General features: G+C 43.0%; 1 protein-coding gene, 2 non-coding genes and 2 pseudogenes across 3 annotated transcripts; 1 reads left to right on the top strand and 4 right to left on the bottom strand.

The window, feature by feature from the left end:
- Nucleotides 1-50,408: 50,408 nt before the first annotated feature.
- Nucleotides 50,409-257,675, bottom strand: LOC124550723. The gene is made up of 9 exons (XM_047125444.1): nucleotides 257,492-257,675; nucleotides 154,312-154,519; nucleotides 115,128-115,279; nucleotides 106,753-106,871; nucleotides 90,977-91,159; nucleotides 79,969-80,073; nucleotides 67,343-67,579; nucleotides 66,362-66,560; nucleotides 50,409-50,510 (listed from the first exon to the last, which is right to left on the bottom strand). Exons 1-8 carry the CDS (start codon nucleotides 257,673-257,675, stop codon nucleotides 66,384-66,386), a joined length of 1,365 nt encoding a protein of 454 aa, XP_046981400.1. The 3' UTR covers nucleotides 50,409-50,510; nucleotides 66,362-66,383.
- On the top strand, nucleotides 100,959-101,076 carry LOC124551659 (annotated as a pseudogene).
- Trnat-ugu lies at nucleotides 107,595-107,669 on the bottom strand. The gene has a single exon. It is a non-coding gene; the product is annotated as a tRNA-Thr (tRNA).
- LOC124551401 lies at nucleotides 206,951-207,068 on the bottom strand (annotated as a pseudogene).
- On the bottom strand, nucleotides 232,035-232,109 carry Trnat-ugu. Its single transcript has one exon. It is a non-coding gene; the product is annotated as a tRNA-Thr (tRNA).
- Nucleotides 257,676-288,358: the final 30,683 nt, after the last annotated feature.

The raw sequence follows: 288,358 nt of genomic DNA, 5'->3' as shown, positions 1-288,358 counted from the left end.
TGTGCAGGTGCAGGTAGACTATGATCGTGTGATGTGCCGATCTCTTGAGACAGACATTGGGTTGATTTGATAACACTCGGAAGCATTTACTGGTGAACTGAAGGCACATTTTCTGGTGTGTGGGCACATTTCAGATTTTTTTTTTTTTTTGCCTTGTTGAAAACAGACCTTGTCCAATGACATTTTCAGGCTAAGTGTTGCATGGCACTCTTTGCTGGCACTTTGACACCATGAACTTCTGAGCAAACAACTGACCACACCATTTCCACGACTCTGATGTCACATAACTTTCCACAGTGAACACCTGCTGCTCAACTGTGAGTACCATCAAGCCCTTTGCACTGCTCCACTCACACTCACACAGCTGGCACTATGCTCTGAACTGGTGTGGACCATGTGGCATGCATACACATTGTGTCACTGGGTGTGGTTATATGCATACATTCATGTCTAATTGTATCCACTTGTCCGGGCCACTTTTATCTGCCCCACCCTGTAGAAAGACATAAAAATATTTCATTGACACTATTGTTGGAGCTCTGATCAATGACTGTTCTTGTACCAGCAAGCAATTGTCTTTCAGAGCCTCCTATATGCAAGTGTACAGGTGTAAGCCCATTTTTATTGGACTTATTTTACTTGTTTCAATGGCTAATACCACTTCTTAATAAAGTTAATATTTTGTTTTTAATTCTCCGTAGATATCAATACACGGAATACAAATAGCAAAGGCTACAGCAGTGTTAACAGTGAAGTGGTACTAATAAACTTTATGAGAAGTTGTGTGTTCACCACTATTTTTCCATTTTCTTCCTTCGATTGAAGTACGTATTGTCACACAAGGTTGTCAGTGCAGGTGACAATACTATGTCTTGAAAATTATATATTGGGTTAGTGCATAAGTACACAGCATTTTTCAATATGTTAATAAACACAACAGATATACATAACAGAGATTTTAGTCATGAATAAAAATATTCTTCTTCACTATTAACAACAGTCTGCCAACACTGAGCTAACTTTTCAATTCTGTGACTTTAGAAACCACATGGTTTTGAGGCAAAGACCTTGTTGAGCCATTTTTGGTGTACATTTTCATCCAGGAAGGAAGTTCCTTAAACACTGTTTGATAGAATGTGGAAAAGGTGAAAATCTGAGGGTGAAAAAGGTGTTTTTTGTCAGTCTAGCAGAATGTGGGTAGATGTTACTGGGGAGTAGCATTACTTCACACAGTCTGCCTGGTAATTGTTCTACAAAATGTCTCCATTGTTGACAATAAATGTGAGCAGTGCTGGTGACACATGGAGGAGCCAATTTGTAGTACACCACACTGTTGCTGTTCCAAGGATGTAGTCACGATTTTGTCAAAAGGCAGGGGGGGGGGGGGGTCTAAATTGTTAAAGAGGACTAACAAGGCTCAAGCTTTTCATTCATACATACAGTATTTGGCTTATAAAATAAAGGAAGAAAAACTTTTCTTAAAAAAGTATAGCATATATTCGCAACAGTGTATGAGAAATATCAAAATGCAAATTAAATCTTCACTCTGTTGCCAGTGGATTAAAATTCTAATATAATGAATTACCTCTTTGATAACAAAACACAGCTCAGTCTTCTAATATAAGGTTTAGTATTGCAGAGCAAGAAAACCTTAACATTGTGCTGAATTACTTATAAAATTGAATGGGTTCAAATCTCTTTCTACTACTGCCATCTTGTATTTAAATGTGCGGCTTATCTGAAATCAAGCCAGAATTCCTTCAGCAAATAAAATATCCCAAGTTCCTAAATTCAGTCTCAAATTTCATTAAAGTATCTTTCATTTCATTAAAGTTCTTCAATTTCCTTAAGTGACAAAAGCATTTCAGTTATCGTAGTATTGCAAGGGATATGTAGATTTTGGACGAAAGGAAGGTTGGGGGGGAGGGGGGGGGGGGAGGGGGAGATGCAGGGTGCAGTCAGCTAAGATGAATTCAAACAGTCCACAGAAAAAATCTTTTAGAAATGAACTATGGAATGTGCTGTCATCACATACTCTCCCACTCTCGCGCGTGACAAACTCCTCTGCATTGTTCCTCACTGGAGCTGGCTTTTATAACTGCATACTGCCTAGGTGGCCACATAGGCACTATTTTGCCATTTGGGCTAGTAATGATATAACTCTGAGCAAATTTTTCAAAATAGATACTACCATCATCATTTGGATGATAGTTCTTTTGATTAACACAATTTTTGAGCAACACAGACAAATCCAAAAGTATTTTTATGTGCTGAGTATAATTTAAAGTTATTTGTAATTGTGTTTACCACTTCACTGCATTGTGAAATACTGAAATATTGCAACCCCAAAGTTTTAACAATCTTCAAATAACGGCTCCAGTGCTAACATTAAACTGCTGACGATAGGTAATTAGGCTATTATAGTAGTATGTATATATTTTTAACTTACTGTAAAGCTAGCAGATGAATCCAAATTAGTTTCCTCTTGTTTCTTGTTACAAACTTATCCATTATTAGAAACTACAATAAAAGCACACAGCAACAAACATAAACCGGACTGTAAGTAAGAACTATACTGATTAACAAAGCAACTGAGCTCAAGTATGGCCAACAATGTACAGTAGTTGGTCTTGACTAAAGTAGGGGTGGGAGATAGCTGATAATGTTATCAATAATTGATAGTTTAAATCTATCAATGGCCTTCTTGAGCAATGATAGCAGCTATCTCTATTAGTTGTACGATTGAAAAAACAGTATCTTTCAATTTCACTACATGACAGTGAGGTTGTGTGGAATTTTGTTTAAGCTGTAGGTGGGAGGGGGGGAAGGGGAGGGTCCAAACCCCCCCCCCCCCCCCTCTCCCCTCCTAATCCTCCCTTTGGCTATGTCCTTGGCTGTTCCACCAGATGCATAACATTATCATCTGTGGATGTCTTTCAATTTCACTACATGACAGTGAGGTTGTGTGTAATTTTGTTTAAGCTGTAGGTGGGAGGGGGGAAGGGGAGGGTCCAAACACCCCCCCCCCCCTCTCCCCTCCTAATCCTCCCTTTGGCTATGTCCTTGGCTGTTCCACCAGATGCATAACATTATCATCTGTGGATGTCTTTCAATTTCACTACATGACAGTGAGGTTGTGTGTAATTTTGTTTAAGCTGTAGGTGGGAGGGGGGGGGGGCAGGGGGATGGTCCGAACCGCCCCCCCCCAATCCTCCCTCTGGCTATGTTCTTGGCTGTTCTGCCAGATGCATAACATTATCATCTGTGGATGTGTGCAGGTCTTAGTTGGGAAGTTGCTACTTTGTTTGGGCTCAATCATTTTTTTCTTTTTCTTATGCTAGCATAAAAATACCTTTTCTTGTCACCAGTAATGATACAGGATAGGAATGGTCAGTGTTGTCCATGGGCCAATTGACAATGAGCAGAGATGCACATATGACCACCTGCTAATTTTTGTGATTTCAACTTAGAGCATATGGTAACCATACATCCCATTGTAGAGCATTCCCCATTGCATGAGAACGATGCATGATGGTGGAATGATCACAGTGCATCAAATCTGACTGTTCTTGAGTACAGTGACATGGTTCATTGTGAATAAAATCATTTAAATGGCTTCTTCAAACCCCAAAGGTGTTCCTGAATGTCAAAATGATTCTTGTTAAAATGAGAAAACAATTTTATTGCTGTACTATGTCCAGTGGCATTATCCCTACACATGGCACAAATGTTTCTTGCTGCCTCTGCTGTTGCCATCCCTCTATCGAACCCAAACAGAAGACTGTGTCAGAAATGTTCTGATTTCTCCACTTGGCACTCCATTTTCTAACATCTACAGCTCTAGTCGCTATTTGGAGATAGCGACTAGAGCTGTAGATGTCACATAATGACAATATCTAAATTTAAAAAGCAATAGTGAAGTACAAAAAAATGACAATTTATAAAGAGACTCGTAGCAACCAGAATACCAACATGCAAAACAGAATCGCTACGAACATGTGCACCGATATAAAAATGTAAGGAAATAATTAATTGCAGTTTGAATGAAGCAAGTGAGAGGTAGGGATCAGTGACTAGGTAGCTTGACAAATGGTAATCGGACACAGCTATAGAGGGTATAGGAAAGACGGTACAACATACTTCAGTCTTCATGGTGATATAGGTAAAAAAAGCAGTGAGTTCTTATATATGGTACTTGCACAAAACCTGTCTGATCTTCACACTAAATTATTATTATTTATTATATGGTATATATTAAGAGTTTTTAATCACAAGAATAGCTATTCAAATGCAAAAATTACTAAACTATAAAATATCAACACTTCAACACAGCTCTCCAGAATACTATAATACAAATGACTATAGCTGTAACTATATAATTATCACTCCACTCATCACTGTCAGGAAATCTTCAAAAGGAGCCTTCTGGATATGTGCAGGACATGTTGCCCCAACATGAGTAAATGTCTGTCATTGAGCACCACAGGTACAAGATGGTGATGAAGATATTGCCTACTCATGGAGACTGTGTGCACACCTTCTGTGACCTGTTCGGATGTGGTTCAGAGTAGTCCAAATTGCTGGAGGCTGGTCAAATCCAAGGGGTTTCTCCTGGACACAGGACATTTTCAGGCTTTCTGAAAGTCAGTTTTGTTGCCAGCAGAATTTCCAGTCATCATTGGCACTGAATATATTTTCAGCAAGAATTCTAGCTGTGATGAGAGTGGGATATCTTCATCTCAATCTTTTACACCCCACAGCAGAGATATCAATCAATATTGGAAGGCCAAAATTATCAATAGTCTTCTGATATTCACATAGTAGCACACTCTTCTGTCTAATATCGGGAGGTAGAATGTGATTCAACATACAGGGTAACAATTATTGAACTAGATGGGAAAGAACATAAATTAGTTACAAATTACAGCACTTTATTTCAACATGTAAACATCGCTACAGATATTTGGTTTTAGGTTATGACACATTCAATATGCTTGCCATGATTGGTGATGATGTGGCACAGATGAATAGCAAAATTCTGCATGACCCGCTGAAGTCTTGGAACATCAATGCTGTCAATGACCTCCTGAATGGCTGTTTTCAGCTCAACAATGATTTTGGGGTTATTGATGTACACCTTGTCTTTAATAAAGCCCCACAAAAAGGAGTCAAAGGTGTTCAGATCCGGAGAATATGGCAGCCTATTGAGACACATTGCAGTTACCTAGGGTACTCCGGAGCCAGAATGCAGTCCACAAAGTGCTCCTCCAGGACATTAAACACTCTCCTGCTCTGATGGGGTCAAGCTCCATCTTGCATGAAACGTATCTTGCTGAAACCAGGGTCACTTTGGATGATGGGGATGAAATCATCTTCCAAAACCTTCATGTACCTTTTGGTAGTTACTGTGCCATCAAGGAATATCACACCGATTATTGTGTGACTGTACATTGTACACCACAGAGTCAGCCACTGAGGGTGAAGAGACTTCTTGATCATGAAATATGGATTCTCAGTCCCCCAAATGTGCCCATTTTGCTTTTTGACAAACCCATCCAAATTAAAGTGGGCTTTGTGTGTGCATGCACATACTAATTTTCATCATGCCCTGCCACCAATTGTGCAGTTTTTACATCCTAACGCAAACCGTTCAGAAGTTATGATGGTTTTATTTCATATAGTTCAATAACTGTCACCCTGTAAGTAATGAAGTCAATGAAGTTAAGGAATTCTGCTACCTAGGCAGTAAAATAACCAATGACGGACGGAGCTAGGAGGACATCAAAAGCAGACTCGCTATGGCAAAAAAGGCATTTCTGGCCAAGAGAAGTCTACTAATATCAAATACCGGCCTTAATTTGAGGAAGAAATTTCTGAGGTTGTACGTCTGGAGCACAGCATTGTATGGTAGTGAAACATGGACTGTGGGAAAACCGGAACAGCGGAGAATTGAAGCATTTGAAATGTGGTGCTATAGACGAATGTTGAAAATTGGGTGGACTGATAAGGTAAGGAATGAGAAGGTTCTACGCAGAATCGGAGAGGAAAGGAATATGTGGAAAACACTGATAAGGAGAAGGGACAGGATGATAGGACATCTGCTAAGACATGGGGGAATGACTTCCATGGTACTAGAAGGAGCTGTAGAGGGCAAAAACTGTAGAGGAAGACAGAGATTGGAATACGTCAAGCAAATAATTGAGGACGTAGATTACAAGTGCTACTCTGAGATGAAGAGGTTAGCACAGGAAAGGAATTCGTGGCAGGCCGCATCAAACCAGTCAGTAGACTGATGAAAAAAAAAAAAAAAAAACGTAACCATTATGTGGAAGTAGATCATATTGATGCACTAATGTTGCACATGGGTTAATTAAGTAGTACACTGATAAGTCAAAACATTGTAACCATTGCCTCCCATGACATTGGATGCCACCTGATGGTGTTGTGGGCATGTTCTATGGTGACACAAGTATGTAAGTGGAGCATAGCAAAGATATTGACTGCAAATGGGGAAATCCATTGAGACAACTGACTTTCACAAAGGGCAGATCATTATTACACAGAGCCTGTGAATGAGTTTCTCAAAAATGGTGAAGCTGGTCAATGTTTATATGCTACTGTCTTGAGGATCTACAGAAGGAGGTAGAAAGACAGTGAAACAACCAATAGGTGCTGAATGGTTGGACATCCACTGTTCTTCACAGAACATAGGGTTCAGAGGCTTTATCTGCTATGTAAAGTAGGATAGATGGTGATCTGTGGCATCTCTGCCAAAAGAACAAACTGCTGGTGTGTGCACAAGTGTTTCGGAGCACATCATTCAGTTAATTGTTGAACATAGAGCTCTGCAATAGATCACCCCTATGTGTTCACATGTTGATCCAATAACATTATCAGTTGTGATTGCAAAGGGCATGAGACCACTGCGATTCAACTGTTGATCAACAGAAACATGTTGACTTTTCAAGTGAATTACAATTTTGCTGCACTAGGTGATGGTCGCCTTCCCAATGCCACCATTGAGGTGAACAGTGGCTCAAAACATGCAGCATGCCCTGGATTAAGGCTGGTGGGAGTGGTATTATACTATGGGAGACATTTTCCTGTGCTTGTATCGGACCTGTGGTAGTAATCGAAGATATGCTGACAGCTGCAAACCACCTGCATCCCTTCATGCTTGATGTCTTCCCCAACTGTGATGTCATCTTTCAGAAGTATAATTGTCCGTGTCTTGGAGCCAGAACTGTGCTACAGTGGTTTGAGGAGCATTATAGTGATCTCATCTTGATGTCTCAATGACCAAATTCACCTGATGTAAATCCTACGGAACCCGTCTGGGTCACTGTCGGGCACCATCACTGCATCTGCAAATCAGCAGCCTGTTTTGTACATGAATTACATGACCTGTGGGTAGACATCTAATGCCATGTACCTCCAAAAACCTACCAACAAACTGTCAAATCCCTGATATGCAGAATCAGTTATGTATTTTGTTCCAAATATGGATACAGAAGTTGTTATGCAGGTGGTCATAATGTTCTGGTTCATCAGTGTAAATCAAATGTCATGTCTTGCAGAAGATTTTGGTACTAACACTACTTTAGAGATTCTGGCAAGAATCAACTGCCAGACAATGAATAAAGTGCTCTCTTCTGTATTGTTTCTCATAGAAGTCATAGCACAGAAGTGGGTGGAGGAGAACTTCTTTGCAGTTTGTAAAACCAGAAGCAGCTGCCAAGCCAATGCTGGTCATTGCTTTCCAAGAGTTTCAAGGGATGGAAACCTGGGATTAAGTCTAGATTGGACACAAATATTCCACTAACCACAAAGATCACCTCAGTACACTGTGAGTGAGTAGAAGGTAGATAGTTCAATGGCTGCCCTGTGTAAACGCCCCACTCCTCTGTTTGTGTAGAGCCATATGGTGTCTCTGTAACTAAAGTCTCCCTGCAGGCTGCTTGTGATCAGAGTCCAGATATTTGACCTTCAGCTCCACGACTAAATATCAAATACATCAGCTACTGAACTCTCCTCGTGTTACAGGAGTATGTGTATAATTTTTAAGGGGGAAAGAGTTCACTGTGTTGAAATGAGTGAATGGATTGATGGAGATGAAATTGAGGAAGGTGCAATGACAAGAAATTACAAAATTATATTGGTGCAAACTGTCTAGATGTGTTGAACCTATAGTGTGAAACAGGTCAAAGACATGAGAATTCGTTTTATCTCTCTCTCATTTTCTGTCACAGTACAGTACAGGTAAGTTCAATTTAAAACAAAATCATCACAGTTTTACTTCTGGAATAGGGATTATGAATTATGCATATGATCCCATCACAAAAAAAGCTGTTAATAAATCTTTTATTTGCCCTTTCTAACTTCAAAATAGGATGAAATAATATTTCAAAGTAATAATTTAATTTACAGAATTAATTTTCAAACATGTTTAATTATTGTCACAATTAGAATGATAACTATTTGTTATCATACATAAATCCTTGTACTAAATTTTTTTCATATGTAGAATATACTCTATTTTTACTTTATGTTCCGACTTGTGGCAGGAGGTATTATACCACATTAGTTGTTCATTGAGTAGCATGGAAGACTGGTTCTATGACAAGCAAAATGTAAAGTGGTGACCAAGCAAACAGAGGAGAAATATGTGTTTCAAATGTTATCTGTTCAAGAAAATGTGAATAAATGGCAAGAAATGCTAAAACTGCGTATTGGATTTAATTCAGAAGTCACTGGTTCCACATGATGCATACAAAATAATAAAATCCAATACATTCTGCAAATAATAGAATGTCTATGATCTTCAATAGATAAAAGCAGTGAGTGATGCAAATCAGTGAAATGAATGTTACACTTCCTGCTCTTGAGTAATTGAAGTACATTGTGATAAACTCATCATTTAAAGAAAAATGCAATTACAGCTAAATTCTGCAAAAATCCAGTTTCAGTGATTCAACCATAGCTAGAGGTTTTAATTACTTGCATGTCAGGATGAATACACATTAATGATGACTGATAGCAGTCTGAAATTAGTTTGAAATAAATTTGTTGAATGCGAATATCTGGCATGAGCTGTGTTAGGTGACATGAAAATTTGTCCTGGACTGGTACACAAACCTGGATTTCTAGCTTATTGCAAGCAATCACCATAGCCACTTTGGCTATCTGTATACACATCCTGGACTGATGCCAACTTCCATGTGTTATGCTGTCTACATCCCTATAACACAGCCCATATTTCCATCACTTAATGCTTGTAGCTTTACTCTGTATTTCTGCACCAGTGAGGATGAGACTATGGGGAATTGAGACCCATCATGTTATTGTCTTGTGCCCACCTAGGTGTGTAATATTAACTTGCATGTCTGGGTGAACAGACATTAATGACAACTGACTGCTATCCAAAATTAGTTCAAAATAGATTTGCTGAATGCAAATACCTTGGCATCAGCTTTGTTAGGTATTGATATTCTACTTATTAGTGATGTGAAAATTTGTGCTGGACGGGTACTCAAACCTGGATTCCCACTTATCACAAGAGGTCACCTTAACCACTATGGCTAGCCATGTGTGCCTCCTGGACTGACCCAAACTTCCACAGGTCATATTCTCTACATCCCTACTTGGGACTATGGTATATAGAGGTATGTAGTATGACCTATGGAAGTTTGGGTTGGTCCAGGAACCATGCACAGCTAGCCAAAGTAAATTTCTTTTATTTTATGTCTGAGAAAACAAACGTTTTGTCATCAGACTATTGGTTCTGGTCAAAATGGGTATTGGGGTTGGAGTCCTGGTGCAACACAAATTAGTGACAAATGTCACTAATGGGTAGTGTATCGATACATAACAGAGCTGATGCCAAGATATTCGCATTCAGTGAATTGGTTTCAAATCAAAGTAACAATATTTCATGATGCATTGATTTCATCACCATTAGTCAGTGCATTTAGTTCATTTTATATCTGTCCCTCCTGAGAGGTCAAGTTACAGTCCCTCGCTGGACTTCATCCACCTAGTGCTACTGCGCTGTTCTCTTCTCATATACCTCTGGTAGTAGGGTTGTGAAATTGAAGAAGAAAATGACGGTGATGAATGAAAATTTGAATCAGGCCTGGAGGCTGAATGGTTGAGGCAGCTGCTTAGATTAGATTGGATTCAGTTTTCATTCTGTAGATCCAGAAATGAGATGATGTTAGAAAGTATGACATGAAAAAATTTGAGCATCTAGAATTTTTCTAGTGGAACCAATGGAGATTGTGACCCAGAGGTCACAATCTCCATTGGTTCCACTAGAAAAATTCTAGATGCCTCTATTCTAATGTCTGTACTCCTGTAGACTTTCAATTTGGCAGAGCTCCATCCTTATTTCTAATGAACATAGTTATGTAATTTTATCATTGTAACTTACTTCTAAAGGCTAGTTAATCTATCACGCCGGACGCGGTGGTCTAGCGGTTATAGGCGCTCAGTCCGGAACCGCATGACTGCTACGGTCGCAGGTTCGAATCCTGCCTCGGGCATGGATGTGTGTGATGTCCTTAGGTTAGTTAGGTTTAAGTAGTTCTAAGTTCTAGGGGACTGATGACCACAGATGTTAAGTCCCAAATTTTGTAAAACATGGATTTTTGTGGAAACAAGTCAGCAGATCATGTGGAAACTCGAAGTATTTAACTTTGGTATGGTTTTATATCGTCTGTCAAAGTATAATGACATTCCAGAATGAGATTTTCACTCTGCAGTTTTATAATGACATTATTTAAATACTTAATTTTACATTAGGTCATTGCACAATGCTTTGTCTGAATGCTGGTGGCCAGTTAGGCCTTAGCCAGGTGGCAAGGAAATGTCAATCTCATTTGCTCACCGTTTTTGCTATGTAGCCACAGCACTTGATTCCACACATGTCTAACTTCTGGGTGAACCCCTTGCTAGATCTGAACTTCTCTTTGACATATCTTCAGATTTTCTTTGTTGGGTCTTACTAGTGTCCCTTTAAAGAAGCTTCACCTTGAACTTTTAGAGAAAATGATCTGAGTTGAGCTTTCAAAATGGTTCAAATGGCTCTGAGCACTATGGGACTTAACTGCTGAGGTGATCAGTACCCTAGAACTTAGAACTACTTAAACCTAACTAACCAAAGGACATGACACACATCCATGCCTGAGGCAGGATTCGAACCTGCGACCGTAACGGTTGCGTGGTTCCAGACTGTAGCGCCTAGAACCGCTCGGCCACTCCGGCCAGCAGTTGAGGTTTGCACTCCTCAATAATTTGATGTCGTATTAGGTCTCCCTTTTGCACTTTCTTTGCAATGCCACAGGATCTATTTGAAACACATCAAGGATGGGATTTGGGGTGTTCATGTTTTCTGCTTCCCGCCCAAGTGTTTGAAGCCCATATTTTTTGTTTATAGTGTTATTGTGGCTACTGCCATCATCTGATTGAAATTTAGACTTTCTAAAACAGTTTCCAGTGCCAGCTTCAGAAAGCCCCCAGCCTAAGCAGGATATTTTATTGAAACTGACACTGAAAATTGGTTTATAAATTCTAAGCTTTTCCCTAATCATGGCAGTAGCTGATATGACATTATAAATACAGAAATACGTTATATGATGTAGATGGTTTTACTAACAAAACAGTTTGCTTTGGTCATTAATAAGTAATGTCACCATTGCAATTTCCTTTTTGTCAATAGTGTGTTTCAACTATCTGTAAGATGGACAGCCTCTCATATGCTCAGTTTTACAGTTCAGTATTGCTCTGAGTGATGGCACGCGATATTGACATTCTGTTTCATTTGAACACACCACCATTTGCCCTGAATTGATGTGCAATAGCTGTCCTGGTGAATCTGTATTAAAGCAGCTCTAGTGGTTTGATTTTAATACTTTTGAACAACATTGCTGACTAAAGCTTAATTTCTCTGTGGCTTTGATTGAAAATTTGTTACTTTCTTGTCTCACAGCTTAAGTAACATTCTCTTTCAACTGCTTCAGAAATGGTGGCCTTCAGAAGATTTTTCTGGGCCTAGCACATTGAACACTGAGAAAACAGATGACAAAAATACAAGGAGGAAGCGGTGAGTGAGGATGATGTGGAAATGAGTCATATTTCTGTGGCACGCATGCCATTGTTGTGATGCTGACTGCTGTATGAGGCACAGGAAGATCGAAAAGTTTCCTGTGGAATGTTAGATTTGCTTGTGGAGCCCTAACGAAATTAGTTTAGAAGGGAAGGACTAAAAGCTGAATCAATCAGTGCTGTATACTTTTTATATGTGTATGGCAGTATCTAAAAAAGTAGTGCAATCCAGGAGATAGTGTCATACAAGAACGAACCAAAAAAGTTCTTGAACAAGTGCCTGTTTAGATATAGGCAGTTTTACTTGTTTTGAGAATGGCCACTATTTAGTGATGTCAGTTGTCTTCCAGCTGAAATTCTGTGTTTATTTTGTGTTGGTTCCATTGGCAGATAATTCATTTCATGTGTGTTGGTTTGATGTTGTGCTGGTATCAGAACAATATTACTGATTCTGTGAAATCTGAACAATGTAAAGAGTGAAACTAAGCCCTGTTGTTGCATATGGGAAATGGCAAACATGGTGTTCTGTTATGGTTTAGCCAACGGTGTTAATCGACCAACACTTGTTATGGAGACAACCAGCATACTCAGTGGACCATTCTGTCTAAAAAGCTGTTGGGTGAGTTCTTCCAGTAAACTTGCAGAAATGGTACCATTCACAACAAGGGCCAGAGATCACAGTAGATGTCACACAGTTCGCATAACATATTTGGCAGAACGAATGTTGCTACAAGTACAGTAGAAGTAATTGAGGGACATGGGGGTTCGGAAAACTGGTTTGTTCAGATAATCGAACTGTACATGTTTATTTGCCACAAAGAAGTACTGTACAGTAAATTTATTCATAAAAACAGGCATATCTTTTAGTATTACAAAGTAACATACAAAGACAACTTCAGTAGGAATATATAGTATGTGGCACAGTTTATTAAACAAAAATATATACATATTACATACGCATTTTGCATGAACAATACACACAGTATACAAAATTAACATTTAAAGAAATCCTTTATTTTGGTCTGTCTAAGCAAGCCTACATGCTTACGAGCAGCTAAGTAACGTACTTTTTTCATTACAGATATCTGAAACTGGTCACTTTCATCTTCGGCTTCAAACCATCGCAAGGCAGTATCTAAACAAGTGAACATCTCAGATGCTGTTGGTATACTTTCATCTCCACTTTCTGGAGCACTGATTGATGAGATGCTGGCGGCGTCATCTTTATATGTGATGACATCTACAATCTCGCTGTCCTGCATGATTTGGTGTTCTGGATCTGCATCATCGATATTCATCCATTCGTGAACGTCTTCTTCATCACTTTCGTGGCAATCTATTTCTTTTAGCATACCGAGAATTTCGGACATATCATTCTGTTCGTCATTTTCAATCATACCTTGTGAATTTTCTTCTGTGCCCAAAATTTTCCTCCAGGCTTTCTTCAAATTCTCTTCCTTTACAGTATTCCATGCTCCACTGATCATGTAGGACGCGTCTTTCAAGTCAATATTCTTATGATTTCTTAAGAGACTTTCTTCTCCATCCTCTTCTCTTTCTAACAATAACTTACGCTACAATTCTTTGCTGTAATATCGTTTGAAAGTCTGAATAATGCCTTGATCCATGGGCTGTAATAAGGAGGTTACGTTAGGTGGAAGAAATATTACCTTTATGAACTCGTCTTCTTCGTTTAAAATATCACATGATGGATGAGTTGGTGCATTGTCAAGGAGAAGTAGTGTTTTCTCCCTCTTCCCATTCTTTAGCTGATGAGCTTTTACAGAGGGTACAAAAATGTCCAGAAACCACTTCATAAAAATTGTACTATCCATCCAGGCACTCTTTTGTGAGGTGTTCACAACAGACTAGGATGACATATTAACGTGCTTGAAACAACGCGATTTTTTACTTTTACCAATGACGAACATAGGCAGTCGGTAACTTCCAATAGGATTAGCACAAGCCAAAGCTGTAATACGGTCCTTGCTTGTTTTAGGACCAGGTGCTGCTAATTGATGACGTGAAACAAGAGATTTTCTCTGCAAAGCTTTCCAGTTAAGCCCAGTTTCGTCAGCATTGTAAACGTTTTCGAGAGCATAATCTTCTTCTGTTAATATGCCCCTTAGTTTGACTTTGAAAGAATCAGCTGCTGAAGAATCAGCCGACAGTTTTTCTCCCTGTATTGTAAGCTTGCGAATGCCGTGTCTTGACTTGAAGCGTTTTAACCAGCCCGTGCTCGCTTTAAAGTTCGAAGGCCCTCCATGTTTTTCGTTGAACTGCACTGCCTTCTCACACAGAATGGGACCTGAGATAGGTTCTCCTTCCAATCTCTTTTGTGTAAACCACTTGTAAACAGCATCATCTAGATCGGTGTTAGTGGCGAGCTTCATAGTTTTATGGCTTGTTGATCCATCAGTAGAATCAAGCATAGCTATAAAACTTGCTATGCTCGTCTTTTGTTTTTTTGTATCCGTAATTGTCGACTTCCCCACCTTGTACTCATTGGATAAAGTGGTTGCAGATTCACCTTCTTCTAACCTTTTAATACTCTCGTAATTGTCCCTCATAGAAAGGACAACACGTTTACGTCTAAGCATTTTGTATCGTCAAGTTCAATTCTTGACGCAGCAGCACACAAGTGGTCGTAACAGAGAAAAGAAGGTGACTGTTTGCACCGTGAGAAGCTCTTCTTGGGGGCGCGCAATCCTTCAAACTGCACAGAGCGGCATGCCTCAACTCTAAGCTGGCACAGCCGTTGCTGTGAACAGCTTTGATACTGCCGCTACTTCTACTGCCAGTGCCAAGCCGACAGAAGTGTGCTGATTGTTGAAACACAGCGACTGGCAGCTTGGCCGGTCAGCAGTGCCTTGTGAAGGCCCCATTAGAAAAAATGTTCCACCAGCGTTGGCCCAGTGCTGCGACTACTGTTGGAAACTTGGTTTGGGAGTGAGGGGGATGATGGACGGTAGGGTGGGAGAGTAACAGGTGCGAGCGAGTACACAGTTCGGTTAAGCGGTCGTTCGGTTGACCGACATTTGGATAATCGCCGCTCTACTGTAGGTAATTTTTGTAGAATAAAACACTCTTTCCGAACAGGCCTCAGAAGGACCAACAGTGCCGGCTGACTGCTGTGTCATCCTCAGCTGATAGGTGTCACTGGATGCAGGCATGGAGGGTACGTGGTCAGCATGCTGCTCTCCTGGCCGTTGCCAGTTTTTGTGACCAGAACCACTACTTCTCATTCAAGTAGCTCCTCAATTGGCCCCACCAGGACTGCGTGAACCCCCCTGCCAACAGCACTCAGCAGACCTGGATGGTCACCTATCCAAGTGTTAGCCAAGTCCAACAGTACTTAACTTTGGTGATGTAATGGGAACCAGTGTTACCACTGGAGCAAGGATATAATGGAAAATTGGTGCTGCTGAGGTGTAAACCACACACTCACAAGCTGTTGCTATATACGTATCGTTTACAACACGTGTAAGTTTTCACATCACAAGATTGCCTTCCCAGATCACAGTTCTGACGAAGTACTCTAAGATGTAGCACTGAAGAGCCACAGTTCGCAGCTTGCAATTTATTTAAGGTTCAGACATAATTAAGGCAAGATTGAAAATTGATACACATGTAGGGAGATGAAACTCTTCAACCAACCATGGAAGCAAGGCACTTGTATCATTTAAGTATCAATATGTGGACAAGAATTACGGGTGGAAAACTCATAGGATCCTGAAACTTCCTGGCAGATTAAAACTGTGTGCCCAACCGAGACTCGAACTCGGGACCTTTGCCTTTCACGGGCAAGCGCTCTACCATCTGAGCTACTGAAGCACAACTCACGCCCTGTCCTCACAGCTACATGGGTAGCTCAGTTGGTAGAGCACTTGTCCGCGAAAGGCAAAGGTCCCGAGTTCGAGTCTCGGTCCGGCACACCGTTTTAATCAGCCAGGAAGTTTCGTATCAGCACACACTCCACTGCAGAGTGAAAATCTCACTCTGGAAACATCCCCCAGGCTGTGGCTAAGCCATGTCTCTGCAGTATCCTTTCTTTCAGGAGTGCTAGTTCTGCAAGGTTCGCAGGAGAGCTTCTGTAAAGTTTGGAAGGTAGGAGATGAGATACTGGCAGAAGTAAAGCTGTGAGGACCAGGCATGAGTCATACTTCGGTAGCTCAGATGGTAGAGCACTTGCCCGCGAAAGGCAAAGGTCCCGAGTTCGAGTCTCGGTTGGACACATAGTTTTAATCTGCCAGGAAGTTTCATATCAGCGCACACTCCACTGCAGAGTGAAAATCTCATTCTGGAATCATAGGATCCTACCGTTTACCAAATTAACAGGTGCTATTCATTACTAATTTCTGTGTGGCAAAATAACCAATCTACTGGAGAATGTTATTTGTCTTGTAGATAAGAATAGCTGTTACTCTTTTGCCACTGAATTTTGATTACTTTGGAGACAAAACATGTTCCACCCAGCTGTAGTAGGCATCTTCAGTGATCTACAAAGATATAAGAGAGATAATTGTTTTCAGATACACAGTGTTTCATGGTTGCATTTTTGTTTTCCTCGATGTTCATCTTATTTACAATTGCAAGATTGTGATTTATTACTTACTATGTGGTTAAGCTACTACAAACAGCACAGTGAATGCATTATTGTGGCCAAGATAGACGTGAAGCCCATGCCTACTACAGTAGTACAAGTTTATATGCCAACTAGCTCTGCAGATGATGAAGAAATTGATGAAATGTATGGTAAGATAAAAGAAATTATTCAGGTAGTGAAGGGAGATCAAAATTTAATAGTCATGGGTGAATGGAATTCGAGAGTAGGAAAAGGGAGAGAAGGAAACATAGTAGGTGAATATGGATTGGGGCTAAGAAATGAAAGAGGAAGCTGCCTGGTAGAATTTTGCACAGAGCACAACTTAATCATAGCTAACACTTGGTTCAAGAATCATGAAAGAAGGTTGTATATGTGGAAGAGACCTGGAGATACTGCAAGATTTCAGATAGATTATATAATGCTAAGACAGAGATTTAGCAACCAGGTTTTAAATTGTAAGACATTTCCAGGGGCAGATGTGGCTTCTGACCACAATCTATTGGTTATGACCTGTAGATTAAAACTGAAGAAACTGCAAAAAGGTGGGAATTTAAGGAGATGGGACCTGGATAAACTGACTAAACCAGAGGTTGTACAGAGTTTCATGGAGAGCATAAGGGAACAATTGACAAGAATGGGGGAAAGAAATACATTAGAAGAAGAATGGGTAGGTCTGACGGATGAAGTAGTGAAGGCAGCAGAGGATCAAGTAGGTAAAAAGACGAAGGCTAGTAGAAATCCCTGGGTAACAGAAGAAATATTGAATTTAATTGATGAAAGGAGAAAATATAAAAATGCAGTAAATGAAGCAGGCAAAAAGGAATACAAATGACTCAAAAATGATATCGACAGGAAGTGCAAAATGGCTAAGCAGGGATGGTTAGAGGACAAATGTAAGGATATAGAGGCTTATCTCACCAGGGGTAAGATAGATACTGCCTACAGGAAAATTAAAGAGACCTTTGGAGAAAAGAGAGCCACTTGTATGAATACCAAGAGCTCAGATGGTAATCCAGTTCCAAGCAAAGAAGGGAAAGCAGAAAGGTGGAAGGAGTATATAGAGGGTCTATACAAGGGTGATGTACTTGAGGACAATATTATGGAAATGGAAGAGGATGTAGATGAAGATGAAATGGGAGATACGATGCTGCGTGAAGAGTTTGACAGAGCACTGAAAGACGTGAGTCGAAACAAGGCCCCGGGAGTAGACAACATTCCATTAGAACTGCTGACGGCCTTGGGAGAGCCAGTCCTGACAAAACTCTACCATCTGGTGAGCAAGATGTACGAGACAGGTGAAATACTCTCAGACTTCTAGAAGAATATAATAATTCCAATCCCAAAGAAAGCGGGTGTTGACAGATGTGCAAATTACTGAACTATCAGTTTAATAAGTCACTGTTGCAAAATACTAACGCAAATTCTTTGCAGACGAATGGAAAAACTGGTAGAAGCCGACCTCGGAGAAGATCAGTTTGGATTCCATAGAAATGTTGGAACACGTGAGGCAATACTGACCTTATGACTTATCTTAGAAGAAAGGTTAAGGAAAGGCAAACCTACGTTTTTAGCATTTGTAGACTTAGAGAAAGCTTTTTACAGTGTTGACTGGAATACTCTCTTTCAAATTCTGAAGGTGGCAGGGGTAAAATACAGGGAGCTAAAGGCTATTCACAATTTGTAAAGAAACCAGATGGCAGTTATAAGAATTGAGGGGAATGAAAGGGAAGCAGTGGTTGGGAAGGGAGTGAGACAGGGTTGTAGCCTCTCCCCAATGTAATTCAATCTGTATATTGAGTAAGCAGTAAAGGAAACAAAAGAAAAATTCAGAGTAGGTATTAAAATCCATGGAGAAGAAATAAAAACTTTGAGGTTTGCCGATGACATTGTAATTCTGTCAGAGACAGCAAAGGACTTGGAAGAGCAGTTGAACGGAATGGACAGTGTGTTGAAACAAGGATATAAGATGAACATCAACAAAAGCAAAATGAAGATAATGGAATGTAGTTGAATTAAGTCGGGTGATGCTGAGGGAATTAGATTAGGAAATGAGACACTTAAAGTAGTAAAGGAGTTTTGCTATTTGAGGAGCAAAGTAACTGATGATGGTCAAAGTAGAGAGGATATAAAATGTAGACTGGCAATGGGAAGGAAAGCGTTTCTGAAGAAGAGAAATTTGCTAACATTGAGAATAGATTTATGTGTCAGGAAGCCTCTTTTGGAAGTATTTGTATGGAGTGTAGCCATGTATGGAAGTGAAACATGAACGATAAATAGTTTGGACAAGAAGAGAATAGATGCTTTCGAAATGTGGTGCTACAGAAGAATGCTGAAGATTAGATGGGTAGATCACATAACTAATGAGGAGCTATTGAGTAGAATTGGGGAGAAGAGGTGTTTGTGGCACAATTTGACAAGAAGAAGGGACCGACCGGTTGGTAGGACATGTTTTGCAGCATCAAGGGATCACAAATTTAGCATTGGAGGGCAGCGTGGAGGGTAAAAATCATAGAGGGAGCCCAAGAGATGAATACACTAAGCAGATTCAGAAGGATGTAGGCTGCAGTATGTATTGGGAGATGAAGAAGCTTGCACAGGATAGAGTAGCACGGAGAGCTACATCAAACCAGTCTCAGGACTGAAGACCACAACAACAACAACAACAACAACAACAACAACATTCTATCTCTTGTGCTTGTCAGTGTCCATTCATTGTTGTGGTTGAACTTCTGATTCATTCTTTTTAATAAGTTTTAAATCAACCTCATGTGACAGCCTTACTATTGACTGAACTTAATCATGCTGCTACAACTAGGGCTGGTTGGCAGATATGAGGTGCATTCAAATTACAATATCCCTGATTTTTTAAAATCAGGAATTGAAATAGATATAAGCATGTGGTTTGTTTTGAAATATGTGCATACTCATTCTGAATGCATGACAGATATGATACCACTGAATATCACACAGAACTCTAGCACTCTAGCAGCAGGTGATACCCAGGTAACAGGTTCAGGATAGAAAAGGAACAAATATCAACACATGGATGGGAGACCCATCAGATAGCTCGCCATTTTCTTCAAATTAACATTTATTTAAGAAAAGCATACTGTTCAATTAAATTCCAGATTAATAGCAACAAGAAAAACATCAGAATTTTAGTCATTTATAAAGTGACAAACTACTGAAATTTACTAATGCAAGCAAAAGGAAGCCGTATTCAATAAACACAAGGCATCTGACTTTATGGACAGTAAGGATGAACTTTGATCATTCAGTAAAGGGAAACAACATTTACCAAATACAAATCACATCTCATTTTACAAAGAACAGTTAGAGAATATTAACACTCTTCTCTTATGAACAGTAACAGGATCAGCAGCTTGATTATAATTTCAAAAAGTTCATTAGTTAATCCTGCTAGACTCCACAGCCTACAGCCTTGATGTCAGTTGCTCAACTCAGGCATAGCTCCAAGGAACAAGACAACTACTCAACTTTTGCTAAGTATGAAAGACAACACAGCAAAGTGCTCTCAAGGCAATAACTTAGACCTCGAGCATTGGGCAGAATGCTGCCAATGTCACAGCCCAGAAGCTATGGGTGCAAGCACCAAGGTAAACTTGCACATTTCACAATAAACTGTGAACATAAATCACACTTGAGGCAGTACCCTCAAACAATATCAGAATATACTCTAACAAATGATGCGACAATAAAGTAATGAGACTGATGTGAAAAAAAAAAAAAAAAAAAAGAAATTGCTTACCATTTTAGTCAAGTTTAGTGTTGTTTCCTTCAAAGTAGTTCCCTTCTGATTCCACACACTTTTTCCAGCGCTTCTGCCATTGATGGTAATATTTCCGGAACTCATCTTCTGTAATATCCTCCAAGGCCCTCGTCACAGCTTTTTGGACACCTCGTGTTGTTTGAAAATGGTGCCCCTTGATCTCCATTTTCACTCTTGGAAATAGAAAAAAGATGCACAGAGTGATATCTGCTGAATAAGGTGGCTGTGGTAGTACTGAAATTTATTTTGAGGTTAAAAATTGCTGTACTGACAGAGCAGTATGGTATGGCACATTATTATGATGCAGAATCCAACTATCAGCAATGTTGGCACGGACACGAAGAACTCTTTTACAAAATCTTTCTAAAATTTCTTTGTAGTAATATTGGTTAACTGTTTGTCCAGGAGGCACCCACTCTTTATGAACAATTCCCTTGGAATCAAAGAAGCACACAAGCATGCATTTTACTTTTTACTTTGACATGCAAGCTTTTTTTGGTCTGGGTGATCCCTTTGAGCACAATTGCAAACTTTGGCGTTTTTTCTTTGGATTGTACTGAAAAAACCAACTTTCATCACCAGTGATAACATGCCTCAACAATTATGGATTGATTTATGTTTGCTCCAACAGATCAGCTGCCACAGTTTTCCGAGTTTCTTGCTGTTGTGGTGTGAGATTTTTGGGGACCATTTTCGCACAAATCTTTCTCACACCAAGATCTTCAGTTATTATTAGATGAACCATTTCTTGATTGATGTTCAGTTCTTCTGCAATCATTTTTATGGATAATCTTCAATCAGATCATACGAATTCATGCACCCTTGCCAAGTTGACATCCGTCCGTGAGGTTGATGGTCGTCCGCTGTGGTCTTCATCTTCAACATTCGTTCTGCCTTCACTAAACATTTTATGCCAACGAAAAACTTGAGCTCTTGACATAACCTCCTTTCCAAAAGCCTTCTGAAGCTTACCATAAGTTGTTGTCTCATTTTCACTCAATTTAATGCAAAAAGAAATGGCGTACTGTTGGCAATATTATGCGGTTCCATTTCCGTGACGAGAGACACAAACACGTATTAACTTATTACAGCACAACTCATGACTGAGCAGTTGCATTGCTGTGCCACTTGAACTAGAAGCCGCTTATAGGCCAAGCTCAAAGATATTGTGCCTACACAAGCCTGCAGTGTTGCAACATCTTGCAAAGAAAATCAGTCTCATTAATTTATTGTTGCACCTCATATAGCACACAAGTGGTTTACCAATTAACAGAATTGCGTGGTTTCAAAGAAGATGCACTAACAACTAGTGGCCACTCTCAAGCCAAATAAATAGATATTATTCACTGAACAAGACACAATAATATTGCACCAATTTTTGTTTTAAACAATAAAACCACAGAGCCAGAATATCAATAGGCAGTATGTTATAATGCACTCTCTCCACCGTCAGTTATCCTTTTAACTCCTTTTCAAATAACAGAAGGAGGCCCCCACACCAGAGCTCACCTTCTTTAGTGGCTGCCCAACATTCGACAAGTCGCTCTGTGATCTGGCTGGGTACATGAGTTGTCAAACCCAAATCAGCACAACCAAACCCTGCCACTGGGCACTGCTGCTCCAGCCTTCCTCCTTCCATCATGTACTGTTCACAACTCACTGCCTCCACGCCAATCCTCCACACCTCAACCAAGAAAATCAAAGGTAAGTCACAAGGGAGGTAACAATCGATACTGGTGCCGTTGGTAGTTAGGCCAGCAAAGCGAGTTGCCACAGATCAACCTCTGCCTCCCAAACCTAAAGACTCCTCCCCCCTCCCCCTTTCTTCTTTTCCCTCCAAGCACTTAATTCACAAGTTTTACCTAACTCAAATGGACCCTGAAGGCCTTACTGGTAGCCAGCTACCTGACCCTAAGATTGACTGGGCTGAAGAGTTTAAACATGACACATGGGCCCCGAAACCATGGAGACAGTTGACTAACATGACTCTTATCCTTCCCCACCTGGCCTACAAAATTCTTAATGATAACTTTATCGCCGACCCTGCACTGGGCAGGTCTCCTACCCTGATTATATTGGCAGGCTTGCTCCTGGTGAGCCAATTTGATGTTCCTCTTGGCATGCTCCCATTTCTTACTAACAAGGGAACCTCCCCATCACACCCCCCTCAGATTTTGTTATAAGTTGGTACAGTGGATAGGCCTTGAAAAACGGAACACAGGTCAATCAAGAAAACAGGAAGAAGTTGTGTGGAACTATGAAAAAAATAAGCAAAGTATACAAACTGAGTAGTCCATGTGCAACATAGGCAAAGATAGTCTGAGCTCAGTAGCGTCGTGGTCCCGTGGTTAGCGTGAGCAGCTCTGGGACGAGAGGTCCATGGTTCAAGTCTTCCGTTGAGTGAAGGTTTTACTTTCTTTATTTTCACAAAGTTATGATCTGTCTGATGTCTCTGTTCACTGTAATAAGTTTCGTGTCTGTGTTTTGCGACCGCACCGCAAAACTGTGCGATTAGTAGACGAAAGGCCATGCCTCTCCAATGGGAACCGAAAACATTTGATCGCAAGGTCATATGTCAACCGATTCCTCCACAGGAAAACATGTCTGATATATTCTATATGACACTGGTGACGGCATGTGCGTCACATGACAGGAATATGTTGTCGACCCACCTAACTTGTACACCTGGTGAATGGGTAAAAAGATTCTTCTACCTTGCCCAATTTAGGTTTTCTTGTGGATGTGATAATCACTCCCAGAAAAGTGATGAAAACATAACGGACGGACAGATAATAATTGTTTGAAAATAAAAAGTTACACTTTTCACTCGAGGGAAGACTTGAACTATGGACCTCTCGTTCCACAGCTGCTCATGCTAATCACGGGACCACGGCGCTCCTGGGCTCTGACTATCCTTGATGTTGCCTATCTTGCGCATGGACTACTGAGTTTGTATATTTTGCTTATTTTTTTCATAGTTCCACACAACGTCTTCCTGTTTTCTCGATTGATCTGTGTTCAGTTTTTCAAGGCCTATCCACTGTGCCAACTTACAACTAAATCTGAGGGGGGTGCGATGGGGAGGTTCTCTTGTAAGTACACCAGGAGTAATTGAGGTTGGCATCAGATTGTTGATATTCCATAAATTAGAAAGGGGCGAGTTAAGGGGTCAGGTGAACATGAGGGTAGCAAGGACTGTTCCAGTTGGTTCATGTTTGGTGGAAATAAATGCTAGGTTAAGCCAGCAGAGGATAATGTCCCATTTACTAGGAGCCCTAGCATGGTAAATGATCAAGGCTGCCTTGAGATTTCTATTTACCCTTTCAGCGAAGGATGCCTGTGGGTAATATGGGGTAGAGGTGACATGCCTGATAGCCTGATTAAAGCAAAAACTTTTAATTTGCTTAGAGGCGAAGGCTGGGGTGTTGTCACTCACCAGTACTCTCGGAGGAGCAAACCAAGATATAACATTAACCAGTTACTGGATCGTAATGGATGCAGTAGCTCCGCGGGTAGGGGGGAGCCAAATGAACTGGGAAAAGGCATTCACAATCACAAGCCTGTACCGATTGCCTTTCTTAGTTCAAGATACAGGGTCTATAAAATCTATGAACATTTTGTTCCCATTCGGATTGCAAGAAACCATGAGGTGAACCGGAATTCAGTTTGCCCCTCTTGCACATCTTGCATTGGTTAACCAAGCACCATATGTCTCGATACAAGGATGGCCAGGTAATGTTAGCTCACACCTTGGTGAGGGTTTTGTATAGTCTGAGGTGACCTCCCATCAGAGAGTCATCAAAGTAGCAAAATACTGAGGGGACTCATTCAGCTGGTTGGCATATCTTGGGTTCCAGGAGTTCTCCTAATTCTTTGTACAAAATGCACTCCCTAGTAGGTACTTGGACAGAGACTCCCTCACTACCAACTTCCTTCTGATAGGATCCCAAATTCCCTCAGCATCCTACTTCTCAATAAAATTGAAGAATAGCTGGGGTACTTCCGCCAAAACAGTATGGGCAATGTTCTGGGGCTCCTGGTGTTGGGCTGATAATTCACTATCTCCTCGACTAAACATGCAACTAAGGGCGTCAGATACTTAGTTCTCTAATTCCAGAATGTGTTTTACTTGGAAGCAGAATGCCGATATCCAAATAGACCAGAGCTCGATTCTGCGGTCTTATGTGGCCTAGCTAACTTTTTCAGGGCGAACAACACCACTAGCGCCTTACATTCCTAGACATAGTAGTTGAGTTCCGGACCTGACAGCTTCCTTGAGGCATAAGCTAACAGACATCTTTCCCCTTTATGTGCTTGGAGCAGGGCTGCAGCAATCCCAGCATGGGAAGCATCAGTTTGTACAACAAAAGTTTTCACAAAATCTGGAATAGCCAAAACCGGAGGGTTGGTAATTGCAGTCTTAATTGCTTCAAATATCCCTTGCTGACACCGAGCGAGGTGGCGCAGTGGTTAGCACACTGGACTCGCATTCGGGAGGACGACGGTTCAATCCCGTCTCCGGCCATCCTGATTTAGGTTTTCCGTGATTTCCCTAAATCGCTTCAGGCAAATGCCGGGATGGTTCCTTTGAAAGGGCACGGCCGATTTCCTTCCCCATCCTTCCCTCACCCGAGCTTGCGCTCCATCTCTAATGACCTTGTTGTCAACGGGACGTTAAACACTAATATCCTCCTCCTCCTTGCTGACTCTCTCCCCAGGTAAATTCAACCTGCTTCTTACATAGGGCATTGAGGGGGGTGGCCAGCTGTGCAAAGTTGGGGACTAACTTTCAGAAATAATTCACCATTCTGACAAACCTAGTGATTTCCCCCTTATTCTTGGGTGGAGGGAAGCCCTTTAAATTCTTAGTTCTCTCCTGGTCAATCTTTATGCCATTGAGAGAAACCAAGAGCCCAAGAAGGAAATTTGCAGCCTGCACAAGGTTACTTTGCAAGGCTTAACTGTCAAACCTCCCGCCCAAAATTTAGATAAAACATGTCCAAGGTGGGAGAGGTGTTCAGTAAATGGACAGCTATAAACTAAAATGTCGTCCAAATAATTAAACACACACACACACAAACTTCAAATCTCCCAAAATTGCATCTAGTAAACGGGATAAAACAGCAGCACCAGTAGCCAGACTAAAGGGAACCAAGTTGTACTCAAAGAGATTCCAACTGGTGCAAAAGGCTGCTATGGGCTTGGGTTGTTCTTCCAGGGGAATCTGGTAATAGGCCTGATTCAGATCCAGAACTGTAAAATATGTTGCACTCAAAAACTAAATGAAACAGTTACGGCGATCAGGTAATAGGACTGATTCCATAATAACCATCCTTTTGTGAAGGCAATAGTGAATGACAGTTTGAAAATCCTGCCCCTGGTCCTTGGGAATTAGAAGTATAGGAGAAATGTATGGGGATGTAGATGGCCTGATCACGCTGCCCTGTAACATGCCTTCAAGCTTTACCCTCAGGATCCTCATCTTAGGAAGTGACAGTCTGTAAGGAGACTGACGGGCTGGTACATTGTCAACTAAGCAGATGGTGTATTCAACCAGATTGGTAACACCCAATTTATCGGATAACACGTCAGAATATTGTCCTAACAGCTCAACTACCTGCCTTGCCTGATCAAGCAGTAGATGACTCATCTCAAACCTAGTGCTGTCGCTACTAAGTTAACCTGCGAGGGGTGATGGCAAGAATAGAGGGAAATCTTTTGAACTGGCGAAAATTTAAAGAAAATAACACCACTCACATAGTCAAGGACCAGACCAGAGCACTGTATGAAATCACAATCCAATAGTAAAAGTAATTTAATATCCTTTACCAGAACCTGATCAACCGGCCAAGAAAAATTCCCAACAGATAAGCTGTCCTGCACCTTGGTCACTAGAGGTAACTCCTGCCCATTGGCTACATGACATCTCTGAGTGACAGGATGCAGGGAAGAGAATTTACACAAATGGCAGAATTCCAAATGCCACTGGTAGTCTAACAATGACACCAAACTACTCAAATCAAGGAGCGCACACACAGGTTCTTGTCCAAATTGGGCACTTGCATATGGAAGCATCAGATACTTAGGAACACTAACAGCCTTACAATCCCAAGGCCAGATACCCAGGCGCTTTTGACCCCACCTCTTGTGGTGTCAGCCGGCAGATCTAGGATTTCTCTTAACAGGACACACATGCACTAAATGATCTGGCGCTCCACGATGATAACACTGTCTGTAATCAGAAACCGAATTCACCACCCATGCCACTCAAGGCAACATCCATGATCCACCTTCCCACTCGCATTGTTAGTCTAAAAACAAAAGTGCCTCTGTAGAGTTAATCACCTCTTGAAACTGATCAAAAGGACTTGGCTGGTGTGAAAAATTAAGTGAGAGTCATCCTGAGACTTCATCCCATCTAACCTATTAAAATGCTCTGCACCTCAGTCACACACATATCGAGAGCTGACACTACCATACACACACATTCAAAGTACTGACTTAATGCTTCTGAAGTGCAATAAAACTTGCTATCAAACTCAAAGCACATATGTGCAAATAATTTACTAATTAGAACCTGTTTCCTTAATTGCTGTAAGATGCTCTGTTGTTGTAAGACTTCAAAGACTACAATACTCAAAAAATCCCTTGTTTAGGGATATAACAAGGACAGAATCACAGAGTGAGGAACATGAGCATGAGTGGATCTTCTAAGTTGTAGGGTCAGTATTGCCTTGCATGTTCCAAAATTTCTATGGAATCCAAACTGATGTTCCCTGAGGTCAACTTCTACCAATTTTTCCATTCGTCTGTAAAGAATTTGCGTTAGTATTTTGCAGCCATGACTTACTAAACTGATAGTTCAATAATTTTCACACCTGTCAACACCTGCCTTCTTTGGGATTGGAATTATTATATTTTTCTTGAAGTCTGATGGTATTTCACCTGTTTCATACATTTTGCTCACCAGATGGTAGAGTTTTGTTGTCGATGGCTCTCCCAAGGCTATCAGTAGTTCTAATGGAATGTTGTCTACTCCTGGGACCTTTTTGTAGTTAGGTCTTTTGGTGCTCTTTCAAATTCTTCATCCATACCATGTCTCCCATTTTATCTTCATCTACATCCTCTTCTGTTTCCATAATATTGCCCTCAAGTACATCACCCTTGTATAGACCTTCTATACACTCCTACCACCTTTTTGCTTTCCCTCCTTTGCTTAGGACTGGTTTTCCACCTGAGCCCTTGATATTCATATAGATGGTTCTCTTTTCTACAAAGATCTCTTTAATTTTCCTGTAGGCAGTATCTACCTTACCCCTAGTGATATATACCTCTACATTCTTACATTTGTCCTCTAGCCATCCCTGCTTAGCCATTTTGCACTTCCTGTCGATCTCATTTTGGAGACATTTGTATTCCTTTTCGCCTGCTTTGTTTACTGCATTTTTATAATTTCTCCTTTCATCAGTGAAATTCAATATCTCTTCTGTTACCCAAGGATTTCTACTAGCCCTCGTCTTTTTACCTACTTGATCTTCTGCTGCTTTCACTATTTCATATCTCAAAGCTACCCATTCTTCTTCTACTGTATTTATTTCCCCTGTATTTGTCAATCGTTTCCTAACACTTTCTCTGAAACTCTTTATAACCTCTGGGTCTTTCAGTTTATCCAGGTCCCATCTTCTTAAATTCCTACCTTTTTTGTAGTATCTTCAGTTTTAATTTACAGTTCATAATCAATAATTTGTGGTTTAGAGTCCGTGTCTGCCGCTGGAAATGTCTTACAATTTAAATCTGGTTCCTAAATCTCTGTTATACCATTAAATAGTCTATCTGAAATCTTCCAGTGTCTCCAGGCCTCTTCCATGTGTACAGCCTTCTTTCATTATTCTTAAGCCAAGTGTTCTACATCTACATCTACATGATTACTCTGCAATTCACATTTAAGTGCTTGGCAGAGGGTTCATCGAACCACAATCATACTATCTCTCTACCATTCCACTCCCAAACAGTGCACAGGAAAAATGAAAACCTAAACCTTTCTGTTTGAGCTCTGATTTCTCTTATTTTGTTTTGATGATCATTCCTACCTATGTAGGTTGGGCTCAACAAAATATTTTCGCATTCAGAAGAGAAAGTTGGTGACTGAAATTTCGCAAATAGATCTCGCCATGACGAAAAATGTCTTTGCTTTAATGACTTCCATCCCAACTTGCGTATCATATCTGCCACACTCTCTCCCCTATTATGTGATAATATAAAAACGAGCTGCCCTTTTTTGCACCCTTTCGATGTCCTCCGTCAATCCCACCTGGTAAGGATCCCACACCGCGCATCAATATTCTAACAGAGGACGAATGAGTGTAGTGTAAGCTGTCTCTTTAGTGGACTTGTTGCATCTTCTAAGTGTCGTGCCAATGAAACGCAACCTTTGGCTTGCCTTCCCCACAATATTATCTATGTGGTCTTTCCAACTGAAGTTGTTCGTAATTTTAACACCCAGGTACTTGGTTGAATTGACAGCCTTGAGAATTGTACTATTGATCCAGTAATCAAATTCCAACGTATTTCTTTTGGAACTCATGTGGATCACCTCACACTTTTCGTTATTTAGAGTCAACTGCCACCTGCAACACCATACAGCAATCTTTTCTAAATCGCTTTGCAACTGATACTGGTCTTCGGATGACCTTACTGGACGGTAAATTACAGCATCATCTGCGAACAACCTAAGAGAACTGCTCAGATTGTCACCCAGGTCATTTATATAGATCAGGAACTGCAGAGGTCCCAGGACGCTTCGCTGGGGAACACCTGCTATCACTTCAGTTTTACTCGATGATTTGCTGTCTATTACTATGAACTGCGACCTTCCTGACAGGAAATCATGAATCCAGTTGCACAACTGAGACTATACCCCATAGGCCCGCAGGTTGAAGAAGTTGCTTGTGAGGAACGGTGTGAAAAGCTTTCCGGAAATCTAGAAATACAGAATCAACTTGAGATCCCCTGTCGATAGCGGCCATTACTTCGTGCGAATAAAGAGCTAGCTGCGTTGCACAAGAATGATGTTTTCTGAAACCATGCTGATTATGTATCAAGGTGATTCATAATGTTTGAATACAGTATATGCTCCAAAATCCTACTGCAAACCGACGTCAATGATATAGGTCTGTAGTTTGATGGATTACTCCTACTACCCTTCTTAAACAATGGTGCGACCTGCGCAATTTTCCAATCTGTAGGTACAGATCTATCAGTGAGCAAGCGGTTGTATATGATTGCTTAGTAGGGAGCTATTGTATCAGCGTAATCTGAAAGGAACCTAATCGGTATACAATCTGGACCTGAAGACTTGCCCGTATCAAGCAATTTGAGTTGCTTCGCAACCCCTAAGGTATCTACCTCTAAGAAACTCACGCTAGCAGCTGTTCATGTTTCAAATTCTGGAATATTCCATTTGTCTTCCCTGGTGAAGGAATTTCGGAAAACCACACTCAATAACTCCGCTTTAGCGGCACAGTTGTCGGTAACAGTACCATCGGCACTGCGCAGCGAAGGTATTGACTGTGTCTTGCTGCTTGTGTACTTTACATACGACCAGAATTTCTTCGGATTTTCTACCAAATTTCGAGACAATGTATTGTTGTGGAACCTATTAAAGGCATCTCGCATTGAAGTCCATGCCAAATTTCCCACGTCTGTAAACTTTAGCCAATATTCGGGATTTCGTGTTCTGGTGAACTTTGCATGCTTTTTCTGTTGCCTCTGCAACAGCGTTCGGACGTGTTTTGTGTACCATGGGGGATCAGTTCCATCTCTTACCAATTTATGAGATATGAATCTCTCAATTGCTGTTGCTGCTATATCTTTGTATTTGAGCCACATCTCGTCTACATTTGCATAGTCAGTTCGGAAGGAATGGAGATTGTCTCTTAGGAAGGCTTCTAGTGACACTTTATCTGCTTTTTTAAATAAAATTATTTTGCGTTTGTTTCTGGTGGATTTGGAAGAAACAGTATTGAGCCTACCTACAATGACCTTGTGATCACTAATCCCTGTATCAGTCATGATGCTCTCTATTAGCTCTGGATTGTTTGTGTCTAAGAGATCAAGTGTGTTTTCGCAACCATTTACAGTTCACGTGGGTTCGTGAACTAACTGCTCGAAATACTTTTCGGAGAAAGCATTTAGGACAATCTCAGAAGATGTTTTCTGCCTACCACCAGTTTTGAACAAGTATTTTTGCCAACATATCGAGGGAAGGCTGAAGTCCCCACCAACTATAACCATATGAGTGGGGTATTTATTTGTTACGAGACTCAAATTTTCTCTGAACTCTTCAGCAACTATATCATCGGAGTCTGGGAGTTGGTAGAAGGAGCAAATTATTAACTTAGTTCGGCTGTTAAGTATAACCTCCACCCATACCAATTCGCATGGAGTATCTACTTCAACTTCACTACAAGATAAACCACTACTGACAGACACAAACACTCCACCACCAATTCTGTCTAATCTATCTTTCCTGAACACCATCTGAGAGTTTGTAAAAATTTCTGCAAAACTTATTTCAGGCTTTAGCCAGCTTTCTGTACCTATAATGATTTCAGCTTCTGTGCTTTCTATTAGCGCTTGAAGCTCAGGGACTTTCCCAGCACAACTACAACAATTTACAACTACAATTCCGACTGTTCCTTGATCCAAGCACGTCCTGTATTTGCCATGCACCCTTTGAGATTGCAGCCCACCTCGTACTTTCCCGAGGCCTTCTAACCTAAAAACCGCCCAGTCCATGCCGCACAGCCTCCGCTACCCGTGTAGCCGCCAGCTGAGTGTCGTGAACTCCTGACCTATTCAGTGAAACCCGAAACCCCACCACCCTATGGCGCAAGTGTTAACTATGAATAAGTTATGCTCTGCGCAATAATCTACCAGGTGACTTCCTCTTTCATTCATTACTCCCAGTCCATATTCACTAACTACTTTTCCATCTGTTCCTTTCCCAACTATAAAATTACATTCCCCGATGACTATTAAATTTTTGTCTCCCTTAATTATCTGAATAATTTCTTTTATTGCATCTTACATTTCTTCAGTCTCTTCATCATCTGTGGAGCTAGCTGGTATATAAACTTGTATTACTGTGGTAGGCATGGGCTTCATGTCTATCTTGCCTACAATAATGCATTCACTATGCTGTTCATAGTAGCTTATCTGTGCTCCTATTTTTTTATTCATTATTAAACCAACACCTGCATTGCTCCTATTTGATTTTGTGTTTCTGACCCAGTATTCACCTGACTAGAAGTCTTGTTCCTTCTATCACTGAACTTCACTAATTCCCTCTATATCTAACTTTAACCTATTCATTTCCTTTCTTAAATTTTCTAATCTACCTGTCTGATTAAGGGATCTGACATTCCACGCTCCGATCTGCATGACGCCAGTGTTCTTTCTCCTGATAATGACGTCCTCCCAAGTAGTCCCCGGCCAGAGATCTGAATGAGGGACTATTTTACTTCCAGAATATTTTACACAAGAGGACGCCATCATCATTTAACCATATAGTAACGCTGCATGCCCTTGGCTATAGTTTCCCCTTTCTTTCAGCTGTTGACAGTACCAGCACAGCAAGGCCATTTTGGTTAAGGTTACAAGGCCAAATCAATCAATCATCCAGACTGTTGCCCCAGCAACTATTGAAAAGGGTGCTGCCCCTCCAGGAACCATAAATTTGTCTGGCCTCTCAACAGATACCACTCCGTTGTGGTTGCACCTATGGTACGGCTATCCGTATCGCTGAGGCATGCAAGTCTCCCCACCAATGTCAAGGTCCATGGTTCATGGGGATGCATAATATTGTTCCATTGCTGCCTTAATAAACACTTATTAGACTGGAGCAAAATATTGTTCCAGTGTAATAAGTGTTTATTAAGGCACCAGTGTTAGGTGTAGCTGCATGGAATAATAGGTCTAGAACAGACATTGCTCAAGCAGTCAAAACATCACCACACTAGCTAAATACAACAGTCATCAGCTGGATTGACCAGGAAAACTGCTTTGGGATGTGGCACATTTAAAACTTTTTAAGGACCACTATATTGAGGGAAAAACTTCTGTGTTTCTTTCTTCAAATTTGAGCTCTGGTGTACTTCCTTAATTAGTATCAAGTTGCCCACATGAAAGTTAGGTCTCATAGCTTTTTTATTATATTTATGCAGCCGATTATCTGCTGCCTATTGAAAATTTTCTTTTCCAACATCATCTAAGTTGTCTTTGTGTACATTATTATCATTTTCTGGTCATTTAATGAGTTTTAACCTATGAACTTACCTTGCATTATTTTGACAGGAGATAAACCAGTAGATAAATTTGGAAGTTCATTAAGTATTATTTGGAATTCAAGTATTTTCTATGCCCATGTTGTATGTCTGTTTGAACAGTATGTCCTACAAGAACTACTAATTTCTTTCATGATACATTCACAGAGATTACTTTGTGGGTGGTATTTCGAGATAGGAATGTGTCTAACATTTTCCCATGCTAAAATCAGACTGTGGAAAACCCTGGATGGAATGTAACAGTATCATGAAAAGGAAGGTTGCTACTCACCATGTAGTGGAGATGCTATGTGTGTGTGTGTGTGTGTGTGTGTGTGTGTACACACATCTGTCTGTCTGTTGTCTATTTTGGACAAAGGCCTTGTTGGCCAAAAGTTTATATTGTGTCAGCCATTTTGTTGTGCCTGTCTGCAACTCAGCATTTTCGCTATATTGTGAGTAGCAATTTTCTCATGCTAAAAACTCTTTAAAGGCTTTACTCACACACTGTTGACCAATGTCTGTCAATGTGCCTTTCCTATCTCCAAGAAATATTTCCGTCTACATCTAATCACCATTTCTATGTTGGCATGCTTCATAGGATAGAGTTTAATATACTTAGAACAACAATCCACTAGTATAAATATTTAAGTTACTCCTCCTCTACTCATTGGTAATTGGCCAAGGAAATCAGCAGCAGTGAGGTCATGCAAGACTTTAGGTGTTGTTGGGTGTAACTTATACATTATCGATTGATTATTGCCATTCTGCTTTTGGCAAGTTTTGTGTCTGTGTAGTACAGACAGGAGTTTTTTCTTAAGTTCTTAAAGTAGTAAATTTTTGCATGTTGGACAAATTTTTGTGCCTCAAAGTGTCCATACCCTTGATGAATAAATGTAATTAAATTGAGTTCTACAGACTTTGGTATACACAGTCTCCATTTGAGTGTAATTTTCTTTACTCTCCAAAATAAATCTAAACTTCATTTGAGTTTAATTTTCTTTACTCTCCAAAACAAATCTCAACTCCACTTGAATTTAATTTTCTTTAATCTCCAAAATAAATCTAAACTCCATTTGAGTCTAATTTATTTTTCTCTCCAAAACGAATCCATCTTTCTGGAGTCTTCCCACTTTTGTGGTACTGACCCAGAAGACACTCACAGTAAGGACATTGGATGTACTTGCCCATCTGGTTTAAACTTTGTAAAATGATTATAAAAGTTCATTCCGCTTCCCAACTGTAATTCCTCTAATAGTGTTGTTGCATGAAAAGATTTAACTTTAACTTGACTTTCTGTTAATTCCCTTCTAGTTTCTGGCAATTCATCCCATAGCCTTTGAAACTCATTGGTGTTGTTAGTGACTCCCCCCCTGGAAAACTGCCCATTTCCTAAAGTGCACAAAGTTTTCTGAAATTTTTGAAGTTACAATGCTTGCATTGTTTCCTCCAAACCTGAATGTATGTCATGTGAATATACAGAATCTCTGTTGTCACTTCTCTGTTCTAAATTTCTATGTGTGTTTGTGTATCTTACATTTGATCTTTTACCCACTTACATTCTGTTGTCAACATCTGTATGCAAATCTTGAATATGTCTCAAGACTTCGATGTGCAGACTTCGTGCTGCAACCTGGTGTCACAATGGTGTAAACTGTATGCTGACGTTGGATCAGTTGCTGACAACTGCATGCTGGCTGGACATCACTGGGTGTGTGCTCACTTTTTGCAGGTCATCTACAGCAGTATGTTTCATTGGTTTAGACAGATGCCCTTAGTTCAGGTGCACTGATGTTGCTGTTTATGTTTCCTGTTGTTCTTGGCAATACATCTTCTCTTTGCTGATTTATTACAGAATTGCTTCCTTTCAATCCATTTTTTGTCTGCCACTTTCCACTTAAAACCATACAATCACCATGTGGAATGCTTATTGGTAAGTGATGACTGCTGCATTTAACTAGTGTGGCGATGTTTTGACTGCTTGAGAAACATTCGCCCTTGACTTATTATTCTATGCAGCTGCACCTAACACCACTGCCTTAACACTTGCTTATTAGATTGGTGTAAATATTCAGCCTTGCAACTCTTGTGATTTACCTCAGGGTCCAGTTATGCTGTGCCCTATTCTTCCTTGGCATTGCACTTCTTTCTTCCATCCAGATTTTTATAAGTGAAGTGGTTGTAATATGAAACACTGCTGTTCCACTTAAATAATGTGTGCATTGGTTCCAATTGACTCTGTATATTGTCACAAATGTTTACAATAAGACTACTCATTACATAGGAACCAACTAATATTACTGTCCCAAAGGCGTCTTGTTAACATTCCATCTGTGAATAGTACATAACAACGATCTCTTATATACATCATATTCATCTTGCTTGGGGCCAGATTTCTTCCATGGTACCAGAGATTCTTCATTCCTCCTTGCTCTATGGAGATTACAAATGCTCTCCAGCAGGTAGACTCCACACCTGTTGAGTAATACTTTCCCACAGTATGTGATCTGATGTTTACAAACTAATCACAGTCACATACATCTTTACTCTGAGCTCTATGTTTGATGGACAAGGTACATGCCCTTCATGAATTGCATGGATCTCTACAGGCAATCTTGAGATGTGTTTTTCCATCTACTTGGATTGTTATTCCGTCTGAGAGATAACTGATGTTGTAGTAAAACTTTTAGCTGAAAAGTGTACACAAAAAAACTCCACGAGTGTTTGACATGGTCCAGATGCTACTGCTGACTAACAACACAGTGGCGTGAGCAATGAATCAGTTGCAAAGGTGGTGCCTTAGACATGGAGTCCACGTTCTTGAAGTTTAAATGGATGAGTGAAGATAACTTTGCAGTCTTTGATGTATAAAAGTGATACCATCTGTTCTGCTATTTAGCTGCCATCAAGTGAATGAACTAGTTCAAGAGCTATGTACAGCACTCTGTGCAACATAAGACTAGTGTAATTACCTAATGGTAACACAGCCTCTATTATACTTACAAGACTCATATGCAAATCAATCCATATATCAAAAATAAAGTTTAATGCCTACTATCATTAAAGACCAAACCAATAATTCAGTAGGGACATATATTTTGTTGCATGCACAAGTAATTTGGGTGTGCAACAAGTCTATTTCCCATTTCAATGTCTTTTCTTTGAAAACTACCAATTCTGGACATTGGTGCACCTTTCTAGAATCCTACCCAAAGTGGCCCATAAGTACTTAACACGACTGTCTTGAAAAACTTTTTTAGATGTTCCTGGTTCAGATGACGGGTCATTCCATCATTGTACCTGTGATTCACTATTCCTGATCTTGCATCTACCACAAGCATTACTCCAGTCCAATATGAATGAACTACATTTTATCTCAAATAAATGACAGAGTGACTATTCAAACAATGGAAAATCCAGGATGGACTGTAACAATATAATGAAAAGGATAGTTGCTACTCACCATAAAGCGGAGATGCTGAGGCAAAGAAAGGCACAACAAAAACACTGGTGGGAAGTTAGCTTTCGGCCAACAAGGCTTTTGTCAAAAATAGACAACATACACACATGCCTACACTCATGCAAATGCAACTCTTACACATGTCCAAAGTCTCTGGCAGTTGGAGCCGTTGGTTTCAAGGAGCAGATTTATGAAGTAATGGTAGACAAGAAATAGTTAAGGCAGCAGAGGATCAAATAGGTAAAAAGACAAGGCATAGCAGAAATCCTTAGATATTTAGCTGATGAAAAGAGGAAATATAAAAATGCCGCAAATGAAGCAGGTGACAAGAAAAAATGAGACTGAGAGGAAGTGCAAAATGGATAAGCAGGAGTGGCTAGATAGCAAATGCAATGATTTAGAAGCGTATTTGACTAGGGGAAAGGTTGATACTGCCTACAGTAAAATTAAATAGGCCTTTGGACAAAAGACAAGCAGCTATATGAATATCAAGAGCTCAGATGGCAAAACAGTTCTAAGCAAGGAAGCAAAAGCTGAATCGTGGAAGGAGTGTATAGGGGGTCTATGCAAGGAAGATGAAGTTGAAGTAAGCATTGTAGAATTGAAATGGTGTACAGATGAATATGAGATGGGAGATACGTTACTGCGAGAGGAATTTGACAGAATACTGAAAGACCTAAGTCGATCAAGGCCCCAGGAGTAGATGACATTCTATCAGGATACTATAGCCTTTTGAGAGCCATGACAAAAATCTCCCATCTGGTGAGCAATATGTATAAGACAGGCAAAATACCCTCAGAGTTTAAAAAAATGGATAACTCCAATTCCCAGGAAAGCAGGTGCTGACAGGTGTGAAAATTATCAGTTTAATAAGTCATGGTTACAAAATACTAACACAAGTTCCTTACAGAGGAATGGAAAAACTTGTAGAAGCCAACCTTGGGAAAGATCAGTTTGAATTCTGGGGAAATGTAAGGACATATGAGGCAATACTAACTCTGACTTTGCATAGAAGATATAGCATTTGTACACTTAGAGAAAGTTTTTGACAATGTAGACTGGAACACTCTCAATGTAGCAGGCATAAAATACAGGGAGAAAAAGGCTATTTACAACTTGTACAGAAACCAGACAGCAGTTATAAGAGTCAAAGTATATGAAAGGCAAGCAGTTATTGAAAAAGGAGTAGACAGAGTTGTAGCCTATTCGTGATTTTTATTCAATCTGTACACTGAACAAGCAGTAAAGGAAACCAAAGAAAAATTGGAGCAGACAGGGAGGAGACATAAAAACTGTTTGCCAATGCCACTGTAATTCTGTCAGAGACACCAAAGGAGTTGGAGGAGAAGCTGAATGGAATGGGCACCCTCTTGAAAGAAGGATATAAGATAATATCAATAAAATCAAAACAAGGATAATGGAATTAAGTTGAATTAAATCAGGTGATACAGAGGGTATTAGATTAGTAACTGTGAAACTAAAAGTAGTATAAAAGCTTTTTTATTGGTAGTAAAATAACTGATGATGCCCAAAGTTGAGTATATAAAATGTAGACTCGTGATAACAAGAAAAGTGTTGTTGCAGAAAAGAAATTTGTTAACATCAAATACAGATTTAAGTGTCTGAAAATCTTTTCTGAAAGTATTAGTATGGAATGTAGCCATGGATGGAAGTGAAACATGGATGATTAACTGTTTAGACAAGAAGAGAATGGAAGCTTTTGAAGTATGGAACTACAGAAGAATGCTGAAGATTAGCCAGGTAGATCACATAACTAATGAGGAGGTACTGAATCAAACTGGGAATAAATGAAATTTGGGACACAATCTGACTAGAAGAAGGGGTCAGTTGATGGGTGACATTCTGAGACATCAAGGGATCACTGCCCGCATCTCGTGGTCGTGCGGTAGCGTTCTCGCTTCCCACGCCCGGGTTCTCGGGTTCGATTCCCGGTGGGGTCAGGGATTTGCTCTGCCTCGTGATGGCTGGGTGTTGTGTGATGTCCTTAGGTTAGTTAGGTTTAAGTAGTTCTGATGACCATAGATGTTAAGTCCCATAGTGCTCAGAGCCATTTGAATCAAGGGATCACCAGTTTAGTACCGGAGGGAAATATGGGGGACAAAAATTTTGTGTGTCTGTGTGTAGTAACACAACTGAGACAGGAGTGGTGACCTTAATGCCAGAAAGTACTTAGGTGATGTATCAAAGTCTGTCAAGACGCAGCAATAATGTTTCATCTAGTACGACAACAGTGAACACTTGAAATATAAAGATGGCTCTCTAGTATGACCCAGGATGAATGTTGCATTGTGTATTTCCCAAAAAATGATAGCTCGGCAAGATTAAGGAAGAGAAGAAGAGGGTAAATGTCAACAGCTGTGATGTCTAAGAACAAAAAATGTGAAAGAAGCATACCAACAACCAGATGTTGCACCCTGGAAAAATGCAAAGGAATGAGAAGAATTTCCTCATCCTTTCTTTAGACCTCAGTTTTGATTAAGTGATTTTATAACTTGGGTTGCCTGAAAAAGTTGCTTGGTAGATGTTATTTTCAGGGGGGGATACCATCAAAATAACATCACTATCTTAGAATTCAGCTCTGATTTTTAAAAAATTTATTAATGTGTTTTGGATACCATCCATACAGCCAACCTCAGAATGATGTTTTGACATTCAAATGTGTAACAGTCTGAAATCATTAAGGAACAACAGTTATCATGTGCATTTATTTAACTTGAAATGAAGTCTATGATACAAGAAAATTAAAATTCTTTCATTAATATGAAAGGAGGTTTGATAATACAAATCATATTTATTCACTTAATATTATGACATACAAAAACTGCTTTTCATAGATTCTTATTTGTCCTTCTGCAGTAAAACTGAAATTTAGTTTATAAACTTTTAGGTCTTCTGTTGCTGAAGAAGTTTGGATGTTCATTGGTAATGTATTGCCAGAGAACATCACATACATGTTTTGGTTTCATGACATCTTCTATTACGTATGAAGAAAATGTGGTTCACATCTTCCTGCCTGCTGCAGTCTCAGAACAAAGCTGGGATCATGATGAGGCAGAAAGAATGTTGCCAGAATCTCCCATGATAAAATCAGACATGCCATTGTATGTACTGTTTTTGAGATTTTGATATTGAGGACATGATGGGAGATTATGTACCACTGCAGCATAATGTTTCTCTTTAATTTCATAAGACTGATGCATGTTTTCATTCTACCGGAGCCTGATTCTAGTCCTTATGGTATGTAGGAGATTCTCAGGTGGCACTTCATTGTATTGCGCCCAACTGATTGCACAAAAAGAATTATAAGAGCCACAGAAGGCACAGCAACACAATCTTCCTGCAAACCTTCATTTAAAAAGTTTTGCATTCTTCTATTATCACACCTATATATCTTAAAACACACACACACACACACACACACACACACACACACACACACACACACACACACACACACACATATCCATACAACACAAATTTACACAGATTTACATATGCAGTTTGAGCAGACAAGACTAAAACAAAAAGGATCCCTAAAAGCAGGAAAAAAAAAATTGTACAACAAACTACCTACAAAAATTATGGCAGTAAGTGGCTTGCATAAATTCGAAACTGCAGTGAATGACTAATTTCTACAGGATTTCTAGTATAGTGTTGATGAATTTTTATCTGCTATGTAAATACATGAAAAAATTTAAATGGATTATAATGTTAAGGCCAAATAAGTAATGTGTATGAATAAATTTCTTTGTGAATTGTATGCATATGTGGACTGTTATACATATATGTATGTGTATATTTATAATCAATACTAAAAGTAAGAGATGTATATGTGTAAAATATATTTCTGTATTTGTGGACTGTTTTTCCGTATGGTAGACCTATGTTGCTATATACTGTAAACCATAGAATAGTTTCTGTTCAAAATTTATTGCAGTTCTTTTATTTGTCCTGTATGACTATGTACCCCTATACAATGTATGATTCAAAGGCGCAATATATATACAATAAAATATAATACTAAAATTTCCTTAGTCAGAGTATTGACTTGTGCTTCTTCATGTTCCTTGGTATTGTTGACATTCTAGCATTTTAACAGCATCGGTGCTGACTATGAATCTAGCAAAAGGGAAGTTGAGGAAAATTACAGTTACGGAGCAATGTGTGGGCTCAAAAGGAAAAGGTCTTGAAGTAAGCAACAGAATTTATCTAAATAGATTTTTATTTCACATCACATTCAAAACGTACACACAAAAGTTGTCACTTTTTTTTCCTGCTAGAAGTATTAGCTGTAAGCTTTTGTTTGATTGTGGATCTTAATGAATGACAAAGATGCAGATGGATCCGCAGGTTACAGACAACTTAAAAGGAGAGGGGTCAATTTCATTTGCACATCTGCATGACTGTTAAATGCCTTTTTCAGCAGTTGCAACACGATCAGCATAGAAAAGAAAGGTTTGTTTCAGCACTGTTTTAAATACAAAGATACATTTCCATTCATTTTTGAGAAGTTTGTAGAAAATGTTATATGTTCACTACATTTATTATTCATACAGACAGTTTACAATACTTTTAGTGTTGCAAAGGGTCAGACAAGTATGTATTTGTCTTATCCTTTGGCATATGTGCATATCTGTGTGCGTGTGGCCAGGTATATGTATGTATAAATTTACCTATATATCTACCGAAACAGTACACACACTTTTTTTTTAGTAAAAAGTCTTTTCCTTCAAAACACAGATGTTACTATTCCTTTATAAAGTAGAATGCTTACTTTTTTCTTAACAATCAATAGACAGTCATCACAGCAATATTAAACAGACAACAATAGCACAATGGGTTGTTTGTACACAGCATCAACACCAGATATGTGACAATACAGATGCTGTGTCCTTTCGTAAGACACTTAGTTTGCTTTTTTTATTTATTTTATGATTACATTTTTTTACAATACATGTTCTTATCTACACAAGAAGTGCAGTACATGATGTGGGATTTTATAAGAAAATTGACAGATTCTTTTGTTTTTCTATCATTCTAAAAGCCCAATGCACAGTCTGCTGAGAGGTTTGTCACTGACTTGCTGAGAACGTTGTCACTTTAGTTTGGATACTGACTTTTTTTTACATAATAATACTACATATAAATCCTGCCAATGATTAGCAGAACATGGAATTAACTATCTAACAAATATTACAATGCAAAACATTGCTGTTTTATTGTCTTGAAAATTTAGCCACAAATACTCTGTATTTTGCTGACTTAGTACATAATTTTCTGGAGAGTTCGCATCACTCATTGTAATGAGATATTTCTTGTATATTTTAATAATCACATACCCAACTCTGATTTGTTCCATGATGACAGTGTAATAAAAATCCAATTTATGTTTCTTACTTGTAGAGAATGCTGTTTCAATCCAAAAATAAATAAAAAATTTGAACATTTTAAGATTGGATATATTTCTATATAGCACTTCAATCATTATTTACAGATAAGGAACAAAACTTTACAAACCCTGAAACAATTACACAATTAGTTCAAAGGAAAGTTTTGTACTTATTCATCAAGAGTTCACTGGATTTTTTATATATAGGTACCACTAACTGCATTAATGTAGACATAGTTGAAAAGAAATGAATCAATAAAAGCATGGGGAATTAATGAAACATTATATACTCAGAAGCATGCTTTCATTAACATCATATGACTCTTGGGGAAAATGCGTGACAATATTGGAATTTTGATCAGAAAAGTAGCACATGTAAAAACTTTGGCAGTAATAACTAAATGTAAGATGTCTAACAACAAATTAAGTAACTAACATTAAATAAAAATATATAATGTCTAAGAATGCCGGTAAGATTCCATGAGTGACCATTCACTAAATAAAATTTAGGCAAAACTGTAAAAGACAAATAAAATTAATTATACAATAAATTATTAACATTTTTCTGTCATACCAGAACCAAATCTAGCTTAGGGTCAGATAAACTCAAAAGGAATTTTCGTAATTTACATCTGAAATGAAGACATGTGGATGAAGAAATAATAGTAACTTATAATGACGGAACTTTCCTGCAAATATTTTAACAGCACCATTGTGGGATTAAAACAAACCTTTTTGATCTATGTAGTTGTGGTAAATGAGACATGGCTTAGACAGATGTCATTCATTTGGCTCAATAAATGAATGCTTCTTTAAAGGACGCAGTTAAACAGCAGCAGCAAATGAAATGAAAGTACATGAAGTCCCTCTAAATTAACTGTATCTGATTATCTGGGGCCTAGTTCAATGAATTTTGATGAAACTATCTACCAAAGTGATACTTTCACACTTCCTGTATTGGGAGAAGATGAGAATTGTTGCTGAGAATTTCCTAATAGCTTTCCTTCTTTCTGTTGGACAATTTGTCCAAGCTGACCTCTTACTGCACAACTTCCAGTCTGTGCTACTGAATTTTGAAAAATGAACATGAATTCGTAACGTATTTTCTCAGATAAGCTGCACCAAATATGGGCACAACCCTTATCCAGAAACAATCAAATTCATCAAATGTGTGAAAGATTAAAGATTATCAGAAGGGATACAAACTGAACATAAATGCATGGTTTATGGGGTTATTTTCCATCTGCTAATGAATGTCTGTTTCATTCCACTGTCCTGCATCTTCCTGCCATCTAGATTTAGCTGTTCCTTCCTTATTGGTATTGGTAATTCAAATATATTTTTTATTAAAAACTTCATGTCAGTCTACTTCTTCAGAGCTCCAATTTTTTTTACTGCTTTAGGCAATTGGTCACAGCAGGATGCTCTTTTCCTAATTAAGGTGATTTTTCAAAATACGGATTAGATTTATTGGAAGGGGTGGGTGGGCAGAGAAGTGGGAGGGTAGGACTACAAGGAAACAAAGAAGTTTATTTCATTTACTGTTCTCATCAAGCATCCAGTTTCACAGGGCTGTAACCTGAACACCTTCAATTTCCACGTAGCATTATTCACATGAATGTGCACATCTATTTTGGGAATTTTTTATGCTAATAGTATATTTTACAGGATTTCTCTCAGCAGATTGTGCTAACAGCTTTGATAGAGCTGCACCGACACTGAAAAATGGAACACACTGGAATGCAAAATAAAACACAAAATGCCTGGCAACTGAATTAGAAGTGTCTATCATATGTTATGGCAAATAATGCACTCATGAAGATGTGTATGCTATTTAATTCCAAAATTAAAGTTCATATATTAGTTCAAAAATTTAATTTTCTGTGTTTTTTATACGCAGTAGAGGTGCATACAAATGACTGGAGGCAAAGAAAACTTTTACCAGGAATTCTCTACCATGCATCAGTTTTTGAAGTACGAATGTAATTACACGTGCCTGCAGCGTAATAGGTAAAATAAGGATACATATTAAAAATTAACAAATGATTAGTGTACAGTATGAGAAAACAAAATTAATTATGGGAATATCATGTGCAGTTCTACATTTTAATCTACAAACAATGATAATTGCTTTAGTACTGGAAAATGAAAGACATACTTTGCATTGTATAACATAGAAGCAAACTGATGAAGCAAGGTATGCAGATATTTTATGTATTTAATGCATATTGCCATTACTAACAGTATAATACAAGTCATGTAATAACTGTTTCTCATGTGGTTACAGATTAATACAGAGTAGTAGTTTGCCATTTTACCATGGCTTTCAGCAAAAATATGGTTGGAGAAAACATAAAATAAAAGTGAGCATTGAGAACTATTGTGACTATCAGATGGTTTCAGTGTGTCCCATTTATGAATCCATAATATTACTAGTGAGCGTTCATGTACAAAGAGACTCAGCCATGGAATGAAATGGAGGAGCCATGTAATTTCTTTCTTTTTTGCAAGAATTTATACTTAGTTTCCATATAAAACACAATTCTCTTTTATACATATTTAGTAACATGCTACGGTACTTAAAAATATATTTATGTTAGCAGTACCACATACAATAAGGTATTTTTCAGATATATCTGTATATATGTTTATGTATATAATTTTGTAGAAATATGTCCTATGTTAACAGAAACTTAGTGGAATATATATCTTTCTTCTCTGTTTGAAGGAAGCTATTATTCAATATTCCATACAGCTGACACATACATGGAAAAAATCTTTCACAAAATTATACGCACAGCTTTAAACAATGAATTTTTTTAATTACTACAGTCAATTACACTATGTTTCTTCCAGTCACACATTAGATTGTATGAAAATATTGTGAACACTTATGCAGTATAGATGATCTGAGATGAATGAGAGTTGAAATAATACTTATGAGACACAACAGAAGGAGTTACTGTTGCAGTATGCAGCTACCATGTCTGCTTAAATGAATTTTCACCTGCACTACTATCTAACATTTCTGGTCCACTGATTTTAGTGGGCTTATCACTCGACAAGTGCATTCTGCACTTACATAATTAAAAAATGTTTTTGGTTATAATTGATTTTGATAACAAGCAGTTAGAATGCATGTGAAACATTTCTACAAAATGCAAACAAAAATGAAACAGAAAGACAATATTTTACAATTTCCAGAAATTAGCCAACAGATGAAGTCATCTTCAGTCAATGTTTACCATGGGACATGTTCTCCCATCTAACAACCTAATTTGTTATTTGTGAAAAATCTTTCCAACTTACTGTTTCTACCTTCACATATTTTTGTGGGCATATGTAAAACAAGAAAAAAAAATATTCTTACTGCATACTGCAACAAAGACTTCAGTAACACCTCCAATAAGCAGTCATTTTATATGTTTCAACCATTATAAACATTAATTGAAAATCAATGCAGTGAAATATCAGCAACTTTATTTGAAGAATTAAATTTAAGACCTCTGGAGTTATGTAATATGATGTGCCAACACATAATGTAGTATAAGTTTGATGGGGTGGCACACAACTCAGTCCAGTGTTTACTGTTGGCCTGCAAATGTAAGCTTATACATGCTAGTCACTGAACAATATTGATGCATGTAATGCTTTGCAATAGGGATAACAAAAATAATCTTTGAAGATGTCTCCTATTTTCAAGAAAATGTTGATGAAAGAAAGACACACTGATCCAACTAAAGAAATTTATGGTTTGAACTCAACTTTTTTTTGATATATAAAATCTGAGCTTGATAATTGGGATTGGTTCTTCTAGGAATCAGTTAGAAAACTGTATGTAATTTCAAGTTTTAAGTAAGAGTAGACTACATGGAAGACTAAACAAATTTGATTCCATCAATTTTATCATGTTCCTAGAAATGTGGTCTTTTTCTGTGTCATCAGTCCCTCACTAAGAAGTTTTCTCTGCTTGTTAGTGTTTCATTAGATGTGATTTGTTAAAACTGTAATCTTGTATTGTTTGTTTTCATAACACTCTATTGCAGATTTTTACAAAATGACACATCTCTTTTTGATGAAGAAAGATTTGACTTTAAATGTGTTGTGGTGTCTTGTAAACTTGCATGTAGATGATGAATTCTAGCTGCTTCTGCTAATTGTATTCTTTGAGGAATAACAGCATTAAAGCACTTTTTTTTAATAATTATAAAGAATACCTCATGCCATAAACATTGTTCACAATGGTGTTTAACTACTTTCACACAGTGTCACTGAATATAATGCTCACAGTTCAATGGATGAAGAGATGGTATGATAAACAATCTTTTAGAATTGCTATGTAAAATCTCTGAGAAAATTTTATACGAACCTAAGCATGGATAGATATCATTCAAAGCAATGATTATAACAAATATTAGTGCTTGCTGTAGGGCAGACTTTAAATTAACTACCTGCTGTCAATTGTAGGAACTGGGGAGAATCCGAATGCTTCATATTTGAGTGTGAATTACGTATGAAAACAGTGGTCATTAATATCTGATCCAACATCCATACTTATTTGCCACCCCAACACAACTTTTGAATATCAGGAAGTTCTAATAAAAATGCAAGGAACATATTAGAGGCAACTCCAGTAAGCATAATGTATCATTCAAAGTTCTGACATATATCATCAGATTTAGTAATTATTAACAGATTTGAAGGTCAAAACAACGTTGCGTTAGTGTGGGTTTACAAGACAGTCTGTTATGGACTGCCTAAGTTAAACTGAAATCAAGAGTCTAACAGCTTAAAAATGTGCAGTAATAGCTTGCAAGCATGATTACAGTACTTTTTTAGCACTATGCCTCATTCAGAGAAGGTGATATTGTGATGTACAGCAGGAATACCCATGAGTAGGTGAGAATAAGCAAACAACTACCCATGAAATATTTGCTGGCATTTCACTGATTTTTCTTTCATGAATATATAGTTTAAATGTAAAACTAAAAGTAACAAAATTCAAAAGAGAAAATATTTACTGCAGTTGAATGCACATAACTATGATACTGTCTTCTGCAAGGAGTATGTCAATGTCTGTAACCTAACAGATTAGAAAGCTGCACATATATATGTATATATGAGTCTTTTTAAAATACCACACAAAAATAACTTGTATTTATATACACTTTATACAAAGAGATCTTGTCTGTCCACCAGTAAAATAAACAATAAATTTTGTTTCCCTAGGCAAAAATATATCCTATTCTGGCACTCTGACATGCATCTGACTTGGTGTACTCAAAGGGAAAAAGTGAAATATTGTCGGAAAGGACTGACAAGTTAAAATGATATTGATGGTGGTGATGTACTGGATGGGTTAAATGGAGAACTATTTCCAGTGTACATTGGCCACTTTCTGAGGCAATAAAATGAATTTCTGCAAATATACAAGTACCTCTATTTATTGCAGTTTCATTCTGATTGTAAAGTTCTTTATAGATATTTGCGCCTGTCTGACAAAGAGGTGTTCATATTTACTAGTTGCAAACAAAAATATATTACAGTTATTTAGCAATCAGAATCTTTTTTTCCTGGTGGCTGAAAAATAGTAAATTCGTTCAGCAATAGGTATAGTCTGCTTATGTAAGGAAAAAAGAAAAAGTTAGTACAGCAATTAGTATGCTGAGGAATGTGATCATTTAATAATCCCTGGTACTGCTGAAGAGTGCAGAAGCCAAGAGAAGAACTGAATTATGCGGATTATTATATTATTTTGATAGTCATAATTGTGAGTGACACAGTGGTATCACCATGCATAACTTCAAACCAACAAGGGTGCAGTGGAATATCATTTCATGAATTGCCAATGGGCAATGTTGTTCTTGATTTCCTGAACTGTCCTTCCTATTTGTAGACTCTTTCCATAAACAGGCAACTGCACACTTGATAATACATTTTTATACTGCAATTATAGGTTTTATTGGTAGGTTTCAACAATTATTTCAAATTACTTCTATATTCAGTTTCAGATGTAAAATAACTGGTTCTCATGATCAATGAGTGAAGCCTGTAATTCATTACAGATTTTATGTGTGTCAAGTGATAATCCTACTGAACTGTTTAAAGCTGCACAAATTAACTGCCTTGGTGACGAGGACAGGTCATACTTATGTGTGAACTACTCTTTAGTTCCCCATTGGTTTTGATGATGCTAGAGCATAAATTTTATCTCAAGTACACAAAATTAAACTGCCACTGATGTGGCTGTAAGATTATGCTCCAGGTAATCCAGACAAGGCAAGAACTAAATAATTTGTTTACAGTGAGAAAATTGTGCTTTACCAATCAGATGGAAATTTCTGGCACTCAGCATGTGTAATTTAGCAGATAATTCCATTGAATGTTTATGCATTACTGTATTTACTGTTTTATTTGGGTGGCTCACTGAAAAGAATGTTTAGTTTGTTCTTAAATAATATTATGTAAATGATCTGGAGCATATTTACCAGTGTATCCTGAAAATGTGTACTTTTGGGTGGGGGGCAGACTATATGTGCATTACAGTTGTCCTTGTGTTATGATAGGACAAAGAGTGGCACTGTGCCTGATGTCAGAAATGGTGGGGAGAGAGCATGAATATGTTGATGGAGGAAATGAGCAGCATCAAACATATTATGAAACAATGCTGAAATTTACTGCAGTTAGGAGCATAACTGCACCAGCTTGATTGGTTCTCATTAATTAATATAAAATATAAAGGAATACAGTATTCTTCACAGAAAATTGTAGCTAGCAGCAGTGCCAACAAAGTTGTGTATTCAGGTCTTTATAATACAGTAACACAGATCTTGTACATGAAATACACACCCAATAAAGAAAGAAAGGGAAAGGGCTTTTTAGTTTGTTTTACCGCAGTTAAGAAAACAATTCCACAAAATGAAGGCTGATACAAATGTGGGGCAGAGCTGACCTGGTGGACAGATGTAGCCTTACATCTAAAAATGAACATCTATCGACTGCTTACACCAATGTAAACAACACTGAACATCTTAAACACAAATGGATAATAGCGTATGAACCACTGTTATCTGATTATTTTTATCTGATTACAATAACTACACAAATAGTGACAACAAACTGAAGCACAAAGCTATGCCATTTTGTTTATTCGATATCAGAATGCAAAAACTATTCCTTCTTCTCTTATTTCAGAAATTCTGTGCCAAACCCAAAGTCAGTTTTTTATGAACCAGGAATTACTTGCAGAATGAAACATTTACTGTATTTTACACATGAAGAGGGATGTTAAAAACATAACACTCCTGTTTGTATTTTCAGTCAGTTATTGCCATGAGCAAATGTTTTCAGTGAGCATTTTTGCAAACTGTATTACTATATTCTAATATGTGATTAATTTCATAGTGATTGATACCTACCTCCGACTAACATGGCCTTTCATTCATAATCACGATTTGTCTTCATCAGTCTACCTATCCCTTTCTGCATGTACTTCATCTCTCACAACAATATTGCTGCTGCATTTATTTTTCCCCTCTATCTTCTGTCCCTCGACTCAATGCTATAGCAACCTAACACACCCTACCTCTGCCAAGGAATATTAGCAGAATTAAAAATTTTAATATACCTCTCTTTTCCACCTTTTTATTATTAGGTAGTAAGAAATATGTTTTGGGGCAGCAAAATTGAAGATTGTTTTAATTCATCCCGTTAGCATGACCAGTTATGTGACTGTATTATGTCACCTGTTTATCTCGTTATCCAGCAAATTCGTCATGACACTGCAAAACAATTGCTCATGTGTTTTAAAAGAAATGTAGCTGATAAGTTTTTAATGTGTTTGGAATTTTTATCATTGTTCAATAGATGAATTAGCATCATTTTATTGGTAAATCTAAATAGAAAATTAACCAATGAAATTAGAGCAGGTGAAATGAAATCAGTTTATGTGCTAGGCAATTCTGAGGATCTGTGTTGAACCTACTGCAACACTTACTTGTGTAAGTAAAGGAAACACTTCTTATGGGTGGAAACACTTCTTATGGGTGGTTCTGGAAAGGCACAGAATGTCTTGTTTCTTCACAAACTTAAAAATGATATTCTGAGAATCAACAGGGTATTGTCATTTTCTATTACAACATGCAAATCTCTAAATGTAACATTACATTTTTACAGACAACCTACAAATGAAATTAATCAAAGATAAAATATTGTCACTTGATTGTATGACATTTTCAATTCAGAAAAATAAAACTGAAACATATTTAAGGTGAAACAAATTTGCTAAATGGCAGCTGACAATGTTAAGTCAAACTACCACTATAGCAAACATTTCTCAATCATTCTCACAAAACTGGTAATGGACTACAAGTTATCTTTAGATGCATACTCATGTATATATGAATACAAATATATGTATTCAGTTGTCTTCTTTGGACGTTTATTCAGCAATTATATTTTCTTTTTCAGTTTCAAGTTTTAGAACATGTTTTCATTTCACAGTAGCAAAGTTTTTTTCTGTTTTTCCTCTTACCTTCTTGATTTAGACACATATTTATCAATTGTGGTGGTTACAAGTGTAGCATGCATGACTGGGATAAAAATTATATTTGAAAATAGATTGTGTCACATGATTGTAATCACTTGGGTTGTCGATTTTTAATATGATTTTTGGCAATTATGAACTCTTTGGCAAATAGCTGCATACAAGTTTCACCTGGAGCTCGTGTGCAGACCTGTTCGATCCAGTTCTTCCACTATTTGGGAGGGGCAAGTGGAATTTTTCAGTTTATTTGTGATGTTTGAACACAATCAGATGACTGAAAAAGAAAAGGGGGTTAGTTCACTTTTCAAGATGACATGTAGTGTGTGTGTGTGTGTGTGTGTGTGTGTGTGTGTGTGTGTGTGTGTAGGTACATTACATACTCTAGCAAAACTACACGCTTGGCACACGTGCAACAACACCAAAAACAAAGCTTGCATTCTTGAATTTGCACTGACCTCTGCTCCCAAATGTATAAACGATTCTATTGCCTTCACTATCTGAAGCTTCACTAGTTCCATTACAGTATTGGCAAGAATTAGCATAAAATACCTAGAAGTGACTATCCAGAGTGACCTAAAGTAGAGCAGCTACATGAAACAAACAGCAGAGGAAGCAGATACCAGACTGTGATTCATTGGGAGAATCTTGAGGATGTAATTCATACATGAAGGAAGTGGCTCACGAAACACTCGTTTGACCAATTCTTGAACACTGTTCATCAATATGGCAGACTTACAAAATGGGATTAATAGACTAGACAGAGAAGATTCAACAAACAGTGGTACATTTCATCATGGGATTGTTTATTGTATTGTATTGTATTTTTATTGATCCAGGCAATCATAGTATTGTACAGCTGTACATATGATATTGGATAGGTCAAGAGAGCTATTTACAGTAATTTTTATAAATTGATGTTTACATTATTTTGTAGCAAGGAAATTGTTTAGTTGGTATGCGGGCATTATGGAGTTGCTTAACAGACTCCAGAGGCAGATACTACAAGACAGTGACTGTGCATCATGTAGGGGATCACTGTTGAAGTTTCAAGAGCTTACGTTCCAAGGGGAGTCTTCTAACATGTTATTTCTTCCATATCCCTCTCATAAAATGATCGCGATGAGAAAATTAGATGTCATATGGAACATTGTTCCTGATCTATATAAATGACCTGGGTGACAATATGACCAGCTCTCTTAGGTTGTTCGCAGATGATGCTCTAATTTACCATCTAGTAAGGTCATCCGAAGACCAGTATCAGTTGCAAAGTGATTTAGAAAAGATTGCTGTGTGGTGTGGCAGGTGGCAGTTGATGCTAAATAACAAAAAATGTGAGGTGATCCACATGAGTTCCAAAAGAAATCCATTGGAATTTGATTACTCAATAAATAGTACAATTCTCAAGGCTGTCAATTCAACTAAGTACCTGGGTGTTAAAATTACGAACAACTTCAGTTGGAAAGACCACATAGATAATATTGTGGGGAAGACGAGCCAAAGGTTGTGTTTCATTGGCAGGACACTTAGAAGATGCAACAAGTCTACTAAAGAGACAGCTTACACTACACTCGTTCGTCCTCTGTTAGAATATTGCTGCGCGGTGTGGGATCCTTACCAGGTGGGATTGACGGAGCACATCGAAAGGGTGCAAAAAAGGGCAGCTTGTTTTGTATTATCACGTAATAAGGGAGAGAGTGTGGCAGATATGATACGCGAGTTGGGATGGAAGTCATTAAAGCAAAGACGTTTTTCGCCGCGGCGAGATCTATTTACGAAATTTCAGTCACCAACTTTCTCTTCCAATGCAAAAATATTTTGTTGAGCCCAACCTACATAGGTAGGAATGATCATCAAAATAAAATAAGAGAAATCAGAGATCGTACAGAAAGGTTTAGGTGTTCGTTTTTCCCGTGCGCTGTTCGGGAGTGGAATGGTAGAGAGATAGTGTGACTGTGGTTTGATGAACCCTCAGCCAAGCACTTAAATGTGAAATGCAGAGTACTCATGTAGATATAGATAATTTTTGCTATGTTTCATCCTTGTATGGAACAGGGAAGGAAGGAGATGATAGTGTTAACACAAGTACCCACAGCCACACACCATAAGATGACTTATAGAATATACACATAGAAGTAGCTTAAGCTTCATCCTGTAATAATCTGGAACAACATGACTGTCTTTTCTTTAAGATATCATAACCTACAACATTTTAAATTCTCATACTTACTTACTCTCATGCATTCTTACCCTCAAGCAAATTATTATATGTATTATGTCTTGGTGAGATATTTCATAATATATATTACCTTTTATTTCTGAAATTTAAAGTAGTAGATAAAACTGCAGATAATACTGTGGAGTTCTGCAGCAATATTTCAACAACAATAAAGGCATAGACTGATTAACAAATGCATGAAATAGACCGGCACTTGTAATTAATAAAGTATCCATAACAAACAAGATATGTACTAGGTATACAGATGACTACAGCTTTTTTAAGAATGTTATTTGGTATGACACTGTTAAAGAAACCCTTAAAACATGGTGGTTACCAAATAGTATCATGTGGTCTACATTTAAAAATTTTAAGAAATTGGCTGGGTGGAATGCAGAAATTGACTGTTTCATAATGGTTCATTACTGACACTTATATTTTTCTATTGTAGACACTAATACTTGAACATTTTCATTGTCAGCACAGTTATAGCTCCATGGTATTTAAAATACATGCAATAATACCACAGTGTATGTTATTAAACTTTTATAGTCAGTTAAACTGCAAGAATAAACTGGACACGTTGAGTAGCTATCAATGAACAGTTAATGCAGAACAGAGAATCAGCGATCATAAAGTGGTTACTGCATTGATGATTTCAGCCATAAATAGAAATATTAAAAAAGGTAGGAGGATTTTTCTGTTTAGCAAAAGTGACAAAAAGCAGATTTGAGAGTACCTGACGGCTTAACACTAAAGTTTTGTTTTAAGTAGAGATAGTGTTGACGATCGGTGGACAAAGTTCAAAACCATCGTACGATATGTGTTGGATGAGTACGTGCCAAGCAAGTTCATAAGAGATGGAAAAGAGCCACCGTGGTAAAACAACCGAGTTAGGAAACTGCTGCGGAAGCAAAGGGAACTTCACAGCAAACATAAACATAGCCAATGCCTTGCAGACAAACAAAAATTATGCGAAGCAAAATGTAATGTGAGGAGGGCCGTGCGAAGCTGTTCAATGAATTCGAAAGTAAAGTTCTATGTACTGACTTGGCAGAAACTCCTAAGAAATTTTGGTCTTATGTCAAAGCGGTAGGTGGATCAAAACAAAATGTCCAGACATTCTGTGACCAAAATGGTACAGAAACAGATGATGACAGACTTAAGGCCGAAATACTAAACGTCTTTTTCCAAAGCTGTTTCACAGAGGAAGACTGCACTGTAGTTCCTTCTCTAGATTGTCTCACAGATGACAAAATGGTAGATATCAAAATAGACAACAGAGGGACAGAGAAACAATTAAAATCACTCAAAAGAGGAAAGGCCACTGGACCTGATGGGATACCAGTTCGATTTTACACAGAGTGCGCGAAGGAACTTGCCCCCTTCTTGCAGCGCTGTACCGTAGGTCTCTATAAGAGCATAGCATTCCAAAGGATTGGAAAAGGGCACAGGTTATCCCTGTTTTCAAGAAGGAACGTCGAACAGATGTGCAGAACTGTAGACCTATATCTCTAACGTTGATCAGTTGTAGAATTTTGGAACACGTATTATGTTTGAGTATAATGACTTTTCTGGAAACTAGAAATCTACTCTGTAGGAATCAGCATGGGTTTCAAAAATGATGATCATGTGAAACCCAGCTCATGCTATTCATCCACGAAACTCAGAAGGCCATAGACACGAGTTCCCAAGTAGATGCCGTGTTTCTTGACTTCCGCAAGGCGTTTGATACAGTTCCCTACAATCGTTTAATGAACAAAGTAAGAGCATATGGACTATCAGACCAGTTGTGTGAATGGATTGAAGAGTTCCTAGAAAACAGAACACAGCATGTCATTCTCAATGGACCGAAGTCTTGCGAAATAAGAGTGATTTCAGGTGTGCCGCAAGGGAGTGTCGTAGGACCGTTGCTATTCACAATATACATAAATGACCTCGTGGATAACATCGGAAGTTCACTGAGGCTTTTTGTGGATGATGCTGTGGTATATCGAGAGGTTGTAACAATGGAAAATTGTACTGAAATGCAGGAGGATCTGTAGCGAATTGACGCATGGTGCAGGGAATGGCAATTGAATCTCAATGCAGACAAGTATAATGTGCTGCAAATACATAGAAAGAAAGATCTCATATCATTTAGCTACAATATAGCAGGTCAGCAACTGGAAGCAGTTAATTCCATAAATTATCTGGGAGTACACATTAGGAGTGATTTAAAATGGAGTGATCATATGAAGTTGATCGTTGGTAGAGCAGATGCCAGACTGAGATTCATAGGAAGAATCTTAAGGAAATGCAATCCAAAAGCAAAGGAAGTAGGTTACAGTATGCTTGTTCGGCCACTGCTTGAATACTGCTCAGCAGTGTGGGATCCGTACCAGATAGGGTTTATAGAAGAGATACAGAAGATCCAACGGAGAGCAGCATGCTTCGTTACACGATCATTTAGTAATTGTGAAAGCGTTACGGAGATGATAGATAAACTACAGTGGAAGACTCTGCAGGAGAGACGATCAGTAGCTCGGTACGGGCTTTTGTTGAAGTCTCGAGAACATACCTTCACCGAGGAGTCAAGCAGTATATTGCTCCCTCCTACATATATCTCGCGAAGAGACCATGAGGATAAAATGAGAGAGATTGGAGCCCACATAGAGGCATACAGACAATCCTTCTTTCCACGAACAATACGAGACTGGAATAGAAGGGAGAACCGATAGAGGTACTCAAGGTACCCTCCGCCACACACCGTCAGGTGGCTTGCAGAGTATGTATGTAGATGTAGATGTAGATGTAGATGATTTTCATAGATTGCTGGCGTTTTTCTGTTATAGAGTTCCTGAAACACAATACAGTTTGAACAGGACAAAAGCAAATTTAAAAGAAGACTTTACATACTAAAAATGACATTATAATACTTATACTGCGATAATGCTTTTAAAATAATGCATTTTATAAAACAGTTATAGTTCATTACAAAACCTGATGTGCCTCATGCAAATAAAATGGAATGATTTGGTAATTGTGTAGGATGAGACAAATAATCACATATAACATTCATCTTTGTCAAATAATTTTTTTATTTTTTATGGGGGGGGGGGGGGGGGCGGGGGGGTGTCATCAGTCTTCGTACTAGTTTGATGTGGCCTGCCAAGCATTCCCACCCTGTGCCAGACTCTTCATCTCAGAATAGCACTTTCTCCCTACATCGCCAATTCTTTGTTTGGTGTATCCCTCTAATACCACAGGAGTTGTTCCCTAATATCTTAACACATGTCCTGTCATCCTGTCCATTCTTCTTGTCAGTGTTCTACATACAGTCTTTTCTTCACTGATTCTGTGGCAATGTTACCATTTCTTATCTTATTAGTCTATCTAACGTTCAAAATCTTTCTATAGGGTCACATTTCAAATGTTAAGACTGTTTTCTTTTTAGGTTTTCCTACCATCTGTGATTTACTATCATACAGTGTTGTGCTCCAAATTTACACTTTCAGAAATTTATTCCTCAGGTTAAGGCCGATGTTTAATACTAGCAGACTTTTCACGGCCAGGAGTGCCATTTTCCAAGTGCTAGTCTGCTTTCGGTGTTCTCCTTGCCCCATCTGTCGTGGGCTGTTTCACTGCTTAGGTAGCAGAATTCTTTAACTACACCAATTCTGATATTAAGTTTCTTGCTGTTCTCATTTCTGCTACTTCTCATTACTTTTGTCTTTCTTCAATTTACTCTTCATCCATATTCTGTACTCATTAGACTTTTCATTCCATTCAACAGATTTTGTAATTCTTCTTCACTTTGGCTGAGAATACCAAATAGTCTACAGAATTAAACTGTATGTTTATGCCCTTCAGGTTCTATCATCAGTGTCTACCAACTAGCATGTTGTGGTTAAATATTATTCCTACAAACACTTAACTCTTTTCTATTGGATTCTTTTCTGAGGATCAGATGCATAAAACATGGACGTAGCCTTAAAAATGCGGAAAAAACATCGTAAGAATAAAAATTAGAAGTTGCAGTTGGGCTCACTGGAAGGAAATATTTAAGAAATTAGGTATGCTTATTGTACCAAGCAAATTTATCTCCCAATCTGTTTTACAAATAGTTCAATAAACAATCATGGAGCAAGAGCCAGTTTCAACTTATATTTATCACAAAAAAATACATATTAAAAATTATCAAGAGTGTTTAATACCAGGGATTAAAATTGTATAATAATTTGTCCAAGGCAGTGAAAGAGATAATTACAGTGCATTTGAAGGACATCTTTTTCCATTTACTTACTTCTACACTCATAAGCTGAAAAAGATATCTTTTGTAAATTCATACATTTCCCAGATGCAAATACAATAAGTTAATACAATGCATTTAATTACAAAAGGCATTTGAAGTGTCTCTCTTAAACACTGCATAACACAAAGTTAAGTTTTAGTTATAGTGCATTTCAAATTAGCTGCTACTTTTGATCTTTGACTGACCAGAGGGGGACCTGACGCCATTGCCCAGGTAACAGCAATAGCAAGCTGGGTTTCCCTACTGTGCCGCAAGTGGTTTGGATGGTAAAACGCCCCTGTTTCCACATTATGAATACACAGTACCATGTAGTGTCATGCATTAGATGCATCAACGTTCGTCAGCTCTCACAAAGTACACTACTGACCATTAAAATTACTACACCAAGAAGAAATGCAGATGATAAACGGGTATTCATTGGACAAATATATTATACTAGAACTGACACGTGATTACATTTTCACGCAATTTGGGTGCACAGATCCTGAGAAATCAGTACCCAGAACAACCACACCAGGCCGTAATAATGGCCTTGATACACCTGGGCATTGAGTCAAACAGAGCTTGCATGGTGTGTACAGGTACAGCTGCCCATGCAGCTTCAACATGATATGACAGTTCAGCAAGAGTAGTGACTGGCGTATTGTGACGAGCCAGTTGCTCGGCCACCATTGACCAGACGTTTTCAATTGGTGAGAGATCTGGAGAATGTGCTGGCCAGGGCAGCAGTCGAACATTTTCTGTATCCAGAAAGGCCAGTACAGGACCTGCAACATGCGGTCGTGCATTATCCTGCTGAAATCTAGGGTTTTGCAGGGATCGAATGAAGGGTAGAGCCACGGGTCGTAACACATCTGAAATGTAACGTCGACTGTTCAAAGTGCCAACAATGCGAACAAGAGGTGACCGAGAAGTGTAACCAATGGCACCCCATACCATCATGCCAGGTGACACGCCAGTATGGCGATGACAAATACACGCTTCCAAAGTGCGTTTGCTGCGATGTCGCCAAACACAGATACGACCATCATGATACTGTAAACAGAACCTGGATTCATCCGAAAAAATGACGTTTTGTCATTTGTGCACCCAGGTTCATCGTTGAGTACACCATCGCATGTGCTCCTGTCTGTGATGCAGCATCAAGGGTAACCACAGCCACGGTCTCCGGGCCGATATTCCATACTGCTGCAAACATCATCGAACTGTTTGTGCAGATGATTGTCATCTTGCAAATGTCCCCATCTGTTGACTCAGGGATCGAGACGTGGCTCCACAATGTCATGATACAGTAAACCACAATCGCGATAGGCTACAATCCGACCTTTATCAAAGTCAGAAATGTGATGGTACGCATTTCTCCTCCTTACATGAGGCATCACAACGTTTCACCAGGCAACGCCGGTCAACTGCTGTTTGTGTATGAGAAATCGGTTGGAAACTTTCCTCGTGTCAGCATGTTGTAGGTGTCTCCACCGGCGCCAACCTTGTGTGGATGCTCTGAAAAGCTAATCATTTGCATATCTTAGCATATTCCTCCTGTCAGTTAAATTTCATGACTGTAGCACATCATCTTCATGGTGTAGCAATTTTAATGGCCAGTAGTGTAGTATTTTCTGGCATTGAAGTGTTCTGTAGCCATCAGGTATTGTGAACAAGTGTTTTGTGTTGGCGTTGCATTAACAACAACAGTGCAGTACATCTAAATATGAGATTTACAATAAAAGTGTCATTGACAAACACTTGCACCAGCTGGGAAGATAATGTTCTGCTGCAAAACATTCCTCATAATTCACCAATAGTACAGGAGGAAAGTCATATCACTCTGTTGTGATGCATAAAGCTTCAACAGTGCATTGGAGGAAAGCAGATATTTTTCTCTAGGTACAAAAAAAATATTCCATGAGATAAAGTTGGACCTACATAAGGCGAAGTTAATGGAACTTGTAATGCTGTACAACACAAAACTTCATGGTACTAGGTCGACAAACTGGCTAATGGTAAAGGAAATAGTTTAATCAGGCTTCCTCTAGCAATGTTACATGACAGGACTGATCTTGAGTTGTCAGCCATAGCAAGATGGTTGTTAAGGAGACACTGATTCAAGAAGGAGTGTACAACATTTGAGGAATATGTAACTTCTCTTGTTGCCATGTTAATTTTTCTTTTTTGTCAAAACACAGCAGAGTTTAGAAATATTCATCTCACTAATGTTCTCATTCAGTTTAAATTGCAACAGAACCCTGAAGTAGTGGAATATTAAACTAAAAACTGAGTGCAAGTCAGGTCAATAGTTTATGAAACAGTCCACTGTCAGTATAAAATTAAACTTGTAATTCCTCACTTATATTGTTACAAAACTCATGGCAGTTCTCATCTCACCAGCTATTGATGACGCTCAATTATTATATTATTTCACTGAAAAAAATCTGTAGCCACTAGAATATCATGGTAGATATGAAAATTTTGCATATCAATCATATGAAGTTAAAAGAATAATTCAATATATTATCTACACTTAACATGGAGCAACATGTAACCTAACGTGCACCAAACACAAATTCATAATGATACCTATTTTTCACTGCAAACTAAGAATTTCTTGCAGCAGTTTACCTACTATCGAAATATCACAATAACTATGACCATAGGCGGTTCAGCATGAAGCTGACGACTTAAACTATAAGATGTGTGATAAATAGAGTTTATTAGCGAGCAGTTTCCTTAAATTCATTTGAGAAAAATCATTGATAGGCTGACTTGCTCTTCAGGCAGTGAAGAGCCAGGCTGAGCAGGCCTGGCATTATATTGCGATCACCTGCTGCTGTGCCCAGCACATGCTGGCAACTATGCTTCCCTACACTTGCTGCGTACTGAACTGTCAAAAGTTATAACTTGTTTTAAATGCACTATAGAGGACACAGAGTAGGTGTTAATAGAAAAAGGTAATTGCTGGTGTACATTACTTATGCCTCACCATTTTCCTGAGTGCAAAATCTCACTCATCATGATGGGAGTCTGAATCAGTTTTTTCAGATAAGTAGGAGGGAAGACATGGAGATGCAACACACAAATGACTGCATGGTCACGATCCTAATTTCATCTTGAAGTGAGGGGGTCTTTGCAGTTAAGAGACTTGATGAATTACTTTTAGGTCATGAAGCTAATTTGTTTTAAGCATCTACTACCTTAGAGAACTATATGGCAGGTATAACCAACAGAAATATGTATGTGTACCCATGTCTGCAGACACTGACGAGCCAAAACATAACGACCACTACCCATTTCAAGACTGAATGTCAGCTGGCGATAATGTGGCTATGGGGCATGATAAGGAAAGTGAAAGGTAGACAAAACAAAACTACTAGAAAATATTTGCATTTTGCAGACATGTATGTTTTCTGGAGCTTGAACTCTTTTCTGATTGTTATTCTTTTGATCTGCTACAAAGCCTGTTTTGCATCAGTTTCAAGAAAGTTTTGCATCACAGACTTTGCTTTCACAACCACCCTCCATAATGTCCAACAGTACCTACTCAGCACTACATGAGGTATGCAAGGTCTTGGTTTAGCTATGGTTGTTCTTTCGTATTTCCATTTTGCAGTCTCATCACCAACAGCTTCAGAAAGGTTGAAATGTTCTTGATGGATCTCATACTTGGATGATGACCAATGCATCTACATCTACGTGATTACTCTGCAGTTCACAATAAAATGCCTGGCAGAGGGTTCAATGAACTGCCTTCAAGCGGTCTCTCTCTACTGTTCCACTCTCGAACAGCGCGCGGGAAAAATGAGCACTTGTATTTTCCTGTCTGAGCCCTGATTTCTCTTATTTTATCATGATGATCATTTCTCCCTATGTAGGTGGGTACCAACCAAATGTTTTCACAATTGGAAGAGAAAACTGGTGATTGAAATTTCATGAGAAGACCCCGTCACAACGAAAAAGTCTTTGTTTTAATGATTGCCAGCCCTATTCATGTATCATGTCTGTGGCACTATCTTCCCTATTTTGTGATAATACAAAATGAGCTGCACTTCTTTGAACTTTTTCAATGTCATCCGTAAGTCCCACCTGATGCGGATTCCTCACTGCACAACAATACTCCAGAATAGGGCAGACAAGCATGGTGTAAGCAGTCTCTTCAGTAGACATGTTGCACCTTCTAAGTGTTCTTCCAATGAATGGCAGTTTTGGTTTGCTCTGACCACAACATTATCTATGTAATCATTCCAGTTTAGGTTATTTGTAATTGTAATCCCTAAGTATTTAGTTGAATTTACAGCCTTCAGATTTGTGTCACTGATTGGGTAATTTGAAAATCACATTCAAAGTTAATGAACTCTCCTGACCAACTTATTCTGCTGTTACTGTCTGCCTGCTTAGCTGGGTGGTAACATGCCTGCCTTTCATGCAAGGAGGCCCGGGTTTGATTCCCGAGTGGGTTGGAGATTTACTCTGCTCGGGGACTGGGTGTTGCGTTGTCCTCATCATCATTTCATCCTCGTCACCGGGATGCAAATGGCCCAGTGTGGCAAGACCGAAATAAGACTTGCACTCGGCGGCCAAACTGCCTCAGATGGTGCCTCCCAGCCAACGATGCCATACGCTCATTTCATTTCATTTCTGCTGTTACTACTTCTCTGTTGACAACCCAGTACTCCCCACCTCCTTATATACTGGTAGGTCAGCCTCTTGTGACATCTATCTAGTTACAGATTACATAGGGGTGACTGGAAACTTTTGATCAAATAGTGTATGTAGCTTGCTGCTAATCTGAGAAAATTTTTCTCTGAGATAACTGGAAAGCTTGTGCAATGGTAGAGCAACAACACTGAAAAACTATGTTGAAAAATGATGTAATTTTGAATACTGCAGTATTGTTTTAATGAATGAGAAAAGCACTGCACACTTACTTTCGACACCCTCATGGAAGAAAGGACAGGATGATAGCATCTGTCTAAAGACACTCATGGGATTGGGGGGAAACCATAGTGGGCAAAAGTTGTAGAGGAACACAAAAACTGAAATATGAGGATCATCCAACAATTAAGTTGTCCTGTTTTGTTAAGAAAGAACATAATTACATGAAAAACTTCATTGGCAATAGATCCAGTAATGTTTAAACTATTTTTTGACATCATAATTACCAGAATTGAGACACTTATATGGTGGTATCAACTTTTGTATTCCTGTGCTGTAAGAGTCTGCCACCCCAGAATGGGCCTAGCATTCTGGGGCTGCAAGAAATTCTGTTCACTGACTTCCTGCCCAGAAATGAAACAGTGAAGGCTGACCATTACTTTGAAACACAGCAGAAATCGTGGCAAGGCATTCAAAACATGGGGCATGGAATGCACACTGCAGGTGTTGTGTTTATCCGTGACAATGGAGTTGGGCTGTGGAGCTGTTTGATCATCCACCTTATAGTCTTTATCTGGCTGGCAGCAGTTTAATTTTTTCTTGAACTTCAAAAATTCTTGTCCTCTGGTCAGCATTTTTACAATGAAGAAGAGCTGGTGACAGCTTTTGCAATGTGGTTACACTCCCAGGAAGCACACTTCTACAACACAGTAATATAAGAATTCATGCCACAATATCATAACCATCTCAGTTCTGATGGTAATTATGTCAAAAAATAGCTCGACCAATGTTCTATTGGTTGCCAATAAAGTTTTTTTTGTATAAATATGGTTTCTTTTTTTACTTTTCTCAAAAAAAGAGAAGTTAACATCTGCATGACACTCGTACACTACCTGATCAAAAGTAGCTGGACCCCCTAAGTAATGCAGAACTTTGGCGTTCACCTGCTATATTTCTTTGTTGATAGTCTTTTGTGTTGACATAATGTGTTGTTATACTGGCTGAAAAATGGGGAGTGGAAGTTCAGCACTGACAACTGTAAATGATGTAGCCAACAGTTGCACAGTTGCATTTCACGGTTCTTTACTTCCACTGTTCACATCCCCCCAAATTTATGCAGTTAATATGGCCAGTTCACTGTTGGTCAACTTTTGATAAGCCTCTTCAATAGTTTGCAGGAAAATGTCAGCACACTGCTACAATAGCTAGTTCACCATTGAACATCTACGAACAGTAAAAACCTAACCACACAGTTCTTGCAGCATAATATGGTACATGTGGCACTATTGAACAGACACTGTCATTATTTTAACACATGGCCTATTTGTGTTACACTTACTTCAAGGTTAAGTTGATACATTGTTGTTGACCTAACCAATACAGGTTCCTCGTCTGAAAATCGGCAGTGGACTGACTGTCTCGGGACCAAAAATTGGGCCATTATATATCCTCACAATAACAGGTACTGAAACTATATATTTTTCGATGTTTAATTTACAGAAATTACAATTAAAACATAACCTGTTCAATTAACTGAATATATAGAAAAATTCCTTCTTTTTAACAGTTTCTTCTATTACAAGTGTTAGACCGAATTATTTGTTTAAATGATGAAATTAACAGATACAGTTATACAAACAATACTTTTGACAAACAATTACTGATTTCATCCTATAGCAATTATTAACTATGATTAGTAAAAATAAGCCCACAGCTCGTGGTCTTGCGGTTGCGTTCTCACTTCCCGCACCCGGGATCCCGGGTTCGATTCCTGGTGGGGTCAGGGATTTTCCCTGCCTCAAGATGACTAGGTGTTGTTGTGTCATCTTCATCATGATTATTCATCCCCATTATGGTCGGAGGAAGGCAGTGGCAAACCACCTCCGCTAGGACCTTGCCTAGTCGGCGGTGCGGGTCTCCCGCATTGTCCCCTATGCTCCTCGGAGTATGGGACCTCATCATCATCATCAGCCAAAATAAATTAGGAAATTGAGTACATACACAAAAACAGAATTAGTTCTGGTACTATATTTCTTACGACTGAGGGCCAACCTTTCTCTTTTATGAAAATTCAGATTATACTCATGTATGTTAATGGTAATTAGTCAAAAATAAATGAATTTAAGGAGGCAGATGGCAAAACAAGAGGGGAAGTAAAGAGATCCCAGCTTGCTTTGTCACAAACTGACTGCTAGATGTCATGGGAGAAGGACCTGTCAGCATTAAAAGAGCTGGGGAGTATTGTATTGTCAGAAGACAAGGAGTAGTTGCACAACGGACCATTCAGAGTAGTTCAGTGACTTTGAATGAGGGCTAGTCACTGGATGTCACCTGATTAATACAACCATCAGCATCAGAGACATTTCAGCCCTTCTAAGGCTGCCCAGGTTAACTGCTGGTGATGTGGTTGTGAAGTGGACATGTGAAGGAACAGCTACAGCTAAATCGAAACCTGGCAGACCTCATACACTGATGGACAGGGACCATCAACTGTTGTGCAGTGTGGCTGTAAAAAATAATTTGAGGTGATGCAAAGGGCAACGTCACGGAAAAGTGAATGACTGGAAACAAGAGATTTTGAGTGATGAATCATGTTATACCGTGTGGCAATCCAATGGAAGGATTTGAGTTTGGTGAATGCCAGGGAACATTATCTGCCAAGATGGGTAGTGTCAACAATGATGTATGGAGCAGTGGGAGTAGTGATATGGGACGTTTCTGGAGGTTAATGTGTGTGCTTAAAAAATGCTAAACACAGAAAGGTATGAACAAATTTTACAGTGTTGTATACTGTGCACACTAGATAAAAGTTTGGAGATGATGATAAACTGTATCAACATGACAGGGGAGCCTATCATCAAGCAGCCTCTGTCAGAGAGTGGCAGTCCTGAAATGAACTGGCTTGCCCAGAGTTCCAATCTAAACCTAATGGAACACCTACAGGATGAGTTAGAATATCAACTTTGCTACATACTCTAGCATCCAACATCGCTACCTTCTTCTCTGGTTTCAGCTCTTGAAGAAGAATGGTCTGCCATTCCTCCACAGATATTGAGACACCTCACTGAAAGTGTCCCCAGCAGGGTTGAAGCCTTCATAAAGGTGAAGGTTGGTGACTTGCCATATTGACATCCACTAATAGTTGTCCAGATGCCTTTGATCAGAGAGTGTACATCAAAGAAATAACTTAGTAATATGCTCATTGGTGTTACTATGAGATGAAGAGATTGACTTGAAATAGGAAATCCAGACACTTGCCTGAAAATGACTTATAAGTTCGTGGTGCCCTCCATCGGTAATGTTGGAATTCAGTATGATGTTGGCCCACCCTTAGCCTTGATGATAGCTTCCACTCTCACAGGCATACGTTCAGTCAGATGCTGGAAGGTTTCTTGGGGAATGGCAGCCCATTCTTGACGGAGTGCTGCACTGAGGAGAGATATCAATGTCAGTTGGTGAGGCTTGGCACGAAGTTGGCATTCCAAAACATTCCAAAGGTGTTCTATAGGATTCAGGTCAGGACTCTGTGCAGGCCAGTCCATTACAGGGATGTTATTGTTGTGCAACCACTCCACCACAGGCTGTGCATTATGAACAGGTGCTCGATCGTGTTGAAAGATGCAATCGCCATCCCCGAATTGCTCTTCAACAGTGGGAAGCAAGAAGGTGCTTAAAACATCAATGTTGGCCTGTGCTGTGATAGTGCCACACAAAACAACAAGGGGTGCAAGCCCCCTTCATGACCACACCATAACACCACCACCACCTCCGAATTTTACTGTTGGCAGTACACATGCTGGCAGATGACATTCACCGGACATTTGCCATACCCACATCCAGCCATCAGATCGCCACATTGTGTACAATGATTCCTCACTCCACACAATGTTTTTCCACTGTTCAATTGTCCAATGTTTATGCTCCTTACACTAAGCGAGGTGTCGTTCGGCATTTACCTGCATGATGTGTGGCTTATGAGCAGCCACTTGACCATGAAATCCAAGTTTTCTCACCTCCTGCCTAACTGTCATAGTACTTGCAGTGGATCCTGATGCAGTTTGGAATTCCTGTGTGATAGTCTGGATAGATGTCTGCCTATTACACATCACGACCCTCTTCAACTGTCAGCGGTCTCTGTCAGTCAAGAGACAAGGTCAGTCTGTACGCTTTTGTGCTGTACATGTCCCTTCACATTTCCACTTCACTATCACATTGGAAACAGTGGGCCTAGGGATGTTACGGAGTGTGGAAATCTCGCATGCAGACGTATGATACAAGTGACACCCAATCACCTGGCCACGATCGAAGTCCGTGAGTTCCGAGAGTGCCCCATTCTGCTCTCTCATGTTGTCTAATGACCACTGAGGTCGCTGATATGGAGTACCTGGCAATAGGTGGCAGCACAATGTACCTAATATGAAGAATGTATGGTTTTGGGGTTGTCCGTATACTTTTGATCACATAGTGTATGTTGAACCAGTAAGAACTCTCTTTTTTTTCAATACAACTCCAACACACACATGCTTGCACATAGCTATCTGGCCACCCAACCATCAAAACACACACACATGTGCACACAAACACACACACACACACACACACACACACACACACACACACACACACACACACACAGAGAGAGAGAGAGAGAGAGAGAGAGAGAGAGAGAGAGAGAGAGAGAGAGAGAGAGACATTAGCTTTATTGTTGACCAGAGGTGTAAGGTGTGAAGGTGTGATGTGGACGTAGTACCTGGTGGTCGTGGCCAGCCGGCTTAGAGCCCGTAGTCGAATGACTCCCACTCACTGAATCGCGAGTCCTGCTTCTGTAGCAGCCGCTGCTGGCACGCTTCCAGGTAAGAGTCCTGGATACGGTACATTCCAGAGTTCGCCTGGAACATCAGTGTCTCCAGGATGCGCTCATTCTTGATCGCCTTGCTGGGCAGAACGATCTGTAAAATGAAAGCCATTATGCAGTTTTCGTCATGCATTAATATCCTTCCCCCACTGGTTGTTATCACTAGGTAGCAATCTTGTACAGTCTTTATTTTGCAGCTTGAGGTGTACAAGTATCAATGTTTCAAATAACAAGAAAAATATATACTAACAATATTTACTGTGTAATAGGAAATTGAAATATTATGAATTTATGACCAGACCAGAAATACTGTATGAAGTGAAAACTCTTAATGCTAAGAAAAATGCTAGGACCCAAAAACAGCAGTGAATCAGAATACTTATTAAGGCCTAATACAGAGCTTTACCTGAAAGTAGAAAAGCTAACAGACATAATGAGAAAAATAAAATTAAAATTCTATGGCTGCATAGCCTGGATAAAAAAATGACAGTATAACTAGACAAATCTTTTGCTTACTAAGCAATTACAAATCCAAATTAACATGACTGGGAGGAGTAGGAAGTGATGTTGAAAATGTGGGAGTCAACATGGACACAATAAGAAACAAAACAGATATTCAGGAGAGGAAAAAAATCAAAAACTGGAAGAATGTAGATGCAGGAAGAGAAGCAACAACATTCTCAAAGAACGAAAGCAGTGTAGGCCCAAAGGAAACTGCAGTTGCAAATAAAGAAGCAGAAAAGAAACAGTGGCTATTTATCGCACCCTCTGGAAGGATTATTCGGAATAAGAAAAATACTTGTTTAATATGTGTGCCCTCTGATGGACATCCACTGGCAGTACGTGAGGCAGGCTAGTGAAGGCAGGTGTCCTGACCTTGATGAGCTCCTGCGGAGAGATGCGGTACAGCTTGAGGTCCCTAGCAAGGCGCTCCATGATGCACTTGAACTCGAGCTTGGCATCCATCTTGGAGGAGGTCTTGGTGCGGATCTTGTTGCGCGCCCAGCCCAGCATCGCCTCAAACTTGCGCACCTCGGGGATCTCCAGGTTGCGGCACATGATCATCTGCACCATCGACTCGGACAGCATCATGAAGTCTTGCACTTGGAACAGCTGCACACAGAGGGTCCTTACTGTTGTTGAGTTTAGGACTGCCCAAAAGCACTGTTAGTGGCACTATTGGGTATTTGAGTTATAAAGCATTACAATACACTAAAAAGAAATTATATTGACCAATAGAATGAAAGGAAGCAGTTTTTAAAGGAGGATCAAGAACAGACTGTGGAAGTTACAGTCTCTTAAATACAGCATACGAAGTATATGCAAAGATAACAGTAAATCCGATGAGAACCATTGAAGACAACATATTACTCAAAGAACACACAGGTTTCCAAAAAGAAGATAGTGCTCAGATAACATTTTTGCATTAAAACAAGTGACACAAAAAAGAAGAGAATACAATGTAGAAATCTACATAGTCTTTATAGACTACAGCTAAGATTTTAATAATGTTTATGCAAGAAAACTATTGATATTACGGAAAAAAGAGGAATACCACTACATCTGATTGAAGTTACCCAAAATAGAAGGGCATGATGAAAAATAATTCTTCAAAATTTCTTATGTGAAAGAGCTTAAGGTTTTCTAAATAAAACACACTTTATTAACATTATACATATTTGTTCTTCATGTCTCCAAATTTACTTCTCATCATACTCAAATTGGTGGTCAACAAATTTCTCCCAGCAAGAGACGAATTTGTTGATACCATCATTGTAGGATGTCGCACTTTGTTGATGGAGCCACAACATCAACTCTGCCTGCACTGCTTCATCATTATCAAAGTGAAGTCCTCAAATGTGTTCTTTAAGTTTCAGAAACATGAAAACTGTATGGGGCTATAAGATGGGACTGTACGGAGGATGATCAATGACAGTGAACACGAGGCATCACATTGTTGCATATGTCACAGTGTTTATCTGTTGTCTCGTATTGTCGTGCTGAAGGAGAAGGAGCTCCATAAATAGACAAACTCTTCAAATTCAAAACTCAGGTATAGCATACTGCCTGTATGATTCCGCAATGAGGAACTGGTTCACCATACCTGATACCTTGTCTTCCATACAGCAGCAACATCATAGCCTGTAATGAGATCCACAACACTTGGGACCATCCTGACCCTGACACAATGACTAAACCCCTTGAAGCTACCATACTGCTGGAGTTCATTGTTACACTTCACCTGCTGTACCAAATGGTTCCAGCAATTTTGTATGGGATTAAGAACAGACCAGTTAAGATATGACGAGATGACTTAGTGTTCACCAAACGAGGAACGTATTTAGGGAGTCCTGTGACGTTTGCTGTTGTCATCTTGGAAGATGGGAGTGTCAACAGCATATCGTGCAGGTATAAAGGAAGGTTGCCGAGGATATAAACATCCAGAAATCTGAATGAGTGGACCAGAGTGATGAAACGATAAAAAGCCTCCAATTATCACAGAACCAACTCTGGTCTGAACACACAGCGCAGGTCAATGCCTCATTGGGCCATTGGTGTACTCAATGCTTTGCATCATTTGAAAACAGCTAAGGTAGTGGGCCACAGTGCAGTTTCTCTGTTGTTTGGTCCAGTGACAACATGCAACTGTTTGTGATGCTGTGAGTGGCAGTCTTTTGTGAGGTATCTTTCTCCAAATGCCGATTGCAATGATTTTACTTTGCAGTGTCCCCTTGAAACTGAGATTGACCTGAATTCACTGATAATATCAATTCCTGTTGCATTTGAAACTGATTGTCATTGACAAGCCACGGTACTAGGCTCAGGTCCCTGTTGGTTAGGATGTTTTTACACCTATTGTTCTTACGTCTTGTTACATGGCTGCAGGTGGTGCGTCGTTACTTGTAGACATGTTAGACAGCCTTCACTGGTACACCGACAAATCGGGCAACTTCTTTCATGCTTCCAATCAGGACTGGTTATTCAGTGGTAAAGTGTGTGCTTAGAAACCAAAAGGTCTCGTGATGAAATCCCAGTTGGGCACAAAAATCTTCACTCTGCCTTTAATCTAATCTTTACCCCACTGATGTGAGGAGTCAGCAGGTATGACAAGTGGTTAGTAATTCATTTCAACCTGCAGGTTCCCTTTTTCAAATTGGATAATGGGGTAAGTTAGGGAAAGGCAAGCCACTGAAGTGGTGTTTAATTTAAAGGCTAGTACTCAGTCTTTGAGCCACAAGCTACTACAATCATTATTATTCACAGTTCTAGAGAATGGAAAACACACGTTTGCAGACACAAAATTTCTATTAAGTGGTTTAAGAAAGGAAATCAGTTCAGTAAGATTTGCTTGACAAAGGAACAACTTTGACAGTAATTAAGATACCATTGTGTCATTTTCTCCGTGTGGATTTAGAGAAGATACGAAAATGTAAAACACAAAGGTCAGACCGGGATTTGAATCCCTTCACTCTCCAATACAGATAGATTTGCTCCGAAACATTTTAAAAGAGATGGGCAAGGCAATTCTACATCTTAATCTACATTTATAATCCACAAGCCACTGTACACTGTACAGTGCATGGTGGAGGGTACATCTTACTAACATAACCAATTTTTTGTTCTATTCTAAGGATGTGCCGAGAGGAAAAAGTAACAGTCTATATGCATTTGTATGCACCCTAATCACCTTTTTATATCATTCTCATGGTCCCTACTTGAGTTATGCAACAATGACAGCACAATGGTGGCACAGTCTTCTTCGAAAACAGGTTGTCTAAATTTAGCCAATGGGATTCTGCAAGATGTAAATTGTTTTTCTTCCAGAGATTCCCATTTAAGTTCCCTGAGAATTTCTGTCTCACTTTTGCATGGACTATGCAGATGGGTTACGATCCTTGCAATGTCTCTCTGAATTTGTTCAATGCCTGCTGTCATACCTAATCAATAAGGACTCCAAACACTGGAACAATAGAATGAGTTGCACAAGTGTCTTGCATGCCATTTCCTTTAAAAATGTGTCACATTTTCCCAGAATACTTCCAATAAATCTTAGTCTTCCATGTACATTTCCTAATTCAGATTTTATGTGTTTATCTCATTTCACATTACCATTAAATACATATACGATGTTCAAGACATTCATGACTACCCTTGTTCTCAGATACTGTAAGGCTTTTCATCTTTTTTTAACCCTTTGAGCACTCATACGTGAAACCCTGCCATGATCTACCTCTCCGCAGGGGCTGCGGACGACCTTAGCCGCTCTAGTGGTATTTCCCATGGGTGCTGCAGACGGCATTCACCGTCACAGCCTGGCCAGTTCCTGTGTCCTAATGACAGCTTTTACCGTTCGCCTGTTCCACTACCTGTGGTCCTGCAGACGTCTATAGCTACTCAGCAGTATTTTCGTCAAATTTCACAGTTGGTGTTCGACATTAGTGTTAGCTGGTGCATGTCTGCATTTGCATTCTGCTTCTGTGATTTCAGTTAGCTTACTGCCTATTCATCAGGATTTTTAGAAAGTTATAACTTTTTAATTCCACAAACAAACAGCATGTCGGTATGGCTGCACAGAAGAAGAGATATTGGAGATACTCACAAGGAGTAACAGTGACAGTGAGTGTCGCATCTTCAATAACTGTAGTGATGATGATGATGATGATTCTTCAGAAGAATCTGGTAGTAATACATGTCCACATACTTCGCTTAGGTTAGTTCTTTTTCAGATACTGAAAGTGAAGATGAATCAATCCATAAAAGCCCATGCCTTAGTGACAAATTGAACTGGCAAAAGTGTGATTTCATTCCAGTACTGAATGCATTTGATGATTCATCTTCAGGACACAATTGCCAACTAGTGCCTGATTCGAGCATTCTCTCCTTTTTCATGTATTTCAGTCAGAAAATCTGTTGAAATTAGTAGCACTTGAAACGAAGCAATTCTACATTTTCACCATTGTAAATACGTCGGAATCAGTCCATTCTCAACAGTCTACCTGGAAAGACAGTGGTTTGAGGAACTGTATTGCTTCTCTTGTATTTAACTTCTCAAGGCCCGTGTTAAAAAGTTAAGAATAAGGAAATATTGCTCTAGAGATGTACCTCTGAGCACTCCAATTTTCAGCAAAGTTATGTCCCGTGACCATTTTATGTTACTTTTCAGAATATCACATTTGAATGACAACTCTGCCAATCATGGAGATGACAGTTTGTTTAAAATTAGGAAAATAATTTATAGAGTTCCTGGCATTCCACAGTGTGTTTAATCCATACAAGAAGCTGTGTGCTGCTGAAAGCCTATTATGGTTCAAAGGTCGTTTATCTTTTAAACAATTCAATCCTTCGAAATGAAGTAGATTTGGAATCAAGACATTTCTGTTGTGTGACAGTAAAACTGGATATGTTTTGGATTTCATTGCATACTCAGGCAAAACAACAGAAATTGAAGTCCACAATATGGGAAAATCTGGCGATATAGTGGCATACTGTGAATGTGAACATACCCTGAATGTCGACAATGATAAGCAAGTCCAGATTTGTTCCTCTGGCACAACCATAGACAGCAGCATGCAGTGCTGTACGTAGCCACAGGCACAATTTGCCAAAGCTACAGAAGAAACTGAAACAGGGAGAAGCTGAATTTATGTCAATTGACAAAATGCTTGCTATCAAGTGGTGGGACAAGAGAGAAGTATTGATGTTGACTATCTGTAACACTACAGTATTGTGTGACAAGGGAAAGACAAACAGGAAGACTGGCAATAAAGTAATGAAGCCACAGATTGGTGAAAGGGAGAAAAATACCATCAGCAGATTTTCATTTATATCTGGTACAAAAACTTGTGGAAAAATTTCTATAGAAAGCATAAGATATAGGAAAGGAAGACACACTGATGACAAGAATCCTCTGCACTTTTACTGGAAGGCACTTCCCAAATGTCATTCCAAAGTGACCAGTTCAAGGAATGCAGACTGTGGCACAGATGTGCAGTCTGCTCGAAACAGAATGTATGCCGAGAAATGAAATATGAATGCAAAACATGGAATGTACACTTGTGTGTTGTGCCATGTTTTGAAACCTACCACACAAAGAAGAACTGTTAGCCAAGTTGCTACATCTGGAAGATGAAATTAAGCCCTTACTTCTGAAAAAATTGCTTAAAAATAAAAAAAAGACAAAAAATGAAAAATAAGTACAAAAATTAAAAAAGAAAATCAACTTCGCCAAAATTTGGATGAGAAAGAAGGATGAGAAATATAACAATGCTAAATAAATAAATAATTAAAAACAAAAATAAACAGTTAAAAATACAGAACTATCTGAGCTTGATGAGCCTCTCCATATGAATTACTGTGCTCACAAACACCTTATGTATGAACATGTGAAACATACAATCTCTGCTGACAGACTGGATGCTTCAAATCCAAGACCATAATGAACAAAACAAATAAATAATTATTCATATCAATAATTTTAATTGTGAATAATGAAAATCATGAAAATCGCATAGAAAAAAGCTCTTTCAGTATTTCTAGAATTTTTCAATATTCTAGGCAACTTTTCCAAACTTTTCTTAGATACAAACCTTGCCTTCACAATTACGAACACAACAAAAAAAGAATCATCCAAATCTGTTAAGCCATTTTTGAGTTTTGGTGAGACTAACACACAGCAGTTCATATATATGTAAAAAAAAAAGTTAACTTCATTAGATGGTGGTCAGTCAGTTGCACACACTTGCCTGTTTCTGAGGCACAAAAGGTCATTAGGAATTAAAGCTGACATTTAATTAGGTTGTGCAGAAACTGTAGTATTTCCTTATTGAATTCTTAAATAAAAGTTATACACCATCATTTATTTCTACTGTATAGTAACAATTACATACCGTATGAAAAGAATTAAGAAACGTTGACTTTTGGTTTAGAAGTTTCCCTAGGGATAGTTTATTGGGTTAATGAGCTCAAAATATAATGATTAGCTTTGAATGTGTTTCTTGGCATCCAGGCACTTCCCTTGAAAGTTGTTTGGAGGCAAATTATAGCGCTAGTACAGACGAACGTCAATGTTTCATCATTATGGATTCTACAATGTTGACATTGTAAATTATGTCCAAAAAGCTGATCAACATGTGAAATAAAACTCATATGTATATCAACAACAACTAATTGCAAATGAAAGAAAGCCTTTCATGAGGAGTTACATGTTAGCAGCATAAGCTATTTCAGTGTACATTGTCTGTTAAGCAATTCATCTGCAGATTCAAAGCTATGGAATAAGAACCCAGATACATTGGGTTTACTTGTAATGTCTGTGACCAGACTCAGACTAACAGACAATCCTGACTGACCTGGCCCCAGCAATACTCAGCAAAGGGCAAGGTTGGCAGAACGAAGAGCTCAGGCGTGGACAGCAGGTCACGGAGGTGGCTATTAGTGTACGTAAACAGACTAGGTGACCTTAAGGGCATGCTCGACATGGCCAGCCAGATGCGCAGCTGCAGCAGCCAGAGGATTAAATGAATTATCTTACACTTACTCATATTTAAAGAGAAATGGGAAATGTGTGAATACTATTGACCCTATAATGCCCAATTAGTTGATCAGAAAACCCTGATTGATTGGTCTTCAAACAAATCATTAATTATTAAGATGGGTGCGAGGTACATGGAATGGAAGTTTATTTTATTTGATGTTGTAAACACTGTAAAAGGATACACACCATTTTTTCAAGGCAGTCGATGTTACTACAACATAATAAAGAAAGCACCCAGCTGAGAAATTTGAGAGCTTTGAAACAATCTACCTGACAACTCATGTTAGTAACATACAGATCAGAACAATATGCTGATAAATAGAAAGACACAAATGAAGACACACCAGGTGAAGATCAGTCCAGATCCAGGAAAAGCTTTAAGTTGCCACAAAAGAAAATCAGAAACAATTTTCAAAGTCGTTGGAAGAATTTACTGTAAACTACATACATGGAAGAGTAATCTATGATACACTACATGATCAATACTGTGCGGATACCTCTTTGTAATACTGAATTGGAATGCTCCACTAGATATCACAAGAGGTGGACCCACCAATATAAAAGATGGCCGGAATACTGTTTGTCAGGATAGAATCAGTGACAGCTGAATGGTCCAGCCAGGAAAGCTCACTGATCTTGGACATGGTCTATACTCTGTTCATCATAAGAATAAACCTGATATAAACATTACGTCATGTATTCTTCTGCATTTGCTCGTATCTCATTGGATTTCATTTCACGCAGAGCGGAAGCCAAGCTGTGACCAGTACAGTCAAGTACGATCATAGCTAAATGTTTTATGCTGTGTTACATGGACATAGATTGAGCGATAATGCGGGACAACAGCTGTACCAGTGCATAAAAATTTGACAGCACTGGCCACTCAGCGGTCCACCTAACCTGCAATGGTGTGAGCCTTTGCAGTTCAGATGTAAAAAGAGATGGACAAAGAAACAATATGATTCCCCAAGTGTACTCCAAAGATTTCACCGTACTGTTGAATACGAGAGCCAATGAAGGTATTAATTACAGTCAGTCATCAGGTAATCTCTTAGTTCCTTCCTTATCCGAATCTGACAAATACATCTCAGTTCTGGGACTGTCATCTGCTACGTTGACAATGAGTCGATCAACAATAGAATCCACGAAGCCACCCAGGCACCACATTTTCTCCTCTTCTTTTATGAAGTGCTGTTCCTGAGTGCATTAGTTCCAGTATGTCTGGCAGCTTAACAGTCTTGTTATTTCTCGGGCCAAATCCCTTAACTTGTTTTCAGATCAGTTCTGTAGGTTTCATATTGTAATGGTACAAGTGGCAAATGTAAAAATGCAGCATTTGTATGGTGTTCTCGATGCTGTGAAAATGATTGTTTTCCGTATTTCTAGAACAGTTATGTACATCTGTGGTATAAAACAATGGACACAAGCCAAATAAAGAGTATTTAGTTTTCCATTTTTGCCTTCAAAAATTAGACTGTCATGCTTTCTTGATTTAAGCAACCTTCATAAACAGTCTTTTATAAAATATCAACAACTAAGAATTTATATTTAAACTTAAAACAGAAATTTTGCATGCAATATGTAATTAGAAACAAGGAGACAGGCATTGTTCATAAAAAATTATGATAAATGACTCATGCAAGAATTGAAAAAGCGAACAGTAGCCTGCAATTAATTATCAATCTACTATGCTATCGATACCACTATAAATACAATGTAAGTTTGTCTCTCAACTGTATGTAATACCCATCGAAAAACTTCAAAGCTGATTATCTCTGTGAATTTATGAAAAACATTAAGAACAACCTATGTCTCAGAACTTTTTAACCGTGTTCCAAACCCACGTTTCGCTGAGGAACAGTAAGCAGCCTCAGATATTTTCATACTGAGTATTAACAGTGTGACAATCAGAACACAACAGTACAGAGGCTGTGACTCTACACAGTTTTTTAAATAAAAGCTACATAGCTAAAGCATGATTAAGAAATACGTTGATCGCTGTTAATACATCTGAATATCTTAAAGTTTCATTTAATGTAACTTAGAAATAATACATCTCATACAAAGTAGGACTTACTTCCAAGAGCATAACAACAACAGTGTACGTGTGTTATGGCTTCTGGACAATCATTGCATTTGTGTTTTTTACATCAGGTTTAATCTTATGATGAACAGACTAAAGCCAATGGATGTCACACGAGTAACAAATCCATCAACAGACATTTGGTCTCATCCAAAGCTGCCTGACTGTTGGTGACCTGACTGTGAAGTGGAAACATGAAGAAACAACCACAGATAAACGACGACCGGGCAGACATCATATACCAATACACAGGGATGAGGAGCTTTAAGAAGTGTTGTAACCACGACCGGAATGGTCGCGGGGTGGCCATGAATGAAGGCGTGGTGGGACAGAACAGGAGTGGCCTGCAAACAAACAAGATGGACGAACGGGAAAGGATGGACACACACAATGATAGACGAGCGAGCAAGACACCAAGAACAGCAAACTGCAAGAAGCAACAGGGTCACAAGCGAAGCCCTCAAGAAATCAACAACATCCACTCGGACACAGAAAGTACACACGATGTCTGTAAGCAACATATTGAGAGACTCACATGAATACCAGACTGCATCACTGAGTTTTTTTAAAAATTGTGATTTCATTCTCCTACCGCATATGGGGAGGGGAGGGCTGTCAGTGGCACAATCCACCCCTCTTCAGCCGAGTGACATGACAAATAATACGAGAATAAAATGTACATATAAGGCAATAAAAAAGGGGTACATAAAACAGATTAAGGGGAGATAATGGAGGTAAAAATACGCTGATATGGAGACCTTCATTGGAGGACAATTAAAAAAGTCGACATAAAGTTAAAAAACACAGCTGGCGATTCTTAAAACACAAAGAAGACACTGAAGGCACACACACAGGTTAAAAGTTGGCCACAGTATTAAAAACACTCCAGAACAACACACTTTAAAGCCATTTGGAGCGCACACAATGAAGAATAAAACTGCCAGGTGGGACCTGCCGAGGGAGAGGCCGGAGAGGATGGAAAAGGAGGGGAGAGCAAGGTGCAGCAGGGGAGGTGGCGGGATGAAGAGAGTAGGGGCGTCAGCAGGTACACGAAGAGGCAGGAGGCTGTTGGGGCAGGAGATGAAGAGGGAAAACAAGGCAAGAGGGAGTGCAGAGACACTGAAAGGGAGCACAAGAGGGGGGGGGGGGGAGTAGGAGGGGCAAGCCACTCAGGAGAAGGGGGGGGGGGAGGAGAGGGAGCCCTGAAGAGGAGGCAGGAAGATGGGGTTAGAGCTGGTACGAAGGGTAGATGTCAGGGCGAAGCTCATCATCTGGGAGGGGTAGATGGTGGAAGTTGCGTTGGGAAAGGAGGCGGAGGGTGTGGAAATGGAGAGAGGGTGGGACACAACTGTAAAGGCGCGGCAACGGTCTGGGGGTGGAGAGGAAGGGAGACACCAGGGGGTGAGGGGGATCAATGTGGCAGACAATATATAGTGTGCGGATGTGTTCGAGGAAAAAGAGAAGGTGGGGGAAGGGGATGAGGTCGTAGAGGACGCGTGTGGGGGACGGAAGGCGGATGCGGAAGGCAAGGCGGAGCACATGGCGTTCAAGGATTTGGAGGGATTTATAGAACCTGGGAGGGGTGGATATCCAAGCCACGCTGGTGTGAAGGATGGTGGAAGGATGCAGACCCTATGTTCGGCTGGACAGGAGTTTCAGGAGGTGGAGTCTGTTGTGAGCTTTGTGGTGGGTGGTAAGGAGATGGGGAGTCCAGATGAGGTGGCGATCAAGGGTGAGGGCAAGGTATTTGAGGGTAGGAGTGAGGTGGATAGGATGACCATAAATGGTGAGGTAAAATCATGGGGACAGAAGGAGCAGGTAGTGCAGCCTATGATGATCGCCTGGGACTTGGAGGGGTTGTATTGGTAAAGGTGGGTTTGGAGGGTATGTTGGGACCGTTGAAGGGATGGATATAGGGCTAGGAAGGTGGTGTCATCAGCAAACTGGAGGAGATGAACAAGCGAGGGAGGTTTGGGCATATCAGCAGTGTACAGGAGATAGAGGATAGGGGAAAGGACGGAGCCTTGGTGCGCACTGGCAGAGGGATAGAAAGTGCGGGAGTTTTACTTATGGTTAGTCACATAGGAGGGATGATGGGAGAGGAAGAAAGCAACGAGATGGGCGAAGCTTATGGGGAGAGCACAGGTCTGGAGTTTGAAGAGGAGCCCGGGATGCCAGACTCGGTCATAGGCGTTCTGGAGGTCAAGGGAAACAAAGATAGCGGAGCGACAGGAGTTAAGTTGGAGGGAAAGAAGATTGGTAAGGTTAAGGAGCTGATTGTCGGCAGAGAAGGAAGGCTGGAAGCCACTTGGGTAAGGAGAAGGAGGTGGTGCTGGTTAAGGTGGCGGTGAATATGGTGCCTCACTGAGTGAGAGGCAGGTGCTTAAATACATGATAGGGTATGTTACTATTGGCTGCTGAGACCACATTCTCCACAGTGGTGCCCTCACATTATACGTGGGCCAGGAGTCCACGCAGCTATGTCTTACGGCACGACGGCTGCATAGACCTCTAGTAGTAATTGAGGTCTATGCCGTCTAGTGCAGATTCGAAACCTGTGGCGCTCGGTACCAGAAGAAGGGTTGTTGTAAAAATCGCGTGAAATCAGTGGACAGAATCACTCATGAGTTCCAAAGCGCTACCGGCAGTCTGTCTAGCACAATGCCTGTGTGTAGGGAGTTAAAGGAATTAAGTACTGTGGTTGAGGAGCCACTCATGTGCCTCACATATCAGTAGCTAGTGCTAAGTGACACATGTGATGGTACAGAGAGTGATGCCACTGGACAGCAGATGGCTGGAAAATAGTGATAAATCACACTATACACTGCAGCAATCCAATAAAGTGCTTGTGTTTGGTGAATGCCTGGAGAATGTTACCTGCCATCATGTGTAGTATGCACAGTGAAGCATGGAGGAGTCAGTGTTACAGCTTGGTGATATTTTTCACAGTTAGGTTGTGGTCCCCTTGTTGTGCTTAAGAAAATGCTAGATGTGGAAGGGCGTAAACACATATTACAGGCTTGTGTACTGCATACAGTAGAGGAACAGTCTGGGGATGGTGGTTGTCTGTATCAGCACTAGAGTGCATCCTGCAATGAATCAGCATTTGCGAGGTAATGGTTTGTGGACAATAACATTCCAGAAATGGACTTACCTAACCAAGGGTCTCCATCTGAACCCAGCGGAACACCTTCACCATGCGCTACAATGTTGACTTCAATCCGGGTCCCAGTGTCTAACATCACTACCTTTTCCGGTTTCCGCTCTTGTGGAAGAATGAGCCGCCACTCCTCCACAGACATTCAGACACCTCACTGTCTCTATTAAAGTTCAAGTCATCAAAAGGGTGAAGAGTGGAAACATCCTATATTAACATCCAGTTATAGGTGCCCAGATACTTTCGGTTAGATAGCATTGTGAAATCCAAACGGGAGTAAATAAATGCTAAATGAGGAAATAACTCTTCGTGGTAAGTAGGATGGAAAGTTAGTTACTTTGCTTATCAGAACATTTATTTCTAATGTAGAAGGAGGTCTGAAGAAGATGGAGGAACATTTCAACATGAATGAATATCAAAGCTGTTTGTGGATGACAGACAGTACATCTTGTGAAACACTTGCTCTTTGTTAAACCGCTCATGCCTGATGTTGCATGAATTTGGCAATTAAGAGTGGCTGCCTACTTTATTCACAAATATTAGTATTCTGCAGGAAATTTGTCAAGGCATACTAAGTTGCTTCGCTCCTGTGGGCCATTTCTAAGACATTATTAATTTTGTGTGTCATCCATTCTGTTGTACATTGCAGTGGTTGGTAGATCTGCTGATGTGCCTCCAACTGCCGATAGTGAATAGTGGTGACCACAGAATGGTGATAGACTACTCACCTGGTGTGCTCTGGTCTCCACAAAGGCAAGTATCATGTTGACCAGCTCCGACGCAGACGTGTACCGCCAGTAGTAGTTCTCCAAGGCGCACAGCATCACGCAAACCTGTTAGAGGAGGGATAGCTAGGTTAGACTGATGTCTCTCTGTTTCCTGGTGTCCGTCCAGTTTCACCATTCCATATTTATGGACGGTTTTCAACATAGGTACTTCAAATGATGGCCTTAGATAAACTTGTTGTTGGTGTAGATTCATGTATCACAATACTGAGCACAGAAAAGGAATTGTGAATTTGAATGGGCACCTGACTAACATCATCTGTCAAGAGAGGTGAAGAAATCTAAGATGATCATGTTATGAGACCCCTGCCCGTCTCTTACTGGCTTTCTTTCTCTTTATATTCTTTCTCCTCCTCCTGCTCCCCCTCCACTTTTCGTCTCCCCTTCTATAACTCCTCCATCCATCTCTCTTCCTTCATCTGTTCCTCCTCCAAAATCCATTCATGTAATTTCTTTTATCTCTTCTCCTCCTTCCCTTACACAATATTCTTGTATTTCTATTTTTCCTTCCTCATACTATTTCTGCTCCTTCCCTGCTTTCTGTTCTTCTTCCCACTTTACTTTCTCTTCCTGCTTCAGAATCTGCCTCCATCTCCTTCCATTCTTCCTTACCCTTCCATTCCTTCATTCCTTCTACTCTTTTGATTCTCCCTTACTGTTCCATTCCTACTCCCCTTCAACCCCTCCTTCCCCTTTATTCCTCTTTCTCCATCCCTCAGTCCTCCGTCCCTTTCTCGTTCACTTCCACCATTTCCAATTTTGCTTCCCTTGCCCCCTCTCTCCCCTTTCTTGTTTATTCTTTTCTCTTCTCCTTTCTTTCATCCTTACTCCTTCACTCCTACATCTGCCACATCGCTCCTTCCCATTTATTCCAACTTCCGCTTCCACATTTCTCCTGGCTCTTCTCCTTCCATTTTTTCCTTCTGTTCATCCACACACTTTCACCCCGCCTTCCTCTTCACTCCTGCTTCCCCTTCAATTTCTCCTTCTCCCTTCTCCTTCCATCCCACCTTTTCCATTCACTCCTCATTACCCTCCCACTACTTCTCTCCTAATAGTCATCCCTTTTCCTTTCCTCTCCACTTCTTCTTCAGCTCTCATTTATTCTCATGTACCCATTCATTTCTCCTTTCTCTTTCTCTCTCTCTCTTGGGTTCTCCTTTTTCCCTCTTTTAACTCTCTTTTCCTATCTCTCTCACTTTATCTCTTTTTCCCATTTTCAGGCAATTTAACTTTTTAGTTATTTGTTTCCCCTCTCCCTGTGTGTGTGTGTAACACACATTTCTACATATTGCCGTAAATCCTGAAAAATTCACAAAACTAATGCTTTCTTATAAAGTTACTTATGCTAAAATAAAGCAAAAGTGTAACAGATTTAAAAATATTGTTGAAACTAAATACCTTCACGAATTTCCAATGCATGTTTTGCCACCACATACTTTATTACAGAAAAATCAGGTAGCCCTTACATATTATGAGGAAAAGAAAGATACTCAGCACAATCAAACCGCCACTGATGATACAGTCCAATGCATGGACACCGAGGACATGCAGATTTTTCCTCAGAAATTTGAGTCAACACGTTTCACTTCAAAACCAAATATGGGAAAATATTAAAAAGTATTAATCTCAGTGCAAGAATTGAAAAGGTTAGTGTACTTCATTGTACATGTAACATGGACATGTGACTTTCTCAAGCACAACTTCATATTTAACAGGTTATTCACTAAACCTCGTGGTTCTTCTACAAGTGTGTAATAATAATTTTGGAGTACACTGTTCAGATAAATATTGCAAAGATTCTAATATTTATGGGCTAGTATATTCTCACCAGCTGCAACATGACTGTGAATATAAACAAGATCCAGGTACTGTCAAATGTTTTTTTTATTCCAGTCTTTGATCACAATATAAATTCCTTTGACGATGACCGGTTTCAGTCAGTAATGACCATCTTCAGATCTACAATATAAAAAATATACACCTAGTCTGCAGTCTATCTTTTGAAACAATACATAATTTCATATCACAATATACTCTCATACAAACTGAGAGCTGTACAGATAAAATAAGGTAAATCACGCCTGTTCTACACAATGTCCTAATGTGATAAAGATGTAATGTCATCGTCAAAACATATAAATACACTCAACAAAGCATCGTCTCATAGAACTAAAATATGGTGTAAAATAGGCCACATTGTCCACACAGTCATTTTGCAACTGGTGTTACTGTACAAAATCTATTGAAGTGCAGTAGCTACCAGAAATCTGTTTGTCTGTATGCTTCATAGGCGTATATTTTTTATATTGTAGATCTGAAGATGGTCATTACTGACCGAAACCGGTTGTTGTCGAAGGAATTTATATTGTGATCCAAGAATGGAATAAAAAAAAAAAAAAAAAAATTGCTAGTATATTCTGCTGTTATCTAAAGTACCGTAACATTCTCTTACATATAGTGTCAGAGTCAATGTGGATGTCATCTTATACAAAATGTTTCAGGAGGAACAGTCAATAATTTATGAGGTGGTAGTATAGATTAATTCGAATAAAACATTCCATGCAACATGCATCCAATTCTTATTCATATAGCTGACAACAGAGATAATTATCAGTTAGTGTGTTGGAACGCCAGTTGATATGTGTTTCTTCATTGACTGTCATCTTTGTTTTGAAGTTCAAGTTGGAGTAAACGTAACTGAATTTCTCAGCTGAGATGGTGATTGGACAATTCTACTCAATCGTTTAAGCCTGCTTCACATACCTGCAAATGCTGAGTATGCCGATATGGTATTTGTGCACATGGTTTGTAAAGGAAATGTTGCTGATGCTTGTGGAGGATACAGTACACAATTTGGTAACTGCAGAGCACCAGATTCAGGAGTGTTTACCCGAGTCTTCACTAAGCTGTGCGAGACTGGTGGAGTGACCAGCAGTCATATCTCATCTGAACCCGAAAATCAACAGAGTATAGGTGAAGTAAAAGGTGGCACGCACAATCCAGAATCAGCATGAAACGAATTATGAAAAAATATCTGCAATTTCGAGTCTATAAAATGCAACTGACACAATAACTGAGGCAAAACGATCACTAAACACGCTGATCATTTAGCCATTAGGCATGGGCGTACCCAGCGAGGGGCGGAGGGGGGCAGCTGCCCCCCCCCCCCCAGAAGATATTCGCAATTTTTCACTAGTTTACTGTTTTATTTAATAAGAAATGCTGCATGTTTTCTCGGATTGTACAAGTGCATTCTTGTATTTAAAATGTTTATTAAAAGCAGTTTTTCACTGGTTTACTGTTTTATTTAATAAAAAGTGCTGTATGTTGTGTCCAGTACTTGTTTCCTGAGACTAGTATGATCTGCCCCCCCCCCCCACCACACACACTAGATGAGATCCTGGGTACGCCCTTGCCATTAGGTGCTTGCAAAATGAAGGGTGGACATCAGTTTCAGCAGGAAAATGACATTCATTGACGAGGCATAACTGCTGTTGAATGACTTTGTGAACAAGCAGGATTTGGGGTACTGAAAACCCCGAGTAGTTATGGAGAAGACATTGTATGTACAACGAGTGGCTGTGTGGTATGGAATTTGGGCTGAGGTCATAACTGAGCTGTACTTCTTTGAAGATGTCGCCGTGAACACACTAACAGTAGACAGAGAAGAGAGTTTTTGTGGTCTGAAATGGATTGTGTGAAAATGAAGAGCTTCGGTTTCAAGATGGCACCACCTGTCACACATCTATTGCTACAATTGTTACCAGAGGGATTCTTTAGTACGGTGATTTCTCACAATGGCGGTGTGAACTGTCCACCGAGATCCTGTGATTTGACACCAAGTGATTTCTTTCTGTGGAGATATTAGAAATCTTGTGTGTACATCAATAACACCACAATCACTTCCGCTCTGAGAGTCAGTGGATATTTTCAGAACTATAGGTGCAAATATGTCGAAAAGTTATGGAAAATTTCATCGAAAGTGTGAAAGTGTGCTTACAGAGTGAAGGGCATAAGAGTAGCATACGCTACAATAATGTATATATTAGCTAGTTTGATCAATAATTTGTACACTCTAATCCACTCAAGAGTTGAGCTCTTTATGGGACGCCTTTTTACACCCACTAAAATATTTACTATTCCTCCTGATATTCCCTGCTTGTTCGTCTGGCTAGTGTACTAACACTGCAGACGGAAAGCATGTGGATAGAGCGCTTATATAATAGGCTGAATCGTCCGCCATGTTCTCCCCGACTCTGAGGTTAAGGCAATGTGTTCCTTGGGTGCGGTTACCTATTCACGCAAATTTATACTGTTTTCTTACAAAATATTTGATATTGTACTGAACAGTAATTAATGTGCATAGAGATATTTAGATCGCTTTTTTCATATAATAGAAAAAATGAAATATAATATTCCTATGTGGCACTTTATAAATATTAAATGTAAAAGTTAAGAACTCAATACGAATGTCTTCAAATAGAGACGCTATGCAGTAACAACTTGTGACTATTTGTTAGTTTTCGTCTGTGTATAGAAGCTTGCAAATGCAGTGTTAATTTTTTAATCGTAAGTAGGTACAACTTCATTTTAACTGTACAGAGGGGGAAAGGCAGACTTTCATGTTCCAGTGAAACAAATTCATATTAGTAGTTTCATTTCTTGCTTCTTGTGTTGTGGTCAATAATCTTCAAAGGTTATGTTACTAACAATGGCCAGTCGTCCTACCGTACCTCTATAAGAAATGGTATTAAGTATTATTCAGTTTGTGATAACGAGATACAATCATAATAAATATTCCTTCTCACTTAGCCAATTGCGAAAATATCTCAGGAATCTAAAAATTTTGAGACAAAGTGCTTCAGTGTAATTATCGACTCGGGGAACAAACTAAGTTGTTTGCAGTTTGTTTCATGTTTATAACTACTTTTATTAATATACAGGGTGTTTCGGACGCGATGGTCAATATTAAGCTATATGACAGGAATGATTATTCGAACCATAAAAATGAAGTAAATATGGGCTCTAAAAAGCATGCCATAAGAGCTATGAGCAATCCTTGATCTTGGATACTGTGAAACTAATCTCTTCTACTGCAAGATCTTTGCTTTTCTTATTTTGGGATGTGGTAGTATGGACTAAAACATGAAAAAAATGTCCAGGAAACATGTGCTCTAAAATGCGTACCTTAAATGTTATAAGCACTTGTTTGTTACAAAGAGTTGCGTTTCAAAGTACTGATAGCGAAGATGAACAAGTGCTCATAGCTCTTGAAGTATGCATTTTGAAGCACATGTTTACTGGACATTTTTTGCTTGTTTCAGTCCATAGTAACAGTTCCCAAAACAGGGACGGCAAAGAGCTTGCAGTAAAAGAGATTTGTTTCACATTATCGAAGGTCAATAATTGCTCATAGTTGGTAAGGTTTGCATTTTAGAGCCCATGTTTACTTTAGTTTTTTGTTTCGAATGAATATTCCTGCCATATCCCCGAATATTGACCATCACTTCTGAAACACCCTGGATATTTACTCAAAATCTAAACATGCGAAAACCATTTTTGCAATGATTAGTGCAGTTCACAGCTGAGTAGCCACCCATATTTGTGATGGATTTTTCAATACATTTAACAGGAATTTCTACTCATATCGCGACTCATATGTAAACAAATATGAATATCCTGTACTTTTGGGAAAACATGGAAGACTGTTAAGCTCAGGTTAAGGTGGATTCACACTTGCGGGAACGTCGCAGTCTACGTAACCGACACTTTTTCGAACGTCAACGGTCACAGGAATTACTGAGCATACATGGAACGTCAACGTCGAATGAACGGCGTGACGTTACAGGTGGTTCATAAAATACTCAGCAGAAGGGCTATTTCGTAGTTGATGGTAGGTCGTCATAAAACGTCGAAATTTAATTTAAAGCAGTTTGCAATCTTTGCTGCTGCCATGGATGATGAGGAACACAGAGCAAAAAGAGCCTGGGTTACAAAAATATTAAAAAATCGAGACTGTGATGGAGAGTTCCATTCTCTTTACGTGTTATATAAATATTTCAGAATGTCTAAACAACACTATCTTTGCCTGTTAAACAAGATACAAATGAAAACTACGAAGAGAAATTGAAGACATGCTAACCTTCAAATGTAGAAGCTCAGAGATAAGTGTTGCCATCTGTTGCTGCGGACGGGTACTATCAAAATTGACATTGGTCTCATCCCAAAATATCCATAAGGTGATATTCAGGCGCGAGACAAATGTCAATTTTGATAGCCCCCGAACGCAGCAGCAGATAACAAAACTTACTCTAAGCTTTTACATTTGAGCGTTAGCCCGTTTTTCTGCGCATGTCTTCAACTCAAGATTTCGGCGTCCAATATCACCCCGAAAGAAGCTGATGGTTTGCGTATAGTATGTCTAGATGGGCTTTATTTACATATATTTCCGCTATCCGCTCTTCGCAGTTTATTACGAATCTAATTTTAAACTTCTGCATGTTGCATCAGCTTTACTCCCGGTTTTTCTTTTCGCTATTCCATTGGAAAAAAACGTGCCAAAAGCATGTTCAACAAGGTATGTACCGTTTTCTTGGCAATGTATTTCTTCAGTGTATAAAACAAAATACTTTTAAATTAGTACTGTCATACAATACATATTAAGACTTTTTCGTGATAGCAGTCAGTGGGGTATACTTTCGAATTAGTTCCCACTGTGTTATTATGTAAAGGTGGATTCACACTAGACGGAACGTAACCGTCACGTCCGTCACGTCGAAAGTCACTGTATTTCAGATTGTGGCATTCACGCATGTTGTCAACGGAACGTCATCGACACGTCAGGTCACGTCGACGTTTATCGGGAAAAATGTTTCGACAGGCCATTGACGGAGTCATGTGATATTTCCCTGTTGTTGCCGGCAACCAGCAACTCCATTTTTGTTTTGTTTGGTTCAGCAAAACGGCCCATGCAGACATACTTAAGACAAACCATCAGCTTCTGCCATGGTGATATTGGAAGCCTAAATCTTTAATTTTTATTTGTATCTTGCATAATAAGTGAAAAACTGTTATTTAGTCATTCTGAAATATTTATAGAACGATACTCCCTCTCTTCCAGCTCACTGTAAAGAAGTTATTGAAAAGACTGTATATGTAAGGATAATAACTGATCATTTTATATCACACAACTTGCTACCAAAAGTAAACTTCGGCTTTAGAAGTTGTTAAACAACTGAGAATGCTATATTTTATTTTCTCTGTGAGGTACTGGATGGGTTAAACAAAATGTTTCGAACGCTAGGCATATTTTTTGATTTAACAAAGGCGTTTGATTGTGTTGATCATAAAATATTGCTCCAGAAATTGGATCATTACGGAATACGGGGAGAAGCTCACAACTGGTTTACATCTTACTTTAGCAACAGACAGCAAAAGGTCATTATTCACAGTGCTGAGAATGGCTGTGACGTGGGGTACGGTCAAGTGGGGGGTGCCCCAGGGATCAGTGTTGGGCCACTCCTGTTTCTTATTTATACCTAAATGATAAGTCCTCTAGTTTTACGGGTAACTCTAAAACACTTCTGTTTGCTGATGACGCTAGCTTGGTAGTAAAGGATGTTGTGTGCAACACTGGCTCGGTTACAAATAGTGCAGTTCATGACGTAAGTTCTTGGCTTGTAGAAAAGAAACTAACGCTAAATCATAGTAAGACCGGGTTTTTACAATTTCTAACATACAATTCAGCAAAACCTGACGTTTTAATTTTACAGAATGGGCATATGATTAATGAAACTGAACAGTTCAAATTTCTAGCTGTTCAGATAAATAGTAAACAGTCATGGAAAGCTCACGTTCAGGATCTTTTTCAAATACTTAATACTGCCATTTTTACTATTCGAACGGTCTCTGAAGTGAGTGATCGTTCGACATGAAAATTTGTCTACTTTGATTATTTTCATTTACTTATGTCATATGGTATTATATTCTGGGGCGACTCTTCCATTCTAAAATGTTTTGGCTCAGAAACGGGCGGTTCGGGCAATAAGTGGTGTAAATTCACTAACCTCTTCTCGACCACTGTTTACGAGTCTGGGTATTTTGACATTGGCCTCTCAGTATATACATATTTCCTATTGTCGTTCTTTGTTACCAATATTAGTTTATTCCCAAGAATAAGCACCTTCGCTCGGTTAATACTCGGCAGAAATCAAAACTGCATTTGGATTGGTCTTCCTTAACTCTTCTGCAGAAAGGTGTGCAGTATACTGCTACATCCATTTTCAGTAAGCTACCACTAGAACTCAGAAATCTTAGCAGTAATTCACGCGCTTTCAAATATAAACTGAAGAGTTTCCTCATGGGTCACTCCTATTCTGTCGAGGAGTTCCTTGAAAATTAGGCTGATTATTGCTGTATTATTGATTGGTTTGACTTTTTTTTGGGTTCATAATTTATTTTGTCTGTTATTACTTTTATGTTGTAATTTCATGTACTGACACGTTCCATGACCTTGGAGATTTTCTCCTCAATTTGGTCCTACGGAACTTGACGTGAAAATAAATAAATAAAAATGTGGAATCATTTTCACAGTCTCGATTTTTTAACATTTTTTTCCTAATAGACTCTTTTTGCTCGTTGTTCCTGGTCCTCAAAAATGGTTCAAATGGCTCTGAGCACTATGGGACTTAACTTCAGAGGTCATCAGTTCCCTAGAACTTAGAACTACTTAAACCTAACTAACCTAAGGACATCACTCACGTCCATGCCCGAGGAAGGATGCGAACCTGCGACCGTAGCAGTCGCGCGGTTCCAGACTGAAGCGCCTAGAACCGTTCGGCCACTCCGAGCGGCTCCTGTTCATCATCATCATCAAGTGCAACAGCAATCATTGCAAACCGCTTTAAACTAAATTTTGTCATTTTATTACGATCTACCGTGAACTATGAAATAGCGCCTGTGGTGGGTATTTAGTGAATCAGGTGTAACGTCACGACGTTCTGTTCTTTCGACGCTGTGTAGTGTGAACGCTCAGGAATTCCTCTGACCGTCGGCTCTCCAAAACGTGACGGTTACGTGACCGTGATGTTCCCGCAAGTGTGAATCCACCTTTACAAGAGTGTATATGACGTATGAAGATGGTATCTGTTCTTTCGGACATGTCCGAAAGAACAGATACCATTGGTGACCATGCAGCTCTCTTAGAATGAAATGATAATTAAATCAAAACCCTAAGCTGTCGACAAGCGTTGATATACACGAGCAGGGACATTTGAAAATGTGTGCCCCGACTGGGACTCGAACCCGGGATATCCTGCTTACATGGTGGACGCTCTATCCATTTGAGCCACCGAGGGCACAGAGGATAGTGCGACTGCAGGGATTTATCCCTTGCACGCTTACCATGAGACACACATGGTTCAAATGACTCTGAGCACTATGGGACTTAACTTCTGAGGTCATCAGTCCCCTAGAACTTAGAACTACTTAAACCCAACTAACCTAAGGACATTACACACATCCATGCCCGAGGCAGGATTCGAACCTGTGACCGTAGCGGTCGTGCGGTTCCAGACTATAGCGCCTAGAACCGCTCGGCCACTTCGGCCGGCTAAGACACACATGCCTACTTAATGTACACACACTACATTCGTAGTGCCCCGGCCCATTACTGGCGGCAGACAATCTTACCGAGTCCCGTAAGAGTTCGGGCAACACGTGTGCATCCAGCGCAGATGAAGAACGTCAATGGCCGGTTAGCCGTAACATGTCCGAAAGAGCAGGTACCATCTTCATATAGTTAAGGCTAACCACCATTGACCTCCTTCCTCTGTGCTGGATGCACACACATTGCCCGAACTCTTACGGGACTGGGTAGGATTGTCTGCCGCGAGTAATGAGTGTAATGGGCAGGGGCACTACTAGGGTATAGACATAAGTTGGGCATGTGGGTTTCACGGGCAGCGTGGAAGGGATTAATCCATGCAGTCGCACTATCCTCATTGCCCTCGGTGTCTCAGATGGAGAGGGCGTCTGCCATGGTAAGCAGAAGATTCCGGGTTCGAGTCCCAGTCGGGGCACACATTTTCAAATGTCCCTGTTGGTGTATATCAACGCTTGTCGACAGCTTAGGGTTTTGATTTAAATATCATTTCATTCTAAGAGAGCTGCATGGTGACCAATGGTATCTGTTCTTTCGGACATGTCCGAAAGAACAGATACCACCTTCATATATCATATACACTCTTGTAAAGGTGGATTCACACTTGCGGGAACATCACAGTCACGTAACCGTCACGTTTTGGAGAGCCGACGGTCAGAGGAATTCCTGAGCGTTCACACTACACAGCGTCGAAAGAACAAAACGTCGTGACGTTACACCTGATTCACTAAATACTCACCAGAGGCGCTATTTCATAGTTCACGGTAGATCGTAATAAAATGCCAAAATTTAGTTTAAAGCGGTTTGCAATGATTGCTGTTGCACTTGATGATGATGAGGAACAGGAGCCGCTCGGAGTGGCCGAACGGTTCTAGGCGCTTCAGTCTGGAACCGCGCGACTGCTACGGTCGCAGGTTCGAATCCTTCCTCGGGCATGGATGTGAGTGATGTCCTTAGGTTAGTTAGGTTTAAGTAGTTCTAAGTTCTACGGGACTGATGACCTCTGAAGTTGTCCCATAGTGCTCAGAGCCATTTGAACCATGTGTGTCTCATGGGAAGCGTGGAAGGGATAAATCCCTGCAGTCGCACTATCCTCTGTGCCCTCGGTGGCTCAGATGGATAGGGCGTCTGCCATGGTAAGCAGATGATTCCGTGTTCGAGTCCCGGTCGGGGCACACATTTTCAACTGTCCCCGTTGATGTATATCAACGCCTGTCGACAGCTTAGGGTTTTGATTTAATTATTATTTCATTTTGGGAGAGTGGGCCAGAATAGGCGGGTACTGACCACGTCGATGCGCAGGAACTGCTTGGCGTGGTGGAAGCAGGCCTGCAGCAGCTCGGGCAGGTCGTAGTGCTCCGCGGCGCAGATGAGTCCCGGGATGTTGGAGCAGGTGAGCGGGCAGGAGCCGGTGTGTAGGTAGTCCAGCAGGATGCGGAACGTCTCCGGGTCGAACTCGATGATGGGGAACTGCCACACCAAAACACACATACACTGCACCACTGCTATGTTACGCACGGAACGTTTACATTGTTTTAAGGAAGGCGATGGTATACAGCTTTTAAATATATTTTTCTAAAACAAGATTTGGCACAATATTAGTATGCAGCCTTACTGAAACACCTAATTCGATCAAACAGCTTACCATCCTCAGGTATAAAAAAATTGGCAAGGTGCGCGTAGGTCTTGTGTACTGGGGATCCGTACAAACTTAACTGCACTACTGGCCATTAAAATTGCTACATTACGAAAATGACGTGCTACAGACGTGAAATTTAACTGACAGGAAGAAGATGCTGTGATATGCAGATGATTAGCTTTTCAGAGCATTCATACGAGGGTGGCGCCGGTGGCGACACCTAGAACGTGCTGACACGAGGAAAGTTTCCAACCGATTTCTCAAACAGCAGTTGGCCGGCGTTGCCTGGTGGAACGTTGTTGTGATGCCTCGTGTATGGAGGAGAAATGCGTATCATCACGTTTCCGACTTTGATAAAGGTCGGATTGTAGCCTATCGCGATTGCGGTTTATCGTATCGCGACATTGCTGCTCGCGTTGCTCGAAATCCAATGACTGTTAGCAGAATATGGAATCGGTGGGTTTAGTATGGTAATACGGAACACCGTGCTGGATCCCAACGGCCTCGTATCACTAGCAATCGAGATGACAGGCATCTTATTCGCATGGCTGTAACGGATCGTGCAGCCACGTCTCGATCCCTGAGTCAACAGATGGGGACGTTTGCAAGACAACAACCATTTGCTCGAACAGTACGACGAAGTTTGCAGCAGCATGGACTGTCAGCTCGGAGACCATGGCTGCGGTTGCTGCATCACAGACAGGAGCGCCCGCGACGGTGTACTCAACGGCGAACCTGGGTGCACGAATGGCAAAACGTCATTTTTTCGGATGAATCCAGGTTTTGTTTACAGCATCGTGATGGTCGCATCCGTGTTTGGCGACATCGCAGTGAACGCACATTGGAAGCGTGTATTCGTCATCGCCATACTGGCGTATAACCTGGCGTGATGGTATGGGCACCATTGGTTACACGTCTTGGACACCTCTTGTTCGCATTGTTGGCACTTTGAACAGTGGACGTTACATCTCAGATATGTTGCGACCCGTGGCCCTACCCTGCATTCGATCCCTACGAAACCCTACATTTCAGCAGGATAATGCACGACCGCATGTTGCAGGTCCTATATGGGCCTTTCTGGATACAGAAAATGTTCGACTGCTGCCCTGGCCAGCACATTCTCCAGATCTCTCACCAACTGAAAACGTCTGGTCAATGGTGGCCGAGCAACTGGCTCGTCACAATACGCCAGTCACTACTCTTGATGAACTGTGGTATCGCGTTGAAGCTGCATGGGCAGCTGTACCTGTACACGCCATCCAAGCTCTGTTTGACTCAATGCCAGGCGTATCAAGGCCATTATTACGGCCAGATGTGATTGTTCTGGGTAGTGATTTCTCAGGATCTATGCACCCAAATTGCGTGAAAATGTAATCACATATCAGTTCTAGTATAATATATTTGTCCAATGAATAGCCGTTTATCATCTGCATTTCTTCTTGGTGTAGCAATTTTAATGGCCAGTACTGTATGCACACAGACACTTAATCGATTCTGGGAATTCAGGATCGGGACGATTCTTGCCTGTTATCGACGTTCATACTCGCAAAATAGTGCTCACAGGGATTCCAATATTTTCAAGAATGTTTTAATTTCAAGTTAGAAGTCGGTTAACAAATGAGAAAAGAGTTTTCTTTTCGTGTGATGTAATTGTAATTTAACAATTTTTAAATTTTTTTCCTTTACTTGTACTGAGAAATCTTTGTTCTTATAAAATTTCACGATTCTACGTCAAGGGGGAGTACCTTCTATATTATAATTATTGAGTTTTCGAGTATCAAAATACGTTACATAAATGACAATATCTTTTGTTTACATTTTTACAGCACTAAACGACTACATACCTCAGGGTGTGATATAAATTTGCCCTTTATACGTCTACTTATTACTGAGAAAAAGATTAACATTTTTACAGGACTAAACGCCTACAGACCTCAGGGTGTGACATAAATTTCCACTTGATACATCTAGTCGTTCCTGAGAAACATGGGGATTAACGGATGTAAGGACAGACAAACAATCAGATGATAAATGAAAAAAAAAGGTGTGGTATATTTACAGATTAACAATTCTAGGTTTTTTTTCTTTGGTTGTAGAGTGAAACCTACTTCTTGATAAATTTCGTGACTCTAGAGGAACGGAAAGCACCATGCAGATTTTGATGAGTGAGTTTTCGAGTGTCGAACCTTGCTACATAAATGGCCGCATCTTTCTGTTGAATTGACTTAGAAGCTCACATTTTTTACATCACCACATCAATATAGACCTAAATGTGACATAAGTTTCAGCACTGATAGGTCTACCTGTTCCTGAGAGACAAGGGCTTTAACAGACGGATGGACAGCCAGTCTGACAACAAATGAGAATTTTTTTCTTGTTGTATAGCTACAAATTAACAATTTTAGGATTTTTCCCATATGGTTGCAGTGTGAAACCTTGCTTCTTGCCAAATTTCATGATTCTAGGTCAACAGGAAGTATCATGTAGGCTTTATGAGTAATTTTGCGAGTATCAAAATATATTACATAAATGGCCATATCTTTTATTGCTTTAAACTTAGAGGCTTCACTTATTTACACCGCTAAGAGGCCATAGTCCTTAATATGTGACATAAATTTCATCTTGATAGTCTACCCCTTCCTAAGACAAAGAGTTCTTAACAGTCGGACAGAAGTACAAGAAAGTGGTCCTATACGGGTTACTTTTCCACCGGCTGTAGTATGGAACCCTAAAAATGACATTAATCACAGAGCATTTTCACTGATCATCTTGTGTACAGAGATCAGTGTTATACACCGACTATAATGAACATACAGAATGATGTTGACTATAACTGCACTGAACTTACGGAATACAGTTAATGTACAACATTGATCAATGTACAAATATTCTTATTCATATCCATGCGCTGGGATTTTGGAACTAAATAAAGTTGTGTGCTCAACGGCGTGGTGCAATCATTTCAATTGTACACCATTTCGGCGGTTTGCCTGTCTCTGAGCGGATTCATAACATACATCAAATACACACATCAAAAAAAGTTTTGAATCACCTCGGTTCCGAGAGTTCCGGAATCTGTACATAAAATTGGAATAGAGATCAACATAAACATCATTTCTGCCCTTTTTATTGCTCATGAAAACCAAACACTGCATTTGTACCACCATACAGCGAGACATTCAGAGATGGTGGTCCAGATTGCTGTACACACCAGTACCTCTAATACCTAGCAGCACGTCCTCTTGCATTGATGCATGCCTGTGTTCGTCGTGGCATACTGTCCACAAGTTCATCAAGGCACTGTTGGTCCAGATTGACCCACTCCTCAATTGCGATTCGGCGTAGATCCCTCAGAGTGGTTGGTGGATCATGTCGCCCATAAACAGCTATTTTCAATCCATCCCAGGCATATTCGATAGGGCTCATGTCTAGAGAACATGCTGGCCACTCTAGTCGAGCGATGTTATCCTGAAGGAAGTCCAACGATGGAGGCGCGAACTGTCGTCCATGAAGACGAATGCCTCACCAATATGCTGCCGATATGGTTGCACTATCGATCAGAGGATGGCATTCAGGTATCGTACAGCAGTTACGGCGCCTTCCATGACCACCAGCGGCGTACGTCGGCCCCACATAATGCCACCCCAAAACAGCAGAGAACCTCCATCTTGCTGCACTCGCTGGACAGTGTGTCTAAGGCGTTCACCCTGACCGGGTTGCCTCCAAACACGTCTCCGACGATTGTCTGGTTGAAGCTATATGCGACACTCATCGGTGAAGGGAACGTGATGCCAATCCTGAGTTGTCCATTCGGCATGTTGTTGGTCCCATCTGTACCGAGTTGCATGGTGTCGTGGTTGCAAAGGTGGACCTCGCCATGGACGTTGGGAGTGAAGCTGCGCATCATGCAGCCTACTGCACACAGTTTGAGTTGTAAGACGACGTCCTGTGGCTGCACGAAAAGCATTATTCAACATGGTGGCGTTGCTGTCAGGGTTCCTCCGAGCCATAATCCGTAGGTAGCCGTCATCTACTGCAGTATTAGCCCTTGGCCGGCCTGAGCGAGGCATGTCATCGACAGATCCTGTCTCTCTGTATCTTCTCCATGTTCGAGCAACATCGTTTGGTTCACTCCGAGATGCCTGGACACTTCCCTTGTTGAGAGCCCTCCATGGCACTAAGTAACATTGCGGATGCGATTGCACCGCGGTATTGACCACCTAGACATGGTTGAACTACAGACAACACGAGCTGTGTACCTCCTTCCTGGTGGAATGGCTAGAACTGATCGGCTGTCAGACCCCCTCCGTCTAATAGGCGCTGCTTATGCATGGTTGTTTACATCTTTCGGACTGTGTCTGTGAAAAAATATCCACAGTCAACGTCTATCTTCAGGAGTCCTGGGAACCAGGGCGATGCAAAACTTTTTTTGATGTGTGTACAACTGCCTCATTACTCATACGGCGTCTTGAATATATCACGAGCTGATTCCAATCCATAATATTGTATTTTCCATACGACCATTGAAGGCAGGGGCTTCCCCGTATGTTTGTACATGTAGTTCTGCGCTAGATTCATGGAGAACATTCAAGGTTGAATGACGAACAGTTATCGATGCAAACTCATTTCTATCGAACGTTTCGTGAGGCAAGGAGACCATTTGTCTGACGTTTTATTTGCAATGGTCCTTGAGCCAGCTCTGCTTGGTCTCCGCCGATTCTTGGAAGGGTTTATTTATGGACTATGAGGTTCCGATGTTGTGCATATGCTGATAATATCATATTCCCGGCGAGGTCAGGGGGTGACATACAGACGACGCTGTGATGGTTTCAACAGTACGGTACAGTGGTTGGCAGTATCATCTGTAAGCGGTAGATGAAGTATATGGATGTGGCCAGGGGTCTGTCCCTGGGAGCGGCAGTGTCCATTAATGACGTATCAGCGCTCAAATGTGTAGGGGTCCTACTTCATGACCATATTCAACGCACTGCACAGGTCACATATTACGACAGGTACGTCCATTGGTGTGACTCCACATGCTACCCAAGATGAACATGCTCCGGCAGACACAGTACATTAATGTCTTATGATCTCCCAAATTAAACCATTTCGAACATATGCTACCGACCCCCAATACAATAGTTACCAGGATACAAGCTGCATTTGGACCTTTCGTGAGTAGATCAGGTAATAAACCACTTCGGTTGTAAGTAGTTTTATTGGTTTAATGACTGTTTTCGGGCTATTATAAGCCCATCGTCAGGTGAAGAAGACTGCAGTAGGAAAATGGAGAAACTGTACTAAGAGATTGGACGCCACTTATATCTTGTTTGTTGTAGTACTGGGAATTCGCAGCCCAACTGTAAATATGAAACCGATATGGTCGGGTTAGAATGAAACACAGTTATCACCTGCCTACCCTCCAAGATTCCCTCCAGTAATAAATCAAAATGGCTCTGAGCACTATGGGACTTAACATCTATGTTCATCAGTCCCCTAGAACTTAGTACTAAATCCCTTGATGCCTCAGAACGTGTCCTACCAACCGATCCCTTCTTTTAGTCAAGCTGTCCCACAAATTACTCTTCTCCCCAATTCTATTCATTACCTCCTCGTTAGTTACATGATCTACCCATCTGATATTCAGCATTCTTCTGTAGCACCACATTTAGAAAGCTTCTATTCTCTTCTAGTCTAAACTGTTTATCGTCCATGTTTCACTTCCATACAAGGCTGCACTCCATACAGATACTTTCAGAAAAGGTTTCCTGGCACTTTAATCTATAATCTATGTTAACAAATTTCTTTAAGTCAGAAACGCTTTCCTTGCATGAACCAGTCTACATTTTATATTCTCTCTACTTCGACCATCATCAGTTACTTTGTTCCCAAAATAGCAAAACTTATCTACTGCTTTAAGCGTCTAATTTCGTAATTTAATATTCTCAACATCACCTGATTTAATTCGATTACATTCCATTATTCTCGTTTTCCTTTTGTTGATGTTCATCTTACATCGTCCTTTCAAGTCACTGTCCATTCCGTTCAGTTGTTCTTCCAGGTCCTTTACTGTCTCTTACAGAGGCAAACCTCAAAGTTTTTATTTCTTCTCCATGGATTTTAATTCCTACTCCGAATTTTTCTTTTGTTTCCTTTACTGCTTGCTCAGTAAACAGATTGAGTAACATCGGGGATAGGCTACAACCCCGTCTCACTCCCTTCTTAACCACTGCTTCCCTTTCATGCCCTCGACTCTTATGACTGCCATCTGGTTTCTGTACAAATTGTAAACAGCCTTTCGCTCACTGTATTTTACCCCTGCCACCTTCAGAATCTGCAAGAGTGTATTCCAGTCAACATTGTCAAAAGCTTTCTGTAAATAGGTATACAAATGCTAGAAACGTAGGTTTGCCTTTCCTTCATCTACTAAGGTAAGTCGTATGATCGGTTGTGCCTCGCGTGATGCAACATTTCTACGGAATCCAAAGTAATATTCCCCGAGGTCGTCTTCAACCAATTTTTCTATTCGTCTGTAAAGAATTCGTGTTAGTATTTTGCAACCGTGTCTTATTAAATTGATGGTTCGGTAATTTTCACACCTGTCAACACCTGACCATGTCAACTCATGTTTACGACTGGGCAGCGAATTCCCACTATTAGCCTACTATAATAAACAAGTGTTAGTGGTAAAGAGTCCCTCATTATACTTTCTCCGTTTTCCTACTGCAGTCTTGTTCACCTGGAGATGGGCTTATAATCACCAGAAACCGGTCATGATTGAAACAAAAAAACTATTTACATCTGAAGCGGTTTACTGTCTGGTTATACGATGCTTTGTTGTGGATTTTCATTTAACCAAATTTTATTTCGTGAATGCTGACACTGTTTTTAAAATTCGTTACGCTTTGACATTGCCCTCATGTGAAAGTGACGTAGGTTTGACCAATGTCAGGAACAGAGTGGAGGCCTTTTTGTGGGAACGATGCGCCGACTATGGCGTTCTGAGCAAGACATCCTGGTCGGCACCGTGATCGATGAACCCTCCAGTTGCTGTCGGTCATATTTCGCCGCCATTCAATCACATTCGTACGTTTCTCACTGACTATAGTTACGGGCTGGGTGACCTGCCTTCTAGTCCGCCCCCGGTAGCTGAAAAAAAAGGGAAAGAAAAGTGGTCAAGGCGACATAATGGCAATCCTAAACGCCCGGGTTCGATTCCCGGGTGGGTCGGAGATTTTCTCGCCTCAGGGAGTGGGTGTCGTGTTGTCCTTATCATCATCATTTCATCCCCATCGACACGCAAGTCGCCGAAGTGGCGTCAAATCGAAAGACTTGCACCTGGCGGACGGTCTACCCGACGGGAGGCCCTCGTCACACGACATTTACATTTTCCTGCCTTCTACACGATCGTCCACGGCAAAGGACTGTTATTGCCAGTTACAGAGGCACCACCGTGCAAATGTGGTTGAACGACGGCACCCTGCCGCGCGATGGGACAGGATATGACGTGTTATCCATCTATACTTTACCGCACGGAAGTGCGGATTTCTTGGTACGTGGCCGTGAATGACAAATTCCGTAATCGCCAACGATTGCGCTCCATTCATATGGTCATCGCGCCTCTGTGTCTACGTTGCATAGTAGGGCCTACTTGATCCGGAAGCACGTCGGTTGACATATGGTACAGCGGCTGCACGTTGGCTGCTCACACAAGGAATGTTAGCCCTCCTGCTACGATAGCCGGCCGCGTCGATTATTTCTGACGCTCAGTTCCAGCCGCATCCCGTCTACTTACCAGCTGCCAGGACATATGAAGTCAATTGGTTTAAAGGAATGGGGCTATACTATTTCTTCCGCGACGGTGTCAAAGAAATGTTAGATTATTGATGCTTCTTGCTGGACAAACACACAGCCTTAGAATGCTGGGCGAAATACCGGTCTTGCTCTGCCAACTATCTGGGTTCATTGTCCATGGAGGCTCCGGCAAGCTGTGGTGTTCCAATTGCGAGAAGACCTACACTACTAGCCATTAAAATTGCTACACCACGAAGATGACGTGCTACAGACGTGATATTTAACCGACAGGAAGAAGATGCTCTGATATGTAAACGATTAGCTTTTCAGAGCATTCACACAAGGTTGACGCCGGTGGCGACACCTACAACGTGCAGACATGAGGAAAGTTTCCAACCGATTCTCATACACAAACAGCAGTTGAACGGCGTTGCCTGGTGAAACGTTGTTGCGATGCCTCGTGTAAGGAGGAGAAATGCGTACCATCACGTTTCCGACTTTGATAAAGGTCGGATTGTAGCCTATCGCGATTGCAGTTTATCGTATCGCGACATTGGTGCCTGCGTTGGTCGAGATCCAATGACTGTTAGCAGAATATGGAATCGGTGAGTTCAGGAGGGTAATACGGGACGCCGTGCTGGATCCCAACGGCCTAGTATAACTAGTAGTCGAGATGACAGGCATCTTATTCCCATGGCTGTAACGGATCGTGCAGCCACGTCTCGATCCCTGAGTCAACAGATGGGGACGTTTGCAAGACAACAACCATCTGCTCGAACAGTACGACGAAGTTTGCAGCAGCATGGACTATCAGCTCGGAGACCATGGCTGCGGTTGCTGCATCACAGACACGAGCGCCCGCGATGGTGTATTCAACGACGAACCTGGGTGCTCGAATGGCAAAACGTCATTTTTTCGGATGAATCCAGGTTCTGTTTACAGCATCGTGATGGTCGCATCCGTGTTTGGCGACATCGCGGTGAACGCACATTGGAAGCGTGTATTCGTCATCGCCATACTGGCGTATCACCTGGCGTGATGGTATGGGCACCATTGGTTACACGTCTTGGACACCTCTTGTTCGCATTGTTGGCACTTTGAACAGTGGACGTTACATTTCAGATATGTTGCGACCCGTGGCCCTACCCTGCATTCGATCCCTACGAAACCCTACATTTCAGCAGGATAATGCACGACCGCATGTTTCAGGTCCTATATGGGCCTTTCTGGATACAGAAAATGTTCGACTGCTGCCCTGGCCAGCACATTCTCCAGATCTTTCACCAACTGAAAACGTCTGGTCAATGATGGCCGAGCAACTGGCTCGTCACAATACGCCAGTCACTACTCTTGATGAACTGTGGTATCGTGTTGAAGCTGCATGGGCAGCTGTACCTGTACACGCCATCCAAGCTCTGTTTGACTCAATGCCAGGCGTATCAAGGCCATTATTACGGCCAGATGTGATTGTTCTGGGTAGTGATTTCTCAGGATCTATGCACCCAAATTGCGTGAAAATGTAATCACATATCAGTTCTAGTATAATATATTTGTCCAATGAATACCCGTTTATCATCTGCATTTCTTCTTGGTGTAGCAATTTTAATGGCCAGTAGTGTAGATTCAAGACTGATCTTAACCTATGTACACAGGGGACAGTACTATTTACCATACTAGAAAATGACATGCTCAGCTGTTGTAGTGATTTTTTTTACCTAGTGTGATCTTTATGTTGTAATTAAGAAACACTGATAGTAACGTGAACTGTAAAGAGTAAGGCGGCAGGTTTGCGTACACCTCCTTCCAAAAATTTTTTTTCACCTTTTGTTTTCTAAAGCCAACGGCCTTGCCGCAGTGGCAACACCGGTTCCCGTCAGATCACCGAAGTTGAGCGCTGTTGGGCTGGGCTAGCACTTGGATGGGTGACCATCCGGTCTGCCGAGCGCTGTTGGTAAGTGGGGTGCACTCAGCCCTTGTGCGGCAAACAGAGGAGCTACTTGTTTGAGAAGTAGCGGCTCCGGTCTCGGAAACTGACATATGGCCGGGAGAGCGGTGTGCTGACCACATGCCCCTCCACATCCGCATCCAGTGACACCTGTGGCCTGAGGATAGCACGGCGGCCGGTCGGTTCCGTTGGGCCTTCATGGCCTCTGTGGGAGGAGTTTAGTGTAGTTAGTTTGCTTTCTAAAAGCTTCTGTGTCTTCCTTCTCAATTCAAAAAAGTATTACATGTAGTAGTCGATGTTATTCATTACAAATAATGTATTTGCTGCAATTCTTGTCGCAAAGGCTAATATCTGTAATGTTGCCCCAGAGGCTAGAAATCTTAACTTAACTGTCAGTCTGTGTCAGAAAGTAAACACAGATTATACCCTGTAAGTTTCTGTTATTCTGTTATTGGTGTCTCTGGTCAGAGTTACAGGACGGACTTTGACTGGAATCGGCGATAAGTATAAACTTATGTCTTCCCCCACGTTCCCAAAGGGCAACTGTCATATCCGAATACCTCACAAAACTGGAAATTGTGCGATTCGAACACTCTGCAAAATGGAAATCCACAATGAAGCCCCTTCCGAAATTTGTCAGGTGCTGATAACGCTGTATTACACGAGTACGTAACATCTCCGTGTCTCTCACAGTGACCAGTCAACATCTGACGTTGTTCACACCCCTTACATATCTTACCAAGCCTGGTAATAAAATTAAAAACACGAACAACACTAAATGCGCTCTGATGGCCGTTCTATCTGTCGCATAGAATTGTAATTCTAATTATTTTCATACCCGCCGACGGTGTGTACTTAAACGAAATTACACTGACATTTGACCATGTCTTCTGAGTGTTTCACATTTTTAGTCAGGCAGTTTAGTAACTACATGTTCCAGCACACGTTACTCTTTGGCAATTGGTTTTAAATAGAGATTAATGGTTCTGTTGACCACGGAGTGAGAAACGTCTTCCAAACGAGATCTGCTCAAGAAATTCTGGGACTTTGCCCACAAAATTTTTCTACGCTTATCTTTTACTTATTGCGCATTGTCTCCTTCGAAATACTCTCCTCCACAACTGATTGACCGCTCCAAACGCCGTTTCCACTTCCAGAAGCGCTATCTGCGATTTTTCTTTTATCTCGTCTATCGTTGAAGTATTCATTCCTTCAACGGGGAAATAAAAAAAGTCCGCAGGGACCAGGTCTGGAGAGTATGGAGGATGAGGCAGCACAGATTTCGTTCTTTGTGCAATAGACACGCACCAACAGGGATTAATGCGCGGGTGCGTTATCGTTATGCGACAGCCATGATTTGTCTCGCCATATTTTCTTCTCACATTTTCTCGCAGGCGTCGCAAAACGTCCCGATAACCGTTTGCCCCCGTGACACAAATTCATAATGAACTAATCCAAAGTCAAATAAAACAATCAGCATGGCTTTGACATTTGACCTGACCTGACGTCTGACAATCTCTTTTTTGTCTTGGAGAACTTCTCCCGACCCATTGTGAAGATTGACCTCGGTCTCAACGTCATAATCGTAGACCCACGTCTCACCACCAGTTATGATTCTCTTAAGGAACATTTCGTTGTCATTTGCGTGATCCAAAAGCTCTTCACAGATTGCGATGCGAAGGTGTTTTTGGTCTTGACCCGTGAGCCGTGCGACGAACTTGGCGGCAAGATGATGCATTCCAAGATGCTGTGTCAGGATTCCGTGACATGATCCAACTGAAATGTTACATTCTTCTGCAATCTTTCCGACAGTCAGTCTTCGATTGGTAGGCACAATTTTGTTGACATTCCAGACATGAGCGTCTACGGTAGACGTCGAAGAGCGTTCTGAACGAGGGTCATCTTAAACTTCCGTTCGGCCATTTTTAAACTGTGTGAACCATCCGTAGCATCGAGTACGGCTTAAGAACTCACCACTGTACGCTTCCGGCATTATTTGGCGTGTCTCCGTAAAGGCTTTCTTGAGTTTCACGCAAAATTTAATGCAGACGCGTTGTTCCTCTAACTGTGCCGTCGCAAATTTGCATACTGTGCGACACAATGTTCTACTCAATACAGCACTGAACAATAACCAACAGACGTACAACAATGAAACTTCCGGCAGTTACGCATTAAACACAGGCGTGTGCAGGAATGCCAGCCACATTTCGCTCCAACAGACCATTGATGCGAAATTACGAATGTTCCGGAATTTTTTGAACAGACTTCGTATACATGTTCAGTGTCAATATATTGTGTAAAAAAAGTATCAATTTTTCGTTACCATTAACTGTTTCCGACGCTTTAGTTTGAAAAATTTGGCTCAAAGGTGTCTACAGCTTTCGTCTGTAGTGGTACAAAAGCGCACGACACCCTGCTACATGTTGCTTCAAACAGCAAGGTTCAAATGGCTCTGAGCACTATGGGACTTAACATCTATGGTCATCAGTCCCCTAGAGCTTAGAACTACTTAAACCTAACTAACCTAAGGACATCACACAACACCCAATCATCACGAGGCAGAGAAAATCCCTGACCCCGCCGGGAATCGAACCCGGGAACCCGGGCGTGGGAAGCGAGAACGCTGCCGCACGACCACGAGCTGTGGACAAACAGCAAGGTGTAGTACAGGTGAGCTCGTCGTTGGGCGCACCTAATCCAGAAACACACACGGAGAGCAATGTTTAGCCACATACGAAAAAAGGCCACAGCTCAGATGTTCATGTAAGGTATGTTGTTGTTGTGGTCTTCAGTCCAGAGACTGGTTTGATGCAGCTCTCGTAAAGCTGCATGCCCTCGCGAAAAATTACAGCTGTAGTTTCCCCTTGCTTTCAGCCGTTCGCAGTACCAGCACAGCAAGGCCGTTTTGGTTTGTGTTACAAGCCCAGATCAGTCAATCATCCAGACTGTTGCCCTTGCAACTACTGAAAAGGCTGCTGCCCCTCTTCAGGAACCCTACGTTTGTCTGGCCTCTCAACAGATATTCCTCTGTTGTGGTTGCACCTATGGTACGGCTATCTGTATCGCTGAGGCACGCAAGCCTTCCCACCAACGGCAAGGTCCATGGTTCATGGGAGTGGGGATGTAAGGTATAAGGTGGACTAATGATGTCACATTGTCACCAAATTTCACCGCGCCACTGTGGATGTGTTACAAGATGGGAAAGTGACCACACCCTTTCTTACCCATATTCCACCCTTTCTTTTGACGTATCTGAGACAGAGGTCAGAACCGCGACTCCCAACGTTGAAATCATGCACTTTTCTTATGGGCAGCTGGGGAATATATTTCAGGCATACCGCCGCTAGGAAGCGACGCGAAAATCCCTCACGACATGGCACAAAGGGCTTCGATGGAATCACACTTTTTCTCGGGGCGTTGATACCCATGCATTTCGGAGTTGAAAACGACAGTCCACAGTGTGATGAACAACAGGACGACTTTCTTGACAACATTCGACACTGCTGACACCTCTTGGACAATTCAGTCGTTCTCTAAGGCCATCATAGGGATGTAACCCCATCGAACGTGATCGCACCTCTTGTAGTGCGACCGCAATTTTTGCTCTGGTTTACATGATGGAACCACCAGGGGCCATCCAAATCCATTCGACAAAATTGGAACCTCATCCACAGTAGCAAAGGGTGGTTAGGTTTTTTCAGCCCTCCTGTGGCCTGCTAATGGAGGGGTTCAACATTTACAGGTGTGTGAATAAAATGGCAAAGAGGCCTCCAGCTCCCCCCCCCCCCCCCCCACTCCCCCCCTCCGCCACCATTTCGGCAACATCCTCTACGCCACTCACACACCTTTGTTGAGCATGTTAAATACCTACCTATCAGAAACTTCAACACCCATTCAGCTGAGACATGTCTCGGGACTGCTCTAGCGTCTAGCGTCTGTGGGCAGGAAATCCCACCTGAGCGGGTGTTAAGGGGTTGTCTGCCGTCAGGCGCTATAGAAGGCACAGGGTATAAATCAGCTGGTGGGTGTTGTAGTCTGTCAGGTACATATTTAACATGCTCAACAAAGGTGTGTGCGTGACACTGAGGGTGTTGCTGAACTAGCCAGGGGGGGGGGGGGGGTGAGAGGGAGGGTATTAGAGGGCTCCTTCGCCGTTTTTTCATGCACATGTAAATGTTGCACCTCTCAATGATCATGCCACAGGAGTGCTGAGAAAACATAAACACCTTTACTGCTTTGTGCTTCGGATCATATTTGAATTTTTTTGGATGGTCCTTGGTAGCTGTATGCCAGAGCAAAGGCAAAACCACAGAGGGGTGTGGTCATGTTCAGTTTCTTACTGAACTGGCCTATGTTTTGCTGTTCATTTCTCCTTCCTCTGCTGGCACTTCTGCCTACACCTTCGCTTTATTTCTGCTGGAATCATTTTCTTCTCTATGAAATCTTTCTGTTCCCATTTGCTCTTCCTTTGTTGTCCTTCGTCCTTCACCCTTAGCCTTTCTCAATTATCTTTTGTTTTCATGTACTTTCTTTTTTTCCCTCCTATTTACTCTTCCTGTGGTTACTTCTCTTATTTTCTGCTCTTTCCATTTCTCTCTCTGCTTTCTTTGTAAATTGGTTTGTCTTACTTATCATACTATTTACTCTTACTATTCTATAGACCAGGGCTTCCCAACCTTTTCAGCTGGCGGATCCCTTCTACAGTCGAAAATCCATGGCGGACCCCTAGTCAGTCAAGAGCACAGTAACTTTAAATTTCAGAGCGAAACCCATGGGAACTGAAAGCGTCTTAATGCAAGTGCCATGTACCCAATGACCCCTCCCCCCCCCCCCCCCCCCCCCCCCCCCGAAGTATCAATAGTCTTTGGAGCTTCTTGTGATTGTTCTTCCTTTGGTCGTCCTCTCTCCTTCTTCATTTCACTGGAAACTTCCCTTGTTGTGATGGCGATGGAGAAACCGCACCCTTCTTCAATGATCCCGACTTCAGCCACGGATCGATGTTAGAAGTAATAAACTAGTCAAAAATCGACTTATGAAATAGGCAGTGCACTGACAAGGCAAGTTTAACATTTAACGATGCCTGGGGCCGCATACGTGCCATTGAGCGCTGTGATTGGTCGACAAAGCTCGCTCCGCGCTTGCGTAAAAGGTTTCAGCGCATCTAGCGCCGTGAGCCGGGGCACAAACGACCCCCGAATTGTTGCGAAACAGTCGATCAGAGAAGCCGCATTCTCCGGCATTAAACTGTGTATGTGTTCTCACTTAGGAACCGCAAAGGCTGCTTGGGAATACGACCTAAAGTAAAAGTAATCATATTTTTCACACGAAAAAAATAGTCATGAATTTGATTTTCACATTTTTATTCAATAATTTTACTCATTATTTTACACGATTTGGTGAAAGGTGGCCGCGGACCCCCTAGAAAGAGCCGGCGGACCCCTAAGGGGTCCGCGGACCACACGTTGGGAAGCCCTGCTATAGACCATTTTGTTTAACACTTGCCACTTGTTCATTTCTCTAATCTCCTACAGTCCTCGAGTATTTTTAATTCATTTTGCCTCATTATTTACTAAGTTTCTGCGGCTGCTCTATTTGTGTAGCAATGTTTCCTTATTGAAAAGACTTTTGGCACACAAGCAGAAACGTCATCTCTACCACTACAGACTGCAGGCGAAAGCGACTGACCTCGGTCTGTGCGAGCTTTGCGCGGTCCACCTTCTGGGCGTCGGCACAGACGCTGAGCCGCGGCACGGCCAACTGCGGGATCTGCGCCTCCTTCTTGTCCTTGTCCTTGCCCTCCTTGTCTGTAAACAAAGTAAAAATGAAATCATGTCACATCAACGTTCTGTAATGTGAAAAACCAAAGAAACTGGGATTGCCATGCGTATTCAAATACACATATATCTAAACAGGTAGACCATGGCGATGCGGTCGGCAACGCCTATACGGTATAAGACAAGTGGCTGGCGCAGTTGCTACAATGGCAGGTTATCAAGATTTAAGAGAGTTTCAACGTGGTCTTATAGTCGGCGCACGAGCGATGGGCATAGAACCTCCTAGGTAGCGATGAAGTGGGGATTTTCCCGTACGACCACTTCACGAGTGTATAATGAATGTCAAGAATCCGGTAAAACATCAACTCTCCGGCATCGCTGCGGCCGGAAAAAGATCCTGCAAGAACGGGACAAACGACGACTGAAGAGAATCATTCAACGATATGAGCTTTCGGAGACGAAGGCCCACTCGTGTACTCTTGATGACTGCATGACACAAAGCTTTATGCCTCGTCCGGGCCCGTCAATACCGACATTGGGCTGTTGATGACTGGGAACATGTTGCCTGGTCGGACGAGTCTCGTTTCGAATTGTGTCGAGCGGATGGACGTGTGTGGCTATGGAAACAACCTCATGAATGCGTGGACCCCTGCATGTCAGCAGGGGAATTTTCAAACTGAAATGATAATTAAATGGACATCCTAGCTGCAAACAGGCGTTGATGTACTTCATTGAGGACATGTTGAAAATGTGTGCCCCGACCGGGACTCGAACCCGGGATCACCTGCTTACATGGCAGACGCTCTATCCATCTGAGCCACCGCGGGCACAGAGGATAATGCGTCTCCAGGGACTTATCCCTTGCACGCTCCCCGTGAGATCCACATTCTCAACATGTCCACAGTTGAGTATGATGGGCAAACATCTATTAGGCGCACTACGAATGTAGTGGTGTGGACATGTTGGGAATGTGGATCTCAGACAGGTGTACCAGTTTCTTTGGCTCTTCAGTGTTTGTGTTCTGTAGCGGTGCAAATGCGTAAAATAATTAATCAATCATGGGAAATAATTCGGAATAGAAATGAGATACAGCTGTGTGTTTTAGATAAATATTGTAGGTGGCAAGGAGGGTCACATATTGCTATTAATGGCCGTTGCCTGGAACGTAACTCTTAAGGCATTTTGGAGGTAAAAGTGATTTTTTAAAAATGGGACCCTGATATTTGATTCAAGATTTGAAAAGAGCGGCAAATTTTACGTATAAATTGATACATTATTCAATGTCACGGCTAATTCAATGAAGCAAATACGTTTTTAGATCTAATAGGAATTAATTTAGAACAGAGCGGGAATACAGCGAAGTACAATGCAAGATACAAGCTGGAAGGGGCATCCCGAGGGAATCAGAGGCGAATGGACTCATTTAACGACTTCTAAACCAATGATCTAAGCTTTAGTTATGTTTGTTCTGTCTTGAAAACGCCACAATAGCGTTTATACGCTGTGATGTATTGCCAATAAACAGGTAATTACAACTTACAGTTTAAATCTCTGTTTACGCTTTCCAAATCCGACGTCACAAGTAGAGGCTTCCATGAAACAAAACTCAACCTTAGAATGGCTTTCGATAATTACCTTTAAAATCTTGGTTGTTGGTAATGATACGTGACCCTTATTCCTCTTTCCAGTTTGCATCTGACAGTGTATTTTGCTGTATTCCTCCTGTATTCCGAGTTAATCCCTATTACAAATAAAGACATATTTGTTTATTTGAGCTCGATTGAACCTTGCTATGACCTTTGAACATCAACAAAAGCAAAACAAGGATAATGGAATGTAGTCGAGTTAAGTCGGGTGATGCTGAGGGTATTAGATTAGGAAATGAGACACTTAAAGTAGTAAAGGAGTTTTGCTATTTGGGGAGCAAAATAACTGATGATGGTCGAAGTAGAGAGGATATAAAATGTAGGCTGGCAATGGCAAGGAAAGCGTTTCTGAAGAGGAGAAATTTGTTAACATCCAGTATTGATTTAAATGTCAGGAAGTCATTTCTGAAAGTATTCGTATGGAGTGTAGCCATGTATGGAAGTGAAACATGGACGATAAATAGTTTGGACAAGAAGAGAATAGAAGCTTTCGAAATGTGGTGCTACAGAAGAATGCTGAAGATTAGATGGGTAGATCACATAACTAATGAGGAAGTATTGAATAGGATTGGGGAGAAGAGAAGTTTGTGGCACAACTTGACCAGAAGAAGGGATCGGTTGGTAGGACATGTTCTGAGGCATCAAGGGATCACCAATTTAGTATTGGAGGGCAGCGTGGAGGGTAAAAATCGTAGAGGGAGACCAAGAGATGAATACACTAAGCAGATTCAGAAGGATGTAGGTTGCAGTAGGTACTGGGAGATGAAAAAGCTTGCACAGGATAGAGTAGCATGGAGAGATGCATCAAACCAGTCTCAGGACTGAAGACCACAACAACAACAATGACCTTTTCAAATCTTAGATCAAATATTAGGGTAACCATATAGAAAAATCACTCTAAGCTCAAAATAACCTTGAAAATCACTTTCAGGGTCACGGTCATTATCAACACTGCGTCTCCTACGACTTTTATGCATAACATTTTGCTGTGTCTCATCTCCATCTCAAGGTATTCCCCATTATGGATTTCTTACACACTTCTAGAGGCTGTAGAGGGGGGTTAGAAGATCGAGTCTAACGTAAGGACCCACGTCCGGAAACGTCATCCTACGATGCTATGGATCTTGAACGGGGACGCGTTATGCAGGTCTTGGTGTCACTCGCGTCCATCTAGAGAAGTTTTTAATGAGTTTAACGAAGGCGATGTTGGCCTGATATATTCGACGATGCCCTTTGGCTAGATTGACTAAAGGATCCTTCTAAGAAATACCAAATTAAGATAACCTGAAGATGCCTAAATAAGGCAAAACGCGTAGTTGAAAAATAAAAAACTAAAATTTCAACCAAGACTGTTTTTAAACAATACTGTTAAGCACTGGTTTGCTGTATGCCACATAAGGGTTGGAAGAATTTCTATAGAATATTATCGCATGTTCCAGAACACAACTTCGTAACAGCAAACATTGTATTGATCCGCAATCCAGCAAAACTGTTTAACCGATGAGCTTTGTAACATAGTTAAGACAGAGAACCAACTTATCGAAAAAAAGTGTATCCGTTCATATGGATCACCTATGTAAGCAAATAATGTTTTTGCGATCGAACAGTTTTAGCAACAAAAAAATGACTTAGTTCAACAACCAAATCTGCCAATACAGAATACCATGTGAAGAAAAAATAAGTAAGTCCTTTGATATGACGACGAACCAAGACGTGAGCATAAACTTCGTAGCAGAATTCCTACATCTGCATCTACATCTACATACATACTTCGCAATCCACCATACGGTGCGTGGCGGAGGGTACCTCGTACCACAACTAGCATCTTCTCTCCCTGTTCCACTCCCAAGCAGAACGAGGGAAAAATGACTGCCCATATGCCTCTGTACGAGCCCTAATCTATCTTATCTTATCTTTGTGGTCTTTCCGCGAAATATAAGTTGGCGGCAGTAAAATTGTACTGTAGTCAACCTCAAATGCTGGCTCTCTAAATTTCCTCAGTAGCGATTCACGAAAAGTACGCCTCCTTTCCTCCAGAGACTCCCACCCGAGTTCCTGAAGCATTTCCGTAACACTCGCGTGATGATCAAACCTACCAGTAACAAATCTAGCAGCCCGCCTCTGAATTGCTTCTATGTCCTCCCTCAATCCGACCTGATAGGGATCCCAAACGCTCGAGCAGTACTTAAGAATAGGTCGTATTAGTGTTTTATAAGCGGTCTCCTTTACAGATGAACCACATCTTCCCAAAATTCTACCAATGAACCGAAGACGACTATCCGCCTTCCCCACAACTGCCATCACCTGCTTGTCCCACTTCATATCGCTCTGGAATGTTACGCTCAAATATTTAATCGATGTGACTGTGTCAAGCGCTACACTACTAATGGAGTATGCAAACATTACGAGATTCTTTTTCCTATTCATCTGCATTAATTTACATTTATCTATATTTAGAGTTACCTGCCATTCTTTACAGCAATCACAAATCCTGCCCAAGTAACCTTGTATCCTGCTACAGTCACTCAACGACGACACCTTCCCGTACACCACAGCATCATCAGCAAACAGCCGCACATTGCTATCCACCCTACCAAAAGATCATTTATGTAGACAGAAAACAACAGCGGACCTACCACACTTCCCTGGGGCACTCCAGATGATACCCTCACCTCCGATGAACTCTCACCATCGAGGACAACGTACTGGGTCCTATTACTTAAGAAGTCTTCGAGCCACACACATATTTGGGAACCAATCCCATATGCTCGTACATTAGTTGGGAGTCTGCAGTGGGGCACCGAGTCAAACGCTTTCCGGAAGTCTGATGCCCTTCATCCATGGTTCGCAAGATATCATGTGAAAAAAGGGCGAGTTGCGTTTCGCAGGAGTGATGCTTTCTAAAGCCGCGCTGATGCATGGACAGCAACTTCTCTGTCTCAAGGAAATTCGTTATATTTGAACTGAGAATACGTTCGAGAATCCTGCGACAAACCGATGTTAAGGATATTGGTCTGTAATTTTGAGGATCCGTCCTTCTACCCTTCTTATACACAGGCGTCACCTGCGCTTTTTTCCAGTCACTCGGGAATTTACGTTGGGCAAGAGATTCGCTTAATATCACCTCGCAAAGAAAGCTTCTAAACAACGTCACAGAAACTAAAATATTAACCGAACAAGAAAAATGAAACTCAGTGTTTATATCGCCAATTTCGTTCCTTCCAACTATATTACATTTCAGATTCAAAAGCTTCCAATTTCCGGTAAGAGTAGCTTACAGTGTGATAGAAACATTACAATGTTGGCGGAATGGATTTAAAAGAATCGCGTTTCTCGCTTGTTTACGTGTTGAACAACAACAGAACTTATTCATCTTTGTACACGAAAGTAAAACGTCTAACGCAGTTTATAAGAAAATTCTTTGTATACGTTAGATGCTATGCAAATGAGGTGATTAACTGGAGTTTTATTCCAATTCAGAAAACAAATCGAAAATAGGCCAAGCGAGGGGAGTCAGTTTCGATTAGAAACATAGAACTCGATTATCAGGACACCCCATAGTCAGTCCTAATGCGAAACTTCCTGGCAGACTAAAACTGTGTGCCGGAACAGGACTCGAATCTTGGGCCACTGCCTTTCGCAGAAAATGCTCTATTTACTGAGCTATTCAAGCACAAGTCATGAAACGTGTCACATTGAATACTTTCTGCCAACAGTGTTATGTTACCCACGTTTCATAGTCCTGATATTACTTTGGTTGGAGAGTCATCGACAGATGTAGGAGTGTACCAGGGAAGTGTGTTGGGTCCTGTTCTGTTTACGTTGTACATTAGTGACCTGGCAGACAGTAGTAAGATTTCAACGAGGTGCAAATATTGCGAATTGTTTTAAATATTCAGAAGCGTAAAATCGTTGCAATTCATAAAATTACAACATCAATGAGTCGCAATTGGAATCAGTTAACTCATACAAATACCAAGGTATAATAATTTGCAGGGATATTAAATCAACGATTATGAACGCTTAGTCATAGGTAAGGCAGGTGGCAGACTTCGCTGACTAATAGGGTACTGGCAAATCAGTCTACAAAGGATATCGATTAAAAAAACTCTCACAACACATCCTAGAATATTATTCAAAACTGTGGGACACATACCAAATCAAACTGACAGGGGATATTGAACATAAAGAAAGTAGAGCAGCACAAATAAGTACAGGTTTGCATGAATCCATAGGAAGGTGTCAAGAACATTCTGAAAACACTGAATATAGACTGAAGCGCCAAAAAACTGGTACAGGCGTGCGTGTTAAAATACAGAGATACAGTATGTAAACAGGCAGAATACGGCTCTGCGGTCGGCAACGCCTATACAAGACAACAAGTATCTGGTGCAGTTGTTAGATCGATTTTGCTGTTACTGTGGCAGGTTATCAAGATTTAAGTGAGTTTGAACGTGGTCTTATTGTCAGTACTCGAGCGAAGGGACACATCATCTCCGAGGTAGTGATGAAATGCGGATTTTTCCATACGACCATTTCACGAGTGTATCAGGAATCCGGTAAAATATCAAATCTCCGACATCGTTATGGTAGGAAAAAGATCCTGCAAGAACAGGGTCAACGACGACTGAAGAGAATTGTTCAACGTGACAGAAGTGCAACCCTTCCGCAAACTCCTGCGGATTTCACTGCTGGGGCATCAAAATGTGTGAGCGAGTGAACCATTCAACGAAACATCATCCATATGGGCTTTCGGAGTCGAAGGTCCACGCGTGTATCCTTGATGACTGCACGACACAAAGCTTTACGCCTCGCCTGGGCCCGTCAACACTGACATTGGACTCTTGATGACTGGAAACATGTTGCCTGGTCGGACTAGTCTAGTTTCAAATTGTATTGAGCGGATGGACGTGTACGGGTATGGAGATAACCTCATGAATTCATGGACCTTGCATGTCAGCAGGGGACTGTTGAAGCTGGCGGAGGCTCTGTGATGGTGTGGGGCATGTGCAGTTGGAGTGATATAGGACCAATGATACGTCTAGATACGACTCTGACAGGTGACACGTACATAAGAATCGTGTCTGATCACCTGCATCTCATGCCCATTGCACATTCCGACGGACTTAGGCAATTCCAGCAGGACAATGCGACACCCCCTCACGTCTAGAATTGCTACAGATTGGCTCAAGGAAGACTTTTCTGAATTTCAACACTTCCATTGGCCACCAAACTCCCCTGACATGAACATTATTTAACATATCTGGGCTGCCTTGTAACGCACTGTTCAGAAGAGGTCTCCAGCCCCTCATACTCCTACAGATTTATGGACAGCCCTGTAGGATTCATGGTGTAAATTCCCTCGAGCACTACTTCGGATATTTGTTGTGTCCATGCCACGTCGTATTGGGGCACTTCTGCGTGCTCGTGGTGCCCTAAACGATATTAGGCAGGTGTACCAGTTTCTTTGGCTCTTGAGTGTAGATGCCAACCATCGTGCCAAACCTTTTTTTACAAAGTGTCAAGAACCAGTATTAAGTGGAGAACCTACCCATATATGTCCTTCAACCCCATATGTATCAATCTCCTAAGAAAGAAGAGACAAGATTGAATTCCTTATAACAGAGTGAAGGCATTTAGGGAGTGTCTCTTCCCCGCAATACATGCGATCGAGAAGGGAAGCAGCCATAATACGTGATGCACTTTGATGTAACCTCTGCCAAGCACCTCACAATAGTTTGCAGAGTATAGATATTGTTATGTACATAGTTCCGCGTAGTCAGCGCGTACACAACTTTCCCAATAGAGCGTGCCCCGCTAAGCACAACAGTGCAGGCGCAGCGCTCGTCCGTCTCCGCACTACGAGATGGCGCTGTCTTAGAGCTGGACCAAATTCTGCTTCCGCCGATCCGCATATTAATATGTAACGCAGCCAATGAGATTGCTGCTAACGTAGAACCTTTTCTCCTCGCGGATCACACTCGCGCAGTGATACCTGAACGCGTGAGGTATTATAACGAGTGTACAGACCTCCGATTAGTCAGTCTGCATTAATCTGCATTTGTCTGTACCAGTCTATAGTCAAGTTTCAGTCTGCGCCTAATAAGATTACCATATTCCTGTAGAAAGCCATGAAGATAAATGAATAGACACTTTGTCAAGTATCAGAGATATGTGAGAATAAGATTTATGTACCAAGACCAAAGGAACTTCAGAGTGTCAATTGTAAATAGCATCCAGAACCAAGTTAAGTTATTTTTACGCTTGTTAATATTCTAATAAATGTGTGTGAAAATTAATCAAGTTCTGTTTAAAGTTGGTCACCATCAATCTGCTACTCTAAGCGTGCTAGTGGCATTTCTATCGTCTGACCTAACGGCAGAAGATAAACAAGCCACGATAAGACCACGAGACATATTGCTGACACTCGCCTACTTTGTTAGAGCGACAAGTCAAATAATCTGATGGTGTGTGTACCGAAGGTCTTACAGTACGCACACCACAGATATAGATAGAGGTGTAGATGTATGGGGCAACAATAGAAACTCAGAGGATGGAATGTCATTGGTATATAATGTGCGGTCACGCACTCTAAGGGTTTCTGCTGAGAATAAAAGTTGAAATGATGGCGTGTACTTACTGGAGCAGTCCTGTGACGAAGACCACTTCTTCTTGTCGTCGGCGGACAGCTGGGAGTGCTGCTTGCGGATGGAGCGGCCCCAGCCGGCGGTGAGGTTGCCCAGGCGGGAGAAGGCGCGCTTCACCATGGGCGACGAGGGCACGCTTTTGGGCCTGTGGCAGTCACAACAACACACAGCTCCTCACCACACGAGGGACTCTCGCCAGGACCTGGCAGGCAGCGGCGGACCAATGGCGGAGGCGGATCAGCAGCGTGCCAGCCACAGCTCTCCCACGGGACTACGCGCGCGCACTCCTCGCTACTCCCGTGGTGGTCTCCGCTAGGAGGGGCATGCAGGTCTGGGTCTGGGGGAGTCAGCTCAGCTCCAGTCCAGTACCACTCGCTATTTCTCAACCTGTACCACTTCCCTGGGCTAGAATGTATGCCCTTCCACTATACGAATGACCCACAATTGCAGCTCAGTCATAGAGGTTGGGGAGCAACACCAATCGGGCCAAGTCAGCTCCATTCTCTTACGTTAGCTAGTTGCCAACCCGACATCATCTCGACAGAACATATTTTTTGTTCGCTTACATAAAAATTGTTCCTTATAATCCCAGACATTGGGAAGAGAATCCTATGCTCGGGCAAGTCAGCCTCATTTCCTTACAAGGGAACCTCTCCATCGCACCCCTCTCATATTTAGTAACAAGTTGGCACAGTGGCTTGGCCTGAAAAACTGAACACAGATCAATCGAGAAAACAGGAAGAAGTTGTGTGGAACTATGAAAAAAATAAGCAAAATATACAAACTGAGTAGTCCATGCGCGGGATAGGCAACATCAAGGATAACGTGAGCTCAGGAGCGCCGTGGTCCCGTGGTTAGCGTGAGCAGCTGCGGAACGAGAGGTCCTTAGTTCAAGTCTTGTCCGCAGCTCGTGGTCGTGCGGTAGCGTTCTCGCTTCCCACGCCCGGGTTCCTGGGTTTTATTCCCGGCGGGGCCAGGGATTTTCTCTGCCTCGTGATGACTGGGTGTTGTGTGATGTCTTTAGGTTAGTTAGGTTTAAGTAGTTCTAAGTTCTAGGGAACTGATGACCATAGATGTTAAGTCCCATAGTGCTCAGAGCCATTTGAACCATTTTAAAAAAATGCCTCTTCCCTAGCTCTGTGGAAACGCGCTAACGTGAGAGAAAGCGACTGTTATTTCCTTGGGAGTGCTTTCCACGACCCGCCTCGCAGCTGGAATGTGTTAAGCCAAGAGAGAAGAAGGTTTCCTTCTTGAACCAATGAACATTTCTGAACAATTGAACGGAACACATCAATTTCGGGAAGACGTGACTCAACATATTACCAGCGGGGCGCAGAAGGCCTCTGATCAATTACACAACAAAACTAAACAAAAAAAAAGTTTTCCATCGCGTGAAAAGTTTAATGTATTTTATTTTATTTATGATTATCAAATCCACAAGAAAACCTAAATTGGGCAAGGTAGAAGAATCTTTTTACCCATTCGCCAAGTGTACAGGTTAGGTGGGTCGACAACATATTCTTGTCATGTGACGCACATGCCGTCACCAGTGTCGTATAGAATATATCAGACGTGTTTTCCTGTGCAGGAATCGGTTGACCTATGACCTTGCGATCAAATGTTTTCGGTTCCCATTGGAGAGGCACGTCCTTTCGTCTACTAATCGCACGGTTTTGCGGTGCGGTCGCAAAACACATACACTAAACTTAGTACAGTGAACAGAGACGTCAGTGAACGAACGGACAGATCATAACTTTGCGAAAATACAGAAAGTAAAATTTTCACTCGAGGGAAGACTTGAACCAAGAACCTCTCGTTCGCAGCTGTTCACGCTAACCACGGGACCATGGTGCTCGTGAGTTCACACTCTCCTTGTTGTTGCCTATCTTGCGCATGGACTACTCAGTTTGTGTATTTTGCTTATTTTTTTTTCATAGTTCCACACAACTTCTTCCTGTTTTCTCGATTGATCTGTGTTCAGTTTTTCAAGGCCTATCCACTGTGCCAACTTATAACTAAATCTGAGGGGGGTGCGATGAGGAGGTTCCCTTGTTAGTATTAGATAGTTGTTATCATCATGTATCTAGGTCATATTATGTGTCCTCTACAGTACAGATATCCTTGGAAGTTGACAAGAAGATCCTAATGGTGTCCAAGTCAGCTCCATCCCCTTCCTGATAGATGGTTGAAAATGTATGTTGTCTACCACAAGAATGGTTCTGAGAGCCTCAAAGTTGGAAGGAAGCTCCTTAAACTGGTCAAGTAAGCTCCGTTTCCTAGCTATTATACAACATTAAACCCAACATCGCCTCTACAGATCATATTGTTACTCTACTGTACCGATGTTCCTGATGGTTTCAGAACTTATAAACAAAATCGTAATCCAGTCAATCCTTTAGTCAAATTCTATTTGCTAATTCTCAACCCACAAACAATTCCCTAGATTTCAGTGTGAGTCTTCCCATTGCACAAACGATAGTCACAGAGGTTGGAAAAGTAAATGTGCCTAAAAAGACAGCTCCACCCTTTGTGTGTTATCTAGTAGTCAGACCTACTTCATCTATACAGATCACATTCTGTGTCTTCTGAAAGTCTCAGAAGTGGTAAAGCCAGCTCCATTACCTATCTGTTAGCTAGCTGTCAACCCAAAATTATCTCTACAAGTAACACTGTCCGTCCTCTACCGTACAGACAGTCCCAATAGGCTCAGAAACTGGAAAGAAAGTTCTAATACCGGACAAGTTACATTTATTTCAGTACAACGTCCTAATTTTCAACTCATAAGCATGTCCCCCATAAGCATCCACTGTATGTCGTTCTACAACGTGAATGATCTCTGATAGAAGCTGACAGAGGATGGACAGGACCACCCGATATTGTCTTCTCAGATCATAATGTGTTCCTCAGGTACAATGCCCCTCTAACTTGGAAGTTGGATGAAAGCTCCCAAATCTGGAAACATCATTTCCCTTCTGATAACTAGTAATCATGCCGGCAACATTTCTTTGGATCATACTGTATGGCCTCTACCATACAAATATCCCTTATAGCCTCAGAAGCTGGAAATGAGATCTCAATTCTGGTTAAATCATTCCCATTCCTGAATTTGTCTACATATAAACTACTGATATTCTTTTGAAAAGATATTATCGCTGTAGCTGTAAGCCCATTATTTATAGGCACGATCACTTTCACAGCATTTTAGCTGCATCGTCAAATGCAATCTGTACAAATTGGAAGACATACTGTCAGGTCCGGTGATCTTGGAGGCCAGTAACGTAAGGCTGAATCATTTGGTCCAGTGCGACCGATCCATCGTTCAGTAATCCTTAGAGTTAAAAATTCCCGCACTTCCAGATGCCAGTGTGGCGGTGTCCCATCCTATTGGTAAATGAAGTCGTTCAAATCAGTCTCCAACTGGGGGAAAAGAAAGTTCTCAAGCCTGTCCATATATGTGCTTCCCGTAACAGTGTCCTCGCAAAGAAAAATGGACCATACACCTTTTCCTGTCTCTTTATATAATTATGAAAACCGGTTGCTGCGCCAATCAGCCTATCATGAAATGGAATAAGCTTCCTCAACATGTGTCGCAGTTGGTAATTTGTTTTAATGTTTGCAGGGGATAATATTCAGTCGTAGTTTTTTTTATTAATTTCCACTTTTGTTTCGGCTAATTACAGCTCTAGGTAGTTCAGTGTATGCAACGGAGCCTCGGTCTATCGTTCCAAAGTTTTGGTCGAATCTCTACTATATTGTGATATAATTTCTGTTCATTTCTTTGTATCAAATTTGATATCATGTTTATGTTAGTTTCTGGAGGATATTAAGCATTCTACATCTATGCGCCGTGATTAGAACAAAAAACGATATTCGAGAATTTATTTCTTTTTGACTTCATTTATTGCTGTTACTCCCCATCACGAGCAGCCACAACGAAAGCTGCTACCATTAATGAGCTTTGTTGAAAATTTTGTTGCTAAATCAATAAGAACATTGCGAATTTAGAGTTACTGTATTCCACTGGTTTGCATATACGAGTAGCACAAAGTAGAAGACTAGTTTACACTCTCGTATAGCAAGAAATCAGCAAGCGTGTTCCTCGGGGCTCCATGCTAGAACCATTTCTTTTCGCTACACGCATTAGTGACATGGGCATATTACGGCCCTTCGCCTTTCCCTACCTATTATTAACATTTACAAAATGTAGTTAATCATTATACTGTGCATTTATTATCATTATTATTATAAAAGTTGATATCAATGTTGTTTTTCATTCTTGAATTTTGTTGTTCCATGTTTTAATACTCTGTTTTGTAGTTCTGAGTGAACTACGGTGTAGCCTGTGATAATGTGTCATTAAAAATTTAGTAAAATGTGAATAAATAAAGAAGAAAACGCCACTTTACCAAAGGAAAAAGAACCGGAGCAGTACTAGCTTAGCCATCGTACAGTATACCAAACCACAAAGACAAAGAAGTAAATGCACTCTTTGCGACATGTCTGTCTGTCGCGAGATTTCCACCTTGTTTCGCGTTTGTCACTGGCACAGTTAAGTCGGCGGACTGTGATCACCTGGAGACGAGCGCTGAAGGCATGAGCCAAGTTCCTCTGGAGGGCTTTGAATTGCAAAACACCCGAGGTTCCTTTATGTACCGTGATTACGAGGCGTAAACCCACTATGAATTATTTACACCCGATAATTCAGCTCTTGTATAAAAGTCTCATAAGTCTTGTTCCCTTTTGTCACTTTGTCGGTGAGTAAAGTTTGCTGTGCCTCTCTGCGTGAAAGAAAGAACAGCCTCTGGCCGTCATGCAAACAACTAAGGATAACGCTTTTCCGCGAAGAATATCCAGAAAGATTTGTTATTCAAATCGCGTGAAAAATAATCGTGGCTGTACAGATAAACAGCAGTATTTCCCTCTCTTGGGAAATTATACTGTCGAAAAACATTGCGAGTGTGTTCCTGTTGACATACTGAATCTGTTGGCGTGTTTTAACTTCTTTTGTAATAATATATGAAAACAAAATTTGGACCATGGTAAAAATGCAAACGAAGCCTTTGGAAGTCTTACACAACGCCTTATTCATTACGATATATTGCTGACTGCAGCGAATATTTCATTTACCATCCGTTTTGACAACAAAGATTATCACTATGCTTCACAGAATGTGGTTCCAGCATATTATATACAGAAAACAGAACGTCAACTATGTTACAGCATTAGGCTTCTATTATTGCCATAACGAATGACACACTGCATGGTGTCATACCTATGATAATCATATACTGATGAAATGTGAAGTGTGTGCCGGCCGAAGTGGCCGTGCGGTTAAAGGCGCTGCAGTCTGGAACCGCAAGACCGCTACGGTCGCAGGTTCGAATCCTGCCTCGGGCATGGATGTTTGTGATGTCCTTAGGTTAGTTAGGTTTAACTAGTCCTAAGTTCTAGGGGACTAATGACCTCAGCAGTTGAGTCCCATAGTGCTCAGAGCCATTTGAACCATTTTTGTGAAGTGTGTGGCGCGTTTCAAACCGTACTCATGAGTTAAGACATTTTACAGATTTTCACCTCGGCTGTTGTTGAACAGTATTCGCTTTATTAAAGCTCGGACTTCCATAAACTGTATACTTGCCACTTACAACCTAGGCGGAAACGCTCCATAAATCAGTTAAAATGTATTTTAACAAATATAAGGCTGTGGTACCCTACATGCAGAAAATAAATGAGATGCTCATGAGTATTTGCGTTAAAACATATGTAAATGAAATGCTTGAGTACGGTACGTACACTCCTGGAAATGGAAAAAAGAACACATTGACACCGGTGTATCAGACCCACCATACTAGCTCCGGACACTGCGAGAGGGCTGTACAAGCAATGATCACACGCACGGCACAGCGGACACACCAGGAACCGCGGTGTTGGCCGTCGAATGGCGCTAGCTGCGCAGCATTTGTGCACCGCCGCCGTCAGTGTCAGCCAGTTTGCCGTGGCATACGGAGCTCCATCGCAGTCTTTAACACTGGTAGCATGCCGCGACAGCGTGGACGTGAACCGTATGTGCAGTTGACGGACTTTGAGCGAGGGCGTATAGTGGGCATGCGGGAGGCCGGGTGGACGTACCGCCGAATTGCTCAACACGTGGGGCGTGAGGTCTCCACAGTACATCGATGTTGTCGCCAGTGGTCGGCGGAAGGTGCACGTGCCCGTCGACCTGGGACCGGACCGCAGCGACGCACGGATGCACGCCAAGACCGTAGGATCCTACGCAGTGCCGTAGGGGACCGCACCGCCACTTCCCAGCAAATTAGGGACACTGTTGCTCCTGGGGTATCGGCGAGGACCATTCGCAACCGTCTCCATGAAGCTGGGCTACGGTCCCGCACACCGTTAGGCCGTCTTCCACTCACGCCCCAACATCGTGCAGCCCGCCTCCAGTGGTGTCGCGACAGGCGTGAATGGAGGGACGAATGGGGACGTGTCGTCTTCAGCGATGAGAGTCGCTTCTGCCTTGGTGCCAATGATGGTCGTATGCGTGTTTGGCGCCGTGTAGGTGAGCGCCACAATCAGGACTGCATACGACCGAGGCACACAGGGCCATCACCCGGCATCATGGTGTGGGGAGCGATCTCCTACACTGGCCGTACACCACTGGTGATCGTCGAGGGGACACTGAATAGTGCACGGTACATCCAAACCGTCATCGAACCCATCGTTCTACCATTCCTAGACCGGCAAGGGAACTTGCTGTTCCAACAGGACAATGCACGTCCGCATGTATCCCGTGCCACCCAAAGTGCTTTAGAAGGTGTAAGTCAACTACCCTGGCCAGCAAGATCTCCGGATCTGTCCCCCATTGAGCATGTTTGGGACTGGATGAAGCGTCGTCTCACGCGGTCTGGACGTCCAGCACGAACGCTGGTCCAACTGAGGCGCCAGGTGGAAATGGCATGGCAAGCCGTTCCACAGGACTACATCCAGCATCTCTACGATCGTCTCCATGGGAGAATAGCAGCCTGCATTGCTGCGAAAGGTGGATATACACTGTGCTAGTGCCGACATTGTGCATGCTCTGTTGCCTGTGTCTATGTGCCTGTGGTTCTGTCAGTGTGATCATGTGATGTATCTGACCCCAGGAATGTGTCAATAAAGTTTCCCCATCCTGGGACAATGAATTCACGGTGTTCTTATTTCATTTTCCAGGAGTGTATACAGAATTTTATTCTTGACTACAGTAGTGCGTATATTTGTACAGAACCCCACAATTGACAATTTGGGACCATAAAATTACCATACACTATGTGATAAAATGTATCTGGAGACCTGTTAGTGAACAGTAATACGGGATGCTTCAATGCGATCATTTTAGGTTTGGCTTTACCGTGATTGTTATTGACATCAAATGAAACAACAAGTTTACTGTTACCAGTCACTGTTTATTTATCGTCAGGACGCATTTCAAAGGTTTTTAGTATGACGTGTGTGTGTGTGTGTTACGGTTTTTGGAAGAACTTAGGACACTGTCTAGTGGAGAAACAAAACATCCTTGCAGAACATGTTTTTTTTGACAAAAAAGTAAACGTATGTCTAACGATAAACATAAGATAAGTGAAATGAACGACCTCCAGTGCTCGTAGGTTCCTTCCACTGTCGTAACACATCACATGTGTACTGTCATATTTTGTAAACAAATATGGCGTCTTGAAACTATTAGGCGCAAGGATCATACAGCAGAAGAGAGACATTATTACAGAGTACAAAGAATATAATCATAACAACATTATTACAGAATAACTTTCGAAGGATTTTGGACATCTTTGTTTTGAGGTGTCGAATACATGCGTTGGAATACATATTTCAGGTGGTATACAAATCCGATTTTGTCAAGATTTTGTCGAGTATGAAGTTTAAGCTATATAAACTTCACAAAATACCTGAAGTATGTACTCCAAAGCATGAATTCAAAACCTCAAAACAAAGATCTCTAAAATCCTTTAAAACGTATTCTGTAATAATGTTGTTATGATGTATATTCTTTGTACTTTGTGATAATGTTTCTCTTTTGCTATATGATCCTTGCACCTAATAGTTTACAGACGCCATATTTGTTTACAAAATATGGCAGTATACTTGTGTTACGACAGTGGAAGGAACCTGTGACTACCAAAGGTCCTCTATTTCAGTTATTTTATGTTTACCGATAGATATACGTTTACTTTTTTGTTAAAAAAAAACCAGAACCATCTTCCGAAGTAGTGTTTTGTTTCTCCACTAGACAGAGCCATAAATTCCTCCAAAAATCGTAACACAACACACACACACACGTCAGACTAACGAATGTAAATGCACCTGATGATGGGAGTTTGCACCTTTGAAAAGTGCCGTGGACATAAATAAACAGTGACTGTTAACAGTAAACTTGTTTTTTCATTTGATTTAATATGGGGTGTATCGATCTTTCATCTATATGACAGCTTGAAATTTACTGGGGACACTTTCAATGAGACATCTTAATGTCTGTGGAGCAATGGCAGCTCATTCTACCTCAAGAGGAGAAATCAGAAAATGCTGTGCTGTTGGACACTGGGATCTACAGCGAAGTCGGCGTTCTAGCTCATCCCAAAGGTGTTGCATTGGGTTCAGGGCAGGTCAGACCATTTCGGGAATGTTACTGTCAACAAACCTCACAGATGCTGCTTCATGGTACAGTAAATAATAATACGATCAATCATTGTCTCTATACCATTTCCCTACTGTGTATGTTGCACGATGATGTAAAATGTGTCCATATCCTTCCCCTTCAGCATTTGCTAAGGCGCAATAACGGAACCACACACCCTGACCACGAAAAACACTCCTGTACTGTAACACCACCTCCTCAGTGCTTCAATGTTGCCACCACAGGGAATGATGACCACAGCTGTTAAGTCCCATAGTGCCCAGAGCCATTTGAACCATTTTGCAACCACACATGGCGGAAGGTAACGTTCCCCAGCCATTCGTCAAACCCAAAGCCTTCAATCGGATTGCCACTGGGCATTAATTCACCATCTCAAATCACCCAGTTCCAGTCGTTTTGAACTATGGATTATTGAAAAGTTTATCGTATCTACCATATACGGATCCTCTCGTTTCCTACTAACAGATCCTCTCGTTTCCTACTAATCGCACATGTGCAACTTCCTTCCAGATTAAAACTGTGTGCCGGACCGAGACTCGAACTCGGATCCTTAGCCTTTCACAGGCAAGTGCTCTGCCAACTGAGCTACCTGAGCACAACTCATGACCGCCCTCACAGCTTCAAATCCGGCAGAACCTCGCACATATGAAAAAGTCTGGGAAACGAAGCGGTTATAGTGGTCACAGCAGAATATTTTGCTGATCTTCGCAATCAAAGTACTATACTATGTGATCAAAACTATCCGAACACCCCCAAAAACATACATTTTCATATAAGCCACTGTGCTGCCACCTGTTGGTAGATACTCCACATGAGCGACTTCAGCAGTCATTAGACACCGCGAGAGAGTAGAATCGGGCGCTCCGCGGAACTCACGTGATCAGGTGATAGGGTGTCACTTGTGTCATACGTCTGTACGGGAGATATCCACACTCTTAAACACCCCTAGGTCTACTTTTTCCAATGTGATAGTGAAGTGGAAACGTGAAGCGACGCGTACAGCGCAAAAGCGTACAGGCCGACCTCGTCTGTTGACTCACAGAGGCTGCCGACAGTTGAAGAGGGTCGTAGAGTGTAATAGGCAGACATCTATCCACACCATCACACACGAATTCCAAACTGCATCAGGATCCACTGCAAGTACTATGACAGTTAGACGGGAGGTGAGAAAACTTGGATTTCATGTTCGAGCGACTACTCATAAGCCACACATCACGACGGTAAATGGCAAACGACGTCTCGCTTGGTGTAAGGAGCGTAAACATTGGACGATTGAACAGTGGAAAAATGTTGGGTGGAGTGACGAATCACGGTACACAATATGGCGATCCGACGGCAGTATGTGGGTATGGCGAATGCCCGGTGAACGTCATCTGCCAGCATGTGTAGTGCCAACAGTAAAACTCGGAGGCGGTGGTGTTATGGTGTGGTCGTGTTTTTCATGGAGAGGGCTTGCACCACTTGTTCTGCATGGCACTATCACAGCACAGACCTACGTTTATGTTTTAAGCATCTTCTTGCTTCCCACTACTGAAGAGCAATTCGGGGATAGCGATTGCATCCCTCAACACGATCGAGCACCTCTGCATAATGCACGGCCAGTGGTGGAGCCGTTACACGACAGTAACATCCTTATGATGGACTGGCCTGCACAGAGTCCTGGTCTGAATCCTATAGAACACCTGTTTGGGATGTTTTGGAACGCCGACTTCGTGACCGACATCGCTACCTCTCCTAAGTGCGGCACTCCGTGAAGAATGGGCTGTCATTCCCCAAGAAACCTTCCAGCACCTGACTGAACGTATACCTGCAAGGGTGGAAGATGTCATCGAGGCTAAGGGTGGGCCAACGCCATACTGAATTCCAGCATTACCGATGAAGGATGCCATGTACTTGTTAGTCATTTTCAGCCTGGTGTCCGGATACTCCATCACATAGCGTAGGTACAGAATACAATCACGGAAATCACGTTGACAAAGTATATCGAACTGGAAAAGGTAATGTCAAAAAGCGCGTTCTTTTCTTGAGTGAAAAAAAGGTGATTCTCTAGCAGCTCGAGAAATATTCACCTTCCTTTCGTAATGTTCGTAACTGTATCAATTTATCTAGGTCAGCCTAAGTATTCCGCTGTCTGTAAATGAGCGTGTTGTTGTTGTTGTTCTTGCGGTCTTCATTCCAAAGACTGGTTTGATGTGCTCTCATTCCTATTCCATCCTGTGCAGGCCTTTTCATCTCAACGTACCTACTGCAAGTTACTGACATCTGAACCTGGTTATTATTGTCAAGGCTTGGCCTTCCTCTACAATCTCCCGCCCCCATCCCACCCTCGTCTCCCTACACTTCCCTCCCTTATTAAATCTACGATTCACTGACGTCTCAGAATGCGTCTTACCAACCGACCCCTACTTAAGTTATGCCACAAATTTGTTTTCTCCTCAGTTCGACTCAGTACCTCCTCATTGACACCCTACTAACAATTTCATACGCAACATTCTCCTGCAGTACCGTATTTTATATTTCAGAAGATCCTATTCTCTTTGTGTCTAAACTGCTTATACTCCACTTCTCACTTCCTTACATGGTTCCACTCGAGGCAACTGTTTCAATAGAAGGCTTCCTTAACACTCAAATTTATCTCTAATGTTAACAAGTTTATCTTCTTCAGGCACGAATTTCTTGCTATTGCCAGACTGATTTTTATATCCTTCCTATTCTGGGCATCGTCGGTTACTTCACTGCCCAAATAGCAAAACTCGACCACTACTTTTATGTATCATTTCCTTACCTCATTACCCCGGCATCACCTGATTTAATTCAACTACATTCCATTCTCTCATCGATTTCATCTTATAAACTTTTTTCAAGACAATATCAATGCGTTCAGGTATTATCTGCAGTAAAACAATTTCTCGACATAAATTGCTTCTTTCGCCATACAGTAGTCCTTAATGAGCGCTTCCCGTTGGTAAAATGTTCCCTATAGTATTCTGTGCCACTTCATCGAAGATGATACTGTTACTTTCTTACAATGGGTTACTTATTCGGTATGGCTACTAGACTGAGGTCATCAGCAAATGGAACAATCCCACAAAGACCTAATCTCCGAAGGTTTTATGAGTTTCATTATATGTCTAATGGGCTGATAGGCAGTTGAGGGTAGTTTATTACTGGTTTACACTATGAATAGGCAAGATGGTTTACAATGCTGCTTTTAACAGAGATATATCGCCCTTTTTCAGACTGCTTATGTCAAAGATAATCTGCAGGATGTTTCCGTAAGAACGTACAAAAATTTTACGGGACATAGAGGTTGCTCCACTGGAAAGGTAGGGGACCTGGGGTCGGAGAAGCCAGCTTAAGGAGTTAATGGGAATAAAATAACATTACTGTGTACTTTTTTATTTACATTAAATGCAAATACCATCGCTGACACAATGAACGGACCGTTTGCACTGTGTCTTACAAAATGTGCTGAAACTGACGGAAATCAACCTCAATGCAAGATATCGGCGAACAAGATTCTGACGCACCCTGACAGATATTCCTAGTGTGTGTTCGAATCACATCACAGGCAGCTACAATTCTGGCAACTAATTCCACCTCCGTATCCAATGGGGTCTCATACACAAGTGACTTTAATGTCCCCATAGGAAAAAATTAAGGAGATTCAGGTTAGGTGCCCTCGCAGGCCATGCAATAGAACCTCCCCTTCCAATCCAACGCCGGCCGGTGTGGTCGACCGGTTCTAGGTGCTTCAGTCTGGAACAGCGCGACCGCAACGGTCGCAGGTTAGAATCCTGCCTCGGGCATGGATGTGTGTAATGTCCTTAGGTTAGTTAGGTTTAAGGAGTTCTAAGTTCTAGGGTACTGATGACCTTAGATGTTAAGTCCCATAGTGCTCAGAGCCATTTGAACCAATCCAACGACCAGGAAATAGTACCGGTACTGCTCCACCGTATTGTGCTGTACGCCTCTGAACAGCACTGAGTAATGAATGGATCTGTCGTTGATTCATAGCACCTTCTGTCATGGGACAATGTGAATACGACACAACAGAGCCACCTTATGGAGAAGTAAAGTAAACATGACTTCGAAACTTCCTGGTAGAGCACTTGCCCGCGAAATGCAAAGGTCCCGAGTTCGAATCTCGGTCCGGAACACCGTTTTAATCTGCCAGTAAGTGTCGTATCAGCGCACACTCCGCTGCAGAGAGAAAAATCTCATTCTGGAAACATCCCCCAGGCTGTGGCTAAGCCATGTCTCCTCAGTATCCTTTCTTTCAGAAGTGCTAGTTCTGCTAGGTTCGCAGGAGAGCTTCTGTAAAGTTTGGAAGGTAGGAGACGAGATACTGGCGGAAGTAAAGCTGTGAGGACGGGGCGTGAGTCGTGCTTGGGTAGGTCAGTTGGTAGAGCACTTGCCCGCAAAAGGCAAAGGTTCCGAGTTAAAAAAAAAAAAAAAAAAAAAAAAAAATGGTTCAAATGGCTCTGAGCGCTATGGGACTTAACTTCTGAGGTCATCAGTCCCCTAGAACTTAGAACTACTTAAACCTAACTAACCTAAGGACATCACACACATCCACGCCCGAGGTAGGATTCGAACCTGCGACCGTAGTGGTCGCGCGATTCCAGACTGTAGCTCCTAGAACTGCTCGGCCACTTCGGCCGGCGTCCTGAGTTCGAGTCTCGGTCCGGCACACCGTTTTAATGTGCCAGGAAGTTTCGTATCAGCGCACACTCCGCTGCAGAGTGAAAAATCTCATTCTGTAAACATGACTTGCATCATGACTTCCTGGTAATCAGGCCCGCCCTCCTTGTTTCCTTGCAGGAAATAAGGAGTATACATTCAATTAAACAATAGAGTACGTGTGAACTTGTACGCATGTTAGTTGTGAATAGACTGGAAGACGGTAATACTAGACAAAGCAGGCTTATCCGACACGAGGTTTCCTATCCTAACTTGTTTAGTGGAGCATTCTCTATGTCCTGTTACGTTTTTACACGCTCTTACGGAAACACCCTGTATGTTGGCAGTGAACTGAAGTATCTGAAGATGTAACAAGGTATAAGGTCTCTTTCGAAGATTGTTTGGATGTGGTAAGTTGCCTTTCAACTAACGAAATCTTTAATTACGTAAAAACTGGTAATTTCCGTATTGAATCTTTTTCTTCCAAGAGTGTGAAAGAAAAGTTTGAAATAATGCAGGGGACAAAGTCTACTGAAACAACCTAAGGTATGAGTAATAATAGTGTTTGTGCTCCCAACCCGAAGTTTAGTACGGGACATTGCCCACGAGCTGACACTCGCCCATTCTTCAAAAGGCCTGGAGCTTCGTCAGTCTCAAATCAGTAATGACTAGGGTTCTATTGCTGTGGAAACAGGATTTAAGCAATTTTCCTCAATTTAAATTATCTAGGCTCTACAGTATTCTCTTGCAAGCATACTACTGACATTTCATCTCTGTACTTCGCATTTTAGAAACTGGTTTATATTACTTAGTACATAATACAATTTTATAACTAGAGACTGTGTTAGCTAGTACACAATTTAAAAATGTTGTTAATAGTAAGGCTATTAATTTAATTATATGGAAGCATATTTCAAGATTCAAAAACGTGCAGGCACAATTAGGGATTGAACATCAGAATGAAGTTTGTTGTTGTTGAACACTGCATGCACTTACTAATGAAGACATGCCAAACGCCACATATGAAAGTTTTTACCGTACTCTATCATAACAGTATTTATATTACTTATGTAAAGTAACATACATGCATAACACCAACATACGTAACATTTGTAATAAGAAAGGGTGGGGTTGCAGTTTCTTTATAGTTATACTTTTGACTTAGCTGCAATAGTAGACTTTTAATACGCACCATTCTTGATAACAATCCAAACGCAACAGTTCTCAGATTTTAACCGTTCATCTTGTACGACTGTATGAGTTAGTTAAAAGACCTTGTGGAAAGTGAAATTGCTCCATGAATCAGTTATAAGATAATGTCTACAACTTACATCACACGTAAGTAACACTTATCTTAGGTATCTTCGAGACCCATAACAAACTTTCTACCATCACGATCTGTCTGGACTAAACTGTGATGAAACTACAAATACGCATTTCTTTATTATATAAGAGGCAGTCACATGATAACGAGACAAATGGAAAAAAAGTAAGTAAACTGTTTATTACACAACTGGCCATTAAAATTGCTACACCAAGAAGAAATGCAAATGATGAACGGGTATTCATTGGACAAATATATTATACTAGAACTGACGTGTCATTACATTTTCACGCAATTTGGGTGCATAGTTCCTGAGAAATCAGTACCCAGAACAACCACCTCTGGCCGTAATAACGGCTTTGATACGCCTGGGCATTGAGTCAAACAGAGCTTGGATAGCGTGTACAGATACAGCTGCCCATGCAGCTTCAACACGATACCACAGTTCATCAAGAGTAGTGACTGGCGTATTGTGACGAGTCAGTTGCTCGGCCACCATTGACCAGACGTTTTCAATTGGTGAGAGATCTGGAGAATGTGCTGGCCAGGGGAGCAGTCGAACATTTTCTGTATCCAGAAAGGCCCGAACAGGACCTGCAACATGCGGTCGTGCATTATCCTGCTGGAATTTAGGGTTTCGCAGGGATCGAATGAAGGGTAGGGCCACGGGTCGCATCACATCTGAAATGTAACGTCCACTGTTCAAAGTGCCGTCAATGCGAACGAGAGGTGACCGAGACGTGTAGCAAGTGGCATCCCATACCATCACGCCGGGTGATACGCTAGTATGTCGATGACGAATACACGCTTCCAATGTGCGTTCACTGCGATGTCTCCAAATACGGATGCGACCATCATGATGCTGTAAACAGAACCTGGATTTATCCGAAAAAATGACGTTTTGCCATTCTTGCACCCAGGTTCGTCGATGAGTACACCATCGCAGGCGCTCCTGTCTGTGATGCAGCGTCAAGGGTAACCGCAGCCATGCTCTCCGAGCTGATAGTCCATGCTGTTGCAAACGTCGTCGAATTGTTCGTGCAGATGGTTGTTGGCCTGCAGACATCCCCATCTGTTGACTCAGGGATCAAGACGTGGCCGCACGATCCGTTACATTCATGCGGATAAGATGCCTGTCATCTCGACTGCTAGTGATACGAGGCAGTTGGGATGCAGCACGGCGTTCCGTATTACCCTCCTGAAACCACCGATTCCATATTCTGCTAAGAGTCATTGGATCTCGACCAACGCGAGCAGCAGTGTCGCGATACGATAAACTGCAATCACGATAGTCTACAATCCGACCTTTACCAAAGTCGGAAACGTGATGTTACCCATTTCTCATCCTTACACGAGGCATCACAACAACGTTTCATCAGGCAACGCCGGTCAACTGCTGTTTGTGTATGAGAAATCGGTTGGAAACTTTCCTCATCTCAGCACGATGTAGGTGTCACCACCGGCGCTAACCTCGTGTGAATGCTCTGAAATGCTAATCATTTGCATATCACAGCATCTTCTTCCTGTCGGTTAAATTTCGCGCCTGTAGCACGTCATCTTCGTGGTGTAGCAATTTTAATGGGCAATAGTGTATTTCAAAAGCAATCGCAATAGTTGTGGACACGAGCACGTTTATCCCACAGTGAGACAATAGGGTCAATGCGTTCATGGAAAAATGTTTGCGGTTGCCTACGAAACTATGATTGATCCCAGGCGTGCATCTCGTCGTCGAAGCAAACAGGCGGACACGAATGTCTTTCTTCACGGCTTTAAAAATATGGAAATAGCACGAGGAGAGATCGGCGCTTTATGGAGGATGTGCATGGCGTTTCAAACACAGCTTCTGCAGCGTAGTCGAAACAACATGTGAGTAGGCTGATGGTGCGCTTCAGTTTTTGCAAAGTGTCCACGTACCACTGTGCATCAATTGTGGAGACACATTCTAGAAAGTCAATGAGGAGGTGGGCCTTGCAGTAAAAGAAAACGGTAATCTGTCTTTCCCGGAGCTGGAGTGCACGGTTTTGGAACTTTTTATTCTGTGGGGGAGAATCCATGTGGTTCTGTTGTTAGCTCTTATAAATTCAGACAACATTGTCTGGAGTGCAGCGATGTGGTGCTATACTTAAGTTAAACTCAACAGTCGAGATCGCAACATTTGTTTATTGACCGGTTTCGGCTTATGTCAAAGCTATCCTCAGAGTTTTTGGGTCCCCTACGGCGTGGTAGGGAAGCTAGAAAGGCTGAAAAGGGAAATGCAGAGCGTCAACCTAGGTATAGTAGGGGGTCAGTGAAATGAAATGGAAAGAAGACAAGGATTTCTGGTCAGATGGCTAGAGGATAATATCAACAGCAGCAGAAAATGGTTTAACGGGAGTAAGATGCGTTATGAATGGGAAGGTAGGGCAGAGAGTGTGTTACTGTGAACAGTTCAGTGACAGGTTTGTTCTTATCAGAATCGACAGCAAACCAACACCAATAACTATAGTTTAGGTGTAAATGCCGACGTCGCAAGCTGAAGATGAAGAGTATATGAGGGTATTGAAAGGGTAATACAATACGTAAAGGAGATTTTTTTATCGTGTCAACGAGTGCATTTGGTGTAGCTCTCATACGGTCTTGCATGGTGCAGGTTGTTGGTGATGAGGAGCACTGAAGGAAATGGCTGTTAGTCTGCTCAACGCCACACTGGCAAAGAACTGAGTCCACAGAGAAACCCAAGTTCACAGACTGGTCTTGCATCTTGTTGTGTTTGATCGTAATCTATTGAGAGACTTCCATATTGACCACTTCTTCGAATGTCCAGGGGGAAGTTCTTAATTTGGAGCCGTCCATTCTCCCAAATACCGACATTCTTCCATTTTTCCCGCCATCGCGAGATCCTTGCCGCATTTGGATTCTCGATGAGAGCCTCAGCAGTTGTCAAGAAGCTCTTTCTTGATTTCAGCCTAGGATGTGCGGGCTAACGACCATATAGTGGATGGGCTTTCTTTGTCGTGGCCTTACTTTTCTCATATTTCGCAGCTATCTCACGTCTGATTTCGGGAGGAGCTATGCCAACGGGGCAGTGGAGTTTGTCCACAGAAGAAGGTCTTAAACAACCCGTGATAATACGGCACGACTCATTTAGAGGCACATCTACGTTCCTGGCATGACTGGACTTCTAGCATACCGAACATGTATATCAGCAGTGTTGGAAAGAAAAACTTAGGTACAAAGGAGGTAATTGCGAAGAAACTACGGGTAACAGGAGTACTTCAGCTGATCGATGAAAGAAGGAAGTATAAAAATGTTCAGGGAAATTCAGGAATACAGAAATACAAGTCACTGAGGAATGAAATAAATAGAAAGTGCAGGGAAGCTAAGACGAAATGGATTAATGAAAAACGTAAAGAAATCTATGTTTAGAGCAAGCGCGCTTGAGCGCACAGTGCATGTATTAACACCCTATGATGTACCTGTCCATTTTCGCACTATGTTATTTCTGGCTGCCACTTTCTGTTTGGTGTTTAGACAATGCTTTTTATATGTTAGCGCGCGATCCAGAATTTCTCCCAGATATTTGGGAGTAGGATATGTTCGAGTACGATGCCTCCCCAGGATATATTTAAGGATCTATTTGCCTGCTTATTCTTCAGGTGGAAAGCGCAGGTCTGAGTCTTGGCAGGATTGGGTTTCAAGTAATTCCCTTAATATTAAACAGTGAATTCTTCCAAAGATTTTGATAGCTTATCTTCTACAGTCTCAAAACAGCCAGCCTGAGTAGTGATAGCGCAGTCTTCAGCATAAATAAAGCTTCGTGTTCCTCCAGGGATAGGTTGATCGTTGGTATAGATGTTGAATAATAGGGGCTCAAGCACGCTGCCTTGTGGCAGCCCATTTTTCTGAGTTCTGAAAATCTAATAGTCATGGGGGAATGGATTGCAGTTCTAGGGGAAGGAGCAGAAGAAAAGGTTACAGTAGAACACGGACTTGGGACAAGGAGTGACAGAGGAGAAAGACTAATTTAGTTCTGTAATAAATTTTAGCTAGTAACAGCGAATACTCTGTTTAAGAATCACAAGAGGAGGAGGTATACTTGGAAAAGGGCGGATGATACGGGAAGATTTCAGTTAGATTACATCATGGTCAGACAGATATTTCGAAATCAGATACTGGATTTTAAGGCTTATCCAGGAGCAGATATAGACTCAGATCACAATTCAGTAGTGATAGTAGCTTGAAGATTAAGAGATTAGTCAGGAAGAGTCAACATGCAAGGAAGGGGGATACGGAAGTCTAAGGAATGACGAGATACGCTTGAAGTTCTCTAAGGCTAAAGATAAAGAAATAAAGAATAGCTCACTAGGAAGTATAGTTGAATGGACATGTCTGAAAAGGCCCATCACAGAAGTTGGAAAGAAAAACTTAGGTACAAATGAGGTTCAGGGAAATTCAGGAATACAGAAATGCAAGTCACTGAGGAATGAAATAAATAGAAAGTGCAGGGAAGCTAAGACGAAATGGATTAATGAAAAACGTAAAGAAATCTAAAAGGATACAAATGTCGGAGAAACTGACTCAGCATATAGGAAAGTCAGAACAATCTTCGGTGAAATTAAAAGCAAGGATGGTAACATTAAGACTGCGACCGGAATTAGGTTGTTAAATGCAGAGGAGAAAGCGGATAGGTGGAAAGAGTACACTAAAGGCCTCTATGAGGGGGAAGATTGTCTGATGTGATACAAGAAGAAACAGGAATACACAGGGAAAAGATGCGGGATCCAGCATTAGAATCAGAATTTAAGAGAACTTTGAAGAACTTAACATCAAATAAGGCAGAAGGGATAGATAACATTCCACCAGAATTTCTAAAATCATTGGGGGAAGTAGTAACAAAACGAGTATTCATGTTGGCGTGTAGAATGTATGAGTCTGGCAATATATCGTCTGACTTTCGGAATAATATCATCGACACAATTCCGAAGACTGCAAGAGCCGACAAGTGAGACTTGTCGCACAGTCAGCTTAACAGTTCATGCATCCAAGCAAAAGAGAAGAATAACATACAGAAGAATGGAAAAGAAAACTGTGGATGTGCCAGATGAAGATCAGTTTGGATTTAGGAAAGGTAAAGGCACCAGAGAGGCAATTCCAACGTTGTGGTCGATAATGGAAGCAACACTAAAGAAAAATCGAGACATGTTCATAGGATTTGTCGACCTGCAAAAAGCGTTCGGCGATATAAAATGGTGAAAGGTGTTCGAAATTCTAAGAAAAATAGGGGTAAGCTATAGAGAGAGACGGGTAATATACGATATGGACAAGAACCAAGAGGGAATAATAAGAGTAGACGACCAAGAACGAAATGCGGATTAAAACGGGTGTAAGACGGGAATGTAGACTTTCTCAATCTGTACATCGAAGAAGCAATGAGATGGAAATAAAAGAAAGATTTAGGAGTGGAGTTAAAATTCAAGATGAAAGGATATTAGTGATACATTCGCTAATGACATTTCTGTTCTGAGTGAAAGTGAATAAGCATTATAGTATCTTCTGAATGGATGAACACTCTAATAAGTACAAAATACGGATTGAGAGTAAACCGAAGAAAGACGAAAGTAATGAGAAGTAGCAGAAATGAGAACAAAGAGAAACTTAACATCAGGATTGATGGTCACGAAGTAGATGAAGTTAAGGAATCCTGCTACCTAGGCAGCAAAATAACCAATGACGGACGGAGCAAGGAGGACATCAAAAGCACACTAGGAATGGCAAAAAGGGCATTCCCGGCCAAGAGAAGTCTGCTAGTATCGAACATGGGCCTTAACCTGAGGAAGAAATTTCTAATAATACACGTTTGGAGCACAGCTTGTATGGCAGTGAAACATGGACTGTGGGAAAACCGGAACGGTAAGGAATCGAAGCATTTGAGATGTTATGCTACAGACGAATGTTGAAAATTAGATGGACTTATAGGGTGAGGAAAACACTGACAAAGAGAAGGAACAAGATGATAGGATATCGACTGTTGATTTTCACCTATGTTGGCCGGCCGCGGTGGTCTAGCGGTTCTAGGCGCTCAGTCCGGAACCGCGCGACTGCTACGGTCGCAGGTTCGAATCCTGCCTCGGGCATGGATGTGTGTGACGTTCTTGGGTTAGTTAGGTTTAAGTAGTTCAAAGTTCTAGGGGACTGATGACCTCAGATGTTAAGTCCCATAGTGCTCAGAGCCTTGCGATGCCTTCACCTATGTTAACTATTAGGCTTGCACTCCAGCTCAAAATCATGAAACCACGCTTCTTCTTCCAGGACAATACGAGTCAAGAAACGATATTCTTCATTGCGATATCGTTCCACGTGCTGAAGCGATGACATTCTGTGCTCCTCTGTGGGGAACCCACTGCGCACAGATTTTGTGGAACTTGAGATGATCTGTCAAAACAGCGTGAGCGGTACTGTGACTGATTCCCAGCATGGGCCGAATGCGTTACACTGTCGCCCATTTCTTACAGCAGAATCCACCGACCTCCTCGAAATCGTTTACTCCATGCAAACACACGCTCGCGTGACGTATCTTGTTCGCCATACACAGCAGACCTTCGGACATGAATTTCGCTTCTCGACACTCCCGCATTCACCATCCTCACCATACCTCGCTGTTCCTCTTTCCAGGCCTCCACTGTGAAGTGGATCGATTTGTTGTAGAATCTTAGAACATATTCTGAGCTCAAACATAATGAGGTATACTGAACAGAATGACCTTCTCACTGCCAACCAGCATGGATTTCTAAAACATCCATCATGTCAAACCCAACTCGCACTTTTCCCACATGGCATACTGAAAGCTTTAGATCAAGGCAATCAGGTAAGTGCAGCATTTCTTGATCTCCGAAAAACCATCTGAGTCAGTACCGCACCTACAATTGTTGTCAAAATTACGATCTTATGGGCATCAAGTGAAATTTGTGACTGGATTGAGGACTTTTTGGTAGGGAGGACACAGCATGTCATCTTGGAGATTCATCTTCAGATGTAGAAGTAACTTTGGGTGTACCCCAGGGAAGTGTGTTGGGACCCGTGCTGTTCATGCTGAATATTAATGACCTTGCAGACGCCGGCCGGTTTGGCCGAGCGGTTCTAGGCGCTTCAGTCTGGAACCACGCAACCGATACGATCGCAGGTTCTAATCCTGCCTCGGGCATGGATGTGTGTGATGTCCTTAGGTTAGTTAGGTTTAAGTAGTTCTAAGTTCTAGGGGACTGATGACCTCAGATGTTAAGTCCCATAGTGCTCAGAGCCATTTGAACCATCTGACCTTGCAGACAATATTAATAGGAAAATCAGTATTTTTAGTACTATCTGAAAGAAGCTGCATAAATATTCAGTAATCTTGATAAGATTTCAACGTGATACAGACTGGAAATTTGTTCTAAATGTTCATAAATGTAAAATTTTGCACTTCACAAAACGAAAAACGTAGTGTCCAATGACTGTAATATCAATGAGTCACTGTTGGAATCGACAAACTCATACAAATAGCTGCGTGTAACACTTTGTTGGGATATGAAATGGAATGATCACATATGATCAGTTGTGAGAAAAGCAGGTGGTAGCCTTCAGTTTACTGGTTGAATACTGGGAAAGTGCAATCAGTCTACAAAGGAGATTGCTTACAAATCACCCGTGTGTTGGTTCTAGAATATTGCTGAAGTGTGTGGGACACTCAATAAATAGTACTAACAGGGGGTATTGAACGTATACAGAGAAGGACAGCACGAATGGTCACATGTTTATTTAATCCGTGGGAGAGTGTCACAGAGATACTGAAGGAACTCAACTGGAAGACTCTTGAAGGTGGACGTAAACTATCCCGAGAAAGTCTGTTAACAAAGTTTCAAGAACCAGTTTTAAATGATTACTCAAGGAATATACAACAACCACCTACGTATCGCTCACACTGGGACCGTGAGGATAAGATTAGAATAATTACTGCCCGCACAGAGGCATTCAAACAATAATTCTTGTGAACGGAACAGGAAGAAAACCTAATAACTAGGACAATAGGTCGTAATTTCTGCGATGCACCTCACGGTGGTTTATAGATGTAGATGTAGACGCTGGATGCACACAGGACTGGCTGACCTCACATCGAGCGCATCTAACAGGCAGTGAATGGCTCAGGAGTGAACGTTCGCACGGTTCCTTCTTGATTCCCAATAGAGGGCACTTCCATACGCACACATACCTGCGTTACCAATGTCCGCACCATGTTCCTTATATTAGTTGGTCTCGTTTTTATTTGACTGCCCCTTACATATTTTAGACTCACATCACCGAACTGTGTCATTGCCGCTTTAGACTTTTTAGCAAGTCACCACCGGGCGATTTGTCTAAAAAGAAAGGAAAAAGGGGTAAAGTAAAATACTAAGAAACTAAATTAGAAATCAGACTAGCACACAATATAGGGTACATGGTAATTCGTCGACTGAAGAGGCCTTGAAGAGTACACGCACCGGCACTTGGCTGACTGAAGGCCGCAGTTGACGACGAAATAGTGTAACTGAACAACGCTTACATCGCGAATTGAATATTATGTACACATATGACGTAAGACATTTGAGGTCACAAAAGTCATGGGATACCACTTAATATCGTGTCGGACCTGCTTTTGCCCGGCGTAATGCAGTAGCTCGACGTGGCGTGAACTCAACAAGTCGTTCGAAGTCTCTTGCAAAAATAATGAACTACGCTGCCTCGTCTTCTGACTGGTTTGATGCGGCCCGCGACGAATTCCTCTCATGTGCCAACCTCTTCATCTCCCAGTAGCACTTGCAACCAACGCAATTATTTGCTGGATGTATTCTAATCTCTGTCTTCCTCTACAATTTTTGCCCTCTACAGCTCCCTCTACTACCATGGAAGTCATTCCCTGATGTCTTAACAGATATACTATCATCCAGTCCCTTCTCCTTGTCAGTGCTTTCCACATATTCCTTGCCTCTCAGATTCTGCGCAGAACCTCCGCATTTTTTCCACCTAATTTTCAACATTCGTCTGTAGCATAACATCTCAAATGCTTCGATTCTCTTCTGTTCCGGTTTTACCACAGTCCATGTTTCACTACCGTACCATGCTGTACTCCAGACGTACATTCTCAGAAATTTCTTCCTCAAACTGAGGCGTATGTTTGATACTAGCAGATTTCTCTTGGCCAAAAATGCCCTTTTTGCCATTGCTGGTCTGTTTTTTATGACGGCCTTGCTCTATCCATCATGGGTTACTTTGCTGCCTAGATAGCAGAATTCCTTACCTTCATCTGTTTCGTGATCCCCAGTCTTGATGTTACGTTTCTCTTAGTTCTCATTTCAGCTACTTCTCATTACTTTCGTCTTTCTTCGATTTCCTCTCCTTCCGTATTCTGTTTTCTATATACTATTCATCCACTCAACAAATCCTGCAATTCTTCTTCAGTTTCACTGAGGATAGGAACGTCATCAGCAAATCTTATCAATGATATAGTTTTGTTTCCTTGATTGGTTCTTCGATGTACAGATAGAACAGTAGAGGCGAAAGACTACATCCCTGTCTTACACCCTTTTTAATCCGATCATTTCGTTCTTGGTCGCCTGCTCTTATTATTCCCTCTTGGCAATATTCCCTCTTGGTAATATCGTATATTATCCGCCTCTCCCGCTCTCGCCTCGTTCTCGAGATGCTGGTAACCTGGGAAAGCTACAATGAAGTGCCCCCTGCGACAAACAATTGCTTTTTCGAAAAAAATGTTCCTTCAAACAACGCGTTTTTTCACGTAGAATAATAAAAGGGGTTATCATTTGCAAAAATGAAATTGACCTTGGTATGACCTTGAAAACAGGGTTCGAGGTCATTTCGAGGTAACCACTCCATGACCCCTTCAAACCTTAAAACTTTTCCTCTTTATATGTTAGAACAGAGTATTCGCCATTACTAGCTGATATTTATTGCAAAAATCAATTAGTCTTTCTCCTCTCTCGTTCTTAGTACCGACCAATGACCTAAGCAGTGTGGTCCCTTAGGAATTCTCATACACACATTCTTAGTACCAAGCCCATATTCTCCCGTAACCAATTTTTCTACTCTTTTCCCCACAAATGAATTCCAGTCCCCAATCACTATTAGATTTTCCTCTCCCTTTATGTACTGAATTATCCGTTCAAGACCATTTCCCTTTTAAGATTTTTGTCTTTCCTACAACGTTCAAATTTCTGACATTCCACGCCCCGACTCTTAGAATGTTATCGTTTCGCTGCTTATTCAGTATTTTTCTCGTGGTCACCTTCTCCTTGGCAGTCCCCTCCCGGAGATCCGAATGGAGATCCTTTCCGGAATCTTTTGCCAATGGAGAGATCATCATGACTCTTAGTTACAGGCCACATGTCTTGTGGAAACACATTTTTTTTTGTCTTTGCTCTTCTGCATGCTCATGCCGTTGATCGTTGCTGATTCTTCAGCCTTTGCCGGTCGCGGTGGTCTCGCGGTTCTAGGCGCTCAGTCCGGAGCCGCGCGACTGCTACGATCGCAGGTTCGAATCCTGCCTCGGGCATGGATGTGTGTGATGTCCTTAGGTTAGTTAGGTTTAAGTAATTCTAAGTTCTAGGGGACTGATGACCTAAGATGTTAAGTCCCATAGTGCTGAGAGCCATTTGAATCTTCAGCCTTTATCGGCAGTTTCCCACCCCAAGGTCCAGAGAGTGCCATGTACTCTGCCCACTCCTCCGACCTCTTTGACAAGGTCGTTGTCAGAATGAGGGTTATTTGATATACTGGAAGACTTCGGCCGCCAACGCTGATGATTTTTTATTCATAATTTAAGCGATGGCGGGGTTCGAACTCGGGATCGAGGACGTTTTGATTACTAATCAAAGATGCTATCCGTAGACTACGGTTTCTATAGACGCCCATAACTGCGAAAGCATTGCCGGCGCAGGATTTTGCGCATGAATTGAAATTTCGATTAAGTCGCATAAATGTCCGATGGGATTCATGTCTGGCGATCTGGGTAGCCAAATCATTCACTCGAATTATCCAGAACGTTCTTCAAAGCAATCGCGAACAATTGTGCGTGGCAACATCAAGCCGATGAATGGCTGCAGATTTTCTCAAAGTAGCCAGTCAATGACTGGTTCAGGTGGACCAGAGGACCCAGTCCATTCCTTGTAAGCACAGCTCACACCATTGTGGAGTCACCACCAGCTTGCACAGTAGTTTGTCGACACCCTGGATCCATGGCTTCGTGAGGTTTGTGCCACGCTTGAACCCTACCGTCAACTTTTACCAACTGAAATCGAGACTCATCAGGCTAGGTCACCGATTTTCAAATCGTCTACGGTCGAACCGATATGATCACGTGTACAGGAGAGGCGCTGCAGGCGATACCACGCTCTTAAGACATGCACTCTCGTCGGTCGTCTGCTGCCATACCCGATTAACGCCAAATTTCGCCACACTGTCGGACGGATACGTTCGTCGTACATCCCACATTGGTTTCTGCAGTTATTTCACACAGTGTTGCTTGTCTGTTAGCACTGACAACTCTACGCAAAGGCCGCTGGTCTTGGCCGTTAAGTGACTGCCGCCGGACGCCGTGTTGCCCACGGTGATAGGTAATGCCTGAAATCTGGTCATCTCAGCCCATTGTCGATACTGTTGTAATACCGATTTCCCTAAAGATTTTCGAAAGGGAATGTCCCATGCGTCTAGCTCCAGCTACTATTCAGCGTTCGAAGTCTCTTAATTTCCGTCGTGTAGCCATAATAAGGTCGGAAACGTTTTCATATGAATCACCCGAGTAAAAATGACAACTCCGCCAATACACGGCTCTTTTGTACACGATACTACCGCCATCTGTATATGTGCATAACGGGATCCCATAACTTGCGTCAATGCACCTGTTCGTACCATTTCACGTGCCCGCAAGGTGACATTTGAGTACCACGACGAGCAGTGGACATAATGTTTTGGCTCATGAGTGTAAGCCCTGCTTCTACACTCATGCTCATAAATTAAGGATGATTGCAGAATGTGGTGCCACATAACGTGGCACTACACAAAACAGGCGCTAATAGCATAGGCACATAGGGAACGCACACAACACAGGTCTGTAAGTCCACGGTATTGGTGATAAGTTCAGAAAACCGTCCCGAAACACATGTGCTACAAAACGCCACTGTTTCCTGCGCATGTACCCCGACATCAATATGTCATATGATCACCATGCACACGTACAAAGGCTGCACAACAGGTGGCCGAGCAGCTGCTGCGGTATAGCCTCCCATTCTTGAACCAGTGCCTGTCGGAGCTCCTAAACTGTCGTAGGGGTTTAGAGACGCGCAGCGATACATCGACCGAAAGCATCCCAGACGTGCTCAATGAGATTTAGGTCTGGAGAACAGGCAGGCCACTCCATTCGCCTTATATCTTCTGTTTCAAGGTACTCCTCCACGATGGCATCTCGGTGGGGCTGTGCGTTATCATCCTTCAGGAGGAAAGTGGGATACACTGCACCCCTGAAAAGGCGAACATATTGGTGCAAAATGGCGTCCCGGTACACCTGACCAGTTCCTCTGTCAAAGACATGCAGGGGTGTGCGTGCACCAATCATAATCCCGCCCACACCATCAAACCACGACCTCCATACAGGTCCCCTTCAAGGATATTAGGGGGTTGGTATCTGGTTCCTGGTTCACGGCAGATGAAAACCAGGCGAGAATCACTATTCAGACTATACCTGGACTCGTCCGTGAACATAACCTGGGACCACTGTTCCAATGACCATGTACTGTGTTCTTGACACCAGGCTTTACGGGCTCTCCTGTGACCAGGGGTCAGTGAAATGCACCTTGCAGGTCTCCGGGGAATAAACCATGTCTGTTCGATCGTCTGTAGACTGTGTGTCTGGAGACAACAGTTGCAGGCTGCGGTAAGGTCCCGAGCAAGGCTACCTGTAGTACTCCGTGGCCGTCTGCGGTCACTGATGGTGAGATATCTGTCTTCTTGTGGTGTTGTACTCTGTGGACGTCCCGTACCGTAGCGCCTGGACACGTTTCCTGTCTGCCATAATCTTGAGATCACACTCTGTGGCAAACGGAGGCCCTAGCTACGACCTGCTGTGTTTGACCAGCCTCCAGTCATCCTAGTATTCCACCCCTCATAACGTCACCTGTATGTGTTCTTTGAGCCATTTTCAACACACATTCACCATTAGTACGCCTGGAAACGTCTGCACACTTACTCGCTGCACCCTACGCTGACATGCAGCAACACACCTCTGTGTATGTGGACTGCTGCCAGCGCCACTGTGTGATGACCGCAGGTCAAATGCACCGCATAGTCATACCCCGAGGTGATTTAAACCCGCAAACCGACCACCAGAGCGTTGTTTCATCATGTATCAGCATTATCCTTGATTTGTGAGCATGAGTGTAGTATATGTCACTCGATCTACCCAAAAAAACTATGCTGGACTGTTTGATCAAAATTATGGAGAACCGGTATATCTCCGGATTGCATATCACACCCGTTATTGGTGCTCTAGCTGGTCAGTGGATGGAAAATTCACACGACAAGTGCGTACGTCAGCCAGCTTTTTGATACATCTTGTACTTATGCCACAGCGTCCTGCGTCGCTACATTGCTGGTGCGCATTATAATGCACACAGTATCGGTATGCCTCATGTTGTTTCGTGGCTCTCAAACATATTACTACTGGGCCTGAATGTCCTACCTGCATGAAACTCGAGACATTTATCACTGATTTCACTGTCCCAATCACTGCAGCAAAGACATCTCATTTGGAATGCAGCAATGAGACTATTGTTTGGACAAGAGCGCATAACCGCAGACACTGGAAAGCGGCTCGCGTTGCAGCCTTCAGCCATGTCAATATTCTGAATCGTTAAATTCTTGTTCAAGAAAAAATAAACATCTAGCACCTGCCCGCCTCTGCCTGGATTTGATCTGCCTGCAGTCTCCCAATGGCCACTATTGTGCTATGTCTTATAAATGAAGGTACCCCAGCTGTCTTCTTGAACTCCTACAGTATCAATTTCTGTCCCATTTTTAGACATTCTGCTGCATGGAGATAACGCAAGCAAATTCTAGTGCCACTGATGTAAGGAGAGTTGGAACGCTCTATCTCGACAATGTTAAATTTAGTGACTTGGTTTCCCTGTACTTCAGGAACCACTATAGCCATTGACATCAAACCTTTACAGGACATTAAACTGTGTGTTCTGAGTCTACTGAACTACAATAATTGCATTTCAGCCACTTTTTTCGGACATAAAATTTTTTAATTACACGATTAAAATTTTGTGTGCTTTTTTGTACGTTATCCTAAATAATTTTAATCATACGTAACATTATGTTCTTCTTTTAGTTCAGTAGGCTCAGGATATGTATTACTCCCTGAAAATTTGAATTCTCTACTCGAAGTGGTTTCTGAGATTTAGGGGAAAATGCAACAGAAAATGTAAATTTTCGGGAACGGCTTCTACAGTTTCAAAAGACTGTAACTCAATATATGCTTAACTTTTTATTTTTAGTCACTCAGAAGAAGCACCCTGCACCATACTGTATATCAGCCTCTTGATCTTTTTCTAAGTTTTTTCTTCTTTCTGGACTCCTTAGTGGCCAACTGTGCTACATACTCTGCTTTATCAATGCGAACCTTGTCCATCCGTTCAAGTTCTCTGATGCAGTTTGCTCCAGGATTAATTCTCATATGCTGTAGCACTTACACCCTACTAATGTTGCCGTCATTAAAAGCGATAACAGCCTCACTGCCCCCCCACTTTAGTGTCTTAATTCCAACAAGAACATTTTTTGGTAAGCGAGTCCATATAAGATTATTGAATAACTTATTGGGATTTTGAGTCTGACCATGCAGACACTTCTTCACTATCTAAGGATTTGTCAGGTCTCTATGCATTGGTTTTATGATATCCATGACTGCTGCTGGGATGGAATGTTTATGGCTGTATGAACTGTTTGAGTACTGGGCATTGCGGTAATTGCACCATGAATCAGGTTCAGGAGGGCAAAGGTGGTGTCCTGATTTTTCATCATTTGACAGTCTGTGGAAGAAGGTAGCCTATACTGCCTGCTTCATTTTCAACAAATCCCCAGTATTATTTCTAATGGCCATCCCATAATAGTGCTGTAGTTCATCAGTCACTGGTAAATCTCTCAAAAAGTAAAGTATGACGTTAGCACTTCGGCATACAACGCATGTTTATACTATGAAACGATACGATACTGTTTTTGACAGTGCTACCAATACAGACACGTAATTTAATCTTTATAACACAGCCATCCACAGCCTTCTATATAAAAAAAATTACCGATTTTATTGGTGCAAGGCACCTAAAAATTTTAACATTTTCAACCGGTGTAGATTATATTAAAAAAAAATACTTCCCATTTGAGTTTATAAGTGATATATAAACTCACATGGGCAGTATTTGTTTAATAGACTCAAGAAAAGAACAATGATTCAAGGGAAAATGTGTTGGTGTTGTTACTACAGTTTTGCTTCACAGAGTTGGAATAGAAAATTTTTTTTTTCTCATTTTAGGATTTTTATCTCATTATGAAATTTGCAAATTTCATTATGTGATAAAAGTCCTAAAATGTGACAATTTTTTTTCTATTCCAACTCTGTGCAGCAAAACTATAGTAACAACACCAACACCTTTTCCCTTGAATCGTTGTTCTTTTCTTGAATCTGTTGCGTTTTTCTGACTTTCCTTTTAAATTTACGGACACTAATTTTTTTTGCCCGACTTCTAGCTGAAATTGAAAGAAAGACACGCTGTCTACTGACGAGAAAATGAATTTAACTGTGTCGTTCCACATTGGGAGATGTTCTTACTGCCGCATGGTGTGTTACAAATGTTAGACAATGCGTCTTACGTTTGCTAACACAATGTACAGGAAGGGGAAGTCAATTTGGAGAGTAGAAATAATTTCTATACTAGTTCGTCCCCTCTTCAGGCAGAAGCTTGAAGCCTGATAAAGCGAAAAGCGACTGAAGCCGAAACCACACAAAGCCATGCACAGCGTCAAACTGTGGACAAGGGTAAAGCATGCAGCGGAATCTACGCCAGGTTGACGGAGAGACGTGAACAAATACAACTGGAAATACAGTCACAGAAAAACAGGGGAAAAAGACAAAAGGGGAAAAATGTCATCTTATTTTAGTGAGTAAAAAAAAGTTTGTGTGGTGCAGACTGTGTGAGAAATATATTAAAAACACACATATATAAGTAAAAAAATTGTGATTAATAGAGCATTCTGAAAAAATGAATGATTAGAATCGTTGAAAAAAGAACAAATACTAAAACAGGTAATTTGTAGAAAGAAACGACAAGAGTTAGATAAAAACATTGATAAACAGGTACCAGTTACAACAGTTTCTTTTTATTTAAACGGAGAACAAAGAATAATTCCTGGTCTAGACGCTTACAGCCCGATTTTTGTACACTAACAACGGAAAACATTTTTAACAAAATTTCGCTCTGTGTGTATTTTCGGCAGAAAATGAGTGTCAGATAATGCAATTACATGGTTACAAGTAATTTGCTCCATGCATTGTACTGTCGGTTGTATATGTGAAGATATTTTAAACTGAATCCTCCAAGTTAGCTGCTAATAATTTTATTATTTCTTTCACTAGGCCCATTTCGTCAGTCTTTCCAATGTCAAGTACATTTCTACCTGCCCGAGACTTTCACATTCGATCAGTTGTTAGTTGTCACGCAGTAATTTGACGGCTAGTTGACAGGTCTCGGTGACGCCATATGTTTACCAAATATGGACACATCTGAACATGCTACATGTTTACCAAGCATGTAAACATGCAGAGTCATGGGGAACTGTCAAGTAGCTATCAAATAATCGTGGTTTTATTTTACCGTTACGAGAACAGCAACAATGGAAAAAAGGATTCATCAGTGGTGTAATACGTACGTCGCGCCCAATTAGACATGTACTTGAGAATTTCAGTTCTGCTGAAATAGGCATTTTGTACTAAATATAATAAAACTGTTAGCAACTAACTTGAAAGATTCAATTTAAAATGTTGTATTTCGACGTATTTCAAGCTGCAGACCCAGCTGTACAGAAAAAAAATGTGTGCTGACGTATATGCAGAAAGATGAATAGGTCTAGGTGGACTACACGTTACAAGAACGTGTGGAACAAACGTAATGTGTGGAACAAACATCTTGGTTTCCGTATCGAACAATTTTTGCAGTTAACCACGTAACAAGCTTTAACAGTGGCAGAGTTAAAAACGCGAGATTGTTACGATTTCCCTCAGTCTTGGATACGCCCTACTGTTTCCTGACATATGTTCCAATCTGCTTACAAGGAAACCTTACCGATCGTCTCTCTTCAATTTCCTTCGTAATGTCCAGGCATAAATTTCCTTTGAAGACTAAGATTTCCAAGTACTGTTACGTGTGAAACGTATCGGACTTATTAACCCAGTCCCTGATATCTGAGTGCGTAGCGTTAAAGTAATGCAATCGTAAAAGATGGTCGTTCGAAGCTAGTTAGGAGCAACATTCTTTTGCTTTCATTTAAACTCTGTACACTTCAACAAATGGAAATATTAATTGACAAATAATAAATCTTTAATAAAAGTAACAAAATTTTTACTTTTACTTTTAGTAACCAATGACTTGTAAATGTGGGTGTTCACAATAAATAAAAATTTGGCGCATAAATTCAAAACTTTAAGCAGAAATAAAATACACCATCTTATTTCGGAGATTGAGCATTCATATGGATACCTTTTTTTTCATTTGACAAAAACTCATTTTAATTTATAATCATACGACCAGCTATTAAGAATAAAAAATGTTAATTTTTTCAAACATTATAATTTAACATTTGTTAATCAACATTTCCATTTGATAATAGACACACAATTAAACGAAAGTAAAGAAAAAAATGTTGGCACTAATAATATTCGAACCTGCAACTTCACAATTACAAAACTTGTATGCTACGCACTTTTTTAAACTAAATCCGTTATTGAACTGAATTTCAGTGAATTACAAGGTTTAACAAAAGTTGATGCACAGCTAACCACTACAATTACGTCCTGCAAATTACTTACATTAAAAAAGGAACCCTTAATAATAAAAATGACATGATGATAAAATGACCGTCTATAGCACTGAACATTTTGTATCCCCAGGAACATTTATTTATCAGTTGTATGTAGTTTTTCTTGCAGAACATTTTCTTTGTACTATGTTGTATATTGTCACAACTACTTGTAGCTGTAAGTTAAAGAAATTAAACAGCAGAATTGAAGCAACTGCTACAAGATGTGGTTTATCTTAAAAAAAGAATTTCACGTTATCACAAGAAAATGAACACGTGATATTCATGTTTGTGATGTGAATGATTTCTTTAACTTTTTGTAGAAGTAAGTGATATCCAAGTTTTGTTAATTAAACTGTATGTATAAGAAAACAAACCTGATATGCAAAACTCAGTACCATTGTTAAGTGTTTTTTTTATTAAACCTGGTACTGTTTTCTTCAGAAATCCGCGTTACAGCTTTAAGGAACAGATACCCAGTCACTGACCTAAAATCGACAATAAGTATGAAGAAAAAGAAGAGGACAAAGTGCAGTATACAGTTTATACAGACATATAGTAGCGACTGTAGACCATAGGATGTCAATACACTCAGCGTAATTGTCGAAGTTACTGAAACCAGATTTTCTAAAAGAGCACTTGCAAAGATCAAGTGGTCACTGACACGACAACTTCAATGTTCTCCGTAAAATTTCATGACAACGCGGTTCACATTGGTCCAAAGTCCCTCGAAACTGCACAGCAAATATCGCATAAGATGGTGTATTGGTAGCAATCGGCCAGCACTTAATACACGTGTAACTATTTTTACGATCGTAGAGATATCGCTTTCTCCTCTCTCTCCTAGCTATCGAATGTCGTCATAGGAGAACATTTTTCCAGTAGAAATCTTACTAAAATAAGCTTACCATAGGACTACATAAGAAATTCTCACTCCTTCGCGAACTACTTTAATCCAGGCGAATGAATAGGTGTTTGCCTGTAGAGAATTCAGATAGGGAGACGGGACTATATACCTTATTGATGGTATTTTTTCAGTGCAGTTTTACACCTGAATGGTATTGATGGAAGACTTTGGAACGTCCCTATATGGAACGCGATATGAAGTAGGTGGATTCTAAAAGTCGGAATTTTGTAAGGGGGGGGGGGGGGCTTCCGTTTTTATGGAAATGAGCAGTTCCAGATGTTGTTTTTCGTAAGAAATGGCGAAAGATGCAAATGGCATAATGTTATTCAGATAGGACGTTGTATGTCCTCAGAAATCATGTGACGGAAGAGGGGAGAATAAATTACAGTACATGCTTCCTAACGATTGTCACACATCCTCTGGCCAGAAAATAATTCGAGTTTCTAGCAGGAAGGTTTCTATACACTGAGATCAACCATCACAGTACGAATGCATGGAATCATTTCACTATATTCAATGTAACTTTTTTTTAGTTTTAGGGAAGAGAAAAATGTTTCAACATATTTATTTGCGTTTTCCATCGCTATCTGTTGTAACTGGTGTATACAAAATCACAATATCCAAATAGCAAACATCATATTGATCACCGCACAAAAACCACCAAGTACAGAAATTGTTTATTAAGAATTTGATTTTTTTGTAGCAAGGTTTTAAAGTGATTAGTAGAGTTTAATTAATGTAATTTTGACCCACACTAGTCAGTTTCCAAAGTAACAACGCACATATCTAACAGTATTACATGGAATTCGTAGCCAATCACGGTCTTAGTTTTACATGCTTGCTGTTTGGATGTGATGTGGCGATTAATTGAAATAATGACCTTCACACATATATAATCAAGATAACATCGATGCTGAGAGTACATTCATCGAAAAAACAACTAATCATAAGCACATAAAATCCATAAAAATATTAAAAATATAACACTTGAAAAACGTTTAAAATATTAGGTTTGTGTGAACATATTACATAGTCCATGACAGTATAATTTTTTAATACCTGCTGTATCAGTGTCACATATATTGGTACAGCCTATTCTGACAAAGTTTTCTAATTTATTTGCCTCATTACTGTATGTTTTACTCGGCATACTAGATTAATGCGGTAAGGTTACTGAGATTTTGAAATGCTGGGCTCCCACTTACTGATATCGGCTCACGCAAAGACTAAATGATTCTGTTGCCAGGTAGCGATTTGGTTGTGAATTTGGTTTTTACTGTCGGTAGCATCACACCTTCTTCCTTCCTTTATCAAATCAGAAGGAAATTCATTTTCATTCAGCAGAATTTTGCGCACTTTCCACATAGCAGTAATGGTTATGTATCGAGGTAAATAATGTGGAGATAGATTGTTATTTGCATGAAACAGTAGACAATAGAGAACAGAGTTCAAATAAACACAAACATATATCTCGGCTAACAGATTTTTGCCACCATTATTTCAACGAGATCAAAACTGATCAGTTATTAATTAAGGCAGGGCATAATATGTAACTGAATCTTGTTTTAGTTCGTATAGAATTTGGGAAAATTAATAATACGTTTTAATATGTTGTAACTCGTCTTCGGAAACAGACTTATTTTGTGTTGCAAGGAGATTATAATTTTCCCCAGGATTTCGAACCTGAATCGGTATAGACGGGGTCTGAGACGTAATGGTTTCAGAACTGAGATGGTTCAGTTTATATGATTAGAGAGTAAAAGAGATTTCGGAGTCCGATGTTGACAGTAACTTTATTAGACCTCTTTTACGTCTGCGGCATATCTGGTACGACGAAGCCCACGATATTGTGAGATATTGGTCTGCTGTGTGCCTTGTACGTAGCGTTGGTACAGCGTTATTGATCTGAATAACATTGCCAGTCTTGTTGGTCAACATTGGTTTTACAGGGAGCTCCTCATTTGCTGTAAAAGACAGTGCACGGTGTTCATGTTGGTATTCGATTTCTAGGAATGGAACCTAAAGATGGTCAAGGTCGCTAATGCTAATGCCCCTGGAGGGGGCCAGATCGATTCCCGGTGGTGAAAAAAAAAATTATCTATGTCATCTAATAACAAATATTCCATGAGTGTAGATTGTATGTAGGTTAGGAATATTTTTGATACTAAAAAGCCGTCTACAGTCGATGTGTTTTATTTGCCTCTTTTATGAAATGCTTTTCGGAGGTGCAATTTCGTTTTCACGGATTACATTAAGGTTTTGGGGCGTTACGTCTGCTTCAGTTTATCTTCTAGCAGTAAAGGAACGAACGGGATGCACTCAGCCCTTGTGAGGAAAACTTAGGAGCTACTTGACTGAGAAGAGGCGGCTCCGGTCTCGTAAACTGACATACGGCCGGGAGAGCGGTGTGCTGGTCACATGCCTCTCCATCTACGCATCCAGTGACGCCTGTGAGCTGAGGATGACACGGCGGCCGGTCGGTACCCTTGTGCCTTCCAAGGTCTGTTCGGACATAGTTTAGTTCAGCAAAGGAAAGAAATATCTGTTAATTTTACGCCACAAAAAAGCTGAGGCGACCCAAAAGAAATAAATAAAGCATTATTAATGACCAAATGAAGCCAAAAGTTAGTAATACTTTACTTATTTCGCTTCTACCGTCTGAGATATTTCTCGCGTACAACTGATAACTATGTCGTTCAGTTACTGCTAGGTCATAAACTGAAACACATATAATAAACAAATAACGTCAATTCAGTCCGTGAAAATGGGTTGTATCTCCAAAACGCATTGGACTAAAACAGGAAAATAATCTATATTCTCCTTCTTTAGCGTATCCGTGTTTCTGGAGTCTCTCCATCATGTCCCATTCTGAGCATCTTCCTTCATCTGTTTGTATGTTCGGCCTCTTCTACTGTCACCCATCATTCCAAATCTCTTCCTAACTATTCCTCTCACTACTTCCACTTTTCCCTCTACAACCATTTGTGGAGACAACTCCAAAGCAGTATACATCCTAGCCAAGATCTTATTTTCTTGATCACTTCAAATGATATTTTTTCCCCTATTTTCATCTTACTTGTCCATTCTTCAGTCTGTCAATCCACTCCACCTTAAGCATTCTTCTCCATAGCCACATTTCGAAACTTTCTGAATAACTTTTCTTCTTTCTTGTTAACTGTCAATGATTCACTGCTGTATAATTCCAGGGGTAACATTTAGCATATCTTTCCTGTGCTCTATCGGAATTCTTCTACATATTAGTAACTGCTTCACCGTTTCAAATTCTCTCTTTCCCATAAATGTTCTCCTTATTTCTTCTCTACAGCTTCCATTCCATGTCATTAGTCTTCCAAGGTGCAGAAAGGATTTTACTTTTTATCTAAGAATACATTAATTGGCGCTTTCTTCTTGCTTCTTCTCATCGCTTTTGTCTTTCCTATATTTTTCTTCAGCCCATACTCCTTGCCACTCCTTGCAATACTCTTCAACATCTGCTACAGCTCATCTTCTGACTGCGTTTTGTAGTCTTTATTATTTCTCTTCCAATTATTCTCCATATATACTGAACAGCTTTGGTGATAGCGAACTTCTTGCTTTACCCCCCTTCCGATGCTCATCTATTCCGTCTCCTAATTCCCTACTCATTCAAACACTTTTTGTTTTGTGTAAATCTCCTTATCTTTCTATCTCTCCAGTCTATATCCACATCTTATAATATTCTCAGCACTATACTACAGCTGACTCTGCCGAAGCCTGCTGCCGGTCGGTAAAACAAATACACACCTCCTTGTTCATTTCTGTCATCTGTAATCTATATTACTCCAATCTATATTACCTAACAGCAAAACAGGGCACAGGGATGCGCTGTTGCAGTTGCAGGCTTTCAGGACATCTAAAATCTGATTTTCAATATTTCGAATAATTATTGGCCAAATATCAAAATTTGACATGCTGCCAAAATCTACTCTTTAAGAAGTGTATTCTGACGTTAAAGTGTTAACACAGTAAGCCAAGTTTTCAAGCTAGATATTCATCTTTTGTATCTGAACCTCTTGTCCTTTCATTTCACATTTGTAGTTGAATGACAGGTTACAGGTTCCGCCTATTTGCAAACATACTGTTTTTTTTTCTTTTTATCCAAACATGTTTCAGCACATCTGTGCCACCAGCAGTGGGTTTCCGTTTCCTGAAAACTGTAAAAAATGAATATATTTTAGGTTGTAACTTCACATGCCAGCCCGCAACATGCAGTTTAACAAAAAATGTAGGCCTCACTTTGTCATATCAGTTACAGCCTAAAATATGTTCATTTTTTAGTTTTCAATGAATGGAAACCCACAGATGATGGCACAGAAGCGCTCAAACATGTTTGGGTAAAAAGAAAAAAAATGTGTTTGCAAGAAGGCGGAACTCATAACATATAATTAAAACCATAAAGTGTGCGCGAAGTACTCGGACTATACGGAACCAGTATTTGAGAATTAGAGCACTTCACAAGTTACAACGAACTTAACTATGCTGTAAAACTTCTCGTGAACACTGACACGTGTTTTATATTCTTTTAGGAAGAGCAGTGGGTGTGTTACTGGTATGTTGTGGCTGGAGACGGCCTGTTTACTAGCAAAAATATTCATAACCTTATTATCGCCGGTATTTGTCCAGCAGGGGGAGGAGCAGCGGTATCATGCAGTTCCATATCACCAGTCTTTGTACCAGTCCAGTCACCCATTCCAGTGGCTAGGGGCTAGCGTTGCTGCATCTGGATCACATGGTACATGGTTCGATTTTCGCCCGGATTGAGGCTATTCTCTGCCTGGGGACTGGGTGTTTGTGTTGTCCTCATCATTTCATCAACATCATCATAATCATCATCATCATTCGTGACAGTGCCACCCATTCCATTGGCTAGTGGATAGCGTTGCTGCCTCTGAATCACGGGGTACTGGGTTCGATTCCCAGCCCAATATTTACCTAAATGGATGTGGAAAACATTGGACCAGTAGCATGGATTAAAATCCAAACCTCTCTGCAGTGTCTCACAGAGCGGAAGCACTTTGGCACTGTTGGTGGTGGTCTGCTCATCAGATACTTCACGGAGGCTTTGTCGATTGATATGCGGTCTGCGAACGACCTGTGTACCTCATCTGTCTGTGTATGCTATATGTCGCAAGGCGAAATATATCGTAGTTTTCAAACTGTTTGCGCAGTGTGTAGCTGAATTGGAACCTGGGATACCAGCCCAATGTTTACCTAAATGGATGTGGAAAACATTGGACCAGTAGCATGGATTAAATTCCAAACCTCTCTGCAGTGTCTCACGGGGCGGAAGCACTTTGGCAGTGTTGGTGATGATCTGCTTATCAGATACATCACGGAGGCTGTGTCATTTGACATGCGGTCTGCGAGAGTTTGCTGGAGGGGCGGGAGCCGGCGCTGCCTCCCACGTACCTGGGCGACTCGATGTCGGGCACCTGCAGGAAGTTGCTGCTCTTGGGCTTCTGCGGCGAGTGCAGGGTGGGCACTGCGCGCGCCAGAATCTCCGCCACCGGCACCTGCGGCGACCCGAACCCCGTCGAGATCCCGTACAGCATCTCCTGGAACACACTGCCAACAGCGCGCGCGTTACACTGCTGCCCTCTCCATCTTTTCCTAAAGACTGGAAAGTAGCACAGGTCACACCAGAATTCAAAAAAGGAAATAGGAATATCCCACTGAATTACATACCCATACCACTGGTCTCAATTTGCAGTAGGATTTTGGAGCATATACTGCACTCGAACATTATGAATCACCTTGAAGAAAATGACTTATTAATACATAACCAACACGGAGCCGACCGGGGTGACCGAGCGGTTCTAGGCACTACAGTCAGGCTCGAATCCTGCCGCGGGCGTGGATGTGTGTGATGTCCTTAGGTTAGTTAAGTTTGAGTAGTTCTAAGGGATCTATACAGGGTGTTACAAAAAGGTACGGCCAAACTTTCAGGAAACATTCCTCACACACAAAGAAAGAAAATATGTTATGCGGACATGTGTCCGTAAACGCTTACTTTCCATGTTAGAGCTAATTTTATTACTTATCTTCAAATCACATTAATCATGGAATGGGAACACACAGCAACAGAACGTACCAGCGTGACTTCAAACACTTACAGGAAATGTTCAAAATGTCCTCCGTTAGCGAGGATACATGCATCCACCCTCCGTCGCATGGAATCCCTGATGCGCTGATGCAGCCCTGGAGAATGGCGTATTGTATCACAGACGTCCACAATACGAGCACGAAGAGTCTCTACATTTGGTACCGGGGTTGCGTAGACAAGAGCTTTCAAATAACCCCATAAATGAAAGTCAAGAGGGTTGAGGTCAGGGGAGCGTGGAGGCCATGGAATTGGTCCGCCTCTACCAATCCATCGGTTACCGAATCTGTTGTTGAGAAGCGTACGAACACGTCGACTGAAATGTGCAGGAGCTCCATCGTGCATGAACACATGTTGTGTCGTACTTGTAAAGGCACATGTTCTAGCAGCACAGGTAGAGTACCCGTATGAAATCATGATAAAGTGCTCCATTGAGCGTAGGTGGAAGAACAGGGGGCCCAATCAAGACATCACCAACAATGCCTGCCCAAACGTTCACAGAAAATCTGTGTTGATGACGTGATTACACAATTGCGTGCGGATTCTCGTCAGCCCACACATGTTGATTGTGAAAATGTACAATTTGATCACGTTGGAATGAAGCCTCATCCGTAAAGAGAACATTTACACTGAAATGAGGATTGACACATTGTTGGATGAACCATTCGCAGAAGTGTACCCGTGGAGGCCAATCAGCTGCTGGTAGTGCCTGCACACGCTGTACATGGTACGGAAACAACTGGTCGTCCCGTAGCACTCTCCATACAGTGACGTGGCCAACGTTAGCTTGTACAGCAGCAACTTCTCTGACGCTGACATTAGGGTTATCGTCAACTGCACGAAGAATTGCCTCGTCAATTGCAGGTGTCCTCGTCGTTCTAGGTCTTCCCCAGTCGCGAGTCATAGGCTGGAATGTTCCGTGCTCCCTAAGACGCCGATCAATTGCTTCGATCGTCTTCCTGTCGGGACACCTTCGTTCTGGAAATCTGTCTCAATATTGCCCCGTGCTAATGCATACATCAAATGGGCATCTGCCAACTCCACATTTGTAAATTGCACTGACTGCAAAAGCACGCTCGTGATGAACACTAACCTGTTGATGCTACGTACTGATGTGCTTGATGCTAGTACTGTAGAGCAATGAGTCGCATGTCAACACAAGCACCGAAGTCAACATTACCTTCGTTCAATTGGGCCAACTGGCGGTGAATCGAGGAAGTACAGTACATACTGACGAAACTAAAATGAGCTCTAACATGGAAATCAAGCGTTTCCGGACCCATGTCCACATAACATCTTTTCTTTATTTGTGTGTGAGGAATGTTTCCTGAAAGTTTGGCCGTACCTTTTTGTAACACCCTGTATAAATGACCTGGGTGACAATCTGAGCAGTTCTATTAGGTTGTTCGCAGATGAGGCTCTAATTTACTGTATAGTAAGGTCATCCTAAGACCAGTATGAGTTGCAAAGCGATTTAGAAAAGATTGCTGTATGGTGTGGCAGGTGGCAGTTGACGCTAAATAACGAAAAGTGTGAGGTGATTCACATGAGTTCCAAAAATCCGATGGAATTCGATTACTCGATAAATATTACAATTCTCAAGGCTGTCAATTCAACTAAGTACCTGGGTGTTAAAATTACGAACAACTTCAGTTGGAAAGACCATATAGATAATATTGTGGGGAAGGCGAGCCAAAGGTTGCGTTTCATTGGCAGGACACTTAGAAGATGCAACAAGTCCACTAAAGAGACAGCTTACACTACACTCGTTCTTCATCTGTTGGAATATTGCTGTGCGGTGTGGGATCCTTACCAGGTGGGATTGTCGGAGGACATCGAAAGGGTGCAAAAAAGGGCAGCTCGTTTTGTATTACCACGTAATAGGGGAGAGAGTGTGGCAGATATGATACGCGAGTTGGGATGGAAGTCATTAAAGCAAAGACGTCGCGGCGAGATCTATTTACGAAATTTCAGTCACCAACTTTCTCTTCCGAATGCGAAAATATTTTGTTGAGCCCTACCTACATAGGTAGGAATGATCATCAAAATAAAATAAGAGAAATCAGAGCTCGAACAGAAAGGTTTAGGTGTTCGTTTTTCCCGCGCGCTGTTCGGGAGTGGAATGGTAGAGAGACAGTATGATTGTGGTTCGATGAACCCTCTGCCAAGCACTTAAATATGAATTGCAGAGTTATCATGTAGATGTAGATGTAGATGACCTCAGAAGTTAAGTCCCATAGTGCTCAGAGTCATTTGAACCATTTGAACCAACACGGCCGGCCGGGGTGGCCGAGCGGTTCTAGGCGCTACAGTCTGGAACCGAGCGACCGCTAGGTTTGTTAGAAGTAGTTCTAAGGGACTGATGACCTCAGAAGTCCCATAGTGCTCAGAGCCATTTGAACAATTTGAACCAACACGGATTCAGAAAATATTCTTGTGCAACGCAGCTGGCTCTTTATTCCAGTGAAGCAATGAGTGCTGTCGACAAGGGATCTCAGATCGATTCCATATTCCTAGATTTCCAGAAGGCTTTTGATACCGTTCCTCACAAGTGACTATTAATCAAATTGCGTGCCTATGGAGTATCGTCTCAGTTGTGTGACTGGATTCGTGATTTCCTCTCAGAGATGTCACTGTTCGTAGTGAGTAGAACAGAAGTGATATCTGGCGTTCCGCAAGGTAGTGTCGTAGGACCTCTGCTGTTCCTGGTTTACATAAATGGTCTAGGTGATAATCTGAGCATCCCCCTTAGATTGTTTGCAGATGACGCTGTAATTTAGCGTCTAGAAAAATCATCAGACGATCAGTTCCAATTACAAAATGATTTAGAGAGAGAATTTCTGTATGGTGCGAAAAGTGGCAATTGACACTGAACAAAGAAAAGTGCGTAGTCATCCACATCGGTACTAAAAGAAATCCGATAAATTTTGGGTATACGATAAATCGCACAAATCTAAGGGCTGTCAATTCGACTAAATATCTAGGAATTACAATTACGAGCAACTTAAACTGGAAAGACCACATAGATTATATTGTGAGGAAGGCGAAACAAAGACTACGCTTTGTTGGCAGAACACTTAGAAGATGCGACAAACCCACTAAAGAGACAGCCTAGATTGCACTTGAAATTTCCTGGCAGATTTAAACTGTGTGCCGGACCGAGACTCGAACTCGGGACCTTTGCCTTTCGCGGGCAAGTGCTCTACCAACTCAACCACCCAAGCACGACTCACGCCCCGTCCTCACAGCTTTAATTCCGCCAGTACCTCGTCTCCTATCTTCCATTCTACATTACACTTGTCCGTCCTCTGCTGGAATATTGCTGCGCGGTGTGGGATCCTTACCAGGTAGGATTGACGGGGGACATCGAAAAAGTGCAAAGAAGGTCAGCCCGTTTCGTGCTATCGCACATCAGCGGTGAGAGTGTCACTGATATGATACGAGAGTTGGGCTGGCAGTCGCTGAAACAAAGGCGGTTTTCTATGCGGCGAGATCTATTTACTAAATTTCAGTCACCAAATTTTTCTTCTGAGCCGGCCGAGGTGGCCGAGCGGTTCTAGGCGCTACAGTCTGGAACCGCGCGACCGCTACGGTCGCAGGTTCGAATCCTGCCTCGGGCATGGGTGTGTGTGATGTCCTTAGGTTAGTTAGGTTTAAGTAGTTCTAAGTTCTAGGGGACAGATAATCTCAGAAGTTAAGTCCCATAGTGCTCAGAGACATTTCAACCATTCTCTTCTGATTGCGAAAATATTTTGCTCACACCCACCTACGTAAGGAGAAATTTTCATCACAATGAAATAAGAGAAATCAGAGCTCTAACGGAATGATTTAGGTGTTCCTTTTTCCCACGTGCCATTCGAGAGTGGAATGGTCCAGAAGTAGTATCAAAATGGTTCGATGAACCCTCTGCCAGGCACTTAAGTGTCAATTGCAGAATAACCATGCAGATGTAGATGTAGATCTACATCTAAAGCGTGCCACAGTAGGAATGCGCAAATTAGTATGCGAGTCAAATGAAACTACACTGAAGCGCCAAAGAATCTGGTATAGGCATGCGTATTCGAATACAGATATATGTAACAGGCAGAATACGGCGCTGCGGTCGGCAACGCCTGTATAAGACAGCAACTGCCTGACGCCGTTGTTAGATTGGTTACTGCTGCTACAAGATTTAAGTGAGTTTGAATGTGGTGTTATTACTCGGCGCACAAGCGATGGTACACTGCATCTCCGAGGTAGATGAAGTAGGGATTTTCCTGTACGACTATTTCACAAGCGTACCGTGAATATCAGGAATCCGGTAAAACATCAAATCTCCGACTTCGCTGCGATCGGCAAAAGGTCGTGCAAGAACGGGACCAACGACTACTGAAGAGAATCGTTCAACGTGACAGAAGTGCAACCCTTCCGCAAAGTGCTCCATATTTCAGTGCTGGGCCATCAACAGGTGTCAGCGTGCGAACCATTCAAAAAACATCATCGATATGGGCTTTCGGAGCTGAAGACCCATTCGTGTACCCTTGATGACTGCACGACATGACTGCCTCGCGTGAGTCCGTCAACCACCTTGTACTGTTGGTGACTGGAAACAAGTTTCCTGGTCGGACGAGTCTCGTTTCAAATTGTATCGAGGGGATGGACGTGTACGGGTATGGAGACAGCCTCACCAATCCATGAACCCTGCAGACATTAGGGTACTGTTCAAGCTGGTGGAGGATCCGTAATGGTGTGGGACGTGTACAATTGGACTGATATGTAACCCCTGATACGTCTAGATACGACTCTGACAGGTGACACGTACGTAAGAATCCTGCCTGATCATATGCATCCAGTCATGCCCATTGCGCATTCCGACGGACTTTGGCAATTCCAGCGGGACAGTGCGACATCCCAAACGTCTAGAATTGCTACAAATTGGCTCCAGGAACATTATTTAGCTACTTTCGCTGGCCACCATACTTCCCAGACGTGAACATTATTCAACTTATCTCGGATGCCTTTCAACGTGCTGTTCAGAAGAGATTTCCACCCCCACGTTTCCTTACGGATCTATGGGACGCCCTGCAGGATTCATGGCGTCAGTTCCCTCCAGCACTACTTCAGACGTTAGTCGACTCCATGCCACATCATGTTGCAGGGCTCTACACGATATTACGCATGCGTAACAGTTTCTTTGGCTCTTCAGTGTATGTGGTTCCAGAGACTTTTTCAAGTGTCAAACACCTGTGGTGTATAAATGCAGAGTGAAGCGACGAATGAAGATTTGAACCAAAGCCGGGACTAGAACCCCTGGCCTCCTGCTCGCTACACCCCCCAGGCTAAGCGGCTTTGCATAACTGCGGTTGGTTGGTTGATTTGGGGGAGGGGACCAAACAGTGAGGTCTCCAGTTCTATCGGATTAGGGAAGGATGGGGAAGGATGTCAGCCATGCCCTTTCAAAGGAACCATCCCGCCATTTCCCTGAAGTGATTTTGGCAAGTCACAGAAAACCTAAAACCTAACTGCTAACCACTGCGCCACCTCGCTCGGTGCATAACTGTGTAGACCACCCCAGCACACTTCCCTACTCGATCCAGATTCCGATTTAAACCTCAGTCCACCTGGTATTCCCCCTGAACTATACAGAGCATCCTTTCAGAATCACAGGCATAGACGCTTCAATCAAATGAAACTATATGGTTCTAGAGACCTTTCCAAGTCTCAAACGTCGTTGGGTGCTGAGGTGCTATGGCGGTACAGGTGGAGTGCCTCTGCAATTCTGTTCGGGTTTAGGACGAATACGAAGTGGGTGAATGGGAATTTGGATTGAGGATGGAGGCGTGCTAGTGTGGACCGTGCAGTTGTGCCAGGGTGGCGTAGTTGTTGGCACGTCTTCCTACTGAGCAGAAAACCAGGATTTGAATCCCAGCCTCGGTTCAAATTTTCAGTCGTCTCTTTAGTATGTGATTCTTCAGCTCCTTCTGGTGTATTTCATAACGAAATAATTCAACCGTGAACGGCCAGATGTTAGTATCCAACGATGTTGTGTTCAAAGAAAACAGACTACGGAAATCCGTGGTCTATCGTATCGTCTGCCCATGTACCAAGACATATACGAGGTGAGGCAGTTAAAACTCATTTAGGATATGTCTGGAAAACTAAAAACCGGATTTAAAAAAGGACGTAGTAAAAGTTATTCGGGTGGAAGTGGGGCATCCAATGACACCCCCTGCTCAACCCCCAGAAGACATGAGGGGGGGTCAACTTTGAATTCTTAAATATCCACCCACATTTTTTATCGCAGATTCGGACTCTCTGGGAAACAAACATCAGTTTCGTATTTAACATTTTTATAGTTGCTTGATAGATGGGACTGTACTCGATAAAAATCAAAACCCCTTAAAAACCGCAGAAATGTGATAATATCTCAAGAAATACACACCAGATTAGGATCGCACGAGGTCAGAGAGGCAGCTATTCTAAAATATTTAATGAGAAACCGGACTCTTATAGTGAACAAGCGTGGTTCTCCTGAACATAATACATTACTTTGTCAACTTTATTGCTGTAATTTCTTTTGTAAATAAATCAATCAATAGTTCCACATGCCTTCCATGTGATCGACATCTATGGAAGAAATTACACTAATGATGTGGAAAAAGCAATGTATTATGTTCAGGAGAACCAAGTTATTCTGCTATAGAAACCGGTTTGTTATTAAATATTTTACGAGTGGAATAACTGCCTTTATAAACCCCCTGTGACCCTAACATGACGCACATTTCTTGAGATATCATCAGTTTTCAACAGTTTTTAACCCATTTTGATCTTTGTCGATAACAGTGCCACGTATCACTCAACAAAAAATTTATATTGAAAATTATGTATTTTTCCCGGAGAATTCGAATCTGCAATAACAAATGGGGTTACCTACTTTAGATGTCAAAGTTGGCCCCGTCACGCACCCTGGAGGTGGGGCAGGGGGGTCGAATTTCGTATCATTCGATGTTCCCCTTGGAAACGAACAACTTTTATTACAACCTTGTTTAATCCGATTTGTAGTTCTCTAAATATTTACCAAAAAACAGTTTTAAATGTCTCGATCCGTGTAGGTCAGACGCTGTGTGCTGTGCGGCGCACAAGATTGCAGCAGCCTGGTACACGGTGGCAATTATTTAACTATACGAAATAAAATCGTCATAGCTTCTGAATGGTTTGTATCAGGACGTTCAAACTGCACGGTTGGTCGCGGGGCTCGATGGGAATTACTATACGCAGGTATGGTTTGGTTTAGCGACGAAACCCACTTTCATTTGGATGGGTTCGTCAATTAGCAACGTTGGAGCATTTGGGGGACTGAGAAGCCACATGTCACGGTCGAGAAGTCTGTTCACACTCTACAAGTGACTGTGTGGTGTGCAGTGTCCAGTCATGGAATAATCTGTGCAAAATTCCTTGATGGCACGGTGACTACTGAACGAATACGTGAAGGTTTTGAAAGATGATTTCATCTGCATCATCGAAAGTGACTCTGATTTCGACAAGATGTGGTTCATGCAAGGCGGAGCTCGACCCAATCGAAGCAGGAGAGTGTTTGATGTCCTGGAGGCGCACTTTGGGGACCGCATTCTGGCTCTGGGGTACCCAGAGGACACTGCCATGGGCGTCTATTGGCTGCCATATGCTCCGGATCTGAACACATGCGACTCCTTTTTGTGGGGCTATATTAAAGACAAGGTGTATAGCAATAACCCCAAAACCCTTGCTCATCTGCAAACATTCCGGCGGTCATCGACAGCATCCATGTTCCGATACTTCAGCGGGTCATGCAGAATTTCGCTGTTCGTCTGTGCCACATCACCGCCAATGTCGGCAGGCATATCGAACATGTCGTAACCTAAATTAGAATATCTGTAGTGACGTTGACATGTTGAATAAAGTGTGTGCTCGCCGTAGTTTGTAATTAATTTCCGTTTTTTTCATATAGTTCAATAATTGTCACCCCGTACTGAAAGTGCACAACTATGTGTCATTCTATGCGACTTCTATTTGCTGGGCTACATTAAAGACAAGGTGTACATTAATAACTCCAAAACCATTGCTGAGATGAAAACAGCCATTCAGGAGGTCCTCGACAGTATCGATTTCTGACACTTCAGCGGGTCATACAGAATATCGCTATTCGTCTACGCCACATCATCGCTAGGCTTGTCGAACATGTCATAACCTAAATCCGAATATCTTTAGTGACGTTCACCTGTTGAACAAAGTGCGTGCAGGCTGTAGTTTGTAATTAATTTACGTTTTTTTTCATATACGAGTAGTTCAATAACTGCAAAAGGCAGTCGCTGAACATTGCCTGTAGGAATTACATGGAATGAATTACAATCACACTAACGTTCAGGCAAATTCGTATAACTTTTGGGAGTGTCTCATTGAATCATTTGTCGAGATTCAAATGTGGGAACCGCTAATCAATTGTGAGAGAGTGTACATCTTTAGTAAGTCCTGGGAACCCGCAAAATTAGTCTGATTAAGAAGAGGAAGGAGATACCCCGCAACGAACTGACTTCGGGGGCAGGTGGACGAATAGCAGAGGTGCCACCAGCACTCGTACCTGGGTGCGAACGACCGAGCGAGGTGGCGCAGTGGTTAGCACACTGGACTCGCATTCGGGAGGACGACGGTTCAATCCCGTCTCCGGCCATCTTGATTTAGGTTTTCCGTGATTTCCCTAAATCGCTTCAGGCAAATGCCGGGATGGTTCCTTTGAAATCGCACGGCCGATTTCCTTCCCCATCCTTCCCTCACCCGAGCTTGCGCTCCGCCTCTAATGACCTCGTTGTCGACGGGACGTTAAACACTAATCTCCTCCTCCTCCACCTGGGTGTGAACCTAGGACTTAGCAGTGATCCGCGGAAAGAGTGGCGGGGGAAACGCAGGGCGCGGGTGACTCGCGGATGGGGCGACAGATCAGAAGGGGTGGGGGAGGGGGAGGGGAGAGATAAAAGCGGGTCAGTTCATTGATGATGGCAATGCGGTCGCTTGCCGAAATATTGTGCACTTTGGACTCCGGTTGTTCACCCATGCGCTATTTCCTCACTAAACAAAATTACAGTAAAACACAGTAGTGGGTCGAAAAGTTGAAACATTTTTGTTTTATTTAGTATCAAAAACAGTCTTGATCACAATTAATTTATTTATTACGATGACCGGTTTCGACCACTACTATGATCATCTTCAGACCAATGAGTAAAAACCTCCTTCTGCTGGAGAATCACTTCTACTGTTAAACTCACTAGTTTGCTTAAGATAAACTTCAGAAATAATTATACATGCCATATACTTTGTAAAAGTTATCATTTTCAGATATCTAGGGAAAAAAACAAGTAATAGCATAGCAAGAAAAACACCCAATTAGAGCCAAGATAGCAACAGGACGAGCAATAGGACAAATTTCAAGCTTCATTTATCTTGATTGTGGTTTATCTTCTAACGTTAATGATGCAGTGAAGAAAAAGCTTTATCGGTTTAAATATATGTGTGGAATAATTCGGTGAACATTGAAGGGCAAGTTCAGAGAAGAGATCCAATCTACACTCCTGGAAATTGAAATAAGAACACCGTGAATTCATTGTCCCAGGAAGGGGAAACTTTATTGACACATTCCTGGGGTCAGATACATCACATGATCACACTGACAGAACCACGGGCACATAGACACAGGCAACAGAGCATGCACAATGTCGGCACTAGTACAGTGTATATCCACCTTTCGCAGCAATCCAGGCTGCTATTCTCCCATGGAGACGATCGTAGAGATGCTGGATGTAGTCCTGTGGAACGGCTTGCCATGCCATTTCCACCTGGCGCCTCAGTTGGACCAGCGTTCGTGCTGGACGTGCAGACCGCGTGAGACGACGCTTCATCCAGTCCCAAACATGCTCAATGGGGAACAGATCCGGAGATCTTGCTGGCCAGGGTAGTTGACTTACACCTTCTAGAGCACGTTGGGTGGCACGGGATACATGCGGACGTGCATTGTCCTGTTGGAACAGCAAGTTCCCTTGCCGGTCTAGGAATGGTAGAACGATGGGTTCGATGACGGTTTGGATGTACCGTGCACTATTCAGTGTCCCCTCGACGATCACCAGTGGTGTACGGCCAGTGTAGGAGATCGCTCCCCACACCATGATGCCGGGTGTTGGCCCTGTGTGCCTCGGTCGTATGCAGTCCTGATTGTGGCGCTCACCTGCACGGCGCCAAACACGCATACGACCATCATTGGCACCAAGGCAGAAGCGACTCTCATCGCTGAAGACGACACGTCTCCATTCGTCCCTCCATTCACGCCTGTCGCGACACCACTGGAGGCGGGCTGCACGATGTTGGGGCGTGAGCGGAGGACGGCCTAACGGTGTGCGGGACCGTAGCCCAGCTTCATGGAGACGGTTGCGAATGATCCTCGCCGATACCCCAGGAGCAACAGTGTCCCTAATTTGCTGGGAAGTGGCGGTGCGGTCCCCTACGGCACTGCGTAGGATCCTACGGTCTTGGCGTGCATCCGTGCGTCGCTGCGGTCCGGTCCCAGGTCGACGGGCACGTGCACCTTCCGCCGACCACTGGCGACAACATCGATGTACTGTGGAGACCTCACGCCCCACGTGTTGAGCAATTCGGCGGTACGTCCACCCGGCCTCCCGCATGCCCACTATACGCCCTCGCTCAAAGTCCGTCAACTGCACATACGGTTCACGTCCACGCTGTCGCGGCATGCTACCAGTGTTAAAGACTGCGATGGAGCTCCGTATGCCACGGCAAACTGGCTGACACTGACGGCGGCGGTGCACAAATGCTGCGCAGCTAGCGCCATTCGACGGCCAACACCGCGGTTCCTGGTGTGTCCGCTGTGCCGTGCGTGTGATCATTGCTTGTACAGCCCTCTCGCAGTGTCCGGAGCAAGTATGGTGGGTCTGACACACCGGTGTCAATGTGTTCTTTTTTCCATTTCCAGGAGTGTATAAGACAATGGGTGTACCAACACTGATGAATGGAAGCGAGACGTAAGTGAATAAACAAAATTACAGAAAATATCCTCGTGCAAGAACAGACATTGCTCACCCGATGAAGAGATGGCAGGAAAACAAGCCGGAACAGCATAATAGCCTAAGCCCGGAAGAGGAAGTAGGTAAGTACATCTGCAGACAAAACAAAAAAAAAAAAAAGAGCGACGCATCACGAATGAATATAGCCCAAAGTCACACTTTTCTCGAAATACGTTTTTTGTGTTAGTTCAACTTCTACTCAACAGAGGAAGCTATTGCGTAAATATTTTAACTTTCGGTCACTAGATGGCAAAGCAGTTCACACTGCACATACTGTAAGGAAGGAGTCTTTTCGCGTTTGAAACAACCCAAAGCCACAGTGCAATGGCGCTTGCAAAGGAGAGGCTACTTCCATGCATAAGCGAAAAAGAAAATTCAGATACAGAAATGGCTAGTTCTGAAGACGATTTTTCGTCCAGTGGCACCAGTTATTGTCCCTGTGATGAATTTTCACCTGAAAATGACATGGTAAGTCTAAAATACTTACTTTTTTAAAACATTTAAAACATTGAGGCTTAGGTGTGTATCACAGTGAAATATTATTGCGTAGTTATAACTATTATATACTCGCTAATTAAAATATGTACATGTGAATCATGTACAAATTTTACTTCTCCTATTAATTACTGCGTTATTGGTAGTAATTTAAATATTATAAGCCTATTTGTATAATATATTAACGTTTGGTATATGTGTTAAAGTAGCTTTGGTCTTTCTCATTCTGAATACTTTATTTGGCTTAGGATGCTGATGAATGTGAAAGGTCTCTTGAAGTATCACTTGCTAAAGAACCTAAAGGCAGAAGAAATAGGATAAATATGAGCAATTGGAAAAGGGAAAAATCTAAACGTCGTAGAAATTATGGCAGAGAGTACATATCTGATAAAACAGGACAAATTGTTGTGCTAAATTTCGTGGTCCTGGATGTAAATGTAAAAACAAGTGTTACAGCAAAATTAATGAATGTGTGGAGCAGATATTCAATTCTTTTTGGGATATGGGTGATTTCAATTACCAAAATAATTACGTTCTGAGCAATATTAAGATGCAAGTGCAAAGGAGGTAACTATGATTAATGATAATTTGAAATTGATTTTTATATCACGTACTTTTTATAAATAAAATATTATTATTTTGATTAATATATTTCGCTTTTTAAGGTACCCAAAGAAAAGTAAAAGCACAATTTCACGGCGAATGGTCACTTTTTCGTACCAGGTTAAGGTTAATGGCTGTAATATTTTGGTATGCAGAGAAGCATTTTTAAGTGTTCATGGGCTTCAGAACAATCAAGGTCGTCTTAAGAACTTACAAAAATACTTGCGTGATGGACACTCCACTTCTCCAAAAGACAGAAGAGGTATTTAACGATTAAATTAATGTTGCTTCCAAGGAAAACCATAATTTTGTTCTGTTGTGCTTATTTATCCAGTGTTTTTCTTTGCACATCATATATACTGTTATCTGAATGGTACGGAAATCGGTAGATGTTATGTACATCTGCAGAAAAACAAATGCTTACACTTTCATAAAAAGTGGACGATTTATTCAAGAGAAAGAGGTTCATAAATTTAGCAAGTTAATAACGCGCTGGTCCACCTCTGGCCATTACGCAAGCAGTTATTAGGCTTGGCATTGATTGAGAGACTTGTTGGATGCCCTCTAGACGGATATCGTGCCAAATTCTGTCCACTTGGCACGTTACATGGTCAGAGTCCCGAAATGGTCGCAAGGCCATGTACCAAATGTTCTCAACTGAGAACAGATGCGGCGATTTAATTGGCCAAAGTAGGGTTTGACAGGCAGAACCTCTCGCTGTGTGCGAAGGTGAGGCATTATTTTGCTGAAACATAAGCCCAAAATGGCTTGCCATGATTGGCAACAAGATGGGGCGTACCACTATGCTGTAAGGGTGCCAAGAATGACAACCAAAGAAATTCTGGCATGAAATGAAGCGGCATCCCAAACCATCACTCAAGGTTGTTGGACCATATATCAGGTGACATTAGGTCTGTCCGGGGCGTCCCCAGTTAAGTCTTCGTTGGTCCAGACTGAAGACATGTCTGGAGACGATCTGGACAGCGGCGGTATACCAACCTATCGACCGCCATACTGTCAGACAGCCAGAAGTGATGATATGGGATGCGATTTCTTTTCATAGCAGTATCCCTTTGGACGTCCCTAAAGCTCTATGTTCTACGCCCCGTTTTGTTGTCCTTCATGGCAAGCCATCCTGGGCTTAAATTTCAGCAAGATAATACCCGCCTTAATAGTATTTGTTTTAGGTCTTGATAAGCGCTACATTGGTCGTCGAATCTTCCGCCAAGTGAGAACGTTTGGAGCATTATGGGTGGGTCTTCCAAGCAGCTCGGGATTTTGACTATCTAGCGCGCCAACTCGACAGAATCTCGTACGTCATCCCTCAGAAGGACATCCAGCATCACCGTCAGTTAGTGCCAAGCCGAATAACTGCTTGCACAAGGGCCAGAGGTGGACCAACGCATTAATGACTTGCTCAATTTGTGATGCTCTTTCTCTTAAGGGGGACGTTGATGAAATTGACCAAAAATATCCGTTCTCGATTTATTTTTTTATTTGTTAGTACAACTAATGGACATTAAGTTCCCAAAGTTTCAATGTTGAAATCGCATCAGAAGTGCCTGAAAATTAATTAAAAGTGTGATGCGGTCTTCCTGCCACGCCCACGTTTTGAAGCAGCACTTCAATACCAGCTCGGTGAAAAACGATTCTGTGTATTACTTTCAATCAAACGTGTGCGGGATACATCAAGCCCACTTACAGGTTTCTGGCCAATCCTGCACTTCTCAAAAAGTGTGTTCATGGCAAAACCCAAAATCTAAATGAGTCTCTAAATTCACTCATATGGAAACGATGCCCTAAAAGCACATTCGCATCTGCTACAGTTGTCAGAACTGCAACTTAATGATTCAGTTACTCTATTTAACGATGAGAACGTCGGGAGGATGAAGGTATTAGAAAAAATGGGCTTCAAGATGGGAAATTTTAATCAAGACTCCTAAAAAAATAGATTTACAGCGCATCTCTGCAGCTGAAAAGTCAGTTGAAGACCTGGTAAAGAAGCCAACAAGAAACCAGAAGAGAAGCCTTGAAGGGAAAGACGACCCGGAGTACAAATGTGGTGCCTTCTGAAGAAGTGACATAAGGAAAAAAGTTAGGTTGAACTTTAAATTGCGTTTCCTCAAAAGTTTGTTTTTTAAAGTTTATGTACCTTTTCCTCAGATTCTATGAATGCTAGAATATGAAATTTTGTACACATATTTCTGTAAACCTAATAAACGTTGTCTCAAAAGCAAATTTTGAAATTCTGATTGCAAGCTGAGATATGGGGCAAAGTGCTTGGAATTTTGCATGAATTTAAAATTGTACTTGTGGAATCATAATAAAAAAATTATGAAAATTCTCCTATTTGACCTATTCCAAAAACCTCATGAGAAGAGCTTACAACATACAAAGAGATGAAACAGAGAAATTTTTGTAGAAATCTCTTGAATACTTTTTGAGAAAAAGGAACATACATTATTTTTTGAAAATAAAATTTCATATTTTATTCATAAAAGTTTAATATATATAATCAAAGGATTTTATATGTAAATGTGTTACTCTTATGTAAAGCGTGGTACAAAATTTCATTGCCATATCTCCAAAACTGTGGATTTGGTGCATTTTTGAAATAGTGTGCGTTTTTCATCAACATCCCCCCTTAAGGAAATAATCCAATTTTTCTGGAATTGTAGTCATTTGTTTGTCTGTACCTGCACAACACATCTACAGATTTCCGCCCCAGTCGGATAATTCCTTCGTGTTGCGTCGTTTCTTTTGTCTTAAAGTGTATGTTTAACGACGCTACAGAACCACCCAAAAGCTACTGTAAAATGTTTTCTTTTATTATTTTTTTTTTTTACAGGCAACTAGATATGTTTGTAATATAATTCCATTCAACTCGTCACGGTTTTAATAAATCTGAGGTTGATCGCAAACACTCAAACTGTTCCAACTCGACTGTTTCAGATGAAAACTACTTTGTTCGCCATAAACTAAATTCTGCACAATAAAAATTGGTTCTGAGAATCTATCGATATAACATAGCAGACACGTTCTCTCACTACACAAAATCGATGAAAAATATCCGCCCTTTCCATACCGACCCTTTTATTTATATTTAATTTATCAGCTTTCTTCTTGTGGTTAGTTTCCGTATCTGGTTTGTCTTTTAGAAATTTTCCCCATCTTTACTAACATGTATCATCAGAAGTCAGAACCTATTATTATTTCCTGTGGCATGATAGGTTCTGTGGTGGATAGGTTGCACCAACTAATCCTGCAAGCTCTGATGTGAGAGCACCACTCGTCTTACGTTCTGACAATTTTTAGTAAAGTCTTGTATTTCAATTGAAACAGGAGTCCAAACACCTCGCTTCTGGGGGCCACTTTCATTTAAGAGACGACGTATTAGTGTATTATGTATGAACTAACTCGCCAATTAAATTGTATCAAAGTTTAATAATACATCGCCTAGACAAAATGCAATTACAGTTTTGTAATCCTCTGGTCAAGCGGATTTTGTTTGATGTACATCACGAAAACATTATGTTACATTTTTACTTCGGCTGTAGTTATACGACCATGCTTCACATCTAAAACTGAAGAAGAGCTTTATAACACAATCGCTTTTTAGGGTTCCATATGTAAATCGATAAAAACAGGACCGTTACAGGATTACTTTGTCAATAAACTTGTTTTTTTCTAGCTAATGTTTCAAACACAAACAAAAACTATCGAAAAAAGCAAAACAATTTCGTTAAGTTTTTAATACACAAAGCGAAATCAGTAAATTAGTATATCCTAGCCAAGTCTATTCAATGTCAGTTTGCATTCGTAAAGGTAATACTGCGAAGCTTAAATATGGCACTAACGTAAATTTCTGAAAATACGTCTGTCACTGAATTAAAAAAAGTAACGGCACCCCGACTGCTTCTTTGGTGCAATACAAAACCAACAGCGCCATCTATTGTTTCTATGGTGTACTACGCTATTACGATCGTGTCATTGAGGTAACATCCGAAATACTAATCTGAGCAGACTCATAAAACTTTAAATTACGATAGTTTTTGTGATCTGATGTTGATGAACTAAAACCTATACGTTACCCCAGGCTATACTCAATTTAGCTGTGAAAACTCCATGCAAATTCGTCTAGTGGTTTTGGAGATTAGCGTGTTCAAACAGACAGACACGACCGTTTTAGGTAAAACTTTAAATTACCTCAGCTGGAGGGGGTTTCCCTTTTGGGAGTAGCAATTGCATGGGGGAGTTGCATAGTGAACTCCCTGCACTCACTGTAGCAGACAATTGATGTGTTTATGTTTCGAATATAGTCTTCCATTGTTTATGCCTGGGGTGAAGGTGACAGCATCTACATGCACACTCCGAAAGCCGTCGTACGGTGCGTGGCGGAGGGTACACTGTACCTTTACTAGTCATTGCCTCCCCTGTTCCACACGCAACAGAGCGAGAGAAAAACGACAATCTACACTACTGGCCATTAAAATTGCTACACCAAGAAGAAATGCAGATGATAAAAGGTTATTCATTGGACAAATATATTATACTAGAACTGACATGTGATTACATTTTCACGCAATTTGGGCGCATAGATCCTGACAATTCAGTACCCAGAAAAACCACCTCTGGCCGTAATAACGGCCTTGATGCGTCTGGGCATTGAGTCAAACAGAGCTTGGATGGCATGTACAGGTACAGCTGCCCATGCAGCTTCAACACGATACCACAGTTCATCAAGAGTAGTGACTGGCGTATTGTGACGAGCCAGTTGCTCGGCCACCATTGACCAGACGTTTTCAATTGGTGAGAGATCTGGAGAATGTGCTGGCCAGGGCAGCAGTCGAACATTTTCTGTATCCAGGAAGGCCCGTACAGGACGTGCAACATGCGGTCGTGCACTATCCTGCTGAAATGTAGGGTTTCGTAGGGATCGAATGAAGGGTAGTCCCACGGGTCGTAACACAGCTGAAATGTAACGTCCACTGTTCAAAGTGCCGTGAATGCGAAAGAGAGGTGACCGAGACGTGTAACCGATGGTACCCCATACCATCACGCCGGGTGATACGCCAGTATGGCGATGACGAATACACGCTTCCAATGTGTGTTCACCGCGATGTCGCCAAACACGGATGCGACCATCATGATGCTGTAAACAGAACCTGGATTCATCCGAAAAAATGACGTTTTGCCATTCGTGCACCCAGGTTCGTCGTTGAGTACACCATCGTAGGCTCTCCTGCCTGTGATGCAGCGTCAAGGGTAACCGCAGCTACGGTCTCCGAGCTGATAGTCCATGCTGCTGCAAACGTCGTCGAACTGTTCGTGCAGATGGTTGTTGGCCTGCAAACGTCCCCATCTGTTGCCTCAGGTATCGAGACGTGGCTGCACGATCCGTTACAGCAGTGCGGATAAGATGCCTGTTATCTCGACTGCTAGTGATACGAGGCTGTTGGGATCCAGCACGGCGTTCGATATTACCCTCCTGAACCCACCGATTCCAAATTCTGCCAACAGTCATTGAATCTCGACCAACGCGAGCAGCAATGTCGCGATACGATAAACCGCAATGGCGATAGGCTACAATCCGACCTTTATCAAAGTCGGAAACGTGATGGTACGCATTTCTCCTCCTTACACGAGGCATCACAATAACGTTTCACCAGGCAACGGCGGTCAACTGCTGTTTGTGTATGAGAAATCGGTTGGAAACTTTCCTCATGTGAGCACGTTGTAGGTGTCGCCACCGGCGCCAGCCTTGTGTGAATGCTCTGAAAAGCTAATCATTTGCATATCACAGCATCTTCTTCCTGTCGGTTAAATTTCGCGTCTGTAGCACGTCATCTTCGTGGTGTAGCAATTTTAATGGCCAGTAGTGTATACGCCTCCGATGAGCCCTTATCTTATCTTTGTGGTCCTTATGCACAATTTATGTTGGTGACAGAAGAATCGTTCTGCAGTCAGCTTCAAATGCAGGTTTTCTAAATTTTCTCAGTAGTATTCCTAGGAAAAATGGACGCCTTTCATCCAGGGATTCCCATTTGAGCTCCCAAAGCATATCCGTAACACTTACGCGCTGTTAAAACCTATCGTCAACAAACCTTACAGCCCGCCTTCTGTGACTTCCTTTAATACTTCATGGTGCGGGTTCCAAACACTCGAGCAGTACTCAACAATGGATCGCATCAGCGTCCTATATGCGGTCTCCTTTCGGATCAGCCACACTTATTCAAAAATTCTCCCAATATATCGCAGTAGACCATTCTCCTTTCCTACCACAATCCCCACGTGCTCGTTCCTTTTGATGCCGCTTTGCTGCCCAGTCTGTCCGCCAGATCTTTTACATACACAAAAAAATAATAACGGTCCTTTCACGCTTCCCTGGGGCACTCATGACGATACTCTGGTCTCTGATTAACTCTCATGTTTTTATTTAGGTGCAGAACAATAATAAACCAAGATTATTCGAATTTTTCTTTTTCATTTATACATTGAAAGTTCACCTCTAACATAGATATGAAGCCGTGGACCTGCAACCTTGGACAACAAACAGCTGTAACATAAATACATTCATGTGAGATCGTCACTCCATACAACGTTTTTCCAATGTTCAATCGCCCAATGTTTACGCTCCTTACACCAAGCGAGGCGTCGTTTGGCATTTACTGGTGCGATGTGTGGCTTATGAGAAGCCTCTCGACCATGAAATCCAAGTTTGCTGTCCTCCCGCATAACTGTTATAGTACTTGCAGTTTGGACTTCCTGTGTGATGGCCTGGATGGATGTCTGCCTATTACACATTATGACCCTGTTCAAGTGTTGGCGGTCTCTGTCAGTCAACAGAGGAGATCGGCCTGTACGCGTTTGTGCTGTAAAGTCGTGGACAAAACGAGGGAGATCCTCGCCTTTTCGTTATGCTGATCCGCACAGCTTTAAAGTCTGCTACACAGCATAACAGGCAAGGTGACGAAGTGCTACCAACATACTATGCGCAGACGTGAAATTGAAAAACTATCCGAACTTTGTTACACTGCTTTCAGTCATGTGTAAGACTATATTAATGCTGATTAGTGTGTTAAACACAACACGTAAATATGAGATATAAGTGAAAGAAGAAACGCTAATTAGTATGAACTGTACTAACAAACATGAATTTCAGCTTATCGAGATAATATAACTATTTTAGTAAGGCAAAGTACCCCAGATCGTTACGAATTAGCAAAATATTATGAGCATTCGGCCGCGAAACGGTCTGTGTCAACGTTCAGACGAGTCATACTGGATTACCGTTGCTGACCTACCATGAAAGTGTGCAAATTTAGCAATGCGTTAAAATTCCTAACGAAATTCAGCTAAAAATCATTCAGTGCCACACGTAAGTCAGTTGAATTATTGACAGAAGCGGAAAAAGTAGGCAGTAACAAGTATGAAATTCTACAAGATTTTCATATTTACATCCACAGGGCGCCGGTACAGAGTAAAGCTAGCAATAAAACGCATTGGGGCGCCAGAATTCCGTACAATTGCTTTACTGATGGCCTATCTGCCTCCATCAAGACTAGAACCGAAAACAAACCAGACCTCCCTTGCAGTAACAAACACCTTTCACTATGCTAGCAGACAAGCCAGGAAAACAGCCCTCTATTATTACCCCAGACATGAATAAGCCGGCAATTTGGCAATGAAAGTGGCCAAATGATTTGAGGTTTCTGTTGCATAGAGATTTCTGGACTCAATACTATATCGAACAAAATGAAAAAAAAAAGATGGATAGAGCTTCTGCCAAGTAAGCAGGAGATCCCACGTTCGAGACCCGGTCGGGGCACACATTTTCAACTGTCCCCGTTGACTTATATCAACCCCTGTATGCAGCTAAGGGAATTCATTTCATGTAAAGTTCTGATAGTTTTTCAATTTCACGCCTGTTGGTAGCACTTCTTCGCCTTGCCTGTTATGCTGTGTAGCAGACTTTAAAGCTGTGCGGATCAGCATAACGCAAAGGCGAGGGGTCTCGCTCGTTTTGTCCACGACTGTACGTGCCCCTTCACGTTTCCACTTCACTATCACATCGGAGACAGGGGACCTAGGGTTGTTTAGGTGTGTGAAAATCTCGCGTACAGACGTATGACACAAGTGACACCCCATCACCTGACCACGTTCAAAGTCTTGAGTTCCGCAGAGTGCCCCATTCCGCTCTCTCACAATGTCTAATACCTACTGAGGTCGCTGATATGGAGCACCTGCCACTAGGTGGCAGCATAATGCAGCTAATATGAAGAAGTATGTTTTTGGGGGTGTCCGGATACTTTTGATCACATAATGTATGTGTGTGGACACAAAGCATAAAACGCATCCTTATAATCGTACTTGACTGTACTGGTCACAACTTGGGACCCGCTGCACGTGAAACGAAATCCAGTGAGATTCAAGGAAACGCGGAGAAATGCATGACGTAATGTTCATGTGGTGTCACCGCCAGACACCACACTTGCTAGGTGGTAGCCTTTAAATCGGCCGCGGTACGTTAGTATACGTCGGACCCGCGTGTCGTCACTATCAGTGATTGCAGACCGAGCGCCGCCACACGGCAGGTCTAGAGAGACTTCCTAGCACTCGTCCCAGAATTTTACCGTGCGGGTATACAGGCGCTGGTTCCAAGATGGCGCAAGGAAGTTGAGAGGGATGGAAATTATGTGGAGTAATGCAAACATTGTTCCTAAAGGATGTTTCTACACACTGTAAAGCTTTCAAACATGTAGTATAAAAGATGGATTTAAAAAAAATAGTGGGCATTTCTTTTGGATTGACCCTCGTAAATAGTGCATGCTAAGTGGAACGTATTGATACATCTATACTCAGCATGCTTCCCTGTTCCATTCGTGAATGGTGTGTGTGCGTGCGTGTGTGTGTGTGTGTGTGTGTGTGTGTGTGTGTGTGTGAAGAGTGATTGTTGGTAAACCATCGATGCCTTTTATGCAGCCGACGCCGTATCGGAACTTGTGCGCTCCTGTTTCAGTTTCGGGAAGAACGAACCAACATGTTCTAACGCAGCAAATTATTACGAGTTGTCGTGTTGCATTGAAAGCGTAGCTTGTCGTGGAGCCGGAAGGAGAGCAGATTTTGATTCTTGCGCTGGCACAGCTGACGCTGGATACTGGGCCCAGCGAGCCGTGGACTTGCTTAACGCTAAGTAACATTACTCGCTATGGATTTGAAGAAGTACTATTAAATATTAATCGACGTGTTTTATACTTTGTATACAAAATTATATCGATAACACAACCATACTGTTAAAATTCCAAATCGATAACTTCAACCCTTTCGGAGGTATAAATTTTTACCTAAAACACATAATAATCGTTGTGGCATTGTGAATCCTATAGTATCAGTTGAAACTACGACCAAGAGCATAGGTTCATACAATCTAATTTTCTGGAATTTTCTTTATTTTCAATGCCACAGATTTGTGACGTAATTAAAAGTACTTTCGAAAATTATTATTCCATCATGTTTTGTTTGTGTATTTTTGAGAGACTGAGAGAATGAGTGAATGGAGGCCACACGCAAAGTGAGAACGTGATATTTTATTAAAACTATATATGTCCGAGACGGTTGTTGTGCAATAGGGAGCCGGCCGCTGTGGCCGAGCGGTTCGAGGCGCTTCAGTCGGGAACCGTGCTGCTGCTACGGTCGCAAGTTCGAATCCTGCCTCGGGCATGGATGTGTGTGATGTCCTTAGGTTAGTTAAGTTTAAGTAGTTCTACGTTTAGGGGACTGATGACCTCAGATGCTAAGTCCCATAGTGCTTAGAGCCATTTGAGCAATAGGAGAAATTTGTGACGCATGTCTGAGTGAGCTTGGTTTGGTAAAAGAAAGCCAGAAGGGGTGTTGATTATTAAATTTATTTGTATTTTATTGTGTGGCAAGAAATCGTATTTAATTGTCATTAAATTTTAGTTAGTTTCGAATTATGAGATTTCTAGCTTAAATTGCTTGTGGTAATCTGATTGGCGAGTACAGAAGTGCTTGAGATGATCTGATTGGCTGCTTAAAATACTAGCCAATAAGAATTCAGTGTTTCCCGCTCTTTTGAACAGGCCTTTATGCCTCAGATCTATAAATCGAGATAGTCACTCACGAGCCGTCTGCTGGTAAACACCTATGTTAAACCGCTCTGATCAAATTTGTACCAAAATGAAGAAATTCGCACGTTTGATTGGTTTACGTGTAGCGGACGGAAAGCGACTACAGTATTGATTGTTTTGTGAAAGTGTGAGCCTTGTGAGTGGTTTATTTAAGGAGATATTCGCGTGTGAATATTTCATGTCGTCCATAAACTCCTCGTGTCGTGTTTCGTGCAGATAACGGTACAAGAAGCCTACTGAAGAGTGAATGTGTTAACTTGCAAGAGGTAGTGGATCAGTGACTGTTTAGGACGTTCAAAATATCGGGTCGGACTAAGTACCTTCTGGCTACTTTCGGGTGTGAACTTGTAACAGAGACAACCAGTAAAATTGTATAATTGATGTCGGGATATTAAATACGGACTTGATAGCCATTTTCCTTGTTTTAATGACAATAAACCAACTAAACGGAAATTTTTGACATTTTTTCACAAAGGACTCGTGCAAGAATCCCGAAGCCTCGTTAGTGTAACTTTCAGCGACTGTCCATTGACTGGAGAAATGCGGCATTTGCGTGGTAGGTATTTAGTCGAATTTTTGTCAACGCTGCTTTTTTCGTCTAAGCCAGTATCTACCACCGCAGAGTGAAGGGGCAGACAAGCTGAAACCCATTCAAAACCTATTCATGTAGGTGGACTAAATGCTCAACGGATAGAGAAAGAACAACCCGCCTCGCCGCAATACATATAATGCCTATTATTACGATGGGGTCGCCACTCAAAAAGACATTATTATTGCCTGCAACCCCCCCCCCCTTTCTGGGTCCCGGGTTCGATTTCCGGCCGAGTCGGGGATTTTCTCTGCGCGGGGACTCGGGTGTTTGTGTTGTCCACATCATTTCATCACCATCATCATCATCATCATCATTCGTGACAATGGCTAGACTGGACTGCGAAAAAATTAGTACTTTGTACGGGCGCTGATGACCGCGCAGTTGAGCGCCCCACAAACCAAACATCATCATCATCATCATCATCGCAACCCCTCGTCCGCCGTTCCATCTCGGGGGAGGTATCCGTGCACACCTTTCTGCGTCTAGTGTAATCGCGTGGTCAGATTGACTTCGAATTTAGGAAGTATTTGTGCATCGTGAATCTGAGGCGGTATTTACCTAGGAGGATGTGGGAAACCGCCTAAAAGCCACATCCACGATGGCCTGTAGACAAGAGTCCGTCGTTAATTTGCGAGGCGAATTCGATTCGCAGCAGGCGTGCGCCTTGACGCGCTCGGCTATCTGGGTAGCTCCAATACCTCCGATTTTTCTTTTCATGCTCATTTTGTGAGACGTATGTGCGAGGGAGTAATATGTTGCCCGACTAGTTGTCAGTATAAGCTACCAAAATTTCGACAGCGACTTCTCTGTGAGCACAAAGCATGTCTTGCAGCAGCTGCCACTTGACTGTGTTGGGCACCTCCGTAAGGCTCTCGCGCCGAGTAAACGATCCCGTGGCGAAACGCGCCGCTCTTCGTCTGTTCTTTTCGATATCTTCTACATCTACATCTACATGGATACTCTGCAAATCACATTTAAGTGCCTGGTAAGGCTGACAGACGCATCATCAATACTCAAGAATCGATCAAACACAGGTTTTTTGCAAGCTGCGTGTTCCGCGGATGAATTGCATTTCCTTAAGATTCTTCGACTGAAACTCAGCCTGGCATCTGCTTTTTCTACTGTTTCTTTTATGCAGTCGTTCCAGTTTGTATCGCGTCAGGTATTTCACAGTAGTTTATAGAGTTGCGCTTTACCAAAGCTACGGTTCGTTAGTTTTGTTACAGTACGTAAACGATGTAGTAAATGGTAGGATCATGGTAGTACTGGTAGCATTGGTAGGGAAAGACACATAAATGAAAATGTAAGAAAGAAAATGGGGACTGACGACTTCTTTTTGTTTTCTGCTTTGCTTGGTCATTCAGTTTTAGTCTGTTGTGTGTTTCATATCCTTACAGAATATTATTTGCATTTTACAAGTATTAAAAGTTAGTTGATCGCCTAACACAGGTATGAGAGCAGGAGCATTTTCGTGGTTACCGCACGCATCCTGATTACAGATTTGTGCGTCAGTCTGCTGAATCGACCTTTTGTGCTGCCATTCATGGATTGCGTCCCAGGGGGTGTTTTCCAACAAGATTACCCACGCCCACTTAACGCTGTTGTAGCTCGACATGCTATACAGGGTGTCGACGTGTTGCCTTGGCCAGCTCGACCACCAAATCTATCTCCATAGGAACAAGTGTGGGAGATTATCGGATGACAACTCCAGCGTGTTCTACAAACTGCATTAACCACCCTTGTATTGACAGAGCAGGTACAGCATACATGGAACTCCATCTCACAAACTGGCATCAGGTAATTCACAATGTATGCACGTTTGCGTGCTTGCATTCAGCACCTGTTATTAGTGTACCACCATTTCACATTTGCAATGGATTTCCTCGTGCTTACATTACCCTGTGATCTTCAACATTAATTACTTAAATATGTTACCTAGACAAATTGTATCGCGAAATTAATTATTTATTGCAGCTAGGACTTTGGCCGTCATCGTACAAGCAAAAAAGTGCCATTAAATACGAGTCTGCTAACAGGCTATTTGCTAGATGTGTGGTTACGAGCGGCCATTGACTTCAGTATGAAATATTGTACCCTTTTAGTTCAGATGGCTCTAAGCACTATGGGACTTAACATCTGACGTCATCAGTCCCCTAGAACTTAGAACTACTTACACCGAACTAACCTAAGGACATCACACATATCCATGTCCGAGGCAGGATTCGAACTACGACCGTAGCAGCCGCGGGATAGTACAAATATATTTAAAAGGTAGACTTTTCGATTAACTTCCCATCTAACTGGGCTGAAATTTCATCCCTGGCCTGTAAACAGGGAAAGAACCACCTCAAAAATTTTGTGCTTAAATAAGACGAGGTCTGAAGAGCGAGCGTGGTTAAAAATGGATAAGACGACCAGGGTCTAGACCTTGGCCATCAAGGTGCCCTGACCTTATTCATGTGGATTTTTTTTTGTCTGATATCGCTGCAGAAGCGCAATGTACGGCACTCCTCTTGATACGGTTGAAGAACTGTGGTAGGGAATAGTATAGTCTCGTCAGAATTTACGACATAATTCTGGGGTGTCTGAAACAATTCGTAAGTCACTGAACATTATATCAGATCCCGTGAAACGATGTGATCTCTCTATTTACCAAGATACCATTGGAAGACGCGCTGGAACTGACTGCGCCGGCCGTGGTGGCCGTGCGGTTCTAGGCGCTGCAGTCCGGAACCGCGGGACTGCTACGGTCGCAGGTTCGAATCCTGCCTCGGGCATGGATGTGTGTGATGTTTGTTAAGTCCCATAGTGCTCAGAGCCATTTTTGAACTGACTGCAGAGAAATTTGACCTGAAGATATTTTCTGTAGGGGAGCCAATATTACGAGTAGACAAATGGAGTAGCCACGAATAGCCTTCCGCCTACAGCGATTGCCACTCTGTTCATGGTGAAATTTGAGGGGGAAGCATTAGAGATGGCTAGACACAAAGTCAAATGCTTCTTTAACTATGTGGATGATACCTTTGTGACCTGGCCTCATGGCAGGGACAGGATCAATGAGGATTTCGAACGTTTAACTCGCGCCACTCAAATATGAAGTTAATCATGGAAATGGAGAAAGATGGTGAGATGCCATTTCTGGACGCGATGATCATAAGGAAAGCAGATGGGTCGTTTGGCCATAGTGTGCATCGCAGATGAGCACATACTGATTTATACCTGCAAGCTAGCAGCTGTCATCGCTCAGGGCAGAAGAATGTTCTAAAGATATTGGTCTATAGGGCACACACCTTGTCAGACCACCGAACGAGGTAGCGTAGTAGTCTCGCATTCGGGAGGACGACGGTTCAATCCCGCGACCGGCCATCATGATTTAGGTTTTCCGTGATTTCCCCTAGATCACCTCAGGAAAATGCCGGGATGGTTCCTTTGAAAGGGCACGGCCGATTTCCTACCCCATCTTTCCCTATTCCGAGCTTGTGCTCGTCTGTAATGACCTTGTTGTCGACGGGACGTTAAACACTAGTCTTTTCTGCCGAGAATTCTTCTGGGTTGTATGGCTGCGGTCCATGGAACTTATTTATTCCTAAACCACAGCCATACAACCCGGAGGAATTCTCGGTAGATGAAACATACGGTCTTGAGAACCTTCATTGTACTAATTTCCTCCTCCTTGTCAGACCAAGATAATTTGTTATCAGAAATTCAAGCAGCCACTCTGCCACACGATACAGAAGAAGAGCAAGGTGTAGCGAAGACTGTGGCTTACCTGCTCTATATATTTCTGCCAAGATAACAGGACAGATAACGTCGTGGGGAAAGCAAACCAAAGACTGCGATTTATTGGCTGAACAATTACAAAATGTGACAGGTTTACTAGAGAGATCCTGTACACTACGCTTGCCCGCTCTTATCTGGAGTATTTCTGTGCAGTGTGGGATCCGTATCAGATAGGACTGACGGAAAAAGTCCAAAGAAGGGGAGATCGTTTTGTACTAGCGTGAAGTGGGGGAGACAGTGTCATGGATATGATATACGAATTGAGGTAGCAGTTATTAAAGCAAAGGCGCTTTCCGCTGCAGCTGACCCTTCTCGTGAAATTTCTGTCACCAGCTTCCTCCTTGCAGGGTCAAAATGTTTCGTTGGCGCGCATCTGCATAGGGGGAAAGGATCATGATAATAAAATTCGAGGAAGCAGAGCACGGACGGAAAGGTTTAAGAGTTCGTTTTTCACGCGCACTGTTCGCTCGTGGAACGATAGAAGAAGTGGTAAAAAGGTGGTTCGATGGACTCTCTGCCACCCACTTAAGTGTGAATTGCAGAGCAATCATTTATATGTAGATGTACATGTAAGTTCTCAAGAAGCATAACATCAGGTGCCTATTCTGGCCCCTCCCCCTACGAAAATAAGAGGAGTACTGGGAAATGTAGAAGATGACTTTGGCTTACACACAACTAGCTCTTTATACTCATGAAGTAATAAGCGCTATCGACAGGGGAAGTCAAATTGATTCCATATTTTCAGATTTCCAGAAGGCTTGCGACACCGTCCCTTACAAGCGTCTTCTAACCAAACCGCGTGCCTACGGAGTATCGCCTCAGTTGTGCGACTGGATTTGTGATTTCCTGTCAGAAAGGTCACATTCCGTAGTAATAGACGGAAAGTCATCGAGTAAAACAGAAATAATATCAGGCGTTCCCCAAGGAAGTGTTATAGGCCCTCTATTGTTCCTGATCTCTATTAACGATATAGGAGACAATCTGAGTTGCCGTCTTAGATTGTTTGCAGATGATTCTGTTATTTATCGTAAAGTCATCAGATGATCAAAACGAATTGCAAAATGATTTAGATAAGATATCTTTATGGTGCGAAAAGTGGCAATTGACCCTGGATAAAGAAAAGTGTGAAGTTATTCACACGAGTAGTAAAAGAAATTAGCTAAATTTCGATTACGCGAAAAGTCACTCAAATCTGGAGGCAGTAAATTCAGCTAGATAATTAGGGATTACAATTACAAATAATCTAAACTGGAACGATCACATAGATAATATTGCGGGTAGAGCAAACCAAAGACTGCGATTCATTGGCAGAACACTTAGAGGTGCAACAAGTCTACTAAAGCGACTGCTAACACCACGCTTGTCCGCCCTATTCTGGAGTATTGCTGTGCGGTGTGGGATCCGCATCAGGTGGCACAGACGGAATGAATGAATGTGTGTGAAATCTTATGGGACTTAACTGCTAAGGACATCAGTCCCTAAGCTTACACACTACTTAACCTAAATTATCCTAAGGACAAACACACACACCCATGCCCGAGGGAGGACTCGAACCTCCGCCGGGTCAGCCGCACAGTCCATGACTGCAGCGCCTTAGACCGCTCGGATAATCCCGCGCGGCGGAAATGAAGGATGACATCGAAAAAGTACAAAGAAGGGCAGCTCGTTTTGTATTATCGTGAAATAGGGGAGATAGTGTCACAGACATGATACGTGAATTGGAGTGGCAATCATTAAAACAAAGGCGTTTTTCGTTGCGACGGGATCTTCTCATGAAATTTCAATCACCAGTTTTCTCCTCCGATTGCGAAAACATTCTGTTGGCACCCACCTACATAGGGAGAAATGATCATCACGATAAAATAAGAGAAATCAGGGCTCGCATCGAAAAATTTAAGTGCTCGTTTCTCCCGCGCGCCGTTCGAGAGTGGATCGGTAGAGAGACAGCTTGAAGGTGGTTCATTGAACCCTCTACCAGGCACTATTGTGACTAGCAGAGTAATCACGCAGATTTAGATGTAGAAAACCAGGAATTTATTATATACCTTGCCACGTTGCATGAGGTCGATTGTGAAAAACGACTAGGGCAGTGGACACCAGATGCCAAGATCATCAGAAGCACCCCCGCTGAGACAGGCAAGTGAATCAGCCACTGCCGAGCACTGTCTCGAACTTAATCATAATATGATCTATGGTTCTGGGACTCTAAGAGAGTCAACGGAGATGAAGACTGCAATGATACGGCAGTAGCACCAGAACTCAACGAAACTAAAAACTGAGAATGTGAACATGGGGAGCGAACCTCTGACGAAGCACCGGGTGCACCGTACCGAGAACAGGACTCCAGGTTGTGGCGAGGCGCACCGTACGGAGGATGCAACGTCTCTGGAGGTCTGTTGTCGGAACAGACCGCAGACGGAGAGTCTGGAACCGGCCGAGTGGGAGGGCAGCAGCTATAAATATTGGGACCGTTCCACTCCACTAGCAGTGTCACGTAGCTCCTGATGAAGATAACAAGAGACATTGTCGAAATATTTTGCGCGAACGACATTCGTATCAGCCAGGATACCTGACACCTCAAGAAGTAAACAGATCGCCGGGAAAGCCTGCTGTAGTATTTCTTGTTCAAGTAGTCCAATTACGAGGGCCGTTCAATAAGTAATGCAACACATTCTTTCTCTGTAAGCGGTTTCATTTTATCCAGGATTCTGATACGACATATTACACTACTAACCATTAAAATTGCTACACCACGAAGATGATGTGCTGCAGACGCGAAATTTAACCGACAGGAAGAATATGCTGTGATATGCAAATGATTAGCTTTTCAGAGCATTCACACAAGGTCGGCGCCGGTGCCGACACCTACAACGTGCTGACAGAGGATAGTTTCCAACCGATTTCTCGTTGCCTGGTGAAAAATTGCTGTGATGTCTCGTGTAAGGAGGAGAAATGCGTACCAACACGTTTCCGACTTTGATAAAGGTCGGATTGTAGCGTATCGCCATTGCGGTTATATCGTATCCCGACATTGCTGCTCGCGTTGGTCGACATCCAATGACTGTTAGCAGAATATGGAATCGGTGGGTTCAGGAGGGTTATACGGCCTCGCGTCACTAGCAGTCGAGATGCCACGCATCTTATCCGCATGGCTGTAACGGATCGTGCAGCTACATCTCGATCCCTGAGTCAACAGATGGGGACGTTTGCAATACAACAGCCATCTGCACGAACAGTTCGGCGACGTTTGCACCAGCATGGACTATCAGCTCGGAGACCGTGGCTGCGATTACCCTTGACGCTGCATGACAGACAGGAGCGCCTGCGATGGTGTACTCAACGACGAACCTGGGTGCACGAATGGCAAAACGTCATTTTTTCGGATGAATCCAGGTTCTGTTTACAGCATCATGATGGTCGCATCCGTGTTTGGCGACATCGCGGCGAACGCACATTGGAAGCGTGTATTCGTCATCGCCATACTGGCGTATCACCCGGCGTGATGGTATGGCGTGCCATTGGTTACACGTCTCGGTCACCTCTTTTTCGCATTGACGGCACTCTGAACAGTGGACGTTACATTTCAGATGTGTTGCGCCCCGTCGCTCTATCCTTCGTCCGATCCCTACGAAACCCTACATTTCAGCAGGATAATGCACGACCGCGTGTTGCAGGTTCTGTACCTGCCTTTCTGCATACAGAAAATGTTCGACTGCTGCCCTGGCCAGCACATTCTCCAGATCTCTCACCAATTGAAAACGTCTGGTCAATGGTGGCCGAGTAACTGGCTCGTCACAATACGCCAGCTATTACTCTTGATGAACTGTGGTATCGTGTTGAAGCTGCATGGGCAGCTGTACCTGTACACGCCATCCAAGTTCTGTTTGACTCAATGTCCAGGCGTATCAAGGCTGTTATTACGGCCAGAGGTGGTTGTTCTGGGTACTGATTTCTTAGGATCTATGCACCCAAATTGCGTGAAAATGTAATCACATGTCAGGTCTAGTATAATATATTTGTCCAATGAATACCCGTTTATCATCTGCATTTCTTCTTGGTTAGTAATTTTAATGGCTAGTAGTGTATTCCCCATTCTTTTGGCTACATAACCCTGTTTTTCAACATAATCTCCGTTCAATGCGACGGCCTTATCCATGTTACTGGGAGGAGCTGTATGCGCGCATGGTACCACTCTACTGGTCTTCGTCTGACCAGCGTCTTGCTGCAGGAATAACTTCCCTACCACCAACGTACTGCTTCCCACGGAGCGAATCCTTCAATGGGCCAAACAGTTGGAAGTCGGGAGATGCTAGACCCGGGCTGTAGGGTGGACGAGGAAGACATTCCGATGAAATTGTGTGAGCTCCTCTCGGGTGCCCTGACTTAATATGCGTAGGCTTGCGTTGACATGGAGAAGAAGTTCGTTCGCATTTTTGTGGCGACGAATAGCCTGTAGTCGTTTTTACCTTTCCCTGATGGTATCACAATACACTTCAGAGTTTATCGTTTCATTATGAGGGAGGTCAAAAAACAGAGTAACAATTTAGAGCCCAGGAAGACAGTCGCCATGATTCTACCCGCTGAGGGTGCTTCTCTGAACTTTTTTTTCAGAGTAGATGTGGTGTATTAGGAAGTAGAGAGCAGTGGGGAAAAAACAGTTCGACAGTGTACGGGGGACATCGTTTGGTTCCCCGATGGGTCGAAAACAGACCAAGGCGTTGGGGCAGGGCTGTACGGGGTTCAGCCAAGACTGGAGAGCATTATCTCTCTAGGAAAACTGGCCTATGTATTCCAAGCTGAAATTACTGCAATCAGGGCATGTGAGGAGGAGAATATGCGTAGGTGCTACAATTGCCGTAGAATCTACATCTATTTAGAGAGCCAGGCAGCCCTGAAATCATTGGCAGCTCCTGCAACAAGATCTACGATTGTTGCAGATTGCCACAGGGCTCTGGTGGAGCTAGAGGGAAGCAATAGGGTAAACCTGGTGTGGGTCCCTGGCCACTCAGGGGTCTGTGGCAGTGAGCAAGCCGATAGATTGGCTAGGATGGGGGCAACAACTCCATTTATTGGACCGGAACCTGTCCTGGCAATAACCAAGGCTGTGATCAAATTAGAACTACGGGACTGGCTTAGGAAACAGCACATAGGAGATTGGAGCAAGGTCCATAAACAAAAACATGGTAAGGTAATGATGCCCAAGCCATGTTGTAGAAGAAGCTCTGTAATCCTGGGATTGAACAGGAAAGAGATGACTGGACTGATGACCGACCATAGGAATTTCAAAAAACACCAACACACAATGGGTATAACGGAAGAGGACCCTAAATGTAGGATCTGTGGTGAGGGTGAAGAAACTGCATTACACCTAATCTTGGAGAGTAAAAGATATAGAATCTTCGGGACAGCTAGATCTGAAGAAATTGTGTTTAAGAAAAAACTGATGGAGAGACTCCTTGCACTATTTAAGGGCACTGGTTGGCTTTACTAGATATCCAGGGAGCGATACCGCACAATAAACCTAGTTTCGGTGCGGGCAGTGGCGGGTCAGACCTAAGGTGTTTTAGCTTCCCTGTTAAAATCAATCAATCAATCAATCAAAACAATCAGATGTGCTGTGGCGACACTCCATGAACTGCAGTTTTCTACCCGGTTCCAGGTGATGAACTCATGTTTAACCGCTTGTGACGATGTTCGACGAAAAATTGTCACGATCAGCTATGTAACGCGCAAGCAACGGTGACAGGTGGTTCTTCGTTGCTCTAGTCTTGTGTTATGCTGCGAGGAACCCAGGGCGAATACACCTTTGAGTACCCCAACTGGTAGACGCGTGTGTCAGCACTGCCAACAGAAACGTCCAGTTTAGCAGCGAGATGTGTTATTGTGATTCGTCCATTAGCTCGAATGAGAGTGTCCGCACGTTCCAACACTGCAGGAGTCACAACTGTGTGCGGCCGGCAGCCACGCGGGAGATAGGACAGATTTGCGCGATCTCATTGCAGATTATGTCAGATGCATCGCCCAACAACTCACCGTGCTTCTGTTCATTGCCAGGTCTTCGTAGACAATCTACAAGCGCCTATGAATAGCTGTATTTTTCCGCAAAAAGAAACTCAATGACAGCTTCCTTCTTGGAAAGCACGCCCGTTACAGACGACATTTTGGAGTCTACGTGCAGCGCCGCTACCAATAGGAACTTCATGAAACTTTAACGACTGAAGAGTGAGTATTCTACGATGTCTCACAAGAAATTCTGCATTTTTACAACCGAAATTGGCCGAGAAATAAAAATTTATTGCATTGCTCGTAGTTACTAAACGTCCTTCGTAGATTGAGACTAAACCAAAAAATTTAAATTCGGAATACGTTTGTAATAACTGGAACAATAGTTCTTACTGGAGAACGTAGCATCTCGTAACAAAATTTTCGGAATTGGTTCTCATGTTTGCTGAAACGTTTTTGCTTGTACATTGGACCGCCAAAGACTCGGGTATAGGCATGCGTATTCAAATACAGAGATATGTAAACAGGCAGAATACGGCGCTGCGGTCGGCAACGCCTTTATAAGACAAGTGTCTGACGCCGTTGTTAGGTCGGTTACTGAGTTTCAACGTGGAGTTACTGTCGGCGCACGATCGATGGGACACAGCATCTCCGAGGTAGCGACGAAGTGGGGATTTTTCCGTACGTCCATTTCACGAGCGTACCGTAAATATCAGGAATCAGGTAAAACATCAAATCTCCGACATCGCTAAGGCGGGAAAAATATCCTCCAAGAACGGGACAAACGACAACTGAAGAGAATCGTTCAACGTGACAAAAGTGCAATCCTTCCGCAAACTTCTGCAGATAATGCTGGGCCATCAGCAAGTATCAGTATCCGAACCATTCAACGAAACATCACCGATATGGGCTTTCCGAGCCGAAGGCCCACTCGTGTACCCTTGATGACTTCACAGCACGAAGTTTCACGCCTCGCCTGGGCCCACCAACACCGACATTGGACTGTTGATGACTGGAAACATGTTGCCTGGTCGGACTAGTCTCCTTTCAAATTGTATCGAGCGGGTGGACGTGCACGAGTATGGAGACAACCTCATGAATCCATGGATCCTGCATGGCAGCAGGTGACTATTCAAGCTGATGAAGGCTCTGTAATGGTGTGGAGCGTGCAATTGGAGTGATATGGGACCCCTGATACGTCTAGATACGACTCTGACAGTAATACGTACGTAAGCATCCTCTCTGATCACTTGCATCCATTCATGTCCATTGTGCACTACGACAGACTTGGGCAATTCCAGCAGGACAATGCGACACTCCACACGTCCAGGAACACTATTCTGAGTTTAAACATTTCCGCTGGCTACCAAACTCCTTAAACATGAACGTTACTGAACATATCTGGGATGCCTTGCTCAGAAGAGATCTCCACGCACTCGTCCTCTTACGGATTTATGGACAGCCGTGAAAGATTCATGGTGTGAATTTCCTCCAGCACTACTTCAGACATTAGTCGAGTCCATGCCACGCCGTGTTGCGGCATTTCGCTCGCTCGCGGGGATCCTACAGAGCATTAGGCAGGTGTACCTTTACCCTTTGGCTCTTAAGTGTACTATCACAGTTCTAGAAATTAGAAGATCGAACGTTTGTTTCATTTTAGCAAAACCGTGAGTATATATCGTTACAGAGATTAATTCCGCTAAAGATTTTATAAGTTTAATGACTGCTGATATCACTGGCGATTTGCCTCTGCATTACAGACAGTTTCTCCACAGTTGTATCGTTAAGAAACTGCCATCGAGAAGCAAATGTATCCCTTAAAATTTAATGAAGTCACAGAAGTACTTCGCCAGCGTATTAACGGCCTACAACTGATCCGCTCACAGCCGTTTAACAGCCCAGAGATTCCGACTCGGTTCTCCAGTAGAGCCGAACACGAACCGAAGCTCCGTTAATTCTTCCTTTCTGTGTGTCCCGTCGTTTCCATTAAGACCCAATTCAGGCTGGAAAGATTCCCTTCGAAGAACTGCTAATGGCAGCCATATATATTCGAATGAGGCCCTTTAGAGCCCCGCCTGTCACATAAATTGTCCCCTAATCGGAAATAACCGGCGCGAGAACTCCTTACCCAACTTTCGCTCCGGAGTGACCCGGTTGCGAGCCGTACATCTCTCCCTGTGCGTCATTTTTGCCCCGATTATTTATCCCTTTTGCCTCCACCTCACACTCCTACACTTCTTTCTATAGCCAACAATGAAGAATAATGGTCTCGAAGAGCTCCGCCGTCCTCTCGGGAAATTCTTGTTCGAGCGCACGACAAATGAAAAAGTGTCCGACAGATGGAAATGTATCATAATATTAGCAGGACTCGAAAACTTGTTATTACGAAGTACATCGTTTTTAAGTTAACTTGAAAGATCTGAGAGATAATTGAAGAATTTCGTAGACAATCTACTTTTCATTTTCCGCTGCATGCAACGTAATAGGGGCGAAGATTGACTGTTCACGTTAACAGATTGCAGAGAATATAGTGATTCCTAAGAAGAGTAAGATATCTTCATATCTGCAGCGCTCCATGACTGATGAGTACACTTCCAGACGTCAAGTACAATAAATTTAATCTCATCAGAATATACAGTGAAAAGAAAAAAAAAAAAAAAAAACAAAAAAACAGCGACAGGCTATAGGGACAGGTTCCTTGCAACAAAACAAGAGTAAACATGTTTCATGTTTATAGATACTTTTATTAATATACAGGGTGTTTCAGAAGTGATGGTCAATATTCACGGATATGACAGAGATGATCATTGGAAACAGAAAAAAAGAAAAAAATTCATGTAAAAATGGTCTCTAAAAAGCATACCTTAAGAACTATGAGAACTTGTTCATCTTCGATACAATGAAATGCTCCTCCTCTACTTGTGGTGTGCGTACTGTAAGATCTTCAGTACACACACCATTATATTATTTGACTTGTCGCTCTAGCGAAGTAGGCGAGTGTCAGCAATATGTCTCGTGGTCTTATCGTGGCGTGTATATCTTCTGTTGTTAGGTCAGATGATAGAAATTCCACTTGCACGCTTAGAGTAGCAGATTGACGGTGACCAACTTTAAACAGAACTTGATTAATTTTCACACAAATTTATTAAAATAATAAAAATCATAGACATTACGTAACTTGATTCTGGATGCTGTTTACAACTGACAATCTGAAGTTCCCTTGGTCTTGGTACGTTAATCTTATTCTCACATATCTCTGATACTTGACAAAGTGTCTATACATTTCTCTTCATGGCTATGTACAGGAATACGGTAATCATATTAGGCGCAGACTGAACTTGACTATAGACTGGTACAGACTAATGCAGACTGGTACAGACTGGTGGAGACAAATGCCAACTGACTAATCGGAGGCCTGTACACTTGTTATAATACCTCGAGCGTTCAGGTATCACTACGCGAGTGTGATCCGCGAGGAGAAAAGGTTCTACGTTAGCAGCAATCTCATTGGCTGCGTTACATATTAATACGCGGATTGGCGGCAGCAGAATTTGGTCCATCTCTATGGCAGCGCCATCTCCTAGTGCGGAGACGGACGAGCGCTGCGCCTGCGCGGTGGTGCTCAGCGGGGCGCGCTCTTTTGGGAAAGTTGTGTACGCGCTGACTACGCGGAACTATGTACACAACACTACTTCAGGCTCTTTGCTTTTCATATTTTAGGATGAGGTTGTACGGACGAAAACAAGAAAAAATGTCTAATAAAGTCGGCTCTTAAATGCATACTTTAAGAGGTATGAGCACTTGTTCAGTAGAAGAGATGTGTTTCACCGTAGCGAAGATGAACAAGTGCTTATAGCTCTTAAAATATGCATTTTAGCCCTCCTGTTTACTGAGCCTCTATTTTGGTTCGGTACATAGCACCTTCTTCTAGAATGCAGAAAGCAAAGTATCTGCAGCAGAATAGATTTATTTCATAGCATCGAAGATGAGCACTGGACTTAGGTCTTAAGGTATGCAGTTTATAGCCTAGGTGCACTACATATTCTTTTCTTGTTTTGGTGCCGGCCGGAGTGGCCGACCGGTTCTAGGCGCTACAGTCTGGAGTGGGAGACCCTGTATATATCTCGTTTCTTGGCTGTCTCTTTCCTTCTTGACGGACATTATACTGCTATACTCAATGCTGCTTTGGCATACATTATCCTTGAAGTCTGACGGTCATTACCCGTTGTATCTCCGTTGAGCGCACAGACGCTCAAAAATGGTTCAAATGGCTCTTAGCACTATGGGACTTAACATCTGAGGTCATCAGTCCCCTAAACTTAGAACTATTTAAACCTAAGGACATCACACACAACCATGCCCGAGGCAGGATTCGAACCTGCGATCGCAGCAGCTGCGTGGGTCCGGACTAAAGCGCCTAGAACCGCTCGGTCACAGCGGCCGGCCGCACAGCCCCTCAATGTGAGTTTTGTAGAGCCAACACTGCCTAGGGCAGAACATTATTCATTTGTCTTTTGATGTTGTACAGATATGTAGCATACGGGCCGTGACCGTTCAGATAATGGCTGGCTGTGAACACTATGGGACTTAACTACTGTGGTCATCAGTCCCCTAGAACTTAGAACTACTTAAACCTAACTAACCTAAGGACATCACACACATCCATGCCCAAGGCAGGATCCGAACCTGTGACCGTAGCAACAGCGCGGTTCCGGACTGAAAGGCCTAGAGCCGCTCGGCCACAGCGGCCGGCATCTGATGTATAAACATTGTTTTTTTATAACCTCAAAAATACATTTCAAGAGGGCGAGTCCGTTTGAAACGTCCACATTAGTTGCTATTCGTTTTTTGCTTGCTGAGGGCAAGACCAGTGAATATACTGTAGAATGTCTAAAGTTTATGGTGAAGGTTGTATGAATCGGGAAAATTTTTACAAGCGGGTAGAGCAGTTCAAAAATGGTTGCGACTCAGTGACTGACGAACACCGTTCTGGCCGACCAGTTGCAGTTTCAACTCCCTCACTTGAAAGTCGAATTGTTGACATTATTCGTGCCGATCGCCGCGTGACTGTGGAAATGATAGTTGATAGAGGTGAAGTTAGTTCTGGTACAGTTCATAACATTATCTGTAACAAGCTGCAGTACCGCAAAAGCAGGCCGAAGTGGCCGTGCGGTTAAAGGCGCTACAGTCTGGAACCGCAAGCCCGCTCCGGTCGCAGGTTCGAATCCTGCCTCGGGCATGGATGTTTGTGATGTCCTTAGGTTAGTTAGGTTTAACTAGTTCTAAGTTCTAGGGGACTAATGACCTCAGCAGTTGCGTCCCATAGTGCTCAGAGCCATTTGAACCATTTTTTTTTAGTACCGCAAAACATGTGCAAGATGGGTCCCAAAGGAGTTGACGTGGCTACACAAGGGAACGAGGTTGAGAGTGTGCACAGAGCTAAAGGAACGTTATGAAAGAGGAGGTGAGCACTTCCTCAACAAAATTTTAACTTGTGATGAAACTTGGGTTCACTATTATGAGCCAGAATCAAAAAGACAAAGCATGGAGTGAAATCACACCAACTCACCTGTCAAGAAAAAATTCAGAACCTAAGCATCAGCAGGAAAAGTCATGTTGACGGTGTTTTGGGATGCCGTAGGACAAGTTTTTTTCGTGATTATCTCGAAGAGCAGCGTACAATGAACAGCCAATACTACCCGGATTTGCTTTTAAACAAGGTGAAGCCAGCGATGAGAGAGAGACGTCGTGGATTTCAGAGGAGAGGTGTGATTCTCCAGCATGACAACGCACGTCCTCATATTGGTCACCTAACCAGTGAAAGCATCGACATAATGGGCTGGGAAGTACTGCCACGTCCCTCTCACAGTCCTGATGTAGCACCTAGTGATTTCCATTAGTTTGGTGCATTACGTGGGAAAAGGTTCCAGGACAACGAGGAAGTGAAAAAGTTTATGAGAAATTGGTTTAAACATCGAGATAAAGTGTTCTTTGCAGCCGGAATAAAAAGCTTGTATCCCGATGGAACAAAAGCATAAATGTTCAAGGGGATTATGTTGAAAAGTAGAAAAAGTATTCTTTTGTAAAAATAAACGCTTTTCTTTCCAGACCAATTTTTCTCTTTAATTATTGAATGACGCTCGTATATTCCAGATAAGTGAGTAAAGAAATGAGACTTATAACACAGCGGGCCATCTGGCAACGGTGTGTTGTTGTACCTGTGCAGACCAGGGAGTTCAACCCTTCCAGATGCTCAGTCTGAGTTTCAGACTCCGTACAGCCATCACGTGATTTCTGAGAGCGCCATCAATAAAGTTGTGTTTGTGTTGTGCGTAACGAAAATGGAACAGCGGAATTTAGAGCAATGTTACGCAATCAAATTTTGTGTTAAACTTGGGGTATCCACAAATGTGACCTTTGAAAATTTGAAACAGGCCTATGGGGAACATTGCTTTTCAAGAACGCAAGGCTTTTGACGACACAAATCATTTTTGGACGTCCGAGACCACACTGAAGATGAACCTCGTTCAGGGAAACCCTCTACTTAAAAATTCGAGGAAAGCGTCGAACGTGTGCGTGCCCTTGTAAGATCAAACTGACGATTGGCAGTAAACACTTCCACCGTACATCAAATTTTGACCGAAGATTTGCACATGCGAAAGGTTTGTGCAAAATGGTGCCGAAGAACCTTACAACTGAGCAGAAGGACAATCGAGGAAACGTGTGGGTTTTAAGAAATGCATAATACTGTGCTGTGTGTAATAATGTTATTTTATTTTGTTTCTGTACCATTATCAACGGCAGGAAAATTGTCACAGATGTAGCAATACTCATGTATGCTTTAAAATAAGTTATCACAGGAAACCATAATTGCCAAGATAGTATAAGATCGGAAACTGTAACAAGACAAAAATAATTTTAACCTGTTACAATTTTCGGTTTTACATTACCTTGGCAATTATGGTTTCCTGTGATAACTTATTTTAAAGCAGACACATCTGTGATAGTTTTCCTGCCGTTGATGATGGTTCAGAACCGAACCGGTAGCAAAATAAAATAATAATTTTACCGACGGCATAGTGTTGCGCATTTTTAGAAATTTGTACATGCTGTTGACCATCGACTAAGCAAGGTGTTCTTCTTGACAAGATTTCCAATGACCACGAATGGCTCGGTCGTGTGATCACAGGTGATGAATCCTGGATTTTTGAGTACGATCCTTAGACAAAGCGGCAACGTGAGAAGTGGCATACTGAGACGTCTCCTCGACCGGAAAAAGCTCGAATGAGTAAATCGAAAATCAAATCAATGTTGATTTGCTTTTTCCACAGTACGGGGTCCGCGCATACAGTATTTGCTCCACCAAGACAAACTGTCAACCAACTGTTTTACAAGGATACGCTTGAAATGTTCAGGAAAGGGTGAATCTAATGAGATCGGACATTGTGGACAAGTGGATGCTGCATCACGACAACGCCCTAAGTCACGCGGCTACTTACATCACCGAATTTTTTACTTCATGAGGCATTCCTTTTGTTCCACAGTCCCCCCCCCCCTTTTTTTTCACCTAATCACCGCCTTCGTAACTCTTTTCCTTTCCGAAAATTGAAAAAAATGTCTTAAAATGACGTCATTTTGGGATTCTGGAGAACGTTCAAAAGAATGTGGCTGACGTGTTAGAGGTCCTACAAGTTGAAGCCTTTCAGCACTGCTACTACTTCACTGGTGTATAGCTGCCTAAGGGAACTACTTTGAAGCGCACAATATTATTGTTTGAAGAAAGTAAACAATTAGGTAGATAAAGAAATTAGTCTCGGTACTTTTCTCACACGCCTCGTATATACAGGGTGACTTTCTCCATCGTGTAGAAACTCTAGGGACTGATCGATGAGAGGATACGGAACAAAAAAAGGTTTAATGAACTTATGTCCGGAGACGTATGGTTTCCATGCAAGAGACCATTTATTCATGTGGCAGAGACTGTGGTCTAATATGCACTGTATCATGCAGGCACAGTTACAGTATGTGCTGAAAATGGTTTCCATATGCCTCAACGCATACGTGTACGCACCGTAGCATGTTCTGTCTCACACGTTCACATTGGCCAGGGTGCACCCGAATAGCGTCAAAGGCAGCATGAATACGCTGCTCCTAGGTCTCCACATGTGGAATTAGCTCTGCACACACGATAGCTTTGAGATGGCCCCATAACCAGAAATCTCACGGGTTGAGATCCGATGGACGAGGAGGCCATGAAACTGGGCTCCCTCGTCCAGTCCGTTGACCAGGGAAGACATGATTGAGATGCGTCCGGACATTAACGGCGAAGTGGGCTGCAGCATCATCTTATACCAGCCGCATAACCCTTTGAATCATCAATGGGACTTCTTCCAACAGGGGACGCAAAGTCACCTGCAAGAAACGCCAATAGTTCCGGCCTGTTATGTGACGTGGAAAGAAGACTGGTCCAAAAATACAGTCGCCAGTTATCCTGGCCCACACATTCTGGCTGCACCGATGCTGATGATTCGCTGTCATCGTACCATGGGGATTCTCATCCTATCCCACACATAACTGTTATGAAGGTTGAAGATACCACTTCGCGTAAAGGTAGCCTCATCTGTGAATGGGATGAATGACACATATCTCGGAATTGTGGTTGCCTGGTGAAAAAACCAGTGGCAAAACTGCTTCAGAGGTGCAAAGTCTGTCGCTAGTAAGCCCTGCACACGCTGTAAGTGATAAGGGTAGTAACAATTGTCACGAGAATGTTCCACATGGTCATCTGGCTCACCCTGTACTGGCAGGCCAACTGCCTGGTACTGACACAGCGGTCGCCTCCAACAATGTTAATCACATTTTCCTCCAAGTCTGGTGTCCGAACATTTCGGGTACGTCCTTCATGATTTCCTACTTCCTGAAACGACCCTGCTTCAAACAAACGGCGAAACACTGTTGCAAACATTGAATGTTGCGGTTGTTGTAGGCGGGGATAGGTCTCCCGATACAACCTTGCTGCCCGCCGTCCGTTGCCATTTGCCTTTCCATAAGCAAACACCATGCTTGCAAACTCTCGATTTGAATATGGAACCATCGTGTACAACAGTGTATCACATCCACTACAAGGTGAGTCAGCAAGAGAAGTGAATCGAACACAACATTACCAATAACTATGGCAGAGGAGGTTGTGACTTACAAGGAACAGTGCTACATTCTACGAGGAAATCATGCATACTGTAACTATGGCTTCGTGGTACACCGCTAATAGACCGCAGTCTCTGTCACATGAATAAGCGGTCTCTAGTATGGAAAGCATCCATTTCAGGACATAAGTTCATTAGGTCTTTTTTGTTCTGTATCCTCTCATTGATCAATTCCTAGAGTTTATCACGGTGGAAAAAATCGTCCTGTAAGGTGACGATGCTTGCCATCCCGATCTCTTACTGGAGTTAGGGTCCGCGAGTGACAGTTTCATGGATAGCTGTCTCTAAGTCAGTGGTGAGTACCAGGCTGGGAATTTGGATAAGACGTGTATTCGGATGGCCGACGGGTAGAGGCGACAGCTCCCGTAAAGCGGTTAATCAGTGTTCGAACCCTAGTCAAAAAACGTTAAAATGTGTGTGAAATCTTATGGGACTTAACTGCTAAGGTCATCAGTCCCTAAGCTTACACACTACTTAACCTAAATTATCCTAAGGACAAACACACATGCCCATGCCCGAGGGAGGACTCTAACCTCCGCCGGGACTGAACCCTAGTCGTGGATGTGGTGTCACCGCCAGACACCACACTTGCTAGGTGGTAGCCTTTTAAATCGGCCGCGGTCCGCTAGTATACGACGGACCCGCGTGTCGCCACTGTCAGTAATTGCAGACCGAGCGCCGCCACACGGCAGGTCTCGAGAGACTTACTAGCACTCGCCCCAATTGTACAGCCGACTTTGCTAGCGACGCTACACTGACAAATACGCTCTCATTTGCCGAGAAGATAGTTAGCATAGCCTTCAGCTAAGTCATTTGCTACGACCTAGCAAGGCGCCATCAACAAGTATATTGAAATGGAGATTATATCTGTACAAGAGCGATGTACACCAATTGTGGATTAAAGTTAAGTATTCCAGCAGCTACGTACTTTTCTTTATAGCATTCATTACGTATCCTGTTTCAGACCTCACGCCAGCCTGCGTGAGTTTAAACGCGTGCCTTTCGGCCTCCTCAAGAAACACGGTGTTGGCACTTATGTCAACACTTCACTGGACATATGTTCACCTTTTTACCACTGATACATTTCAATGCCCAACTGAGGCTAACGTCATTAAAACCTTTGAAAGATTGCAACATGCGAGTTTGTAATAATGTTTTCGTATTGGACTCAGTTCCAAGTATCCTTCGTACTACGATCTGACTGCCTTTCCTCAACCAATGAAGAGCTTCCCCTTTCCCGATTTCCAAGTTAAATGGGCTTACTCCTAGAATTACTAGCAATGCATGATTCGGTACAGTGCAGTAGCCGCCTGTTAATCTTGGTAGCAATTCCTCTCCTGATTAACGAGGCTGGCTTCAGAAGTTGCAGTCTATGAGTCCAACCGCTAGAATGATATCCTACAGCTGATCCTAATGTAGAGTGATGGTCCGCTCTCATTGTTTCCAAAAGACGTCGAAATTGCCTATTTGCAATGATTATAATTTTGTTCATCATAACTGTATATCAAAATGTCGTCCAGAACTGCACAAGAAGAATCATAATATCATGCAAGGATGATACATCATCTTCAATTGGAAAATTACAATGAATTCTCCACAGGATTTCATAATGACACCATTACTGCTCTCTCCATCCACCTTAACGATCTTGTACCTTATATACGAGGTCTGTTCACAAAATTTCGGAACAATTGTAATTTCGCGCCAATAGTGTGTTGGAGCGAAATGCGGTTGGCATCCCTGCAAACGACTTTGCTTAATGTGTAACTGCCGGAAGTTTCATTGTTGTATGTTTGTTAGTTATCGTTCAGTGCTGTATTGAGTAGAACGTTGTGTCGCGCAGTTTGCAAATTCTGCTATGGCAGAGTTAGAGGGGCAACGTGTCTGCATTAAATTTTGAGTAAAACTCAAGAAAACCTTTACAGAGACACGCCAGATGATGGAGAAAGCCTACGGTGATGAGTGCTTAAGCCGTACTCGATGTTAGGAATGGTTGCCCGTGATGAGAGGTTTTGTTGTTGTTGTGGTCTTCAGTCCAGAGACTGGTTTGATGCACTCTCCATGCTACTCTATCCTGTGAAAGCTTCTTCATCTCCCAGTACCTACTGCAGCCTACATTCTTCTGAATCTGCTTAGTGTATTCATCTCTTGGTCTCCCTCTACGATTTTTACCCTCCACGCTGCCCTCCAATACTAAATTGGTGATCCCTTGATGCCTCAGAATATGCCCTACCAACCGATCCCTTCTTCTAGTCAAGTTGTGCCACAAATTTCTCTTCTCTCCAATTCTATTCAATACCTCCTCATTAGTTATGTGATCTACCCATCTAATCTTCAGCATTCTACAGTAGCATCACATTTCGAAAGCTACGATTCTCTTCTTGTCTAAACTATTTATCGTCCACGTTTCACTTCCATACATGGCTACACTCCATACAAATACTTTCAGAAACGACTTCCTGACACATAAATCTATACTCGATGTTAACAAATTTCTCTTCTTCAGAAACGCTTTTCTTGCCATTGCCAGTCTACATTTTATATCCTCTCTACTTCGACCATCATCAGTTATTTTTCTCCCCAAATAGCAAACCTCGTTTACTACTTTAAGCGTCTCATTTCCTAATCTAATTCCCACAGCATCACCCGATTTAATTCGACTACATTTCATTATCCTCGTTTTGCTTTTGTTGATGTTCACCTTATATTTTCCTTTCAAGACACTGTCCATTCCGTTAAACTGCTCTTCCAAGTCCTTTGCTGTCTCTGACAGAATTACAATGTCATCGGCGAACCTCAAGGTTTTCATTTCTTCTCCATCGATTTTAATTCCAGCTCCGAATTTTTCTTTTGTTTCCTTTACTGTTTGCTCAATATACAGACTGAATAACATTGGGGATAGGCTACAATCCTGTCTCACTCCCTTCCCAACCACTGTTTCCCTTATATGCCCCTCGACTCTTACAACTGCCATCTGGTATCTGTCCAATTTGTAAATAGCCTTTCGCTCCCTGTATTTTAGCCCTGCCACCTTCAGAATTTGAAACAGAGTATTAAATCAACATTGTCAAAAGCTTTCTCTAAGCATACAAATGTTACAAACATAGGTTTGCCTTTCCTTAATCTCTCTTCTAAGATAAGTCGTAAGGTCAATATTGCCTGACGTATTCCAACATTTCTACGGAAACCAAACTGATCTTCTCCGAGGTCGGCTTCTACCAGTTTTTCCATTCGTCTGTAAAGAATTCGTTTTAGTATTTTAGAGCCGTGACTTATTGAACTGATAGTTCGATCATTTTCACATCTGTCAACACCTGCTTTCTTTGGGATTGAAATTATTATATTCTTCTTGAAGTCTGAGGGTATTTCGCCTTTCTCATACATCTTGCTCACCAGATGGTAGAGTTTTGTTAGGCTTGGCTCTCCCAAGGCTTTCAGTAGTTTTAATGGAATGTTGTCTACTCCCGGGGCCTTGTTTCGACTTAGGTCTTTCAGTCCTCTGTCAAACTCTTCAGCAGTATCATATCTCCCAATTCATCTTCATCTACATTCTCTTCCATTTTTATAATATTGTCCTCAATAAAATTGCCCTTGTATAGACCCCCTATATACGCTTTCCACCTTTCTGATTTCTCTTCTTCGCTTAGAACTGGGTTTCCATCTGAGCTCTTGATATTCATGCATGTGGTTCTCCTTTCTCCAAAGGTCTCTTTAATTTTCCTGTAGGTAGTATCTATCTTACCCCTAGTGATATGTGCCTCTACATCCTTACATTTGTCCTCTAGCCATCCCTGCTTAGCCATTTTGCACTTCCTGTCGATCTTATTTTTGAGACGTTTGTATTCCTTTTTGCCTGCTTCATTTACTGCATTTTTATATTTCCTCCATTCATCAATTAAATTCTATATCTCGTCTGTTACCCAAGGATTTGTATTAGCCCTCGTCTTTTTACCTACTTGATCCTCTGCTACCTTCACTATTTTGTCTCTCAAAGGTACCCATTCTTCTTCTACTGTATTTCTTTTGCCCATTCTTGTCAATCGTTCCCTTATCATCTCCCTGAAGCTCTCTATAACCTCAGGTTCTTTCAGTTTATCCAGGTCCCATCTCCTTAAATTCCCACCTTTTTGTAGTTTCTTCAGTTTTAATCTACAGTTCATAACTAATAGATTGTGGTCAGAGTCCACATCTGCCCCTGGAAGTGTCTTACAGTTTAAAAGCTGGTTCTTGAATCTCTGTCTTACCATTATATAATCTATCTGATTCCTTCTAGTATCTCCAGGATCTTCCATGTATACAACCTTCTTTCATGATTCTTGAACCAAGTGTTAGCAATGATTAAGTTATACTCTGTGCAAAATTCTACCAGGCGGCTTCCTCTTTCATTTCTTAGCCCCAATCCATATTCACCTACTACGTTTCCTTCTCTCCCTTTTCCTACTGTCGAATTCCAGTCCCCTTTTATCTCATCAAACATTTCATCAATCTGTTCGTCATCTGCGGAGCTAGTTGGCATATAAACTTGTACTACTGTGGTAGGTGTGGGCTTCGTATCTTTCTTGCGTTCACTACTCTGTTTGTAGTAGCGAACCCGCATTCCTATTTTCCTATTCATTATCAAACCTACTCCTACATTACCCCTATTTGATTTTGTATTTATAACCCTTTTCACGTGACCAGAGGATTTGTTCCTCCTGCAACCGAACTTCACTAATTCCCACTATATGTAACTTTAACCTGTCCACTTTCCTTTTTAATTTTTCTAACCTGCCTGCCCGATTAAGGGATCTGACATTCCACGCTACGATCCGTAAAACGCAAGTTTTCTTTCTCCTGATAACGACTTCCTCCTGAGTAGTCCCTGCCCGGAGATTCGAATTTTACCTCCAGAATATTTTACCCAAGAGAACACCATCATCATTTAACCATACAGTAAAGCTGCATGCCCGCAGGAAAAATTACGGCTGTATTTTACCCTTGCTTTCAGCCGTTCGCAGTACCAGCACAGCAAGGCCGTTTTGCTTAGTGTTGCAAGGCCAGATCAGTCAATCATCCAGACTGTTGCCCCTGCAACTACTGAAAAGGCTGCTGTCGCTCTTCAGGAACCACACGTTTGTCTGGCCTCTCAACAGATACCCCTCCATTGTGGTTGCACCTACGGTACGGCTATTTGTATTTGTATTCCTGAGGCACGCAAGCCTCCCCACCAACGGCAAGGTCCGTGGTTCATGGGGGGGGGGGGGGGGGGATGAGTGGTAATGACTGAAATATGGTATTCTCGGCACTCTTGACACACTGGATCTCGGAATATTGAATTCCCTAACGATTTCCGAAATGGAATGCCCCACACGTCTAACTTCAACTACCACTCTGCGATCAAAGTGGCCATAATCACCTTTTCACATGAACCAGCTGAGTACGAATGACAGCTCCGCCAATGCACTGCCCTTTTATACCTCGTATACCCGATACTACTGACATATCTACACGTGCGTGTCGCTGTCCCACGCCTTTTGTCACCTGAGTGTATGCGCAGCACGCAGCGAACACACAGCAGCGGGCCAGAGGCGTGCGCCTCTTTGTCACTTCACGTGTCGCGCTGGTTGGGTCTCCAGAGTGGGATAAAGCTGACGTCATCGCGACTAGGATAAAGCATGACGTCATCGCGACAAGAGGCCAGAGTCGCCTGCACTCTACATGCTTACAACGTATACGCCGGCTGCCCTCTGGTGGACGACCTACGCTGCGACCTTGGACTCTGTTTGGCGTTTCACTCTGGCTAGATTCTAACAGCAACACAATCGACTTGAGCGTTTGCAGTATTTCACAGCGTTCATTATTGGCAGCCAGGCAGAAGTTCGTGTCGTGCACCAAACTTAGGGTCAATTTGAAGAATGCGACACAACCCGTCGGCGTTGATCAACGACTTCATAGTGTACTCATTAATTCAAATCATTTCTTCGTTCCAATTCATTAGGTGCTTATTTTCGTTCTCAGTCAGTTTGAGATATTTTGGAGGAATTGCTTTTCATTCTGGACAATCGTTACAATTTGATTTTAGTTTGTAGGTCTGGATTTATCTATTCCTATTTATATGGAAGACTTGAAGCAGGTTTCTTTAACTTCAGTACGGAATACAGATTTTATAGTTGTCGCTTTTTTCGTATTCGCTAACACTAGTTTTACTACGATATTTTTCAGTCGATACTAAAACTATAGTAGGCGAAAAGACCGACATTAGAAATATTTGTATCCCATGCTTCAGTTGACCTATATACGTAAATTGAAGAATAGGATACTAGTGCTGGCAAAGGCGAAAAATTCGACATACGTTTGATGTGTATCCCGTACTGCAGTTAACCTATACAAGTTACTTCTGTCCCTTTTCTTTCTTTCCTTTTTGTACAAGTATCCCATTCTTCAGTTGAGCTACATAGGTCAACTGAAGAATAGGATACTAGACTCAAAGGAGCGATATACTTAACGTTATGTTCAAAATAAACACATAAGAAGAAAGGTTTGCATCACCTCGGTTCCGAGAGTTCCGGAACCTGTACAGAAAATTGGAACAGAGATCAACATAAACATCATTTCAGCCTTTTTTAGTGCTCATGGAAACCACACATTGCATGTTGTACCCCCATACAGCGAGACCTTCAGACGTGGTGGTCCAGATTGCTCCACACACCGGTACCTCTAATACCCAGTTGCACGTCTTCTTGCGTTGATGCAGGACTGTATTCGTCGTGGCATACTATCCACAAGTTCATCAAGGCACTGTTTGACCAGATTGTACCACTCCAGGTTGTCCTAGGCATGTTCGATATGGTTGATGTCTGGAGAACATGCTGACCATTCTAGACGAGCGATGTCGTTATCCTGAAGGAAGTCATTCACAAGTTGTACACGACGGAGGCGCGAATTGTCGTCGATGCAGACGAATGCCTCGCCAATATGCTGCCGATATGGTTGCACTATCGGTCGGAGGATGGCATTCACGTATCGTACAGCCCTTACGGCGTCTTCCATGACAACCAGCGGCGTACGTCGGCCTCACACAATACAATCCCAAAACTGCAGGGAACCTCCAGCATGCTGTACTCGCTGGACAGTGTATCTAAGGCGTTCAGCCTGACCGGGTTGCTTCCAAACATGTCTCCGACAACTGTCTGTTTGGAGGCATATGCGACACTCATCGGTGAAGAGAACGTGATGCCAATCCTGAGCGGTCCATTCGGCATGTTGTTGGGCCCATCTGCATCGCTCTGCACGGTGTCTTGGTTGCAAAGCTGTACCTCGCCATGGACGTCGGGAGTGAAGTTGTGCATCATGCAGCCTATTGCGCACAGTTTGAGTCGTAACACGACGTCCTGTGGCTGCACGGAAAGCATTATTCAATATGGTGGCGTTGCTGTCAGGATTCCTCCGACCCATAATCCTTAGGTAGCGGTCATCCACTCCAGTAGTAGGCCTTGGGCGGCCTGAGCGAGGCATGTCATCGACAGTTCCTGTCTCTCTGTATCTCCTCCATGTCCGAACAACATCGCTTTGGTTCACCCCGAAACGCCTGGACACTTCCCTTGTTGAGACCCTTCCTGGCACAAATGCGGACGCGATCGAACCACGGTATTGACCGTCTAGACATGGATGAATTTCAGATAGCCGTGTACCTCCTTCGTTGTGAAATGACTGGAACTGATCGGCTGTCGGACCCCCTCCGTCTAATAGGCGCTGCTTGTGCATGTTTGTTTACATGTTTGGCGGGTTTAGTGACATCTCTGAACAGTCAAAGGGACTGTGTCCGTGATACTATATTCACAGCCAATGACTATCTTCAGGAGTTCTGGGAACTGGGGTGATGCAAAACTTTTTTGATGTATGTATGAGCATATCTCCACGATCTGTTTTCTCTATCCTGGATGCCTTTGTCTCTCAACATTGGTTTTCGCTGTTAAATCTGTGCAATAAATCATCTCTGGTAACTTCTGACGTCAATAGCCAAAGCCAACGGATTGTATCCTACTCTTCAGTATACTAGCTTTAAACGCGCTAGTAGATCCTACGACGTCATGTTAGAACTCGCCATCATCGTATGCTCGGAGAATCGACTCGGTAGCATCCACTCCGTCCATTTAAATGAAACCTCATCACCTTAGTCTGCGGACTCGCAGCATTGCCCACTACATACGTAACTGTTGGGCACAACAACTACTGTTTACCGAGCGAGGTGGCGCAGTGGTTAGACACTGGACTCGCATTCGGGAGGACGACGGTTCAATCCCGCGTCCGGCCATCCTGATTTAGGTTTTCCGTGATTTCCCTAAATCACTCCAGGCAAATGCCGGGATGGTTCCTGTCAAAGGGCACGGCCGACGTCCTTCCACATCCTTCCCTAATCCGATGAGACCGATGACCTCGCTGTCTGGTCTCCTTCCCGAAACAACCCAACCCAACTACTGTTTACCAGTTCACTGTTTATAAGTTTGATCCATAAGAGGAAAAATTTCGATGTTACAATCCACTTTTGAGATGGAATAGAAAGATAATGGTTGCATTTTTCTTTAATAAATTTATAGAAGTCTCATACGTATACACTGAAGCGCCAAACTGGCGCACCTGGCTAATATTGTGTAGGGCCCCCGCGAGCACGCAGAAGTGCCGCGACTCGACTAATGTCTGAAGGATTGCTGGAGGGAATGGAGGGAATTGGCACCATCAATCCTGCAGGGCTGTCCATACATCCGCAAGAGTACGATGGGGTGGAAATCTGTTCCAAACAGCACGTTGCAAGCCATCCCAGATATGCTCAATAATGTTCATACCTGCGGAGTTTGGTGGCCAGCGAAAGTATTTAAACTCAGAAGAGCGTTCCTGGAGCCACTCTGCCATCGATTGCTCACTAAACACTTTTACCGATTGCAATATTCAGTTCTAACCGTTGAGTCCTGATCTCAAAGTCAGAATGCCCATCAGAACTGTGGTGCCACCGCCAGACACCACACTTGCTAGGTGGTAGCTTAAATCGGCCGCGGTCCATTTAGTACATGTCGGACCCGCGTGCCTCCACTGTGTGATCGCAGACCGAGCGCCACCACAAGGCAGGTCTCGAGATACGGAAGAGCACTCGCCCCAGTTGTACGGACGACATTGCTAGCGACTACACTGACGAGCCTTTCTCTCATTTGCCGAGAGACAGTTAGAATAGCCTTCAGCTAAGTCCATGGCTACGACCTATCCAAGGCGTCATTAGCCTTACATAGTTTGAAAGTTATCATATGAAATGTCTCATCAAGAATGCTGTATTCATCAAAGAATAAAAGATAAGTATTCGAGGAGCTGCATACTTTTCTTATGAGAATTCACTACTTATCCTGTTCCAGAATTCACGCCCGTCTGCGTTAGATTTCGGCCTCCTCTATCTACAAGGTGTTGGAACATTTGCCAACACATCAAGAACAACGTGGCAAATGATTTGACGTGGGGCATGGCACAAGGCTCACATCCAGCTTGTAACTTCAGACAGAACAGACAGTCGCCCTAGTTATGGTATTCTGGTCATGGAAAACGACATATTTATTACCTGCCGTCCGCAGCTCGTGGTCGTGTGGTAGCGTTCTAGCTTCCCGCGCCCGGGTTCGATTCCCGGCGGGGTCAGGGATTTTCTCTGCCTCGTGATGACTGGGTGTCGTGTGATGTCCTTAGGTTAGTTAGGTTTAAGTATTTCTAAGTTCTAGGGCACTGATGACCATAGTTCTCAGAGCCATTTGAACCATATTAGCTGCCCAAGATAGTGCCCACTAGTTGCTGACTTCAGAAAACTAAACTAAACTCCTCCCGAACAGGCCATGAAGGCCCACCGGTACCGACCGACCGCCATGTCATCCTCAGCCCACAGGCGTCACTAGATGCGGATATGGAGGGGCGTGTGGTCAGTCAGCACACCGCTCTCCCGGCCGTATGTCAGTTTCCGAGACCGGAGCCGCTACTTCTCAATCAAGTAGCTCCTCAGTTTGCCTCACAAGGGCTGAGTGCATCCCGTTTGTCAACAGCGCTCGGCAGACCGGATGGTCACCCATCCAAGTCCTAGCCCAGCCCGACAGCGCTTAACTTCGGTGATCTGACGGGAACCGGTGTTACCACTGCGGCAAGGCCGTTGGCGCTGACTTCAGACATAGCGTTAAAAATTCAAAAACACCGAATAGACATGAACGCAAATGGGAGGCAGGGCCAGGGAGACTATTAAGTCCCCACCATACGGACAGAGGTGTGATACACTGCAGACTGTTGAAAAAGATCCGAGCATACGCACATACGTGAGTGGATCAAAACATTTCTAAGCAATAGTACTTATTACGTTTTCCTGGATTGCGAGTCTGTATAATGGGCATAGGCACGGTGAGAAATTGCACAGCAAAGTGTGGTAGGTCCAGTCTTGTTCTGTACAAACTTAAATTATTTGACAGATAGGGTGAGCAGCAAGCTGCGGTTGTTTTCTGATGAAAGTATCGTCGTTGAGTGACTAAGGGGATACTGGGTGGCGTGAATAGATGCTGCGACTGAAGTTTGCTTCCTCTAACTGTGGGTAAAATTAAGTTTATACAGAGAAGTAGGAAAAGCAATCTATAATGTTCGAATACAGTGTTACTGGTGCGCTGCTTGTAACAGTCCTTTCGATTAAAAAGGCGAAATGTTTCCAAGCGACATGAAATGGAACGCAGAATCTTGGGAAACTGTAGCTCATGTATAAAAGCGATCGCATACAGAACACTAGTGCGATCCATTCTTAAGTAATGCTTGAATGTTTTGGATCGGATTAAAAGAAGATATCGAAGCAAATCTGGGGCGTGCTGCTAGATTTGTTGCCGATATATTCGATGAAGACGCGACTATTACGGACATTCTTCGTAAACCCAAATGGAAACTGTGAAGCGGCCATTGGGATATTACTACACTGAGATGTTAATTCACTGAATATGTGACCGTGAATTTATCAGACGACCCGACGCTGAGCTACAACTAAATTTCAATATGCGCGATAATACACTCCTGGAAATGGAAAAAAGAACACATTGACACCGGTGTGTCAGACCCACCATACTTGCTCCGGACACTGCGAGAGGGCTGTACAAGCAATGATCACACGCACGGCACAGCGGACACACCAGGAACCGCGGTGTTGGCCGTCGAATGGCGCTAGCTGCGCAGCATTTGTGCACCGCCGCCGTCAGTGTCAGCCAGTTTGCCGTGGCATACGGAGCTCCATCGCAGTCTTTAACACTGATAGCATGCCGCGACAGCGTGGACGTGAACCGTATGTGCAGTTGACGAACTTTGAGCGAGGGCGTATAGTGGGCATGCGGGAGCCCGGGTGGACGTACCGCCGAATTGCTCAACACGTGGGGCGTGAGGTCTCCACAGTACATCGATGTTGTCGCCAGTGGTCGGCGGAAGGTGCACGTGCCCGTCGACCTGGGACCGGACCGCAGCGACGCACGGATGCACGCCAAGACCGTAGGATCCTACGCAGTGCCGTAGGGGACCGCACCGCCACTTCCCAGCAAATTAGGGACACTGTTGCTCCTTGGGTATCGGCGAGGACCATTCGCAACCGTCTCCATGAAGCTGGGCTACGGTCCCGCACACCGTTGGCCGTCTTCCGCTCACGCCCCTACATCGTGCAGCCCGCCTCCAGTGGTGTCGCGACAGGCGTGAATGGAGGGACGAATGGAGACGTGTCGTCTTCAGCAATGAGAGTCGCTCCTGCCTTGGTGCCAATGATGGTCGTATGCGTGTTTGGCGCCGTGCAGGTGAGCGCCACAATCAGGACTGCATACGACCGAGGCACACAGGGCCAACACCCGGCATCATGGTGTGGGGAGCGATCTCCTACACTGGCCGTTCACCACTGGTGATCGTCGAGGGGACACTGAATAGTGCACGGTACATCCAAACCGTCATCGAACCCATCGTTCTACCATTCCTAGACCGGCAAGGGAACTTGCTGTTCCAACAGGACAATGCACGTCCGCATGTATCCCGTGCCACCCAACGTGCTCTAGAAGGTGTAAGTCAACTACCCTGGCCAGCAAGATCTCCGGATCTGTCCCCCATTGAGCATGTTTGGGACTGGATGAAGCGTCGTCTCACGCGGTCTGCACGTCCAGCACGAACGCTGGTCCAACTGAGGCGCCAGGTGGAAATGGCATGGCAAGCCGTTCCACAGGACTACATCCAGCATCTCTACGATCGTCTCCATGGGAGAATAGCAGCCTGCATTGCTGCGAAAGGTGGATATACACTGTACTAGTGCCGACATTGTGCATGCTCTGTTGCCTGTGTCTATGTGCCTGTGGTTCTGTCAGTGTGATCATGTGATGTATCTGACCCCAGGAATGTGTCAATAAAGTTTCCCCTTCCTGGGACAATGAATTCACGGTGTTCTTATTTCAATTTCCAGGAGTGTATTAACCTACTTTTATGTACACGTACTGACGACCACTAATTAGAGTGAAACAATCGAGATATGACAAATGGAAGGTAGACATTGAGTAGCTAACGATGCATACAATACATCACTGAATCACGTAACAATCTAGTAAAGTAATAATCGCCGTAATTATTCACAATATACTGCACTCACATTAAAAGACTATTCCTGGACTACGCAATATAATAGTCATACTGATAAATATAGCCCACTTAGTACACTGAATAATTTACTGCGATGACAGAAACGGCAGTGTCAAAATAACTCGTAATGAAGTGTTGTGAAAATAGTTGTCAAAATAGTTAAATAAATACGCTTTGTGTTCAGAATGTGGACCTAAAACGTTAGTGAGGACCTGCACTTTACCAGCTGTTATCATTAACTGGATTGCTGCTGTGCCGTCGCTGTGCAGTGGCAGAAAAACTCGTTTCGTAGTATCTCAACATAAAGTCACTTTAGAAATGTTCTACCTTACGCGCGATCATCTCAGAAGGTTCACAACGGGAGACCGGTCACACGCCATCGCCACTAGGAACAGCCTGCCAGAGTACTGCTCCGAAAGTTGTTACAAAAAAAGAAATGCCTAACTGGTACAGCTCTCCTACAAATACACTAAATATTCCATATACTTTGTTTCTTGTTACCGCACTGTCTGCTTTTCAGTATAGTTCAACTTTTGAAATAAGTAAAGTGCTCAGTCAGAAATTTTTGTGGAGTGGCAAGACAGCCAATCCACTAGGACGTGAGGCCGAAGGGCACGCGTTTAAGCTCACGCAGGCTGGCGTGAGGTCTGGAACAGGACAAGGTCTTTATAGTAGCAAAAATAGTACGTAGCTGCTGGAATACTTAACTTTAATCCATAATTGGTGAACATCGGTCTGACGGTACATGCATCACAAGATAAATAGCAATTGATAATGGCGCCTTGCTAGGTCGTAGCAAATGACGTAGCTGAAGGCTATGCTAACTATCGTCTCGGCTAATGAGAGCGTAATTTGTCAGTGAACCATCGCTAGCAAAGTCGGCTGTACAACTGGGGCGAGTGCTAGGAAGTCTCTCTAGACCTGCCGTGTGGCGGCGCTCGGTCTGCAATCACTGACAGTGGCGACACGCGGATCCGACGTATACTAATGGACCGCGGCCGATTTAAAGGCTACCACCTAGCAAGTGTGGTGTCTGGCGGTGACACCACAGAAATGACAATATTTATGCAAGCAGTTTCTTGTGCTACTAAGAGATAGCGTTGTTAGTAGCGGTCTCAGAACATTGGTGCATATTTTGAAATATTCCACATCGGATTAGGAATTGAAATGAGTAAACTCACAAATAAAAATTATGCTGCTTTTCTATGTTTGGTAAGTGAGTGACTTTAAGTGTATATTACTGTCTTGAGATAGCTGCAGAAATTTCAAGTTGGGAAAGGAGCTATCTGCAACGGGGGCAAGAGAACTGGGGGGGGGGGGGGGGACAAAAGACTTCTGATGCAATTGTGAGAGACGAGAAAGACGCCTACTGGCAGAGTATTCGTGACTTTAAAAGAAACAATTACTTGTATTAAAAACAAATGCGAGAGTTAATTTAAATGCTATTCAATTGCTTTTCGACAGTGACGTCACAGCACGAATATCAATGCGTCAAATCGCAACATACGTTTACATACAGGGTGTTTATAAATGAATATCGGGGTTTCAACGCTTTATAATATTTATTATATTAAACATACAGTTATAAATGATATGTCAAATGAAAGAGCAACTCAAACAGTTTTAACAAGAACCTTACAGACGTTCAATATGAGGACCATTTGACACACGGCACACGTAAAATCTGTGGTGTCACCGCCAGACACCACACTTGCTGGGTGGTAGTTTTAAATCGGCCGCGGTCCATTAGTACATGTCGGACCCGCGTGTCGCCACTGTGTGATCGCAGACCGAGCGCCACCACAAGGCAGGTCTCTAGATACGGACTAGCACTCGCCCCAGTTGTACGGACGAAGTAGCTAGCGATGCACACTGTCGAAGCCTCGCTCATTTGCAGAGCAGATAGTTAGAATAGCCTTCAGCTAAGTCAATGGCTACGACCTAGCAAGGCGCCATTAGTAACATTGCATGTATCTAAAGAGTCTCACTTGTATCGCCACAATCTCCAGATGTACCAAAAGGATGGATTAAAGTTAAGTATTCCAGAAGCTACGTACTTTTCTTTATAGCATTCATTACGTATCCTGTTTCAGACCTCACGCCATCCTGCTTTAGCTTAGCGCGTGCCTTTCGGCTTCCTCTCATTGTGTCTAGGCTGTCTTGTCTAGACACAACAAAATCTATAGCCGAGTTCTTCCCAAAAGTTGATAGTGTGTCTTCAGTGATTGTAGCAACAGCTGCTCCAATCCGCTTTCTTAATTCAGGAAGGTCTGCTGGAAGCGGAGGCACGTACGCACGATCCTTGATAAAGCCTCAAAGGAGAATCGCATGGCGTTAGGTCGGGTGAACGTGGAGGCCGTGCAAAGCAATCCCTGTCACCGGGCCCCTTGCGGTCTATCCAGCACTTGCATACAGTGAAGTTCAACCAATCGCGTACTGCGCTATGCCAGTGAGGTGGCGCGCCATCTTGCGGGTGCCACACACAACTGCTTGAGTTACTCTTTCATTTGACATATCATTTATAACTAAGTTTAATGTAACAAAGCGTTTAAACCTCGATATTCATTTATAAACACCCTGTACAAGTTTACACACCCACGGTAGTGAAGTTGACGAGGCACCGCTGAAGTCGAGAAGTGTTTGAGTATATTATAAAGATGTGCTAATTAGATGATAAAAGGGTACTGCGTTACTTGTGAGACAATACTGGTTGAAAAAAATGACGCAACGAAAAGCATTGCGCTGTCGAACTTCTAATATAAACCAAATGGCGAATTTTGTAATTTGAGCAGGAGCTCTCGTAACACCGTAATTTTAGCCTAAAAATCGTGATAATCACGGAGAAATAATCCCTGGAGAGAAGGCATCGTTTTTTTCGTGGAACGCTACAGGTAAAATTTAGAGAACCAGCATCTGCTGCAGAGCGCAGAACGATGCTTATGCCACCAACGTACATCTTGTATAAGGAGAGTCAAGACAAGGTTAAAGAAATCAGTGCTCATACCGGGCTGTAGAGACAGTCCTTTTACCTCGATCCATTTACGAGTGGCACAGGAAAGGGGATGCCTAGCAGTGGTAGAAAGTACCCTGCGCCATGCACGGTGTGGTAGCTTTTAGAGTATGTATACAGATGTAGGTACACTGGACGGTATATAGCCCTTGCTGTCCTGACCTGCGTCGACACAAAGGGTGTTCGCTTTGTTGTCCTGACCGGCGCGCTCTCCACATCCCTCAGCCACTGGAAACATCTGGTCATTGTTACGAGTCACCATGACTGACGACTTTTGGCACAGAGGTAAAGCACTGTGGAATGTAATGTATTGCGAATACATAGAAAGAAGGATCCTTTATTGTATGATTATATGATAGCGGAACAAACACTGGTAGCGGTTACTTCTGTAAAATATCTGGGAGTATGCGTGCGGAACGATTTGAAGTGGAATGATCATATAAAATTAATTGTTGGTAAGGCGGGTACCAGGTTGAGATTCATTGGGAGAGTCCTTAGAAAATGTAGTCCATCAACAAAGGAGGTGGCTTACGAAACACTCGTTCGACCTACACTTGAGTATTGCTCATCAGTGTGGGATCCGTACCAGATCGGGTTGACGGAGGAGATAGAGAAGATCCAAAGAAGAGGGGCGCGTTTCGTCACAGGGTTATTTGGTAACCGTGATAGCGTTACGGAGATGTTTAACAAACTCAAGTGGCAGACTCTGCAAGAGAGGCGCTCTGCATCGCGGTGTAGCTTGCTCGCTATGTTTCGAGAGGGTGCGTTTCTGGATGAGGTATCGAATATATTGCTTCCCCCTACTTATACCTCCCGAGGAGATCACGAATGTAAAATTAGAGAGATTAGAGCGCGCACGGAGGCTTTCAGACAGTCGTTCTTCCCGCGAACCATACGCGACTGGAACAGGAAAGGGAGGTAATGACAGTGGCACGTAAAGTGCCCTCCGCCACACACCGTTGGGTGGCTTGCGGAGTATAAATGTAGATGTAGATGTAGAATGTCGTATCCATATCTGTCATCCAACAGGATCTATCTGCTACATTTCACACCTTTTACACCAACAAATCACAGACAAAGGTCATCGTATTCTTCCTACTGCACTATAACAGGGCAGCGATTCTGCGTGACAGTGATCCGACAAGTATTGGTAGGTTTCAGGAGATTTGTGGTGCTGTAAGTCTACGCACAGGTCACACAATTCCGTGAACTGGGTTTACGGGATCGTAGATGACGCCCGATAGCTTCCCGGGTGTGTACCACTGCGTTCAGATCACGCAAGTCTGGTGGCCGTGACGTCAATGTGAGTTCATTATCACGCACTTCAAACTACAGGTAGTACGATCCTGGCTTTGTCATACGGCCAGTTACCCTGTTGGAAATTCCTATCGCCATTGGGAAAGATATCAGTGATGAAGGGATGCAGGTAGTCGGCAACGTTGTTCACGTGGTCTACACCTGGCATGGCGTCTTCGATTATTATCACAGAGCCCATGAAATTCCAGGCGAATGTTCCCCATAGCGTAACACTGCTCCACCAGCATGCATCTGTGGTATAGTATACGCTTCCAGCAGCCGTTCGCCTGGATAACGGCATATCCGGACACCAGGACGAGTGACATGGAGCAACACTGGGCCCGCATTCTGCAGGACGACAGTTCAACCCCCCGTCCAGCCATCCCGATTTAGCTTTTCCGTGATTTCCCTAAATCGCTTCAGGCAAATGCCGGAATGGCTCCTTCGAAAGGGCACAGCCAACTTCATTCCCCATCCTTCTCTAATCCAATGGGACTGATGACCTCGCTGTTTGGTCTCCTCGCCCAAGACAACCAACCAACAGTATAAACTACCAGTACGTAATATTTCATTATTAGCTACCCTTCCACTGCAGTCTTAATGGCTACCAGTGTGATTCGAATACACTGCGAACACACAGATGACGACTCGGAGTGGTTCTTCCAACTCTCTGAGACTCAAGGCAGACCAAATAGGCTGATCACCTCCATAGATTCGTTATGGATGCAGGACACGGGGGCAGATTGGTGTTGGCATTTGAATCTGACCCGTGGTCCATACCGCCGTCTCCACAGGAACTACTCATTGTTTAAAGGGTCCAAAGTTCCGGAGCTACTATGGTAGCGCGAGCCAACGAAACTCGCAACAGTTCTTCCTCGAAACCAGGGGCGTTTATTATCAACACGCTATATCTCGGAGGTAAGTTCGCGTGCAGATGGAGCCGCAACCGACATACTCGTACATCGTCGCTGATAGCTCCACTGTCTCCTCTTATCACATGCGAGGCCAGGCCGGCGGCAGGTATACCCCAACAAGGCGACAGGGCAACGTCCACCAAAAAATGTATGGCCTCTAAGCACACCTCTCGGGAAGACTACGTCATATACGAAGGGAGTTCAGTAAGTAATGTAACACATTCTTTTCCGAAAGCAAGTTGGTTTTATTGAGGATTCCAGTACATCATCTCAATCCCCAGTCTTTTTGCTACAAATCCATTTTTTCCAACATAATCTCCATTCAACGCGACAGCCTTACACCATCTTAGTGGGACGGCCTGTATGTCCGCATGGTGCCGCTCTACTGGTCAACGCCAAAGCCTTGCTGCATCAACAACCTCCCGATCATATACGAGGGTCACTCCAAAAGAAATGCACACTATTTTTGTAAAAATACAGTTTTCATTCTGCATCTGTAAAAGTTTTACAGTGTGTAGATACATCCTTCCCGCTTGTTTTCAAACTTAGTTCATCCTGTTCCCGTGAGTGGCGCCGTCACAGCATGTCTTCAAGATGACTGCTACACTTGACGTTCGTCAGAAGCAATGTGCTGTCATAGAATTCCTGTGCTGTGAAAACGAGACAGTGGGAAATATCCACAAGAGGTCGAAAAAGGTGTATGGAGATGCTGCTGTCGATCTCAGTACAGTTAGTCGGTGGGCAAGCAGGTTAGGTTATGAAAGCGGGCACGGAAATATTGAGGATTGTCCTCGCAGCGGCAGGCCTCGTACTGCTCACACTCCAGACAATGTGCAGAGTGTTAACGAATTGGAGACTGTTGACAGACGCATCACAGTGAACGAATTGTCGCGCTACGTTGGGATAGGGGAAGGGAGTGTTTGCAGAATACTGAAGATGTTGGCGTTAAAAAAGGTTTGTGCCAGATGGGTTCCCAGGACGTTGACAGTAGCTCACAAAGAAACAAGAAGAACGGAATGCAGTGAACTTTTGGAACAGTATGAGAATGGTGGAGATGAATTTCTTGGAAGAATTGTGACAGGTGATGAAACATCATTTTTCACCAGAGACGAAGAGGTAGTCAATGGAGTGGCATCATGCAAATTCACCCAGGAAAAAAAAAATTCAAAACCACACCTTCTGCTGGAAAAGTTATGGTTTTCGGTGTTTTTCGATTCTGAAGGACTCTTTCTTGTGGACATCATACCAAGTGGAACCACCATGACACTGAAGAAACTTTGAGTTCGACTGGGTCATGTTCGACCACATCGGCAAAAGCAGGGTGTTTCGCTGTTGCACGACATTGCACGGCCACATGTCAGTCATAAAACCATGGAAGCGATTACAAAACTCGGATGGACAACACTGAAACACTCGCCTTACAGTCCTGAACTGGCTCCATATGACTATCATCTCTTTGGGAAACTGAAAGACTCTCTTCGTGGAACAAGGTTTTAAGATGATGACTCCCTCGTGCACGCTGCCAAACAGTGGCTCCAACTGGTTGGTCCAGAATTTTACCGTGCGGGTATACAGGCGTTGGTTCCAAGATGGCATAAGGCAGTTGAGAGGGATGGAAATTATGTGGAGAAATGAAAATATTGTTCCTAAAGGATGTATCTAAACACTGTAAAACTTTCAAACATGTAGAATAAAAGATGCATTTTAAAAAAAAATTATGTCCATTTCTTTTGGAGTGACCCTCGTATATACTGCTTCCTGCGGAGTGCATCCTTCATTGGGCCAAACAGGTGGAAGTCAGAATGTACGAGATCTGGGATGTAGAGTGGATGAGGAAGAACAGTCCAATGAAGTTTTGTCAGCTCCTCTCGGGTGGGCAGACTGATGTGAGACCTTACGTTGTCATGAAGAAGGAGAAATTTGTTAGCATTTTTGAGGCGACGATCACGTTGAAATCGTTTCTTCAGTTTCGTGAGGGTAGCACAATACGCTTCAGAGTTGATCGTTGCACCGTAAGGCAGGTCATGAAACCTCAGATTCCCAGAAGATCGTCGTGATGAGGGTGCAGCTTTGAACTTTTCAAATGGTTCAAATGGTTCTAAGCACTATGGGGCTTAACATTGGAGGTCATGAGTCCCCTAGACTTAGAAACTACTTAAACCTAACGAACCTAAGGACATCACACACATCCATGCCTGAGGCAGGATTCGAACCTGCGACTGTAGCAGCAGCGCGGTTCCGAACTGAAGCGCCTAGAACCGCTCGGTCACAGCGGCCGGCTGGAACGTTTCCTTCGGAGGAGAGGTGGTATGACGCCGCTCCACGGATTGCTGCTTTGTTTCCGGTTCGAAGTGGTGAACCTAAGTTTCATCGTCTGTAACGATGTTCGACAAGAAGTTGTCACGATTAGATTCTGCACAGATGGCTCTTCGTTGCTCTTTATGATCTTCTGTTTGGGGACAAGGAACCGATCTTTGAGAACCTCAAATGGAGGACGAGTGTGCCAGCACTATCAACAGAGACGTCCAGTTGTGGAGCGAGGTGTTCGATTGTGATCCGCCTGTCACCTCGAATAAGAGTGTCCGCACGTTCCAACACTGCAGGAGTCACAGCTGTGTGCGGCCCGTCTATTCGCGGCAGATCAGACAGGTTTGCGCGACCTTGGTGCGAGGACGACAGACGCCTCGCCCAACGACTCACCGTGCTTTTGTTCACTGCCAGGTCTCCACAGACATTCAGCAAGCGCCTATGAATTATGCGATGCTCTGGTTTCCCCCCAAACGCAACTCAATGACATCTCTCTGCCTGGAACGCACACGGTAAAGGCGCCATTCTGAAGGCTACATATAGCCCCGCCATCCATCGGGACTTAAAGAAACTATAGGAGCTGAAGCGGGAATATTACACGATGTCACACAAGAAATTCCGCATTTTTTCAACCGAAAGTGCTCAAGGAAAAAAGGTGTTGCGTTACTTATTGAACGGCCGCTGTGTAGTGGCATAGACACACTGGTAAGCTAAAACTTTATGGTCACTGCCCAACGCGTGACTGATTGGTGCCTTGTCGTACTGCGGACACGCCATGCGGTAATTCATACATTCTATACAAATGAATATATGTACGTACCACATCACCTACCGAACAAATGGCCTGATTAGAACCAAAAAGGGTGCACATGTGACTTACTCTCTGGAAAGAAGCACTGCGGGGATCAGAACCATCTACCTATCAAAGACGTTAGAGTGGAGACGAAAAAGAAGTGCAACCCACGACGTGCAGATACCCAGACTATATTCGTTCAGTACCTTAGAACGAGAGCACTTATCCATTTGTAACAAATTTCACATGTAATTAGAGCTCCATACTTAACAATCATATGCAACCCGGCGCTCGACGAAAGATACGTACCCAAAGCCTGGAAACTTGCACAGGGCACACCAATATTCAAGAGAGGCAATAGGACTAATCCACTACATTACAGGCCCACAGCATTAACGTCGACATGGAGCAGGATTTTGGAACATATATGGTGTTCGAAGATTATGAATTACCTCGCGGAGAATTGACATACACCCAACATGGATTTAGAAAGCTTCGTTCTTATGAAACAGAACTAGCTTCTAACGCACACGAAGTGTAGAGTGTTATTAATAAGGTATTTCAAACTGATTCCGTATTTCTACATTTCCAGAAGGCTTTTGACACTGTACGTCACAAGCGGTTTGTAATCAAATTACGTGCTTTGGAATTCGACACAGTTGTGCGGCTGCATTCGTGATTTCCTGTCAAAGAAGTCATAGTTCGTAGTAATTGACGGAAAGTCATCAAGTAAAACAGAAGTGACTTCTGGCGTTCCCTAAGATAGTGTTATAGGCCCTCTGCCGTTCCTTATCTACATAAACGACTTAGGAGTCAATCTGAGCAGCCTTCTTAGGCTGGTTGCAGATGTTGTTGTTTATCGTCTATTAAAGTCATCAGAAGATCAAAACAAACTGCAAAGCTATATAGAAAAGATATCTGTATAGTGCGAAAAATTGGCAGTTGAGCCTAAATAATGAAAAGTGTGAGGTCTTCCACACGAGTGCTGCAAGGAATCCGTCAGACTTCGGTTACACGATAAATCAATGAAATCCAAAGGCCGCAAATTCAACTAAAAACCTAGGAATTGCAATCAGGAACAACTTAAATTGGAAAGAACACATAGAAGGTATTGTGGGAAAGACGAAACGTAGACTGCGTCTTATTGGCAAAACAGATAATTTAACAGATCTACTGAAGAGAGTGCCTACACTACGCTTGTCCGTCCTCTTTTGTTGTTGCGCGGGCTGGGACCCTTACCAGATACTATTAACGGAGTACATCGAGATAGTTGAAAGAAGAACAGCACGTGTTGCATTACTGAGAAGTAGGGGACATTGTGCTTAGGACATGATACAGGATTTGGAGTAGACATCATTAAAACAAAGATGTTTCTCGTTGCGGCGGGATGTTCTCACGAAATTTCAACCACCAACTTTTTCCTCCGAATGCGAAAATATTTTGCTGACGCCGACCTACATAGAGAGGAACGATCACCATAATAAAATAAGGGAAACCAGAGCTCGCACTGAAAGATATAGGTGATCTTTTTTTTCCAGGGCTCTGTTCGAGAGTGGAATAACAGAATTTGTTGCGAAAGCGTTTCGATGAACCTTCTGCCAGGGACTACGTGTGATTTGCAGCGTAACCATGTAGATGTGTTGATGCGTAGAAACCTTTACTTAAGTTTTTCTCGTTGACAACAGCCACAAAATAACGAGAGGGAAAAAGTGTACCACTTACTACGTTTTCGCTGTTTATACAGCAAAACTGCCGCATTAGGCATGCAGTTTTAATTTACTACTTTTTTAATACTAACTGTATTAGCGACACATTTCGCAGACTGTGCTCACATGTGCCGCTGAATGTACGTACAAGATAATATCATTTTACGACATACAGTTCAGGAGATAAGACGTCGTAAAGATTTGTTTTACCGGCAGTTTTAGTTGTGTGGATATATTTACTGATGAACAGTTGTATTGTATTGTATTTTAACCGGGGACCTAGAAACGACGGAGAGGCTCCGTCCCCGCCGCAGCCGCAGTGGTCCACAACCCCACGACAACTACCGCAGTCCACTTCACCCCTCCGTCACCCACACCGAACCCAGGGCCACTGTGCGGTTCTGCCCCTGGTGGACCCCCCAGGGAACGTCTCACACCTCACCAGTGTAACCCCTATGTTCGCGTGGTAGAGTAATGGTGGTGTACGCGTACGTGGAGAACTTGTTTGCGCAGCAATCGCCGACGTAGTGTAACTGAGGCGGAATAAGGGGAACCAGCCCGCATTCGCCGAGGCAGGTGGAAAACCGCCTAAAAACCACCCACAGACTGGCCGGCTCACCGGACCTCGACACAAATCCGCCGGGCGGATTCGTGCCGGGGACCAGGCGCTCCTTCCCGCCCGGAAAGCCCTGCGTTAGGCCGCACGGCCAACCGGGCGGGCTGATGAACAGTTAGTCGACATGCCTTTCGTGTACGGGTTCCCTGAATGCAGTGGAGCCTGGCACAACGACTCGATGCTCAGATGTTCCCGCAGTGACGGCTACCACAGCGCACTACTTTTCCTTCTGCGGGTAAACTGCACTGTTTTGTAAACCCTCGTCGGGCAGTTTTGTAAAGACCTCGTCGCTACTGCTGTGGAGGCCGAGTTGCCACAGTTGTTACGGTAGGCCGAGTTTCTGAGTTCGTGAAACGACTTCTGGTGCAGTAGACAGCTAATACAATTTCTCCCTGCCACTATTACACAGCTGTGCCCCAGGGTCAGGTAACAGGATGGATGAACGAAGGTTCTACAATACTCCAACAATTTAGTAACAAAGTCACACAAATGAGAAGGTTTACTTATCTTTGTGACTAGTTGAATAAGGAAGTCTGCAGCACTGCCTGTAATATAACACAAAAATAATCGCAGTACATAGCAAGTGAAATCTACAACAACTGTCTGTCCGATTCTAAGAGTTCACTGAACGCCATTCCCTCTCTAAGTCAGCCCTGGACGATGATCTGTCACCAAGTGGGCGAGAGCTGCTCTTCTATCTTCCGCCGGCCGCGGTGGTCTCGCGTTTCAAGGCGCGCAGTCCAGAACTGCTGCGGTCGCAGGTTCGAATCCTGCCTCGGGCATGGATGTTTGGGATGTCCTTAGGTTAGTTAGGTTTAAGTAGTTCTAAGTTCTAGGGGACTAATGACCACAGCTGGTAAGTCCCATAGTGCTCAGAGCCGTTTTCCATCTTCCGAGTAGGCTTCTGACCGTTGTCGTCCGGTCATTGGCGGATTGTACTCGGCCGGCAATTGGCCGAGGCGAAGTCGACATGTTCATTCTTAGCACCGCCAATGGCGCTGGTGGAACTCGTGCAAGTGGCAAGTCTCTGTGGCGCTGGCACCAGCTCGCATCTTTGCGCCTGTGGTGCTTTTGTCCTGGCTGTGTCTTGTTCGGGCGACACAGCAGACTGAATAGCGCCGCGCGGCGTAACTGCGCGGTCTCAGGCGCATTTTCATGGTTCGCGCGGCTCCTCCCTTGAGCACGGGTATCTGTAAGTTACACTACTGGCCGTTAAAATTGCTACACCAACAAGAAATGGAGATGACAAACGGGTATTCATTGGACAAATATATTATACTAAAACCGACTTGTGATTACATTTTCACGCAATTTGGGTGCATATATCCTGAGAAATCAGTACCCAGAACAACCACCTCTGGCCGTAATAACGGCCTTAATACGCCTGGGCATTGAGTCAAACAGAGCTTGGATGGCGTGTACAGGTACAGCTGCCCATACAGCTTCAACACGATACCACTGTTCATCAAGAGTAGTGACTGGCGTATTGTGACGAGCCAGTTGCTCGGCCACCATTGACCAGACGTTTTCAATGGGTGAGAGATCTGGCGAATGTGCTGACCAGGGCAGCAGTCGAACATTTTCTGTATCCAGAAAGGCCCGTACAGGAGCTGCAACATGCGGTCGTGCATTATACTGCTGAAATGTAGGGTTTCGCAGGGACCGAATGAAGGGTAGAGCCAGGGCTCGTAACACATCTGAAATGTAACGTCCACTGTTCAAAGTGCCGTCAATGCGAACGAGAGGTGACCGAGACGTGTAACCAATGGCACCTCATACCATCAAGCCGGGCGATACGCCATTACGGCGATGACGAATACACGGTTCCAATGTGCGTTAACCGCGATGTCGGCAAACACGGATGCGACCATCATGATGCTGTAAACATAACCTGGATTCATCCGAAAAAATGACGTTTTGCCATTCGTGCACCCAGGTTCGTCGTTGAGTACACCATCGCAGGCGCTCCTGTCTATGATGCAGCGTCAAGGGTAGCCGCAGCCATGGTCTCCGAGCTGATAGTCCATGCTGCTGTATATGTCGTCAAACTGTTCGTGCAGATGGTTGTTGTCTTGCCAACGTCCCCATATGTTGACTCAGGGAACGAGACGCGGTTGCACGATCCGTTACAGCCATGCGGATAACATGCCTCTCATCTCGACTGCTAGTGATACGAGGCCGTTGGGATCCAGCACGGCATTCCGTATTACCCTCCTGAACCCACCGATTCCATATTCTGCTAACAGTCATTCGATCTCGACCAACGCGAGCAGCAGTGTCGCGATACGATAAACCGCAATGGCGATAGGCTACAACCCGACCTTTATCAAAGTCGGAAACGTGAGGGTATGCATTTCTCCTCCTTACACGAGGCATCACATCAACGTTTCACCAGGCAACGCCGGTCAACTGCTGTTTGTGTATGAGAAATCGGTTGTGTATTTTCCTCATGTCAGCACGTTGTAGGTGTCGCCACCGGCGCCAGCCGTGTGTGAATGCTCTGAGAAGCTAATCATTTGCATATCACAGCATCTTCTTCCTGTCGGTTAAATTTCGCGTCTGTAGCACGTTATCTTCGTGGTGTAGCAATTTTAATGGCCAGTAGTGTAGGTTAACTAGTGTGTAAGTTTACGGACCAATGGCCTCAGCAGTTCCGCCCCATAGAAACTTACCAGAAATTTTCAACATTTTACTGATCAGCGAGAACATTGTGACCACTGCCGTACTGTCGATATAAAACCGTGCAGCCGTTAGCAGGGTCACCTGGCGAGGAATGACTGCTAGTCAGACACCCATATGGTGCATGTACCGTAGTATCAGTGAGTGTGTTGTCCGTGTGTAGAACTGGGAAGCTGTGCGTTCTATCTGAGTCTGACCGAGGGCTGATTCAGATGACCCTTAGGCTCGGCACGACCATTTCGGAAACTGCAGGACTTTTGGGTTGTTCGAAGAGTGTTGTGGTGAGTGTCTTCAAGATGTGGAGAAACCAAGGTGAAACCACGTCCAGATATCGTCGGGTTGGGCGGCCACCCCTCATTACAGATGTCGGATGTGGTAGGCTGGGTACGCTGGTCAAGAAGAACAGGAGACGAACTGTGGTGGAACAGCTTTAATGCTGGGTAGAGTACAAGTGTGTCTGAAAACACAGTGGACTGAACAACCCTAACGATGGTCCACTGCAGCCGACGACCCGGGCATTAGTCCAGTGAAACTGTCAGAAAAAAAGCCTGTACCTTGCAAAAGGTGGGGTAGAAGATTTTATTTTTTAACTCGTTCATATTGTTGGAAAGGTTAGAAAACCAAGTTTTGCCAACAAAATTTCTCTTGGGAAAACTTTCTGCAGTCAAAAAACTGGGAAAATTTCGGACTTTTTTCACTTTTTCAAAATATCTCAGTTTCATTTGCTCCTATCGCTTTGACGTCTATTTTATTTTTCAAAGAGCACAAAATTCTCTACAAATTTGATTCTTAACATTTTTTTACTCCCAGTATCTAAGGCGCTACAGCGCGTCAAAAAACACCAATTTTTCAAATTTCGAGCAAAGTGGCAAATCACCTAATTTTTGAACACTGTTATTTCAGTTTCTATTTGTGTAGTATAAACATATTACTCATCATCTTATTCATTGGAATTTACCATCTCACTCTGCTGCAGGGCCAGGACAAACGGCATCATATTCAGCAACTACGAACACATTCACGTCCAACTGCGTGAAGTTTATTTGTGTTACAGTATGTAATACGATTGCATCGAGGTGCCGTACATTTTCTACAGTTGATTGACGTTAATGATCAGTTATAAGAAAAAGTATGTAGGAATTGTTCTTTAGCGGACAAAATCGTATTTATTCTTAGGCGGGTGGAAGGCGATTATCTCTGGTGATTGTTCACAGCGCGCTGACAGCTATTAGCACACAACAATAAGGGTCCTACAGTTTGGAGTCGCTTCCATTCCGTATATGTTGTGGTGCTGAAAATGAGTATGTCTGACATGACTTTGTGTTTCATTTGCGAAAAAACTGTTGTGAGTGGTGGACGCAATGTGAAAAAGAAAGGACTGAGCACACTTACCGATTTTAGTGCTAAACGCAGGGAGTCTGCTCACACCCGTTTTATTGAAGCGGATCGATCAGGCAACTGGAAACTTCATCTTGAAAGCGTGCGAAAAATGCTTCCCTACTTCCATTCAGCTGGACATTTTATGTACGCTAAAAGTGGCCACCTCTACTTACAGGATATGTTGAGACTCGAGGAAAAAATGGATTTATCAGAATATGAGAAGTTCACAACGAAAGGACATTTTACAATCCGGCGATCAGAAAAGTATTGGTTAGAGGTTCCTTCTGACATGACTATAGAACAAACATTGATGAGAACCATGAAGAATTCTGGAGGACTTACTTCTGGCCGAGGAGTTACGGATAGTGTATTAACCAGGTGGACATTGGGTATCATTCACATGCAGAACATTTGTGAAGAAATTGAGTCGTACTGCGAAGTGAGCGCAGTAACATGCAGAAAAGCGGGTTTGAAATGTTCTTCAATTTTCAGGAAATGTATTGGGGTCAACTGCGAAAACGTGCCAAAATTTTTATATGAAGACAGTGAAGAAGATGTTGAGGAAACCGCTGACGAAATCAACGAACTTGCTGAGGCTGACTCGCTGTTTGGCTCTGAGCACTATGGGACTCAACTGCTGAGGTCATTAGTCCCCTAGAACTTAGAACTAGTTAAACCTAACTAACCTAAGGACATCACAAACATCCATGCCCGAGGCAGGATTCGAACCTGCGACCGTAGCGGTCTTGCGGTTCCAGACTGCAGCGCCTTTAACCGCACGGCCGCTTCGGCCGGCGACTCGCTGTTTAAAGAAGAGGTCAATCTGAGATCAGCTCTATGTACAGACCTTGAATCCGTAACTCGAGGTATTTCTGGTGACACTAAGGAACCTGGCCCATCAAAACGCAGGAAGTGATGCTCATATCTGTCACAAGTGCGCTAAAGTGCGACATTACAAGTATTACACACCCAGAACTGTCAACATTTTTTAGTAACTGACAATGCATTTTAATTGTAATAAAGCTACTTATTTTTAATGTCAACTTTGTGGCCTTTATACACAAGAATAATTACCTGCCTAATTAGGTTGCCTATTGCGGCTAACAATAGTTCAGTTTCCTGAGACTATTTATTTTGTGTGCGTGTGTATGTATGTATGTATGTGTGTGTGTGTGTGTGTGTGTGTGTGTGTCTATATCTCTTAATGATGTATTTTTATATTTATAGTTTTACAAATACCAGGGCTGAGGTGGCCCATAGTGAACTTCAGGTAGTGATGTAAGAATCACAGTAGTTGGGTGCCCAGCAATCCTCATGTTGCATACAGAGAAATGGAATACCTGAAAGTGAGGTGGTAAATTCCAACATATAACATGATGTATAATGTATTTATACTACACAAACAGAAACTGAAAAAATAGTGATCAAAAATAAGGTATCTTGCCAGTATGCTCAAAATTTGAAAAATTGGTATTTTTTGAGGCGCTGTAGCGCCTTAGATGCTGGGAGTAGAAAAAAATGGCAAGCATAAAATTTGTAGAGAAAAGAAAATAGACGTTAAAACGATAGGAGCAAAAAAACTGAGATATTTTGAAAAAAAAAACTGAAAAAAGGCCGAAATTTTCCAAGTTTTTTGACTGCAGAAAGTTTTCCCAAGCGAAATTTTGTTGGCAAAACTCTGTTTTCTAATCTTTCCAACCATATGAACGAGTTGAAAAAATAAACTCTTCTACCCCACCTTTTGCAAGGTATATCTGCTATTTGACTGGACTACATGTGTCGATGCAAACACTTCATCAGCAACTACTTCTGAAATGGGCTAGTGACCAAAGGCGCAGTGGCAGAGCGTTACATCATGTCGATGGGAGGGCGCGAATCCATCATCTTTCAGGAGAACAGCTCCCTGACACCTGTCCTGCGGGAGGGAGACAATCCAGCAGCTCCATTATGCTCTCGGGAACATTCACGTGGGCATCTGTGGGTCCAGTGGAGCTCGTACAAAGCACCATGATGGCCAAGGAATATCGTACACTGGCTGTAGACTGTACACTCTTCCTCGTGATCATATCAGTGGCATTCTTCAAAAAGACAATGCGCCATATCACAAGCCCGAGACTGTGATGGAGTGGTTCAAGAAACTCAGTGGTGAGTTCAAATTGATCTGCTGGCCCCCCAACTCACCAGATCTGAACCTGATCGAACACATCTGGGATGTGATTGAAATCAGAGCTCATCGCCCCTCTCGCTGGACTTTACGGGAATTAGGCGACTTGTGTGTGCACATGTGGTGCCAACTCTCTCCAGTGACCTATCAGGGCCTCATTGCTTCCATGCCGCAACGTTCGCCACTGTTATCTATGCCAGAGGTGATTATTAGTTAGGTGGTCATAGTGTTCTTGCTGAACAGTGTACGTTGTATTTTTGCAATTGGACATTACGGGAATTTACTCTGTATTGGAAGTACTTTGAATGAAACAAAGGTAACTCGGGTAATAAATAGAATAAATCATAAATAAATTACCGTTCTGTAACGAGACATTGAAGACGAAGGATGCCTTGCAGGAAAATATCGCTGAAGAATCTCCGACATTTAGGCTGTGCAGTTCAGGCGCAGCAAGTATTTCTCATCGTATATAACACTTAATAACCTACAAATTTACTCAAATATTCTTTTTACTATGCTCTATATGGAAAATATCTAAAATATCAGTGCTTGCTACTCTTGCTCTCACTATTTTAATGCCAATATGGTGTTTTTACCTTTCTTTTTAAAATAAATATAACAAATTACGATTATCTCAGAAACGTGATCCAATTATTCAATTTGAGATGCAGATTATATTATAAAATTCAGTTCCTTGGTTACATGATATTTTATTATAATTGATAACAGGTTTCGACTTTGCAACTATCATCAGATCTAAAAATTACAGCATCGATACATAAGCACTCAGGCAGCGCTAAGCACACGATTTAGTTTTTAGATCTGATGATGACTGGAAAGCTGAAATCGGTTATCAGTTTTCATAATGTAGTGTGTGACCAAGACATTGACTTTTTCATACACTGCACAACGAAATAGAAGTGTTTCAATGACAATAAACTTCACCGTCAGCCGTATACTTAAGGTATTTTATTTTATTCTGAAAGCAACCAGTTTCGGTATTTCATTATGCCATCTTCATGCCCCATACGCTTTTATCCAAATAAACGAGCTTGTAGTATAGCACCATAAATCACTGGATGTCGTGAATGCTGTTATATCCTAGCCAGTAATGCCAGCCGAGCCCGCTGCCAAAAGGTTGGCAGCATCAAAGTCCGGACGCCGTCCGCATAAGCAGCGCCAGCGAGACAGCAAATCGCCGCAAGTCTGCGCGCGCCACCGCTGACTTCTGGCTTCTTAAGCGCTGGAGTCGCGAGCGCTAGGACAGTTCTGTATTCGCCGCTCAGTTGTATACTCGCCACCGAATTGTGTACTTGCTAGTCAGTTGTGTGTTCATCGCAGCAGAGTTGTTGTTTGTCGTCAGCCGACGCTGACCTAGCCGCTCCGACTCTAACTAGACAGATCTCTGTAGACACGGAGTCACTACTGTGTTTCTGTATCTTCGTTAATAAAGATAAGTACCGACTTTTATTTAATCAGAATCTTTGGGTTTTCATCTTTCTGTTCACTGTTCCAGCGGACCGGTCGGCCCGCTATTAAAAGTGTGGCGGTGACTTCGTAAGCCGTTTCTACAGCGAATTGCTTGTCGCTACGAACACCGCCACAAAAAATGCGAATCGTTATACAATTGTTTCATGCGAAGACGCGAAGCAACTATAAAACACTGGATATCGTGAATTCCAGTCGTTCTACTATTGCTTTATACGATAACGTTACAGCAACTGCTGTCACATCTTCGTATGAAGCAATTGTATAACGAAAATTCCTGGTAGATTAAAACTGTGTGCCGGACCGAGACTCGAACTCGGGATCTATGCCTTTCGCGGGCACGTGCTCTCATTCTGGAAACATCCCCCAGGCTGTGGCTAAGCCATGTCTCCGCAATTTACTTTCTTTCAGGAGTGCTAGTTGGGCATGGTTCACGGAGAGCTTCTGTAAAGTTTGGAAGGTAGGAGACGAGGTACTGGTAGAAGTGAAGCTGTGAGGGCGGCTCGTGAGTCGTGCTTGGGTGGCTCAGATGGTTAGAGCACTTGCCCGCGAAAGTAAAGATCCCGAGTTCGAGTCTCGGCCTGGCACACAGTTTTAATCTGCCAGGAAGTTTCAGATCAGCGCACACTCCGCTGCAGAGTGGAAATCTCATTCTGGCAATTGTATAACGACTGGAATTCACGATATCCGGTGATTTATGGCGATGTACGACAAGTTTGTTTATTTGAAGAGTATGAGTCTTGAATGGAATGAAATGCCGAAACTGGTTGCTTTCAGAATAAAATATATTGTAGTATACGGCTGTCGGTGAAGTTTATTGACACTGAAAATTACTTACCAGCCGACGTCCCATGGCAATGATGGATCAACAGAGGCGAAATAGAAGGGTCACTTACTCGAAGCTCTTTCTCGAAACTCCGTAACTTTCTCCCATTGCGTCGCAGAAATTTGCAAGTTGTCTCAAAGGTGTCTACAACCCTCCTGTGTAATGGCGCAACAGCGTGGCGGCACGCGGCGTCACAGAGAGCGCCATAGGAGGGCGCGAAGGAGGAGGGGGGGGGGGGTTGAAAAAGCATAACACTTTTACCGCTTCGGATCTGTTAAGTCCCATAGTGCTCAGAGCCATTTGAACCGCTTCGGATCATGTTCAGATGTCGTCGAATGGTTTTGGGCGGCCGGCCGCGGTGGCCGTGCGGTTCTAGGCGCTCCAGTCAGGAGCCGCGCTGCTGCTACGGTCGCAGGTTCGAATCCTGTCTCGGGCATGGGTGTGTGTGATGTTCTTAGGTTAGTTAGGTTTAAGTAGTTCTAAGTTCTAGGGGACTAATGACCACAGCAGTTGAGTCCCACAGTGCTCAGAGCCATTTGAACCATTTTTTGGTTTTGGGCGGACCCTATTGTTCCACCCCGTGTACCAGAGCAAAAATTGCGGCCGCACTAGACTCGAAAGGGATGCAATCCTTTTCAGTGGAGCTGAAGGTCCACGACGTCCTAAGAGAAGGGCTGAATCGCTCGCGGGGTATAAGCGGTGTTGAAGGTTATCAACAACGTCGGCCTATTGCTCATCGCACAGCGAACTGTCGTTTTCGACCGCGAAATCTGTGGGAATCAACGTCCCAAGGAAAGGGGAGGTTTCACTGACTCCCATGTCCTCACCGATAGCTTAGTGGTCAGCGTGACGGATTGCCGTCCCACGGACCCGGGTTCGATTCCCGGCTGGGTCGGAGATTTTCTTCGCTCAGGGACTGGGTGTTGTGCTGTCTTCATCATCATTTCATCCCCATCCAGCGCGCAGGTCACTCAATGTAACGTCGAATGTAATAAGACCTGCACCAAGGCGGCCGGACCTGCCCCGTCAGGGGCCTCCCAGCCAATGACGCCAAACCCTCATTTCTATTTCCAATGACTCCCCTTATGCCACCCCATGAGGCGTGTCTATTCCGAGCGGCGCTGCGTCTGAAATGCTTGACACGACCATCGATAAGAAAACCGAGCGATGACTTCAACGCTGGGCGTTGTGGCTCTGACCTCCATCGCAAATGCGTCAAAAGAATGGGTGAAATGTGGGTAAGAGAGAACGTGACGACCTTCTCATCGCGTGACACGGCCACGGTGGCGTTGGACAAAACTGTGGTGCTATTTGGTGCCAAAATTATATCAATAACTCTTCTTACAGTTTTCCGCATGTGTCGACACCTTGCTGTTTAAAGCGTAGCTGAGTCCGGTGTTTACGTCACAGGGCGCCACACTTCTGCATCATTACAAAGCAAGGTTGAAGTCACCCTTCAGGCAAATTTCGAATTTCTGCGTCGCATGAGAGACAACTGCTGAGTTTCGAGAAACTGTTCCTCTGATTGTACTGCGTATTTATAATCCGATACAAAGGTCACCGGCATCCACAGCACGTCCGAACGGCCAAATTTCCGTTTTTATGAGGAAAAAGATACAAAAAATTGTAGTCTACCCACCATAAAATTCGCCGGCTGCTGTGGCCGAGCTGTTCAAGGCTTTTCAGTCCGGAATCGCGCTGCTGCTACGGTCGCAGGTTCGAATCCTGCCTCGGGCATGGATGTGTGCGATGTGTTTAGGTTAGTTAGGTTTAAGCGGTTCAAAGTCCAGGGGACTGATGACCTCTGATGTTAAGTCCCATAGTGCTCATTTTGCCGGCTTTAAAGGTTGACCCGAACGAAAGACATTCTAGCAGTCCAGACGACAGACAGACACTAACTGCCTCACAACTGCGGACGAGAGACGGACTAGCAAGCTAGGGACGAGAGACTGACCCAGACTAACCCCCGACTGACATGGTCATTTGCTCTTCCTTTTCTACCTATCATTCTTTTCCATCTGGAATGTGCCTGCGTCATCTATAATCTGCAACCAAGTGCCAATGGGCACTGCTCATCAGCTGGTAACGCTGCAGCTCTTGTAGCATGTGAGAGGGTATTTTCAAAAATGGTTCAAATGGCTCTGAGCACTATGGGACTTAACATCTGTGGTCATCAGTCCCCTAGAACTTAGAACTACTTAAACCTAACTAACCGAAGGACATCACACATATCTATGCCCGAGGCAGGATTCGAACCTGCGACCGTAGCGGTCACGCGGTTCCAGACTGAAGCGCCTAGAACCGCATGGCCACTCCGGCCAGGCAGGGTAGTTTCAGCAACCAATGCTCTGAAACTACAGTTTGCTCGTAGAGGTTAGGTTTAGTAGCGATGAACAAAACGATCGTGATTTTAAATATACCGCAGACTGCTGATCACTGCTTTCTCGGGTACATTATACAAGTTGTGGTTAGCTTAGACATATGTTAAAAAGTTTTGGGCTACGAAACGCATCTCCTGACACAGTTCAATCATGGGTCACTTAAAATAAGCTGTCGATAGAGCGTCTCGCATTTCCGACATACCTTGCGGTGGGCACTGCCAACATCACTCTGTTTTACAAATCAACATCATTTGTGAAGTGATCCGCCATCTTTTTGTGTCACTTATAACTGAGCCGGCAGCTGATGTGGCAACGCTGTAGTGGTAAGTGACAGACGTAAACTATCAAGTAATTTTAAACAGAGTATAGAGTGCATTAGCGTCGTTCGTGTTTAGTGTTGTTAGCAGACCAGAGGTCCGCCCCTGGTAGCTGAGGCTCAGCGTGACGGACTGTCAATCCTCTGGGCCTGGGTTCGGGGAATTTTCTCCGCCCAGGGACTGGGTGTTGTGCTGTCATCCTCTTCATATCAACCTCTTCGACTGCAGGTCGCCGAAGTGGCGTCAAATTGAAAGACCAGCACCCAGCGAACGGCCTGCCTGACGGGGAGGCCCTAGTCATACGATTAAATTAAATAAATAACCAGACCAGATGAGGTATACAAGGGCTGGAACATCGTCAGATGTTGAGTGATCACTGCGAAGGTTCTGCGGATGCCTCATATCTGCAGCAACTGAAAGAGTTTGGAAGGGGCCTCATTTTGGATCTCCATTTGGCTAGCTGGTCGAATCATGCAATATCCAGATTTGTGGGGTTATTGGATGTGACTTGCACTTCAAGGGAATGTGAGCACGGCCAAAATGAAATGATAATTAAATGGACACCTTAGCTGCAAACAGGCGTTGATGTACTTCATTCGGGACATGTTGAAAATGTGTGCCCTGACCGGGACTCGAACCCGGGATCTCCTGCTTACATGGCAGACGCTCTATCCATCTGAGCCACCGTGGGCACAGAGGATAGTGCGTCTGCAGGGACTTATGCCTTGCACGCTCCCCGTGAGATCCACATTCCCAACATGTCCACACCACTACATTCGTACTGCGCCTAACAGATGTTTGCCCATCATACTCATTACTCGTGGCAGATTAATCTACCAAGTCCTGTACGAATTCGGGCATAGCGTGTGCGTTCGCACAAGAAGGTCTGTGCCCACGGTGGCTCAGATGGATAGAGCGTCTGCCATGTAGCAGGAGATCCCGGGTTCGAGTCCCGGTCGGGGCACACATTTTCAACATGTCCCCAATGAAGTACATCAACGCCTGTTTGCAGCTAGAGTGTCCATTTAATTATCATTTCATTTCTAGCAAAGCTGCGTGGTCATCCACGGTAACTATTCTTTCGGGAACAGATACTACCGTCACATAAACGGCCAAAATGGTCATCAAGGTTAAGTTCGACCACATCTGACCACCGTGAGGGAGAACCTCTATATTATGCACCAAGCACACTGTAGCCCCGTCACATCTGCCTATGCTATTAAGGAACCAGTAACGAGCTCCATGCAGCATTCTGTGCCATCCCACACCATCTATCACCACTCGACTAAGGCAGTACCAAACCATGCATAGGCTGCTGGTTGCACAAATGGTTGCGTTTGGAGTGGTGCTCTGACTGGGAAGCATCAGCTGCTGATGAATGGCGCATCACATTGCGTACAGTGATGAGTAGAGCTACTGCACTACTGAACGTGATCATCTTTGGCGAGTCTGTTGCGACTTGAACACACCCAATTCTTACAATGTTTTGAAGGGGCACAAGGTGTTACCTCTGGTGTCATGGAGGAGGGAGCCATAGGGTACGACTTCAGGTCACAGCTGGGAGTGATAGAAGGAAATGTTATGGCACAACGGTACATCACGGGCATCTTGCTCCCTCGCATGCTACTTATCATTTTATAGTGCTGCTGTGCCATTTTTCAACAGGACAATGCTGTCCACACACGGGGTGCGTCTCTATGATCGGTGTGATGTTGAGGTACTCTAGTGGCCAGCGAGCTCCCCAATAGAATATGGGTGGGAGCTGATCTGACATCAGTTCCTTCTCAGTGACCATATACAGGATATGGAGCAGCAGTTGTGCGCCTTCTTACACCAGGGGAGGACACAACGCCTTTATGAGACCCTTGCCTACCGAATCAATGCGTGCATCCAGGGCAGAGTGGGTGGAACGTAATACTTATAAGTGAGGTCATGAAACTTCCTGGCACATTAAAACTGTGTGCCAGACAGAGACTCGAGCTCGGGACCTTTGCCTTTCGCGGGCAAGTGCTCTACTATCTGAGCTACCCAAGCACGACTCACGCCCCGCCAGTACCTCGTCTCCTACTTTCCAAACTTCACAGAAGCTCTCCTGCGAATCTTGCAGAACTAGCACTCCAGAAAGAAAGGATATTGCGGAGACATGGCTTGGCCACAGCCTGGGGGATGTCTGAAGTAGCGCTGGAGAGAACTGACACCATGAATCCTGCAAGGCCGTCCACATATCCGTAAGATTACGAGAGGTGGAGACCTCTTCTGAACAGCACGTTGCAAAGCATCCCAGATATGCTCAATAAAGTTTCATATCTGGGAAATTTGGTGGCCAGCGGTAGTGTTTAAATTCAGAAGAGTGTTCCTGGAGCCACTCTGTAGCTATTCTGGACGTGTGGGGTGTCACACTGTTCTGCTGGACTGCCAGAGTCCATCGGAATGCACAATGGACATGAATGGATGCATGTGATCAGACAGGATGCTTACGAACGCGTCAACTGTCAGAGTCGTATCTAGGCGTATCAGGAGCCCCATATCACTCCAATTGCACACGCCCTACACCATTACAAAGCGTCCACCAGCTTGAACAGTCCTCTACTGACATGCAGAGTCCATGGATTCATGAGGTTGTCTCCATATTCGCACACGTCCACCCGCTCGATACAATTTGAAACGAGACTTGTCCGACTGGGCAACATATTTCCAGTCATCAACAGTCCAATGTCGGTGTTGACGGGCCCAGGCGAGGTGTAAAGCTTTGTATCATGCAGTCATCAAGAGTATACGAGTTGCACTAGGCTCCGAAAACCCATGTCGATGGTTTTCGTGGAATGGTTCGCACACTGACACTTGATGATGGCCCAGCGTTGAAGTCTTCAGCAATTTGCGGAAGGGTTGTATTTCTATCACTTTGAATGATTCTCTTCAGTCGTCGTTGGTGCCGTTCTTGCAGGATCTTTTTCCGGCCGCAGCGATGTCGGAGATGTGATATTTTTCGGATTCCTGATATTCATGGTATACTCGTGAAATGGTCGTACGGGAAAATCCCCACTTCATCGCTACCTCGCTGTGTCCCATCGCTCGTGTGCCGATTACAACAACACACTGAAATCTTGATAACCTGCCATTGTAGCAGCAGTAATCGATCTAATAACTGCATCAGACACTCGTTGTCTTATACAAGGTGTTACAAAAAGGTACGGCCAAACTTTCAGGAAACATTCCTCACACACAAATAAAGAAAAGCTGTTATGCGGACATGTGTCCGGAAACGCTTAATTTCAATGTTAGAGCTCATTTTAGTTTCGTCAGTATGTTCTGTACTTCCTCGATTCACCGCCAGTTGGCCCAACTGAAGGAAGGTAATGTTGACTTCGGTGCTTGTGTTGACATGCGACTCATTGCTCTACAGTACTAGCATCAAGCACATCAGTACGTCGCATCAACAGGTTAGTGTTCATCACGAACGTGGTTTTGCAGTCAGTGCAATGTTTACAAATGCGGAGTTGGCAGATGCCCATTTGATGTATGGATTAGCACGGGGCAATAGCCGTGGTGCGGTACGTTTGTATCGAGACAGATTTCCAGAACGAAGGTGTCCCGACAGGAAGACGTTCGAAGCAATTGATCGGCGTCTTAGGGAGCACGGAACATTCCAGCCTATGACTCGCGACTGGAGAAGACCTAGAACGACGAGGACACCTGCAATGAACGAGGCAATTCTTCGTGCAGTTGACGATAACCCTAATGTCAGCGTCAGAGAAGCTGCTGCTGTACAAGGTAACGTTGACCACGTCACTGTATGGAGAGTGCTACGGGAGAACCAGTTGTTTCCGTAGCATGTACAGCGTGTGCACGCACTATCAGCAGCTGATTGGCCTCCACGGGTACACTTCTGCGAATGGTTCATTCAACAACGTGTCAATCCTCATTTCAGTGCAAATGTTCTCTTTACGGATGAGGCTTCATTCCAACGTGATCAAATTGTAAATTTTCACAATCGACATGTATGGGCTGACGAGAATCCGCACGCAATTGTGCAATCACGTCATCAACACAGATTTTCTGTGAACGTTTGGGCAGGCATTGTTGGTGACGTCTTGATTGGGCCCCATGTTCATCCACCTACGCTCAATGGAGCACGTTATCATGATTTCGTACGGGATACTCTACCTGTGCTGCTAGAACATGTGCCTTTACAAGTACGACACAACATGTGGTTAATGCACGATGGAGCTCCTGTACATTTCAGTCGAAATGTTCGTACGCTTCTCAACAACAGATTCGGTGACCGATGGATTGGTAGAGGCGGACCAATTCCACGCATTAACCCGCCAAGGTCGCTGATGTTCCACTTGTCGCAGCCATCGTGCCACAGGCCCATAGTGCATATTATGCCCGTTTACGTTATCGCTGTTGGTTAATGACGCTTCATCGCTAAATAGAATGCGTGCAAAAAACTTGTATCGTCCCGTAATTTTTCTTGTGCCCAGTGGCAGAACTGTACACGACCTTCAAAGTCGACGCCATGCACTTCCTGGTGTATAAAATATGGTACGGGTGCAATCAATGTTGATGTAGCATTCTCAACACCGACGTTTTTGAGATTCCCGATTCTCGCGCAATTTGTCTGCTACTGATGTGCGGATTAGCCGCGACAGCAGCTAAAACACCTACTTGGGCACCATCATTTGTTGCAGGTCGTGGTTGATGTTTCACATATGGCTGAACACTTCCTGTTTCCTTAAATAACGTAACAATCCGGCGAACGGTCCGGACACTTGGATGATGTCGTCCAGGATACCGAGCAGCATACATAGCACAGGCCTGTTGGGCATTTTGATCACAACAGCCATACATCAACACGATATCGATCTTTTCCACAATTGGTAAACGGTCCATTTTAGCACGGGTAATGTATCACGAAGCAAATACCTTCCTCTCTGGCAGAATGTTAAGTGATACCACGTAATTATACGTTTGTGACTATTACAGCGCCATCTATCACGATGCGAAAAAAGTGGTCCAACTAAAACATTCACATTTCTTTACATACTACACGAATATGTAATAAAAAATGGGGGTTCCTATTTAAAAAAAAACCAAGTTGATATTCGTTTGACCTATGGCAGCGCCATCTAGCGGGCCAACCATAGCGCCATCTGGTTTCCCCCTTCAAGCTAGACCAGTTTCGTTCTTTTGGTTTTTTCGTTTGATGCTTATTTCGTGAGATATTTGGCCCGGTCACTATCAATGGACCACCCTGTTTAAGACGACAAGTGTCTGGCGGAGTTGTTAGATCGGTTACTGCTGCTACAATGGCAGGTTATCAAGATACAAGTGATTTCGAATGTGGTGTTGTAGTCAGTGAATCCTTGTGTACCCTGCCGGATGCGGCGAAGTAGTGGGTGGCATTGGTTAAAACCAGAAAGGCTCTGGTCATAATACAGAAGACAGTTGGTTTATCTGGCTTAAGGCAAGTCGATTGTCTCAAGACTTTATAAGCACGTTGCCTCCAGTCTTGCTGGTTTGCCATATTTCACCAGAGCTCAGTAATATCACAGTTCGTGAGCCATATTGCATAATTTTGACTAACTGTGTTGATAAATGTTGATGGTTGTCTTGTCAGTGCAAAAATTTGCTACGTAGGTTTTTAATGCAATCTGTATCTCGTATTTTCCATGCACGAATAATCGGGCTTTATACATTATCATTTTTAAGGGAATTGTTTTGTTACGGCACTTTTTCTAAAATTATTGTAGGTTGCGTTCCTGTATCTGCTGAGGAAGTTGTGGTGTTGTTTCCATTTAATTGTTGAAAACTACGTATCCTTGCTGCTGAGTGAAAGTTTCTGTTTATGAATACTGTTGTGTTTTCTCATGGGTCTTTGATATTATAATACTGAAATGCGAATTGAAAGATATGCAGAACTATGCACAGATGTGCACAACTATAGACCTATATCTCTAACGTCGATCAGTTGTAGAATTTAGGAACACGCGTTATGTTCGAGTGTAATGACTTTTCTGGAGACTAGAAATCTACTCTGTAGGAATCAGCATGGGTTTCGAAAAAGACGATTGTGTGAAACCCAGCTCGCGCTATTCGTCGACGAGACTCTGAGGGCCACAGACACGGGTTCCCAGGTAGGTTCCGTGTTTCTTGACTTCCGCAAGGCGTTCGATAAAGTTCCCGATAGTCGTTTAAGAACAAAGTAAGAGCATATGGACTATCAGATCAATTGTGTGATTGGATTGAAGAGTTCCTAGATAACAGAACGCAGCATCTCATTCACAATGGAGAGAAGTCTTCCGAAGTAAGAGTGATTTCAGGTGTGCCGCAGCGGAGTCTCGTAGGACCGTTGCTATTCACAATATATATAAATGAACTTGTGGATAACATCGGAAGTTCACTAAGGCTTTTTGCGGATGATGCTGTAATATATCGAGAGGTTGTAACAATGGAAAATTGGACTGAAATGCAGGAGGATATGCAACGAATTGATGTATGGTGCAGGGAATGGCAATTGAATCTCAATGTAGACAAGTGTAATGTGCCGCGAATACATAGAAAGAAAGATCCTTTATCATTTAGCTACAATATAGCAGGTCAGCAACTGGAAGCAGTTAATTCCATAAATTATCTGGGAGTACGCATTAGGAGTGATTTAAAATGGAATGATCATATAAAGTTGATCGTCGGTAAAGCAGATGCCAGACTGAGATTCATTGGAAGAATCCTAAGTAAATGCAATCCGAAAACAAAGGAAGTAAGTTACAGTACGCTTGTTCGCCCACTGCTTGAATACTGCACAGCAGTGTGGGATCCGTACAAGATAGGGTTGATAGAAGAGATAGAGAAGATCCAATGGAGAAAAGAGCGCTTCGTTACAGGATCATTTAGTAATCTCGAAAGCGTTACGGAGATGATGGATAAACTTCAGTGGAAGACTTTTCAGGCGAGACGCTCAGTAGCTCGGTACGGGCTATTGTTGAAATTTCGAGAACATACCTTCACTATATTGCTCCCTCCTACGTATATCTCGCGAAGAGACCATGAGGATAAAATTAGAGAGATTAGAGTCCACACAGAGGCATACTGACAATCTTTCTTTCCACGAACTATACGAGACTGGAATACAGGGAGGGACCGATAGAGGTACTCAAAGTACCCTCCGATACACACCGTCAGGTGGCTTGCGGCCTGTGGATGTAGATGTAGATTTGTACCACATCCACCTCGGCCTAGCTTTTCCATTAACTTCTTTAGTTGGACAAGACACGAATGCACTTTCAGTACACACGAGAAAGAGGAATCGTGTATTGAAACTATCTCAAAATTTAGCCCAAGTTTTAACTTTCGCTTATGTAGAAGATACGGTCTTGCTAGACAGGAATAAATGTCTACGAAATCTTCTGTACTTCCTGAACTGCGTCGAGCAGAGACCAAATAAATCCACCCCCCCTCCCCCATGACTCTCCCCGTCGCCTGGGACGGCAGAGGTATCGCACCCGCCCATTCCGGTCACGTCAGCCTCCCGTAACAAACTCCGCCGCAGCCTAGACCCTGATTGCTCGCGCCGGCTCCATCAGGGAACGACGCCTTCGCCACCCGCGACCAAAACGTATCGATTACCGCGACGCCCCAGTGCCCAGTGGACGTCAAGTCTGACCTCAATACGCGACGGCGGGGAACACTTGCTGGCCGCCTACTGTTTGGCCACGGTGACTTGACAGTTTCGCTAGTGCTGCCAGAAGTGGAGAAAATCAGAACTACCTACTCCCTGGCTGTCTACTGTTTGGCCATGATGACTTGACAGTTTCCCTAGTGCTGCCAGAAGCGGAGGAAATCAGAACTACCCACTGCCTGGTTGTCTACTGTTTGGCGACAATATCTTGACAGTTTCGCTAGTGCTGCCAAAAGCGGAGAAAATCAGAACTATCCACTGCTTGGTTGTCTACTGTTTGGCCACGATAACTTGACAATTTCGTTAGTGCTGCCAGAAGCGGAGAAAATCAAAACTACCCACTCCCTGGCCATCTACTGTTTGGCCACGATGACTTGACAATTTAGTTAGTGCTGCCAGAAGCGGAGAAAATCAAAACTACCCACTCCCTGGCCATAACTGTTGGGCCACGATGACAATTTCGTTAGTGCTGCCAGAAGTGGGGAAAATCAGAACTACCTTCTCCCTGGCCCTCTACTGTTTGGCCACAATGACTTGACAATTTCGCTATTGCTGCCAGAAGCGGAGAAAATCAGAACTACCCACTCCCCGGCCGTCTTCTGTTTGTCCACGATAATTTGACGGTTTCGCTAGTGCTGCCAGAAGCGGAGAGAATAAGAACTACCCACTCCATGGCTCTCTACTGTTTGGCCACAATGACTTGACAATTTCGCTAGTGCTGCCAGAAGCGGAGAAAATCAAAACTACCCACTCCCTGGCCGTCTACTGTTCGGCCACGATGACTTGACAATTTCGCTAGTGCTGCCAGAAGCGGAGAAAATCAAAACTACCCACTCCCTGGCCGTCTACTGTTTGGCCACGATGACTTGCAATTTCGCTAGTGCTGCCAGAAGCGGAGAAAATCAAAACTACCCACTCCCTGGCCGTCTACTGTTCGGCCACGATGACTTGACAATTTCGCTAGTGCTGCCAGAAGCGGAGAAAATCAAAACTACCCACTCCCTGGCCGTCTACTGTTCGGCCACGATGACTTGACAATTTCGCTAGTGCTGCCAGAAGCGGAGAAAATCAAAACTACCCACTCCCTGACCGTCTACTGTTTGGCCACGATGACTTGCAATTTCGCTAGTGCTGCCAGAAACGGAGAAAGTCAGAACTACCCACTCTCTAGTCGTCTACTTTTTGGCCACGATAACTTGACGGTTTCGCTAGTGCTGCCAGAAGCAGAGAAACTCAGCACTACTTCAGGGATATTCTTGCATCTCCGAGCACTACCAGCGCCAAGCTGCCCCTAGATCCGAAGTATTGCAAAAGGTTTGCGTCCAGTACCAAGTAACTTCCGTAAGCACCTGGGTAGGTGTTTGCAACAGAAAGAAAACTTACTCACGTTTACTTCTTCAAGTCGCTGGGAGAAGTATATTTCAGGAACTCACCGCAAGTACTTGTTATGCACTGAAGAGCCAAAGAAACTGGTACATCTGCCTAATAGCGTGTAGGGCTGCCGCCAGCACGTAGAAGTGCCGTAACACGACGTGATATGGACTTGATTAATGTTTGAAGTATTGCGGGAGGGAACTGACGACATGAATCCTGCATGTCCGCCCATAAATCCAGAAGTAATCTACAGGGTGGAGATGTCTTCTGAAGAGAACGTTGCAAGGATCCCAGGTATGCTCAATAACGTATCATGTCTGGTGCCAAGCGGAAGTGTCCAAACTCAGAAGAGTGTTTCTGGAGCCACTCTGTGGCAATTCTGGACGGGTTGGGTGTCGCATTGCCCTGCTGGAATTGCCCAAGTCGGTCGGAATGCACAATGGACATGAATGTATGCAGGTTATCAGACAGGATGCTTAAATACGTGTCACCCGTCAGAGTCGTATCTAGACATATCAGGGTCCCCATATAACTACAACTGCACACGCTGTACACCATTACAGAGCCTCCGCCGGCCGAGGTGGCCAAGCGGTTAAAGGCGCTACAGTCTGGAACCGGGCGACCGCTACGGTCGCAGGTTCGAATCCTGCCTCGGGCATGGATGTGTGTGATGTCCTTAGGCTAGTTAGGTTTAAGTAGTTCTAAGTTATAGGGGACTGATGACCTTAGAAGTTAAGTCCCATAGCGCTCAGAGCCATTTGAACCATTTGAACAGAGCCTCCGCCAGCTTGAACAGTCCCCTGTTGACATGCAGGGTCCATGGATTCATGAGGTTGTCTGCATACCCGTACACGTTTATCCGCTCGATACAATCTGAAACGAGACTCGTCCAACCAGGCAACATGTTTCCAGTTATCAAAATTCCCTTGTCGGTGTTGACTGGCCGAGGCGAGGCGTAAAGATTTGTATCATACAGTCATCAAAACCCATATCGATGCTGTTTCGCTGAATGGTTCGCACGCTGACACTTGTTGATGGTCCAGCGTTGAAATCTGCAGCAATCTGCCGAAGTGTTGCACTTCTGTCATGCTGAACGATTCTCTTCAGTCGTCGTTGGTCCCGTTCTTGCAGGATCTTTATCCGACTACAGCGATGTTGGAGATTTGATGTTTTACTGGATTTCTGATATTCATGACGCACTCGTGGAATGGTCGTACGGGAAATTCCCCACTTCATCGATACCTCGGTGATGCTGTGTCCCATCAATCGTGCGCCGGCTATAACGCCACGTTGAAACTCAAATTTTGATAATCTGCCATTGTAGCAGCAGTAACCGATCTAACACCTGCGCCAGACACCTGTCTTATATAGGCGTTGCCGACCGCAACGCCATATTCTGCCTGTTTATATATTTCTGTATTTGAATACGCATGCCTATACCAATTTCCTTGTAGAAGCGGAGTTATTCTTAAAAACCAAAGCAACCGTCGTGGTTGTTGCATTATTATTAATGAATAAAAATAGTGACGAAACACTAAAATAAAAAATAGAAAAAATATTAGAGGAGGACTTGTTACCAAGAAACACAATTCAGGTAACTAAAATCTGAGGACTTCACTTAGATGAAAAACTTTGAGGATGTGTGCAGATTGCGAACATCTATTGTCTACTGTATAATAAAATGTTCGATAACAGGAAACAAAAAACGCAGTGTGGTATCTCACCAAGCGTCTGCGTTTTAAATAGTCTTCGATTTTTCAAGCAGTATTTACTGCTTATATCACAAATGTAATGCATTTATATTTACAGTAACATTAAAAATCGGCTAAAATGTAAAGATATGTGTCCTGCCATCCTAAAAATGATTGGTAAACTCATTTCACAGTTCCTTGACTGAACTTCCACAAAATGACAAATCTGGGTAGGTACTTGCAGCAAGACCCAACAAACTAGAACGAATCTTCGTCCTGCAGCGGAGTGTGCGTTGATTTCAAACTTTCTGACGAATTGAAACTGTTTGCCAGACGCAGACTCGAACCTGGGAACACGATCTGGAGCACAGTTTTAATTTGTCCGGAAGTTTCATGCTGGAAATTGTTTCCACTAACTTGCGAACTTCTTGAATTTGACGAAAATAGAGAGGGGGGGATGCAAATATGGTGGTTTGCAAATTCCACCCAAATCTCTGATGGCATGGATAATGCGCCATTCCATAGCTGGTAGTTCGATAGATTTCATAATAAATATGATTTCAGTATTACGACGTTAGAGTGGTTGCAAAATGGGGAAATAAACTGCAACGACTCAATCAGGAAGACGATCTGTTATGTACAATATAGGAAAATAAACTAGCCGTGGAAGTACCCAAGTGGTTCAAATGGCTCTGAGCACTACGGGACTTAACTTCTGAGGTCATCAGTCCCCTACAACTTAGAACTACTTAAACCTAACTAACCTAAGGACATCACACACATCCATGCCCGAGGCAGGATTCGCACCTGCGACCGTAGCGGTCGCGCAGTTCCAGACTGTAGCGCCTAGAACCGCTCGGCAACAGTGGCCGGCTGGAAGTATCCATTGTAGACGAAATCGCGGAGAGCAAATGCTACTAAACGCTAGTACGTTTATCGCCCCAAAACTGCGATCTAATTCCGATAGAACTGCATTGGGCCAATTTTAGGGAGAAAAATGTCACTGGCAACATGTCGAAGCAAAGATTGCAGAATCTTGTTAATGCTGGTTACCTTTCCGTTACTGCACTGGACTACCAAGCTTAATGCCGGAATGTTAAGCAGCTGCAGCAGGAGCATTGGACACGAGATGGAATAACGGAAACGGCCATCGATGAAGTTATCATCAATACTACCACGCCCTCAGGCGATGATGATGATTTTGAATCAACACAGATCATCTCTACTGAACACCGTTTTGACACTTCTTTCGGGCACAATTAATTAAATTTTATAAACATTACTGCAGTGCTGTGTTTATAAATACGTGTGCAAACAGATTCCAACAATCAGTTTTAACTTCCAGTTCATAATGTCGTATGATTACTGTGGTGTCACCGCCAGACACCACACTTGCTAGGTGGTAGCTTAAATCGGCCGCGGCCCATTTAGTACATGTCGGACCCGCGTGTCGCCACTGTGTGATCGCAGACCTAGCGCCACCACAAGGCAGGTCTCGATATACGATAGAGCACTCCCCCCAGTTGTACGGACGACATTGCTAGCGACAATACGGACGAAGCCTTCCTCTCATTTGCCGAGAGACAGTTAGAATAGCCTTCTGCTAAGTCCATGGCTACGACCTAGCAAGGCGCCAATTGTAACAGTGCATGTATCTTACGAGTCGCATTTGTATAGTCAAGAGAGATGTATCACCAGGAGTCATTAAAGTTAAGTATAAAGCAGCTACGTACTTTTCTTGCTACCATTCAATAGTTATCCTGTTCCAGAATTCACGCCCGTCTGCGTTAGATAGCGTGCCTATCGGCCCCCTCAAAATAACACTGTGTCGGCACTTCTGTCGACACATCAATTACATTAGTCTACTTTGATTTTCTGAATAAGTAATACATTAATTGTAGGTAAATCTCTCGAATATGAATATGTCAACAAGTCAGTTGATTTCCGGCCTGACATAACTGTCACAGAAGAGAGCAGTATTTCCGCGAATGCCGTCTCTGATTTCGTGTTAACACAAAACGCGGGGCCGGCCGCTGTGGCCGAGCGGTTCTAGGCGCTTCATTACGGAACCGCGCTGCTGCTACGGTTGTAGGTTCGAATCCTGCCTCGGGCATGAATGTGTGTGATGTCCTTAGGTTAGTCAGGTTTAAGTAGTTCTAAGTCTAGGGGACTGATGACCTCAGATGTTAAGTCCTATAACGCTTTGAGCCATTTGAACCATTTGAACAAGACACGGGTAGTCGTTACAGCACTGTTGCAAGCAGCCGACGCTGCCTCCCCCTCACCGTTCAGCACTCGCGCCTGTCGTCACCTTCAAACTCTCTCCGGACAGGTCATGAGGGTCCAACGGTACCGACCGGCCGCCCTGTCAGCCTTAGCCCACGGACATCACTGGGTGCGGATATGGAGGGGCATGTGTGGTCAGCACACCGCTCTCCCGGCCGTATGTCAATTTACGAGACCGGAGCCGATGCTTCTCAGCCAAGTAGCTCCTCAATTTGCCTCACAAGGGCTGAGTGCACCCCGCTTGCCAAAAACGCTCGGCAGACCGGATGGTCACCCATCCAAGTTCTAGCCAAGCCCGACAGCGCTTAACTTCGTTCCTCTGGTACTGTTCCTCAGCACTCTAGATCTTTCTACTGACAAGGGTGGCGTTGGCATTGGTCGTGTTTTACATTTATACAAAAGCAATGCAAGAAAAGCTTTTTTGATACAAATGAATTTTATTGTTTCTCAGAATATTCTCCTTTAAAATTTATACTGCCTCTAAAGTATGGATATCAACAGCAGCAGAAAATGGTATAACAGGTGTAGGATTTGTTATGAATAGGAAGGTAGGGTAGAGGGTGTGTCACTGTGAACAGTTCAGTGACCGGGTTGTTCTAATCATAATCGACAGCAGACCAACACCGACAACGATAGTTCAGGTATACATGCCGACGTCGCAAGCTGAAGATGAACAGATAGAGAAAGTGTATGAGGATATTGAAAGGGTAATGCAGTATGTAAAGGGGGACGAAAATCTAATAGTCATGGGCGACTGGAATGCAGTTGTAGGGGAAGGAGTAGAAGAAAAGGTTACAGGAGAATATGGGCTTGGGACAAAGAATGAAAGAGGAGAAAGACTAACTGAGTTCTGTAACAAGTTTCAGCTAGTAATAGCGAATACCCTCTTCAAGAATCACAAGAGGAGGAGGTATACTTGGAAAAGGCCGGGAGATACGGGAAGATTTCAATTTGATTACATCATGGTCAGACAGAGATTCCGAAATCAGATACTGGATTGTAAGGCGTACCCAGGAGCAGATATAGACTCAGATCACAATATAGTAGTGATGAAAAGTAGGCTGAAGTTCTAAACATTAGTCAGGAAGAATCAATACGCAAAGAAGTCGGATACGGAAGTACTAAGGAATGACGAGATACGGTTGAAGTTCTCTAACGCTATAGATACAGCAATAAGGAATAGCGCAGTAGGCAGTACAGTTGAAGAGGAATGGACATCTCTAAAAAGGGCCATCACAGAAGTTGGGAAGGAAAACATAGGTACAAAGAAGGTAGCTGCGAAGAAACCATGGGTAACAGAAGAAATACTTCAGCTAATCGATGAAAGGAGGAAGTACAAACATGTTCCGGGAAAATCGGGAATACAGAAATACAAGTCGCTGAGGAATGAAATAAATAGGAAATGCAGGGAAGCTAAGACGAAATGGGTGCAGGAAAAATGTGAAGACATCGAAAAAGATATGATTGTCGGAAGGACAGACTCAGCATACAGGAAAGTCAAATCAACCTTTGGTGACATTAAAAGCAACGGTGGTAACATTAAGAGTGCAACGGGAATTCCACTGTTAAATGCAGAGGAGAGAGCAGATAGGTGGAAAGAATACATTGAAAGCCTCTATGAGGGTGAAGATTTGTCTGTTGTGATAGAAGAAGAAACAGGAGTCGATTTAGAAGAGATAGGGGATCCAGTATTATAATCGGAATTTAAAAGAGCTTTGGAGGACTTACGGTCAAATAAGGCAGAAGGGATAGATAACATTCCATCAGAATTTCTAAAATCATTGGGGGAAGTGGCAACAAAACGACTATTCACATTGGTGTGTAGAATATATGAGTCTAGCGATATACCATCTGACTTTCGGAAAAGCATCATCCACACAATTCCGAAGACGGCAAGAGCTGACAAGTGCGAGAATTATCGCACAATCAGCTTATCGAAGCTGCTTACAAGAATAATATACAGAAGAATGGAAAAGAAAATTGAGAATGCGTTAGGTGACGATCAGTTTGGCTTTAGGAAAAGTAAAGGGACGAGAAAGGCAATCTGACGTTAAGGCTAATAATGGAAGCAAGGCTAAAGAAAAATCAAGACACTTTCATAGGATTTGTCGACCTGGAACAATCGTTCGACAATATAAAATGGTGCAAGCTGTTCGAGATTCTGAAAAAAGTAGGGGTAAGCTATAGGGAGAGACGGGTCATATACAATATGTGCAACAAGCAAGAGCGAATAATAAGAGTGGACGATCAAGAACGAAGTGCAATGAAGTTAAGGAATTCTGCTACCTAGGCAGTAAAATAACCAATGACGGACGGAGCAAGGAGGACATCAAAAGCAGACTCGCTACGGCAAAAAAGGCATTTCTGGCCAAGAGAAGTCTACTAACATCAAATACCGGCCTTAATTTGAGGAAGAAATTTCTGAGGATGTACGTCTGGAGTACAGCATTGTATGGTAGTGAAACATGGACTGTGGGAAAACAGGAACAGAAGAGAATCGAAGCATTTGAGATGTGGTGCTATAGACGAATGTTGAAAATTAGGTGGACTGATAAAGTAAGGAATGAGGAGGTTCTACGCAGAATGGGAGAGGAAAGGAATATGTGGAAAACACTGATAACTAGAAGGGCCAGGATGATAGGACATCTGCTAAGACATGAGGGAATGACTTCCATGGTACTAGAGGGAGCTGTAGAGGGCAAAAACTGTAGAGGAAGACAGAGATTGGAATACGTCAAGCAAATAATTGAGGACGTAGGTTGCAAGTGCTACTCTGAGATGAAGAGGTTAGCACAGGAAAGGAATTCGTCGCGGGCCGCATCAAACCAGTCAGTAGACTGATGACAAAAAAAAAAAAAAAAAAAAAAAAAAAAAAAAAAAAAAAAAAAAAAAAAAAAGCATGGATACCCCGCAGTTGACTGTCTGTCGATTTGTCGCATAAATGGAAAAGTACGGGCAGCTTCAGCACAATGCTTGTTACGTACACTGACGAATTAAAACATTGTGAATACCAGCTTAAAAGCAAAGCAGCAGTGGTTTTGCGTGGCATGGAGTCGGATACTTCTAGGTAAGTGGTGGTGGTGGTGGTGGTTAGTGTTTAACGTCCCGTCGACAACGAGGTCATTAGAGACGGAGCGCAAGCTCGGGTTAGGGAAGGATTGGGAAGGAAATCGGCCGTGCCCTTTCAAAGGAACCATCTCGGCATTCGCCTGAACCGATTTAGGGAAATCACGGAAAACCTAAATCAGGATGGCCGGAGACGGGATTGAACCGTCGTCCTCCCGAATGCGAGTTCTAGGTAAGTATTCGGACTGTTGGTATTTTTCAAAATATCGGGAATCCGATATATATATTGTTGATGTATCCGCATATCTAATAATAAATCAATACAGCGTTAAAACCGGCAGTATATTTAAATGTGCGATCGATCTTGTTATAGGCAGGTACATCGATATTTTTTTCCGTTGATATACCGACACCTTTCTTCGATACATACCGAGAACTGACAGTGCAGGATTCGTACTAGCCGGCCATTGTGGCCGAGCGGTTCAAGGCGCTCCAGTCCGGAACCGCGCAAGTCCGAATCCTGCATCGGGCATGGATGTGTGTGATGCCCTTAGGTTAGTTAGGTTTAAGTAGTTCTAACTACTAGGGGACTGATGACCTCAGGTGTTAAGTCCTATAGTGCTCAGAGCCATTTGAACCCTTTGAAGAATTCGAACCTGCGACCGAAGCAGCAGCACGGTTCCGCATAGGACCGCTCGACTACAGCGCAGAACTACTCCAAATACGGCTGTATTGGTTGCAAAATCTTTTTTATTTACAGAAAATGAAGCGTTTCGCAGTTTTGAGGCATCATCAGATTGATCTGGGGGTGAAAAGTGATAATAGTGAGGCTTATGCAGATTAAAAATGGGGAAATGGAGTGAATATAAAAACACAAAAGAGGCAAAGTTACAGGTTGTGCATCCGTTTCTACAATTAACTATAACCTTGCCCTTACATGAAAATTTATTTTTTTTCCTTTATCGAATTTCGATTTCCCCCGAATGGGACGGACTGGCAGCAGCTTAGTACGCTGCTGTTCAGCCAACAGCATTTTTAAAACATATGAAGATAAGAAACAATAAAAGCAGGCGATAAAACGGTGACGTAAATTGTAAAACGGCGGAAAATTGTGGATAGTTAAAATATAAAACAAAGGGTGGGTGATGATAATAAAATACACAGGAAGCAGACAGGGAAAAATAGTAGACAGATAATTAAAAAAAAAAACACGGCGATGGTCTGTTTCTGTTCGCAAGAGTTATAAAAATCACACCCACCGACAATATGATGTCCGTTCGCAACCATTCGGAAAAGATGCACAACACTTAACTGATGTGTCGACAGAAGTCCCGACACAGTGTTATTTTGAGGGGGCCGATAGGCACGCTATAAGCTCACGCAGAATATCTTGAAGTCTGAAACAGGACGCTCAATGAATTGCTATAAAGAAAAGTACGTTGCTTTGGGAATACTTAACTTTTAATCCCTGTTGTATACATCGTTCTTGATGAGACATTTCATAAGATAACTATCAAACTATGTAAGGCTAATGGCGCCTTGCTAGGTCGTAGCCATGGACTTAGCTGAAGGCTATTCTAACTGTCTCTCGGCAAATGAGAGAAAGGCTTCGTCAGTGTAGTCGCTAGCAAAGTCGTCGTACAACTGGGGCGAGTGCTATTCCGTATCTCGAGACCTGCCTTGTGGTGGCGCTCGGTCTGCAATCACACAGTGGCGACACGCGGGTCCGACATGTACTAAATGGACCGCGGCCGATTTAAGCTACCACCTAGCAAGTGTGATGTCTGGCGGTGAAACCACATTAACAATCACTGGAAACACTGCACTAAAAAGTCGGCACGAAGATGCCACACCACAGGCAAGGGCAGATGGGGTGGGGGGGGACCTTGGCAGATGAGGGGAAAAAAGTAGGGATGAGAGGAAAAACGAAAGTGGGGGAGACCGATGGAGGGAGAGGACTCAGAAGGAGGGAGCAGGGCAGAAGCGAGAGGGAATGGGGAAAGGCAGATAAAGGAAACGCAAAAGGACTCCGTGGGAGAGAAGGGAGGCAGAGAGTGGGTAGGCGAGGAAAAGCAGGATGGAAGGTGGGGGGGAAGAGGGAGCCCAGGAAAAGGACAGAGGAAAGGAGGGGGAGTTGAGGATCAGAGTTGATAGGAGGGATAAATAGAGGGAGAGAGGACATCATCTTGGAGAGAGAGCTGACGGAAGCCACCTTGGGAGAGGAGGGTAGGGGGGACACAACAGTGAAGGTGCAGCAGAGGGCAGGGGCTGGAGAGGAGAGGAGTAACCAGGGGACGAGGTGGGAGGTGTAGAGTATGTGGATATGTACGAGGAATAGGAGCAGATGGGGGAAAGGAATCAGGTCATAGAGGATCCGCATGGGGGATGGGAGGCGTATACGGAAGACGAAGCGGAGTGCATGACGCTCAAGAATCTGGAGGGACTTATAGAATTTCGAGGGGGGGGGGGGGGGGAGCGGATATCCAGGCGGGACTGGCATAACAGAGGATGGGACAATGGGACAGATTAAGGATTAGTAGGTGTGGAGGATGGTAGAGGGATTCAACCCCCATGTCCGGCCAGAGAGAAGTCGGAGGCGGTTGTGGGCTTTGGATTGGATAGAGTGGAGATGAGTGATCCAGATGAGGTGACGGTCAATGGGGAGGCCAAGGTAGGTGAGGGTGGGAGAGAGGTGGACAGGATGGGTGCAGATGGTAAGGGAGAAATCGTGGAGCGGAAGGAGCGAGTGGTACGAGCTACGATGTTTGCCTGCCATGTACAGGAGGTAGAGGGAAGGGAGAGGACAGAGCCCTGGGGCACACCTGCAGAGGGGTATAAGGTGCGGGAATCGGCGTTATGGAGAGTAACAATTAATGTGGGAAACCAACATTCGTCCACTAACCCCCACATGTGGCGTTAAGATAAAACTTCATAAGAAACCATCGACCTATCGTCATGGGATAAATAAAAGCTATATGGAATCTGGAACCGGGAATACAATGCCAAGTATACCTACAGTGTCTGCTGGACAGGAAAACTATGGCAAACCAAGGAAAATTTAAGAAATCTTACGTAACACGGAGCCAACCGCGTTTCGGCGTACACAGCATAGAGCTCTGCGTACAGCTGTTAAACAGTAAATAACGCGGTCGAGAACAGGAGACGTCAGTCCTCTAAGGCGGCTACACAAACATAGAGTCGTGGATGCAAGATTGTAAGACCGTAGTAGCAGACAGTAAAGGTAGATGGCGTTGGCTAACCCAAGTGCTTACAGAAAGCGATTGCACAACTGAATTACACATGCGGGAGACAAATTAAGTAAATCAGTGTAAAACTGAATTTAGTGCAAGAATATTAATGAAATAGGTGGAAAACACAAAATTTGTATGGATAAAAAGATATCTATAAAGCGTAAAATTATTTAAACATGTCAAGCAGTAAAACTGAAAATGATGCTAAAACATTAGTCAGACAGATAAAATCAGGTAAAAGATAATTTCATTCACAATGAAAGCTATTGGTGTATTGGATACCATAATATCACAATAATATTGATTTCAGCTAACCAATCGAGCATTCAGTAAAATACATTTTCCTGTACCGGAGTGTTTCAGGATTTCAATTTTCTCTACATGATTTAGAACTTTCCCTTTGCCGGCGGTATGGAGTACATGTAAATTCCTCAACGTCGGCGAGCGGTGCCTACTTTCTTCCACAGAACTAATTGTAGGCTAGGTGTTTAGTTGCGATCACACCCCGAGCAGTTTGCAGCAACTTTTCCGATAACTGATATATCGTGAATCGCCGGTTTTCTCGTATTTCACCATCAGTTTTCTGTAGCAGTTCGTTGCTGACTGCAGAATGGCGGGCTCATCTGCAGTCATCATGAAGCTTCCTTCTTCCGCTGTTGAACAAACGGTACGATTGAGACGTAACACCTTCACTCGTCACATTCCGTCCACACGCACCGCAAATTCCGTGATGAATGACAGGAGCTTTGAGACTTCTTGGCACTAAAACTATATTACAGCCAACGTCCCTGCCGCAGTTGTAGCACCAGTTCCCGTCAGATCACCGACGTTAAGCGCTGTCGGGCTGAGCTAGCACTTGGATGGGTGACCAACCGGCCTGCCGAGCGCTGTTGGCAAGCGGGGTGCACTCAGCCCTTGTGAGGCAGACTGAGGAGCTACTTGATTCAGAAGTAGAGGCTCGGGTCTCGTAAACTGACATACGGCCGAGAGAGCGGTGTGCTGGCCACATGCCCCTCCGTATCCGCATCCAGTGACACTTGTGGGCTGAGGATGACACGGCGGCCGGTCGGAACCTTTGGGGCTTTTAAGGCCTGTTCGGGAGACCAGGAAGACTGTACTACAGGAGGCACATCAAATGTAGTGCAGCGAAATTTTCGACTGCAACGCTAATTCAGAATGGCTACTGTAGGCGAACTAGAAGCATTGTGGCTTTCTCACTATCGCAGCTGGATCCAGAGCGTCAGTGCGTACCGGCCGTTACGATCCCCCCTCCACTTACAACACTGCGAGAAACCGGAGATTACTTTTCTCGTGAAATCGGAATAATCGTACGTTTTGGCTTTGCAAGAAAGAAGTAAAGAAACATTAGCAAAGTCACTATTTTAAGTTATTAAATGATTACATGGTTGTCGTGGTCTTCAGTATTAAGACTGGTTTGAAGCACCTCTCCAGGCCAATGTATCCAGTGCAAGCCTCTTCATCTCCTGCAACTTGCATCCAGTTGAATCTACTTTCTGTGTTCGAGCCCTGGTCTCCAATTTTTTGGCCGCACATTTCCTTCCATTAGGAAATCGACGATTTCTTGACGCGTCAGCATGTTTCCTATCAACTGATCCCTTCTTGTAGTCAAGATGTGCCTGAATTCCTTTTCTGGACCATTCGATTCAGTACTTCCTCATTAGTTTCTCGAACTACCCATCTAATGCCGAGCATTCTTCCGTAGCACCGCACATCCAAAGTTTCTGTTCTGTTCTTGCCCGAAATGTTTCTAGTTCACTTTCCAGTTCAGTACAAGGCTACACTCAAGACAAATACTTTCATAAAAGAATTACTAACGCTTAAATTTTTTTCGATCTTAGTAAATTTATATTTATGGAAATGCTTTTATTGCTACTGCCAGATTACGTTTTATACACTGTCTACTTCGAACATGATCAGTTATTTTACTGACAAATAGCAAAAGTTATGTACTAATTTTTGTACCTCATTTCCTTATATAATTAACTGACAATCACTCTCTTTGACTATGTGCCTTGGCCCTCGATTTTCATCTTCTAACCTCTTTTCAAGACACTATCGATATCGTTCAACTACTCTACCAAATGCTTTGTCATCTCTGAGAGAATTACAGTGATGTCGGGAAACATCAAGGCTTTTATTTCTTCTCCATCAACTACAATTCCCATTCCCAGATTCTCCTTGGTTTCCTTTAATGCTCGCTCAATGTACATGTTGATTAACATCGCGGGTACGCTGCAACCCTGTCTAACTCCCTTCTCAATCACTCTCTCCCTTTCATGTCTTTCGACTCTTACAAATGCAGTGTGGTTCTTGTGCAAGTTTAAAATAACATCCCTCTATCTGTATCTTATCCGTGCTACCTTCAAAATTTCCCAGTTTGTAATGAAGTCCACACCGTCAAAGCTTTCTCTGAATCCAAAAATTTCATCTGTATCTTTACCGTGCTACCTCCAAAATTTCACAGATTGTTATCGAGTCCACACTGTAAAAAGCTTTCTGTGAATCCACACATTCTATAAATGCGACCTGCCTTTGTTCCACCTATTTTTTAAGATACATCAGAGGGTCAGTTTTGCCTCTCAAGTTCCTACATTTTACTGAAACCCAAACTGGTCTTTACTGAGACTGACTTTCACCAGGTTTTCATCCTTCTGTAAAGCAGCGTATTCGTTGTACAAAGGATGCAATTTTTAGATTTTCGTATTTCGTTGTGTCTCAGAATCCTTGTAAACGGCCGCCTCGTAACAAACAACGAAATGTCTTCAAAAACCGAAGAGATACAGCGGATTTGCACCAGTCGATAAACTAAACAGACTGGATGTCAAAAAGATAACTGTATACACGACCGTTGTGTATTTGCGGATCTGCAAGGGACGTTCAATAAGTAATCCAACTTTTTTTTTCCAAAATGTTTTTATCGAAGATTTCAAAACACCATATTATTTACCACTCTTTCGGCTACAAAACTCTATTTTTGAACGTAATTTCGGTTTGAGGTGACGGCCTTACCACACATTATTGGGGGACCTGAATACTACTCTACTGGTCGACGTCGGAGTCAGCACCTTGCTGCATCAATAACCTCCCCATCACAAGTACTGCATCCCGCAGAGTGCATCCTACATTGAGCGAAACAGATGGAATATCCGGGTTGCAGGGTGGGTGAGGAAGAACAATCCCGTGAAGTTTTGTGAGCTTCTCTGGGATGCGCAGACTTGTCTAAGGCCTTGCATTGTTATGGAGAAGTAGGAATTCGTTTGTGTTTTCGTGCCGACAAACACGCTGAAATCGTTTCTTCTGTTTCCTGAGAGATGCACAGCTGTGTGAACTAGCCAAGCCAGTTGGAGATTGGGCAGGTATGCATGACCTTGTTATGATGATTACGAGCCTCTAGCCCAATGACTCACCGTGCTTTTGTTCACTTCAAGGTCTCCGTAAATATTCTGCAAACGCCATTAAATATCTGTGATGCTCTGGGGTTCCACCAAAAGAAACTCAATGGCAGCTCTATGCTTGGAACGCACCTCAATTACAGACGCTGTTATCTTCCGGAACCTTGTTGCGATGATGACAAACCTCTAGCCCAACGACTCACCGTGCTTTTGTTCACTACAAGGTCTCTACAAATATTCTGCAAACGCCTGTAAATATCTGCAATGCTCTGGGTTTCCACCAAAAGAAAATCAATGGCAGCTCTCTGCTTGGAAGGCACCTCAATTACAGACGCTTCTATCCACTGGAACTATAGTGGCTGAAGAGGAAATATTCCACGATGTCCCACAATCAATTCCGCACTTTTTTCAGCCGAAACCGACCGAGAAGAAAAAAGTGTGACATTACTTATTGAACGCACCTCCTACACATTTGTGTTCATGACTGCTCGTATACATGACAAATAGACTAAGTTGATTTCAAACGCCATTGTCTGTAGCAAGTGGCAGTGGCGTGCAAGCGTGAAACAGGTTCTCTTCTTCCCCCCCCCCCCTTCCTACCCTCCCACCACTAACGTCCCAGTAGCCGTGTACCCCTGCTCCCAGCGACGCTGTTAAGTCCTGTAACTTGGTCCCAGTGTCGTGCCCTGGGGGACCCGCTGTCGTATAACGGAGGACAAAAGGCAGGAGAGAGGGATAGAGGGAGGCAGGGAGAGGGAGAGAGAGAGAGAGAGAGAGAGAGAGAGAGAGAGAGAGAGAGAGAGAGAGAGGAGGGAGGGAGAGAGAGGTGGAGCAGCACGGATAGAAGCCCTACTGCACCAGCATATGCTGCAAACACCCAACGACGTAACTTGCAAGCTTTTGTATTACAACACTTTATACCGAAACTACTACAAAATATGTTATGCACCATTTACTTGTTCAACAGGATCCGGACACCACTATGAAGTGTGAAAATGACCATTGGATGTCACGAGAGACGAAATCGGTGGTATATGCTGAGGTGACAAAAGTGTTGGGATAGCGATATGCACATATATACATAGTTGTACCATCGCGCACACAGGGCATAAAGGGCCAGTGCTTTGGCGGGGCTGTCATTTGTAGTCAGGTGATTCACGTAAAAAGATTTGCGACGTGATTATGGACGCACCTAGGGAATTAACAGGTTTTGAACGTGGAATGGCAGTTGGAGCCTGACGCATTGGACATGCCATTTCGGAAATCGTTGGGGAATTGAAAATTCCGAAATCCGCTGTGTCAAGTGTGTGCCGAGAGTAACAATTCCAAGCTCTGCCTCTCACCACGGACAACACAGTGACCAATGGCCTTCACTTAACCCTCCCATTACCAAGCTTTTTGACACCTCTATTTTACCAAGCAGGGTATTTAGACTACCCCAAAAGAGTTTTGTGTTTTATTGTAATTTTTATTCTCAGATTTCGTTATTTCCATTAAATGAGTTTATTTAGTATTGAAAAACAACTTTTCAGGTTATTAGAAGTATTTAATCAGATCACAGATACAAAGTACAAAAAATTTTTTATATCTTTCACTAAATTCAGTACTCAACGAACAGATAATTAACAATCTATGTACCTCAAAAGTGACTGCAGTAAAATAACACAAGACTTTATTCAACGTTTCAGTCAAGTACATTTTTGCAATGCATGCACTTCACAGTAACAGATTCTTCTCTGTGTGTATTACAAACAGGTTTCTTGCACGTTACACAACATAATCTTGTTTTCCGATCTTCGTTTCTCTTGCAATTTTGACATCGTTGTGGCGTTGGTAACTTGGAACACTGGGTCTGTATCACTGCTGTGGGAACTGCAGTACCACAAGCTTTCAGTGCATCTTGTACATCTTTATGAAGACCGTTGATATTTTTGGCTCTTTCTTCCATGTTTCCTTTAATGAGTCCAAATGCCAGTTCAGCCATGAAGAGTTTACGTCGGCTTCGGTTATTCTTCTGCCGTTCAGGAAATCTTTGAGTGTACAGAATCTATGCATTCAGGCCTGCAATATCTATCATTTCCATGAAGATTCTTAGTGGCCATCGCCTCGTTCCTCTAACACAACTGTATTTTCTTGTCATTCTGTCCCCATTATCTACAGCACCTTTGGTTTTGTTTTAGTGCAATATGATTTCGGGTTTGTGTTCACTTTCTTCACCACTCACTTGTCTCTCATTATGCTGAGTAGACAGTAGTATTACTGCCTTTCCCTTCTTTGGAACATAGGAAACTAGGGTCAAGTCATTTGTGAAACCAAACATTGAAGAGTGAACTTCTTTCTTTCAGTTTGGCAAGAATTCTTTCGGAATCTCTTTCTTATTGGAATGTAAGGTACCAACCAATGTCGTGTTTCGTTTTAGTAGTTCAGCAGCCAATGGAAAACTGGTGAAAAAATTATCAGTTGTTACACAATGACCGTTATTCAGAAATATTTTCATCAGATCCAAAACAACTCTCTGTCCTTGATTTACTTCCCGAGTATTGTCCACCATTCCCGTGTAAATTTGGGTCCGTAATAAGTAAGATGTCTTCACATCAGCACAAACCCAAATTTTAATGCCATACTTGCCAGGCTTTCTATTCATATAAACCCTAAAAGGTCAGTTTCCTCGGTACGTGCTAATCGTTCGTCAATAGTGACGGATTCATAAGGATAGAAGTTCTTGCACAAGTAAAAATGAAATTTGTCGAACACTACCCTGATGGCTTGTAGCTTGTCCTTGGTTTCTTCAATTCTCTGTGCTCTTGTATCTCTGTTGTCAAATTGCAAGAATTTCAGTATATACAAAAATCAGTTTCTTGAAATGGCAGCAGAAAAGAATGGTTGCCGAAGGGCAACATTACTTCCCCACAGATCGGAAGCACTTGTGCGATGTCCATGAGTTCGACCAGTTCCTATTAGAATTGCTAATACAGTGTACACTTCAGTTGCATTTATATCTCTTATTGTCATTCATGTCATTTTGTTCGAATAATGAGCTCCATTCCACAAAGAAATTACTCGTTTGACTTCCCTGTTCGTTTCTTCTATAATGATGCTCACGATTTCCGGTGAGATAAATAATAAATATGTCTCTGTTATTGTTTTGCCATCATTCACTGGGCCAGGTGTTAGGTTCAAAATGTTGCGACGTCTACGCCGCCCACCTCTTGGTGGTTCACTAGAAAATTGTAGTCCATTTCTAGAAACAAAAAAAATTTCCAGTGTCTTCGTTTTCTTCTTCATGATCATCATCCTCTTCTTCTACTTGTTTACGTGAATGTGTAGTGTCTTCTGATATTTCATCATCAGCTTCATCTGATGCTATGAAATGGTCTTTGTCAAGAGGTTCTATAAATTCATTCAGTTCATTATCAATGTTCCATTCATTTTCATCGTCACTGACATCAGAATTGTATAGAATTGCCAAGATCTCTTCGCTAGAAAGTCCTTTGGACATCCTTACTTGCTGATGAAATACTGACTTGTGTAATGTCAGCTCAACAGTGAACGTCAAATTCAACTCAACAATAGTGTCCAGCAACAATAACAAACATTGGATCTATGGCAAAACTCAACAGAGAAGATGAATGACAGATATATTTCCCAAAATCTTATTATCTACAAATAAGAAAATAAGACGTTTCATACCAAGCGGGGTAGTCTCACAAGCCCACCAATAAATGACTTGAATAACAATGATAAAGCCAAAAAAATTAGACAGTCCTGAGTGTGAATTCAACGTCAATAATTTTAGTACAAAGTCATGAAACCACAGGAATGTGGCCCTTCAGATAAGATTATTATAGGGAAAAAATCAACCTGGGGTAGTCAGAATACCCCGCTTAGTAATGCGAGGGTTAACGACCGAGAGCAGCGGCGTAGAATTGCCAGTGCTAACAGACAAGTAATACTACGTGAAATAACCGCAGAAATCAATGTGAGATGTACGACGAACGTATTCGTTGGACAATGCAGCGATATTTGGCGGTAATTGGCTACGGCAGCGCGCGACCACGCGAGAACCTTTACTAACAGCAGGACATCGCCCATAGCGTCTCTCTTGGGCTTATCATCATATCAGTTGCACCCTACACGAATGGAAAACCGAGGCCAGGTCAGATGAGTCTTAGTTTCAGTTGGTAAGAGTGTGGGGCAGACCCCACGAAGCCATGGGTCCAGGTTTTCAAAAGGCACTGCACAAGCTGATTGTGGGTACATATGATTTATGCTGTGTTTACATTGAATGGACTGGGTCCTCTTGTCCAACTGAACCGACCACTGACTGCAAACGGTCATGTTCGGCTTCTTGCAGAACATTTTCACCATTCACGAAGTTCGTGTTCCCAAACAACGGTGTAATTTTTGTGGATGACAAAGCGCCATGTCACCGGGTCAGAATTGTACGCGATTGGTTTGAAAGACGTTCTGGACAATTCGAGCGAATGATTTGGCTACCAAGACCTACCGACATGAATCCCATCGAACATTTATGGGAGCTAATCGAGAGGCCAGTTCTTGCACAAAATCCTGCAGCGGCAACATTCGAAGTACCCTTGCAAACGGACGCACAGTAACAAACAACGAAATGTCTCCAAAAACTGAACAGAAGCAGCGGACCGCCACCGGTCGATAAACTAAATAGACTGGATGTCAAAAAGATAACTGTGTACACGATCTTTGTCTATTTTCGGATCTACGAGGGAAGTTCAATAATTAAGGCAACACATTTTTTTCTGAAAGCAGGTTGGTTTTATCGAGAATTCCAAAACACCATATTATTCCCTACTCTTTTGGGTCGAAATATTATTTTTGAACATAATTTCAGTTCGAAGCGACTGCCTTACGCCATCTTACTGGGGACCTGAATGCCCGCACGGTACTGCTCTATTGGCCGACGTCGGAGCCAACATCCTGGATCGGCTATAGAGGTAGCATGGGTTAACATTTCTGCAGGAGACTTCCAACGACTTGTTGAGTCAATGCCACGTCGACTTGGGCAAAAGGAGATCTGACACAATATTACGAAGCATTCTATGACTTTTGTCACCTCAGTGCATATGGAGACATGGGGTATTCTACATCTACATCTACGTCTACTGGACACTCTGGAAATCACATTTAAGTGCCTGGCAGAGGCTTCATCGAACCACCGTCACAATTCTCTATTATTCCAGTCTCGTATAGCGCGCGGAAAGAACGAACACCTATATCTTTCCGTACGAGCTCTGATTCCCTTTATTTTATTGTGGTGATCGTTTTTCCTTAAGGAGGTCGGTGTCAACAAAATATTTTCGCATTCGGAGTAGAATGATGGTGATTGGAATTTCGTGAGAAGATTCCCCAGCAACGAAAAACTCTTTAATTTAATGATGTTCAGCCCAAATCCTGTATCGTTTCTGTGACACCTTCTCCAATATTTCGCGATAATACAAAACGTGCTGCCTTTCTTTGAACTTTTTCGATGTACTTCGTCAGTCCTATCTGGTAAGGATCCCACACCGTGCAGCAGTGTTCTAAAAGAGGACGGACAAGCGTAGTGTAGGCAATCTCCTTAGTAAGTCTGTTACATTTTCTAAGTGTCTTGGCAATAAAACGCGGTCTTTGGTTACCCTTCCCCTCAGCTTTTTCTATGTGTTCCTTCCAATTTAAGTTGTTCGTAATTGTAGTACCTAGGTATTTAGTTAAATTTACGGCTTTTAGATTAGACTGATATATCGTGTAACCGAAGTTTAACGAGTTTCTTTTAGCATTCATGTGGATGACCTCACACTTTTCGATATTTAGGGTCAACTACAACTTTTCGCACCATTCTGATATCTTTTCGAAATCATTTTGCAGTTTGTTTTATTCTTCTGATGACTTTATTAGTCGATAAACGACAGCGTCGTCTGCAAACAACCTAAGACTGCTGCTCAGATTGTCTCCCAAATCGTTTATATGGGTGACTAACAGCAAAGAGCCTATAACACTACCTTGGGGAGCGCCAGAAATCTCTTCTGTTTTACTCGATGACTTTCCGTCAGTTACTACGAACTGTGACCTCTCTGACAGGAAATCACAAATCAAGTCACATAACTGAGACGTAAGCACGCAATTTCACTACATCTACATCTACATCTACATCTACATGACTACTCTGCAATTCACATTTAAGTGCTTGGCAGAGGGTTCATCGAACTACTCGTACAATCATACATCTCTCTACCATTCCACTCCTGAACAGCGCGCGGGAAAAACGAACACCTAAACCTTTCTGTTCCAGCTCTGATTTCTCTTATTTTATTTTGATGATCATGCCTACCTTTGTAGGTTGGTCTCAACAAAATATTTTAGCATTCGGAAGAGAAAGTTGGTGACTGAAATTTCGTAAATAGATCTCGCCGCGACGAAAAACGTCTTTGCTTTAATGACTTCCATCCCAACTCGTGTATCATATCTGCCACACTCTCTCCCCTATTACGTGATAATACAAAACGAGCTGCCCTTTTTTGCACCCTATGGATGTCCTCCGTCAATCCCACCTGGTAAGGCTCCCACACCGCGCAGCAATATTCTAACAGAGGACGAACGAGTGTAGTGTGAGATGTATCTTTAGTGGACTTGTTGCATCTTCTAAGTGTCCTGCCAATGAAACGCAACCTTTGGCTCGCCTTCCCCACAATATTATCTATGTGGTCTTTCCAACTGAAGTTGTTCGTAATTTTAACACCCAGGTACTTAGTTGAATTGACAGCCTTGAGAATTGTACTATTTATCAAGTAATCGAATTCCAACGGATTTCTTTTGGAACTCATGTGGATCACCTCACACTTCTCGTTATTTAGCGTCAACTGCCACCTGCCACACCATACAGCAATCTTTTCTAAATCACTTTGCAACTGATACTGGTCTTCGGTTGACCTTACTAGACGGTAAATTACAGCATCATCTGCGAACAACCTAAGAGAACTGCTCAGATTGTCACCCAGGTCATTTATATAGATCAGGAACAGCAGAGGTCCCAGGACGCTTCCCAGGGGAACACCTGATATCACTTCAGCTTTACTCGATGATTTGCCGTCTATTACTACGAACTGCGACCTTCCCGACAGGAAATCACGAATCCAGTCGCACAACTGAGACGATACCCCATAGGCCCGCAGCTTGATTAGAAGTCGCTTGTGAGGAACGGTGTCAAACGCCTTCCGGAAACCCAGAAATACGGAATCAACCTGAGATCCCCTGTCGATAGCGGCCATTACTTCGTGCGAATAAAGAGCTAGCTGCGTTGCACAAGAACGCTGTTTTCTGAAACCATGCTGATTACGTATCAATAGATCGTTCCCTTCGAGGTGATTCATAATGTTTGAATACAGTATATGCTCCAAAACCCTACTGCAAACCAACGTCAATGATATAGGTCTGTAGTTCGATGGATTACTCCTACTATCCTTCTTAAACACTGGTGCGACCAGCGCAGTTTTCCAATCTGCAGGTACAGATCTATCGCTGAGCGAGCGGTTGTATATGATTGCTAAGTAGGGAGCTATTGTATCAGCGTAATCTGAAAGGAACCTAATCGGTATACAATCTGAACCTGAAGACTTACCCGTATCAAGCGATTTGAGTTTCTTCGCAACCCCTAAGGTATCTACTTCTAAGAAACTCATGATAGCAGCTGTTCGTGTTTCAAATTCTGGAATATTCCATTCGTCTTCCCTGGTGAAGGAATTTCGGAAAACTGCGTTCAATAACTCCGCTTTAGAGGCACAGTCGTCGGTAACAGCACCATCGGCACCGCGCAGCGAAGGTATTGACTGCGTCTTGCCGCTTGTGTACTTTACATACGACCAGAATTTCTTCAGATTTTCTGCCAAATTTCGAGACAATGTTTCGTTGTGGAACCTATTAAAGGCATCTCACATTGAAGTCCGTGCCAAATTTCGCGCGTCTGTAAATTTTAGCCAATCTTCGGGATTTCGCGTTCTTCTGAACTTCGCATGCTTTTTCCGTTGCCTCTGCAACAGCGTTCGGATCTGTTTTGTGTACCATGGGGGATCAGTTCCATCTCTTACCGATTTATGAGGTATGAATCTCTCAATTGCTGTTGCTACTATATCTTTGTTTTTGAGCCACATCTCGTCTACATTTGCATAGTTAGTTCGGAAGGAATGGCGGTTGTCTCTTAGGAAGGCTTCTAGTGACACTTTATCCGCTTTTTTAAATAAAAAAAGCCGCATGTGTGGTATAGTGTGAAAAGCCTTCTGGAAACCCAGAAATACGAATAGATCTGAAATCCCTTGTCAATAACACTCAACCCTTCGTGTGAATAAAGAGCTAGTTGTGTTTCACAGGAACGTTGTTTTCTAAACCCATGTTGATGAGTGTCAATAGACCGTTTTCTTCGAGGTAATTCATAATGTTCGAACACAACATATGTTCCACAATTCTGCTGCATATCGACGTTAACGATATCGGCCTGTAATTTAGTGGATTACTCCTACTACTTTTCTTGAATACTGGTCCGATCTGTGCAACTTTCCAGTTTTTTTCATCAAGCTAATTGTTATATGTGATTGTTACGTATGGAGCTAATACATCAGCATACTACGTAAGGAACCTAAATGGTTTACAATCTGGACCAGAAGACTTGATTTTGTTAAGTTATTTAAGTTGCTTCACTACTTCGAAGATATTTACTTCTACGTTACTTTCTGAAGGCTGTGTTTAGTAACTCTGCTTTGGCAGCACTGTCGTCGATAGTATCTCCATTGCTACCGTGCAGAGAAGGCATTGATTGTTTCTTGCCGCTACATACGACCAGAATCTATTTTGATTTTTGGCAGGTTTCGAGACAATGCATCTCGCATTGAAGTCCGTGCTAAATTTCGAGTTTCTGTATTATGTTATGAGCAGACAAGCAGACGCAGCAGATTGGGTCGATTAGGAGAGCTCAGTGGCTTGGAACGTGGAGGAGTTACTCGGTGTCATCACGGACATTTCAACGCTCCTAAAGCTACGTGTGTCAACTGATGGTGATGTCATTATCAAGTGGGAAAAAAAAGATGACACGAGGGAACAACCACGGCCAAACCAAGAGGAGGAAGACCTTGTACTGATGGATGGGGACGGACTGAAATCAGCGGTAGGAATCATTCGTGAACTGCAAAGCGCTACAAGCAGTCGACGCAGCTTAATGACTAAGAAGAATGGGGTACAAATGCTGAGTAACTCTTCATAAGCCACGTATTTCTACAGTCAATGCTAAATGACGCCTGGGATTGTGTAAAGCGGCGCCACTTGACAGTGGATGATTGCAAACTAGTGACTTGGAGTGGTGAATCATGCCATGCGTTGTTGGAATACGACTTGGGTTCGGCAAATGATTGGAATACGTTGCCCCCCAACATGTGTAGTGCCAACAGTGGAGTAAAGAGGAAGGAAGGAAGGAGGATTGAGTTCAACTTCTAACAACACTACCACAACAAAGGTCAAAAATTAATTATGATTGTAGTGTTGCTCACGCTGCTAAATATTGCATTTTCTGGCAACAACAAAGTTATATTATGTGGCAGGTGTCATTAGAGCTCAGTTAATAAAGTCATTTCCTGAAATAATGGATAAACTAGGCACTCATCTTTTCGTGTTTCCCACGCTGGTCTCGTTGTGAACTCATGGCTCAATCGTCGAAAATCTAGGTAGTGATGATTCCAAGCTCGGATACAAAGAGGCCTAAGTGTTATTCTGCGATATTCAAAAGTTTTATAGATGTGTTTCATAAACCATTCTTGAAGATTAAACGTTTGCAAGTTAGGACAATGGTGATGTAAAAATGTAATTTAAGTTACACTTCTTGTTTATTACTTTTGTTGTAATATCACGTAACTCGTTCCAAAACATCACTTCACAATATAAAACATACTTGAAAATATCTTCCTCACTGTTAAAGTTCACATTTCATAAACATGACGACCAAAGCTTGACTCTCTAACAACCGCTTACGCGCCCAAAAGTCAGAGTTACAAGTACGTCAAAGATCATAGTGACAAAAGAAAGAATACACATAAGAATAATATCATTGCAATATATGCATATCGATGTATCGAAGTACCTCTACATTAATGAAATCAAATCTGAATGTTGTCACAGAAATATGTTAACTATTTTACAGAATCACAGTAGAATATTGCTGGTATCGAGAGGTTGAGGTGAGGTGCCGTAATGGTTATGTAATTCAAGTACCATTACAAACTTTCCGTCGACAACGAGGTCATTAGTGACGGAGCACAAGCTCGGATAGTGTCAAGGATGGGGAAGGGAATCAACCGCACCCTTTCATAGGAACCATCCCGGCATTTGCCTGGAGCGATGTAGACAAATCACGGAAAACCTAAATCTGGATGGCCGGAGGCGGTTTCAACCATCGTCTTCCTGAATTCGAGGCCAGTGTGCTAACCACCGCGCCACCTCGCTCAGTCGAAGTAGGAAGGGGCTGGGAAAACAGTGAGGGCGTGTTTTAGTGGTGACGATGGTCCCCTATCGTGCTTAAGAGAGTGATAAATAGAGACGGATATGAAAACATTTTACGACGTTGTATACTGCATACAATAGAGGAACAGTTGGGGACTATACAGGGCGTAAATTTTAAGTTGACAAACCAGAATAACTCGAAAAATAAGCTTCACACGAAACAATGTGTAGAATCCAAAGTTGATTATTTTCAAGGGGGACATCCTCATGGCCACGAAACAAACAAACTTACCCGAATCTGCGGAAAAATTTAATACAGTATTTGGGTCAACATTTGTAAAACTCTAATTCCTCTCTCAAACCCCACCGGATGGGGAGACAGGTAGTTTTAGTTTTAGCGAATCAAAATTTACGAAGTAAATAAGGATTTTTTATTTATTACAGTGCCAACTACCCTTCTTGATTGATTTATTAACTTTCGGAATCATAATTACTACAGTGGCATCATGTTCGCTAATCCCCGTTTCTGACTGACACTGTCGATACGGTGCGGTCTATTTGTCGCTACAAGGTCTAAGATACTTCCATTGCATGTGGGCTGCCGAGATAGCTGCTCGAGACAATTTTCAGGAAACGTGTTCAGAAGTATTCCAGATGACTGTCTGTCTCTACCCCCCGTAATGAATCCATAGACATACTCGGCAGGTAAACTAGTATTGCATGATCGCTTTACTATACTACTAAACATATTAACCGTTGCAGTACAACTTGTACGTGTCGGACTACACTGATCAACACATGCTTGGAGCGTGTTGGTCCACCTTAGGAACGTAACAGAGCAGTGATTCCACGTGGCAGTGATCCAATAGGTCTTAGTAGGTGCCCAGAGGCGTGTGGCACTAGAAGTCTACACGCAGGTCACACCATTTCCTTAAATTACGGTTTGCGGGCGCGGAGATGACACCTGTTATCATCCCAGGTGTGTACCACTACGTTCAGACCAGGCAAGTCTGGGGGCCGAGACGTCAATGGGAGTTCATAATCACGCATTTCAAAATACAGGTAGTACGATCCTGGCCTTGTCATACGGTCAGTTATCCTGGTGGAAACTGCCTTCGCCATTGATAGACGATATCAAACATGAAGGCTGGGTTGGGTTATTTAGGGGAAGAGACCAAACTGCGAGGTTATCGGTCTCACCGGATTAGGGAAGGGCGGGGAAGGAAGTCGGGCGTGCTCTTTCAAAGGAACCATTCCGGCATTTGCCTGGAGCGATTTAGGGAAAGCAAGGAAAACCTAAATCAGGATGGCCGGACGCGGGACTGAACCGTAGTCCTCACGAATGCGAGTCCAGTGTAAGCATGAAAGGATGCAGGTGGTCAGCAACGATGCTCACGGAGTCTACACTTGTGATGGTGTCTTTGATTATTATCACGGAGCCCATAAAATTCCAGGTGAATGTCCCCTACAGCATAATACTACCCCACCAGCATGCTTCTGTAGTACAGTATACTGTTCGAGCAGCCAAGCCCATGAAATTCCAGGTGAATGTCCCCTACAGCATAATACTACCCCACCAGCATGCTTCTGTAGTACAGTATACTGTTCGAGCAGCCATTCGGCTGGATAACGGCGAATCCGGACACCACGACGAGCGACGAGGCGCAGTGGTCGACACAATGGAAATGGCTCTGAGCACTATGGGACTTAACATCTGAGGTCATCAGTCCTTTAGACGTAGAACTAGTTAAATCTAACTAACCTAAGGACATCAAACACATCCATGCCCGAGGCAGGATTCGAACCTCTGACCGTAGCAGCAGCGCGGTTCCGGACTGAAGCACCTAGAACCGCTCGATCACAGCGACCGGCGACACAATGGACTCAGATTGGCGAAGATGACGGTTCAGATCCGCATCCAGCTTTAGGTTTCCCATGCTTTCTCTAAATCGCTACCGAGCGAGGTGGCGCAGAGGCTAGCACACTGGACTTATATTCGGAAGGACGACGGTTCAATCCCACGTCTGGCCATCCTGATATAGGTTTTCTGTGATTTCCCTACATCGCTCCATCCAACGCCGGGATGGTTCCTTTGAAAGGGCACGGCCGACTTCCTTCCCCGTTCTTTCCTAATCCGATAAGACCAGTGACCTCGCTGTCTGGTCTCTGCCCCCAAACAACCCAACCCAATCCAAATGGTACTGGGGAAGGTTCCTTTGAAATGACACTCTCGATTTCCTTGCCTCTAGTTGAAACATTCCGAGCTTGTGCTCTGTCTCTAATGACCTCGACGTCGACGGAACATTAAACCCTAATCTTCCTTTCATCCAGACATGACCATTGACCCGGTGTAACAAGAGACGTGATTCATCTGGTCAGACAACACTTTTCCACTGATACACTGTCCAATCCCTATGACCCTGTGCCCAGTGCATTGAGTCGACATGGGAGCATGTGGAGGACGACTACTGCGGATGTCCACATTCAACAATGTGCAATGAACAGTATGCTCCAAAGACCATTGTCTCTGTACCAGCACTGTACTTTGTCACCACGTCTATTACGGATCGCCGCCAATCCAACTTTATAGAGCGGACAAGCCTACGATCACGTTCTGTAATGGGGGAGTGGAGGTTCAGCACCTTGTCGCCTACTCGAGTATTCGCCGTCATTCAGTCGCTTTTCATAGACGCTGATGACAGCAGCACGCCAACAGCCGACCAGCTTCTCCATTTCCGAGATGGTCGTTCCCAGGTGGTGGACCATAACAAACTGTCCTTTGTCAGAGTCGCTGATGTCTGTATATTCCCCAGTTTCCGGCCTCTGTCGTCGCTTAAATGATTCCCCACACGTCCCTCCTCCGCTTACGCAGGGTGTTCCACAATTCATTTTACACAGTTCTAGAGGTTGTGGAGGGGACTTATTACATCAAGTTTTACATAAGAACCCATGTCCGGAAACATCCAATGACGTTACACTGCGTCAAAGTTATAGGCACCGGCGCCTGTATATGTACGCTGATTGGCCAGAACATTACGACCACCGACCTACTGTCGACATAAACCCGCCCAGCCCATAGCAGCGAGAAATGACTGTTAGTCAGACCCACGTGCAGTGCATGTAGTATTAGTGAGCGTGCTGTCCGTGTGTAGAATGGGGAAGGTGCGTGAGGCGCGTGATCTATCTGAGTTTGACCAAGTGTAAATTGTGATGGCCCAGAGACTCGGTACGAGCATTTCGGAAAGTGCACGATTTATCGGGTGTTCAGGGATGGCTGTGGTGAGTGTCTTCAACACGTGGCGAAACCAAGGTGAAACCACGTCCAGACGTCGTGGGGTTGGGCGGCCACCCTCCATTCTTCGTCAGACGTCGACAGCTGGGCAGATTGGTAAAACTGGACAGATGGCGAACTGTGGCGGGACTAACATCAGACTTTAATGTTGGGCAGAGTACCAGCGTGTCTGAACACACAGTACACTGAACACTCCTAACAAGGGTCTCCGCAGTCGACGACCCATGCATGTGCTAATGTCAACACCACGACATCGGCATCTGAAATGGGCACGTGAGCATCGGCAATGGATGTTGGCGCAGTGGCTGAGCGTTGCACTGTCTGATGAATCCTGATACCGATACCTTCTTCATCATGACGATGGGAGGGTGCGAATCCACACCTGTACTGAGGTATGGAGACAAGCTCCATTATGCTCTGGGAAACATTCGCTTGGTCATTCATGGGTCCAGCGGAGGTGCAAGGCACCATGACGGCCAAGGAGTATCACACACCAGTTGGAGGCCACATACATCCGTTCATTACGATCATGTTTGTAGACGGTAGTGGCATTATCCAACAAGGCCAGGAGTGTGATGGAGTGGTTCGAGGACCGCACTGGCGAGTTCCAGTTAGTGTGCTGGCCCCCAACTCATCAGATCTGAACCTGATCGAACACATCTCGGATGTGACTGAAAGTGGCGTTAGAGCTCATCGCCCCCTTCTCAGAAATTTACCAGGAATTAGATGATGTGTGGGTGCAGATGTGACACCTCCCTCCAGCGACTTACCAAGGCCTCACTGCTTCCATGCTACGACGCTTCGCCACTGTTATCCGTGCCATACCGGCTATTGTGTAGGTCATATTATTCTGCCTGATCAGCGTATCTGTATACAGCTTCATTGTGTCATGATGTTACAAACTGTATAGGATGATGGATAAGGATACATCTATCAATTTGAAGTGGGGGTCCCTGTATCTGAAACGACCGAGTCGAAAGTTATAAGCGAAGGCCGCTCTGATACCTCTGAAAGTGGAATATGTTTACTAGTACTGTTGTTGCTAAGATTGTAGTATAGGTAGTTTTCAGAGGTGGTAGCATGGACCAAAACAAGGAAACAATGTCTCGTAAACATCGGCTGTAAAGTGCACACATGAGGGGCTACGAGAACTTGTTCATCTTCCCTACTGTGAAACACATTTTTTCTACTGAACAAGTGCTAATAGCTTTTAAGGTACGTGTTTTAGAAATCATGTTTACTACACTTATTCCTTGTTTTGGTAGTTGCCTATCCTTCAAGGTGTACAACTTTGCTTCCGCCGTTTGCCGATAGGTGGGTGGTTGGTTGGTTGTTATGGGGAAGGAGACCAGTCAGCGAGGTCATCGGTCTCATCGGATTAGGGAAGGACGGGGAAGGAAGTCGGCCGTGCCCTTTGAAAGGAACCATCCCGGCATTTGCCTGGAGCGATTTAGGGAAATCACGGAAAACCTAAATCAGGATGGCCGGACGCGGGATTGAACCGTCGTCCTCCCGAATCCGATAGGTGGCGACAACGGTAAGTGGCGGTCGAAAGAAACAGATCGCGTACGTCAGGCAGTTAGCTTGGACCTCGGTCAACATAATCTCATTCAAACATTAGTCGACTTGTGCCTGCATCATAAAGTTGTTCTTGATTGAAAATGTCAGTTTATGAGCCTAATTCTCGTCATTTGCGGGAGGTGTTACTACTGTGTCCAGACTAAGCGCCTGCAATTCTCGCTGCCCGCGAAGCAGACCGGTACAGCGGGCCCCAGATCGAGTAGGGGTCAGCCTGGCCGGTCGTCCCGGAAACACAGACGCTTCCCAGAGACCACCAGGAGGCTTCCACGGCTATAGCCGTTTACCTCTTCTGCTCGACACGTGGCTGCAAATAGAGCCAGACATATCCATGCGCCGAGCAGTATTTAGGCTGGCGCAGGAGCCTGGAGAGGCAGTTCATGCCGAGCGAGCCCACTGGTGTCATCGTAGCCATCCTCACAGGGCCTCTACTCGTCCTCGGACCCAGATGACGGCAACGTGGACTCCGCGCCGTTCTTCGCGAGACGCCCGGGGCTTGGTTTGGTGAAGTTGTCTGGTTACTACAGACAGTTTAAGTTTGGAAGAATCTCTGCTTTAGTTATTGGTAGGCTTGGAGGATCAATCCTACTTCACGAATATTGATTTGTAAATTTTGAAGAAAGACTTTCTTTTTTTGGTCATCAGTCTACTGACTGGTTTGATGCGGCCCGCCACGAATTCCGTTCCTGTGCTAACCTCTTCATCTCAGAGTAGCACTTGCAACCTACGTCCTCAATTATTTGCTTGTATTCCAATCTCTGTCTTCTTCTACAGTTTTTGCCCTCTACAGCTCCCTCTAGTATCATGGAAGTCATTCCCTCATGTCTTAGCAGATGTCCTATCATCCTGTCCCGTCTCCTTATCAGTGTTTTCCACATATTCCTTTCCTCTCCGATTCTGCGTAGAACCTCCTCATTCCTTACCTTATCAGTCCACCTAATTTTCAACATTCGTCTATAGCACCACATCTCAAACGCTTCGATTCTCTTCTGTTCCGGTTTTCCCACAGTCCATGTTTCACTACCATACAATGCTGTACTCCAGACGTACATCCTCAGAAGTTTCTTCCTCAAATTAAGGCCGGTATTTGATATTAGTAGACTTCTCTTGGCCAGAAATGCCTTTTTAGCCTTAGCGAGTCTGCTTTTGATGTCCTCCTTGCTCCGTCCGTCATTGATTATTTTACTGCCTAGGTAGCAGAATTCCTTAACTTCATTGACTTCGTGACCATCAATCCTGATGTTAAGTTTCTCGCTGTTCTCATTTCTACTACTTCTCATTACCTTCGTCTTTTTCCGATTTACTCTCAAACCATACTGTGAACTCATTAGACTGTTCATTCCGTTCAGCAGATCATTTAATTCTTCTTCACTTTCACTCAGGATAGCAATGTCATCAGCGAATCGTATCATTGATATCCTTTCACCTTGTATTTTTATTCCACTCCTGAACCTTTCTTTTATTTCCATCATTGCTTCCTCAATGTACAGATTGAAAAGTAGGGGCGAAAGGCTACAGCCTTGTCTTACACCCTTCTTAATACGAGCACTTCGTTCTTGATCGTCCACTCTTATTATTCCCTCTTGGTTGTTGTACATATTGTATATGACCCGTCTCTCCCTATAGCTTACCCCTACTTTTATCAGAATCTCGAACAGCTTGCACCATTTTATATTGTCGAACGCTTTTTCCAGGTCGACAAATCCTATGAAAGTGTCTTGATTTTTCTTTAGCCTTGCTTCCATTATTAGGAGTAACGTCAGAATTGCCTCTCTCGTCCCTTTACTTTTCCTAAAGCCAAACTGATGGTCACCTAGCGCATTCTCAATTTTCTGTTCCATTCTTCTGTATATTATTCTTTACTTTAAATAAAACCGCTATAACTCCCACTCTGAGATTTTCCTATCCGCGGACGGCGGATATATTAGCTACTGTTTTGTTTCAATATGAAGAAAACAGCGGCTGAATCTCATCGAATGATCCCAAATACGTATGGTAAGAACGCTATTAGTGAAAGATCGTATCGTGAGTGGTTTCAACGCTTCAAGAACGGTGATTTTAACGTCGTAGACCGGCATAGTTGTGGAAGAGAGAATGTTTTCGAAGATGCAGAATTGGCGACAATTCTGGGTGAAGACTCGCGTCAAACTGGAGAAGAACTGGCACGATTAGTAGGAGTGACACAGCAAGCCATCTCAAAACGTCTCAAGGCTATGGGCATGATTCAGAAAGGAGGAACTTGGGCCCCGTGTGAGCTGAAACCGAGAGACGTTGAAAGGCGTTTGTGTGTTTGTGAACAGTTGCTTCAGAGGAAAAACAAAAGGGATTTCTGCATCATATTGTGACCGGTTACGAAAAATGGGTTCATTACGATAACCCTAAACGCAAAAAATGATGGTGATATCACGGCCATGCTTCCACGTCGACGGCCAAGCCGAATACTCACGGCTCCAAGATCATGTTCTGCATTTGGTTGGACCAGCTCGGCTTCCTGTACTATGAGGTGTTAAAACCAAGTGAGACAATCACAGGTGCTCGTTATCCAACGCAGTTAATGCGTTTGAGCAGCGCATTACAAGACAAATGGCCGCAATGCAGCGAGAGGCACGATATTTTGCAGCACAACAACGCTCCATCCCACGTTAGAAAAAAGGTCAAAACGTACTTGCAAACGTTAAAATGGGAAGTCCTTTCCCAACCAGCTGTATTTTCCAGACATTACTCCCTCTGACTATCACCTGGTAAGAGCAATGGCGCATAGCCTGGCTGACCAACACCTCTGATCTCATGAAGAAGTCACAAATTGGATCGATTCGGGGATCGCTTCAAAAGAAGAACAATTTTTTCGACGTGGGATTCGTACACTGCCAGAAAGATGGAAGAAAGTGGAGGCCAGTGATGGAAAATACTTGGGATGATAGATGTGTAACCAGTTTGTATCATTAAAGCCTGAAATGTTGGGGGAAAAAAGGCGGAAACAAAGTTATACACCTTGTAGAATCTTAACAACAATAGAACCAGCACATGTATTCCACTGTCAGAGGCACCAGAACGGTTTTGGCTTACACCTTTCGACTCAGTCGTTTTCAGCACAGGGACCTCTACTTCAGATTGATACATTTATCCTTGTCCATCATCCTAGGCAACCTGTAATATCATCACGGAATCATCCTGTATACACGAGGATGGTTCAAAAAGTAACAGCAAACCATTTTTTGTGAATCATATATTTCAACATAACTACACTCGTTTTCGATACACTTCTCATGCTGTTGCACCAACTTCTCTATTCCACTGGAATAAACGGTTGCCGGCCGGGGTGGCCGTGCGGTTCTAGGCCCTTCAGTCTGGAACCGCGCAACCGCAACGGCCGTAGATTCGAATCCTGCCTCGGGCATGGATGTGTGTCATGTCCTTAGGTTAGTTAGGTTTAAGTAGTTCTAAGTTCTAGGGGACTGATGACCTCAGCAGTTAAGTCCCATAGTGCTCAGAGCCAATCAACGGTTTTCGGTTGTGCCCTCAACCAAGAGAACACCACTTCTGTAGCTTCACCAGCACTTTCAAATTGTAATCCTCTGAGAGCGTCCTTCAGGGGTCAAAACACACGGTAATCCGACGGTGCGAGATCAGAGCTGTATGGGGGATGGAATACGACCGGAAATCTCAATCTCAGAATGAAAGCAAAAGTTGCAACTGTTGTGGTGGGGCGTGCGTTGTCGTCAAGCAGAAGAAAGCTTCTAGGCAGAACTCCTCTGCAACAACTCCGTATTGCTGGCCTTACTTCATTCTCCAACGTGGCACTGTACCGGGCACTGTTCACCCTTTTGCTGATAGTCCTCCAAAATCGGCCCATTCATATCCCAGAAGAGGGTGAAAAGGACTTTTATAGGAGAGGGATGATAGTTGAATTTCTTCCTGGCTGGAGAAGATGTGTGTCGCCGTCCTGAAGACTGACTTTTGCTTTCTGGTTCACAGGGATGCACACAGGTTTCGTCTCCTGTGACGACACGTAAGTAGTGTACTTCGGCGGATGTGGCAGCCTGAACACGCATCATCTTGTGTTCACGAGTGAGCATCCCAGGCCCCCATCGTGCATACAAAAAAAAGATACTTGAGAACCTCAGTAATAATGGTTTGAGCGGTTCTGACACTGATACTCAGCTCTCTGGCTTAAGTTTCTACAGGAACACGCCGCTCCTCACGAACCATGGCGTCTGCGCTTCCTTGACTGACGTACATCCACTTTCAAAGGCATCTCCTCACTGGTACACTCTTCTCTCATCAGTGCAGGTATCTCCAACCTTTCGAACATCTTTCTAAGCATTTGTAGAGGTTTTACGCCATCCGATCACAAAAATCGAATTACTACTCGCTGTTCTTCTACAGTGCGCACAGTTCGGGACGTGGCCATATTATTTCCACTGCCTTTCCCATTCAGCTTGTCTTACCATCTTTCTACATATGCCGAAACTTTCTCAGAGCATGCATCTTGACTTCCCGGGAGTTTTAAATGCCTGCATGTTAATTTAATTTAAAAGTGATAGTCTGCTGTTACTTTGTGAACTGCCTTCGTGCATACATTCACAGGCCCCGGCTCCTACAATTTTGACGCTCTGTAGCGTTGTTGGGTGACGTTTCGGGACGTGGGTTCCTGTGTATAACTTGATCTACTACTAAAGGAAACACCCCATCGCACCCCCTCAGATTTTGTGGTATGGCGGCCCAGTGGATAGCCGGTAAAAAACCGAACACAGATCAAGCATGTGAACAGGAAGAACGTGTACTGAACTGTGAAAAAAGAAGCAAAATAGAAACAGTGGACAATACAAGCTCAAGATGTGAAACAATGAGCGAATTTAAGTTGCGATGGGGTCGTGGTTATGTGGTCACGGTGTCGGTCCGGGAGCGCAGGGATCCGTGTTCAAATCTCCCTCGTGCTCAGGTTTTTTCTTTTTCACAAAATTAGGAACTCTCTATCCGGTCACTGACACATGTATTCGCTGTATTGAAATTAGTGTGTTGTTCGTCGTGCAACGTCCTTTTGCAACAGCGAGGTGCAAGTACGGGCCCTCCAGACATATGTACCTCCTATCTGTGCTACACAAGTACCATATGTTGTGACTCTTGCATACCGTTTTGGAAGTTTTGACTCTTGACTTCCTTTGTTGTAACATAGTTCAAACCCGTTTATTTGTTGTTTTCATTTCTGTGAGCCGGCCGGGATGGCCGAGCGGCTTTAGTACAGTCTGGAACCGCGCGACCGCTACGGTCGCAGGTTAGAATCCTGCCTCGGGCATGGATGTGTGTGATGTCCTTAGGTTAGTTAGGTTTAATTAGTTCTAAGTTCTAGGGGACTGATGACTTTAGAAGTTAAGTCCCATAGTGCTCAGAGCCATTTCCGTGAGAGATCTAACCCTCATCTCGCCTGCTCTCACTATTCATCACATTTGACGGTATTGTATTACACCGGGGATCTATAAACGACGGAGAGGCTTCGTCCTGCCGTAGCCCTCAGTGGTTCACAACCCCACAACAGGCCACAGCAGTCCACCCACCCCACCGCCGCCCCACACCGAACCCAGGGTTATTGTGCGGTTCGGCCCCCAGTGAACTCCTGGGGAACGTTTCAAACCAGACGACTGTAAGCCCAAATATTTGGATGGTAGAATAATAATGGTGTGCGCGTACGTGGAAACGGCGTTTGCGCAGCAACCACTGACACAGTGTAACTGAGGCAGAATAAGGGGAACCAGCCCGCATTCGCCGACGTAGTTGGAAAACCGCCTTAAAAACCATCCTCAGGCTGGCGGCACACCGGACCTTGACACTAATCCGCCGGGCAGATTCGTACCAGGGACCGGCACGCCTTCCCTCTCGGGAAGCAGCGCGTTAAAGCGCACGGCTAGCCGGACGCGCTTCATCACATTTATTACATTTACTTGCGAGGGTAATATTTTCTTATCACATGACTCGTATTCTATAACCAATGTATACAATACGACAACTGCCAAGACTACGTAAGGACAACAGACACGTCAATGACTGAATGAACAGTAGATAATTTTGCGTAAAAAGAAATATTGGGCGAAAGGGAGATTTGAATACGTATCGCCTGCATCACAGTCCAGTACCGTGACTCACAACCATGACGTCGTGCTTCTTGCAGCGTCCTTGATGTTACATGTATTGAGCTTGGACCATTCACTGTTTCTATTTTGCTTCATTTTTCCACAGTCCAGTACACTTTCTTCCTGTTTTCGTGCTTGATTTGTGTTTAGTTTTTGATGGGTTATCCACTGGGCCATTTTACTACCAAATCTGAGGTGGTTGCGTTGGGGAGTTTGACTTGTTAGTCCCCTCTACAACCTCTGCAGGTATGTAACACGAATTGTGAAATACCCGGTACACTTTCCTTATGGCACCACGTGTCCACAACCACAGCCGGAGGCGTTTAACTTCGCGGTGGGCAGTGGTCGAAACGGTTTGGGAAAGAAGTTTGGAAGTTTGTGGTAACGACTATGGGACCAAACTGCTAAAGTCATCGGTCCCTAGGCTTATACACTAATTAAACTAACTTACGCTAAGCACAACAAACACACTGTGGTGTGCGTACTGTAAGACCTTCGGTACACACACCATCAGATTATTTGACTTGTCGCTCTAACGAAGTAGGCGAGTGTCAGTAATATGTCTCGTGGTCTTATCGTGGCGTGTTTATCTTCTGCCGTTTGGTCAGACAATAGAAATGCCACTTGCACGCTTAGAGTAGCAGATTGACGTTGACCAACTTCAAACAGAACTTGATTAATTTTCAAACACATTTATTAAAATAATAATAATCATAAACCTTACTCAACTTGATTCTGGATGCTATTTACAATTGACAATCTGAAGTTCCTTTGGTCTTACTACGTTAATCTTATTCTCACATATCTCTCATACTTGACAAAGTGTCTATACATTTCTCTTCATGGCTATGTACAGGAATATGATAATCTTATTAGGCGCAGACTGAAACTTGACTATAGACTAATGCAGACTAATCGGAGGTCTGTACACTCGTTGTAATACCTCGCGTGCTCAGGTATCACTGCCCGAGTGTGATCCGTGAGGAGAAAAGGTCCTACGTTAGCAGCAATCTCATTGGCTGCGTGACATATTAATACGCGGATCGGCGGAAGCAGAATTTGGTCCGTCTCTGAGGCAGCGCCATCTCGTAGTGCGGAGACGGACGAGCGCTGCGCCTGCGCCGTTGTGCTTAGCGGGGCGCGCTCTGGTGGCAAAAGTTGTGTACGCGCTGACTACGCGGAACTATGTACACAACAGTATGTGTAATGAGTTTGAAGATCGTATCACTTTCAAATCTTCCGTTTCACGGCACGCACAGAGCGGACACAATCAGCTCTGATTCGTTTGCTCTGCACCTTGTGGGCAATGTTTCGGGTACTCCGACGGGGACGGGGGGGGGGGGGGGGGGGGGGCGACGAACGAACCGTGACAAGGTGCCCAAGACCTCACGGCTACCCCGCGCGGCCGAAATGTTTTGGCTCATCAGCGAAGCGCATAAATAAGTAAACAACGCGGTAATTCCCGAGAATGATTGCCTATCTAAGTTGGAGGGCTCCAAACGATACATATCGAACGTGCGATAGTAAATCGATTATGGAAGTCTCGTGGCGCGCGTTATGATCAATTATTTGTGATCGTCATTTTTATCAGTTTTCCGTTGTTTCTTCAGTTCGTGTACATTACATTCCCGCCATAATTACTTGTGATTCCATTGGAAAATCGACACGGTTTCTCTTGATAGCGAGTGTAATGTCTGCTGCTTCTCACGTTTCTTCTGCGGATTGCCTGACATGGAGAACTCTAATTCCATGTATACGAGGTGCGGCTAGAAAAAAACCGGACTGATGCTGGAAAAAACATTTATTTACAATTATTTACAATTTCATGTTATCTCCTTCAATGTACTCTCCTCCTCGGTCTCTACACCGCTCCATACGAATTTTCCACTGTTCATAGCAATGCTGCAGATCATTTTGGGTAAGTCCATACATTACTTCCGTCGCTTTATCTTTTACTGCTTCAACAGTCTCAAATCGAGTTCCTTTCAAAGCTGACTTGACTTTAGGGAAAAGAAAAAAGTCACAGGGGGCCAAATCAGGTGAGTAGGGTGGATGATCTAAGATGGGAATGTTGTGTTTTGCCAAAAACGTCTTCACTGACAACGCACTGTGAGCTGGGGCATTGTCTTGGTGAAGGATCCATGACTTTTTTCTCCACAAATCGTTCCGTTTTCTCCGTACTCGCTCACGTAGGGTAGCCAGGACGCTAATGTAGTAATGCTGATTCACTGTTTGTCCCTCTGGTACCCAATCAATGTACACAGTCCCTTTGATGTAAAAAAAAAAAAAAACAATCATCATTGCCTTGAATTTCGATTTTGACATTCGTGCTTTTTTTTGTCGTGGAGAACCAGGAGTTTTCCAATGCATCGATTGGCGTTTAGTTTCGGGATCGTAAGTAAAAAACCACGATTCATCGCAAGCAATAACATTTTGTAAGAAGGTGGGATCACTTTCAATGTTTTCCAGGATGTCAGAACAAATCATTCTTCGGCGTTCCTTCTGTTCAATTGTGAGACACTTTGGAACCATTTTTGAACACACTTTGTTCATGTTGAAACTTTCATGAAGAATCTGCCTAACACTTTCCTTGTCAACTCCTGTTAACTCAGACACTGTTCTGATTGCTAAACGGCGATCTTGTCGAACAAGTTTACCGATTTTTTCAATGTTTGCATCAGTTTTTGCTGACAATGGTCTGCCAGTGCGAGTGTCATCACTGGTGTCTTCGCGGCCATCTTTAAATCGTTTAAACCACTCAAACACTTGTGTTCGCGATAAACAATCATCGCCGTACACTTGTTGTAACATTACAAACGTTTCACTTGCAGATTTTCCTAGTTTGAAACAAAATTTGATGTTAACACGCTGTTCTTTCTGTACACTCAACATTTTCCGACGCACAGACAAAACGTCAACTACTTAAAACAGACGCCACGGGCAGACTGAGTACAGGAGACAGATGAAACTCGAGCAGTAGGTGGAGCGAGAGTCACGTGACAGGCCACGCGACTTTCAGCCTTATTGCATTCGTTTTATTGTTTCACCAGTACTAGCCCGGTTTTTTTCTAGCCACACCTCGTATCCAGCATAGACAAATGTTTGACTTTTTCCCGGAAATATGGACTTCTGCCGAACGAGGAAAGGAGGGAATCTGTTCACTGTGGTGCTGGGAAGTCTGTAAACCTTCGTAAGAGGAGTGTAAGACACCGAGATTCCGTTGCAGTTTCGTTGCGGACTTTGCGGAAAAGTGAACCAGCATCAGGAAAAATACGTGGTTCGAGTCCTCCAAATTATCGATTCAGACGAGCGTAATTCTTGTGTCGTGCTGGATTCGAGATTACACTTTGCAAGCCACAGCCTCAGCAACTGAGTTATCGACAAATACAGTGTGTGACTACTTCGGGTTTTGCCGAGAAGTGTGCTGTGTGGTAGTGACAAATGACAGTGTGCCAATTAGTGGACCGAATAAAACAGTAGAAGTAGACGAATCTTATATTGCCAGACGAAAGAAACACAGAGGACGACCTTCTAAAAGTGAAGTACAACATATTTCTTTTTTTGGTGGGATGGAAATAGAGTCTCGGAAGTATTATGTTGTGAGGGTATTGGTTCAAATGATTCAAATGGCTCTGAGCACTATGGGACTTAACATCTGCGGTCATCAGTCCCCTAACTAACCTAAGGACACCACACACATCCATGCCCGAGGCAGGATTTGAACCAGCGACCGTAGCGGTCACGCAGTTCCAAACTGAAGCGCCTAGAACCGCACGGCAACACCGGCCGGCCTGTGAGGGTATTGTCCCGAGACAAGGTGACTTTTGTGGGTCTCATAAAACATTTCATACTGCCTGGAAGTCATCACAGACGGGTTGTAGTCGTACCAGACTCTGAAAGCTGAAGAGTTCGAGCACGAATTCGTGAACCACTCTGTGGAGTTCGTCTCTTCAGATGACGCCAGTGGCCATACCAAGAATATAGAACGGCTGTGGAAGTCTGTCAAGTCTACCATAAAAAGAGAAGGGAGTCCGGAACAGAGGGGCGAACTGTACTTGTTCCATTACCTATACTTCCAGAAGGTGCGTTTGGAGGGGAAAGTCGACACATGCGACACTCTGCCGATATTCCTGCGCGATATTGGCAGAGTTTACCCTGGGTACGGGAAAATAGGAATTACCCCTGTCGCTTATACATCACGCGGACTATCTGTTGTGTACAAAATGGTTCAAATGGCTCTGAGCACTATGGGACTTAACTTCTAAGGTCATCAGTCCCCTAGAACTTAGAACTACTTAGACCTAACTAACCTAAGAACATCACACACATCCATGCCCGAGGCAGGATTCGAACCTGCGACCGTAGCGGTCGAGCGGTTCCAGACTGTAGCGCCTTTAACCGCTTGGCCACCCCGGCCGGCTGTTGTGTACATACTTCCTCGTGGTCAGCGCGTACACAACTTTCCCACAAGAGCGCGCCCCACTAAGCACAACAGCGCAGGCGCAGCGCTCGTCCGTATCTGCACTACGAGATGGCGCTGTCTTAGAGACGGACCAAATTCTGCTTCCGCCGATCCGCGTATTAATATGTAATGCAGCCAATGAGATTTCTGCTAAAGTAGAACCTTTTCTCCCCGGGGATCACACTCGTGCAGTGATACCTGAACGCGCGAGGTATTATAACAAGTGTACAGACCTCCGATTAGTCTGCATTAGTCTGTAGTCAAGTTTCAGTCTGCGCCTAATAAGATTATCATATTCCTGTACATAGCCATGAAGAGAAATGTATAGACACTTTGTCAAGTATCAGAGATATGTGAGAATAAGATTAACGTACTAAGACCAAAGGAACTTCAGATTGTCAATTGTAAATAGCATCCAGAATCAAGTTGAGTAAGGTTTATGATTATTATTATTTTAATAAATGTGTTTGAAAATTAATCAAGTTCTGTTTGAAGTTGGTCACCGTCAATCTGCTACTCTAAGCGTGCTAGTGGCATTTCTATTGTCTGACCAAACGGCAGAAGATAAACACGCCACGATAGGACCACGATACATATTGCTGACACTCGCCTACTTCGTTAGAGCGACAAGTCAAATAATCTGATGGTGCGTGTACCGAAGTTCTTACAGTACGCACACCACACTATCACAAGACAATAACACCGACAACGAGTAAGGTAGGTCGTCTCCTTTGAATTTACAAGTGCTTCTCTAACGCTTTTCTTTTGTCGTTGCTGTAGTGACAGCTTGAAACATACTCTTAACGCGCACCACAAAACTTCCAAATCGATTTACTATCGCAGGTTCGATATGTATCTTTTGGAGCCCTCCAACTTCGATAGGCAATCATTCTTGGAAATTAGACCGCACGGCTACCCCGCGCGGCCGAAATGTTTTGGCTCATCAGCATAAATAAGTAAACAATGGTGTTGCTCACGAGTGTGCTGGTTATTTGTCAGCTTCCCAGCAGTGAACAGCTTTTAACCTGCACGGGGAGACACACCCCACTGTTGTGCGAGGAGGCAGGAAGGTGTGGCAGTATTGCTCTAACGTCCCACCTGCCTCCCATTTCGCTAATGGCCGCCTCTGCCCTCCTCCGAGGCTCTAGGGGACCCAAATTAATTGAAACCCCTCCGCCTTCTCGCTAGCTAGCTCCAATTTCCTTCCCGCATCTCTTTCTTCTCTGCAGCCTGGTCCCCACATATGCTTTTATTGCCTCTGCTTATCTGCTTTAACCTCCCTCACCCTTTCCCCTCCCCCACGCTTACCGCTACTTGTGCGCTATACAGCCAATCTCATTCTTGCGGCTGCCCCCTCTCTAGTACCAACGGCAGAGGGAAACTGGGCCAGCAAACAGTCGCGAGAAAGGAGAGACTCGTGTGTCGGGTGAATGTGCACCTTTTTACTGCCGTCGTCAGGATCGCGCATAAACACAATCTGACGCGCATTATTAGTACGTAGCAAATGCAAAAGCTTAGGACTGACGACCGCAAAGACAGAGTAACATCTTCAACTTTTGTACTCCTGTCGTCCTCAACTGCGTATAACATTATGGTATGTCGATAATACGAGGCGTGTTTTTTAAGTAAGTACCATTTTGAAATTAAAAAAAGACGTGCTAAGATATCTCAATAATTTTATTTTTACATGAAAGCCTGTACCTTAATCAACTTTTCTACATAATTTCCGTCAATATTGAGGCACTTGTCATAACGTTGTACCAGTTTTTGAATACCCTCCTCATAGAAGTCTGTCGCCTGACTTGTTAACCACTGCATCACCACTGTTTTGACTTTGTCATCGTCTTGAAGACGCTGACCGCCCAGGTGTTTCTCCAAGTGCAGGAGCAGATGGTAGTCACTGGGTGCAAGATCGGGGCTGTATGGAGGATGATCCAGAGTTTCCCATTGAAAAGATTTGATGAGATATTTGGTCTGATTCGCCACATGCGGACGGGCATTGTCTTGCAGCAAAACTATGCTCTTGCTGACGTAGGCCACCCATATTTAATCGCCAGTAACAATTTGGCTTAAGAAATCATCACCGTCGTTGTGGTACCGCTCAAGGAAAGTCAATGCACTGTCTAAACGTTTGGTTTTGTGCACATTTTCGGTACCCAACGTGCGCATAATTTTCGGTAATTCATGTGCTCGGTCACAATGCCATACAAAACACTACGAGAAACATTAGGAAAGTCATCCCGCATTGAGGAAATCGTAAAGCGTCTGTTTTCTCTTACATTATTGTCCACTTCCTGCACCGAACTTTTAGTAACGACCGAAGGACGCCCGCTCCGTTGTTCATCATGTACATTTGTGCGGCCATCTTTAAATGCTCTCACCGACTTTCTTACCATTCTATCACTCATAATGTTTTCTCTGTAAACTGCACAGATCTCACGATGAATATCGATCGCTTTTAGGCCTTTAGCACTAAGAAATCTTATAACAGCCCGTACTTCACAGTCGGCGGGACTCACGATTATCGGAGGCATGTTAAACACTCAGTACACAACGTGAACAAGGAAGAATCAGACTGTAATGGCGTCAGTGCGTACATTAAGGTACAGGCTTTCACATAAAAATAAAATTATTGAGATATCTTAGTACGTCTTTTTTTAATTACAAAACGGTACTTACTTAAAAAACGCGCCTCGTGCTTTGGAGTGCCGCGAGGAGTGGCCGCGTGGTTAGAGGAACCGTGTACCGGATTGCGCGGGCGCTCCCGCCGGAGGTTCGAGTCCTCCCTCGGGCATGGGTGTGTGAGTTGTTCTTAGCATAAGTTAGTTTAAATAGTATGTAAGTCTAGGGGCTGATGAGTTCAGCAGCTTGGTCCCTTAGGAATTCACACACTTTTGAACATTACTTTTGGAACCGTCTAATCATAACTGAATAAAGCACAATTTTTGTGCCATACGTACTTCATCTTTATACTTTGTAAGGCATATTTCCTGGACTGTATTACGTACATATTTTTGTTTACGCTTTTCAGTTTACACTTAGGACGTTGTATATACACTCCTGGAAATGGAAAAAAGAACACATTGACACCGGTGTGTCAGACCCACCATACTTGCTCCGGACACTGCGAGAGGGCTGTACAAGCAATGATCACACGCACGGCACAGCGGACAAACCAGGAACCGCGGTGTTGGCCGTCGAATGGCGCTAGCTGCGCAGCATTTGTGCACCGCCGCCGTCAGTGTCAGCCAGTTTGCCGTGGCATACGGAGCTCCATCGCAGTCTTTAACACTGGTAGCATGCCGCGACAGTGTGGACGTGAACCGTATGTGCAGTTGACGGACTTTGAGCGAGGGCGTATAGTGGGCATGCGGGAGGCCGGGTGGACGTACCGCTGAATTGCTCAACACGTGGGGCGTGAGGTCTCCACAGTACATCGATGTTGTCGCCAGTGGTCGGCGGAAGGTGCACGTGCCCGTCGACCTGGGACCGGACCGCAGCGACGTACAGATGCACGCCAAGACCGTAGGATCCTACGCAGTGCCGTAGGGGACCGCACCGCCACTTCCCAGCAAATTAGGGACACTGTTGCTCCTGGGGTATCGGCGAGGACCATTCGCAACCGTCTCCATGAAGCTGGGCTACGGTCCCGCACACCGTTAGGCCGTCTTCCGCTCACGCCCCAACATCGTGCAGCCCGCCTCCAGTGGTGTCGCGACAGGCGTGAATGGAGGGACGAATGGAGACGTGTCGTCTTCAGCGATGAGAGTCGCTTCTGCCTTGGTGCCAAAGATGGTCGTATGCGTGTTTGGCGCCGTGCAGGTGAGCGCCACAATCAGGACTGCATACGACCGAGGCACACAGGGCCAACACCCGGCATCATGGTGTGGGAAGCGATCTCCTACACTCGCCGTACACCACTGGTGATCGTCGAGGGGACGCTGAATAGTGCACGGTACATCCAAACCGTCATCGAACCCATCGTTCTACCATTCCTAGACCGGCAAGGGAACTTGCTGTTCCAACAGGACAATGCACGTCCGCATGTATCCCGTGCCACCCAACGTGCTCTAGAAGGTGTAAGTCAACTACCCTGGCCAGCAAGATCTCCGGATCTGTCCCCCATTGAGCATGTTTGGGACTGGATGAAGCGTCGTCTCACGCGGTCTGCACATCCAGCACGAACGCTGGTCTAACTGAGGCGCCAGGTGGAAATGGCATGGCAAGCCGTTCCACAGGACTACATCCAGCTTCTCTACGATCGTCTCCATGGGAGAATAGCAGCCTGCATTACTGCGAAAGGTGGATATTCACTGTGCTAGTGCCGACATTGTGCATGCTCTGTTGCCTGTGTCTATGTGCCTGTGGTTCTGTCAGTGCGATCATGTGATGTATCTGACCCCAGGAATGTATCAATAAAGTTTCCCCTTCCTGGGACAATGAATTCACGGTGTTCTTATTTCAATTTCCAGGAGTGTATATGTTTGTGGCGTGCGTACTGTAAGACCTTCGGTACACACGCCATCAGATTATTTGACTTGTCGCTCTAACGAAGTAGGCGAGTGTCAGCAATATGTCTCGTGGTCTTATCGTGGCGTGTTTATCTTCTGCCGTTAGGTCAGATGATAGAAATGCCACTTGCATGCTTAGAGTAGCAGATTGACTGTAACCAACTTTAAACAGAACTGGATTAACTTTCACACACATTTATTAAAATAGTAACAAGCATAAACCTTACGTAACTTGATTCAGGATGCTATTTAAAACTGACAATCTGAAGTTCCTTTGGTCTTGGTACATTATTCTTATTCACACATATCTCTGATGCTTGACAAAGTGTCTATGCATTTATCTTCATGGCTATGTACAAGAATATGATAATCTTATTATTTGCAGACTGAAACTTGACTATAGACTGGTACAGACTAATGCAGACTGGTACAGACTGGTGCAGACAAATGCAGACTAACTAATCGGAGGTCTGTACACTCATTATAGTACCTCGCGCGTTCACTGCATGAGTGTGATCCGCAAGGAGAAAAGGTTCTACGTTAGCAGCAATCTCATTAGCTGAGTTACATATTAATACGCAGATCGGCGGAAGCAGAGTTTGGTCCGTCTCTAAGGCAGCGCCATCTCGTAGTGCAGAGATGGACGTGTGCTGCGCCTGCGCTGTTGTGCTTAGCGGGGCGCACTCTAGTGGGAAAGTTGCGTACACGCTGACTACGCGGAACTATGTACACAACAATGTTATAAGCAGTTCTGGCTTTTTTTGTTTTTAATGATGTAGTAATATTTCAAATGGCTGTAACAAGGGAACCTCTTTACTTTTTTTCATAGTTCCACACAACTTCTTCCTGTTTTCTCTTTTGGTCTGTGTTCAGTTTTTCAAGGCCTATCCACTGTGCCAGCTTACAACTAAATCTGAGGGGGGTGCGATGGGGAGGTTCCCTTGTAAGCACTATGGGACTTAACATCTGAGGTCTCCAGTCCCATAGACGTAGAACTGCTTAAACTTAACTAACCTAAGGACATTACACACATCTATGCCCGAGGCAGGATTCGAGCCTGCGACTGTAGCAGCAGCGTGGATCTGGACTGAAGTGCCTAGAACCGCTCGACCACAGCGACCGGCGATGTAGTAATAGTTTCGAGGATGTTGATCTGCATGTGACTAGCAGTTAAGAAGCGAGGAAATATAATTGTTAGGCAAGACAGTATATTGATCATTCTACTCGTAGGTTAAGTTCAGTAACAGACGAATCCAGAGTGTATGGGCACAGGACACGCAAAGTATTTTACTACAAGCTGATCAAGATGAGTCGACAATGGATCGGACAAAAAATTGACCGCCTTCAAGGAATTGAATAGATGAATGAATACGAGTAGATTTTTCTTTATCTATGCCCAAATACTGTACGTGTAACCCATGCGACTTTCAATGAAAATATTACTCTTGACGCCAGTACGAGCTGTTCGGAACATATGGAAAAATACGAATAATGTTAAGAGGGATATATGAGTGTTCAGATCTAAACTTTGGAACTGCCAGCAATGAACTTTGTTTTGTAGTGAGGGACACGACCCAAACGTTTGTACATTTTTAGCATACACAGGTGCTCTGACAGAAGCATGAATGAAGAGATATAAATATACTGGGTGATCAAAAAGTCAGTATAAATTTGAAAACTGAATAAATCACGGAATAATGTAGATGGAGAGGTACAAATTTACACACATGCTTGGAATGACATGAGGTTTTATTAAAACAGAAAAAAATACAAACGTTCCAAAAATGTCCGACAGATGGCGCTTCATCTGATCAGAATAGCAATAATTAGCATAACAAAGTAAGACAAAGCAAAGATGATGTTCTTTACAGGAAATGCTCAATATGTGCACCATCATTCCTCAACAATAGCTGTAGTCGATGAATAATGTTGTGAACAGCATTGTAAAGCATGTAAGGCATTGGCGTCGGATGTTGTCTCTCAGCTTCCCTAGAAATGTCGGTCGATCACGATACACTTGCGACTTCAGGTAACCCCAACGTCAATAATCGCACGGACAGAGATCTGGGGACCTGGGAGGCCAAGCATGACGAAAGTGGCGGCTGAGCACACGATCATCACCAAACGACGCACGCAAGAGATCTTTCACGCGTCTAGCAATATAGGGTGTTTTTTTTTGTTCTAATAAAATCCCATGTCATCCCAAGCATGTGTGTCAATTTTTACCTCTCTATCTACGTTATTCCGTGGTTTATTAAGTTTTCAAATTTATACTGACTTTTTGATCACCCGGTATGTAGCAGCATGACAAGAGCTGGGCTTTAGCATACACAACTTTTATTTAATAGGTATGATCTAACAAGAGAACCTCCCCATCGCACCCCCCTCAGATTTAGTTATAAGTTGGCATAGTGGATAGGCCTTGAAGAACGGAACACAGATCAATCGAGAAAACAGGAAGAAGTTGTGTGGAACTATGGAAAAAACAAGCAAAATATACAAACTGAGTAGTCCATGCGTAACATAGGCAACATCAAGGACGATATGAGCTAAGGAGCCCCGTGGTCCCGTGAGCGGTTGCGGAAGGAGGGGTCCTTGGTTCAAGTCCTCCCTCGAGTGAAAAGTTTAGTTCTTTTTATTTTCGCAAAGTTATGATCTGTCCGTTCGTTCATTGACGTCTCTAGACACTGTAATAAGTTTAGTGTCCGTGTTTTGCTACCGCACCGCAAAACCGTGCGATTAATAGACGGGGGAACTGAAAACATTTGATCGCAAGGTCATAGATGAACCGATTCCTCCACAGGAAAACACGTCTGATATATTCTATACGACACTGGTGACGGCATGTGCGTCACATGACAGGAATATGTTTTTGACCCACCTAACTTGTACACTTAGCGAATGGGTAAAAAGGTTCTCCTACCTTGCCTGATTTAGGTTTTCTTGTGGATGTGATAATCACTCCCAAAAAAGTGATGAAAACATAACGGACGGCCAGATAATAATTGTCTGAAAATAAAAAATTAAACCTTCCACTCGAGAGAGGACTTGAACCAAGGACCTCTCGTTCCGCAGCCGTTCACGCTAACCATGGGACCACGGCGCTCCTTAGCTCACATCGTCCTTGATGTTACCTATCTTGCGCATGGACTACTCAGTTTGTATATTTTGCTTATTTTTTTCATAGTTCCACACAACTTCCTCCTGTTTTCTCGATTGATCTGTGTTCCGTTTTTCAAGGCCTATCCACTGTGCCAACTTATAACTAAATCTGAGGGGGGTGCGATGGGGAGGTTCCCTTGTAAGCAGCAAACCGCTGTAATTAAATGAACATGAACAACAGACATAACTTACACGACCAGATCAGTGAGTACGGTAAGTCTCGTAGGAGAATAACAAATGGTGCACACTCAGGTCTAAAGCTATATGTGTAGATGCCACTAAGATCTCTATTCTAGATTTGCCTGTTGTATATGATTATTATTATTATATTTATATTACAATTTGAAACTATGAATTGGTAATCACTGCGAAGTTACGCTGTGAGTCCCGTGAAAATGAAATTCTTCCCCTCTTCATCGCCCGCCCGCCCCCCCCCCCCCAAATACACACAAAGTAAATTTTTGGTGAAAACGGTAATTCAGATCTCAAATTTTAGACGGTTCCCTGGGACAACCGGGAAAACCCGGGAATTTTTTTATTCGGAAGAAAACCGGGAAA

This window comes from Schistocerca americana, chromosome 9 (genome assembly GCF_021461395.2).
Source record: "Schistocerca americana isolate TAMUIC-IGC-003095 chromosome 9, iqSchAmer2.1, whole genome shotgun sequence".
In the NCBI taxonomy this organism is placed as follows: domain Eukaryota; kingdom Metazoa; phylum Arthropoda; class Insecta; order Orthoptera; family Acrididae; genus Schistocerca; species Schistocerca americana.
Note: the sequence above shows the minus strand (reverse complement) of the source record. Positions and strands in the feature narration are given on the sequence as shown.

What these genes read in the sequence shown, in the direction of transcription:
- LOC124550723 (XM_047125444.1), bottom strand. Translation starts at nt 257,675, where the DNA reads ATGTCCAAAGGACTTTCTAGCGAAGAGATCTTGGCAATTCTATACAAT. An exon ending in AGAAGACACTACACATTCAC is followed by an intron (nt 154,520 to 257,491) that starts GTAAACAAGTAG and finishes GCTACTTTCCAG; the next exon opens with TCTTTAGGAAAAGATGGAGA. An exon ending in CAAAGCTCGCACAGACCGAG is followed by an intron (nt 91,160 to 106,752) that starts GTCAGTCGCTTT and finishes TTGGTGTGGCAG; the next exon opens with TTCCCCATCATCGAGTTCGA.